Source organism: Podarcis liolepis, assembly GCF_965112155.1.
Source record: "Podarcis liolepis genome assembly, chromosome: 11".
NCBI lineage: Eukaryota > Metazoa > Chordata > Lepidosauria > Squamata > Lacertidae > Podarcis > Podarcis liolepis.
This window is the reverse complement of record NC_139565.1, coordinates 21,474,182-21,744,340: the sequence shown is the minus strand read 5'-3', so window position 1 is coordinate 21,744,340 and position 270,159 is coordinate 21,474,182. Positions and strand designations below refer to the sequence as shown.

Sequence of the window (270,159 nt, the reverse complement as noted above, 5' to 3'; positions counted from 1 at the left end):
TCCAAATCTGCTCTGAGGTTTTCCCCAAAACTTTGGAGCAGGTTTGGGGACAGGGGAGGACCACAATACCTCAAGGACCACCTCTTTCCATATGAACCTACCCAGAACCTGCGATCATCTTCTGAGGCCCTCCTTCTTGTACCTCCTCCTCAAGAGGTCCAGAGGGTGGTAACAGGAGAACAGGCCTTCTCTACAGTGGCTCCCCATCTATGGAATGCTCTCCCCAGGGAATTTCGCCTGGCACCTTTATTTTAACCAGGCCTTGGGTTGATCTGATTTACATCCTATGCCCTTTTGAAATGTGTGGGGTTTTTTGTTGTTGAGGGAGGGTACTATTGGGTTGTTTTTATTTTTATTATGTATTTTGCGGTTTTATATCTTGATTTTATTCTGTGAACCGCCCTGAGACTCTGGGTATAGGGTGGTGTGTGTGAATAATAATAATTATTATTATTATTATTATTATAATATAATATAGGAAGATGAAGGGAAAGCTACATTGGGCATGCAGTGATTTAGGTGACTACGGCCTATAGACTTCAATATTAATGTGAATAGCTATTTTATAATTGTATTTCACCCTTTAAGGGATTTTCTAATAATCCTGTACTAGAGCGAACACTTTCAAGAGTTAGAAGAACTTCAGAAGTCTCTAATTATGGTGCCTTTGGAAACTTTCTCTGGTGTCCACAAAGCCTCTAAGCCCAGGGGTGCCAACTTGAATAAAATATTGGAGGGGGAGGTAAGCCCTGCCTCACATGCACAGCATTTGAATGGCAATGCCCATCACCTTGAGGGAGCTGGCCCCCTCAAATATTTTAGGGGGAGGCTGGAGGGACCTTGGCCCCTAGGATTTGGCTCCTATACCTGAGCCTCCAATCTGCTCTGTAAAACCACCTCTGCGGGTGTTATGCTAGTGTCAGATACATAATACGAACTGCTGCTTTTTCTGTGAGCATATCATTCAATTGCAAGCATGACTCTAGAGGTCAAATTATGACGACGGTGGGGTGTTCAAATCCCAATATATTCTGCTTCAGCTATCTAGCCAATAAGAGTTGTGATAAACAACCGGCAATAAAATCCAGGGCCGTTTCCTTAGCTGTTTTTGTTCTGTAAAAGTACAGTTCTATTTAAACACGAAAGTCAGCAGTTGCAACTCTGAATGCAGGCGGAATGGGTCTGTTATATAAGGAAGTGTCATTTCTGCAGCGATGTTTTTGCAGAGTAGAGGTGTGCTTTAATTTCTCACCACCCAGGGACAGCAAAATGTTTCTGTAAAAGGACTTCTACTTCCTCCCCTGCTTTATAATAACTGCTTGCCTGTAGCTCCATAGGGAAGCTGGAGATTGGTTCTAACTGGGGTGGGGGTGGGGATAACGCTCCAGATTTAATCCTGACCATAAGAAGGTAGATCGCAAGGTGTATGGTTGCAGAATGTGTTTTCCTGAGATAAGAAACACAAACCATTTGGTAATCTGAAACATTCAAGGCTCAGCTTGGTGAGCTGAAGAAATGCAGATGGAAACATGTCCAAAGATTCGCCTTACAGTGGACACTGACTTAAATGTCTTTTAGAATACAAGGTTATTGTCATATTGCATTAATGAACCCTCTGTGGACCCAAGCCTAGACTGAGTATAGAAGTAGGAGCATCGGAACAATGAAAAATACACAATAAAGTATTATTAATATATACAGTAATATATTTATTATTTTGAAGTAAGACTCAGAATAAGCAATTTTCCTGTGTGCCTTGGATACATCTATTTATGCCTGTGTTTATCTCTTTATTTTCTGACATTTGTACCCAACCTTTCTTCCATCATGAACCCCAAGACACCATATATATATTATTTATATCGATAGCTCATTTTTTCCAAAGAATGTACCCTGTGCTATTCAGAGACATTAAAAACTGATATAAAAGCAACCTAAAATACAATAATATGCATAAAAGAGCAATTCCAACTCAAATTCACTGCACTAAAATAATATGTGGAGAGTTAAGCTACAAAGGCATGGCTGAATAAAAATGTTTTTACCTGGCACTTAAAAGCAGATAAGGGCAGATGGAGCAAAGCAGAGCCGGCTCAAGACATTTTGACACCTGAAGCCAGTCACAAAATGGCGCCTCCCCAGCCAGGGAAGATGGGGTGATTGAAGATCTACATCAGGAACGAGAGAGAGAGAGAGAGAGAGAGGAGAGAGAGAGAGAGAGAGAGAGAGAGAGAGAGAGAGAGAGATCTGCATAAGGAACAAATGGGAAGGAAAGATCTACATCGGGAACAAGGGGGAGAATCGAAGCAACCTTACCTGATGGTTTAAGTGAGAATCAAATTCTGTTGGGATGGGGCGCATGGTCTGAATCACGCTGGATGTATGCAAAGCCCAGGAGACTCCAGAGGGTAGACCCTGTCATTTCTTCCCTAGGGGTTAGAGCGCCTCTCCAGGGTCTGGCTATGATGTTTCTGGTATTCACCAGGACACTGCTGTAGAAGCTGCGTTGTAGGGGCTGCTGAGGAGATAGCAGATCCTGCTGTGGCAGCAGCAGCGGGTGATGCATTCCTTGGAGGCCAAATAATAATAATAATAATAAATAATTTTTCATTTGTACCCCGCCCATCTGGCTGGGTTTCCCCAGCCACTCTAGGCAGCTTCCAACAAAGACCAAAAATACAGTAAAATGTCACACATTAAAAGCTTCCCTGAACAGGACTGCCTTCAGATGTCTTCTGAATGTCAGGTAGTTGTTTATGTCTTTGACATCTGATGGGAGGGCGTTCCACAGGGTGGGTGCCACTACCGAGAAGGCCCTCTGCCTGGTTCCCTGTAGCTTTGCTTCTCGCAATGAGGGAACCGCCAGAAGGCCCTCAGCGCTGGACCTCAGTGTCCGGGCAGAACGATGGTGGTGGAGACGCTCCTTCAGGTATACTGGGCCGAGGCCGAGGATCTGCTGCTCCTATGGATCCTGCCACCTGAGGCATTGCTACACCTTGCCTCATGGGTGGGCTGGCTCTGGAGCAGAACATTCTTCAAATGGGCAGTCACCCTCCACACCTTCCTCAGAGTCAGGGCATTTTTCCCAGCCAGAACTCCCTTCCATCACCTCTCAGATGGGTGCCTTTGCCATTATAAGAGAACATGGTGAGTTCTGGTGCTTCTTTGAGCTATTTTTCTATAAAAAGAAGAAAAAAAGAGGACATACACAGAGTAGGGCCTCAGATGATGAACAAAGGGTACCAGGAGTTGCTCCAAAATTGAACTCCAACTCTTTTGGACAGCAATCATATAAGAAATATGCAAAATAACTAAAGTATTAGAAGTCACCCCAGAACTGGTCCTACTAAATATCTTCCAAGATAATAACACCCACTCACACCATAAAGAGCTCATAACCCACCTACTCTTGGCAGCCAGAAACATCATAGCTAGACACTAGAGAGATCTGTCAGGAGTAAGCATGGACCAATGGTACCAAATAGTATGGGAAACAGCCTTATTAGGAAAAACTAACCAATAAACTGAAACTGACACAGGGCCAAATAGAAGAAGACACCTTCAACCTGGTTTGGTTCCCCTTTATCACATACACAGCCCAACAAGACAATGTAAGAATCCGCCAACAGCATACGAATCAATCTGGCTAACCTGATTCAAAAATACACACACACAAACAACTCTCACTACAGTGGTGCCCCACAAGACGAATGCCTCGCAAGACGGAAAACCCGCTAGACGAAAGGGTTTTCCATTTTTGAGCTGCTTCGCAAGACGAATTTCCCTATGGGTTTGCTTCGCAAGACGAAAACGTCTTGCGAGTGTTCCGATTTTTTCCTGCTTCCCCCCCCTTTTTCTAAGCCGCTAAGCCGCTAATAGCCTTTTAGCCGCTAAGCCGCTAAGCCTTTAATAGCCGCTAATCCACTAAACCGCTAATAGCGCTAATCCGCTAAGCCGCTAATAGGGTTGCTTCGCAAGACGAAAAAACCGCTAGACGAAGAGACTCGCGGAACGGATTATTTTCGTCTTGCGAGGCACCAGTGTACAGCCAACCAACTCTCTCACCACCAAGGAAATACAACGAGTGAATAGTAAGAGAACCCATATAAGTAACGCTGACACAATGCCCCCCCCCCTAAGTAGAAGAATAGAAGCATAATCACCCCACCCCACCCCACTCACCATTCCCCCTACCCCTCTTCCCCCTTTTCTTTCTTTCTTCTTAATTGTTTAAACCAATTCATGAACCAGGAACCTGTACATTGACCACTAAAAATGAAACATATGTTGTAGATACTTTCCCACATTTATTATGCTATTTTTGTGATATACAAATGACATGAGAAAACTTGGTATACTTGTTATTACATTATTCTTGTTTGTAAAACCCAAAAAGGGGGGGGGGAGAAAGAGTACCAGGAGGCAAATGTTTCCTAGGGGGTTTCCTATCCAGGCACTGACTAGGTCCAGACCTACTTAGGTTTAGCAAGGTGATACCTTCACGTGACCATGGGACAGACGTGTCACATATAAAGCCTTAAATTAAAATGTTAAGTACTATTGTTTAGCAAAAGAGCATAATTCACTTCAGCTCCATTTGCAGCGCTACCGCTATTATCAAAAGGGCTTTAACAGGAGAAAAAACAAAACTAAGAAGATTGCGCCTTTTTGCTTTACATCTGTATGCCTCAAGTAAATGGTTGATGGACCATGAGAATCCTACATGAATGATGAATTACTAGCTCTGAAACCAACAACTTGTTAGCAATCACTCCTGTTCCTAAACTCAAAAATGACTGCCTTTGTGTTTGCCGATTTAATGACTATCCTTCTTGTGAGCACAGTCTGTTGTGCTTTTCCATACACTATATCACCAAAGCAGAATGGTTATATATAGCACATATGTGGGCGAAAATACCAAGTGTGTGGCGTGGGACACATTTTCTTCTGAGAAACTGCAGTATAGCTGTATCAGCGTCAAAAAATTCAGGCACAATATTTACTTATTAGCTGATGCTTCATCTATGTGCATATGTGTATGTTTGGATATAATTAAGTGTTTAAAAAGAAACAAAACTAGCCGCTATTAATAATGGTTCATTGGAATAACATCCTTGAATACCCAGTTCTTTGTCCAGAAATAGAAACTGAGGTAAATTTGCCACTTATTACCACAAAGCAGCATGACACCCCTTCATTCCAAATTTCAAGCTGCCTATCCACTCAGCAGGAAAGAGATTCATTTTAAATTAAACATGCCGGGAAGTGGACTTCAAAGGGAACAAGGCAAAATTGTTGCTTTCACGCTGGAAATTCTCAGAAATGTCTGCACCAGTGGTCTTTGGCCCCCTATATTTCTTGCAAAAATTAATTGCTCCTCTTACTTAGCCAGAGCAATTAACTCGCAATAAAGGACCCTCGCAGAGAGTTCTCTTGAAGAGGTGAAATAACTGTCTAAGTGCTGGCTCCAAACTATGTCCGAGAAGACAAAATAGGGTAGCAGGCAGGGCGAAGCTTAGCAAAACAAACACCCCTTGTTTTTAAAGAGCCAGCTGCCCTTCAAGGATGCAACAACCTGCAGTGTTGTGGAAACTGTGGATTATACAATGGACAAGAGACGCATGGCCTGTCTCAACATGCCTCTATTAGCTGTAATTAATGTTGTTGCTACAGAACTGCCCACTACTACCGCTATATTCATGCTTATAATTAGATGAGGAGCACACATTCCCCCCAAGAGTTTTTAAGTACAAGAGATTGGCTTCATTCAGTCATTTGGCTGACATCTTTTGTTCTTTTTCAAGCTTTTCTTAGAAAGCAAACACACTTTCTCTCACACACCATAATTTTAAACGGCAAAAGGCAGATAGCTGCTAGAGTTGACTGCATTGAAAGTGCCAGTAGTCTCAATGAAATAATAATAATAAACCATTGAGTCTTGTTTTTGGATCAGGATCCAAGTCATTGATTTAAAATGAATACAGTGGTACCTCGCAAGACGAATGCCTCGCAAGACGAAAAACGCGCAAGACGAAAGAGTTTTCCGTTTTTTGAGTCGTTCCGCAAGACGAATTTCCCTATGGGCTTGCTTCGCAAGACGAAACGTCTTGCGAGTTCTTGCGAGTTTGTTTCCTTTTTCTTAAAGCCACTAAGCCATTAATAGCCGCTAAGCCGCTAATAGCCGTGCTTCGCAAGACGAAAAAACCGCAAGACGAAGAGACTCGCGGAACGGATTAATTTCGTCTTGCGAGGTACCACTGTATACCATTCTACTAATTTTCTAGGTTGTGAATGCTACAGAGGTAGAGCTCTTCCCTGCCACGGAAAGGATTACGATTTCCTTTCAGTTGCTTCAGATGTATGAAATACAACATAGCAGAACTGTAGAATATCACGTAAGGGAGGGGGAATTTTTCAGTTTGAGGGCCACATTCCCTTGTGGAGAACCTTCTGGGGGCCAGATTCAAAAGTGGGCAGGGCCAAAGCTAAAAGCGGGTAGAGCAATGGATTTGACTGATCGACTATACAGTGGTATCTGTGGATGCGAACGGGATCTGTTCCGGAGCCCCGTTCACATCCTGAAGTGAATGCAACTCACGTCTGCGCATCGCGATTTGCTGCTTCCGCGCATGTGCGTGATGCCATTTTGAGCGTCTGCGCATGCGTGAGCGGCGAAACCCGGAAGTAACGCGCTCTGTTACTTCTGAGTCGCCGCAGAGTGAAACCCGAAAATACTCATCCTGAAGCTACTTCAACCCGAGGTATGACTGTATTCCATACAAAAACCAGAGGTTTCTGTACTCATGCAGACATATCACTGTCTAGGCAAGCAAGCAATATTCAAGAACATATTGCAACCAGGTAAAAGTGCTTGAGGGCATGGAGCAGGGCTGAAGAGGGGTGTGATCTACTGAGAGGTTGGGGCCTAGGAAGAGCCACAGGGATGAGAGAGAGAGAGAGAGAGAGAGCGCTAGAAGGTCCCACTTGGTCTCACAGACCCTCCAAGTGTCTCTGTTTTCCAGGGACATCCCTGATTTAGAAAACCCATCCCAGTTTCTGATTTGATCCAGGAATGTCCCATTTATCCTTAGGATGTCCCTATTTTCATTGGAGAAATGTTGAAGGGTATGCAGTTATCCGCCCCCCCCCAAACTGCCTGAAGGCAATCTTGTATAAGGAAGGTTCTTTTTTAAAAAAAGTTAATGTTTTATTATGTCTTTATATATGTTGGAAGCTGCCCAGTGTGGCTGGGGCAACCCAGTAAGATGCGTGGAATATAAATAGTAAAATTATCATTATGGAAGGGGACGTCCCTGTTTTCATCGGAGAAATGTTGGAGCGTATGGTCTCAGGGTCTGAGGTTCCCCACTTCTTCTTGACATAAAGTCTCTGTATATCAGAAACATGTGGCTAGTGCGGAAGTGAGGCATGTACTCTTTAATAAATAACATCTATGGAAAAAGCAAAAACTAATTCTGCAAGTATCATGTGCATGTGTGTGCGCATGTGTGCACCCACCGACCCCAATTATGTCCCTTTAATGGCTGCATGAGAAACAACATGTGTTGCTTTTCCTATTAGCATTTCTCTATGCTGGAAAAAGGGACACAGGTGGCGCTGTGGGTTAAACCACAGAGCCTAGGACTTGCCGATCAGAAGGTCAGCGGTTCGAATCCTCGCGACGGGGTGAGCTCCCGTTGTTCGGTCCCTGCTCCTGCCAACCTAGCAGTTCGAAAACACGTCAAAGTGCAAGTAGATAAATAGGTACCGCTCCGGCGGGAAGGTAAACAGCGTTTCTGTGCGCTGCTCTGGTTTGCCAGAAGCGGCTTAGTCCCTGCTGGCCACATGACCCGGAAGCTGTACGCCAGCTCCCTCGGCCAATAAAGCGAGATGAGCGCCACGACTGGACCTAATGGTCAGGGGTCCCCTTTACCCTGGAAAAAGCTTCACCTGTTGAGTCCTGTGACCTGTTTCTGGAAAAGGCATCAGCGGTTGAAGATGACAAACATGCAACGGTGTGTTATTTATTTCTTTAAAATAATTTTGACAGTGTGTTGTATTGTCCAGAAAATATATCTTAAACAGTTTACGGCCTGTGTATAATACGTGTGTGTGTTTCTGTCCGCATGCCCTCCGATTATATTTGAAAGGAATAATGACTTATTCTGATAATTACCTCGCATGACATTTTTATAAGCTTAAAATTGGTCAGGTGATTTTCCTTTGTGACTAATATGTGGGCTTGCTTAGAATGATGGCATCTATGCAACAGCTTCCTTCCATAAGAAGCTCATAATTCTGTCAACGAGGGTGCCAACTGTAAGCAGCACACATGAGTAATGAATACATTTTTTAAAAATAAATTGTGGACCCAGAGAGGAGGCACATGGAAAAAGCTAAGCAAAAAGAAGTTGCTGATGAAAAGCTGGGAAGGAGAGAAATCTTAAGATGCTAATTAGCCATTCTGTTGTCACATTTGTATTATCCCTTCCATTGTTAGGTTAACCTTTGCTAAGTAAACTGCACAGTAGCTGTACGGGAAAGACTTTTGAATGTGGGCGAGTGTGAAAGGCAGGTGTGGTCCTCCTGCAACTTTAATTGGCCTCTTAAAAGATCTGCAGCTTTCAGAACTCGGAGGGATAAGATACACATACACATTTATAAGTTCCCACTTTTAAACTCTTACTCTTACTTCGGCGGTTCGAATCCCCGCAATGGGGTGAGCTCCCGTTGCTCGGTCACTGCCAGTGGCGTAGCGTGGGGGGTGCAGGGGGGGCCGGCCGCACCGGGCGCAACATCTGGGGGTTAGGGTTAGGGGGCGCAAATCCACGGGTTAGGGGGCGCAAATTACTTGCCTTGCCCCGGGTGCTGACAACCCACGCTACGCCACTGGTCACTGCTCCTGCCAACCTAGCAGTTCGAAAGCACGTCAAAGTGCAAGTAGATAAATAGGTACTGCTCCGGCGGGAAGGTAAACGGCGTTTCTGTGCACTGCTCTGGTTTGCCAGAAGCGGCTTAGTCATGCTGGCCACATGACCCGGAAGCTGTCTGCGGACAAATGCCAGCTCCCTTGGCCTATAGAGCGAGATGAGCGTGCAACCCCAGAGTCGGTCACGACTGGACCTAATGGTCAGGGGCCCCTTTACCTTTACCTTTAAGGTTACCAGATTTTTTTCAATGAATCCGGGGACACTTCCCACTAAATAGATGGATTTTGTCAGGGAACTGATTTGTAAATCCGGGGACTGTCCCTGGGAAAGGGGGACTTCTGGTAACCTTAGGCTGGATTGGATCCCGTCAGCTTCACATAAAAACCCCCAAAGCGGAACATGGACTTAGGCCCCCAGATGTAGGAAATGTAAGGGCCCTGGTACATTAAGATGCAAGGCACCACCTCTGGGAAACACAACAGCACCGATTTCCCAAGATAACCACCAAATAGCATTTTCGGCTTGTCTTAGTTGAGCAATGTGATGACTATGAAACACGAGGTTGAGATAAGAACCTGAAGCACACCCTTCCTTTCCTGTGCCCTTCTGCATCTTAGAAGTGCTGGTTCAAACTGACTAAAAGCCTGCATGCATCCCACTTTGCACATCCTGTTTCTACTTGGGCAAGAATGGAGAACACAAAGAATCGAGAAATAAACTTGCAGCATCTAATATTTCACTCTTGAGTAGAAACAACTGGAAGCTTGGTGGTTGATTCTTCTCAGCAAACGAAAGGAAAACTGAAGAGCAACTCTAGTTGATGATCTGTTATGGGTCTGAGAGTAGTTCCCCTCATTATCCTCCTCCCCATCTTCATCCCTTTCTTTCTCTCTCTCTCTCTCTCTCTCTCTCCTGGGGGTCTGGGAGTCCAGAAGCCTTTGCCTCTAAAAGAGAAAGGGGTTGTGTATCGGGAGTCTGTGCTGTACAGCTTCAAAAGACCTGCTTTTGGTGAGGTGAGATACCAGCAGCTGCAGTTTTAGCATCTGCTGTTTCCTAAGCGATGCCTGGATTGAGAGAGGAAGATAGCGCTTGATTCTGTTAATTCACCTTTGCTGCGCACATATTTATGGCTTGGTGACACAACTGCAATATGTGTCATTCTTGATCACAGTTAGCTTCTGACATTGCATTAGCTTTTGTGCCGTGCGCCGAGGTAATTTAATTGAACTGGGAAGTGAGAGCAAGAGCATCGCTCAGCTCCATTCGCTCTCCTCCTTATTTCCCCCTCATTGCTCTCAGCCTCAAAGAGGAACCCTCAGAGGAGGCAAAAGTTTTTAACAGGAGCCTGCTAATTGGCAAATGAGTTAAAAAAAAGGAAGTCCTTTCTCAGTTAACTCTCCCTCTCTCTCTCTCTCTCTGTGTGTGTGTGTGTGTGTGTGTGTCCGTGCACACATATGCATGTGTGATGAACACTGACATCACTTGCACCATCCTCCAGATGTTGCCCCATGCCAGAGGGATTTTCTTTAGCGGAAGACATTATCCTCAACTAAGGATGACTAGCAGACCAGAAAGCCTCTTGTCAGGTAGAGTTTTGATATGTTAAGCACTGCCCTAATTCCATCATGCTAATTTGATCACTTGTTCGTTCATTCAGCTATAGCAAAAGGTACCTAAGAGTATTTCCTGCTTCTCCAAAAATCTGTCAGTGCGACTGAACAACCAGGGTTTGCTTAGCCTTAGATGATATTAGACCAATGCATGAAACTGAACTAGGAACACAAATACGAAGCTTTCACGACAATTACAACTTTCTCTTTTTTATTTTGCTGGTCAGCATCCTTCACAAATTCCCACAATGTATGTCTTCTTCACAATCACTTTCCTGCTTCAGAGAATGAGACTGGTAACCATTTATCAAATCAGTGTGATTTGCGCAAGATTCTTTACAAAATTATGTTGCAAAGCCTTGTCTGGACAAATATGCCGATTGACTTTTTCTTTCTGGGAAGTGCTGGGTCAGGAGATGGGGATTTCACATCTCTGAATTTTGGTTCTTGCAGAACACCCACTTCATATAACTGAGCACAGGAGAAGGCTCAACATTTCCAAAGCTCAGTAAACAAATGCCTGCTTACATGCCTCAATGGATTTCTGTTTTCCAGAACTCAGGGGAAAAGGGCTACTGATGGAGCCAGGAGGATCTCTCTCTCTCTCTCTCTCTCATATCTATCTATCATCTGCTGTTTTGTGCAAGTCTGGTATATAGTCATACCTCGGTATAAATATGCTTCAGGATAAGTATTTTTGGGTTGCGCTCTGTGGTGACCCGGAAGTAACGGAGCGCATTACTTCCGGGTTTCGCTGCTCGCGCATGCGCAGATGGTCAAAATGACGTCACGTGCATGCGCGGAAGCGACGAAACGCGACACGCGCAGTCGTGTCTTACATTCTATTAAGGATGCGAACGGGGCTCTGGAACGGATCCCGTTCACATCCCGAGGTACCACTGTACTGGAATATTAGTACCTCAGCAATAAATAAATAAAATGGTCTACACACAGAAGCACAAATACCCATAATGGACCCAGGGTTTCTAGAACTAGGGGAAGGGAAAAGAACATACAGTACCAATATGTCCCATCAAGCACTGTCAGCTAGTGGGAATAGAAAACATTGTGATAGAGTTCAACTGAAAGCACTCAAGTATGCATGAATATGTACAAAAGCACACAGAGAAATAATGGATCTGCGTGACCCATGGGCTCATTAGCTCTCTGGTGTGCCCACAGCCCAAATGACCAGTACACGCACACCCCCATGCTGCCATAACTGCCTGTAAATACACATCAGGTAGTCATAAATGTAAGGAAGTTAAACAAAGGGGACTAAAAGAAACTAAAGGGCAATCGTTTTTCAAAACAGGCAAGGCCTTTCTGCAGCCTAGCTCAGGCAATGCCCTGAAGAGAAAAAACAAGATGAAAATGATTCTAATATAGGGACATGTATCTGTGGCAATTGATGATAAGGGAAAGGGGTGGAAGAGCTTTTAGTAATGCAACTCCGAGCTAATGCTTTCAAAAGATAGGTCATATTACCATTAGAATTACCGCATTCAGAATAAGGTTTACAAAAAGCAGGATGTTTCTGTGCACTCTCCAGCGTGAACATCTGTGGGGAAAGGGCCAGAGTTCGCCTGCCCATGAGGCAAGGTGAAGCAATTGCCTCAGGGCAGCAGCCATGGGACCAGGTGCCAGATCCGGGCCCATGAGGAGTGTGTTGCCTGCTGCCACCGTCTACACCACCACCTCTTGGCACCATAGCTGTCAACGTTTCCCTTTTTTAAAGGGAAATTCCCTTATTCCGAATAGGATTCCTCGCAAGAAAAGGGAAAAGTTGACGGCTATGCTTGGCACCTGTTGACTCTTCCTCCTCCAACGCCAACACTGATGCCTCCTCCTCCTCCTTGCCACTGCCACCTCATCTCACCCCCTCTCCAGTCACTGGCCTCCTTTTTGCTTCTGTTTCTCTTCGGCAGCAGAGGGGGGAGAGTAGGGGATTTGTTCTCGAAGGGGGCAAGGGGGGAATCAGCATCAGCAGGCAGGTAAGCAGGGGAAAGGAGGCACTTTCCACTTTGCCTCAGGGGCAAAACATGTTGGCCTGGCCTTGGAGGGGCCTTTGCTTGCATAGTTATATACGCAGTGTTCTCCACGGGATCCGGTTGCCAAATCCCGTGCGAGCACATCATTCTAAGGGCCTTCTTGATGGCTGCTCCCAGACTTTAAACTCCCTCCTTCGAGAAGCTTTCTCCTTGTTTTTCCCCTGGCAGGTGAAGACTTTATTGTCTCAACAGGCTTATTGGAACTGACTGCTTTTAGAGAAAGGGCTGCTGCTGCTGCTGCGCTGTTTTAATTGCAATCATTTGTATGGTTTTTAATATTTTTTAAATGTATATATAGAGAGTTTTAATTCTATCAATGTGCAATTTTTAAAAAAATAATTCTCTCTCCCACTTCCAATATCTCACATTTTTAAAAGCTGTTCTTATTGTATCTGTAAGCCAACTTCAGTCTCTGTCAGGGAAAAAGGTGGGATATAAATAAATATTTATATAAGAAGAATATTGTTATATGCACAAACCACCACCACCCTTCTCTACAGAGATTCTTTCTGCAGATGTTGGGAGAGGAGCCTGAAACCCTGGAGCTAAAATAACTGCAGGGGGGGGGGGGGCTAACATGAAAACCTGATTACCAGAGGCAGAAGTGGGGTGAATGTACAAGTGGCAGTTCCAATTTCAAACTGCTTTTTAATCTAGGTGGGGGGTGGGGACTCTCATCTGTTTCCCCCCAGATATGCTTTGTAATATATACACCAAATCTGTCTGTGGAGTTTGTACCATACTGTTCCCTGGTTATGTGTGTGCAATTCTGAATATGTAGCAGAGACTCTTACATTATTTTCCTGGGGCTAGTTGATAATATATATATTTTTAAAAAATCTCAGTTCTGTCAAAGATAGCTCTACTGTGTGATGTTCCATGTCTGACTCCAGGCAGTTACAATTCTTGCAGCCCCAGGTGCCATTTCACTGAGTTCTTGCATCAATTTTCCTGTTTCCTTGTTGTACACAGGGAGTTCTAAAGAACTGCGCACCGTATAGATGGCTGTGAGACCAATACAGGCGTTAGAATGAACAGTGTTTAAACATGTTATGTCGCGGGGTTCACAGGGGTACACACACCAGCCTTGCCCCAGCATCCCTATCTCTGTCTGCTTCACCCTCAGCCTTCCTGCATTGAGCAGAAAGGTCTGAAGGGGCGTTCTAAGGCCCCTCAAGATGGGTGTTTCGTTTTGCTTTTTGCTTATGTATTGCACAATGCATTTACACAATAAAAGTGTGTTAGTGGTGGGTTTCTACTGGACCGGTCGCACATCAATTCACTTATTCTGGGATACTCCCCCATTATTCCCATCTGGAGGGGACAACAAAAAGTGGGACAAAAAATAAATGGGAGCATGGTATAAACTGATATAAAAAGTTACAACATTTAGGTTTTTTTAGTTCCCCCCTTTCTGTAAAGTTGGAGGGGACTCTGAAGGGTCATCTTGCAATGCAGGGATCTCTTGCCCAACGTAGGGCTCGAACCCATGACTCTGAGATTAAGAGTCTCACACTCTTACCAGCTGAGCTGTACAGTATTAGAACCTTCTTAGTGTGAAGACTGTAGCCGGGGTGTTTGCTTTAAACTGCTGCTGGACTGTTTGAATGGTTCCATTGAACTCCAGTTTTATATGTTATTCTATGGCTTGTGTGCATCTCAGATCCTTTCGAACGCAGGGCAGTCTAGAAAATAAATAATAAATAAAAACAAAAATAAAAATCTCACAAAGAATTTAGAGGTCTGCAGATTATTAGTGACATGTTGTAAAAGGATAGGACAGGTAAAAGTACCTGTATTCAAGGAGAAGGCAGGCTTGCAGTCAGTCGAAGACATGTTGTCATAATATTCTTTAGAACGATACTTAGGCGTCTTCAAGTCACCGAGCAATCATGTTACAAAAGACAGCTTGCCTGTGTGCTCCAATTACTGAAGTATTATGCAGCTTTGACGGCTGTGCTCCCATAGGACTGGAATTGTTCACGAGATCGATAGTGAACCACAAACTCTCTCTTTGTGTGTGTCTGTGACTTTATCTTAGCTCAGGTAAAAATGGCAATAAACTGTTTGCTATTTATAAAATATGAGTTGGTGCCCCTACCCCCCAAAATAGCATCTTTGTTTTTGTTTATTTTGTTAATTTCTTTTTAAAAAATCTAAATAGCAGGGAAGACAGATGGCAACATATTACATCATCAGCTAAATACAATGGATCAATTCAGGATTCCAAAGTTTGACATATGCTGTTGGGAGCTGTTGATGTAAATGATGCATGGTTACATACATAATAAAATGCCACCATACATCTTGAAATGTGGCAAGTTTAGCAAATCCTTGTGGGGCCTCAAAATGGTACCAGCATTCTTCTCAGAGATAGCAAAGCATATATTATACCAGAGTTTCACACCTAAACCCTCTTAACATTTTCCATTTTTGTACAATAAATAAATGTGCAGCAAATAAAAATATTACAAGTTCTATACATACAGTGGTACCTCGGGTTACATATGCTTCAGGTTACATACGCTTCAGGTTACAGACTCCGCTAACCCAGAAATAATACCTCGGGTTAAGAACTTTGCTTCAGGATGAGAACAGAAATCGTGCTCTGGAGGTGCGGCAGCAGCAGGAGGCCCCATTAGCTAAAGTGGCGCTTCAGGTTAAGAACAATTTCAGGTTATTTATTTATTTATTTATTTACGGCTATTAGCCCATAAAATATGTACAAACATAAAAAAGCACAAAGGCTTAAAAACCGAAATATCTGACAACAGAAGGTGAACACTGCGATTCAAGGGTGGGTCATTGGGCAGAGCCAAATAACAGGATGTGGCCCGGAGAGCTCCAAGGGACGGTTCACAGAAAAGGAAAACTGAAGACGAGATCCGACATGCACTCTCATCATAACTGTCCAATTAGATTTTGATGTTGTTGTTGTTTTTTGGTGGTTTTTGCGTGTGAGATAACTGCATTCAGGAATCTCGCCACCTGCAGAGTAACAGAAGGATCTGTATCCTGCAAAAGCAGTGCGGCGTGTGACTCAACAGGCCTGCTAACCAAGCGCAGTAAAGCAGGGCCCAGGAATTTAGTCCTGGCTATGCTATGTAGGGGACAGTTGAACATTATATGTGGAAGAGATTCAACAGTTTTCCCATCACACACGCATAGCGGAGACACCAAACCCTTGGAAAAATTTCAGGTTAAGAACGGACCTCCGGAACGAATTAAGTACTTAACCCAAGGTACCACTGTACAATATTTGTATTGTTTCCATCAAAAACTGAAGTAAGGGCTTGTTGTGGTTTCATCTTAATCTGTATCTGTACAATATTTGTTATCTCTTTAAATATAGCAATCCAAAATGGTTAGATTTGGGGAGAATCCCACCATACAGGGAAATCAATGAAGTCTTATGCAATAATAAACTTGATAGCCTGTAAAGTGCCACCCAAGGTGCTGCTGTTGTGTCTGAGCAACCTCTTTCTCTCTGCCTCTTTTGGGAAGGGGAGATTCAATGCAGACTCTAGATGCCCTCGCAGAGACCATAGGACTGCAGGGTAAGGGAGCAAAAAAAAAGGTTGAAACTGGGACTTTCTAAATGCAAGGAACACATTCTACCAATGGCGTCTTAGATCAGGGAAGAAGATTATATCAGTATTAGGCAGCTTCCAATGCTCCTACTTAACCCACTCTTCTACTTGTGCCCTAGAAAGTCCATTCACCTAGCCCATTAAATCAATGGTTATTTTACTATAGTAAAATAAGGCTTCGCTGAACCAGGGTTCTGTGTTGGTAGAGACAGCTAACACTTAAGTGCCTTCAGCATTTGCCTCCAGTCCTGATTATACTGTCATGCTACTGATTTGTAAATTCCGTATAAAGCCTAGCTCACGCTGGTAAGCCTTATTGCGCTTCCAAAAGATTCCCAGGCTTACCCTTTGCAAATAAACGACTACAGTTATTTGCAAATTGCTATACCTTTGTCCTTCCACTTCCGCATCGCTTTATTATAACTGGTGTTTACTCAGCGCTCTCCAGCCAATAATGAAAGCGAATTGCATGCTTTGCCACTGCTCTCGTAATATTATCCTGATCTCCTCCAAGGACTGTTTTATGCATTATGAAATTGTACCTACCATGGACCCCTTAATGCAGAAAAACAACACACACCATTTTCTCCATGTGTATACTTTATGACTAACTGCAAGGGGATTGGTGTCAGCCTCCCCAACAAAGCATATGGGGCAGAAAAGATAAGCAGGGATTTTATGAAGTGAAGTGTAATCGTATAGGTGTCAACGCATAGTCTCTTAGTATAGAGGTGTGCTCAAGCTAACATTTTGTGTAAGGTGGCCTAAATCTTTGAGGGAATATGAGTGAAATGCAGGTGCGTCAACTCTAGGGGATGGAGGTGTCTTCTGCCCCCTTTATATTTGTTTGAAAGGGGTCCAGCCCTCCCAATATCAAGGGGGTAAGGCTTGATATTGATGACATCACTGATGATATTGAGGCTTGATGACATCACAGAAGGCTGCACTAGCTGGGGGGACTAGCGCACCTGTCTTGGGGTTGCACCGACTTGCAGAGCATCTTCTGATATTCGGGAGACCAGTGCGGCCTAGCAGAATGATGTCTCTCATACACACAACTTGGCACCACTGAGTGAAATGCTTTGTTGCAACTTTATCCCTGTCTATTCCTTCCCAACATCACATCACATGGCCTGCTTTTAAAGCCTTCTCTTGCCGTACTGCGAAAGGGCTGGGAACAATTTCAGTTCAAGAATTCTGCGATTAGCCTCCCTGTCTACTTAACAGTTTCTCTTCTCAGTAGCTTTAAAGTCTCCGGGCTCTGAATTCAATTAGCTTTCCAAACAAACTCACCAAATAGTTATGCCAACTTCTATATTTAAGTGGTGACTTAAGTGGAAGCTGAGAACAATTTTCTTTCGGTGGCAATGATTTCCAGAAGCAAACAGAAAGGCAGGTGCTGATAAGTGTTCTAAATTAGCTAGTCCTCATTTACATCTATGCCATCCACACCTGGTTCCCATCACAGGGCAGTGGTTGTCATGACAACCTTAACTTGGTTACCTCAGCCTCATGTGGCACCAAATCCATCCCTTGCTGACCCTTGAATGCCGGCTAGGAGTTCCAGTTGAAGCAGGCTTCCTCAACCTTGGCCCTCCAGATGTTTTGAGGCTACAATTCCCATCATCCCTGACCACTGGTCCTGCTAGCTAGGGATCATGGGAGTTGTAGGCCAAAAAATATCTGGAGGGCCGCGGTTGAGGAAGCCTGAGTTGAAGGGCACATTTGCATCCAGCAAAGCTGCCCTATTAGCCCAAAGACTTCAGTGTAATGGGGGTTTCCTCTTCCTACATGCTCCCACACCCTCCCCCCAAATGCTGGAGACTTGAGGGGAGCCACAGAACACATTGGGTGTGTGTGTAACGAACTGGCAGGGTGACGGGGAGGAGGAAGAGTGATGTCATATTGCATATTGTGATGTTGTATTGTGCTTTTTCGAACAGCCTAGTTCTCAAACATTTTGACTCCCAAACAATCAAAACCCGGAAGTGACTGTTCCAGTTTTTGAACGTTCTTTTGGAAGCTGAATGTCTGACAGGGCTTCCGTGGCTTCTGATTGGTTGTAGGAACTTCCTGCAGCCAATCAGAAGCCATGCTTTGGTTTTCGAAAATTTTGGAAGTCTTCAGACTTCCGGAACGGATTCTATTCGACTTCAAAAGTACTTTGTATTTTTCTTTTGCCCAGAGTGGCTGGGGCAACCCAGTCAGATGGGTGGCATAATAATAATAATAATAATAATAATAATAATAATAATAATAATACTTAAAAAATGACGGATGGTGATGAGGGGATGGGAGTTAGTGCACAGGAACCAGAGCAGCAGGACCCATCACCAGAGCCAGAAGGACCCCTGCCCTGACTCTGGCAGGCTCTAAGGTATAGGGAGCAGCAGGCAAGGGCCCACAGCCCAGCTCCCTAGCTGGCCAGGTGGGGCTCGCTACCTCTGGGAGGAGGTCTGTGATCCTTAGCTGCAGTAGGCTTGGAACAGGTGAGGGTCAGTTGCCTCATCAAGCCCAGGTGCTGCAATCAGCATGCAAAGTACCAAAGGGAAGCAGAGCTGAGGTGCTGTGTCTGCTCAACTGCCCCTTTGCTTGGACTTTGGACACGTGGATTGACCTAGGACTGAAGAGTTGACATACTGACTTGCCACCAGGTAGGCCAGAGGTTCAGGACAGAGGGGTGGGTCACCCAACATAAGTAAACATTCCCAGTTCAGGATTTTGAACGCTTATTCTTAACATGGCCTCTATAAGGTTACACTCCCCTTTAGGATGAGTTGTTTCTTACCTGCACATGCCCACACATTGTACCTCATAGTAAGCTGTAGTTTCCCCTTAGCATGATTATTATTATTTAATTATATTTTATTTATATTTTTCATGTTACAAAGCAAATGGATAAGCACATCTATTGTCTCCACTTTCAAATCATAGTCTTTTTCACAGTTTACGTTTGGTGAGAGACACTTTTGTCAGAGACATCTTGCAGTTGGGGGAGAGAGATGGGGGTATTGTTCTTTAATTCTGTTGCCTATTATTGGTGTAGGGAGGTTGTGTCAGCATCATGTGGCTGGGTCCTTTGTTTGTGTATTCATTTATCTTTACTGCAATTGTAAGAGGTTCGGGGTTTCTGAGCTTGGTTAATTGCGTGCAATTGATTGCAGGGTGTGGGGCTAGGTTGTGCCTCAGCATGATTATGCACTCTGAATATGTTGGACAAAAACAGGGGTCAGCAACCTTTTCCAGCCGTGGGCCGGTCCAACGTCCCTCAGACCATGTGGTTGGCCGGACTATATTTTGAAAAAAAAATATGAACGAATTCCTATGCCCCACAAATAGCCCAGATATGCATTTTAAATAAAAGCACACATTCTACTCATGTAAAAATACCAGGCAGGCCCCACAAATAACCCAGAGATGCATTTTAAATAAAAGTACTGAGAAGGTGGATTGAGAAGGCGATTGGGCCACATCCGGCCCACAGGCCTTAGGTTGCCTACCCCTGGACAAAAAGCTCTGCCTGAGGCACAAGAAAGTAAAAAGGGATTTAAAATGGGCATGTGGTATTGATTTTTGGGGGGAGATTTTTATGTGTATGAGTGGGACAGAGAAAGATTGCACTTAGAGGCATGAATTTAGTGGCAATGGTCAATTCCAGGCAGTTTTTATTTCCAGTTGAAAATAGGTACCAAACTGGGGAGCCTTTTTCTTGGCTCTTACATTTCCCTGAATTGAGAATATTTTGGCAACTGAAACAAGAGAATCCAAGAAGACGTGGTTTTGTTTTTAGTGGAAGTTTTTTGATGCCAAAGAATTTAGGAGAAGTGGGCCAATGCTGCTTGCCTCAACACATTGCTTGTGGGTGTTATGACTAGTCATCTCTCCCTCTTCCCTTACTGTTGGTGTTGCCGAATCCCCACGGTCAGCTCAAGGCCTTCTGGTATCAAGCTGAAAGCAAATCCTGTCCTGTGGGCAGTGCTCAAGAACAACTCGAACAGGTCAGAGCTATAAATGCATCAGGACAATTTAGTCATGCGGAACTTGGTTCCTTTATTTCTGAAAAGCTGGTGCCTTTGAATCACAATGCTGTGCCATTAGCAGCTTCCCTGAAATGTGGCAAAATGCTAACTGTTTTCTCTCTGTGTGTTTTTTTATATAAAGAAACCACCATAAATTCATCTAGTCACTACCCAACCTTTCCACAAAAAGAAATAGGGAGTGGGAGAGGCGGAGAACTTCCATGCCTTCATTCATGGTTTGTGGGTGTCTACTTTGAGTGGTGAACTAAAGCAAACTGGTACCACTTCTAAGCAGCTATAATGAAATGACGGTTGGGGAAGACTACCTGCCGAGATGCCGCTTTTTTAGGGCTAGTTCACAACTGATAAATTTCTTATACGGGCTGTATCTGCTGTGTGGAGAAATAGGTGCATGTATCACCCTGAGTGCTTTTTAAAGTAGCAAGGCAGGTTTACAGCTTCTCGAAGAAAATAACATATAACTGTGGCAGGTTGCTTCGTGCCACTCATTCCCCAAGCAGTGCAAAACTCGAGGGGCAGTGGATATAAAGCCTTTGTGGGGGGGAAAGGTGGAGGGTTTGAATGAACTGAGTGTGTTTTAGGAGGGATGTCTTCATATGAAAAATGCAGGCACACGACCTCCTATCTGGATCAGGACTATAGCAGCTGTGAAAGTGTTAAAGCCCTCTTTAAGGTAAAGGGACCCCTGACCATTAGGTCCAGTCGTGACCGACTCTGGGGTTGTGGCGCTCATCTCGCTTTATTGGCTGAGGGAGCCGGCGTACAGCTTCCGGGTCATGTGGCCAGCATGACTAAGCTGCTTCTGGCGAACCAGAGCAGTGCACGGAAACGCCGTTTAACTTCCCGCCGGAGTGGTACCTATTTATCTACTTGTACTTTGACGTGCTTTCGAACTGCTAGATTGGCAGGAGCAGGAACCGAGCAATGGGAGCTCACCCCGTCGCGGGGATTCAACCACCGACCTTCTGATCGGCAAGTCCTAGGCTCTGTGATTTAACCCACAGCGCCACCTGCGTCCCCCTCTTTAAGGTACTGATGTCCTAATCTGCGGCTATGCTGGAAAGCTGTGTTAAAACACACACCCTGTACCTTTTATTTAAAGGCAAAGGTATGCCGTCAATGAAACAAGAGACTTATATGATTCTTGCTTGGGACCCAATTATAAGCAGCACTTGGGTGAATCTGGTGGCAGATGAAGTTCTGACTCCTTAGTTGGTTTGATCTTTGGCCTTCCAGTGGAAATGGTTTATGCAGAGTACAGCAAAGGAGCTGTTCAAGGTCATTTCTTGTCTGTAAAAAATAAATGACCCCTGCAGGATCACCAAGGTTGATGGAATCAACGCTACCTGAATGACAGGCAAATTAAAGCTCTCAGCTGCTTTATTTTACAAGCCTGTTTTTCATCCTCAAAATGCAAATGATTTATGAAATTAAAATAAAGTCAACTTCTCTTTGGACGGTTCTTTGTTTTTAACACGCCTTGACAAGACAGCTAAGATGTAGCTCTCACATATGTCAAGTTTGAAAGCAAATAGTTTCAGGAAGAGAGGCAGGTTGTACTTTTCTCCCCTCCTAAATTATCCAGAAATCAAAGATTTAGTTTTGTGCAGCAGGACTGACCTCAGAATCTAATTCCTCTAGATGGACAGTGTCACAGCCACAGACCAAAAAGCTTTGAACTCCTAGTGAGAACCTCTCATTCTTTACATTCCTATAGGAAAAGGAGAAGAACATCAGGATCTTTTCTCCATTTTTTTTGGCCCGAAAACAGCTATCATTGTTTGCTTACACCTAACTATCAAAGTATATGATGATGCTGTATGAATTTTCATAATCCAAAATATTAGTCCTGATGGGTAAATTTTGTGAGTTGGGAAGACAAGAGGAAAAAGTAACTATTATGGTTTCCAGCTTTTTAGTGGTCTCTGTTCCATTTGTTTTAAACACTAGTATTGCCTGCAGACATTTGTCGATGGTTTTCATTCTCTCACTCCCTGAAAACTTTGCCTTATGATTTCTGCTGATCAAGTTGCTTTTACAAGTACAGGAGCAATCCAGGCCAGGAGTGATAGTCAACAAATTTTATCCAGAGTAGATGTATTGAAACATGACTAAGTTAAGGCCATTCATTTTAGTGGGTCTACTCTGAGTAAAATTTAGCTGACTACCACCCCAGTTCCCCTCCGGGACAGTTGGCAACTGTACTAACACCAAAGAAAAGAATTAGAGAATCAGGGGTAACAAGATGAATATGAGCTTATGTACTTATACTACTTAAGCTTCATTTAATTGTGGATAAGGACTGGAGGGTTAAGCCAATTCAAAAAACAAATCTAAAAGAGCCATTACTTCACTGCCTATTTTTGATAAAGAAATAGGTAAGGGTAAAGGTACCCCTGCCCGTACGGGCCAGTCTTGACAGACTCTAGGGTTGTGCGCTCATCTCACTCTATAGGCCGGGAGCCAGCGCTGTCCGCAGACACTTCCGGGTCATGTGGCCAGCGTGACAAGCTGCATCTGGCGAGCCAGCGCAGCACACGGAACGCCGTTTACCTTCCCGCTGGTAAGCGGTCCCTATTTATCTATTTGCACCGGGGGGGGGGGCTTTTGAACTGCTAGGTTGGCAGGCGCTGGGACCGAACGATGGTAGCGCACCCTGCCGCGAGGATTTGAACTGCCGACCATGTGATCGGGAAGTCCTAGGCGCTGAGGCTTTTACCCACAGCACCACCCGCGTCCCTGATAAAGAAATAAATATTCCCAAATACTTGTGTTAGAAATTCTAGCTACTTTGGCAAAGAAATCAAAGAATTTCCCTCTTCTGCAAACAATATTAAGCTACTGTCTTGCTCTTGTAGTTAATTGTGATGAGCTGAGGTTCCAGAGGTCTCTGAAGAGTAAATCAAACATATTGTCAGTTTTACTTTGCATTTTCTATGCCTTGCTTGCATGTACTGAATCAGAGACCTTTGAGGAATGCAGAAACTGTCTCCGCCTGTCTCCATATTGGCAGTAGTAAAGGTGTTTGTTGTGGGACTGGTACACCTCATGCATATAAGCTTTTTACATATATATAGTGATAACTAGTGTCTTCTGCTTTTTTTGGGATACCATTTCTGGAGCTTCTGAGGAACTCACTGTGCTTAATGAGGATTTCCCTCCCATGCTTGTTATGCTACAGTGAAATGGGAATTACTCACCCCTATTTTGCTTGAACGTTTTGTCTGCTTGATCCATTCTTCCACACTTGTGGTCTTCCCTTTGGCCAGTGGTTGTCCATCAAAATCAGTTGCAATGTTTCGGCTAAATACAAGCGAACGTGTTTGGTGCACAAAAATGCAGTCCCCCCCCCCCCAATCTGTAATTGTTCATGCTTGTCCTCAATTTAGAAGGAGAAGAAGAAGAGTTTGAATTTGATATCCCGCTTTATCACTCCCCTTCAGAAGTCTCAAAGTAGCTAACAATCTCCTTTCCCTTCCTCCCCCACAACAAACACTCTGTGAGGTGAGTGGGGCTGAGAGACTTCAAAGAAGTGTGACTGGCCCAAGGTCACCCAGCAGCTGTATGTAGAGGAGCGGGGAAGTGAACCCAGTTCACCAGATTACGAAACTATCTCTCTTAACCACTACACCACACTGATTCTAAATCCTGGTGTCCACAGGGCTAGGTACTTGATATGGGTTTACATTAGATTAGGCCACCTGTGCCTTTTCCTCCCTGCATATGCCACAGGCGAAAAGGATGATTGCAATCTTGATATATGCTCACCATTGGGCAGATGCAGACTATCTACATCTGTTTTCAAAGGAGTCTGACTTTGAAAATAAAGATCCTCATTATAGATCTATATGAATTGCCTTTTCTGCTATCCTTTTGTTCTTCATTTTCTTACTCATGCAGCATACAAACCAAAAGGTCAATATAACTTTTCTTGCTAAATTTGAAAGGTATTCCCTTGGTGGGTTTCTTTTAATCATCTAAAGTAGTTGTTCTGCCAGGGGTGTGCCAGTAAATCTTGGCACTGCCTCGGAGGCTGTAAGACTGTGCCCATTTCAGAACCATGTAATTACAATGTTCTGCGAATAGAGGTGTAAGTGACAGATGTAGAAGAAGAGTGTGTTTGCCTAGCAGCACGATTTATTGCCCCGTGTTTATGTGAAACAGAAAACTCAGTCTTCATTGAAGTATATTAAATCACATGTATCTTGATGTCTATAGTGCTTGGGTTTTTACGTTGCATTAAAAAAGAGGTAGATAATATGAATAATTTTGCTCCCGGTGGCCGGTGATTAATTTATACACTCTTAGTCTTTTAGTTTAGATGCTCTGATTTTCATTTTGCAACTTAAATGCAGCTTATGATAAGCAGTTTAGAAGATGGAAGGTGTCGAGTGTAACTTAAATAGGGACTTACAGGGGCCCGTTACACATGGGCATGAGATGTAACGATCATTGGGCCACTTGTGCCCATGATCGAGAGAGCCGATGTCACATGTAATGCTGTGATACCACACACGCAACATCCTGCTTGTGACACCCTGACGTTGTGCTTGTGATGTCTTGTGACATCATGATACCCTGCGCACGATGTTGTGATGTTGCCACTGGTTATTGAGGGAGCTCAGCTTCTTCCTTAAAAACATGGGGGGGGGGCGGGGAGAGACACACAAAGTGCATCCACCCTCAGGAGCTTTTATCTTCCTGCTGCCCCCAAATGCTTTTGCAAGTACTAGCTGAAGATTTCACTTAAAAGATGTACCACTTCTAGGTAAAGGTAAAGGGACCCCTGACCATTAGGTCCAGTCATGGCCGACTCTGGGGTTGCGGTGCTCATCTCGCTTTACTGGCCGAGGGAGCTGGTGTACAGCTTCCGGGTCATGTGGCCAGCATGACTAAGCCGCTTCTGGCGAACCAGAGCACCTTCCCACCTATTTATCTACTTGCACTTTGATATGCTTTCGAACTGCTAGGTTGGCAGGAGCTGGGACCGAGCAATGGGAGCTCACCCCATTGCGGCGATTCGAACCGCTGACCTTCTGATCGGCAAGTCCTAGGCTCTGTGGTTTAACCCACAGCACCACCCGCATTCCTTCACCACTTCTATCTGGCAACAAAAATGGATTTCCTGGGTCTGGCTGTTGTAGCGCAGAAATCCAGACATCCTCCCACCCATTGGCTGTTAAAAATGCCTACAAATTATGGTAGATAATTATAGTGGATAAATATAGAGATTATTTCCTCCACCTTGCAAATTACAATAAACCCATCTGAGCTGCTGCTTCCAAATGCTCATATATATCTTTTTACATAATGAAGGAGCTCCTACACATAACAGTTTAAGGGCTGAAATACTTCCTAACGTGTTTACAAGGTTTTCATAGCTACTTCAGTTCACAGTTGTTCAGTGTGACAAACCTTTCTCCATTTAAATACTCCCATGTCTATCAATACGTTTTCTTGCCCATATGTTTTTTGGCCTGTTTGATTTAACCCTGTGATGCCATCATATCTCATAGTTATGGATAACCAGTTAGGATAAAGACAAAATGAAAGCAATCTGTTCTACTTGCTGTTAATATCCTGTGATAGATCCTGACCCTTTAGCACAGAGAATGTTTGCAGCCATTGCAACACGTTAAAGGAGCAAGAAGAAAATTGCCAGCGATAGGGAGCCAGTTTTTAAGCCTTGTATTTGTAATTCATATTGAAAATGCTACTTGGGATTCATTCACTCTCTTTCATTCAAAGAGGCCAAACAGTTTTATGAATGGTTTGAAGTAGGTTTATTCCATGGAAACATGTCATGCATGCTTTCCTGCTTAGATAAGTATAAATCAAAGTTTGACTGAGACAATATAATTGCTCTGTGTCAGAACAAAGTAGAGAAGTCAGATATTTAGTCTTCTGATACAAAATCCTGAAATGCTTTAGATTTTCTGGAAGAAAATCATTGTAAATGATTGGACCAATTTATTATCTTTATGGAAATTATGAAGTTTTAGTATTTATTTTCTGCATTTATATAGATAGTCCCTAACAAGAATTCTTTGGCTTATTTAGTTCATGTTCCGTAGCTTATTTATTTCATGTTCCATGTTATATACTCTGCTGTTTTGTAGGTGGTTGTCTATTTCCTTGTTTCTTTTTAAGGCAAAGACGAGGTTGTCTCTAGGTTTCATTCCATGTGCATCTAACCAGCGCTATTTGAACTGTTCTTTGTCTTTCTTAAGACAATAAAGAATAGGGGAAGGTAGTAAAGATCACAGGAAACATGTCCTTGATTGCCTTCAGAGAAAGCATCTGTCGTAAAAACCTCATTGTGTCCGTTGTCTGCTCTAAAATATGTAGTCAAGAAGAATTTGTTTAAAGAAGGGGAAAACTTGAACGTTTGGGTTGCCGACCTTTCCCCTGACTACAAAGCCAGGGATTTATGCTTCAATAAAGCACAACACAATGCAGAGGTGGAAGGCTGAAGGCTGGTGCTTGGCAAGAAACTCTGGTGAGCAGAGCTGTCAAGCTCTCTCATTTGTTGGCTTTGTATCCTATAGGAACGTCCTAACAGATGGCGAGCTGCGGCAGCCGTTCATCATGGCACACCACAGCACTGCCTCTGCTGTGCATGTGGATTCAAAGACCCAATGACCTTCAGGTTGAAAGCAAGGTGGAGGAGCCTCTCTTCTCTGATGCGCTGTCCAGGATGGTTGAAAGGGATGCGGACGAATGTTTTTCAAAGGCAGAAAGACACAATTAGACTGTATGCACCTGCCTCTTAGCAGGTCAGACAACTGAATCACTTAGCCCAGTATGGTCTCTTCCGATAGCAGCTCTCCAAGGTCATGTGCAGGATCAGGGATTTGAATTTGAGCCTCTGTAAACCCTTGGAAGGAGTGCAGAAAGAAGAAATAACATGGTGCACCTTGTAGCAGCAAAACCGGTCGCTTTCCTTTGCCCCAGCTGCAATAAAACACATCTGTCCTGTATCGGTCTCTACAGCCACAGCAGGCACTGTAACTCTTCAACCGTTTGACATTACCCATGAGGGCACCTTCTTCCATTGTCTCCCGAGACAGACAATATACTGTAAAATTCTCCTTACCAGTTGGGCAGATGCTACAGGTGTGTGGCTCTCCATATGGCCGAATTTCCACCAAAGTGAACTGCCGCTTGGTAAGTGGTTTTCTGTATTCATGCTAATGAAATTTGGGGGGAAACCTGGAAAAAAAGCTTAAACTCTGAGATTTTGAAATGTGCTACTTATGTAAATCCATTTCCTGCCATGGATATTTCCTCCAGGTTTTGGGATTCCCTCTCTGTGGAGGTGCATCTGGCCCCCATACTGCAAACTTTTAATTGGCTTTTCTAAACTCATTTAATTTGGGGCTGCTTTCTCCTTCATAAAATCTTCTTTAAAAAGCTTATGCTTTTACATGGTTGTTCATGGTTCTACTCTTGTAAGTTTTTTAGTATTCTGCTTTTATTTTGTGTAAGCTGCTGTGAGGTGGCTATGCCCCAAATAAGTGGTCTATAAATAGATAAATATGGGATGCGGGTGGCGCTGTGGGTTAAACCACAGAGCCTAGGACTTGCCGATCAGAAGGTCGGCGGTTCGAATCTCCGTGATGGGGTGAGCTCCCGTTGCTCAGTCCCAGCTCCTGCCAACCTAGCAGTTCAAAAGCACGTCAAAATGCAAGTAGATAAATAGGTACTGCTCCAGTGGGAAGGTAAACGGTGTTTCCGTGTGCTGCTCTTGTTCGCCAGAAGCAGCTTAGTCAGGCTGGCCACATGACCCGGAAGCTCCCTTGGCCAAAAAAGCGAGATGAGCGCCGCAACCCCAGAGTCGGTCACGACTGGACCTAATGGTCAGGGCTCCTTTTATCTTTACCTTTTTAAATAGATAAATGCACTATAGATTTTGTAAAGTCGTCTGTTCGCTATGTGTTTGAATACCTCATAAGATATAAAGACCAAATTTTGCATGATGGTTCCTAAAACCAAGGAGCACGTTTTTGTCTGCGCTGTGATAAAATGGAATACTATTTTGATTCAAGATGGTGGACTGAACCTTTCAAAACTGCCGTGATTCTAACCCCTGACATCAAAACTACGCAGATTTTTACGATTTCTTAGCAGTACAAAGCTGCTAATAGCAGTATAAATAAATATTCTTTCCTGTTTTCTGCTGTTTTAAGATCAATAAGGTACAAGGAATGGCATGTTAAGTGACCTTGCTACAATTTTGTATTTGCTGTGTGTTTTGTTTTGCCAGTTCTCACACTGACAAATCTCCCTCTGAATTGTCTGATTGAGGACAAAGAAAGTGGGAATAAAGAGGAAGTGACTTCGATTTTATATTTAGCTTATCCCCATCCCTCTGCACTTTTGATGATAACTGACACACATAATGTAAAATGAAGCAAAATTAAATGGATCAAGCAGCCACGGTAGATTGTTTGAGCCTTAAGTGCCTAAGAGATCAGCTGTAATTTAGCACCAAATGTCTTATGCCAAGCTACAGATTTGGAGGCTGTGAAGAGGGTGAAAGCTGCTGTTTCTTGGCCTCCTATATATTGGCTGACCCTGCAAGTTGCCAACTCTACAAGTTGAGAGAAACGAGCTTCAATTAAATCTGCCACTTTTTCTCTCCTTGGCACAAGGTGAAGTGGAGTCTGAGTGCTAGAAATGTATTGATATAGAAAAAGAACATTAATTAACTCAACTGCAACGACAGAAAACCTCACAAACGATGTAAATTGTTCTGTTGGTTTGGCCTTAGTTTATGCTACAATGCGCGTGTGTGTGTGTGGGGGGGGAATTTTTTACACCAAAGATCCTATTCTTGGTTATCTTTTCCTTACTTCTCTCAAGCACCAGCTCCCACCATTCAGGAATGAATATGCGAATACATGAGAGGCAAGTCAAATGTGACCTACACCTGTGTGTGTTGTTAATTTCTTTTCTCCTCCAAATAAATGCATGCAGCGCTTTCAAGATGTATGTGTGGGTTCTATCTCCCCCCCCCCCCGTAAACAAAGAGGAATTGTGATATTATTCAGAAAGAGAGAAATAGAGAAAGAAAGAATTTATATGGTCTCTCTCCCCCAGTTTGGTATGAAGAGGGAAAAGCAGCATATAAGGTTGGAGGAGGGGCTGTGTACACCAACCATCCCCACCAGTTGGAGGGCAACCATCAGAAAACTGGAGTTTCCATACTTCCAAAACTGTTCTTAGTGTGGATAGTATAGAAGTCAAAGTGTGCTAAGGACTAAAAGTGTGGCCCATTTCAGGTGTTCAGGAAGTGGGGAACATGTATGAGGAGTTTTGGATTTGATACCCCGCTTTATCAGTACCTGAAGGAGTCTCAAAGCGGCTAACATTCTCCTTTCCCTTCCTCCCCCACAACAAACACTCTGTTAGGTGAGTGGGGCTGAGAGACTTCAGAGAAGTGTGACTGGCCCAAGGTCACCCAGCAGCTGCATGTGGAGGAGCGGAGATGCGAACCTGGTTCCCCAGATTATCAGTCTACTGCTCTTAACCACTACACCACACTGGTAGGCTGGTTCTGCCCCTCCCATTACTGCACTGATATCCCTCTGTGAGTTGGAGAGGTTGGAAGATGAGTACCTGAAGCAGGGACCTTGCTTCTACTCATTTAGGCTTCCCACACGATGCTTCCCCCCCCAGGGTTCTGCATCATGTGGAAGCCTCTGTACAGGACAATTCCTTAGTCTGTAGTATCACTAAAATGCACCTTGATGGGAATTGCTTTTTTGAAAGCACTCCCAATGGCAAACTCTCCCCATCTGGAAATAAGGCCACACTTGGGGGGGAGAGAGAGAAGGAAATGGGTTTAACCCATTTTATCCACACAATGGCCTTGTTAAGCTTAGTTGAGAGAAATATTTTGATTGGCACAAAGCCATCCAATTTCTCTCCCGACAAACCGTGAGTGGTAAGCCAAGAACAACCCTTGGATTCTTCTCATGGTTTGCTGGGAGAGAAACCAAACCAGGAACCGGGGTTTATTCTACATAACCAGCCAGACCATGGCTTCTTTCCCTGTAGTATTGCTTCAGCGGAAGCAGGGAAAGAGCAAAGTGCCACTAGTTTCTGCAGCATTTATCACTACGCCGCTTGTTCACATTAAACCATAATTTACTTTAACTATGGTCTAATGTGATGTATGAACCAGGCCTAGGTGCACCTTTTTATTGTAATCATTTGGAAGATAAAACCTATTTCATAAGGTGGCCATGTTTCCTACTTTAAAGAAAACAGTCCTCTATTTGAAGGGTTTTCAGAGAAAAGTCCTTTGCTTGATGGGCTGTCCAGTCCAAGTCCAAGTCCAGTTTAGAGGTAGGCACAATAAGGGGGAACAGAGATCTTGAAGTTGCCCATCAACACTTAGCATTTTGACAGGAGAGTGAGCAGGCCCACAGGCCCACCTACTCATTGTTGTCCCCACTATGGTGAGAGATATTCTATTTCTATTTAACTTGTAGTAATTGTTTTTAAATGCGTGCCTTTATTTGGAAGAAAGAAGGGATCAACAAAACACACAGGTATAGGTCACATTTGACGCAGACGCGGATTCCATGTGACATGCCTTTCATACATTTTTGCGTCCCTTTCCTTACACTCAGACTTTGATATTTTTTGTTTGGCTACATAAGGATTTCCTGCTGTTCACTGTTTTTGAAGGTCTAAATAATACCAGCCTATTTAATTCCGGTGACTGAATCTCTGTGCTCTTGGGTCTTGCCTTCAACTTTAAAGCTGACTTGCGTGTGACCTTAGTTGGTTCTTGTGCAATGTGGATAATCTTTAGTGCACTGATGTGTACAGTGTGAGCAGTGTTTCAAACCCATGAGGAGGAAAACAGTTGGAGAAGGGTGGGAAAACCCCCCTGAGAAAATACAGAGGTCGGGGTCCAAAGAACTATGAATGGAAGAAAAATAGTCCCCTGTACACAAGAAGATTTGCCTGGTTCCTACTTCAATGTCCTTTCAGCATCAGGCAAATACTTTCAAAAATATTTCCCCAGTCCTAAAACAATTATGTGGATTGCCTTGTGCTGTTCTCGTTGCGCTAATTTTAATTTGTTGTGTAATCTTTGCAGCAATGAGAACATCTCACACTTTGCCAATCCACTGAAGAACTGAGGTTGAGTGGGAGGACGTCCAGTTTTTAGCAAGCTCTAGATTAGCTGCCAACTGTAAATAAGAAATTATAGTGGATGTTGACTCGTGTATCACTCCATTGGTTTCAAAGTGCAGCAAAATGTCTGCTGGATCTAAAGGATGCATGCTGCCTATGGTCTAACCCAGGTATAGGCAACCTCAGCCCTCCAGATGTTTTGGGATTACAACTCCCATGATCCCTAGCTAACAGGACCAGTGGTCAGGGATGATGGGAATTGTAGTCCCCAAACATCTGGAGGGCCAAGGTTGCCTACGCCTGGTCTAATCAACCGGATCTAACATCTTCAGATAATTTCACATTCCCACTACATGTGGAAGAACCTATGCTTACACGTTCTCAATTATTAACTAGGTTCTTAATCCAGGTTTTTAAATCTGTCAAGGAGGGGCAGTCATGTTTGATCTAGATTTTGTGTGACTGGTCTTTTATATTGGAACATAGTGAAAGAGTTTGGCATGAAATCTGGGAGCCCTCCTAATCTTCCACTTCCACCATGATTTGCAAAACTGATTCCCTAATCTACATATTGGCTAACAGGGTATTATCAGAATGTGATATACATATGAAAGTATATATCATTGCCAGGTTGCTGAGATCTGGGCCTTAGAAGATGCGAGTGTCCTTTTAGTACACTGAGTTATCATGTATCTGGAATTGCCACAAGTGACAGTACTGAAACAATTTTGACTATAGGTCAAAAGCAGCAGCAAATATTGGGGTTTTGGGATGCTTTATGGCCAAGTAGGTCTTTTTGAAGGCATCGGCAGAATAAATACTGCATATGGTCGTTGAAGAGCCAGTAACAGCAGCAAGTTCTCACTGAGGAAACATTGGGAGCCATTTCCCTCCCAAGGTGGCCACAATAAAAGATATTGGCTAATGTGCATAGTTGTGAATAAACCAAGTTCAATGAACTTCCTTCTCTAACCATACTCTCCTCCTTTTCAGCCCAATACTTTTGTCCTGGGTCCCATCTACACTACACATTTAAAGCAGTATCATTCTACTTTAAACAATGGAAGAATCCTGGAAGCTGTGGCTTGTTAAGGGTGCTGAGATTTGTTGGGAGTTTCCCGTTCTCACAATTTCTTCGGTCATCATTTCCTGTCTTCAGGGAACCCTAGGAATTGTAGCTCTCTGAGTTGAAATAGGGTTCTCTGAACAACTCTCAGCACTCTTAATAAACTTTAGTTCCTAGGATGATTTAACCAGGCCTTTGGCTGATGACATCTAATGCCCCTTTAAATGTGTTGTGGAAGAGGGGGGATTATTGGGTTGTTGTTGTTGTTATGTATTTTATGTTTTTTGTTGTAATTTTATGTCTGAACTGCACTGAGATTATAAAGTGGTATACAAATATACCACCCTGAGATTATAAGGTGGTATACAAATTTAAATAATAATAATAATATTAATAATAAGGCAGAAGTCATGACTGTTTTAAGTCGCATGATGCTACTTTAAATGTATAGTGCAGATGGAACCCTGGTTTGCTTATGAAACATATTTCTCAGTGGTGATTCGTAGTAATGTAACAATATGCTAGGCTATGTGAAACTTTGAAAAATGGCTTGTAAAATGTAGTGCTTCTAATCCCTGTACGATAGGACTTCCATTCAAGAAGTCATGTACAAGATGGTTCTGTTAATCACCCTGGGATACACAGGAAATCTTCCATTTTAAAGGGGAAGAGTACAGACTTATTAACTATTTTTCTAATTGCACAATCATGTACCAAATTCAAGGTCTCATCTAGAAGTACTCTGTGAGACTAAAATGTCTTTATGCCTATGACAATACAGCAGGCATTTGCAAAGCATCATGCTTGCATCATTATCACATATTTTCAAAACTGCTATCTGGTGGACCTTGTAAATGTATTCTTCATTTTTTACATTAAAAAAAACACATATCTGCCCAGTGTCTTGATAAAGGAACCTTGTTTATTTTCTAATTGTATCAGCTCTTTGTGTTAATTTTAAATAAACTCTGTTGAAAGACTACCCCCCCTTCACTTTTATGAGAAACATCTAATTAGCATTAAGATACTGAAAGCCTCTCCCTTGATTTAAGCAGCTGGTCCTTTAATCCTTGGATGAAGCTTTATTGTTGATTTGTATTGAAAGGCAAAAAAATAAAGATGAATGAAGAACCTACCAGGTCATATTAGTTATGTAGAATGACATGTTTGTTATAAAGGAAATGCCCAAAAGACCACTTAGTGCTCTGTCACTCAGCTTCATGTGTTTTGCACACAAGAGGGGAATGTTAAAGAAGAGCCTGGTAGGACTTGCTTTTGAGGATGACTCAAAAAGGAATATAGACAGAAATGGAAATAAGAAAAAGGAAACACTTTGTTTCATTTGCCTTTATGCTCATTCTCCTTTCTGTTCTTTACTGAAGAGAACCAAAGGGTGTTCCCTTCATGTACAAAGTAATTTGATTAAATCCTAATGTTTAAAAAGTCCCTTTAAAAATCCAAATTCAGATTGAAACCTATTTATGTGATCATTTACAATCTGTTCAGCTACACACTAGTCTTCTGTAGCTGATTCAATGTCTACCAATATCTATGTTGTCAAATCAGGAAGCCTATCATATTTCCTTGCAAACTTTAGTGAAGCACGATTACTACCATTCAGGGCCCGAAACCTGCCTTTCACCAGATCACATTATAGCCCTTCTTCTAGACCTTTCAAATGTTCCTATTTCATAAGGACAGTCCTGAATTTACAGAAACTATCCTGGTGTCTGATTTGATCTGAAAATGTCTCACTTTTCCTTGGGACATTCCCTATTTCATTGGAGAAATGTTGGAGGGTATGGAGTTACGTAACTATACAACCTTTAGGAGATATCTGAAAGCAACCCTCTGTAGGAAAGTTTTCTAATGTTTAATGTTATATTATATATATAACATATATATGTTATAATATATATATTATGTTAGAAGCTGCCCAGAGTGGCTGGGGCAACCTAGTCAGATGGGTGGTGTATAAATAATAATAAAATGGTGGTGGTGGTGGTGAAGGGTGGGACTGGAGTTCTAGAACTTCTTTCAAGAAGTAGTTCCTTACCTATTTATATTTTAATACTGTTCCTTCAAATAGGGAACAGGTGGCAAGCTTACATGCAATTTTAATGCTTAGCATCTACAAAACCAGAACCTAGTAACACAGAAACAGCTGCCATATCAGTCGAGGTGGCGAGATAATATTCTTGCTATGCAGAGAGCAAGGAAGAAATGGTATCAAAGTTCAAGGACTCCTTCCTTCCTTCCTTTCCCTCCAGGCTTCCTTCCAAAATCAGAACTGATCTCTTGCTGAGGGTTTTCCCCTCTCACCTTTCCAACTGTCCCTTAAGTCTCACAGATGGTGCTGAACCAACCCGTAGAGATGGAGATGAGAGGGTTGGACAGATATAATAGCAATGGAGTCCAAGAATAGAATAAACACATAGAATAGAAACAGAGTCTTAAGGACAGAATAAAGTTGGCCATGTATGTGTGGAAGGTTGAGGTTGCTCCTGTTTCTAAGATGCTGGAGTTGGTGATTTTCTGAATGTGTGGTGCCAAATTGATAGATGTCATGAGGACACCTTATATTCTCAGTTATAGAACTGGGAAAAGGCCAGTTTTTATCTAGAAGGAGAGTCCAAGTTCAAGGGTATTTTCTCTTAGTGGTCTGTATGTTGTTCTGTAGTGATTTCAAGCAGTCAGTGCAGCTTCACACAACGTGAGTGTGGCGATCACACAGGGTCCTCGGGTTTTGACGGTCTATTGATCCCTGTGCCACCACTGTGATTGCTTTCTTCGCTGCCACCAACCCGTTTCTCTCGGGTACACACGGAGTCCAGACCGTTGTTAACATTAACAAATAATCAAGTTTATTTTTAAATGCAGGAACAAGTTTATGGTTTCAGTTAATTTTTCTTGGCAGTTTCTTTACTGTCTTATACGTTCCTAACAACTTCAAACTGATTATCTCCACCTAACAGTTCCTCTCACTCTCTCACAACACAACTTGACCAACCCACAGACTTATCCTCCCTCTTCCTTCTCCAACTCCCAACTCTCAACTGACTTCCACACAACTCCAACTCTAACTCTAACTCCTCCCTTTGGGTTCCCACGGGCCAATCACCTTCACACACGTTTAACCCTTTCCTTATGACCCACCTAGGAGGCAAACGCCACAGTGAGTCTCTGTGCACAAACTATTTCTGTGTGTGGCCCAGAAGTTCAGCTGGAAAGTTACTTGAAGTGGAAGTAAGATTTCCTTTTCCCATGAGTCCTACTGCACACTTGCTCAAGGTGCATGGGAATGCAGAACAGGTGTAAAACACTTTCCTTTTTCTACCACACCCCCTCAATAAGGTCAGCTGACCCGTGAGAGAATTGGAATGGCAATGATCCTTGATCCTCCCTAATCGGAATGGATTAAGCAAGGAAAATGCCTGAACCTCCCACAAAGTTATTCATTCATCCCCCTTGCCAAACATAAAGTGGGTTTGTTAGTTCCAACACATTTCCCACTCTAGGCTGTAGAGTGGGGACTCGGGTCTTTTGAACACTACTGGATAATCACATTCTGAATCATCCCAATTATAGGACAAGAGGATAATTGAGTGATGGACTAGTAATGAAGGTTAAATCTATATTGCTTCCTGATTTTCCTGCAACCGATTTGGCCAGAAATGAACATAAATGAGAGGTGAGGGAACAAGCAGTTTTACAACAGCTTGAAAAACCTTTCAGATTCTGTAACTGAGGCTTTGTATACACATTCAGCAGAATGAGATATAGGAATACTAAAGTGGTACAATGGACTGCACAACTTGAAACTGCCGGTGGGATGCTGTTTCTAACACTCCCCCGAATTAAAAGAAAACAAACCCAATTCCTTCTAGATTGTGTCCCAGATGACTTCCTGCTGTTCTAGTTTCCTTCTTGTTATTCATTTTGGCAACTTAGGACACGTTTCTGTGTTTTGTTTTTCTAAATGTGATTCTGCACATTCAGTTGGGAGTAGTACGGTCCACTCTTAATTATCACTTCATTCCCACTTTGCTCTGTTTGCATGGCGCATCAGACCTCTTGCAACCAGGTTTCTGTGATTCATGCAGCAATTGCAGGCATGTGGATTTCTGTTGTCCCTGTGCCTAAAATAGCACGGAACTGCAAGGAAACAAACTTTGGATTCTGCTCCCTCTTCCTCTCAGATCCAACTTGAATAAAATATGAGCAAGTAAGCCTTGCCCTGTGAAATATACCCGGAGTCGAGTGTGGATTTCACGCTCTTTATTCAGCTCATAGTAGTGAGGAATCAAAGTTACCCCAAAATAGCTGCTTTATATACATGATTTACACAATGGGTCACATGTGATTGGCTAATTCTGGGATTCTCCTGTAGGCCAATCAGGTTGTGGATTCACTTCCACCTGGAGCTGGATTGGGTGGCTCCTGTGGACCAATCATACTGCTGCATTGTTCTAGGACCAATCAGACTGCTGCATTCTGGACCCTATTGTTCTAGGACCAATCAGACTGCTAAATTCTGAATCCTATTGTTCTAGGACCAATCAGACTGCTGCATTCTGGACCCTATTGTTCTAGGACCAATCAGACTGCTGCATTCTGAATCCTATTGTTCTAGGACCAATCAGACTGCTGCTTTTTGGATCCTATTCAACTCAGTACATAACACCCTGCATAACCAATCACATGATGGCATGCAGAGACACCAGTTGAATGGCAGTGCCCATTAACTTTGGGGGGCAGCCCCCTCAAATATTTTATTGGCCCCCCCAAAGGGACCCTGGCCTTCAGAAGTTGGCTTCTATACTCAGATCGCATAAAACTTTCACATGTCACCTTAACTTAGGAGAATGCAGCAGATTTTCTTTTACTTTGCTTCTCAGATTTTCCCAAGCTTTTGGAAATCCAAATTCACTCAACAAAAGTCTTGTGATGGGCTTTGCTTGAGGGCAATGTGAACAATGCCCATAAATTTTGGACTCGGCCTCAAACTCACAGTAAATAGCCCTGTGTGGACAAGCTCTTGGATTCAGAATACAAATTGTTTCCTAAAAGAAAAAAGTAGCTTCTAAATTAGTGTTTGTGCACTTTTTTAAAATAAAAAAGCACAATGCGCAACGAGAAGGCTATCAGCAGATAATGTGGCATTGTATTTCAAAACTTGTTCTGTCCTTGTTTGATCTACAGAGAGTTAGACAGAAATGTGCTGTATCACAACAAGTCAGCCAGAGAGGTCCTTGAACTACCTCTAAAAGACATCATGTTGTATTTTCTTCCTGTTTCCAAGGAAACCAGTTTAGTGTAAAATGAATTCTTTGTCTCCTGCTCTTTGCAAAATTATTTGAACCATCCAATCTCATAAAATGTTGCTTCCCAGGTGATTCTGTGCAACATGAGGAGGAGATGATAGGCTGCTTAATCTCCAATTTGATGCACCAATGAAGATGATTCCATTTATCAGTAGCTTGAACATTTTAGATTATATTTTGTGACAAATGATAAGATTATGTCCCTATTTCTGGTGCATATATTAAATAAAGCCTGTTATCTCTCTTGCATCCTCTTTCAAAAAACAACAACGTAGCTACTATTTCTGTTCGCAAACCAATGCAACATTGGGGGGAAATAATTTAAATTTGTCTCTGAAGAATTTCATCAGGACTTCAGGACCAAGGCTTAGGCCGAGAAAGAAATACACATTTATTTCTTACTGCTCTTATAAAAAGAAGAAGAAGAACGAATAAAATAATGGAGCTGTTGAACTTTACCCTTTGTTTTATGTGCTTGGAGGTCATAGATGTAACTTCTCATCTACAGTAAAGTCAGGAGGTGGAAAAGAAGATTGCACTCTCCTGATTGTTACTATGCATGACCTTTTTCCCTGCTTCCTCTTTCACCTGGGGTGTAAAACCTGCCCAGTGAACCTACTGGGTCTGAAATGAATTCTATTATTAATGGTGAGTATCTAAGGGCAGCTGCAAAGTCTCTGATCCCGAAACGTTATGGGATTTAGTGGTTTCTCTGCTCAGGATTTCCTAATGTTGACGTTCTGCACATGAAACCTCTGAATATCTTTTGGAACTTATTGATCAGTTTCAAAAACCATAACAGTGAACCGGCTGAATTTGCTCAACTGGTGATAGAGAATTGTATCAGCCCTACATGGGGCATAGGATGAGCTCTCAAGGCACCCAGTCCCTAGGTATTTTGGACTTTAGCCCACATCAGCCCCAGCCAGCATGACTTGATAGGGATATTTTGATTTCTAATCTAAAATATCTGGGTGACAGCAGCTTGGATAATCTTAAAGCATAAGACATCTGGTCTATGCTTGTCTAAATTCTGGATTTCCACCTTGAATATTTGAGCCTGAAAGGCTTTAAAAAAGCCATTAGGTGGTGTCTTTCAAGAACTCAAGAATACATACATCCAACTTAATGGATATTTTTACATTTTTAAGGCAAAACCAAGACAGGCTTGTATTTAATATTCAATGAGAAAAATACAAAAGGATCATGGGAGCATTATTTCATCAGACACAATGTGTTGTACTTGAGTATGGATATTATCAAACAGGGTTTTGAAAACTTTATTACAATTTCCGCCTCCTAAGCCTTAGCAGGGTTTATCAGTCCGGCAGACATTTCAGCTGGGGCTTCCAAAATGGCTTCACTGTGTTAATGAAGCCACAGAAATATAGGTAAGCTTAATTGACACCAGTTCACTTTTACCACACCTACCATCTGCCAACGTAGTGATGAATTACAAAAAAAGAAAGTTTTACATGGATGTAGACAAAGCAAAATGATTCCATGTGAGATGGATCATCGAAGACCTGGACTTCGCTGTTCAAAGATGCACTGTGGATGCAGAAATTCTACTTAGAAATCAGCAATCTGGTTGCACCACCCCCATCAGTTCATTTCACAGTGAATACTGTAGAAAGAGTCTGATATAACATACTGTGCATATTGATGCAGTGGTAAATGGCCTTTCGGTACTGCAGATATTGCAGATTATTTATACTTGTTACAATTCCACATTACAGTCATCTTTATTATACTTTCGTTCTATTTCAGGATTCAGCTCTACTTCTGATGGCCTCTAGCTAAGGCGTATTATTGATTTTCCCGCTTTTAATGTTTATTTTTCAATTGTTCTGGTCTAAAGGTTGCCAGCCACGTTTTCCACGCTGATGCTGGGACTCCCAAATGCATCTTGGCCCACAAAAGAACTTACTCATCTAATTGAATTAACCGTGAGTCTGTTCTGCTTAATAGAGTTTGTCATGAAACACTAAGTAGATGCGACAATGATCACAGTAAATCATACTATGTCTCTACTCTCTGGACAGTATTAACTTTCGGCTGGTTGTTGAGTGCCTTAGTCCTGTTGCTAATCGTTACCTCCATGCAGGACAATTTTCTTAGGCTGCTGGATGAATCATGACAAAGATGTGGCTAACCTAAAATTTGAATAATGGCAATGAACTTGCCTAATTAGAGAGATGCAGATGGCCATGCTACCTAGCAATTTTCACCTCGCTTACTTCAGCTCCAATTATAGTCCTTCCCTACTGACTTACACTGTATAAATTACAAAGTCAGAAGGGCAGATGACTATTCACCTGTTTCTATTCATGAAGAGAAGTCTAACACTTTCATTCTTTTTCTGTACAAAGCATGTGATCATAGCTTTAATATTTGTCTGGAAGTAGAGGTAACTTCATTTCAAAACAACAGCAACGAAGCAAGGAAACGGGATTAATGATCTTAGTGGACCAGCTCAGCAGGATGATGCATGCAACATTTCACAAAACACAGTGGGCACAATCCACTGGGCAGGGGTAGACTTTGGCAGTATGGCACCCTGACTGAGGACAAAATGTGGTGCCGCTCCTTCGTATTTCTTATTTTTGCAATAATTCTTATTGGTACAGTTGCTTCTTTAATGGATCTTCTCTATATCCTGTATGGATATAGGTTTTTAAGTTCTTCTTCTTTTGTGCTCTCAGCTCAGTTCCCTATGTGGGGGAACCGCCCACATTGCCCTAAATATGGCACTGCACTGGGAACGTCTCTTGGTGCATTGCAATTGCTGGGAATTGTGCTATAAAACATTTATGTTCTTGCATATGTCATTGGAAATTGGGCTGGATGAATTCCTGTGCCCACTGTGATTTTGACTCTAGTTGGTTTCCAATTGTAGTTGGAAAAATCGAGAGCCTCATTATTAACAATGCCACTTATTTGGATATAACCTTCTAACTGTACAATTTTATGATTCTATGACCGTTCTTAAGCAACTGACGTAGCTTTCCATGTGATTAATACATTGGAATTTCTAGCTCACCCTGTTCTTAAATTATGACGTATTAAGAAATATATATGTACCGTATTACCCACCCCCAAAAGCAGACTCTTTCTTATGCTGGGAAGTAAGGACATTGTTTCCACCAGAAGAAATTAAAGTGTCTCCCAAAATAAACAGGACTGTCATGGGCAACAAAGTGAGACAGATGCTAAAACAGAATCCAAGACTTTTCTCTATCCCAGTAGCTGGACGAATTACTAAATTGATGTCCAGCAGTTCTACACCTGCCATTTTAAGAAAATGGGATCACTAAACTGTCCTGTCACCATTATAACCAGAAAACTGCAGGCACTGACCCTAAATAGCTACCTTTGTCTTTGAAAGCAAGAGAAATGACTTAAAACTGTGAGCGTTCAACTTTGGCACCTTCTGTATCAATTTCTTTGCCTAAAAGTATATATAGAGTCACATTCTAATGGCATGTTCCAGCATTAGGAGGAAATGCAGTTGTATTGCTCCATCTTAAATTCTGGCCTATCCTTGAGAGACACCTTTCTGCTCGCTTCCTGCGTCAGTATCTAGGTATAAATGAGCCAAAAGAACATTTAAAATACTGATTGCATCAGAAGCTTTTGTGGGCTAGATCCCACTTTACCAACTTTCAGTTGGTAAATATAGATAAAGTGACAATTGCAAACTGCAGGGCCTAAAGACCATAAATGTAAGTGGCCTGGCAAGTCTGTGACATTTCTGTGCAGAGTTGGAAAATTTAGAATAACAGTAAATGGTAATAATACAATTTCCCTAGTTCTGCTGTGCCAACCTAACCCCTGTAGTGGGTTGCAAACATATGATTCTCTAATGATTAATACTTAAATGAATTGAATCACATTATGTAAACATTATATGTATCTGCCAACTGAGGATAATGCTGACATAGTGGTCTATGGAAGGTTATGCCACAAGAAATCTGCAAGGCTTTAAGGTGCCACAGGACCCCCCTTAGTTGTGTTTGTTGCAATAGATTAACACAATTACCCTTTGGGAATAAAGTGGACCAAGCTGCCATTTCTGTTGCTTATCTGTTGTCTTGTGATGGATCCCCAAATTGCTGCTGCACTGACCAGAAATGACTTCATTGATTTACTCTAAGCCATATCATGTTGCCATCCCTAATGATTACTCATAATTGGAGAAATACCCATAATGATAAGGGTCCCAGAAACAGACCCAGTGAGCTAGGATTTCTTTATATTAAAAAAAGCTGCCTTGGTCTGTTAATAGCATGCTATATTATGCAAATGTATGCTGGTTTGCAATGCAGTTCCATATTTCATGATGACATTCTAAATGAGGATATCATGATGACCATTAATACAATGAATCTTAATGCCATTGCATTGATTAAAAAGTGCAAAGCCCCACTGCTTTCCTCCTGCAAGCCCCTTCTCCCTACCTATCCAAACCTGAAGAATTAACTAGACATAGTATTGCTGAATAATTCATTCCTTGTGTTGACATCCTCCCAGCGCTTAGCAAGAGGGGAGATGCTTCATATTTCACCATGCATGTTGTTTTGCTTCCTCATTTATCCCTCCACTTACTGGCATTTCCTATAGACCATTTGCAGGCTAAATTGAAGACAATAGCAAGGCCCTCTACTATGTTTTCGATATCATCGTTGGAGAGGGAAGCTGGCTTTTACCATGAAGTTGGCATTTTTTCACAGGGCTGCGGCTTAGACATTTCCATCTTTCAGGAAGAGATCCAGGGCTCAGAGAGCCCTCTCTTGAGGTTGATGCTTACATGGCAGTGACAGCACCGACCCAAAGTGGCTGGAAGTTGCCATTTTAATTTCCCAGAATGCCAGGTGCAGCCATTACAGAGGTTTTTTGGGGCGGGCGGGAATTGAAATGCAGTTTCTCAGCTGCCCGGGGTAGTGCTCAATGCTTGTAAGCAGATGACCTAGTATGCTAGGGCCTGTTCGTTCTATTTTCCTTGAAACTGGAACTAAGCAAATCTGTTGGTAATTCTGTTTAGGGTTCCTTTGTGTGGTAAAGGAAACAGATGCTGCGATAGTAATCTGAATGCTGTAATTTGTGCTGATCTATCATCGCACAAAGCCTATGGGGAATGGCCCCTGTGAGAGAATAGAGGTTACTTCTCTGTCACCTTTGGCTGGAGTCCTCTCTCTCCACACTGACCAGTTTTATGAACAGTCCCTTTATGTACTTCCACAGCCTCACCCACTCGAAGAGGTAAAGAACATAGGAAGCCGAAGTCCCATTGAGTCCAGCATCCTCTTTTCATGGCTGCCAACCACATGTGTTCGGGAAGCTCACAAGAAGGACCTGAGTGCAACAACTCTCTTCCTACTTGCGATTCTCAGCAACTAGAATCAAGAAGCATATTGCCTCGAACTGTGAAGGTCAGAAAACAGTGCGGCCTTCCTTGGCTCCTGGCAAGGAGCCCTTCGTACTAAAACCAGCAGGAAAGTTTTTGGTTGGCTCATCAGTTATGAACTGCAGCTACTTCATTTCAGATACAACTCATACTCATAATTTCACTGCAGTATGTACTATATTATAGGCCGATTGCATGTCTTCACAATATAATGAATGTCTGCCTGACGTGTAATTTGGTACCATCTGAAGCTGGTCTTCATGGCAGTACTGAGCTCCTCTTTTCAACAACATTGGCTTCATTGCCATCATTTCTGAATTATACTCTAAGCAACAACTCAAACTGTTTAACCACCTTTGGGGGGGCAGGGGAAGACTCTCTCTTTTCTTCTTGAAGCAAAAGTCATCATCCCGCTTCTAGAACAGCTCAGAAATGCTGTAAGAGCGAAAACGTGGCTGTCCTCCTCCTCTGTTACAAAGGGAACAGTATGTTTGGTAAGCAGAGAGCATCTGAAAGTCATTCTTGTTCCAAAGTGTCTGGAGAAATTAATCTGAAATCCAGATGAACAGATGATACAGCGACTACAAGACTTCCAAGTGATAATGGATATTGAATTAAGGGTGAATTTGGCCCTGACAGGACAACCAAAAGGAATTTACCACTTGGACAGATATGCTTGCATCTCATAAGACTCTGAAATCAAAGTGTTGCATAGTTGATGGCATTAAATACTGGCACAGAAGGCAGGAGCAACGTCCCTTTTGCAAGACTGCACATCTATGCCAGAGATGCTTACCTTGAGAAGGGCCACATAAGGACGTCTATGCAGCTTTCTCTGCTTATGCAGTCATAGTTGGCTTCTGCCCACGATGCTGCAGGTGAGCGCTGGCATTTAAAGTCCCAAACTTCCCAAACTGAGCACCTGTGTCCAAGGCTACTGGTTTTAATACCTAAAGGTTACAGCTGAAGAGAGCTGAAGTACAACTTCCTCTTAGAGGGATGGTATGGATGATAAGGCACGAAAGGGTGTCGAAAGCAGACACAGCAGTGTTGTACAAGTTTGGAAGCCTAAAATGTAACAATTATAACACACAAGAAAATATGTGCATTGATGAAATGCCTTGCCTTGTGTGTTAAAGCAACATTAACTCCACCTGTTGAGATGGGCACAGCAGTTTTCTCTCCCTAAATCTCACAATTTTGAATTTATGGGACTGTGTTGAAGATTTGGAACACTATGAACAAAAATTAATTCATAATGGTTATGAGGCACTGAGGAAAGAGGGTGCTAAGCAAAATAATTAAGTCCACTTACCATTCCCAACTGCAGTTTTGGGGGTGTATGGTGCACTTGGAACTGTAGCCTAGTCTGGCAAGTGCATGTCGGCTAGTCAGTTGTATTCCAGGTCATCTATGAGTTGTATTGGCTAAAGTCTTTACGGGCTACTTCACATGTCAGAAATCTGATCAAAAACTGAGCCAGCACAGAACTACCTCATCAATGATGATGACAAATGAGCTCAGTACACATAGAGCAAGATGGTGGGCAAAGAATAAAACCATGAACCAAGTAGGTCTTTCAGAACTGAATGCCACTTTTGGTCTCCCCTCCCCCAAATGTAACCTTTGGCCAATTGAGCTCATGCAGAATGCAATTTCAGTAAGGGAACCTGCTTTGCGGGGTGGGAGAGTTTTGAACAGTTGTGCTCTGTGCAGAGCTGCCATTGAAAATGGAAAGCGACAGCAAGTCCAGAAAACAGTTGTGTACTTTTTATCAGGAGAGAATGTTGATGCAGTTACCAGGCTAGGGAACCTGTGGTCTGTTACATGTTGTTGGACTCTGCATCTCCCATCAGACCCAACCAGCATGACCCATGGTCAGAAAGGATGGGGATTATAGTCCAATAACATCTGGAGGGCCAGAGGTTTCTCATTCCTTCTACAGATTTATCTAGAAATCTGGGTTCTTCCATACACTCCCCCCCTGCTGTGTGTGTGTACATTAGTACTTCTCTGGGTCTTTGGATCAGGCCATCAAAATGAAATCATAAGAGCACTGTTCTTCATGTGGTATTTAAAAAGTGGTTCACATTTCTGGAATGGATAAGAAGTTAGCAATTTTGTTTATTCACGGATAGCATGTCCCCATATCTGATTAGTAGCAGGGTTTGGGAACCTTTTTGCATACAAATTTAAGGATTGGTCTAATTGGGTAAGTTTTGATGCATTGTTACTGTTCCTATGGAAAATGTTGAGTCCCTTATTTTGTAAAACAACCTCCATTCACCACCACCACAATGGCTTTTATTTATTTTTTTATCAGTCTTGCGAATAAGTCTGCAAAAGTTACTAGCCTGCAAAACTTTCCCAGTTGCGTCTTCCAAGGCCGGTTGGTGCATCTGTGGGTTTGGAAGAGCCTCCCAGAACATGGATGCACCACAATGGCAACTGGCCCTATGGATGTTTGCAGAAGGTGACCACACTGCACTAGGGCATTTGCAATGGTACAAGTAATTTGGTAGCCTAAATGCTTTGTTTAGGTGCCTCTTCTCTGCCCATTTTTTAGTGCGACCCATGAACATGTGGTCCCTGGTTGGCCAGGGGTGGCAGCTGTGTGCTTCCGAATTCTATCAGTGGCCGCTTGTCAAGGATGCTTTAGCTGAGATTCCTGCACTGCAAGGGGGCGTGTGGACTAGATGACCCTCGGGGTCCCTTCCAACTCTACAATCCCACGGTTCTGTGGTTGCCCAGTCTGTGTGTCTCAGTGCGTTTCCTGTGCATTGGGTCTGAAGGGTGGAAATGGTGATCCCATTTCATGTCAACAGAGGCAGGGTTTTGCTTAATGCCACTGCCGGCCCCAGTGATGGAGGAAGCTAGGGTGGCACGCCCAGGGGTAGCGCGCACCGCGGGGCCCCCAGAGTCTGCCTGCCTCCCGTGACTCAGCCGCCCTACAGCTGAGGGCGAGGCAGCGGGCGGATCGTTTGGGCAGCGCAGAGCCTGTACGTGCCCAAGCCACTGTGTCTCTCCCAGGACAGGCCCCGCAGTGAGTGTCACCCAGCTTTTTGTCGCCCCCCCCCCAGTGGTGACATCCAGGGTGGCCCACCCCCACCACACACCCCTTCCTCCACCCCTGGCTGGCCCACCGTGGTCTTGCCATGCTGCCTATCTAATCAGTGCAGTCTTCGCATTTTGTACAGCTGCCTAACACTAGTGTGAGGTTGTGACTTGTGGAGCTGCAGGTGTGTGGTGCGACCTTGGCATCTAGTTCTAGCCACTTTTTGTCTAGTGTAGAAAACCCAAGTATTATGCTGCAAGCTGCTCTCCTGCAACCCAGAGAGCCACCAATTATATTCTGTTGGTATCCACTTAAACAACAACAACAACAACAACAACAACAACAACAACAACAACAACAGTTTGTTCTTCTATTTTTGTATTATTTAGCACTAATCAAGAAAGAAGAACCAGGAGACAAAATAGAAGGTAGAACAGTCTGGTTTTATTACTTTATGTCATCAAGAGACTTCCCCCCCGCCCTTACCTTGCCATTTTCCCCTTTTTCTATTTTTAAAATCTTAATTTTTATTTATTTTTTTGCTTTCCTTTTTTTTAAAACAACATACATTTAACCGTGAATCGGATGTTAAGGGAATGTGGAGATGAAGGGAAGTTTGGTGACATCACAATATTTTACAACTTTACAACAAATGAGAGTCCGAATTGGTTGCGTCTAACCAGTGTATAGCAAGAGTGGAAAGCAAAGGCACACTTAGGTCTAAGAACCTCTTCACGCAAAATGGGGGTGGGGAGAGGTGTCAGGTGGGGGGAGCAAGGGAAGGATCTGAACAGGAAAAAAAACACCACACTCAAGTACAAAATGGGCACCTCAAGGTTAACCCAGTCTTTGTCAGGGTGTATATTACAAAGGCAGAGATCTCTGTACAAAGCTGCAGTGATTATTCATTTCTACATCATGACAGAATGCTTTGTTAAGAGGCAGGGAGGGGGCCACTGTGCCCTTCGCAACGCCAGAGGGTTGAGCTTGGGGAGGAAAAGAGTGCATTGCTCCTTTTCTTTGCGGATGAGTCCCCTGCCACCTGCAGCTTAGGAAGAAATGAAGAAACAAAGCCAAACGGAAAACCCCAACAAGAAACACAGCTTTGACTTCAGTAAGCATAGTTCACGAATGGCGGACGAACCAGTTTAGTTAGAGAGGCAGAGTTGAAAGCAGGGAATATGCAAGCACCATTGGTATACACACTTTGGTTTCGATCATCCAGGCTCTCTAAACGACCTCCTGTGTGCTAACCAACTTGAGAAGTTTTCCTTTCTTTATCATTAAAAATCAAAACGCCCCCTCCTTCCCAAATCCAGCAAAATAAATCCAAGTGAAGTATAAAAACCCTTCTCTTTTTTAAAAAAACAAAAGTCCGTCCCCAAGCAAAAGAAAAAAACCAAACCAAAATAACTATCTCCTCCCTCTCAAACATTCGATCCAGGCAATATAAAACACACACACCTTTTTGCTACAGTATGTTGACAGTTATTAAAAAACAAAATACATGCTTGTGCATGAACCACCCAGAAATTGTGAGACCACACACACACACACACACTGTGCACCCACGTTTCAAACCCCACAAATGGGAGCAAATTAAATCAAAGTAGGAGCCCCTCCACTTTTTTTAAAATAAAAAAGGGCTTATGCAGCATCCTTTTGGGTTTGCATTACTGTAGCTGTTATTGGGAACCAGCAGGAGCCAGCCTGCTTATATTAATTTCCATTTCATTTTATGTGCTGTACATAAACGCTGTGAGAGTGTGCCTGTTTTTGTTTTGCTTTGCCAGACAGCACCTCGTGCTTGCCTTCAGTTGACACATCAGACTTTTGATGACAGTCCTCTAATGACTTCTTTGCTGGTTTGTGAGTAAGACTACATCACTATGCAGAAGGGATATGAAAAGATTTGGGTAGAAGGAAAAGGCTGCCCGCAGTACGGAGATGATACTGCCAGCATTGCCCAAGGGGTGGTCTGAGAACCAAAACTAGAAAAGTCACACTGAAGCGATGTGCCTTGTTACTGCCTCGCCTTCTGATGAGCTGGAGTGTCGCTGTTACCGTAACCTCAATATTCTTCCTTGAAACGTGCATGTTCTCCAGGGGAGTAATTGAGGATGGAGATAAATAAATATCTGATTTATTCTAAAGGGAAAGGGGGCACACACGACAGCTCACAAAGATACACAACTGAAGGGTGTAAGGCACAAATTTACATGTGGAAGAAAGTAGGGTATTCACAGATGTGTTTTCCACCAACATACAACGCTCTCCCCTCCCTGCCCTTGTGCGGTTAAGACCGTGAGCTATGCACGGCAGAAGCCAGCATATGGATGAGTCCATGGCGTTTGTGGATTTTTGTCTGCCATTTCACATGCAAGGGTGAAATGGGATGGCAGAAAACAAAGCTGGTGCCTTCACAGAAATGATGAGCTATTGACAAAACCATGTTCACAGCAGAGGGGCCAAGGTGGGCAGCTTTCAACGCTGCGGCAGGAAGTTACTGTAGGAAGATAGGAACCTTGTTGTGGAACGGGGTGGTTTCTCTTTGACTACTGCCCGGCACGGAGGCTGGAAGGCAAGCTTATCTGACATTTAAATAAATACTCCCCTTTTTTTGTTTTCCAGAAAGAGATCAGAGAGTCCAAACACAAAAGTTCAAAATTCCACCTTCAACTTATTTAACTCAGTGAATTTATTGGAAAAATAAAAAGAGTTTTAATTACTCCAGTTAATGGGTTTCACGTTAAATAGGCATAATTTTCAACGTATTTTGCTTTTTTTTCCTTCTGGAGAGAGCTGCTCATATGATGATATGCAGAAGTAATTTCCTTAGGAATAATAAAAAAAGACAAAAGGATGAACAATAAATAATAGGAGTTACTTGCGTTAACAGTCACATGTTATTCATTAAAAGAGAAGAGGGGTGGAAACCTAGGACAGAGTGGTTGCCCAACATGGCAATCGGCTATAACCAAATGGCTGTAACACTGATGAGCATTTCACAGTACCTGCACAGAGTAAATGTCTGCCACAGTTCAGTTAAGAGTTAGCTTAATCAATGAATTCCTTCCTTCCTTTCCGTTTTCCTTTTGTTTGGGGTTGTCGTTTTCCCCGTTTCCGTCTTGGCTTTCAAAGCACTCAAGTTCCCAGATCCGGAATTGCGCTTTGTGCAGTTTCCGAGTGAAGTTATCACAGTCATCATTCTCGTGTGTGCTTTTGGCTCAATGTTTTGTGGTTAGTCTTTTGAGTAAAAGAGCTGTTGCATCGTGGGGGTGGGTCCTACAGTTGCAAACCATGTATTGCATGACCCGATTGTTTACCCCCCCCTCCCTTAAAAAATAAAAAATATTCCACTTTCCCCAGAGAGCAATGCATCCACAGGCTCAGGCGGCTTCCTGGTCAGTTGAAAAAGAGCATTGCCGTTGCTAAACACTGCCTTTGTAATGGCGTACTCTGGTCACCTGCTGTTCCCCCCCACCCCACGGTGATTATGTACATGCATCGTTAGGCTTCATGGACGTGGAAAGAGGGGAGAAGGAGGGCTTCGGGGGTACGTCTGGTTTTAACGACGGTGTGCGTTTCAACCCTGATCTTGTCAGCGAGTTGTATGTCGTGAGGCTGGGCTGCCTAGATACAGTCACGGTCTGACCCTGAGCGGCGTGGACCTGTATAGAGTCCACCCTTTGTGGGGCAGGAGGGGGGTTGTCCCCCCTGCCAAAGCTCTGATTTCTCGAGAGGTGGGAAGAATTAGAAGAATTAGTGTTATTCCTTTTGAGGGTGGAGGCCTGGTGATTTCTCGTAAGCGAGTTCGTGGCGTAGTTTCTCTTGTAGTCCACGTTATAAGCGGAAGAATGCATTTCCAGTCGTTTGCCCAGGCCGCCCTGGGCGAGGGAGGCCCCCGGAGGCCCCAGGGAGGCCTCCCTCTGGGGTACTTTGGGCGGCATGCTATCCAGGTTCTCCACCAGGTTCACCCCGTGGTTGGGGCTTTTGCCGCTGAGATGCTCCTTGATGGTTTTGTACTCGAGGGTGGCGTTTTGGTCCTCCATCGCCATCTGCGCCATGTCGCTCATTTTGGGCTGGTCGACGTACTCGTGCTGGTAGCCTTGCTGAGAAATGGGCAGGACGACGACGCTGGGGATGTGGCTGGGAGAAGCCCTGAGAGGGAGGTCCGTGGGGATCACGGGGGATGCCATAGGGGGGATGTCTTTTGTGCAGGCGTTGATGAGGTTCTGGTTCCTCTCCCAGTCTCTGCTGCCGCGGCTGGGCTTCCTCTTCTGCTGCAGCGTCGGGGTCGACTCTGGAGTTGGCAGAGCGGCCAAGTCCAAGTGATGCTGGTCGGCTTTGATGAGCATCTTGGCGGTGCTGCCCGGCGTAGCAAGCTTGCCGTTGTGCATCAGCGGGGTGAGGATGGCTTCCGGCTTTGGCTCTTTGGACTGAGTGTCCCCAAAGAGGCCACTGAGCTTGGTGACGCTGCTCATGGAGCCCCTGCGGGATTGGGTCAGCTCCTTCTCCTTCCTCTGCACGATGGTCATGTCTCTGCGCCGATGGTCGCAGATGCAGTACACTATGATCCCCGAGAAGACAGCCCCCATGACAAAGGCAAGAATGACTGCAATGGCCAGGAGGGTGACCGGCACCAGTTGGTCGTGCCCTTTGAGATAACTCTCCCGAATCACTCCTGCAACAAATATCATAAAGAGGTAAGCAGAGAAGCACAGGGGGAGAAATGGTTATGGTCAGTGTTAATCCATTTAAAGACATTCTCTAGATCAGGGTTTCCCTAACTTGGGTCTCCAGCTGTTGTTGGACTACAACTCCCATCATCCCTAGATAGCACGGCCAGTGGTCAGGGATGATGGGAAATGTAGTCCAAAAACAGCTGGAGACCCAAGTTTGAGAAACCCTGCTGTAGACACAACTCCTGCATTTTAAAAACAACTCTTAAAGATGTGGCGATGAGTGACTCGGGATGGTCCCAATATTGAGTGCTCCTGCAGTAACTGGTCACAACCCAAAGACCAACTGAGGCTATTTTTGAGATAGGTCAAAAGTGGTTTGCCATACGGCACATGGAGTTTGGAGCAGAAGCCCCAAATGAGTTACATCGTTCTTTGGCTCTTGAGGGGGGAACCCCTATTATGGGTTGGTTGTCTGCATCACATCTAGTTGAGCACTCACGTACGTTTTGGTCTGGTCTCTTAAGGAAGACCGAGAAAACTCAACCCTCATTCCCATTCCAAGTGGTATTTTCCAGTCAAAATTTGAAAAGCAAATGAAACATCCTCAATGTGTATCTCTCTTTGCAGAGAGTCATGCCAATCTTTATTTCCAGAGATCTTCCTTCCTGCTTCTGCAAAAACCTTGCCATTTTATGGTATATTGCAGCTCCTAGGAAATCTCCCTGCAGCAGCTGGCATTTTTAGCACAGTTAATCCTTTTAAGCATACAAAAAATAAATAAAAATGATTTGAATGTACCCACCAACTACCATACAGAATATTAAGGGAGAAAATGCAGAAATAAATATTTTCCCCCCAGTTGTATAGCTTGCTGTGCACCAAAGCCTTTAGACCTGCTCACACATACACAACAACACTTGCAAGGGGAAATGAAGGGGGAAACAAGTAAAATGTAGGGGAAAAAACCTTGAAGCTCTTTCTGGACCAAGGTCATGCTACACAGGTGAAGGACTATTCCTGTACGGTCTCCTCCAATGCAAAAACATTATTCCCTGCTTTATACATTTAACTGGGGATGCTGCCAAAATTGCGGGGCCAAGGAGTAGACAAGTTCCTCTTTCTCAGCCTTAGCTAGCCTGCAGTCTGGGTCCTCTGAGTGCACATGTATATAGAGATGTGATACATGCAATTTCTCTCCCGCTGAAAAATAGGGCGGATGGTGCAAACTGGGCTGTTAAGTGATGATGTGTTCACATGCAGTACTCACACAGGAGGTTATCTCTGTTATGGTGAGACTCACATTTGATCTCTTGTCACACTGTTTCAGAGCTTTCTGAAGATGAATAGATGATGAACCAGGTTTATGTAATGAGGAACCAGACCTGTTTCCCTCCCCCTTGTATTCATCTATGGTCTAAAAGTCAGATCCCAGCCAAATACTGAAATCTTGCTTTTAAAAGTGGTGAATCCCTATCAAATTTTGGAGACCATCTGAACCCAATACCAAGTTATTATAGTTAAATGTAAAAGTACCATTATTGCAGCAGAGATCGAATGGGACTGGTTTTACTGCATGACAAGGCTTTATGGAAGATACAGATCATTTGTAGAATAAATTGCAATCGTATTTTAACGTCGTTTGCATGCAAACTATCTCCAAAGAATACGGCAGCAGAAATTGAGCCTCATGGAAAGCATTGATAAGCAGTCCTCTAGAATTATTGCTCAGCTGTGATAGATTTGCTGTCCTTTTTTAAATAACAGTGTGTATGCATTTATGGTATATTTGCATTCATAGCAGGAACTCAAATGCTTTCTGAAATTATAAAATCCAGTTGTGAAATTAGTTTTGCATGGAAATGATTGCATTGTGACGAGCAATTAATAATTTCATATAAGGAATGAGCAGCAAGGAGAATTTCTCCCTTGGAAAGCAAATGTTAACGCCCTCAGTTGTCTCACGGCCATTTCCCACTGCATAATAGACCTGGGGGAGAGCTAGTTTCATGGGGCTTTCATGTCAAAACTTCTCTGCATGTAAAAAAGGTTACAGAAAAAATTCTATTCCTCTTTCTCCTCTTTCATGTATATGCCTGGGGTGGAGAACTTCTTGCAGGTTGATCTTGGCCTCCTGGCCTTCCCCATTTGTACCCCAGGCCATTATGTTCAAGCTATACACACACCCCACTTACACCTGACAAGGCTGTTTTCTGAAGTTGGTTTCTGAAGTTCCCAAGCTGGGTGTTTGGAGCCTTTGAAGCAGTGTATTAAGTGGCGACCCAGTGCCAGGGCTGGCCCAAGACATTTTGCTGCTCAATGGCACCCCTGCCCCCACGACAAAGCCCCCCAGATCTGCCCCCTTCCCCCTCAACTGCAGCGAGGGGATGAAACGTCCTCTGCCTATGGACTTACTGTGCTCTGTTGCAAATTGTGCACAATTCCAGAGTTGATTTCTGTGGTATGTGTAGCCGATCGACAACCCTAAAAGCCTGCACAGGTTGGTTCTAAGTAGCGAGTGCTATCAATCCCATGGGAATAAACTGGTGCCGAACAATAAAGGACGACACCCAACTAGGCAGCTCTGTCCGTGGCTAAACTTAGTATAATTTCTCTGGCTATTTTTGCTCGGAAAATGCCATCAAATGCACTGCAAAGCATGCGACTCTTCCCACAGTGAAGCCATTAGCATGCATCTGTAGAAAAGAGGCTCCAATGATTGTGGTTCTTTACAAAAAGGCTGTCTTCCTCCCCCCGCCTTTTTTTTTTTTATCACATGCAGTCTGGGAGACCAAAATAGTCTCAACATGTTACAAGCCTGATTTTGTCTTGTCTGTAATCACAGCTCGAGATGGCAAAACACCAAAGGAAGCCTTAGTGTCTGCGCTCTCTAAAAATAGATTCTGGAGTAGGTTAGATGGGATAAGCAAGTCTGGACCCCGAGTCAAATTCTTTGCTACGGTTCATTCGTTGGTGCACAGAAAAAAAACAGGGCTGTCTTTGTGGCATTACTGCCTCCCTTTAACATTTCACAGATGAAGATAGGGACGTCCTTGTAGTCTTATAACCATCTCACATCAGGGATGCCTCCCCTTCTGGCCATGACATAATGCTGAAGACTTTACATATTCCTGCCATATGCTGTATCAGTTTCCTCCTCCACAGCCTATGTGATGTAGGCACGTTGAAGCAGGGTGTGTGTGCGGCTGTAAACTGATCATAACACTTCCCTTCTTTTACAAGTTAAGAATGTTTATTGGATTGTTAAATCTCACAGTGGATCTGGCCATACCTGGGATAGCAGCAACTCAAAAACCACCCACTGATGTTTTCTATATGAAGACACACCTCCCCTTCCACCACTGCTTTGGGCCACATGTGTGCTCACTTTCAGAAGTTTAGGAGAGGCATTTCCAATGCCACTCCTTCTTAACAGCAAACTAAGCTGAGGGGTGCTGAAATAAATGGGAGCCAAAATGAGACCAACATCTTGGCTGTGAGTCCTGGAAGACCTTCTCCCTGCCTTGCAGGCCTTTTCCCACCAGGTCTGACAAGGCCCTGACTGACTCCAGCTACAAAAGCTGAGCCTGTTAAACAAACTCTTGAGCTGGGGTGTTGTTTAGGGTTTCTTATAGGAGGGCTGTGATTCCTATTATTGCTATTATCGTATTTTTCGCTCTATAGGACGCACCAGACCACAAGATGCACCTAGTTTTTGGAGGAGGAAAACAAGAAAAAAAATATTCTGAATCTCAGAAGCCAGAACAGCAAGAGGGGTCACTGTGCAGTGAAAGCAGTGATCCCTCTTGCTGTTCTGGCTTCTGGGATAGCTGCACAGCCTGCATTCGCTCCATAAGATGCACACACATTTCCCCTTACTTTTTAGGAGGGAAAAAGTGAGTTTTATAGAGCAAAAAATACGGTAATTTTTTTGCAACTGTATTTTAGATATTCTTATGATCTGTATGGAAATTGTTCCATTTGGCTGCGTACTTCTTGGTGTTTTATTTATTGCTTATGACTACTTTTGTTATGCTTGTAATTATGTAATTCATTTCATGTTTTAAGCTGCCCTGAGCATGGTTTGAACGGTGCATGTATGTCTTAGCACTCCAGGGAAAACCTTGAGGTTTGCTGAAGTACAACAGACCTTAAAAAAACAAGAATGCAAAATGTATAGAGCTAAAAGCTCTATATAAAGCATCCCAATGAGAATTGAGCATGCTGTGTAGCCACAGAATACTAAGTGTTATTTGAGCTTCTTACAGCCTACAGTGGGCAGACTTCAGGCTTGTCAGATCTTCTCTGCTTTATAATAGAACCCTAACATCTACTACCTGGAGCCCAGAGCAAAATACAGCCTGAGACCTCCTCCCTGGTCCTTTTTGCTGCAGCGACATGCTCAAGTTTGGCTTAGTGTGTCGTCCCAACTGGATTCATGGTTAAGCTCTCTCTTCAGTAACCTAAAGCTGTAACCGAGGTTTGTTCTTGGTTTTAGCTTGTAGTTAGGGAGGAGAGAGCTTAACAAGGCTGGATGACATGCTAATCCAAACCTTGATTTAGCTCAGCATGGTACAACAGCAGAAAGGATGCAGGGAGCAACCAGCGGGTCTGAGAGCTCTTCTCCTGTAGCTTGGATGCTCCTACTATAAGCCAAGGCTTGGCTTAGCGTGCATTGCAAGCAGAGTCACAGTTAGCCTGAAAGAACAGTGTACCTGTGAACACATCCCGAATCTAGTGATCTGTTTTCAGAACAAGAACTGAACACCAAAGTTCACTCCTGATTGCACCAAGCTTTCTTCTCTTCAGGAACCTGATTGAGGTCATTTTGGAGCCTTCAAGTGGTGTCCTAACTTTTGTTGTTCCTCTTGTTAAACAGGAGTTAGAAACTGTTGCCAATCTACTGCTAATCACCCAGAGATCTACCCAAAATTCTCCCATTCCTTCTGTCCACTCCTGACTTATAGCTTTCTGTAAAATGGTTTAGATTTGTGGGATGACCTGCCCAGAAATGACCCACTCTTGCTTAGGTGAGAACTCTGCAGCATTTGGGTTGCAGGTCATCTGTGTCTTCAAAAATGTCAAAGCAAGAAGGGTGATTCTTCAGAGGCAGAAAACAGGGTTCATCTAAGGGAGGCTTCACCAATCTGGTTTCCCCCAGATAGCAACTGTGCACCAAAACATTTGGAGGGCACCACCTTGGGGAAGGCTATTCTATGGAAATTAGGGACACAACTGAATTTGAATTTCAGGACCATGATGGCCACTGGATGTTGCTCCTCCATGTTCCATCCTGGCAGGATGTTTTTGATCACCTTTAGCACAAAGCGCAAAACCTGCCAGCAAAACATCTTGCCAAAAGGCGCCTGTTGTCAAAACCCCACACCATTTACTTTAAAAGCGAACTTTTTAATAGTCTTCAGAGCTGCAGCAACCCAGTGGCCGCAGTGAATGGGAAACCGAGAGCGCAGTGTGGTTTCCTCAGCGGGAATCTGTCATCGTCTTCTTGTTTTCTAATATAATGTGGACCAGATGGCAATGCAATAACGCCGTCTCTCTCTCCCCCCCCCCAGACACACACACACACACACACACACAAATGTTGGCATAGATGGAAATGGGAGCAAGGCTCGGCAAAAGAAATATGATGTGATCATTGGAAGGGATGAAGAGGAAACTGCTAATTGGGATATAAAGTTTCAATGACTAAATGTGCTGCGGTAAGGAGGCAAGCCATGAGTTGTAAACGCAGCAAGCGTGGCGGCTATTTTGAGATTCTCCTATTGAAATTGTACCCACTGTGGTTGGGTGGGAAGTCGCCCACATCCACTTCCACCGTTTCCAGAATTTGCAAAATTTAAGCCTCTTTTGCACATGGGCAACATTTAATTTCCACTACTCCTATTTATAGATAGATAGATAGAGATAGATATTAATTTATTTTATTAAATTTCCACAAATTTCACATATAATTCCAATACATAATTATTTTTTTCTTTTATGAGCTGCCCGTCCCATTTTCCACGGTGTTTTTTCATTCTATCTATTTGCTGTACCCTATCTTCTCTATTTTATACCATAACCCTAATATGATACTCTCTATTTCTGTTGCTCATAGTTCAAATCCTGTTTGCAAATTCATCATATTATATTTCTTTAAATAGTCCAAAGAAAGCTTCCATTTTTCCATAAAACAGTCATCATTAAGTTCTCTTATTTTATTTGCAGGTAGCCATCTGATCTTATTTTGACTTTAATCAGATTATAAGCTGTATTTCAGTCGATTGCTGAATTTTATGTCTTAATGTATTATATATATATTGCTGTTAGCCACCCTGAGCCTGGTTCTGGATGGGAAGGGCAGGATATAAATAAAATTATTATTATTATTATTATTATTAACTGTTAGCTTTGCTGTTTCAGCAGTTACTCCTTTTTTGTGGTGAACGCCTTTGGAATTATGGGTGATATCCAGTCATACTCACGAGTAGCCCCACTGATTGTCAGTGGACTTCATTCCATCAGGCCTACTCATCGAGTATGGCTAATGTTGAGTATCACCCCAAATGTTATTGTCTGGCGTCATTCATCCCTATAGTGGAGCTGTAATTGCTATCATATCATTTCTGAAACTCAGTGCTGCCTTCAGCACCATGTGTTCCTAAGATCATTTCATGTCAGGAAACTTGAATATCACTTCCAAGTCTCCCTGCCGTCCCCCGCTAGGCTGGGACTTCCTAAATGTGTGAATTTAAAACAGATTTGAGTCTTGTTATGTGCAATGGAAGTTAAAACCAAGAAATAGCAAGTGTTTCTGTTTCTCTCTTTTGGTTTAACGTAAGAGTGCCTGACACTTATTTAATCCCAACAGCCTTTTAAAAATTGAATAGGGAACTGCTGTGAACGGATAAGTGGCTGTACACACACTGTGTACCTTTAAAAAGCAAACTCAAAACACATTCTTTCCCTCACAAGAATTCTGGGCCCTGTAGTTTGTGAAGGATAGCTGGGAATTGTAACATGGTGAGTGAACTACAGGGCCCAGAATTCTTTAAGGAGAAGAACGTGCTTTGGGTGTGTTTTTAGTGTGTACAGTTCCCCGTAGTGCATGGCCCAGCATGAAATTGGATGGAAGGAAGGTGTGAACCAAATGTCCGGTGTTTTATCATGAACAGGGAACCAAAGTTCAGCGGATGATACAAATCACCCTGGTTTAACATGACAGTGTCAGTTCATGCCTGCCTCTGTCCCCTGCTTATGAGATGACACTGTGGACTCGGAATCCACACGGCACTCATAGTTGTGTAAGGGCAGGGAGAGTGCAATTAATAAACGTATTTAAAATATATTTATTGTCCCTCCTATATTACACTAAGCCAAGCAAAATGCGAACAGGTTGAACTAATTACCCAACCCTTGGATTAAATATCTCAGGTAGCTAATTAATAGGCATTTGCCCCATGAAGAACATCCTCTGAGATTCTTGGGAAAGTGCTAATAAGCTGTCAAAAAACCCACTGAAAGGCAGACCTTGGCTCTTGGAATTAGTCCCCTCCGTTTCAAAAAGTGTGATTTATAGGAGTTAATGATGAGAGATTGATGCAGTCTAGTGGTGGAAAATCAAATACGCAGAACGTGCCACTGAGAGTATTTATTGTGTATTTGGAGACAGATAGCGAACAGGGTTGCCGGGAGGTTAACTTGCTTCTCTGAGGCAATATTATAATAAAAGACATGCTCTCTTGTTGGATGAATTTATCTCCAAGATAGAATCTGAAGCCTGAAGTAAATCCAGGGAACAGATTTTGCTGGGTGGGGGGTAGTGGATGGGGCAGGAATGTAAGGGCATTATGCATCCCTTCTCTTAAAACAACTCCATGACCTTGAATAATTTCAGTGAACCCCCCAAAATTTAATCTGGAAGTACAATGCACGTGCGTTACAGAATCAGCAGTGTTACCTGCTCTTGCATTGCACATCTTCTTGGCCTAAGCATTTATCCTGAGATATAAGCCTTGTAAATATACAACTTATTAATGGGATCAAAGAGCCCCGTGGGTTAACTAATTTGCTCCTGTTTCACTTCAGTTCATTGTCAAACTGGATGCAAATCCTGAACCCATTTACCTGGGAGTAAGCCCCTCTTGAACTCAGTGGAGCTTGCTTCTGAGTAAATATATAACTATTATTTTTTTAAAAAGTATTTTAATATGTGTTGGAAGTACAATGTGGTAATAATAATAAATAATGAAGTATATGATTAGCTATGTTAAGGTTAACCTGAGGAATTTAAATTTTCAATAACAGGTGCAGCCCCCACACTATTGCTGAAGTATACACCCTAAGCTTCCACTGACACCCTTGGATTTCAACCAGATGCATGCAGATCTAAAGGTAAGTCCCAGCGAACACAGCAGGACTTCTGCATGCTTAGATTCATATGAGGAGACTCATATGTACCTCTCTTGTGTGTGTGGGTTGATTCCCACTCACAATCGCTACAAAATTAAGAATGGGAATATGGCTAATCAGTTTTTAAATAGCAACGAAGAAACAGCATTTTGTGAAACTTTGAACTCTCAGTGTCACCCAGCATATATTTTGAGCCCTCTAAACTGGCAACAAACTCTGCATTTACATATTGTCTGTCTTAATGCAACAAGTCCCTTAAACCAGTGTTTCCCAACCACTGTTCCGCGGCACACTAGTGTGCCGCGAGACGTTGTCTGGTGTGCCGCGGGAAAAATTAAAAAATTCGAAAGATAGCTTCATATCCGGAGAGGCGGCCTTCAGGCGAGTTTTAATTTTAATTTTCCTTCTCCCACTTAATGCCCCACGCTCGCCCGAGCAGCTTGCAGTCCTCGGTAACCACGGCGACCCGAGGGAGGGGAGGGAACAGGGAAGTCGAGGGCGGCGGCGAGCCGCGATGACGTCAGTGGGCCGCGCCGCCTCGCCCTGGCACGGTGTGAGAGCCCCGGCTAGTGGCGCGAACTTCGGAATAAGTGGGATCCGCGTGCGCGAGACCGAGATCGCGGGTAAGGAGCTCAGCCCTGGGCAGGAGGAAGCGGGGCCGCGCATGCGGGCCACATCCCCACAGAGAGCGAGCCTCCCCCGGCCCACCACTCCGGGCAGGTCCACTCGCATGAGGGGGCGGCGATGGCGACGGCCGGCAGCTTGCCTGCAATGCCATCCCTCGAGCAGGCGAGGAGCCCGGAGGCTACCAGATGCGAGTCCTCTTTCCCACCCTGCTCGGGAGTCCAGAGCACTTGGTCGCATTCAGGATCTAGAGTGGGGAAGCGGGGCTTGTGTCTGGGCTGGACACATTGGGCTGCCTGTGCCGCTCGACCTGCAGGGAGAAATCAGGGAGTCACGACCGTGAGGCAGGGCTGCCAAGTGTGGCAGAAGAGGACACGGCCGTCACACCTGTCCTTAGGTAGGAGCTTCTTCCGTGTCGACCTGCTGCCCTAAAGTCTTGGCTTTTTTCTTGGCTTTTTGGCGGTTGGCACAGAAGGAAGGCAAGGGGGAGGGGAAAAAATTGAAACTTACACTTTCGTGCGTCCCTCCCGGCGTGACGCTGCGCGCTGACGTCACGGGGCTGTAATGGTGGTGTGCCTCGAGATTTTTTTCATGAAACAAGTGTGCCTTTGCCCAAAAAAGGTTGGGAAACACTGCCTTAAACCACCACTATTGTGCTGACATGAAAGGCGGGATATCTGGGGCCCTGCCTATTGACACCCGCCCCACCCCCACCAACAGCGTAAGTTGCCTTGGGGCAAGGAAGTTGACTAGAGTTCTTTAATTCTGGAAATCCTATGAAGTCATTTTCACTAGTTAATAACGGACTAATGCAATGACAAGTTGGAAAAAAGGTGGGGCCATTGTTTCAAAGAATCCACATAAAGTATTTAGTTTTAATTAATTGCAAATTTAATTAATTTGCAATTAATCCAGAATGCGGCAGCTAGACTGGTGACTGGGAGTGGCCGCCGGGACCACATAACACCAGTTCTGAAAGACCTACATTGGCTCCCAGTACGTTTCCGAGCACGATTCAAAGTGTTGGTGCTGACCTTTAAAGCCCTAAACGGCCTTGGCCCTGTATACCTGAAGGAGCATCTCCACCCCCATCGTTCAGCCCGGACACTAAGATCCAGCACCAAGGCCCTTCTGGCGGTTCCCTCATTGCGAGAAGTGAGGCTACAAGGAACCAGGCAGAGGGCCTTCTCGGTAGTGGCCCGCCCTGTGGAACACCCTCTCATTAGATTTCAAAGAGATAAACAACTATCTGACATTCAGAAGACATCTTAAGGCAGCCCTGTTCAGGGACGTTTTTAATATGTAATGCTGTATTGTTTTTAACACTTGATTGGGAGCCGCCCAGAGTGGCTGGGGAAACTCAGCCAGATGGGCAGGGTATTAATAATAAATAATAATAATAATAATAATAATAATAATAATAATAATAATAATTTTAAGATTAAGCACGGGAGGGTTTTTTATGAATCAGGGTGAAAGCTGTATCCAGGAGTATACAACTCAAAGAGGACTACTAACATGAAAAATCAATCTTGAGTCTTGCTGAGACTGTGCCTAAGGCATCTCTTCCGATGCCCATATTGAAGCAAACACAGGAAAACGCCCTTGGAAAAGCCTCTGCAAATTTTGCACTATGGCTCTGAAAGGGCATGAATGTTTTATGGAGAAAAACCCTGGATGTTGTCTTGGTAGGAGTGTGCTGTTCTGTGTACGTTTAATCTGTGTTGTGATCCCTTAAATCTCGGGAGACCTTTAAAAGGTTAGTGGCGAAAGATACAATTGCTTTGTGCCATGCTGACAGAGTCTATAGGCCTAGAACAACAATAGAGTAGCAGCTAGAAGACGAAGCCAGAAATTAAATTTCCAGCGTTTTGCTAGCAGATTGCTCAAATGCCTTTCCTGCATCTAGTGTCCGTCAATAACACTGCTGTTGGCTTGCTTAATGAGATGTTTGTGTTTGGCAAATACTTTGAACCATGGCCATCACTGGAACAAAGCCTGATTGGATGGTATATATGAGTTGGAAAGGGGCGAGAGGAACAAAATTTGCCAAGGCTTTTGTTGGTATTGTGCTACTGGATTAGCTAATGACATGTATAAGCTATTTTATCTTAGGCATCCCCACCCCCCACACATTTGAAGCTCTTGGAATGGGTCCAAAGAGAAAGTGAACCAAAATGGGCAATAAAATATTGGGAGCCCATTCTATAACCTGGCACTAAAGTATCCTGGACTACAGAGGTCTAAGTAGGAGATTAATATGTGTAGTAGACTAAAGAGCTAAAGAGTAGCATTTGACACTGTTCACAGTATGAATGTGTGTACACTGAACATCTAGGAGGGGGTGATACTGTGGTGGTAAGCCATGACCGCAACCTATGGACAGGAGACAGGATCAACAGGCATAGAAGAATTGCGTTGGTAGTCCTGACCTCCTTAACCTTAGTTTACCCCACAAAATCCTGGAAGCTGCAGTTTCCTACTCACAGAAACGCTATGTATAGTACCCAAAACAAACTGCAGTTCCCAGGATTCTTTGGGGGAAGTTGCATGCATGTGTGTTGGATGTACATTTAACATATGTGTCAGGGAACTGACATCAGAGCGAAAGGAGAAGGAGAGGCTCCCCGATTCTGAAGGAGAAGGTACCAGCACCAGGGGGAGACGCAGCTTGGTAGAGGGGGAAGGAAATTGGCGTAACACCAGGGATCCAGGAGGCCAGATGGGGGAAGCGGAGGCAGAGCTCTGGGATTCTTCCCTAGACATCAGTGAGGAGAGCACTGGTCCTCCACTGCCCACGCCCTCCCTGCGCAGAAGACTCCCGCGCAGTGAGAGGCGGAGACGACTGGGAGTCAAACAGCTTTTATGCTGGAAAAGGTTTAAGAAACACCCACAGACAGATTCTGCTAGCGACTGAGGCAGCCACGCTGAGATGGGCTGTGCAGTCAGGACGGTTTAACCCAGGCAATTAAGCTCCCCAACGGGGACAGTTTACGCACGAGTAACTCAAACCCATTACAATATGGTATGGATCTGCCCCTAAGTGCAAGCATGCAGAGTTTGTTTTCATATGTTGAAATGAATATGCATAGGCCGGAAGCAGAGCCTATGCTCTGTTGACCCTCTTGTTGACCCTCTGACCCTTTTGCCATCTGTAAAGGTCCTATCCACATACAGCTTGTATGATCCTAGGGAGCATACAAAATGCTGTGTGAAGGTGTCTAGGTTGCTACTGAGGCCTACTGCCACAACCCTGCTTTCCCCCAATGTGCATTCACCATGAGAAGAGTGCTGTTTGCAGGCCTTAAAAAAAGGTCTGAGGCTGAAACATTATGTTTAAAGAGTGGCAGGGTTTAGCTATCTTGCTCAGCTCCCTTGCCATCAGCCATGCTCTGGTGTGTGAGATGAGCCAAGGCTTCCTCTCAGCACTGCAGCTACAGGGGGGAAAGGATGCTCCCCACTGCCTCCCCAGCCCAAACATGGACGCACACCTATAATCTGCTTTAGTTCTACACTTGCTGAGTGCCAAACGAATATATTTGGCTTCAAGCTATAGAGGAATGGAGAACCTGTGCTGCTCGTTGGACTCCAACAGCCTTCTGCTCTGTTCAGCATGGCCAGAGGTCAGGGCTTATGAGAGCTGTAGCTCAACAGCATTTGGAAGGCCAAAGGTTTCTCATCCCTGATGTAGAGTTGGAAGGGACCCTGAGGGTTATCTAGTCCAAGCCCCTGTGATGCAGGAATCTCAAATAGATCAGACATTACAGATGGCCATCCAACCTCTGCTTAAAAACCTCCAAGGAAGGAGAGGCCACCACCTCTCATGGGAGTCTGTTCCACTGTTGAACAACACTTACTGTGAGAAAGTATTTCCTGATGTTTAGTTGGAATTGCCTTTCTCCTAGCCTCCAGAGCAGGAGAAAACAAGCTTCCTCCATCTGCAAGCTCTTTAGATATTTGAAGTTGACTACCCATATCTTCTCTCAGTCTCCTCTTTACCAGGCTAAACATATCCAATTCCCTCAATCATTCCTCATAAGGCTTGGTTTTCAGACCAGCATCTTAGCTGTCCTCCTCTGCACACTTTGCAGCTTGTCAGGGCAGCACCCAGAACTGGACACAGTACTCCACATGTGATCTGACCAAGGCAAAGTAGAGTGGTACTATAACTTTCCTTGATTGGGACACTCTACTTCTGTTAATGCAGCCCATAATAGCATTAGCTTTTTTCACTGCTGCATCACACCGTTGACTCATGCTAAGCTTGTGGTCTACTAAGACCCTTTGATCCTTTTCACATGTACTACTGTTAAGCCAGGTGTCCCCACCTTATAATTATGCTGCTGGTTATTACTGCCTCAGTACAGAACCTTACACTTGTCCCTACTGAAATTCATTTTGTTAGTTTTGGCCCAGTCTCCAATATGTTTTGGTAATCTTGAATCCAGGTTCTATCTTCTGCAGCATTAGATACTCCTCCTAGTTTGGTGTCATCCACAAATTTGATGAGCATCCCCCCAGTTTCTTCATCCAAGTTGGTTATAAAGACGTTGAACAACAACAGGGCCTGTGGCACACCACTTGTCACTTTTTCCCCAGGATGGCGAGGGACCATTAGTGAGCAGTCTTTGGGTTTAGTCAGTCAACCAGCTACAAAGCCACCTTGTTTTTGTACCTGTCAGGAAGCTGGGAGCTGCAAAATGCCTGCCAGAGGAAGATTAAATTGGTGCATCTCCACTGCTCCTATTTGGCGCCAATCTGCAGACGGGTAGCGGGCACTGAGGGGCACGTCCCTGTGGAATATTTGGCGCTCCAGCTGCCTCACAGATGAAGAGGTAAAGACAGTCTGTATGCTTCCAGCTACACCAGGTCCAAGTTGGAGGTAAGGAACAGAGGCACCTGCTTGTCCCTGACCACATCCTGTTTTTCAAAGATGCAGTATTAGGTCAGGGGACAAGATCCTGCCCCTTGGGGGAAGGGGCATAACTTGTCCGCAACACAATCTTTGTTGGCCCTGATGAGTGAGAATGCCAAGAACGAGAGCACAAGGATTAGAATCTACAGCACGTTTTGGTTGCATTGGGGTCAGCCTCGGCCTTGACGTAGGGAGGATAAAAAAATAATAATCTCCCCATTCTTTAATAACTTGCTATGCATTTTGGAATGAAAAATGGGCTTACATTTTGCAAGATGATGGGGTCCTATTGGTGTTTTCTGACTCTCCTTCCTAATCCTAAATCTATCGGGAATGATGCCAGTGCAATATCATTACGATGTCATTGATTGCTCCACGATGGTAGGAAAACCTTTAGCATGAATAACAGACATCAAGTGACTATAAAGAGTACACAGCTATTTGGCAAGTGATGACATACCACAACATGCCTTACCACAACATGGCCATTTGGTAAACTGGTCTCCTGCTTTATCTTGCTGATGCTTTTTTCCTGCTAAGGGGTGAGGAAAACCTTTTATTTCTGCACTTGAAATTCTCCTTACCACTAGGCAGGGCGATGCAGGTGCCCAGCTTACTAAGTGGTTACTTGCACAGTCGTCTGTATTCACTCATATTAACGGGTTAATAATGTGATACAGGGCAGTTGCAGTCTTAATGTTTGTTTGCTAGGATCAGGCTGTAAATATATTCTAGTGTAGTCCTCAAGTGGGCAAACGTGCCATCCCCATTTTAATTTTGTGAGAAACAACACAGGATAAAGCATACAGGGCAAGAAGGGGTGGAGCCTGTTACTCTTATTTCCGAAGCAATTGCCTGCTCAGTTAAGCAATTCCACGCTTGCCCATCATTGCTAAAAACACAGAATAAAAACTGATAACTTGCAAACAGATTTCACTGGCTTATTTTGTATGGAAGGATCTAAGAACTGGTGAAGAAATCCAATTTTGCCCTCTAGAGAACCTTAATCGGGTGATGTCTTGAGACTTCAGGTGTCCTACAACAATGCTAAATTCTGACACTGCACTTAGAATTTACAGAAAATGATGGGTCTTAATTGGGGGCCACCAGAATTTAGGTTGTCATAAAATTATTACAAGCACTGATTAAGTAATGCAATCATTGAGGCTAAACACATTCCATAAAAAGCTAACAAGAAAGATGAATTATTCAAATAGCCATAAGAATATTTCCATTTAAGTGTAAACCAGCAGTAATTTAACAGCATAAATATGCTCAGTGATTCTTTTCATGTTGTTACAGCCTTTAAAGGGTTTTAAATACGAACAAGGAAATTATTTCCTCTCCCCAGATTTGTACATGTGCCATGGTGTTGCCAGTAGCATAAGCTGGGATGGCTAAACAATTATTTGTTGCTGGGCTCCATGGGATGAATATTAATTCAGTATGGATACAAGTCACTCAAGGTGAAGCTCTCTTTGAATTAAGTGTTTATGGAACTTCCTGTCCTTGAAATAAATGGAATTTAAACACATGGAACCGAATCACTGAATGTCATGGTTCGCATTTGGCGCCACACTGACTAAGAGTCAAACTAGACTTGGTACATGGCATCACCGATTTGTTCTGCCAGTCAGAAGCCACATGAGATGAGGACAGTTGCTTGGGAAGAAAGACTTTAACTGCTTCCTCCAATGTCGTTTCCTAAATGTAAATTGCCCGTCTGAATATGCTAACACCTCAATGGATAGTTGGTTGGGAGAAACCAGTATAGATACTGTTCTTCCCCCTTCCAAGCTGATGGCAGCTTTGGGAAGGGAAGGGTTAACTACATCTCCTAGAACCCAATCTACAAAGCAGCTGGCCTGACCCTAAGTCTCACCTTTTTGGATAGGCTTTTACAGGCTAATGGGTTAAGTCATTTTTATGATGCTGCAAAGTATATTATGATGTAATTTATGTGGCGTGTTTTTTAAAAAATGGTTTTACTTACAGTGTGTTTTGTTTTATATTACCTTTTTTTGTAGACCAGCCTGTGGCCATTTTAGTAAAGCGTGGAACAGAAATACCATATTTTTTGCTCTATATGACTCACTTTTTTCCTCCTAAAAAGTAAGGGGAAATGTGTGTGCGTCTTATGGAGTAAATGCAGGCTGCGCAGCTATCCCAGAAGCCAGAACAGGAAGAGGGATCACTGCTTTCACTGCGCAGTGACCCCTCTTGCTGTTCTGGCTTCTGAGATTCAGAATATTTTTTTCCTTGTTTTCCTCCTCCAAAAACTAGGTGCGTCTTGTGGTCTGGTGCGTCTTATAGAGCAAAAAATACGGTATATTAATAAAAATCAATAAGCAGGTACAAGCTGATAATATTTTTGGGGGTGAGGACCTCCTATGGGAAGCAAGCACATTTAGAGGCAAAGCACACACTTCAGAATACCTTCAAGTTTAGCCTATCTCCAGAGTAATTTGGGAGACTGGCTGGAGGAAGAGGATAAATGGCTGCTTAGTAAAGGCCCTGCTCCTTTTATTTCAAACAGCAGACAACCTTGCTCAGTCACCAAAGACGGCTCAATCGCTCCAGTGCTTGTTTGCCTGCCTCATATTTCTTTGCCATTTTGCTCAAAGCTCAAAGGACATTAAGCAGGTCCATTTTTTATGAAAACCCTGCCCAGCTGCTGGGACTTGAATCAAACATCTGAAGTGTCAGTCACTGAGGCAAGTATTTGAGCTGTTTTCTAGATGCTCTGTGCTCGCCTTTGACAAGTTGCCAGAGTGAAAAAGGGAAAAAAAAGATGCACGAAACTGACCTGCAAATTTGAGATTCATGCCTGGTTTAGCTAGATGAATCTGTGCACCTAGGTGCGGATATTGCTTTGATAGATCACAAAGGCATATTTCTTTGTTTTATATATATATAAAAAAGTTACAGCCCTGACTTCACATGCATTTACATATCATGAAGCCAGCCCTGGATTAATGGAATAAATCTGCTTCTGGGAATCAGTTTTGTGTTGTGAAAAATCTACTAACTATGGGGCAAGATGGTGATTCAGTGGTGGTTGAACAACATTGTACGTTCTGCTACCATACACACACTCAACATATGTTTACTGCTTTGCACACTTTGAATCGGGATCAGTTCCTACGAAGGAATGAGCTTTGACTCATAGTGTGGCAACGCGATAGTCCTTTTTGGCTTTTGATAACTGTCACTCTTCAATACTCTGATACTTAGTGCTCTTCCTCTTTATCTCTTAACAAAACTTCTCATGCAACTATTCTGTGCACACTCTGGAAGGACACTGCTTCCATCTCATTTTTCATCGGTTTCTCGTTATTTCACTTTAATCCCTTTCCTATCAACTCATAGAAACTTTTCATTTTAAAACTATCTTTAAATCTCCAGTGTAATTTTGAAAAATTCCTTTTATGACACGCATGAATAATAAGTATTTTATAAACAAGGATGTTTTCAATAATTTGATGGTTATTCATCAAAGAGTATCTTAAGGGGGCATAATCTATAGGGCTTTATACAGGTCAGACTTCAAATGTGGGAAGTATTTTTATTGGGATCTAAATGAGGATACAGAACTTTTGTAATGTATTAAAAAATGAGGTTCCTCACAGAAAGCAAATAAATAAATAAAATTCCTGCATGTATGAAATACTACTCAGATTACAATTACAAAATTTCTTACTTTTTGTCGCAGGCCTCTGCCAGATGTGAGGAAAACAGCGGAAATGGAGACAGACAGGGCTAATTCTGCCATGTTGTGCTATTTGGAAACCCCATCACCCCAAGCGTGAGAAATACACTGCCGTAAAACCAGCTCAACAAAGGAGAGAATCTGCCTTTTTCTTTAATGTCGCGTTTTCAAGGGTTGGCGTTTGATGTCGGTTGTCAGAATGGTTTACTAAAATGAGAGTGGCTCCAGCCATATGTGTCTTAGGCACAGAGCTCCTTCCTGGCCCCAAAAGATGGAACTGATTATGCAGCTGCTACTTGAACTGACACAGCTTTTCAACATCATTTGCCCATTCATCGTTTACACCCAGAGCCTCAGTGGGCCGTAGGGTATTCAGCTGAGGAGGACACTTCCAAGTCCATTTTGGTGGAAACCTAGTGAAGGATTCTTTGCCAGCAGAAGAATACAACAACTTTTAAAAAACAACGACAGGTAATATACGGCCTTTTCTTTCAAAGTCCTTGAATCTATTTAGTAATACATAGTAATTGGGCTTTTGGGGTGTCTTCTGAGTGCTATCTAGCAGTCCATCAACACTGATTAAATTATGGTTTGAACAGTAGAAACACTGTAAGTGATACTGCCTATTTCCTTTACGTTTACTTACTGATGGCACCATGGAACTTAGGGCTGATTCGACACTACACCAACGCAGGGTAGAAGTCACAGAACACGCTGGTGTGTGTGGGATTCTACCACAGTGTCCTACACTACCGATGGGCAGCAGGGGAAAGGTCCATAAGCTCAGGGCAATCTACTTAACAGATTGATCACAAAGATTTGGCCTCCTATTTGGTGTGCCACTACAAAGGAGCACTTTTAGGGCCTCTGTGTGAGGAATGTAGCATCTGAATTAACCATTCACTGCAGATTTTTTTAAAATTTCCCAGCAATATAGCGTCACTGAAACCCAGTTAGATGGTGAGTTGCAACACCCCCTCTATTTTTTTGAGATGCAAATAAGCCAGGTTTTTGTAATGAGCAGTGCATGCTGAAATAAATGTGGTTTCTAGTTGCCTTTGATGTTAGTTTTGTCAATATTATTAAAACAAACTGTACGTCTCTGACTAATCTTTTTCAATCAGTAGCTTTCTAAATTTGATGCAGGCTCTGTAATATTTATGGTTGTTTGTATATTTATAACTGACTTCTCAGCTCTCCGGGGCCCTCAAGGCAGCTCACAGTGTAATTGTGGCCATAAACAGAGAATCATCTTCCCCATTTGGCCGCGTGCTCCTTTTCACAAATCACTGCTCAGCCGTGAACTTACTCCTGTGAACATTTTTCGCTTGATGGGAGTTTGGAATCATGGGATCGCGTGAGTCTGGGACTCCAACATCATACTGCTCAAGAGGGTAAACAACTCGCATAAATAGCAGTTTGTGGAAATGAGTTGGCAGAGCTGAACGTGGGAACAGACTCGGAGTGCATCATTTATTCTGAAGCACTGTTATTCTCTCGTTTTCTAAGGAATTGTAAGTTGAGGAATGATTAACGCTGCGTTTTCAAGAGAAACGAGGCTGCCCAGGATCACTTTACCAGAGAGAGAGGTTTTCCTTAACTGAGTACTGTGAGCAAAGAAAAGTGACGCACGTACCGCTAAAAAAAAAAAGCAACTCACGAATTAAATGGAACAAACCATTCTGCCCCCACTTTTGAATGACATGAACAATGCAACAACTTTAGCAAAAACAATGAAGTGAAAGCCACATCTGTGTTTAGTTTTCAACACTTTAACTTAAAAAGGGATAGCTTGAGAGGTTCTAGACAGCTAATGACAGAGTTAAAACAGAACAGTTGTTTTGACAAAATGAATCTGAGACTTGAAATTTATTGGGAATTTCTAAAGAAGAAAAGAGGCAGAAAAGAAGGGTGGGGGAGCAATGAAGGAGGCAAGGCCCTGTTATTGCTAGAGAAAATTACTCCATTTTCTTTGTTTATATTCTTTTGGTTAGTAGGAGATCTCTAAACACAGCACTGTAATACTACTTTATAGTAAAGAGGGTACAGCCTTGGAACATTCCACAGAAAGGATTTTCTACCATGGGAGAGGGCAGGGGAGAGACTATGTACAATGGCAGCAGAAGGGAAGGTTAGATTGCAATGTGAGAAATACTGGTTTTTGTAAAAAGGTGAGAAACACACAGAATTAAATTAACACTGCAAACACAGCAAGAAAGGAAAGAAAACAGAAACATACTCCGGAAAGGTATTTGTGCAGGGATGCAAAAAAGAGGGAGCAAAAAGAAAAAGCTGCAAATTTTTGCCAAGCAAAGGTGGAGAAGAACTGTTGGTTGTTGTTGTCAAATTCCCTTCCCTCATCCCAAATGGAATATATTTTTCAGTGGCCAAAATGCATAAGGCCAGAAGGCAGGCAATGCACACAGCCTCTTTGCTAGGCACTGCAGTCCACATTTTGATCTTGGCAGGAATTGTGAGGTTTCTCCAAACAGCAGTTCCGGAGTATATTTAGCTACCAAAGCTGCGGTGCACACAAATGTCACATTCCCATGAGTCAACCCATTTAATTATCCCCCCTCCCCATTTCTTGCATCTCTTCTCAAGATGATTCCCTCAAGATGTTTGCACTGAATTAAAAGCGGAACATATGGATGTGACATCATCGAGGCGTCAGTGGCATTGAAAACCAAGCAGCAAGTGGCTTAAGAATTAGTACAATTAAAAAGGCAAGTCCGGTTTTTGGGTAGGAGGGAAAGAGAGAGAGAGCGCAAAAGCACCTTCCACAGGTACAACAGAACCACCAAAAAAAAACAAAAAAACCCCAAACAAACTGAGAAAGCATGTTGTCAAATAAAAATATAAGGCAGGAAGAAAACTTTTGTGAAGGAAAATAAATCCACAACCAAAGTGAACATAGGAAAGATTAAGCATAATGCTCTCTTTCAAAAAAAAAAATTGCATAACAACTCTTTCCTTTGCCCTCATATAATAATAATTGGAATATCAGTAGTTGTTTTTTTTTATGCGCCAGCTTGGCTTGAAGGGGGCAAGGGAAGGAGAGACAGCACACAGATATGTGATAATGGTAAACAACCATGCAGTCACCTCTGCCACCATTGTTTTTTCACCCTCTTTAACGTGTATAGACTGCTTCCAGCTTTGATCATATTCCTAATTAGGCCCCTAAGAATCCATATTTAAATACGCACGTTCAAGTGCTAATAAAGTCTCTCTGGTAACCTCATCATTAGGAGAATTCAAGTGAAAACAATCATAGCCCGTCAGCTTTACGCTGGGGGCTGCCTTGAAATTTGGAAGGAGATTGCAATATGACTTAAGTAGGTCTGCTTGCCCATTCAGTCAACTGTTGTGCAGTCTCAAAAACCACAAAGAACAAGTGCACTCTACCAACTCTGAAAGATCTTTTTTTAAACTAGAGATTTATCAGCTGCTTGAAAAATATGTATATTATTATCATCATCATCCCTCCTTTTAACCGAATGCCCATAAATAAATAAATATCCATACGACTAAAATCTGCTCCACTCGTGTTTTCAATTCTCTAGGAACAACTAGGATTGACTAATGTGTTGTATGTAGAGCTTTCTTTGAATTACTTTCAGAAACCGAAGTTCCAAAAAAAGGGGCTTGACGGAGAGTAGTTGGTGGAACATACCTCACCAGTTCTGAAAAGCTTTTCACTTGCTTCTAGTCTATTTATGAGCACAATTCAAAGTGCTTGTATAAAACTCCATATAGCTTGGGAACAGAGGAACATCTCTTTCATTACAAACATGCCTGTGTATTGAGGTAATCTTCAAAGACATTCCTTTCAGGTGCTTCCAACATTTGAGATAATGTGCCTGGTGACATCCCATTCCATAGTGGGACCTCAGGGAAGCTTGCCTGACATTAACATTCAGCACCAGGCAAAGACAATTTTATTATTTTAGTCCTTTTACTGTGTGTTTTTTTAAATTCTGTTTTGTATGCCTCCCTGGAAGATTTGCTGAAGAGTGGTGTATACCTCTTTCAAACAAATAAATACAACATCGATGCTGTTCTTGAGATACTGAAGGAACTACTTAACAACTTAGGTAAAAGGTAAAGTGACCCCTGACCATTAGGTTCAGTCGTGGCCGACTCTGGGGTTGCGGCGCTCATCTCACTTTATTGGCCGAGGGAGCCGGTGTACAGCTTCCGGGTCATGTGGCCAGCATGACTAAGCTGCTTCTGGCGAACCAGAGCAGCGCACGGAAATGCCGTTTACCTATTTATCTACTTGCACTTTGACGTACCTATTTATCTACTTGCACTTTGACGTGTTTTCAAACTGCTAGGTTGGCAGGAGCAGGGACCGAGCAACGGGAGCTCACCCCGTCACGGGGATTCGAACTGCCAACCTTCTAATTGGCAAGTCCTAGGCTCTGTGGTTTAACCCACAGCGCCACCCTCATCCCTACTTAACAACTTACACTTGGATAAACCAAAGTGCCCATTAGAGTAACTGACCTTAACTAAAAGGGCTTCAAGAATGAACAATGGAGGCTTTCATTAACCAATTAACTTTTTCCTCTGTCCTTAAAATTAGCAACAACCTTACACACTTACCTAGGAGTAAGCCCCATTGATCTCCATGGTGCTTATGTCTGAGTAGACATCACTGTTTGTTGATAATCAATGGACGTACCATGCAATGTCTACACAGATGTCAATACCTGCTACCAGACGTGTCTACTCAGAAGCAAGCCTCATTTAGGGCAATGGAACTTAGGCTTCCAGGTAAGTGGGACAGAACTGCACCCCAAATTGCAGAAAAACTTATTGCCTTAATTTAAACTAGAGAAAAATTTGACCCAAAGTGCTCTTTCCTCGCCGAAAAGCTGTCATCTGAGCACTACAGCTGTGCAACCCTATTCTTTGCCCGTGGGATTCCTATTGAAATTAAGGGAAGCTGCATGACATCAGCGTTGTAGTGGATTCTGTCCTAAAGTCTACCTTAAAGAAAGCATTTCCCCCCAGCTGAGAAGATTAAAGAACCTAGTTGCTTAATTCATTTAAGCTGGGAGCTCAAGCCACTTCAACCAGAGTAGTGTAGGGAACTCTCACTGAAATGAAAGGTACTGAGTGTAGCAAAAGTACAGACAGAACAGATGAAGCTAAAGCTCCCTGTTGAGAAGCATTAGAAAAGCTGGACTGGACGACTTTCAAGATTTGAGCATCTGTGATTGCGATCACACTGCATGCGAAAATAGCCAATCCAAGGTTGCAGCAACTGGCAAAAGATGGATATCATAGGAAGTGCCTAATCGCCCCTGCTTCAAAGGTGTGCCGTTTCAATTATGGGGACTATAAATTGGAATTGTGGACACACGCCCTCACTCTAATGTTTAATTAGAAAATGGAATAAAGACTGCAGCCTTATGATTAGCTGCCTGAGAGAGTGCACAACGGTGGGTGGGACTTCTAGTGAAGAACTTAGAAACCTGGCACTTGTCCCGCTGTAAAGTTGCACTTAAAAAAACAACAACTAATATTTGAGCTACCAAACAGCAAAATGTTGACAATATGGGTACCTTTTTAATGATAAGAGAAAAGAAAGGACAATTACAATGGCATCAACCGTTCCTGCCACAGCTATTTGTGGCTCAATATGCCCTGTTTCTTCACGCACAATCCACCAGGAAGCCTTATCGACATGAATGGGAGCACTGCAGGCTGTTATTAATGTCAACTGGGCTTGTACAGGGGAACTTCCAGGTGGAATGTGTCCTTTATTTCAAGGGATTTTCTGTAACACTACTAAGTGGCTTGAACATGCAGCTTAAATGAATTAAACATCAAAAGTACTTCCATACACTCTGTTGGAAGTGCGGAATGGTGAATAATGTAAAGCACATAGGTCATCTCCTATCACCATCATCTCATCTAGCTTAAAACTCCCCAGTCTTGTTCTCCAGCACACCCAAAGTTTATACGCTCACATTTGTTCTGTATGGTTTTCTTGAGTCACTGGGCAGCCGAAACCCAATTTTAAAATTTTATTATTTTGCTTTCTGCCTGTGTGTGTGATAAGCTTTTAATTATAGGGCCAGAGTTTTTATTGCAAGTTGCTGCGCTCCAGCTGGAAGCAGTTACACTGCAGCCGCTCCCCTCCCTCGCCACCACAGGAAGAATGATTTCCAAGGCCTTACCCTTCTTGTCCTGGTGATTATGGGATGAGACGGCCACATAGGGGTTTGTGTTTTCAGACGAGCCAACCGGATCCTTCCAATCGAGCATGCGGCCCCTAGCGTCATAGCCCTGTTGGGCTGGAGAGTCTGAAGTGGTAGTGCTGGGAACAAGGGAACTGGAGTGTCCTGTTTGCATCATAAATATAGTTAGGGAAAGGGAGAAGAAGAAGCCTGACATCAAGCAACATTTCCAAAGGCATTTCCTTGAAGGGTGTGCATTATTTGAACCTTCAGGGTCAATGAAAGAACATACACCTTTCTGAGTCCACAGATCCCTTAACCAACTACATTCTTTCTGCGGCACCCCTGTGGGGCTCAGGAGCCCAGTTGTGTCACCCCTTGCCTGCAGAGCTGGCAGCCTCTCACCCTTTTTCAAACATGCTCCCCTGTGGAGTGTTCCCTCAGCCACCTCGCATCTCCCCTCCTCCTTGGGAGTCCTCCGGGCAGCTGCCGCAGCAACCCCTGGTCTCTGAGTCACCTCAGCTCCTGGCAACCAGCACCCCCTGGCCAGCCCCAGAGGCACCATTTGCCTGGGGAGTTTGTAGCCAGGGCTGCTGCAACAAACAGCTGTGCAAGCCTTTGGGAGGCAGAGACACGAGAGGGCATCAGGGGAGGGAGGGAAGGAAAGAGGGACAGAGGCCAGTGTTGCCTGCAACACCCCTGACCATCATTCAAGACACCCCAAGGTGCCCAGGGACACTGGTTGAAAACAACTGACATACATTATTAAAAGTCAAAGAGTTGCACATGTATTTTCAGCAAGCTGTGATCCAACACCTGAGAAGAGTGGCAGGATTATCTACAGCAGCCTTTGCCAACCTGGTTTCCTCCAGCTGGCGCGGATGGGAAACGTAGTCCAAAATATGTGGAGGGCACCAGGATGGCAAAAGCTAATCCTTGAGCAAGGAGGGTTAGCTGAAAATTGCTGCCAAGGTTAAGGAGATCTTTGTGATTTGTGTCTCCTGCAGTTTCCACAATGGAACTTTATTTATGAAAAGCAAAACACCAGCCATGGTGGTTGGATAATTTGAAAAGAGAGAGAGAGAGATGAGAAAAATAATCAAATGCAAAAGCAGAAAAAGATGAAGACAAACCATAAAAAAAAGATTTTACCAGTCTCTTATTGAAAGCAAAAATGAAGTGTTGTCACAAGCCTTTCTAGGATATGAATTCTAGTGTTGCAAAGGAGGTTTCCTTATATCAGGCCATAGTATTTTGCTCACTTAGCCCAGTGTGCTTCACTCTAACAGCAGCTCTCCAAGGACTCAGAAAGAGACTGGGAGGTATTTTTTGTGCTCTCTGTTGCCAAACAGTCTCACTTCAAAAACGAATGAAATGTGGAGGAAGATTGCTCCAAAAGATCTCGGAAAATCTGTGATGGGATATAGGAGATTCCAGTGATTTGCTATGGGTCTGGTTGTCACCAAGCAATAACTAGATAATACTCCTTCTGGAATTTTGGGATTAAGTCTCCTCTCTTGGCCACTCATACTAGAAAGTAAACAGGTGCATTTGTACCCATTAAATCTTCCTGCAGGCTTTCCTAGGCACCCTTCCATTTAGAGTACACGGCAGCAGCCAATCTGAGAACTTACACTGGCATGTACAAAAGAGCAGGTTCCCAACTTTCCAGGAGGCTGGAACAGGGAACTCAAAAGGTCATGCAATTGAAAAAAAGATTATCCTAGCCATCAAAGCTACATGGAATTCCAGAAGCACATGGGTCCTGGACCACAGCCTGGCGGGAAACTGTTTGTTTGGGGATCATAAGCCTTTGTACAGGACAGGCAGAATTCCCATCCCCAAGTCACTTGGGCCAACAGAACCTGCCTCTGAGGCAGGCAAAGGGAATTTCCAGCCCATGGGGAATTTTTGGCCTGCGAGGCTGTTTCAGCCAAGCCACGTTCATCATTGCTGTTGACATGCAAACTTGGTCCACAGGTGTGTGTGTGTGTGTGTATAAGGATCAAGCCCACTGACCAGATCCAGTTCCTCACACCTATGCTAAGGGACGATCAGGAAGTGGTAGCACAGCCAGGAGCACCACGGGCTCAAAAAATCTGGTGGGGGAAGGCTATATACTGTGTGGGGAGAAGAAAAGGAGCAGGGAGGGTCAGCAGGGGAAGGAGAGGACTCGGAGGATGTGTTTGCCTTGAGTAGGGACTACTCAATGCAGCAGAATGAAAGAGGTGGGAGTTGTTGTTCTCAGCCACATGAAGACTGCAAGGTGGCTTAGGAACTCATGCCACCCCTTATATATTATGCTCTCGTACTTGTAACTAGTTTGCAGGAAAGCAGGTCAGATTCAGTGTTTTACTGTGGCTGGAGCTATCAGTTGCAACAGCTAATCATTAACATGATTAATTTATAGGAATGTACCCCAGGCTGGAGAATTGCACTGACATGGGCACTGCATTATTCTTTATCTATCATGACAGGGAGTGCAGTTCCACCAGTGCCCATTAATAATGAAAACTTAGGAGTTGCCTTAAGGATTTCCAAAAGAATTCTTTAAAATTTATATTCTTTGAAAATAATAATTCCTTTAATTGGAGCGGGGTAGAGGAGGGGGGGGAAACCCCACCCATTTGTTTTCTTGGCATTTGGGAATATAGCAGGGTGCCTAAACGTGTCTACAGAGAAGGAAAATCTCTGGAGATCTTGATATCAGCATGTTTCATACACTGCTTGCTTTGAATGTAGATAAAATCGGTGGAAACATATTTGGCTTCTGTAATTGGGACTGCTGCAAAAAATAAAATAAAAGAGATACTCCCTAGCAACATGGTCATCTATAAGCAGTAACCGCCCCCCCCCAACACTGAGGCAGTGAATAGCCATGGAAATTTATATCTCGAGTTTTTCATGCTCATTCCCTGCAATTAGAGGACTACTGATATATCTCCTCCCCTGGGCAGCCCAACCTTCTGTTTACTTTTGTACATCACAAAAACTTGTTCAACTTGACCAGGAATGCAGTTCTCAGCACAATAAAGCAATTAGTTGTATCTAAAGGTATTAGGACTAGAAGGAACCATTGCCAAATAGCAGTTGCATTTCATGCTTTGATTTAATATGCATTTTCCACCCACATCCCAGTACAGATACTTTTCAGTTTAGATGCGTTCAGAGGGGCCATTTTATGGTTAAGCTGTACGTATGGTTAAGGAAAACCTTTTCTTAATACGGTAATCTAGGGAAAATATTTGCCCAGGGGACACATTCTCTCTGCAGTAAGTGTTCCCAAACCATATGCTTCAACTATGTGGAGAACTCATTGATAATGGAAAGCTGTAACCATGTTAAAAAAATAATAATTAATGGGTACCAGATGGTAGTAGGGCAAGAAAGTGTTTCACTGAAATGTCAAAAATCAGCCTATTCACTCCGTTACTAATATGTTAGTCTACTGCACACTGAGAAATGATTTGCTACATGTAATCAAGATAAATTCTCTTTCACCTCGGTTTGAGAGGTGAACAAATGCCAAAAAAACCAGAGCATACTATTCTTTCCCACCAGGTCTTGAAATTTCTAGCTGGTTACACTTTGGACTTGCTAGCTGGGACAGCAAACAACCTCTTTTGCCAATACTTACCCCCTTGGAGCTCTAGCCTAGCCCAAAGTTGTGCCACATTCATTGCCTATCTGCATTCTGATACAGGATATGAAGAACCGCCATTTGCTAAGCCAGTTCAATGATCCATTGAGATAACTGCCGACAAGGCAGAGAGTTTGGTTTCCCAAGGATCTCAGACAACTGTATTTCCTAGGACAGTTATGTGAATTCTTATTTGGCCCCGGATATGAAAAGTATATATCTTTACTAAGCTGTGCTTTCCTATTCTTTAGAATGTGTTGCCATTCTTTTAGATAGCAGAATGGCTCACTGCAAAACTGTAAATTGAAGGCAATGGGGATACTTGAGGTTATGGTCACGATAGCGTGGAGTCCTTAGTATTCTTTTTTTAAAAAGCAAAAACAAAACACCCACCTGTGTAATATCTAGACTACAGGAAAACCAGATATATACAATCAAGTACAGAAGATGCCTTCCGTTTAATTTCTCAGAAGGAAAAATATATTCTGCAAAAATGGTTTTTTTTACTATATTTTGAAAGTTTACTAAACAGTGTGCTTGAATCACCACCAGCATAGCATTATTTTTCAAACCAGTTTTTTCAGCTTCAATTTTAAAACTGTAATTCTTTTGGGTTTTAAAATTGAGCCTGATTTAAAAAATACGCATCTTGCCAAGATACCACATTCACGATTTGTAAAACTTTTGTCATTGTAATAACAGTATACAAAGAAGAGAAATTGGATGCAAACAGAAGACTTCACGGAAAGGATCTTGAAAATGTTAAGACGGGTTATCAATTTGTTCTAAGAGATGGCAGATATTAAAATGCTCTACACACTCTTCAGTTATGCGACTAGAGAACAACCTAGTAAGACAATGAATGGGGAAAGTTAAAGCAACACCACAAAGGGAGACAGGATGTGGCAGCAGCAAAATGAGGGCCTCATTCTCTAAGACTGATGCATATGAGAGTAAAATTTTACAGGAAGAAAGCCTGTTTTGTTCTCCCCTTTCCCTGTGCCATGTGTATTTGACTTTTTGGCAGAACAGGTGCTTGACATGGTTGGTATGATTATTTTGGATATGGGAAACAATTGTGCATGAAAAGGTCAGATGCTTAAGTCTTTTCAATTTTATCACCTGTTATGTAAATTATTGCAGGAGTTTATCTGTCACGGCAGATAAGAGAGGGGAAAAACAACAACCCAGAGACTGAACTGGCAAAAAAATAAAAATAAAAAGCAGCAAGGAAGTGAAGAAAACCATTCATTTCCTTGGCAATTGGGAGCATATTAGGCATCTTCCTCTGTCACCCACAGAGATATCCTACTGTGCATTTTCGGAAGTGGCAGTGTGCAGATCCACTGATGAAACAAGCACATCCACCGCTTTGCCATTTTGCCGTAGGCAGAGCAGAATGCTCCTACGTTTTCTTACTATTGACTACAATGTGAAGAAATTAACTACGCCATCCCCCATGGTGGATGCAGCACTCCGTGGGAGTGCTCGGGAAGCAAAGGAGCTCTGGATGAGGCCTATCCATGCTCCATTTTCCCCTGATTGACTGGCAAGACATTGCCAGTGGAACATCTATTCCACCAGAGCTTTATTTGGGTGGGGTGATTTCTAGCAGCATTATATATCATCACATACGCATGTGCAGGCCCATGGGATGGGGTGTTTTATTGTTTGCTGTTAATTAAAGGTAAAGGGACCCCTGACAATTAAGTCCAGTCGCGGACGACTCTAGGGTTGTGGCACTCATCTCACTTTAAAGACTGAGGGAGCTGGCGTTTGTCTGCTACCACAGACAGTTTTTCCGGGTCATGTGGGCAGCATGACTAAGCCGCTTCTGGCGAACCAGAGCAGTGCACCGAAATGCCATTTACCTTCCCGCTGGAGTGGTACCTATTTATCTACTTGCACTGCGTGCTTTCAAACTGCTAGGTGGGCAGGAGCAGGGACCGAACAACAGGAGCTCACCCCCATCGCGGGGATTTGAACCGCTAACCTTTCAGTTGGCAAGCCCAAGTGGTACAGTGGTTTAACCCACAGCGCCACCCGCGTCCCCCTTTGCCATTAATTACGTTGTCAATTAAAATAAAATCTAATCTGTGGGTGGCTTGACACTCACTCTGCCACACTGCACACAGTAATCACAATAGCAACCAGTATGCTGTATGGGAGGAAATGTTGCATCCTCCCAGTTACAAAATATTACATTCTGATCACAATAATGATTTCCCTGGAACTGAAGAGCACCTTTTTGACAATCCGGAAGCTTGCCTATTATGCACAACAGAATATTATGTTGCCTGTTTCCTCCAAGTACTGCTTAAACTTCGGTCCTTCTAATGGAATTTCATTTAAATGTGAGGGATTTCCACCCAAGGAAATATATTTCAGCAGAAAGCAGCCTCTATCAAAACATGTTTTAGTATCAGCTAGGAAAATTTGCCAGGCCATAAGTGTCAATGCTTATTGCTTTGGTTGATGGAAGGCAAAGACTTTAAAAGCTATGGGGTAGTGCTTAAATTATAATTTTGATTCTTGTCAACGCTATGATAGGGGGAGATCATGTGCCTTTCTCTTTTCCAAAACCCAACATCATTTCCAATAATGCTTCAGTTGATGCTATGTGTTTGGATGTATAACATGAAAAACATTTTCTCTCCTCATTTACAGAGTGGAAGTTCCGTATTAAAATGAAATACTGCCTCCCCATGCAAAACAAAGGTCAGATATCTCCCCATGGGTCTTCCTGTGTTTTCATTATTATACTAGGACACAAATGTTGTTTGCAAATATTGTAACCCCAGATGGAAAACAAGTTTAGGAAAAAATAACATTGGTTTGCTTTACTAATAAAAGGGCTGACTCTTACAATTATTTATGTGTAAAAGATTTTTGATTCTGTTAGGTACATGTGCATTTTGAAAGTCAAGTTCTGCTTCACCTGCTACACAGTAAGGGCAGAAGTGGAATCTAAGAAAGAAACATCATGTTTCTTTCGTAACGTAAGAATTCCTCATCTGCTATTCCAATTCTTCTCTGTGAATTTTCCCCAGTTTGTTATCTCCCTGCCCCCAGCCAGGTGCACTTCCAGGGTCAGAATATGGTGTGTGTGTGTGTGTGTGTGTGTGAGAGAGAGAGAGAGAGAGAGAGAGAGAACGAACCAGTGACTGAGGAGAAGATTAAGCACCCCATATTTCTGCCCATTGATCCTCTACTGATAGTGTTGCCCACTGATCTATTTTTGCTCCCTTGGCAAACATGGGCTTGGGACCATATGTTTGCCAATGCAGCATCTACTTCTTGTGCTTTTCATGGCTGAAAAATGACAACTGTTGTCCATACGTTGAGGGAAAATTGGCCCCAACACAATGGAGAACTTCAGCTGGATTTCTTTGGCTCTCTTGGCCAACCACAGAACCAGGCAGAGGGCCTTTTCGGTAGTTGTCCCTGCCCTGTGGAAGATGTCAAACAGATAAACAGCTGTGTGGTTTTTAAAATACATCTGAAGGCAGCCCTGCTCAGGGAAGTTCTTAGTGTCTGATGTTTTATTGTGCTTTTACTGTTTTTTGTTGGGAGCCGCCTAGAGTAGCTGGGGGAACCCAGTCAGATGAGCAGCATATTTATTTTTATCATCATCATCTGGTAGCTGAGTATTTAAGTCAGGACTTCCCACTCTTCAGCCTTCCTTCCTTGAGTAGGAGATACAAAATTTGTCGCCAGTGCTTCATTTTGGGATGGAGGCCTGATGTGCCCTTCCCAATTTAGCCATGCTTTAACTGTCTGCGCATTTTGATTTTGTATAATATGGGTGGTATTCAAAACTAGTCTTACTCAGAATAGACTCACTGGAGTTAATGATCGTGATTAACGTAGGTCCATTAATTTAAATAGGTCTCCTCTGAGCAGGGCTTAAACTGAATACCACCCTACAACCTTTTGGACCAAATGTTACATATCTCAATTTGTATTGAGTACATAACCATGATGCTCTTCATACTAGATGGCATAAACTTGACTACGAAGCTTGGTCACTTTATGCACAAAAATATACTTCAGGTTTTAATACCCTTTTGCCTAGAAGTTGTTCCTCTCTCCTATAATTTCCTTTTCCAAAGTTCTGCATGTGAATAGTTTAAGCATGTGAATTTACATGACATTTGGCTTTAGCTCGCATTAAGCTTATTTCAAGGGTTTCTGTGGATGAGGAAAGACTGAAATAACTGTGCTAGAGTAAGATAAATGAATCTTGTATCAGTTTAGTGAACTAGGCCCCAAAATGAAACGGACTACATCTACTTTGGAATGGAAACTACGAACTACTACCACAAGGATTTGAGGAAGAGTAATTTAAAAAAAAAACCAAAACAAAACTCCAAAACTGACCATACACTGTAGTGTAAGACATTTCATGATCTGATGAAGTAGTTGAAATGTCTATGAAGAAAAGTAAATAAGGGCAAAACATTAAAACAATAAAAACATGGAAATATTTGACAAGATTGTAAAATATATGATTCCTCCAAAATTGATCTGCACAGACAGGTATTAAAACAATGTGGAAGGGGAACTTCCTTACCATTCAGTGCTACGAACGAATCTGGAAAAAAAAAAGAGAAAGGAGAGGGAGGGGAAAGGGGAAAAAATTATTTCTAATATCGTTCTAAGTTGTCTTGTCCACAAAACCTCACATACATCCTTACTGCTATTCATGTGTATAGTGTCACTCTCTATTTGTGCTGATTCTCTCATATGGTTTTATCATATTGATAGTTGAATCTTGCCTTAAGTAAAAACTTGTTTTTTATTCTTGCATAGAGAAACATGGGGTTCTTGGATGCCAAAAGGAGATAGGAGTTCTATTTGTGCATGGGGAGGTAGGTGAGAAGAATGACATCTCAACCACCTTTGGGGAAGGGATTTGGGGGGGGGGCTCATAGGAAAACCAGGAACAACCCTCCCTATGGTCAAGTGAAAGTGCCTTTGGAGAGTGCAAAGGAAAGTCTGCATTCAAGCCGTGGCATAATCTTCTTGGATCAATATTTAAACACTCTCTTTGGTACTGCACAGCTATTGTACACTGTAGTTTTGATTATAAAATTGCTGGTTTTTCTGAGAGATTTCAACCTCAAGAGTGGGGAAACTTTTTTAAAACAGAAAATAAAAAACCCCAACCAAAGCATATGGGTAACCAATTAGAGATTGGTTTGCAGAGTTTATTTATTATCAAGAGATCTTGACTAGTAACGATAATTTCTGTAGCCATGCAGTTCTCTTTGTATAACCCAGGGCACATTTCCGCTTGTCCCATAAATAGAAAGCATGGGTCCAAGCAATTTCCCCCTTGCCCTGTTCCTTTCCCAAGGAAATTCCATTCTTTAGTGCTCAACTGGAGGAAATGTCAGTCCTGAATTGCTGTTTGCTCTGACTGAGCACTAAAGAGCAGTTTTCTTTAGGGAAAAGCAGAGGCACAAAAGGAAGTGTGTATGAACCCCAAAGCTTAGTTTAAGAAGAAAGGGAACAAGTAATGTGCCAAACCATATGAGCGAATCATGATCGGAATAAAGGGAACGACAGGATTGGCAACAAAAATAAAGATAGGTTTGTGTGCTGCATCTTGGTGGGCCACCTAGGCTTTCAAAACAACTGGGACCCAGGCTTGAGGATATAACTAGCTGTATGCAAAAGGGTCGATCTCACCCAGGGTGCAAGACTGGTGCCTTTATAATAAACTTTGCCAATTAACTATCATGTCCTAGCTCCTTTGAGCCAGCATGACAAAACCAGAACCTGTCATGCTGCGGTAAGAAATTCATCTTAAAAATAATTAGTTGGTGTATAGCTAGATGGTTGAATTTCAAATGCTCTTTAGTAGTCTTACATTCAGTTTTGGTGGAATTCATAAAGAATAAATCTGGCATGCAATCTCTGTTCAGATTTATGTGCCAAATGAGAGTGAGGAATGCAATGAAAGATGCCATGGTCCCCAATTCCCAATTGTGAATTACCAGGAAATTATCATGTTCTCGTTGTAAACTATGGGATAAGTTTCACGTTGGAGGAGAGATAGGTGCAATCAAATTCATACACAGAGATGGCCCTATTACGTATTCAGTTGCAGCCTGGGATCATTCCTATGCATGGAAGCCTGCCTGTCCAGGGGGTATGACTAAAACTTTCTCAAGCTGGCAGAAAGGCTCCAAGATTCCTTGCCTTTGAACAGGTTGATGTGGAAGAGAGAAAAGCTCATGCATGGAAAGCAAACTGGATTGCAAGCTATAAACAAGGTGGCAAATGCAGAAGGACTGCATGACTCTGTTATGTACAATATGACCCAAACAGTAGTTTATATGGGCCTGTATATATTTATTTCAACAACTGACGTTGACGAGAAGAGATACATACAAACATGCGGGCTATTTGGCACTCATCTAACTGTACTAGATTTTAATCCACATAGTACTCAATATACAGTTGTACCTTGGTTTCTGAATGGAATCCGTTCCAGAAGTCCGTTTGACTTCCAAAAACGTTTGAAAACCAAGGCGTGGCTTTCAATTGGCTGCAGGAGCTTCCTGCACTCAATCGGAAGTTGCGGAAGCCGTGTCAGACATTCGGTTTCCAAGAAACTTTTGCAAACTGGAACACTCACTTCCAGGTTTACAGTGTTTGGGAGCCAAAATGTTCGAGTTGCAAGGCGTTCGAGAACCAAGGTACAACTGTGAATGTGGTTGATTTTAAATTCTGTGGGAGGGGAGGTTATTGGTTTGTTTTTGTTTTCATTTTATTATGTATTTCGTGTTCTCATCATGTATTTTTATGTTGTGAGTTGCCCTGTGATCTTCAGAGGAAGAGAGGTATACAAACAAACAACTAAAAATGGAGCTAGATTCCAGGGGAAATGCCTTTGCAATCCCACCCACAGGGAAGGATTTAGTGATGTGCCAGTGGTGCACATGGACGTTGCACAGAGCCATGGGGGCATCACCTCAAAGCTGGGTAAGTGGCCTTAAAAACCTGGGTTAAGTGAGGCGCAGGGATTTGGGAAAGAGGTGTGAGGACTCTGACAGGGTCTTTGAGCCCTAGTTAGCACTGTCCCAGCTTTGGGTAGAAGGGGAGGGCTCTAGGACCCTGCCAGAGCCCTTGTGTCTCCTTACTGGGCACTTCCTTACTTGGCTTTGGAAACGCAGTGCAAGGACTTGGGAGGGATGGGCAAATTTTGGCCTTGAACAGGATGCCATAATACCAAAGTTCACCGTCACTACCTGCCGCTGAACCCAATGGGTTTAGACTATACAGTCGTACCTTGGATCTCAAACGCCTTGGCTCCCGAACAAATCGGCTCCCAAACGATTGAAACCTGGAAGTGAGTGTTCCGGTTTTCGAACAATTTTTGGAAGCCAAACATCTGGTGCGGACAATCCTGCAGCCAATCAGAAGCCGCACCTTGGTTTTTGAAAGGTTCTGGGAGTCGAATAGACTCCCGGAATGCATTCTGTTCAAGAACCAAGGTATGACTGTACACGATTTTGATTTTAGGTGTCAGCACAGGAACATAACTTCCAAGTTAAGCCAACTATGAAGTATGATGTTTTGTTCTTAGTAATTCAAGAATGTAGGTCTCAACCCTAATGGCTTGTAAATTCAAGGCACATTCACCTCAGTACATTTACTCATAAAGGTGCAAGCTTCGCTGTTTTTATGATTGCAACTTTGCACCCCCTGAAGTCCTTTTTTGGGGGTGAAATTTTCTTTGAGATAACTATGTTCAGGATCCAAGAATTCAGTGTCTGGGCTCCTCTTGGAGGAAGGGCAGGGTAAAATTATAAATCACCACCACCACCATTACCCTCTTTGAGTAAATTTCCTGGAATTTACTTCCAAGTAAGCATATTTAGGATGAGCTAGAAGTATTTAAAATGCACGCCACGGTTTTTTTCCTTTCTCTGTTAAATTATACATATTTCTCCCTCTTTCTCTTTTAGCCAATTAAAAGCAATTAAAGTTATGGGGATAAGGATATTTAAGGTGAGTTGAGGATGCACCTTGAATTATCCTTAAGCACTGCTGAAGGAATTAGGATATGGCTGTTTTGTGTAAAACCAAGGCACTGAGGCAGTAACTTAAAAGACTTCTGGCATATGAGCTTCTAAATGCTCCTCCTGAGGTTAGCACAGATAGGCTGATTTTAAGAGTTGGAGAAGAAGGTTACATCTTGGATGTAGTTCATGAGTTTTGAACATTAAATAATTGGCCATGTGTGTGTTTTTCATCTCAGGGGGTACATTCTGTTCTGATAGCTTTACATTATCTTGATTTGCCTCTTACTCAACGAGAGTGCTGCTGATCCTTCTGTAGCTCTTTGTGAACAAGAAACTCTCAAGGCTGGCTAAAGGTACCAGAACAAAGAGCTATCTCAAGAGCTTTCAACCGTGCTGCCCTCCAGATATTGCAGAACTACAACTCCCATCATCCCCGCCCATTGGTCATGCTGGCTGGGCTGATGGGAGTTAAAGAGTCCAACAACACTGACTATCACAGACGAATTATATGTTAGATGCAAGGGAAAACATGCATTTCAATGTCTGCAGAAGGGAATTTGGAGAAGGAAAGAGTCAAGGAGGGAAAGTGTTAAGGGATCTACACACACACACACACACACACACACACACACCTTCTTCAATTGTCCAAATTTCACTCTGCTGAATATACTATGGTAGCCTCCAGAAATTGCTGGACTCTAATCCCTGTTGTTCCCAGCCAATATGGCCCATTGGCCAGGGATGCTGTGAGCAACATCTGAAGGGCACACATTCCTTCTCTCTCTTTGGGGCGCTACATGAAGCTATGTGTAGCTAACTTTGTAGGGTTTATGTTGTAAGCATAGGGTTTATGAATTGCATTTGCACTGATTTGGTGCTTTTCAAAGTGTGCAGTTGGTTCAATTTCATTTTAAAAAGGGCTTTATCAAATCTGCTCAAGAACAAATCACTTTGGGGCATGCACAATGAAAAACAGGTATTCAAACATACATGCTCTCACCTCTGCTCACATTCTAAATCTTTGTGTATAAATTGATTCAAAGTTTTGGACACTATCAGGTGATAGACCGTAGCAAGTTAGATCCAGCACCTCACATAGATCATGACAGCTTCAGGAATACAGACCACTAACAATCAATAGTTAACACTCAAGTTAAGATGCTCCTTGCTCTTCCCTTTTCAACTACTGACTGGCAGATCTATATCTAGTTCTGTCCACTTAAACATAGCTGAATCCAAAGTTTGGATTGCCTACACTGCAGGCTGTGTCTTTTTTCCTGAGTAGTTAGGTAGTCCAAGTCAAAATCTGGCTCCGTTTTTGTAAAGCAAACATGCATTTGTTTAAAGCCGCTTTAAGCAAATGTTTATTTGCATTAAAAAATCTATAGCTGGAATCAAGACTCTGAGAATATGCTTTTTGCTTCCAAATCGGGATGAGCCAAAATGTTTAGATGCAAGCATCATTAACATGAAAAAAGTGTCTTGTAGAGGGTCTGAAATGAATCCCCAAAGTTTCTTCCCTCACTCTCTTTCCTGCTTTTGCTGAACTGGCAAAACGTCTGTGAAAACCAGGATGTATGGCAATAGGGATGTTTTTTTTTTTAAAGGCCCCAAAATAACTTAGTCTGGATTTTCAACTTCTGGGAATATGGCAACCTTATAAATATTGTTAGCCCTAGTAATAGTGATGCTGCTCTTTGGCCAAACAGGGCCAGCCCCACAGTTGAGGAGGTCTGTGGCGAAGCGCCATCTAAAAGCCCCCTCCCCAGTAAACTCTTCTATTTTGAAGTGACAGCCCCCATAGCCACAGCCTCAAGGGGATTCAAAAAATGCAGGCAGCCGATCCACAATTAATATATGCATGTGTCTGCATGCACCCACACTCTGAAGAGTACACAGCATAACTCCCAATGACTGCAATTGCATGCATAGCTTCCTAGGAATAAGCTCAACTGAACTGCAGCGGTGCCTATTTCGAACTGCAAAGGTTCAACTTGTAAAACACACTGAGCTGTAACAAAAGATCTTCAGCCAGCTGAACTGCAACCTTAGATTCCAATTAGAAATGCAAAGAGAAGTAGGTATCCCCATCAAAGGAAAGAAGTACCCAGACTCTGCTTGATTGTGTCCCTCATCTTCTGATTTCCTCTGTGTTATTTTGTCGCAAACAAACTTCATTCACCTGACAGACGGAGGGCCAGGGGGCTCCAGCAGTTGACGGTATCACTCTGCAAAAAGTTCCTGAGGTACACTACAACGCTGCCCCCGCCCCACCCCCTAACATCTGCTCCCAGGTTTTGAATTTGCCCAAGAAATGTCCAAATGTTTGTGTGTCACTTTCAATCATTGGTGAGGAAAAGAGGGTTGTCAATATGGTTTGATAGGCAGTGCCTGTATTTCCACCCATGTTTCAATATTACTTAATTTTGGGGAATTGGGAGTAAATCCAAGATGGTTGTTCGAAGCCACTTGACACCAAAGCTCAAACAAACAAACAAACAAACAGTGTTTTTTGGTTTTTTGTTTTGGTAATGTGGCCCAGAGTAGGTGTCAGGAGTGACCCCTCCCACGGCACTTGGGCCCTGGCAGCTATCCAAGTATGCCTTATAGTGGTGCTGGGCTCATAGCCAAATCTAATTGGCTTTGTGTTTATGTTACTATTGCTAGGATAGAATGGTTATTTTTTAAAAAAAGAAAGTATGGAAGCAGCAGCTGATTGTTGTTGCTAGGATCTTATTCTCTCTAGAGCATCACCTGCTAGAATATCCCACCTCTGCGTCTGTGGTGAATGTTGCCAATCTGTGAACCAAAAAATTGCTGGAAGGGACACAAATGTCTTGTGTAGGAGGAAAAATTCAAAAAACATGCCCCGTGGCTGATTTCTTTGTTACCCTAGGCACCAACTCAGCATTCAAAAACACTCCTCTTACACAACCTAGGTGGAATTTGTAATTACATTTTCTTCGGAGCTAGGTTTTACTTCCAACACAACTGCGATTTAAATAGGTGGTGTTGTTGTACAACAAATTTCCTTGAATGCTTCTCTTGCCTTTTCTTTAAAGGCCTGTTGTTTTCGCCATTGTCATGATTTTCTATCTTTAACTTTGCTGATACTGAGCAGGCAGCACCCAAGCATCTACAGAGATTCTCTAACGTAGGATAAAATGAAAGAGCAGAAACAGTTGTGCTTACTTTGGCAGTCTCCCAGGCCATCGGTATTGCCATGCTCAATGTCCTGCTCAAATGCAAGTCTAAACAAAAGAAAGAAACAGGCTGGTGAGAATTACTGCACTCACAGGCCTCAACACATTGAGCCTAGAAGTGAAAGGAAGAAACAGACAAAACCCGCTTATTCTTCTAATACTTGCACAATGCAAGCAGACGAGGATTCCTAACGAGACCCCAAAGTATTCCTTCTCGCCCTTATCTTTATGTGACAACCAATATAGAACCAGTACTGTTTTGCAACATGGACACATGTCAGGACAGGTAGTTTCTGTGCCTAGACTTCTGCTGTGATCATGCCATGGTATTTAACTTAAGGAATATATACTGGCATGAAAGATCCACTGTTACCCCCCCCCCCCAAAAAAAAAACCCCAACAACCTGGAGAATGTCTGGGGCTCATTTCATAGTGTATGAATCTAAAAACACCAAGCAGGAAATGGTCATTCAGAGTGGCAAACACAGTGTTAAGCTTATGCGGAAAGGTTTGCTATCTGCCCATGAAAGTCCTCCTTGGATATATGAATCTATTACAAAAAGGTGGCTTAGGCACCCCTGTTCTGAGTTAGTACATCACCAGCTTCATAAAAATGTGATAAGGAATTTGCAGTCGAGGCTTTTTTTTTTTTACAATGGCCTTCTTAACTTAGAACGTGAGCAGGTATGTGTTTGGTAATTTGATATGGTATTGTGCTGTAAGGAAGCACATATCAATTAATTTAATTATTAATTAATTAATATTACTATTGACTTTCTATACCACCCTATACCCGCAGGTCTCGGGGCGGGTTTAGAGCGGTATATAATTCTCAGATTTCCTGAATTGTGCAATACTGCTGTGCCATGAAACCACAACACCATGGCATCTCAGAATGGCACGTTATCCTAAATGTTACCCAACGAAGAGGTGAAAAGAACACAAAAATGTTTTCTGGTGGTCTCTCTATGTTGCATGTCCATGTAGCTCCAATCCTAGTCAGAAATCTGCCTACAATAGTACCATGGAAGCATAGAGAATAGAAAGAAAACAAATGTTTATTGGCTGCCTGCTGGTTTTCATCAGAACTCTATTCAAAAGCCTATTTGAGCAATACTGTTACTGCAGGTTAAAGTACCTCTCAATGCGAATTATAACTTACGTTGTTCCGGGTAACAGCTGCATGCATGCCCCATTTTCCTTCATCCAGCCACAATACGGGTCCCTAGATGCTATGCAGGCCCTTAATAGAGGAGACAGATATGGAGTTCTTTGCGATCAGTAGCTCAATGTCAGTATCAACGAATCAATACTTTTGTGTGTTTGAGAACGGAGTTAGCAGTTGAGAGGACACACGTGAAGAAGTACCTACTTTTTGCACTTGCCGTGACGCTCACACCTTCCGAGGGGAACCCTGATCAAACAGTTAGAGAATGCTACATAGAGGGCACTGCTTTGCTTATCCAGCTGCATCCCTATAATTCTCTTGTCTTCCACCCCATCATAGCTGCACCTGATTTGGAGGGGGAGAGAAAGGCTGTTTGATCAGCTCAGTGAAATCAGAAAGACAATTTCTTTACAACAGAAACATTTCTCAGACAGGATTACCTCATGAAAGTAGAAATTTCCAGTTTACAAAAAAAACAACAACAGGCACATAAACAATTCAGGTTCCCAATTTGCTGTCCTGGAGGGGGTTGGAAGGTGCAGAGGGAGAGGTGTCTGGCTCTGCTGCAATGTACCTCCCAATTTCATCTGTATAAACCACAAGCAGAAGCTAGCACCAGTAGTATCCCTGCTGGTAGTAGCCAGCAGATGCTCCTGAAACAGGCTATATAGAAGGCCGGAAGAGAGCTGGGCTGGTCAAGTTTCCACAGGACCACAAGCCGGTCTGGCTACCAGCAACATGCTCAATCTAGGCCTCTCTCCTGTGCCAGTGTGGAACTGGTGTGACGGAAAAACCACCAGGATTTCCATGGCCTGCCTTCCCTCCTAATCCAGCTGTGCTCTGGACTTAGTAGTCACTCAGCCTCTCCATTAAACCTTGCTGCTGCCTGCCAGGAGTTTGGTTTGCTCCCTAAATCATATTATCACTTAAATCAATATCCTAATTTGCAGAGCCTTCTTAAGAGACTGGGAGGCAGGGTGACTCAGCATAGAGTGACAGGGAAGTTTTGCTTTTGCCTCCTGGAAAGCACATCCAGGGATGATAAGGCTGTGGAGTGCATATGGAAAACAATCTAACCCCACTCCTCGCTATCTTCCCATATTTCATCCATTACGGGTGTTGTTTCCCAACTTAAAGGTAAAGGACCCCTGACCATTAGGTCCAGTTGTGGATGACTCTGGGGTTGCGGCGCTCATCTCACTTTATTGGCCGAGGGAGCCGGCATACAGCTTCCGGCTCATGTGGCCAGCATGACTAAGCCGCATGGAAACGCCATTTACCTTCCTGCCAGAGCGGTACCTATTTATCTGCTTGCATTTTGACGTGCTTTCGAACTGCTAGGTTGGCAGGAGCAGGGACCGAGCAACGGGAGCTCACCCCGTCGCGGGGATTCGAACTGCCGACCTTCTGATCAGCAAGTCCTAGGTTCTGTGGTTTAACCCGCAGCGCCACCCTTTTGCCAACTTACAGAGACACATTTAAGTGTATTTGAGTGTTCATAGAGTTACTATGAGCACAGGAGAATCCCTGCATCAAAAGGTTGGAAGGTGACCAGAATGGCAATGGGAACAGTGGTGACAGGGCTACTGCAGTCAACCCCGTAACTCCCTTACACATTAATTTAACATGCTGCCTGAATGTCTGAAGAGGCCTATAGTTGCAAAACCCAAAATAATGTGTTTACTATATCGTTTGTTTGTTTGTCTATGTGTGTGTGTGTGTGTGTGTGTGTGTGTGTGTAGGTATAATTACTTGCTGTGATGTGTTGACCACAGCCATTTTTTAAATGGGGAAATTAAAATTCCTGAAAACAACAACATATTTTCCACATTCAATACTAATAAAAAACCCCACCAATTTCCTTGGCTCCCCACCCCCATTGGCCTGCACTGTGTGTGAGACTAACACATATAGGAAAGAGAAGCAACGATACGTACTTTTCAGAATTGTAAATGCTCATCTCCTCCAGGAAAAGACTGTCATTTAAAAAACCACTGTTTCCTGTCCTGACCAAGAACTTCAAAATGATTCCCTTCTCTGATCCAAGGAAAACCACAGTGTGATTCCGATTTGGCCCAGCAGCATTATCTACAGCAATTTTGGTCAGGCGGTATCTGGAACAACATTGCAGTTTTAATTATCCCAATAGGCTGTCATTTGCTTTATCTTTCCCCCCTTTCTTTCACTTTATAGGTCAGTATTTAGTATTTTTATAAGCAGAGCTTATCTATTCATATGTAAACACAATTTCCCACTTAAAATAGACAGGTCCAGCGGCGTAGCGTGGGTTGTCAGCACCCGGGGCAAGGCAAGTAATTTGCGCCCCCTAACCCGGGGCAAGGCAAGTAATTTGCGCCCCCTAACCCCTAACCTGCCGCCGCTGCCAGCTTCTTCTTGCTGCTGCCTGGGCTGGTCTGATGTGGTTCTCTCCCGCGCTCAGCGCTGCTCTGGGCGGCCGCTGCACTGTCCCTCCCCCAGATAGTCCCTCTCTCTCTCTCCGCACCGCATGCCTGGCACCCACCCCCTCCACAGTGGGAGGTGACCCAGCGGCTCGGATCAGATTCGCACAGCCAGCACTGCAGTGAGAGAGAGTGAGTGAGCCAGGTTGGGGCAGAGAGCTGCGAGTGCGAGCGCCCCCCCCAGATGTTGCGCCCGGTGTGGCCGGCCCCCCTGCACCCCCCACGCTACGCCACTGGACAGGTCCAAATTATTTCCACACGGGACATGATCATGCCTAGGGTGGGCCAATATGGCTAAAACAATAAGGCCACTTTGAAAGCTAAAATTATTCAGCAACTTTGAGGCAAGCACACAGGGAGAGCCATACATTGGGAGTGTAGAGGTCACAGCATTTCACTCTCTGATTCTCCATTTAGTTTAGTTCAAATCTGTTACCTAAAACCATAAGCTATCATAATATAAAACAATTCATTGAGAGCTTTTTGCATGGTTACTGAATTCTGTATCCTGTTTTTGTATGTGGTCCTACATCCATGTACAAAACTATCCGTTTATTCCTGAAACATGTACAACTAAACATTTACAACATACAAACACCATCATACATGTCAACATGTCTGTGAATAAAATTATTGTACAAATATGCCTGTGACACAAAGCTCAGAAATCTTCTGATGCATATTCCAGTCCCTAGAAATGTGTTTCTGAAGGTAGCTGACTTGTGTATCCTTCTGGAGAAAAATAACCTCTCACTGTTTCTTCTTAAGTTGAGCCATGGGATTATTTGGATATGAACAGTTCTCTTTAAACACTTGTGTAAGCATTAACGCTTTCCATAACATATCCTGACAGACATCAGCATATCCTGAAAACATCCTAGCAGACAGCTTTCATATCCGGTGAATGTACCTTGCAGCTAAATCAAAAGTATTTAAAATGCTGACTCTTAAAAGTAAATGTGTAAGTTGGTGCTCCCTCTCTAACATAGACTGAGGGTAGTCTGGATGGAATTAGTAACAACTTTCCATTCATTAAAGTTCTATGATACCCAGAAGGTCCCAGGATATCGGCTGGAGGGACATGAACTTATGACCTTGTTGAAACTGAGCATGTCTGGTCAGAGCCTGGATTGGAGATCTTCCGGGAGATGGATGTATGCTACCCTTGGGTTTAATGATGGCTCACTTGGTCAGAGCGTGGTGCTGATAACACCAAGGTTGCAGGTTCAATCTCTATATGGGATGGCTATATATACCAGAATTGCAGGGGGTTGGATTAGATGATCGTTCCAACTCTACAGTTTTATGATTTCATAGAAGAAAGGTTAGATATAAATGTAAGATTAAAAAGTAGTTCTGCAGGAACAATCTTGTCTCTGCCCTAACCCATTAGAATGCAACAATTGCCTAATTGGATTACAACAAAGGTCCATCCAGTCTAGAATTCGGTTTCCAAATATGGCTAGCCTTACTGGAGCCTTTCTGAGTCTCGCTGGGATGTCAGCATCCTAAATAATCTGATTATCTACAGGCATAGTAATTTCCCCATTTCTACCTCTCTCTGTCTCCAGATGATGATTATTTTTAAAATAAGATTTAAAATAAACATTGCTCTTAGTACAAATATTTGGGGATGCACCTGTAAGCTCTTTCCATTGTCAACCCTGTCCAATTATTTATTGTCCTCTATTTCCGGTTTTTAACTAGTTTCCAAAGCACCTCCTACATAGATGCTTGGCTTTAATGTATGGACATTCAAAAGATCAACATCAGAGTTCATTACCAAATTTGGACCGGCAGACATGAAAGGAAACTGAATGGAATATATTTATTTACCTGACCATCGTCCGCAGAAACCATGGCTTGTTGACAATGGATGGAACAGCTTCATCCATGAGAGAATGTGTTTTGATGAAGTTCAGAGTGTCATCTGGAAATTCATTGGAAGACATGTACTTTTCAAGTGATGTTGAGCCAGCACAAGAACCTGGCCTAAATCAAAAACAGGGTGGGAGGGAATGTGATTATTTATCGCTTTTGTGCAAATATTCTACATAAACTGTTTTCCTAAGCACCTGTTATTAAGTGAGAGTGTGCCAGAGGCTTTGTAGAAACTGAACAATGCATAATGGCACCAACTGAAGCACTCTTAGATTTCCTCTGGGCCTAGTCATTCCACAGTGCGAGAGTAGAATTCAGCACTCAGTTCTGCGTTGTGGGAAAACCTGATTTATGGCCATTAGCACACATAAATTTCCTAAGCAGATTATGAAGTTTGTAAAATGCAAGTTCACAGTTCATCCATCCACATGGAGCCCAATAAACACATGCACAGCTTGGCAAGATTCTGCTCACTCCTTAGGCGTGCTCCAGATTTTCTTTTCCAACACTCTCTTTCTTGGAATTAAGAGCACTTTATTTAATTTGCAAGGGAAATGTTACATTTTTCTGAAACTGTGAAAAAAGCTGCTTAGAAACACAGCTTGAAGGGTGAATCCAGCCAGCATTAGAGTAAACATCCTCTTTGCTATGGCTCCCAAGAACATTTTATTTTTGACAAATATGAAAACCCAAGCCTTTTCAGCATGAGTCTGCAGAGTCCTTTAATAAGACACAGTGTTATCTGTCTTCGATAACTGGAATACAAATGTGCTCAGTTTATTCCTGGAATCTCCCCAGTACTCTCATGGAAACTGGGCCAGAACAGTCATATATTGGCAACAGAAAGATCTACTTCCTTTTGCTGAGTATGCCCTACCCCAACAGTTCCCTTCTGCACAATTCCTTCTTGTCTAATGTAGCTGTGCTTGTCCAGACTTTGAACTCCCAAAGGAGACACTGCAAGTCCACACAGCACAATGATAGACACACACAGACTGAGCAACTGCAAAGATGGTTCCATTAGCCATTGCTATGAGCCAATTACAAACTTGTATGACTGCATTGCTGCAATTGTGCCAATGGAGCATTATTTGACAGCCCCCCGCCCCCCCCCTCTCTCTGTGTGTGTGTGTGAAACCATGCCTGTAATTTTGGGTGGAGGAAGTGTATATGCATGAGCAATGTGCAAAGTTTAGTACAGGGGTGGTTAGGGACAAAACTGAAATGAAATGTGAATACCGTTAGAAATAAAAAGGGGGTGTGGAAAAAGCATTTTCTCAGGAGATCAGGGATTAAAAAATAAATTCTTTTAAACCAACATCTTCCTTTACTTTCACATCCTGTTTCCCTTACCTTGCTATATAAGTGGGAAATTTCATTTACTGCGGGGGCTCAGTTTTGTTTAGTCAGAAAGAAAGCAGGCAGCAATGGATTTACCACACCTTGTGAGGGCCCTATGTCCCTTCCAGAGAGAAGGAACAATCCAGTGACTGAGGAGATGGATCAGGTATCTGACTCTGAGCCCAATGCTGGTGATGAGGGACACTGTGAACTTGAGGAATCCCACAGCATCAAGACCCGCAGAATCAGAGACGGGACCCCCCTCCCGGACCCAATGAACAATGTGCCTCCTACACTACCCTCCAGCTCACTGGCACAGAGAGTTCATTGGGGGAGACGATGGTATGAAGGATAATCAGCCATCTTCTGGCCAGAGGCGTGACCCTTTGACAGCTCAGTTGGTAGCCCTCATGTCTTATCAGTGGATGAGTTAACCTATCACTGCCTGCTCTCTTCTCATTCTCTCTGAGAATGACAGAGAATGCCAGGTCACATGGGAGCATTTGCCACCATCTTTTTTGTGGCACAAGACGGGACTTGGCCCTGAGTCACATTCTTAACCAGACCTTTTTTTCCGGAGGAATCTGTTTAACTCTCCTTTGCTCTCTGGGAAAGAATGGAACAGAGTAGTTGACCGCCTCCTAAAATAATTTTTTCCATTCCTGCATGACCAAACTCATTACAGAGAGTGGGGGAATATAAACCCGTTTGGTTTATATGGAGTTATGCTTCCATCTTCTCTGCATTTGCCTCTGTATCTCACTCAGTTCATGCATACAAAACCAATGATCAAATTCCCAGCCCCTTCACTGCAGAATATTTAGCAAAGAAAAGTACCTGGGCTTGGGCACTCGTTCATCAGGAACTGGTGTCCATATTGAATCTGGAGACTTCTGTTCTTTGAATCTCCCAGTAAATACATTGGCAATGTCAAGAATATCGTAAGCGCAGACAGCAGAGCCAGGGATGCTGCAATGTGACATTTCCAGAAATAGTTACTCATTCTGAAGTTATGCATTCTTTTTTTTTCCATCTCAGAAACATGCCGCATAGAAGCCTTCCTGTCAAAGGCCATTCCGTTCTGAACCTTCCAACCTCTGGGTACTGACAATAAAAAATTGCCCCCATACAGACATTTGAGATGCTCCACTGGGCAGCCTGCTCCTGTCAGTACAGCTTGCCTCCAAAAAGATTTTTTAATAAAACAGCATATTACATTAATTTCGAATTTCCTAAAAGATTAAATGACACAGTTCTGACAACTTGTGGTATGAAGAAATTACTGGGTTATCAAAATCACAGCACATTTTCTGGATGCAAACTGTGTACATTTGTAACACGTTTTTGATGTCAAATCTTCCAGGCCCTGCAAAATCTTTAGCTGCGTCCTAGAAACCATTCAGATGCCCAGAGTGGATACATTTTGCATACTGATGCACATCGCTCAACCCAAAAGTTCAGCAAAAATACCTACCCATCCGTTGCGGTTCTGAAAAATCATTCGATTTCCCTGTATGTTTCTGGCTGAGTTCCTATGAGCAGGAATTTGCTTAACTCGGTCAACTATAAAGAGTTTGCAGAAGGAAATGCAGCTTTGCCTTACACCCACTAAAGTTTAAATTTGAATTTCCAGACTATTTACATGTAACCTAATAGTAGCAATCACTAAATATAATTACAGTCTTACACAAACACTTTTGGAAGGGCTCGGATGTTTCCCTTAGTCAATGACTTTCAGGTATGATTTATTCATTGGTCTGCCTTTGTTGTTTACACATGATCTACCGTAGTACATTTGTGTCTGACTTAAGCGATATGATTTCTGATCAGATAGCAAAGCACCATCTGGCTGAGTCATAATCCCAATTTAAGGTGGCGAGTTAATATCCTACATCCAACCATTGGAATTTGGCTTTTGGATGTGAAGCGATATAAAAGACGCTGCTACATGAGAAAGCTAAAACGGAATGCTAAGTAGATGGTTTGATTATCCAAAAGTGGAAATGCACAGAATGAAAATTAGTGAAAAATGAAGGTGGCATTTTCTTATCTCAGGGTTGTTTGTATACATTCAGTCAAGTTTTGGGTTGCCGTATAAACTCATCGGCTGAGAAATAACTCATGATTGTGCTTTCCATTATTTGTGGAGCTGTATTAGAAAGACTTAATTATAACCCTACTCTATCATAGGGTGCTGCCTAAACTCAGACATAAAACTTATTAGCGGAACGGTGGCTTTCTCTCAGTGAGAGAGTTAGTGACAAAACTGGCAGGCAAAACTGCAGTGCTTATAACTGTGCCTGCGTCGTGCCAGGTATATGCATAGCTGGATAGCTCAGTTGGTGAGAGCATGGTGCTGATAATGCCAAGGTTGCAGGTTCAATCCCTGCATATTCGTGCCCCGCAGGGGGTTGGACTAGATGATCCTCAGGGTCACCTCCAACTCTGCAATTCTATGATCAGACCAGAGAGCAAAAACAGTGTCACTCACTCCAATGTGCTCCACATCCACAATGCAGCATGCCAGCGGCCTAAGACTGCTTCATGTATTACTAAGAAGCAGGTTCACGCAGAACCTGCTTCCAGCTTGTGTTTATAGAACGGCTGTCAAGAATTAGGCAGCTCGGTTCAACTTCAGGAAGTGTCCGTACTGCTAAAGGACCAAAATTGATGTGGTCTGTTCCCAATTCCCAGTTAGATGAAGCTGCTTTAACTGAGGCAACCTAAGCAAATGTTTGTTCTGCTGCAGCCAGAGAACATAGTATGGCCTCCTCTGGACACGGCTGGACTCCCCTTGAAGCAGCAGGTGTGCAGTCTCTCCTGGATTCAATGGCAATGTGGCCTTGGTGGCTAGGAGAACCTACTTCCAGCTACATCTAGTGCGCAAACCACAAAACCTCCTGGACAGAGACAACTTGGCCATGGTACTCCATGCTCTGGGAACCTCCACACTGGACTGCTGCAATGTGTTCTGTGTGGGGCTGCCCTTCAAAATGGTCTGGATGCTGCAAATGGTGCAGAATGTAACAGCTAGAATGGGATTCAGAATGGCCCTAGGGACTCTTGCGATACCCGTCCTGAAACATCTGCTCTATCCATTTCCGAGCCCAATTCGTGCTGTCTTCATTAATGTATAAAGTCCTTTGGACCCCAGATATCTGGAGCACTTCCCACCATATGTGCTAATTGGGGTATTATGATCAGTGGATGAAGCCTCGTTGGTAGTGCTACTCCCTCAGGGACTCGGGGAGCAGTGACTTATGACAGGGTCTTCTCTGTGTTGGCCCCAAAACTGTGAAACTCTCTTTCTAAAGAGGTGTGCCTGGCACCAACACTTTACATCTTTTGCCAGCTACTTAAGACTCACCAGTTTACTCTTTCCTTCGAAAGTGAGGTTTGTTGAACAAGACTTCCCTCCCAATCAACTATAACGGGACAACCTAAATTTTCTGGTTATGTTCTAGAACCCCTCTCAAAAACAGCGGCAGGCTGGAAGCGCCCCAATAATAGCTGAAGGGAAAGGAAAATGGGCTGGTGGGGTGCCCTGAAGGAATAACAGAGCTAATGAAAGTTTACACTGTGAACATTTAATGTTGCCAAGGACACAGTTAGGAAAATGCAGGAGAAAGTTAGACTTCAACCTACTTAGGGTTCTTTCTTTTTTTTAAATGCTTCCTCTCCCCACCCCCACCCCCCTTTGGCTACACACATGTTATTCTCAACACTGATTTTCTTGCAAATAAAACGTGTTTACTTCTCGCGTTGGCTGCATTTTCAGTTCATGGCTGAATCATTCCCAAAGCAGCTGTTCTAATTTGGTTGTCAATAGTAGCTATTATGCCTCACTGCCTTGCCCCTTCTCCTCGTTTTTTTTCGAGCAGCAGGAGGCCTGCCTTTGACAGTGCTGAGCTTAGCCTTTGACTCCAGGTAGCCAAGGCAGAGCTTGAATGCATGAACTCGGGCTCTCCCTCTTCCATCAAATGCCCCTTCTAATAGAAAGCATGGGAAAGGAAACAGGCCCCAGTTGTCACAGGAGCAATTTTACTTTAATTAGCATATTTGCCAAAGTTTCCTGGAGACCTTAGCAACTGGAGATCTTAGCATGTTCCCATAAATTACTGAAAGTGTGTGGTAATATACCAGCACTTACAAATTCTTAACAGATGAGGTGAATGCTGTAAAAGTCTTTTATTAGCTGACCTAAAAAACTATGGGTGTCGGAATAATGGGCCCTGTTGCTGTTATTTATGACTCGTATTGCAGCAGAAAGGAAAGGACTTCGCCATGCTCAGGCCATCTGCTGAGCTGGGTGCCTTACAAGGGAAAAGGAAGAGGCATCCATTCACAGAAAGGAAACTCAAATCTATCATGAGAGAGAATTATTCCTACTTGGCATGCAGGCACTCTTTATTTCCCTCTGAATCACAGGGAGTACAATCTGTTAGGGATCTGTCCTGTTGGAGTTACTCAGCAGTGCTGTTCCGTTCTGTTTCATGAGCCCTATTCATTTCAAAACAAGGCTTGAGTAGAAGGCATTCCCCAATGCGTTTCTGAGGACTGTTTCACCCAGTCACAGCAGAAGCAAGTGAGTTAGGGATCCTCCGCTTAATCTCACCAAGGGCAAGACTGGAACATGCCTCCTGGTGCGAAATGTGTGGACTCCCGATGCAGTTCCTACAACGTGCACGAGCACAGATTTAGGAAGGCGCCTTTCCACACGTCAGGCAACAGGGAAAGGGGGTACGGGAGTCACATATGCTTCGCTTCCACTCTTGCCACCTCTATTGATCCTGCTGATCAAGAGATGCTGCCATGAGTGGAAGCGTCATGCCAAAGTGGCTCAGTGAACAATGGGTGCTTGCTTGCTCACTAGAACCCTTTAGCTGTCCTTTCCCACTGGGCTGAATGAGCTTTCCTAACTGAAACTCATCCAACACAACAGGACTAGTTGTCGGAAAGCCCTTTGAGAGTCATCTGCTGTGGGATGCAAGCAATTTTGTCTTCAAAAGGCTTTGCAAACAAGTCCTAGCGAACTACTGTCAGTTCTACCGCCTGCTTCAGACCAGACTGTAAGAGGCCCCACACTACCCAGGAAAAGCTCTGCTGGACGGTATAGTGAGGATGCAATGGAGGCAGCAAAGTATGACTTCTTGGCTGCCTTTACTGCGACTAGATAGACTTGCATTCAACCAGATCTTTCCTCTCCCCACGTTTGAGTCGTCTCCTAGCTTGTTTCCTTGCCTTAAGCTCTGGACAGTGGCGTAGCGTGGGTTGTCAGCACCCGGGGCAAGGCAAGTAATTTGTGCCCCCTAACCCGTGGATTTTAGCAGGGGGCAGAGAGCTGCGAGTGCGAGCGCGCGCCCCCCCAGATGTTGCGCCCGGTGCGGCCGGCCCCCCCCTGCACCCCCCACGCTACGCCACTGGCTCTGGAGTATACCAGAGAGCCAAGCAGGTGCCACAAAGTGGGAGAGGGCATTCAGGGGTGATCATGTCAACGGCCCAAGCCATTCAGTTTTATATAGTTTTAATTGCTTTTTAATGATTCCTGCCCCCCATGTTCTTAGCGGTTTTCATTTTTATATGTAAGCTGCTTTGAGTTCCGTCAGGGGGAAAGGCAGATAATAATAATAATAATAATAATAATAATAATAATAATAATAATAATAATTTGCCCATGAGCACCCCATAATGACTGGCCAGGCCAAGTCAGCATTCTAAATCCGGCCCAGGGGCGGTCCGGGAATCTGTGTGTTTTTACATGAGTAGAATGTGTGCTTTTATTTCAAATGCATCTCTGGGTTATTTGTGGGACATATAATAATAAATTTTATTTATACGCCGCCCTCCCCAGTCAAGACCGGGCTCAGGGTGGCTAACACCAGATATAAAACAATTTATTGAAATACAACTTAAAAACAAGATTAAAATACAACATTAAAATGCAGCCTCATTTCAGTAGAAACTCAAATCAAAAACTTTTTTGGGGATGAAAAAGTCAAGTCTTCACCAAGGCCAACTATCCAGACTGGTCCTACATGGGCCAGAAAAAAGCCAGGGGAGTCCCCAAATAGGAGTTCCATCACAGAAGGAGAAAGGAAAAAGGAAAGTGGGGGAGGGAATCAAGCTGATTCCAAGCCAAAGGCCAGGCGGAACAACTCTGTCTTACATAGGGATTTGTTCATCCCACCCCCCAAAAAATATATAGTCCGGCCCCCAACAAGGTCTGAGGGACAGTGCACCGGCCCCCTGCTGAAAACGTTTGCTGACCCCTGGTATATGACATTCAGTGGCACAGCTTGGGGGATCACATTTCAGTAGTGCCCTGTGTGCCCTCCCTGCCTCTTGCACTCCATTCTAAATTATAGTTGTGGTATCCCCTACTATGCCCCCAAAGCTCTGCGTCCAGTGCGACCAAACCTGCCCTGCTCCCCTCAATCTGCCTCTGATGACACTTGCACTGATGCTCACTGCTCTTTCTCTTGGCTTCTTTTAAAGCGGATCACGCAACTGCATGTACCAAAGTGCAACATTTCCCACCCTGAAAGTGGCTTATGAGTGATTGCAGTACAATGCTTTTCTAAAAGAAATGTGGGAGTGTGCATGCTATTAAGCTTCCTTGAAAAAAGAGATACAGTGGAACCTCTCCTTAGAACCGCCTCCATTCATGGATGTTCCAAGTTGCGACCACGGCAAACCTGGAAGTAACCGGCGGGTTTGCCGCCGTTCGCACCTGCGCAAGAGCGGGCAATTGTGCACAACGGCGCCTCTCCCAGCGACCGTTTCGCCATAAGGATGGGCCTCTGGAACAGATTGTGGTTGTGAGTAGAGGTTCCACTGTATTGGTAAAATCCATCAGCATCCGTCTGTCTGTCTGTGGAATGTACACAGTGGATGTACAGGCCAGATTTAACCTCCAGCTGGATGCCTCTCTCTTCCCCCTTATCTACTCGGGATGGTTGAGGGACCCTACTGAATAGATGGCACATGGCTTTGGTGGAGGGAGAGAAAGGGGAAGTCTGTACGCGCAATGTTGGATGTTGACCTATAGCTTTTAAAATTGATGAGGGGCTCATGTTGCAGGAAAGATAATGGCAAAGGCCCAGTCATGTAATGCAAGACGCAAGCAGAAAAGAGTGGTGAAAGGACCAGTCAGATCACTGTGTGTGTCGCTGAACACTCCTAGAATCATAGAGTTGGAAGGGACCCCGAGGTTCATCAAGTCTGCAGAAGGGCTAAGCTGGTCTACACCTCCAAAAATTGTACTGCGATTCCACCCCATGTTAAAAATGAGCACTTGGAGAATTGACAAGACAATGGGAAAACATGGGAATGTAATGGGAATGATATCCTTTGGATTCTCCAAAACCACTGAGAAAATTGTGCCCATTTTATGAAGCCGTCACAAAAATGCAAAAAGATGAGATAGAATTCTCAAAGACCTGGTTCACGTGTACTTAAAAAAAATAAATGGTTTCCATTATGTGAATGAGTCTCCACAATTTTCAGGCTCACATGCTCCCCACTGGTCCTCTTTTATAGTCCAGGAGGAGGACACTGAATGCTATTGATTTGGGTTTTCAGCAAACCACATTCCCCACAACATCAGAGCTCAACAAACTATGGCTTGGTTAAACTCCTGTCAGTTGAACAACCAGAATCAATCCAGAATCTCTGAATCTAGCTTGCTGTCATCATTCATACTTTAATAAATCACAATTCCCAGAGTTTAGACATTACTGGAAACTGCAGTTAGTTAAAAATGAAAAACAGATGCTATCGGTTTCCTCCTGTAACATGTGACAGAGGGGAAGGGTGGTAGCAGGAGGATTAAAACACATAGAACCTGTTAATATAGCAGGAAAATACTTTGCCATTGTGTCTGAACCAGGCTGCAGACTTTTCCCAGTGATGAAATTTTGATAGTTAAGTGGTATATAAACAGCTTAAATAATTAAATAGGCAAATACACTGGAAAACTATAGAGTACAGGACTTTTTACAACTTCCTCTACTTTGCATTCACAACCACCATTCCTAGCTTCCAAAGTTCTGGCAGAAGACTCGAAAAGCTTGCAGGATTCAGGAGCAATTCAATTCAAAAACTTGCAAGCAAGAATGATACTAGTTAATTACCTGTTGTAGGGGGTGGAGAAGGTGGCCAAGACAATATTGCGACCATTGATATGGATAACATCTGTAACTGCCTGCAGTATGTTGAAATAGAAGTGTGAATCGCCAGGAACAGAGCAGTTCAGCCGTGCCTTCAGGAAGGAAGTCCATTGTTTTTCTAGCACTCGTTGGGATCCACCCATGTCATTCTTGCACACACGAGCTACTCTGGGGAAAACTACCTAGAGTTGGGGAAAGTGCAGGGAGGGGGAATAAAGAAACTGAACTATTTATTCATCAAAAGGACTTTGCTGAAGTTCTGTTTCTACCCACCTCCCTGTTTTATGTATATATATATAAAAAGACAGAAATGGCAACACTTGGCGCTTGGTTTGATCCCATGTTTTCCATAATCTGTGACAAATAGCAAACAGAAGAAAATTCGGCTTTGGAACTCTGTACTATGAAAGATAAGCCGGTGACATTTCATACACAGCCATAAATCCTTCAGGAGAACTGTTCTCAGCTTGTATAAAACTCATTTCTATGCAGACCACTCAGCTTTCTCTTTCGACAAACAAAAGCACATTCTAGCCTTCTCTATCCCAAGCATTTCTTTAAAGTATGCAAGCGTCATCAGGACTTTATTTATGTCTGTCTCCTTTTTAACCTTGCAAGCTTTTTAATACATTTATTGCGCTTTTTTATTTATATAAAATATATATTTCTTGTCAATAAGGCTTCCATTGTGCTTTTATGATATAGCAAGGCTGAAATTTCCTTCCCATTTACTTCTGCTGTTCTCCAAATGCAGCTGCTTCCTTGCTTTAAAGTCAGGCTTGTAATGATTATTTGGAGCTCTGAATTAAATCAATTTGCCATATGCTTTCCTGCTTAATGGGGAGGAGAAGAAGAAAAGCCCTGTGCCTCTTGTTGCCATCCGAAGCCAGAGTGTTTTATATCCAAGGCAGAGTGCAGTGCTGTATTCCAACCAACCTTTGGCAGCCGCAGCGGCAGCATCCTCTCAAAACAATGACCTTGCCATTATGATTTATAGCTCTCATTTCAAGGTCATTCCTAACTCACAATGGCCTACAATATATTTTTGCCCCTTACCTTCCCCATGCTGTGATACTCCACGGCTATTTCTCGAAAGAAGAAGTAGATATAGTTGCCATAATCCACTGCATGGACAAAGTAAGGCTCTGCAAGAAAGACGAAGCGTACAAATAAACAAGGAACTATGAGCAAAACACATCAATTTGGTGTGGGTTTTTAACTCCTGTTTAAGCAGGAAGACTATTCCCCTATAGCAGGCACGTCCAACTCTCTGGAGACTGTGATCTACTCCCAGTATAATAAAACTGGCAGTGATCTACCCATTGTTATTGCCCAGAGTGGTTGAGCTTTTTTCTTGGCTGCTGATCGCTAAGGATCCTACAATCGACCAGGAACACTCCACGATCGACCAGTAGATCGTGACTGACCGGTTGGACATGTTAACGAATAGGAAGATGTGGGGTCCAAAGCCTTGGAGCAATTTAATAAAACCACAAAGCCAGACCAAACCAATCATGGATAACATTTTTTTTGAAGTGACCGTAAGAAAGGAAACCGGAAAATTGCTGGGAATTTGATAACCAAACTCACATATTTACAAGATACCTTCCTCTCCAGTTCTTATATACATGGAGAACTACTGAAGGTTCTGAAACAATGGTGCCCTTGGCTGATACCTGGGGCTTCAGGGGCCTATGTTGGTCCCCAAGCATTTTTCACAGCTCATTTCTCCTATCCCAGGGTCTCATTGTTCCACTCCCTTTTCCTCTGCCTTGAGGAAAAGAACCCTGAAGGCAGGAAAAATCATGCATAGCAATAAACTGGGGATACAAGTCTTCCATTTGCCATTTGCGTTAATTTACTCTGAATACAAAATTTGGGGAAGCAGCGGTATTTCTTCCACAGAGAATTAACAGCATTGCCTATAGTCACATGGAGAAGTAGTAAAATGCTTGCTAATTATAAAAAATACAATAATTTTCAAAGAAAGATTGGATATAACAGAATCATTTTCACCCTGCTCTCCCTCCCCCTCCCCCTCCTCTTGCATTTCTGTCTACAAGCAAAAGCCCCCTTTTCACTATCTCAGAATGTGTCACCCATTCATAAGGCCATTGGAAAAGAATGAATGGCAACATTCTTAACAATGAGGCTATTTAGAACATACAAATTGCCTAATTCAGCAGCACCCATTCAGCACTTCATGACAATGAAATGGAAGTTCTGTTATTTTATTTTTATTGATGGATCTTAAGACCACAGAACAAATTCTTTACACCTCATAAAGCGCTGATAGTTACTTAGCCCAATTGGAGGGAAGGGCTGATGGCGCCACCACGGCTTCAAAATGCTCCTTACCTGCTCCGAATCTCTATCTTTTCCATAGCATGGTGAAATAGCCAGGCTTTAAAAAAGTAAATTGGATGCAACCTATTCTTGGTGGCTCTATCAATATCTAGCAACTCAGGGGGGTGGGGAGAGTGAAATAAATGTACCAGTAAAGAAGGCAATTTAGTGCCCTCTACCTGACAGAAGCCCTTGCTGAAATGAAGTACAACCGACATGTGCTTTGAACATCTTTTATTTGTAACAATCACTAAAGGACTGGACTGCAAAACAGCGCAGTAAATATAAAGCAAAACAACACAGCAAGGTCTGTCAGGAACCTAAGACTGTAATCAAAAGTGCTGCCCTTCCTCTCCCTGCTTCTGTTTACGTACCTTTTAACCATTTTGAATCATGTTTGACTGTCCGCAGAGTTGGGCTGTCTCCAAGGCTCCGGTAAATGACCGCATCTATTGCAAGGAAGTCTGTCACAGTGGCGGAATACAGTTTTCCCTCTTCAGAGGCGGGAATTGGAGAAGAAGGAGGAGGAGGAGGAGGAGGAGGAGAAAGAGACAGAGACAGAGACAGAAAACAACAGAGAGAAAGAGTGTGAAAGAAGAGTTCATTTATCTTTCCTCAGGAATCATTGAAACAGGCCATCAAAAACAATCCAAAAAGGACCACGAGGGTCATCTAATTCAACCCCCACAACCGTGAGATTAAGAATCTCATGCTCTACCGACTGAGTCACTGCATAAAAGAATGTGGTATCTGACTGGACCTTTTGTGCAACCAATATGGCATTTTGAAATAATTTCCAGAAGAATACACTTTATATCCCCTGACATGAGAGTGTGTGTGTTCAAACAGATGTGCAATCAAACTGGACAGTTAAGTCCAGTCACAGATGACTCTGGGGTTGTGGCGCTCATCTCGCTTTCAGGCCGAGGGAGCCAGCGTTTGTCCACAGGCAGCTTTCTGGGTCATGTGGCCAGTATGACTAAACTGCTTCTGGTGCAACGGAACACTGTGACGGAAACCAGAGTGGATGGAAATGCCGTTTACCTTCCCACCACTGTGGTACCTATTTATCTACTTGCACTGGCATCCTTTCAAACTAATAGGTTTGAAACATATTCAGACTTTATCAGGAGAAATAAAACATGCACTGCCGCAGTTCTGAAAAGAGGGTGCAGAAACATTTACAGATTTGCTCTGGTTAAAAAATAGTTTAGAAATGAAATGAAGGCTGAAATTGTTATGTACTGAAGTTCTCACCCTGGGCCAGCAGGGGGATACTGTAGATAGTTATGCAAATGAAGGATTGAAAAGTGACGTTCAGTGATTGGATAGTTTTAGAAAATGGCAACAGTTACATTGTTCTGGAGCTCTATATAAGCAGGCTGACTGAGCTCCTCAGCTTAGTTCTGTTCCAGCTTACAAATAAAGAGCTGCTTTGGAAGAATCGCTGTGTCGTCTGATATGTTCGCCCACAACTTAACAGAAATCCTAGCATGTAAGGCCCATTAGATGCAGTGGAACTTGCTCCAAAGTAAATGCACATATGATTACATTGAACAGGACTGCATGAACATGTGGCAATCGTACTGTTTTGGACACAGCCTCTGCAGGAAGAAGTATCAATATATGTTCTACAACAATGCCACTAAAAAAATTACTGTCTACCAGCAACACCAATACTGTATGCAGGTAAGTAATCAAGAATCCAGATTGGAGTAAAAGTTGGATGATTTCAAATATTCAGGATTTTCTGTTTTGTGAATTAGCACAGGTTAGTCTATTATGCAATCGAGTACATTTTTAATAGGGAGTGGGGGAGATAGTAGTTAGACACCCTGCTTCTTCTGGAACTAGGCACCTGCTGGGGGAAAAAACATCCCAAAGGTTTTCCCAGGTGGTTTCCACAATACTACTGCGTATTTTACAGCTAAATTTGAAATGGGATCATTGGGGTTCATGCTAACACAATTTCGGTAATGAGACAATTTAATCTAAAATCTATAAGGCACAAATTTCCAAAATGCCATTCTATAATCAATGGCCCAAATTAACCCCTCTAATAAGCACTCAATTTTTAAACTACTGCAAAAAGAAGAGTTAATTGCATTTCGTTGCATGCATAATAAATCATGATTAAACCCACAGACTCCGGTTCAGTCCCCTCCCTTGCCACAGCTGGTAACAAAACATCAGGAAGCTGAATCACACCAGGTTTGTCCTTTTTTTCTCCTTTCTATTTTAGCCCACAAAGTGTGGAACCATACATAATGAACGGTTATTACTACAGTTCATGTGAAATCTTTTGTTTTATCATGGGCTTTCAGAAGGCAGGATGTGAAAAGATGTTCTGCCTCAGCCTGACTGTGTTCTATCAGAACACTATTTCCTATTTTTAAAATACCGAAAGAAAATAAGAAATTGTTCGTGTATGCAACATCAGCAACCCGGATTCTACTAGCCCCAAGATGGAAGGAAGACACGATACCAAGAATAGAAGAATGGCAACTGAAACTGATGGACTCTGCTGAAATGGCTAAACTCACAGAAAAGCTCAGAGACAATGATAATGAGAAATTTAAAAAAGAATGGCAAACATTTATTGTATATGTACAAAAATATTGTAAACAAGTAGAAACGTTGGCAGGCTTTGATTAAACACTTGCAAGTAGTTTAAAATGAGATAAAATCTATGAAAGGAAACCTGAATTGAAATACTAAAGTTTGATGGCACGTAGTTACAATATGAGGATAAGAAAATGAGGCTTAAGTATAATTATGCAGAAAATGTATATATTTATGAACCAGGAAAGTAAACGGAGGGAAGTCAGGAGGTTAAAGAGAACCTCCCAAAAAAAAGTGAATGTTATATTATTACTTTTACTTTTTAAAAATTATTTTTTCTTGTTGATGCAAAATGCTGAAGCTGAAATCGTAAAATAAAAAAATATTTACATAAAAAGAACACTATTTCCTTTTATACATACAAGTGCAGATAATGCCTTGCAAAACAGAGAGGTCTGAATAGGTCACCATCCATTCATTAGTCCCAAGCTACGTGATACATCGGAAGCTAATTATTTCCTCCTGACCTCTACTATAGGTGATTGTTCATAAACTCACCACCTTGGTATCTGAAGAAGTGTGCATGCACACGAAAGCTCATACCAATAATAAACTTAATTGGTCTCTAAGGTGCTATTGAAGGATTTTTAAAATTTTGTTTCGACTATGGCAGACCAACATGGCTACCTACCTGTAACTACACCTTGTGGGTGTGCATCATAACTGTACTAAAGTAAGCACAAAACTGTAATACAGTGTGTTATTTTTTCTGTTGCTTTATTACCTGCAAACAACGCAACGTTGGCATGCTTTGCATCATAAGGACACCTGGCCATTCCACTGAACTCATCTCCCAGAAACTCCAAAGTATCCATCTGAAAAACAAAATAGCAGAATCCCTTTAGAAGCAAATAAAACATACTAAATGAACACTCATGGGGTTCCTTTCGAGTTCCTTTGCTTCCGTTATCTGCAGACATTTTTACTGTGTTTTAAGAACACAGCTAAATTATGGTATTAACCTACTTTTTCAGTTTGCAATCATGTGGAGCACTGCTTGCATTTTTTTTTTTTACTGCAAAAGAGCCTCTTTCCCTCATACTATTTATAACCAGAATCATGCTTTTCTTTTCTTTTTTTTGCAATTTCCCTTTCGGAAAGACATTTGATATTTTGGTTAGAGTCGGTGTCATGCATAAATCCTCTTTCTGCCTGTCAAGAATTAATCTGTGAAGTACTTGTAAATCTCAGCCTTAAGTGTAACCCTTGGGAAACTAATTCTCCATAGGGTAGCCGTAATTATACAAATAACCAGCTCAACACAAAGCAGAAGTTCAGCAGGTTTATAGCAGAAGCTACAGGGAAAAGGACAGAGCCTATAGGCCTAAGATTCATGTATCTCAGGATTACTCAGCAGTGACTTTTGTTTTATGTGGGTTCTTGGATCTACCTAGCAAATTCAATTTACGGTACTTCAAGCATAAGATACAGAGTTTGAAACGCTAGTGTGGATAATCAGCCATCTAAGCACCACCAGTCGCATCCAATCAACTTCCAGTCCCATGAATTGAGAGGCCTATTTCAAAGCAATGGGTGATTTGTCATCATTTGTTTCCTGTCTTGTATCTCCTCCTCTCTAGACCTTCTGAAGGGAATCAGTTGTGTTTATCCTGGGATGGAAAAGCGTTTAAAATAATTGTAAAAAGGAAAGGAGTTCTGCTTGGAGTACAATGTTCTGGGCCCATCTGCACTTTCGCTTCCAATGCCCAAGGGACCACAGTAGCATCAGGCCAGCGCACGTCAAGCGCTCTAACACTGCTGAGCCCAGGTGCTCCAATGACCTTCTGAAGGGCCCTGAAATGTTATTGAGTGCAGGCTTTCTGACAGCACTGCAACAGGTGTGGAAACCAAACTGGGCCCATATATCATTGGGAATGAAACATCTGTAGAAATAATAAAAGAAGGCCATTTATATTCCCCACATGATTCCACAATATCTATATCTGTATTTGCGCAAGAAATATGGCTTCCCAGCTGGAAGACTCCTTGAGGTTTGTCTGTCACATTTATTACAGTGAGGACTAAAGCACAGTTTCCCAAACTATATCGCTGCATGACTCCCCAAATTCAAGAAAAATAACTGTCTCTCTACATGTAAGACAGAGACTTGAGCTTGTAGCCTTCTACTCTGGTCTTTGGTTTGCTGGAAGGAAGGGAATGAGCATCTATGGAACCATGAAGTGCTTGAGAGTGTCAGAGCAATCAGGGTCTTGGGGGAATGTAGAGTTGCCACAATGATAAACTACAGATAATCGGCAATGTGGCAAGATGTGTATTGGTTTTGGAATTATAATTCCTACCCCAAGATACATTTTTAAGAGGATACAAAGGAGAAGCTTAAGTGTCTCCTCTGAATTCCCTACACATTCCTTTGATTCACACTGAGAGAACCTCAGGACTGAAGTTACATCAGCTTGATGTGGTACTGGAAGCCAAAGAATATTAGCTATATGTTGGGTATGGTAAATATGAAGTCAGCAAAGATGTTGTATGGTGAGATGTATGTTGTGGCAGAGTAGTCAGTATGAACTGCAGTATGCCATTTATCCAGATGAAAAAACCATCTTCCCAACAAGACCATTTTCAATCATCTCTTACAAGGGATGCATATTGCAGAAGACAGGGACTAGGTACACTTTGCATACCCAATAATCTGTACTCCATATGCCCATAAGAATCACAGCCTCTTAGAATGCAAAGAATCATACCTACTTAAGAGTTCTATCTTACTGCGGCTTGATAAGGGTACAACCCTTTTCTTTTTACAGATTGGAGAACTGGACCAAAACCAACCTAATGGATTTCATTAGGGACAAATGTAAGGTTTGGCAGGAATAAGCAGCTGCACAAATATAAGATGGGGGACACCTGTCTTGCCAGTAGTACATGTGAAAACGATCTAGGGGTCTTAATAGCTCATAAGCTTAACATGAGTCAACAGTGTGATGCAGCAGTAATACACCAAATGCTATTCTAGGCTGCATCAACAGAAGAAGTGTGTCCTGATCAAAGAAACTCACAGCACTGCACTATTCTGCCTTGGTCAGACCACACCTGGGATACTGTGTCCAGTGATGGGTACCACAGTTTAAGGAGGATAATGACAAGCTGGAATGTGTGTAGAGGAAGGCAACCATGATGACAAAGGGTTTGGCAACCAAGCCTGATGAGGAAGGATTGAGGGAGTTGGTAAATAGGAAACTGAGAGAACATATGATAGCCATCTTCAACTATCACAGGGAAGATAGAGCAAGCTTGTTTTCTCCTGCTCTGGAGGCTACGACCCAAACCAATGGCTTCAAATTAGACCAGAGATTCCGACTAAACATCAGGAATAACTTTCTGATAGTCAGAGCTGTTGGGACAGTGGGACGGACTCCCTTGGAAGGGGGTGAAACCTCCTTCTTTGGAAGTCTTTTTTTAGCAAGGCTGGATGGCCATCTGTCATGGATGCTTTAGTTGAGATTCCTGCTTTGCAGGGGGTTGGACTAGATAACCCAGGGATCCCTTCCACCTCTACAATTCTATGATTAAATTATTTAAGACAGATCACATCTAGGGTTTCTCTAGTGGGGAGATGGATGCAGTATCAAGTGCGTCAATGTTGCACTTTTAAAATCATTTCCAAAGTATTGTGAATATACAATTTTAATGAACAGATTAACTGATTAAAAATGTTATGAATTGACTGAAGTTATTTAACTGGGCTGTAGCCTCACATTTGCTCGCTAGATACCCACCCCCACACAATGTAGTATTTTCATTCGCTCCTCCATAAACCCCATGCATGCGGATTTGAACTATAGCAGTAATTGAGGATTTTATGAGGCACAGCTTAGATTTGTCAGCACACAAAGCTGGTGAAAGCTTTCACCGTTGCTAAGTTAACATGTCTGAAGCAAGCAGATGACATCCAAGATCCTACTATAAATCCTAGAGCTCTGGTTGCTACTATAGTTGTTCTTCTCTTCCATTTATAACAACCTAGCTATAGCAGCAAGAGTGTCAAGAGCTCCTGCTCAAAGCGCTAGCCAGCCATTCTTTCAAAATAATCTGTTCTATCCTCCTCACCCCTCCAATTTTTTTGTCCTGTTCTCTGGTCATTCAACATTCTGTGATATCTGAGCAGGCCCAGGCCTCACTGAGTTGTTCTAGGGTTTTTTGTTGCCTTCAGTTTTTTCCTCTACAATCTTCTTCTATATCTGCAGATCTTGGGTTTCTGCAGAAGGTGCCTCCATTCTTCTTTCTCAGCAGCCCTATAATCATGTTGGTGCTCACCAGCCAGGTTGGCTAATAGTATATATGAGTAAACCTTCTCCGCTCTCAGGAGAGGAGCTGGAGAGGGGCCTTGCAAATAAGAGAAATTATAAGCACACTGTGCTTTTCACTGTGTCTCAGTTTCTAACAGCCAGATCTAAAGCAGCAAAAAAAAAAATTGCAATGACTGCAAAGAGGGTTCCTTCCAGGATTGAACACCTAGGACCAAAATGATGAGTGAATGCAAAAGCTACGAATTGAATTTCTGCGCACCAAGAGTCACTGCAGTGCTCAGGTAAGAAGGGAAATGAACTTTGGTGCCAAAACTTGCTTTCTTCTGAGAAGATCTGAGTAGCTGAACAGCAGCAGCTGATCAGTGCTGACCACTTCACTCTTCGGTGAGCCAGTTTCCTGCTGTACCAACCTCTTCGCTGCCTATATTTGCAACGGCGGGGCTGGGTATAACACCACAGCCAGGCTCCTACTTCCATATGCTTGAGATGGCTACAAATCCTTAGCTTCAGGCATCTCCTTTCAGGTCTGTCAGAGTTGAACATTTTAATTAACAACCACCGAGGGAATAACTTGACTGTACGAAGCGGTAAGATAGTCTTCCAAGTGAGTACAAAGTATTATCGGGCTTACACAGTAATAAATACTGATTCAAGAGGATTGCGAAAGATACCTAAATTGCTTCAGGCGCACCTTAATTTCATACAGGGATTAAACCTACATTCTGCAATCCAAAACTCTGTAGGGTTCCGATGCACACATGGAGCTCCACGTGAGCGAAGGCTTTCCCATTCAATCTCAGGGAAGCAGCTGTGTGAGCAACGGATCTGTGTATGTGTAAAAGCTCTCAGCACAATAGCAAGTGGAAACCCAACTTCAGGATGAGGGAGGTCAAACTAGAGCAGATAAAGGGAATCATCTCACAAGGCAGTCTTCTGTTGCTTTACCTAGCCTGCAGCTCACCCTCCCTGGTGGGTGCCATTGGGGGCTGGCATTTCTCCATGCGCCGGGATCCAATGTGGGAAGCGCTGGTGGCTGTTTCCCAGGCAGCAAAGGAAGCCTCTGGGCTGCTTGGGTATTTGGTCCTGCCCACTTGTCTAATCAGCAAATCGCAAATGAGCATGGGTCACCAGGAGGCAGGCTTATATTACATAAGCACATGACTTGCTCCACAGCCACCATTTGTTAGATCTTATTCCACCCTCCCAGCCTTTATATACAGTGGTTACCCGGGGTACAGACGCTTCAGGTTACAGATGCTTTAGGTTACAGACTGCTAACCCAGAAATAGTACCTCGGGTTAAGAACTTTGCTTCAGGATGAGAACAGAAATCGTGCGGCGGCAGCGGGAGGCCCCATTAGCTAAAGTGGTACCTCAGGTTAAGAACAGTTTCAGGTTAAGAACGGACCTCTGGAACGAATGAAGTTCTTAACCCAATACTACTGTATTGCTGTTGCGTGTTGTTCTCCTCAGTCTTGCTATGGCACAGTCGGTCGCCATATTTGGGGCCAGGCTGGAATTTCCCCAGTTGGCAAATTGGCTCCAGTGCTCTGCTTTTCGCCAACCTCATAGCAATTGTCACAACTTTGGCGGTTCAGGAATCGGACAGGCGTAGTCTTGGTTGGAGAAGAGGTTACAGCCTCTGCCTGGCCCCTCTGAAGTGGCGTATCCTGGTAAAGGGATCCAGGGGAGATGCTTTTGCCAGTCGCCCAGGTGGGGGTGCAGGGCCACAGCACAGGTACAATCTGGGGGGGGGGATTACCCCTTGATGTAGGTCAAAGATTCCTTCATTTCTGGTTGACCCCAAAACTCAAGTTCTTCTGGCAGGCTGGCAGGCCGGCCAGAAGGGATGGGATCTACCCAGTGCCTATGCCAAACCTCTTACATCTGTTGTCAATAAAGTTGTGGCCTGATTTCACCCAAATATTGGTTGTCATGTCTTTTATTCTTGGTATTGGGGAAGACCAAAGACTAGGAGGGATGCCTTGCCACACAAAAAAATGCTGAATGCATTTTAGTCAAATGTAATTCTGTTGATACCAATAGATTTCAAGCCATTATAATAATTTATGGTAAAATCTTTCCAGTCATTAATGCATTCTTTAAAAGTGCAATGCATACCTTATAATTTCTGCAGGAGGGACTGAAGGCATTTGTCCCGCAAATAAATAATGTATCATCATCTCTTTTTAGAAGAACCTTAATAAAATTATGACATTCATCCTGCAAAAAATAAGAAGAGCACAAATATTATTTCAGCAAACACGTTGCAAATATTCTTCTTAACACTTTCAGGTTTCCTTGCAAGATGGCTACAACAGTTAAATAAAAACATCTGTTTGACCAGTACAAACGGGCTTAACCAAACGATTGTTTAACCAAACAAATTGGCTGTTAGGACCTGAGGCCATCATATTGCTCCTCTTTGCTGATGTTCATTAGATGGAGTGAATCTCAATGCTAGTCTTTGATTCAAGAATAGGACCTCGGTACTTCACTTTCCTACACTATGGTAAATGACACTGCTAGTAAGGATCAGCTTAGTAAAGAGAGCTCAGGATGTAATGGAAAAAATGGAGCCAACTATATTTCATTTAGGTTTATCCACAGTTAATCATATCTTGCATTACTCTAACATTTGTCTAGGATCATTTCTGCCTCCCTATGCCCAGAAAAAAGGCCACATATATTAGACACACTATTATGCCAGCAACCAATGGAAATTGGATAGTTGTGCTTAGCTCCTCAATATAGCATTGAATGATGTCAGTGCACCTTGCTGAATCCCAATCCCAGCGCTCCTAAGCATTTTACGATGTTGCTGTGTCTGCTGTCATAATGTTTCATCACATTAGAAGCAAACTATTTTTGCAAATTAAAGTCTTCAATAAGCTGATGGGCGGTGTGTGTGTGTGTGTGTGTGTGTGTGTGTGTGTGTGTAAGCAATTACTAGCTGAATGGCATGATCCACATCACAGAGAGTGGTCTGAGATAGCAGTCAAGAAACTAAACAAAACTGGCAGCTGCCAGAGAAATGAAAATTACCTACCTTATGTTTTCCCTTCATTCTGCATGTGTCTACATCGAGCTGCCTGGATTTCCACGTCAATTTCTGCAAGGATCAAGGAAGAAATCAATTAAGAGCCCAGAGGTTGTTGTGTTTGATTTCAAAAGTAAGAGTTCCCTAAGGAAAACTACTTCTCAATATAAGCTTATTGAAAGCTTTCTGCACTTTGACTATGGTTAATTTACCATAACAATGGAACACCACAGATGCAGAACGCCTGCAAAGCTTTGAATGGTACCTGGCAAACTGAAAACACCTCACTGAAAACAAGCAAATTTGGTGAGAGGAAAACATTAACAAATGGTTACATATTCTTGTTTTCCTTGTTAATATAGACTATTTACATATAGAAGTATTTGTATATGTGTGTGTGAAAATCTGTGTTTTATTTGCAATAAATGTGTGTACGTCTATAACAAAATCTGTTTTATCTGCAATGAAATAAAATTGCTTACACATTTGACTGTTGCCTTGTCTTCTAATTTTGAACTTTTTAGTCACAGTTTGCAATGTTTACATAAATTAGGGTTGCCATGTTTTATAAAGTGAAAATCCGGACATTTTAACCGATTTTAGATAATTCTGCCCGAAAACCATTTCCAAAGGGCAAATCCTAGGAAATTCTAAACATATGGCAGCCCTAAAGTATATGTATCCAGACTTTCACTAATGATCGTTGGGTGGGTTACATAAAAGATATTGCTATATAAAACAGCAGATGAACTTACAACTTCGATTAAAATGTCAATTAAAATCAAACCAGCAGCAATAAACAGGAGGGGCAACCTTCACTTATTTCAGTCCATCTTCTACAAATGCCTAAGCTATGACTCTACTGAATTTTAAACCAAAGATGGACTCTGGCATCTACCTAAACCCACGACAGAGAAACAATGAGATCTGATTCAAGCAACCTGCCTTACTCAAAACTGGCTCACAAACTGGGAGGGTTCTCTCTCTCAGTGGAAGAGTCCATGCTTTGCGGGTGGAAGATCGCACATTGCCACGTAGGGCTGGGACAGACTTCTGTTTTAAAACTCTAAATAGCTGCTAAATAGTGAGTACAAACAATACTCAGCTGGATTGATCAATGTTGTGTGCTGGTATAAGATAGCTTCCTATGTTCCTGTTGAGCTTCAGAAGCTTTTACTTGCAAAAACCATTCTCTTTGAACTCCTCTGGCTGAAAACAAATGTCAAACTCGCTTATTTGTTGCTCTATAAACTAGATTTTGGCTAATAAGCAGACCCGTTTTAAATTACTTGAACTCAAAGGGGAGGGAAATGTTGATAACTGGAGCCACTGAAAGATATACTGTCTGGGTACCTTAAATCACATAATGCATGTCTTAAAATACCAACAGTTATGCAAATATTGCGGACAATATTTCCACCTAACATATAGCTCTGTTACTCAGTTGTGAAGTATCTTTATAAAGCAAAACGTGTTTTTTTCACTGAAGTTGCATCACCATTTTCCCAACTGCTTCTCAGGTCTGTTAGTTTAGCCTGTAATTTTAGCTCCACTCTTGAACATGATGTTAGTCATCATTCCCAGGGTGCCAGATGCACACAAAGAAGTGAGACAAGCCTTTTTCTCCCAACTCTGATACCTACGTACAGCTCTTTCTTATCACACGTCACATATGGCCTACTTAACGAGGAACAGGAAAAATACTTCAATTTCCATCTTAATTTACCTTGGGTACGATGTAGATGTCCTTATAAGCCAATTAGAAAAAAAACCCTCTATGTTTTGCTTAGTATATATCTGCTTGATTATATACATTATAAAATGAAGTAGTAATAATAAATAAATAAACTTTACAAAAAATCTGCTTGATTGCAGATCCTCCAAGTGCCTGTTTTACAGGGACAGTCCCAGATTTACAGATGTCATCCTGGTTTCTGATTTGATCCCAGAATGTTATAACCTTCCTTAGAACCTCCTTATTTTTATTGGGGAAATGTTGAAAGGTATGGTAGGACATCCCTATTTTCATCAGAGAAATGCTGGAGGTTATGGAATTATGTGACCCACCAAGCCAAGGAGATACGTAACTATACAACCTTTAGAAGACCTCTGAAGGCAGCCCAGTATTGGGAAGATTGTTTGTTTGTTTTTAAAAAGATTAATATTTTATTATGTTTTTATATATGTTGGAAGCCTCCCAGAGTGACTGGGACAACCCAGTCAGATGGGCAGAGTATAAAATAATAAAGTAATCATCAAATAGGACGTCCCTATTTTCATTGGATAAATGTTGGAGGGTATGTGATTGGACATAAAACCATATTCATTAAATATGGTAAATTCATTAAATAGGTAAGCAGAGTTTGCTTATTAAAAGGGTCTTATAGCCAATTACTATGGTATTAGCTGTTCAACAAAGCTTCAGGATCCAAGTAAGACATTTGATGGACATTACAATGCAGATTACTTATCATCTCAGCTAAGCCACTTATCAGAAGTTCACTGGGGACATGGCAGATCTTCCAGCTTCCCTCTATGTGATTAATATGCACCATCCACCTTGATCAGTGCAATTTTAAGAGCAATGTTGGAAAGAAGCGGAGCTAAGTTCCTTTTCTAATTTATCCCCCAGTTTCTTCCCGTGTCCTTGGTGGGAGAATGACAGAATGCTACTTACTTTGCTAAAATAAATTTCTTCTGTATGTGATGCATCCATATCAACAGTATAAATATGGTCCCTGTAAACAAAGGGGAAAGAATGAATGCCAAAATAAACTCAGACATTGTCACAAAAAGAGTCGTTTGCAATCAGATAAATCATTGCCGGTATTTGGGGGTGGGGGGACAGGACCCTGGGGACAACTCCAAAGAAAGCTAGGAGATACACCTTCTGATTTATATGTTTTATGAAGGAAAGGAAAGGAAACTTAAAGGTCATCAACTCAACATGAACAGCTGTTTCACTTATATATTTTGCGAATTAGAATGGTGAAGGCTTCCCACTCCCACAATCACAACAGGGATGCTGCTGAAAAAAGGGACATTTATATGAAAACAAGGAGCTGACTATCATGTGAAATGACTGGGAGTTTACTTCTCATACTGGAAACAGGGTGTTCAGGTAAACCTTATTCTGTGATTCTAAGTATAGGTCTGTTCCTCCTGGCTAGCCTTGTAAGCCCATTTTTGCATGCTTCTCCAGCTGGTGGACCTTGGGGGGTTCTAGTGAAAAACAAACTAAACAAAGACCTGAGATCCCCATATCCCTATGCTGAGCATAACAGGAGTCTGTAAGCTTGTGGGCCTCAGATTCGCAAGTGATGGCTATGATTATTCTAATAGATACACAGCCCATGAGGCTCTTACAATTTTGTGAAAAATAACCCTTGTGTATGAAGGGCTTGAAGGGACGCGGGTGGCGCTGCGGGTTAAACCACAGAGCCTAGGACTTGCCGATCAGAAGGTCAGCAGCCCGAATCCCCTCGACGGGGTGAGCTCCCATTGCTCGGTCCCTGCTCCTGCCAACCTAGCAGTTCGAAAGCACGTCAAAGTGCAAGTAGATAAATAGGTACCACTCTGGCGGGAAGGTAAACAGCGTTTCTGTGCGCTACTCTGGTTTGCCAGAAGCGGCTTAGTCATGCTGGCCACATGACCCGGAAGCTGTACGTTGGCTCCCTTGGCCAGTAAAGCGAGATGAGCACCACAACCCCAGAGTCGGCCACAACTGGACCTAATGGTCAGAGGTCCCTTTACCTTTACTATGAAGGGCTTTGGACAGAATACCACGTCCAGTGCTATTTATCTAGAAAAAGAGGTGTCGGAACTCACCATGAACACCTCCCTTGTTCTCTTAGAATGGCAATGGCGTCCACCTGAGAGGAGCCAAAACTGAGTTCTGTGAGTTCTGGCTGAAAAAAAAGCCGACCCCAAATATCCCCAAATAAGTTTTGTTCAGGTGTGTTCTTTTATATCTCCTTGTTTAGCTGATTGAACATCTTTTGTCAGGTTCTCAGGATACCATATGGATTTTAGGGATACCATTTAAGATTTTAAGGCGGCTAGGCTTTCTTCATTGTTTCAAGGCTATTTTCCCAACCACAGCAAAGATGTTTTGACAGAAAGTATGAAGGGAAACGGTTTGACAATAACCACACAGTTCCCAAAAGCCCTGTTAATTTCGCTGCACTTGATGACCAAATTGAGTTTCAGCATTTACCCTCTGGCAGAGAGAGGACAACATTGCTTTACCTAAGTTGCTCGTGTTCATTCTTGTTTTGCTGAGAACTAGGTTCTTTAAAAAAAAAAAATTCTGCCAGTTTCTCCTTGGAAACATAGAATAGGGCCAAGAAGTGCAAGTGAGATATTTCTACACATTCCCCTTCTGTGCTCAACGGACTACAAGGGCATTTTCAACTTGGAGATAGGAAAGCAAAACACTCAGTCTAATCAAACCTTGAAGCATCTGCTCTGAATTGGGAGCAAAGAATAGGGCAGTTGGAGACATTTAAAAAAAAAAATAGCCATAATTTCATTTCTCCTTCTACCCCTTTAACATAACCTTCTCTCTATTTCCCAACCCCCTTCTCCACTACAGGAAGAATTGCTGTTGAAATTAAATGATCTTCTGCTTTTAAAAGACCCATGGAAACCTGCTGAGAGTAGTATACACACACAGAACTTCCATTTTTGAAATCTCTGCTGTCAAGATTTGCTTAGTTTTAACAGACTGGGAGGGAAACAAGGTTACCCTCTCACTAAAGCAGACACAGAACCCTCGTCGCTGCAAAGAATAATAAGCAAAATTCTTCCCACGTGGGAGAATAGGGGCAGTATTGTTAACAGAACCAGGCTTTCATGATTTTGCTGCCTGCCACTGCACCAGAGGCAGTTTGCTTTGCAAGATGCCAAACCGTGGAAGGAGTTTGTGTATGTGTTTCTTTTCAGACATTCCATCTTCAGTAGAACATGCCATTTATTTATAAGGTAGCTTTAATGCGCCGGCTTGTTATTTGCTTGACTTCATTGAGGGAGCTGCGATTGGAGGTCAATACCAGAGCAGAATTGCCTATTTGTTTGATTTCAGCTTCATGGGTGACACAGCAGCGTGGCTTTCCCCTCCCCGCCCAATAGATTTTTCACAATTGTGCTGCTATGCAAAAGCAGGCCGAAAATAAATTAAAAATAAATAAATCTGAATTGTAAATGAACAAGCGATTATTATGCACTGGCAACGTTTCAGAAATGTTCCACTTGCCCTCTTTTAGCACAGCTCTGTATATGTTAATTACCAGCAAAAATGAAAGCAGAAAGATTTCAAAACAGGCTTGGGTTGCTAAGCTCTATTCTAACTCTGGCTCCTTCTAATGACTTAGTGACTGGTTTGCCAATCAACCCTTGGAGAAAGCAGAGGCCAACTCCTGGAGCAATCTGAATGTACAAAAGCAGATTTCCAGATAACTCGAAACCATTTCCATATGTGTTATTTAAACCACAGCTGCTCACACAATGGCAAATATTGAAAGAACTGTCAAGTACTAGTTAGGCTTTGCTAAACCGCTAACAATAAGTGACTTTGCTGTTCTATTTTCCCTGCTGCCGCCTAGCGCCTCCCCCCCTCCCCCAAACTCCTACTTGGAGGATTTGTATAGCTCTTGCTAATTAAGTTATTCTTTACACAAATAGACAATCCTAGCACTTCCGTTTTCCCCCACCTCCAGCACTGCAGATGGTTACCATGGCGCAACTGGGTAAGGGGAAGAAAGTTAAATATTGCTGGTGCCAACTGACCCTCAGCCACCAACTGCAGCCTTTATGTGTGGCATAATTGCAAAGGATTCATTCAGGTGTGTGCAAAATAAATAAATAAATAAATAAATAAATAAATAAATCCTCAAATATCTGTGAGGGATGACACAAAAGTGTAAGGGGAGAGGGTCAAGTGCCATATGCGATCATGTATTTAATCTAACACCTTTGTTTTTACCCCCTGCTTCCCTACCTCTCTTTTTATTATAATGTGTTTTTCAAGTATACTGTACAGTGGTACCTCAGGTTACATATGCTTCAGGTTACAGACTGCTAACCCAGAAATAGTGCTTCAGGTTAAGAACTTTGCTTCAGGATGAGAACAGAAATCATGCTCTGGCAGCGTGGCGACAGCAGGAGGCCCCATTAGCTAAAGTGGTGCTTCAGGTTAAGAACAGTTTCAGGTTAAGTACGGACCTCCGGAACAAATTAAGTACTTAACCTGAGGTACCACTGTATTTTTGTGCTTGATGCTTTATTATGTTTTAAATGTGTGTTGGAAGCCGCCCAGGGTGGCTGGGGCGACTTTTAGCCTTGCGTCATGTGCAAGTAGAAAGAGGGCAGGATCCAAATATTTGGGTTGCATCCAACGCTGTTATTCTGCTCGTGAAACAAGACTTCTGTTGATGCAATGTAACTTCACCCCCCTCTTCCCTGAACCAATCTTCCCAGAGGGTTTGGAGATTCGGGGGGCAGGGCTGGCCCAAGACATTTTGGCATCTGAGGCGAACCACAAAATGGTGCCTCCCACCAGCCAGGGAAGAAGGAGCGAATGAAGAGTTAAACCAGGAACGGCAGAAAGGGGGTGGTGGGGGTAGTGATCAAATCAACCTTCCCAGACGGTTGAACTGGAAATCAAAGGCCATCGTGGGGTGGGTGGGTGTGCTCTGAATCACACCAGGTGGATGCAAAGCCTTAGGAGACCCCAGAGGGCAGCCTCCATCATTTCCTCCATAAGGGTGGGAGGAGACCAGCAGTTTCTCCTATTCTCAAGGGGGCTGCTATGAAGATAGCATTGGGGGAGGGCTGCTGAGGAACACCGTGGCAGCAGAAGCGCCTGATGTGTTCCTTGGAAGACAGATCTTGCTACCTGAGGCGGTTGCCTCACATTGCCTCATGGTTAGGCCAGTCCTGTTTGGGGAGGTAGATGAGAGGAAGGGGAAGCCACACTGTCTGAGCGGACCTCTACACTTGCAAAGATGGATATAACCCTTTGATTTAACACCCTCCAGCCCCAAAGTTAAATGTTTGTGTAAAAATCACAGGAGGAGAGGAAGCAGCAAACAAACTGCTCCTTTGGTAAAGGTGTGAAAAGAAATGTTGTCAAAATGATTCAGACTTTGCTCGTCCCTCCTCATCCTGCTCTCTTCAACGGCTGCCTCACATCACCATGCCAATCAAACATCCCTGCTTGGTGAATTAAGAGATACAAAGCATACAGAATATATAGAGACTGCTGCTTGGCCCTCGAGAGTTCAGCTCTTAATAGCTGTATATAAGGCTAACCATCCAAGGCCTTTTGCAGCTGACAATTTGATGACGTCAAGTGCTCCAAGGAATCACTGGCACTTTAAAAGAGCCCATGTGGGAACTATTAGTACTTGTTTCCAGCTCAGAGAAAGACACACTAACTGAAATTTCTTGGAGCTAGTAGTGGGTGTAAGAGCCTCTCCAGGTTTTATTCTTAGCTCTTTAATGGTGCTAGTCCCAGTCCTGAAACAGCAGCACAATGTCCCTTCCACGTACGGGGAGGTAGCTTCGCTGTGAAGGTAAAAAACCTTTATTTTGCATGAAACAGTAAGGCATGGATTTGGAGGAAACTGGAGCCTCAGCTACCGCTTGACATGTTTTTAAGTGTTATCATCATTTAGTAGGAGAGTTATCTGCTTTCCATGCAGAGTCCCAAGTTTTTTACCTGCCTGCCTGTCCAAAGCTGACTTGGAGGATGGAGGGCAAAGGAGAGGAGCTGGGGCCACCAGCCACCTATTGCAATGGGTGGGGAGCAAGGTCCCAGTGGCGTGGTGCATGCTGGGATACCACACAAACCTGGAAACAACTCTAAGTGACCATTTTGCTCTATGTAAATATGCCACTTTGCTCTATGTAAAGATCTGGAATGCAATGCGCTCCCCACTGATTTATTAATTCCCACTAATTACAGTGGTGTGGATTGTGCCTCGGCCCCTACTTTGTTCAGCGTCCTTCCTATAATCAAATGGAGTTCATAACCACCCAAGTAAAACCTCCATTTGTATCTGGAAGGGCCGTGGTTCAATGACAATGAGCTTCTGTGTCACATACAGAAGAGGTTCAAAGTTCAATCCCCAGCATTTTCAGATAGACCTGGAAGAGACTCCATCTGAAATCCTGAAGAACAACTGACAGTCTGTGTGGACAATGCAAACTTGGGTGAACTAATGGTCTGACTTGGTGTAAGGCAGGTTCCTGTGTTCCTATCCCAGCATCCCCTTCTTCTTTTGGCAACAATGAACATGGCATACTTGTGATTTCTTCAACAACAACAACAACAACAACAACAACAACAACAACCAACCAACCAACCAACCAACCACTAATGCTTTTATCTGAAATCCAAGAATTAGCTCCCAAGTAAACACAGAGTACTTCTGAGATGCCACAACAAATGTTAGTCATTTGTTTTTATTGTTTTTAGGTAATTGGGTACAAATGTATACTTAACATCGCTATATTTAGACAACTGGGGGGAAAACAACACTGTGGAAAGGAACATCTGATATTGTAGCTCAGGGATCTATGCCAAGAAGAAACTCAATTAATGCATTCACAAAGCTGCTTGATAAACACCTCTGATTGGATTCATATTTGCCACTGTGCTTGGGGTTATAACACAACTGCCAAAGGAGATGCAGAGCTGTAGGTACAAATTTTCATTCACACTAATTATTATTTTAGGGAGTGGTACACATCGTGCTCCTTTGGGGTTGTTTTCTCAGACCTTTGGTCCCCACCCTGCACTCAGCTCTCACCTGTGGCTCCTGGTGAGCTCAGAGTTGCCAGAAACAGTATTCTTCAGCCATCAAGTACCACAACAAACACAAATGTTTTCAACTTCCTCCTCAAAGCAAATAATGAAGGCAATAGACACCTGACTAGAGAGGGCATTCCACAAAGACCACTTAAAAGGTGGTCATGGGACAACACCAACTGGGAAGCCCTTGACCTTAGCGCCAGATCATAGGGTCTGAGATAGTTGGTGCTGGGGAAGACATCTCTTTTAGGATCTTGGGTTCCAAGCCATTTAGGGCTTGTTATGGCAGTGCTAACACCTGGCAACCACCAGTGCTTTTGGAACCAGTAACACGTGGTCCTATCAGGCTGCCCCACTCACCAACTTAGCAGCTGCACTAGCTGCAGTCTCTGGACTATCTCCAAGGACAGCTCCATGTAGAACACGTTACAGAAGTCAAAGTGGGAGATCACTAGAACATAGAACTAATGAGGCCAGGCGATCCCAGTCTACAAATGGCCTTAGCTGGCAAACCAGCTTAAGCTGCGCAAAAGTACTGCTAGCCACAGAAGGCAGTGAGAAGCCTGGAATTCCAGAGCATTCGCACACTATGACCTGTTCCTTCAGTAGGAGTACAATCCCTCTCAGAACAGGTTCTATACCTAATTCCTTGGCACGGGAATCACCCATTTGCAGCACTTCCATTTTACTGGGTTTCAGACTCAGTTAATTGGTCCCCATCCAGTTCATCACTGGCCCCAGACACCTACGCAGCACCTTCATGGCCTCTCCTGATGTCAATGAAAAGGGGAGATAGAGCTGGGTATCAACATAAAAAAGTAAAGGGACCCCTGACCATTAGGTCCAGTTGTGGGGTTGAGGTGCTCATCTCGCTTTACTGGCTGAGGGAGCCGGCGTACAGCTTCTGGGTCATGTGGCCAGCATGACTAAGCTACTTCTGGCGAACCAGAGCAGCACATGGAAACGCCGTTTACCTTCCCACCGGAGTAGTACCTATTTATCTATTTGCACTTTGACGTGCTTTTGAACTGCTAGGTTAACAGGAGCAGGGACCGAGCAACGGGAGCTCACCCCGTTGTGGGGATTCAAACTGCCAACCTTCTGATCGGCAAGTCCTAGGCTCTGTTGTTTAACCCACAGCACCACCCGCGTCCCTGGGTATCAACATACTATGTACCAAATGCCCAGATGACAGTTCCCAGTATAGATGTATAGCATAGGAGATGCTTATGGGGCCTTGTGAAGCCCCACAGCTCAAAAGCCAAGAGCCAAGGAACAATCTCCTTGTACTATTTCCTGGTAGTGACTCTGCATTATGATTAAATTATTCACTTTCCAGGTTTTCACCTAAATATAAAAGTGATGTAGGCTCTGAATTTTTACTTGTCACACAGATTCCTAGCTCAGCAAGAAACTTTTAAGTGACATTTGGAATAAAACAGTTTTTGCATATCTTTGGAGCAGAGAAAGATAACATTGTAATGCAATGAAGGCTCCAGATTTTGGAAGGCCTGTGGACATCATAGTCTCTGTGGGGTTCCCTCCCTGAGTAGGCCCACAGCCTCCTTGCCATTATCACTACTATCCATTTTCAAGACTTCTCCTGATAAACTATGGCATAACAGCATGCCGTGAAGATAAAACGGAGAGGGGAACAGCTGTGTATGCCAGCCCGAGCTCCTTGGAGGAAAATGGGATAAGAATGCGCAAATACACACACACACACACACACACACACACACACACACACACAGAGAGACATTTGTAGGCCTTGACCATGACAACATCCTTGAAGCATTTCACTGTTCACTTACTGAAGTTGTGGGCTACGCCTATAGTTTCTAACAGGACTGCTCTGGAGTAACTAATTTGCTAATTGCATCTGAAGTTGCCACCTGACTAATTGTAAGTTGGCCCAACTTGTTTCTAATTAGAAAGCCCTTTTAAATTTTTGTGTAATCAAGTATGCATTAACATATCCCAACGGGCAAATGTTTAGCATTCTCAAAGAGGTAGCAATCTTCATTGCATCCACCAATGCCAGTTCACATGACTTTGGGGTATGTATTGGCTGCTAAAAACCCTATTGAAATCATTTGCCTCCCTTGTCCATGGTAAACTGGTCACAGGAGGAAAATATGCATGGGGTGTTTCCATGCAACCCCAGTGCGGATTAGCTATGAAATGCTACACATATGCTGAGAAGCCTATGCCCAAGCAGCTCCCCTTGGGCAGAAAGCCAATGAACACAGCTATTTGAAGTGCTTGCCACTGGTCCAGATGGTCACGTAAACTAGACCTTATGCAGGCACTCAAGAATTTGAGAGAACACTTCGGGCCAACTCACACAACTCAACTGGTACACAGAGCAAGAGTGCTAATAAGTTGATACTTTCAAAAATTGGCTCCTACTAAAGCAAGACGCCCAATCTGCACCACAAGCCCCCGTTGGACTTCGTGCTGCTAAATAAGACCTTGCCCTTAATTGTGACTTTTCTACTAAGAGCTTTAAAACTTTGCTCACTGCTGCTTCCAAAAAGACCACAAAGAAGGAAGCTGGCTCAGCAGCTAGGTCCCATAATAATAATTAACATTAAACTTGGCCAAATCCTTTGAAAGAAATGAAGTGTAAACACATCTTTCCCCCTCCGTTCTCTCTCCTGGTCTCTTTGCTTTACCATAAAATATGCTTAGTATCCCAATGACATTAAATTTTAATTCTGCTTCAAATATGTACTCATGCAACATGGATTATTCTTGTTTATTCTCCAAAACAGGCAATTAGTTGTGTACTTTAAATCAAAAACTCTTTTAAAAACATAATGATTCCAACATTCCCAAGTGCGGAACAGCTACTGTATATTATGAATTGCTCTGGTAAAAAATGCTGAAGGCATCAGCCAGCAAGACTTTACAGCATTAAGCCCTAACTGGACATATAACACAACTCTCGGAATACAAATAAATTCCAACTGGGGTACCAAGCTCTTGAGGCTGCGTTTTTTTTAAAAAGCCAAAGGGAAACGTTGAGGAGGGATGGAGGCCAGCCAAGTCATTTGTTGCCTCCCACATAACTGCCATTTTCGTTGTTGTTGAAGGAACATTCTTTCCCTATGAAGACTATGGTTCATCTATTGATGACTTCCATGTTTCTATGTGCTACAAAGTTCAATTTAAATATAAATATACCCTTTTCTTTTGCTCCCCCCCCCCACCCATTAGACCATGCACCAATAATATTGGGTCTACTGCTCAAGGCTGGGCCTAGTGAGTGGGTTCCATCGATATGAATGGCTTATCTTTCAGAATGTATGGAGATCCCTGCTGGTTCAGACCAAAGACCATGCTGTTCCCACAGAGGCCAACCAGGTCCCTATCAGGAGCCCACAAGCAAGACACGAACACAGTAGCCCTTTCCCGTTTGTGGTTCCCAGTAGATGGCATTCATAGATATCTAGATCTGTGGCCCTTCTTTAGTCTTTTGTCTACCGATAGGGTATGATGGAGGAAGTCTCTAACTTACATGACCCCTGAGGTAGACACTTCCTTGTGGAGATCTATCATTTCCCCACTGCACCATACAGAAGAGCTTCTCACATGGTGACTCCCAATGATACGGATGTTGCAAACCTCTAGGGTTTGCCCACATGAATATCTGGTTCCGATGGGACATTTTTCCTGTCTCTATGCGTGAGGCTGTGGTACATAAGGTCATGGGGAAAAGAAAGTGCACCCTCTTTGAATTCTGTGGTTTTACATATCAGGGCAGAATAGTAATCATTTGACACAGTGCAATATGTCATTTGATGTAGTTCATCTGAGATTGTATTTATCTAATTTTAAGACCTGATAAGGAACAGATGATTGTTATTATGTCCCGATATGTAAAACCACAGAATTCAAAGACAGTGCACTTTCTTTTCCCCATGACTGTATTACAGTCTGGGGTGAAACATCAGCAGGGAGAAACAGCTACGACGATTCCCGAGTTGGAGCTAAGCTTGCAAAAAACAAGGTTCGAAACTGATGTATGGGGTGATTCATTTGCAATGGACAATTCACACAACTGTGGAAGGCCTCATGTTCCCTTCTCATGTCACTCTCACTTTGAGCTATGAAATAAACCAAAAAGAAGAGTTCTGCGTGGTTGAGAAGATTTCGGAAGAGAAAAGAACAAGGACTGACCTAGCAGCAATGTAGAGGGTTCTATCCATTATCATGAGCAACTGGACGTCCAATTTGTGCCTCTGTGGGGCGTTATGTCCTGGCTTGTGACCCACAAACACCGGATACTGTTTTGTATCTGTAAGAAGCAGAGAGGAGTTGAAAGAAGAAAAGTCGAGAGACACTCAGTGAAAGCATGTAAACAGTCGTTCAGATGGTCTATCCTCAAATGAAGGATCCAGAATTCCTGCCCCGATTTCTTTCTCTCGGCATATAGGGTTAATCATCCATGCAACAAATGACCCTGCTCAACAGGATCAGCTTCTTCGTTGTCACAAAAGGGATGTTATACTCTTCACAATTTTAAAAATTGTTATCCTCCCCCCGCCCTCAAGAAGAGCATTTAATTGCTAGAAGTTAATAGGCAATCCAACATTTACACCTGGGTTTATATTCACTCTTTGCAGTTTTAAATAGCTGGATTCTGCCTGCCAAAGATGATCCCACAGCATAACAGTGTTTTATAGAAGGCCAGCAATTACAGCAGTAGCCACGCTGTCTAGTGATTATAACAAAGTACTGAAAGATACCAAACTGGCAGATCTACGGGCTGCCCACATGATGAGGGTAACATTCTAATTGTGCTTATTTTTAGGAACAGAGGGGAGCCATTAATTGAGCTTTGCATCTACAAAAGCATCTGCTTTTTATTTTCTTTGCAGACAGTCTTATGAGGTTGTTTATGGAAAGTAGATTGCATTCTCTTATTTTACCTAATTTTATTCTGAAGCATCAGAGATGGCGGCTTCAGAATGGACTAGCGAGACTTTTACGGGAAGGAGCCAACTTGAAAACCATAATGCTCTAATCAACTGCTAATTTCACACATCTTTCAGTGATTATACTATAGAAAAAAATACAATCTTCTGGGGGTGAGGGAGATGCACAAGCCACACTGCGCTGCTGTGATGACTGCCACTAATCCATAATAGCAAATGCAGAGATGAATGAGGTCGGTGTTAGTGATGCGGTTCAGGGGATTGAACAAACCCTCTAGCAATCTGGTAGCTCTTTGTTTAGTTTCTTGCCCTTGAAATATAAATTCTGCAGTACAGTACACAAAGCATCCAGAGCTTGACAAATACATCTTCTAGGTTGCCACTGGTCACAGTAGCTTTTGCTCTGGTGAGTCCCTTTTCCAACGCAGAGAGAAATGGGCTAGAGATTTGAATTAATTTAATGTTGTTTGGGACCTCACTGGAACCTCCTTCTCCTGTGTCCCAGAACTTGTTAGAAAGGCAGGGTCGCTTCCCTTAAGTTGCACTTTGCTTTGGAAGAAGAGAAATATCCCCTGCTTCCGAATGCCCATGCAGCTCAGCATGATGTCAAGCAAAATCCCTTCCATCCCACAATGCAGTGCAGGATCAGCAGTGATCACACGTTCTAGATGGTTACTAAGGTAGTCAAAATGTGTGGACCGCTAATGATGATTGCGCAAGCAGGCAGAGAATAGAAACTACCGGAGATAGAAAATGTAGTTGCATGCAAGTTAGAAAGAAGAATGAAAGATTTAAATAACTATAACCTTTAAATTAACATATAACCTTGTTGTTATTTGAAATAATTTTGTTTTAGCTATATGCAGGAGTTGGTAAAGGGACAGCTGAGGATTGAGGAATTTGCTAAAAAAAAGGATGTCAAATCTGCAAAATAAGCAGCATGCAAAAGGGGAAGAAATGGAAATATCTGAGAGAGAGAGTGGAAAGCCAGTTTTTGAAAAAAGAAGAAGTATCAAATTAGTTTTAATTTGGCATTGATGTGTTATAAATTCAAAAAATTAATAAAAATTAATTGGCAAAAAAAATGTGTGGACCACTGGATGAACCCTAACACCATCAAAATCAGGGATTCTCAAATTGTGTTATAAAGTCCCTTACTGGGCTGGTGACCTCTTTACATGACTGAAGAGTTCCCTGTGTCCTCTGTCGCAAAAATATATATAAATAAATAAAATAAAATAAAATGCAGTGCAGGCACTTCACATGGAACCTAGTTTGTAAAATCTTTTTTTCTTTTTCTTTTGCGGAGTCTACCTCCATGTGGATTGTCTGCCTGGCATGTTATAACTGAGTGGATTCCTCTGCTATGAAATATTTCAGGATGACCAGACAATATGACAAAAGAATTGTTATTTCCGATTCTAATTTGGGAAGCGGACACTGTCAATTACACCATGAAAATGAAATTATATTGTAAACCTAAATATGTCTTCCAGGAAATAAGCCATAGTGATTTTAATGGACTCTAGGACGAAGGTGTCAGCATTTTGGCCTATTGCCATAGCTAGATTATACCTCTAATCCACTTACCTATAATTTTGACAAACAGTGAAGGTAGAAACTCACTACATCCTAATTGTCTTGAATGCTGAATCCATTGTTCAGTTACAGGGGTAGCACTGAGAGAAATTTATATTATCTGGCAGTTTGAGAGACACCCAGATGGTACCAAAGGCTAAGTCTGATTGGTGGGTTTGATTGTTCCAGGTAACCCAACAGGAGATTTAAAAACAGCTACATAAATATACACTGTAGTACAGAGATGATGATCAACAAGTATAACTCTAGAGTGGAAACTTAGCTTCATGTGCAAATTATGCAGCAATGAAGACTTTTGGCTCCCCATTCGTTATCCCATTTGGATGGAGCTAATATTGCTCAAATACTACAAGTTATAGATTTGGTGATGTGGCTCAAAGCACTTCAGTACACTGTAGAAACTAAAAGGGATTTTTTTTACTAGAACCACTTTTGACTGGCATTCTACAGCCAGATACTGTGAAAGGTTTCCTCATTTACACATCTAAATCCTGATGGGCAAGAGAATATTATGCTAATCTGCTTCCAGGCAGGCTGCCACTAAGAGCTGGTCTAGAATGGAAACTATTTCTTTCTAAATTCTGTTTTACATTACAACTGCAAAAATGGAGTACACATGCGCGAGCACATAGCAATTTAGCATATGCATCATCATTTCTGTGCTAAATGGTGTGTTTCCCCCAGAATTTGGTTATCTTGTTAAGGATTTGTCTGTGGTACATCTAATTGCTCATACTAAGACGTGGCTAATTCTGCTTTGAGCACTACTGAAAGGACGTTCATAGAAATATTATTTCACAGATTGTTGGTTGAGCCGTTTCATGAAAAGTGGCATTTTGTTGTTGAAGAAGAGAGGTACCAGATTGAAGAGGACAGTGGGTTGAGATATGACCAAAAGCTGGTGTGGGAACGCGCTCTCTTGCATTCAAAGACTACAACAAAGCAAGTTTTTGTTTACTGGTTTGTAGCAAAAGGATAGTGTTAGGATGCGGAAGTGAAAACCCTCCAATATTTTCTCCAGTGAAAATAGGGACACACGATTCAATAACAACAATAACAATAACAACAACAACAACAAAAACAACAGTTGTACCTTGGAAGTTGAACAGAATCCATTCCAGAAGTCCGTTCGACTTCTAAAACATTTGGAAACTAACACGCGGCTTCTGATTGGCTGCAGGAAGCTTCTGCAGTCAATTGGAAGCTGCGCTGGATGTTTGGCTTCCGAAAATTGTTCGAAAACCAGAACACTCACATCCGGGTTTCGATCGTTCGGGAGCTGATTTGTTCGGAAGCCAAGGCATTTGAGATCCAAGGTACGACTGTGATAATAATAATGTTAGTATTTATACCCCACCATTTGACTGGGTTGCCCCAGCCCCTCTGAGCGGCTTCCAACATATATAAACACAAAATAAAACACTAAACATTAAAAAGCTTCCCTATACAGGGCTGCCTTCAGATGGTTCGGGGGTCGGATAACTCCATACCCGCCAACATTATTCCGATGAAAATAGGGATGTCCTAAGGAAGAGTGGGACATTTTGGGACCAAATAAAAAAAGCCTGGATGGCTTCTGTAAATCTGGGAATGTTGCTGGAAAATAGGGACACTTGGAGGGTCTGGGATAAAGGAAAGATAGGTCTAAGGAGACGCAGCAGGAAACAAGAGCTCACAAATTTAAATCTCACTGACCAATAAGCCATGACTTGAAACTTGGGGGACAAGAAATCTAAGCACAGTTTCCCTGCCTTTCATACTCACAGTTGCCATGCGAAATACTGATTGGTTCAGGATCTTCTGGGAAATCAGCCCCAGCAAAGTGTAGCAGTGTGAAATATAGCAGCAAGGCTTCTGACCTCATAGTAGTTCAGCTGGGAGACTATATCTTCAATTCACCCTGTGAAAGACAAACGAGGGCATAAGAGCTTTCCATCAACTCGCATTTAGCCACTACAAACAAAAATAGGCCTTGGACAGCCTACAAGGAACAAAGGGGGCTCTCCTGCCCTTCAAGGCATCCACTATAAAATAATAAATATGTTCATTTCAGAAGAAGAAAACCACCCTGACAGCAGGCCTCATTGGGCTCTAACATATAGTGGCACCAACATCTTAAAAAATAAAAAAAGACTTGAAGATGCTGCAAGCTATCAGTGAGTACTTTCGCTTCCTCTCCTCGCTGCTGGTTTTTGCTCTGCTCAAAAAACAACACCTTTTGTCCTCTGACACCTAGTTCTCCCTAAGAACTGGGTTTTAATTATATTGGTTTTGATGACTTAAGTACGTAAATCATGAATACATTGGCTTTGATTGAATAGTTATGACATTGACGCCCCACCTTTCCTCGCCATCCCCATTTTACCCTTACAACAATCCTGTGAGGTAGGAAGGACCAAGAGTGAGTGGCTGGCCCAAGGGACACCCTGTGCGCTTCATGGCTGAGTTGGAATTCGAACCATGCTCCTCCAACACTTTAACCACTACACAGCCCTGGCTCTTGAGAGGCGGGGCAACATTTGACTTAAACCGCTGTGCCATTTCACTCTGCTAAGTAAAAGGTAAAGGTAAAGGACCCCTGACCATTAGGTCCAGTCATGACCGACTCTGGGGTTGCGGCGCTCATCTCGCTTTATTGGCCGAGGGAGCCGGTGTACAGCTTCCGGGTCATGTGGCCAGTGTGACTAAGCTGCTTCTGGCGAACCAGAGCAGCGCACGGAAACGCTGTTTACCTTCCCGCCAGAGCAATACCTATTTATCTACTTGCACTTTGATGTGCTTTCGAACTGCTAGGTTGGCAGGAGTAGGGTTCACACAATTTTATGGTGAATTAAAACTTATTTCATCTTCTGTATCTGTTTTGAAACCTCACTGAATGCACAGCTTAGAGACTACGGTGTTAAGCAGCGTATAAAATGGGTCAAACAAGCAAACAAAAATAAATGTTTCCCCATACAAACAAAAAAAGCGGTCTACACAGAAAACTAGACGGCAGGAGCTTAGATTATCTCCTGAAGGCACATACTGCAGCAATGCTGCTAAAGTTTAAACTGGGTCTGGGTCTGGGCAGGAAACGGACAGGGAACTCTTATGTATGATGTCCTGTGGTCCAACATGGAAGGAAGGTTGGAAATAAATGTACTATGTAATAAATGCATTTTAGAAAGAGACCGCGCTTTGTTCCCTCCATGTGCAGGTCACATATACAATCTTGTGAGTGCGCAGTGTTATATAGCACTTAGATGAGACACATCTAAATCCACTGATCGCTGACCAAAGTTTTAGGCAAATGCTCCTTCTTCTAGGTATAAGATGGCTCAGCACATAAATTAAAAACACTACACATTATTTAGGTTTATCAAGGGATTAAGGGACCTTCCAGGAGAATGATTCATAGTCACACGAGTTGTAAATCAAGAACAGCAACACGGGGAACAGGGCATGATGGAGCACAGTGAATGTGTCATGAGACTATACCATAAAAATATGAACTCATAAATTTAGATACTATAAAAACCAATGCTCCAAATTGCAGTAAAACTCCCTAAAAGCAGCAACTTCACTTGCCTCCCACCTGCTGGATTCTAGGCATGTCTTCTTCTTCTTTTTCATTGTTAAATAAAAATAATTTTAAAAAGCAGAAAACTTTTGATTCAGTGTAAGCATGGGGACCCCCCCCCAACACAGCAAATATCCCATAATTCCCAGGCAAATTTCACAGAGGTGCTGCTGACCTACAGGATAAATCAGTGTAAAAGCAGGGATTTCTTTTCACCCTTTCCAGAATTTCAAACCTTTGATGCTGCCTGCCAAAGATTATCTTTTCGAACAAAGCTATTTTACTGTAGCCGCTCCATGATTTACACAAAGACAGTCAAGCTTTGTAACCAAAGACGGCTTTTGAAAGTCCATTTGGCAAACAAAGTGCTAACTCGCCCTTTTGAAACACCATTTAATATTAGAGACCTATATGTCCTTTCCTCATGCCAAGAAAAGCATTAACAAGCCCTGAGTGTTTCGTTTCAGAGTGTAATTTCACAATTGGTTCTTAATCATTTATCCAGTTGGAAACACTGAAGTAATTAATTTTGAGATCCAGATATATACTTTTAAAACAAAACACTACATTCTATTACAATCAAGGAGGTGGGACAGCTGTTCCAAAGTATGCCACTGGGAACCTCAGAAAGGCAAGATAAATTACTGTGCTTGCTACGTGCTTATTTTTATTTGAACATACAGCTTTTTAAAAGTCTGATTTTATATGTTATCTCTGAAATTGAGCATCAATCTCTGAGCCAATGGGCTGGGTCCAATGCTAGTCCTGCTCAGAGTAGACACTTTGAAATAAATAGACGTGACTAATTTAGGTCTATTACTTTCAATGGATCTACTCTGAGTAAACCTTATTTAACTACAATCCAATAAACTTTGGTGTAAGCTACACTAGAATCAATGACACCCACACCAGCTAGTAGCACCAGGTATGAACATACAGAAGAAAAATGATACATGAGTTGAAAAAATGTTTAAAATAACTTTTTTCTTTAAAAAACAACCCAAAGCCTTTATTTTAGGAATCCTAGGCGCCGAAATCCCAAGGGAGCAGAAAAGACTATTTATGCATGCGGCCGCGGCTACACAGATGTTATTGGCCCAGAGATGGAAAGAAGATAAAGTCCCTACCAGAAAAGAATGGCAGATTAAGTTGATGGATTATGCCAAAATGGCAAAAATGACCAGAAGATTCAGAAATCAGGAAGACCAAAATTGTAATAAGGAATGGGGAAAATTTATAATTTATCTTAAAAATCATTGTAAACAGCTAATTTTTTTGTAGGATTGGAATAACACTTGTGTTATTGGAATAACACTTAGTGGTGAATTTTGGACATAATGCAGATGTAAAAGATTTGATTATCAAATAAATAAATTTATAAATGCAGGAGTAAATGATTTAACAATAGGACCCACCAAGGGGAGGAGGGAAGTCCAGGACATTCTTTGGAATCTGTTTTTATGTTGCATGTTGGCTATGTGATTGTAAAACTTTAATCTGAAAACACACACACACACACACACACACACACAAATACAGAAGAAAAACGGCTGGGGTGTCATATTCTACACGAGAAACACACTTGTTTATAAAACTTCTAACCCCACTTTCTGCCAAATATCTACCTTAAGCAGCATACAAAATGAAAACAGGCCACACAATACAGTGGTACCTTGGGTTACATACGCTTCAGGTTACAGACTCCGCTAACCCAGAAATAGTACCGCAGGCTAAGAACTTTGCTTCAGGATGAGAACAGAAATCGTGCAGTAGCGGTGCAGCGGCAGTGGGAGGCCCCATTAGCTAAAGCGGTGCTTCAGGTTAAGAACAGTTTCAGGTTAAGAATGGACCTCTGGAACGAATTAAGTACTTATCCCAAGGTACCACTGTACCTGGGGATATTTAGCGTCTGTTGCCGATTTGGCTAGGGAGGGATAGGTCCCTAAAATGCAGACCACTGCGGTGGACTCGATACACTTCATGCACGCATGTATGGTGGGTGTAGCAATCTATTAGATTCTCTAGAATTATGAGATCACCTGGTCGAACCTGGATAATAACACTAGACCTCCAATGAAGCTGAATGCTGGGAGATTTAGGACAGATAAAAGGAATTTATTCATGCAGCCCATAGATAAAAGCATGGCACTTGCTCCCACACAAGGCAGTGACGGCCACCAACTTGGATGGCTTTAAAAGAGGATTATAAATATCCGCAGAGGCCGCAGCTATAAAGAGAGAGCTATATCCCTTCACTGTTAGAAGCAGTCTGCCTCTGAATAAAAGGTAAAGGACCCCTGGATGGTTAAGTCCAGTCAAAGGCAACTATGGGGTTGCGACGCTCATCTCGCTTTCAGGCCGAGGGAGCCGGTGTTTGTCCACAGACAGCTTTCCGGGTCATGTGGCCAGCATGACAAAACCACTTCTGGAGCAATGGGACACCGTGATGAGTGCCAGAGTGCACAGAAACACCTTTATCTTCCCACCGCAGTGGTACCTATTTATTTATTTGTGTCGGTATGCTTTCGAATGCTAGGTTGGCAGGAGCTGGGACACAGCAAAGTGACTTGGACTTCTGATTGGCAAGTCCAAGAGTCTCAGTGGTTTAGACCAGAGCGCCACCCGCGTACCAGCCTCTGAATACCCATTATTGGGAACCACTGATGAGCAGAGCGTTGTTGCACTCGGGTCCTGCTTGCAGGCTTCCCATGGGTATCCTGGTTGACCTCTGTGACCATAGGATGCTGGACTAGATGCGCCATTGGCCTGATCCAAAAGGCTCCCCTTATGTGCTTATGTAACTTAGCCACACATGTTAAAATTGGACTTTAAAGTGTCTGTAAATGCGCAGTGTTTCATCAAAGTTAAAATGGAACTGCACCGTATTAAACAGGTACAAAATAAAAAGGAAGAGCTGAAATGCATTTAAATAATAATGGTTCATTAAAACTTAAGAGGAGCCGAAGATGGCATTTTTGAGAAAAACACCAAGTTTTATTAAAAGTTTTCAACATAAAACACAATAAAAAAACACTAATCTAAAATGGATATGCATGGAAATTCAACCAAGGGGAAGCGAGGAAGTCACTTAACAATGTTAATAAGTATAATTTTAAATAAGATTATGATTTATGTTTGTTTGTTTATAATTTTGTGAAGATTAATAAAAAATGTGGAAAAAAATCACACTAATCTAGAGAACAAAAATAGAAAAAAGCAAAAAGAAGGAAAGGAATGAAAGAAGGAAAGAAGAGAAAAAAGGAAAGGAAATTATGGAGCCCTCCATCCAAATTAAATCTTAACCCTTATTCCATACACAGAAGAGTGAATCCTACCAGCTCTCACCTGAAGTTTTCCCCAGCCTCCCACCCTCTCTACCCTGCCCCTCACACAGGGCCCTTTGAAGATGGAATTTTTAGTTTCATATTCAGTGTCAACCTTTTCCTTCAACCTCCGTGAGTCCATTTCAGGATAATTCAATTAAGTACCAACCATTTCCCCTCAATCCCTAAGCACTTTGGACTGCAGCTATTCTAGAAATACAGAAGGATACCAGCTTATCTAGGAAAAATGCATCAAGCTGTTGAGCTTTTTCACCCATAGGACGAGGCTGATCTTTCAAACTGAGCATGGCTCATGGCAAAGCTCTATAGGAGAAAAATGGATGCTTTATGCTGCTCCCTGTCACCACACCATCAACTACCTAACTATGCGCGTTCTATGAGGAGAAGCTTTGAAACAGAGCTGATAAATCTTGGCCTCTCCACTTTAGGGATTTATTAAGAAAAACCAGGTGTGTGCGATATATCCTGCATCGTTCTTCTTGCTCAACTTTCTGCAGTTTTGTGCAAACATGTTGAAAAGGAGCTTCCAACTAAAGTAATTACTTGCATTACATAGTGTGCTTAGTTTGCCCTTTCTCTTAGTATCATTTAACTAAGAACTATTTCACACTTTATGAAGTTTCAGGTGTATCTGCATATTTGCCGCCAACTACAGACACAAAAATATGGTTTGAAGCTCAACATCAAAAAAACGAAGATCATGGCCACTGGTTCCCATCACCTCCTGGCAAATTGAAGGGGAAGAAATGGAGGCAGTGAGAGATTTTACTTTCTTGGGCTCCATGATCACTGCAGATGGTGACAGCAGCCACGAAATTAAAAGACGCCTGCTTCTTGGGAGAAAAGCAATGACAAACCTAGACAGCATCTTAAAAAGCAGAGACCTCACCTTGCCGACAAAGGTCTGTATAGTTAAAGCCATGGTTTTCCCAGTAGTAATGTATGGAAGTGAGAGCTGGACCATAAAGAAGGCTGATCGCCAAAGAATTGATGCTTTTGAATTATGGTGCTGGAGGAGACTCTTGAGAGTCCCATGGACTGCAAGAAGATCAAACCTATCCATTCTGAAGGAAATCAGCCCTGAGTGCTCACTGGAAGGACAGATCCTGAAGCTGAAGATCCAATACTTTGGCCACCTCATGAGAAGAGAAGACTCCCTGGAAAAGACCCTGATGTTGGGAAAGATGGAGGGCCCAAGGAGAAAGGGACGACAGAGGACGAGATGGCTGGACAGTGTTCTCGAAGCTACCAGCATGAGTTGGACCAAACTGCGGGAGGCAGTAGAAGACAGGAGTGCCTGGCGTGCTCTGGTCCATGGGGTCACGAAGAGTCGGACATGACTATACGACTAAACAACAACAACAACAGACACTTTTCCAGGAGCCACAGCCAATCAAAGCTCCCTGAGGAGTACAGCATTTGTGTCTGCAAACATGCCTCTTCCATTAATGTTTCTAGCTGTGCACCTAGGATGTTTTAAGTGTGCATTTAAAACTGTAAAGTGCGAAGGAGCTCCAGCAGGAGTCTTTCTTTATGTAAGTGTGAGAAAAGGAAAACAGATCAAACTCTTCACAGTTTGCCAGCTACCTTCAGCTTAGCGTAATTTCAGATACACCCGGGCCTACTGGGCTTGGGTGGCATTCCTGTAAAGTGACTAGAGAGAGCAGGTGTTTAGATGAAAAAAGCTCAGAGGTAGAAGAACCTGTGGCCCTCCAGGTGTTAAGACCATGGCCAACGGTAAACAATGATGGGAGTTCTAGTCTAGTAACATCTAAAAGGCCACCGATTCCCTTTTAACGCTCTACTATTCTCTATAAGGCACTATTCTACTATTATCACAGTATTCTCTGAAAGCCGCAGGTGACCCAGGCCCATTCCACTGTTCCAGAACCATCTTGGTGATAGTCTCAGGAAAGTGCAAAGTGACTTGCTAATGGTGTTCTGTACAAAAGAAATCCATTTCTGCTATATTACCCTCCTCATCAGACTGCAGCAGCTTCCTACCGACTTTATCTTAAAATAGGATCAACAGAAACGAATGGACCGGACTTAAAGACTTATCCACCAATTCTAATGTGTCTACTCTGTGTAAAACACAATTGAATACCACCCTTTGGCTTGAATACTGGAAGTGATATTTCGATGTAAAGTACAGGTGCTTTTCAAGAAAAAAAAGAGGGCAGAAGACAGGCATTTGGGTAAATCCTGGGGGTTTTTGTATACATAATTGAAACATATTGCATTCTGTAAACACAGTAAATTTTAATGCTTTTAATCTAGATTTGAAGTCACTTGTCAGCCCTATTCAAACATTTTACTCACGAATTCGCAGTGTGCAAGCAACTACAGTGGTACCTCTAGTTGCGGACACAATCCGTTCTGGGGTGCCGTTTGCACCCCAAAAAGTCCGCAACTAGAGCGGCGCTTCTATGCAAGCGTGGAGCATGATACAGTGCTTCTGCGCATGTGCAAAGCACATAGAACGCTTCTGCGCACGCAGCGAAACTGTGTTTGCAAACCGAAAAGATGCAACATGAACCTAACGCAACACAAGGTATGACTATACACACTTCCAACATCACATGTGCCAATTAGCCTCTCTCCTGGTCCCCATACAGACACCATGAACACATGTAGGGAATGGGTCTTTGCATGGGAGCTCACTCTCTGCAGATGTTTGCACTGTAAATGGTTGGGACTTACAAGTGTAATCAAGCTGGTTCCTAATGAAATGTATGCACACCTGTTGGAGCATAACTAGCCAGATGGTAACGCCCAGCCAACAGAAGTAAACTCTGGTAAAGATCAAATGTATTATTCAAGGTTGTTATCATTCCTTTGGAAAATGTGAATCTATCAGTTGGTACAAGGCACCTAATCTGTTAAAAACAAACAAACAAACAAAAAACTTTTGCATACTTTTCTTTAGGAATTGAGGGAAAAAATAATTTGGATTTTTTTTAAAAAAGAAAAACAACCTGCTAGCGGTTTTAGGCAGTTGAGAGAATGTTTATACTGCAATCCTATACAGTGGTACCTCAGGTTACATATGCTTCAGGTTACAGACACTTCAGGTCACAGACTCCGCTAACCCAGAAATAGTACTTCGGGTTAAGAACTTTGCTTCAGGATGAGAGCAGAAATCGCGCGGTGGCGGCGCAGCAGCAGCAGGAGGCCCCATTAACTAAAGTGGTGCTTCCGGTTAAGAACAGTTTCAGGTTGAGAATGGACTTCCAGAACGAATTAAGTACGTAACCAAAGGCACCACTGTACGTGTCTACTCAAAAAGTAAGTCACGTTGACTTTTGTGGGGCTTACGTGAGCACAGGATTGCGCAACACAACCCTATGCATACAACAAAATTCCAATATGTTCAATCCAAGGTATGTAGAGGATTGCGTTTTCAGAGCGTTTAGGATTGCAGTCTTTAGTAGGTTTAAGAACTGGGTTAGACAGCTTTCTGGTAGTTTCTATGCTCTTCTTTTCATGTATTTAAAAATTATTAGAGTTTATAAATAAATTGTCTGTTTTCTTGACAGTCTAGAATTGTTGTAAATAAAACATTGTGCGTGTTTATACTGAGTGTTCCTTGTGACGTGGAGAGAATTTAAGTAAGAAGACTGAGTTGGCTGCATCTAGTCTAGAACTCACTCTTGCTGTGAACAACTTAATGACAACAGCAGCAGCAAAGCAAAGCAGGACTGGTGCTATCTCCTATAACTGGTTTTTAGAATCTGGAGCAAAGCACACTGTCCTGAATATGGCTATTCCATTTCACCCACTACGGTCAAAACTTACTGACAAGAGTTACTGTCCACATGATGGTCTAATCATTTTTTTAAAAAAGAGCTTTCTAAGCTATTGACCACCACCACCACATCGTATAGCAACAAACTGTGCACGTTAATTGTGCATTAAACGAAGAATACGCCCTTTCGTTTGGAGCCTATTGTAAATCAGTTTCATTGGATAGCCTCTGGTGTTTTGCAAGATAATAGTTTCTACGGATTGCACTAACCCAATCATAATTTTATAACACTTCTCTTAAAAATAAATAGCAGGCTTTTCCTCCAGAAATATATTTTTCCACCAGGGAGAAATGGTTTTCGGCGGGGAGACTGTAAAAAAAAATCTTATCCAGCTGTCGAAGATGGACCGTGGGCCAACACATCCATCTGGATCAAATGGTGATTCAGTGCTCCTCTTTGCAAAAGGGAATACTTAGACAGGTGCAAGGACAGCTGCATACTTATCTCTGCCAGAACACTCCCATGCACGGTGCCATGGAATGTTGTACACAAGGCTCCAGAAGCATGAGAACCACCACAGAATGTAAGGGCTTTCTAGGTAAGCACACTTGGGAACCGATTGCCTAGATCTGTCCAAACACTTCCCACTGAATGCAGCCAATGGATCCCCCCCCCTCCCCGGTCCTACACCCCCTGTTCCTGACGGGAAGCATTACAGCTTTAGAGTAAATATTGGATACAGTTAGTGAGGTAGTACTTTTGTTGATATGAAAATCAAACACCTCCTTTAAATCAAGTGTTCCTTTAAACAATGGCTGAATTCGGACATCATGATAAACGATGGCCTAATGATAGATTTGAGTTTGTAGAAGAAAGTTAAAGAGAGGTTAAAATAAATTTAAAAATTGTCCAGTAGCACCTTAAAGACCAATTAAGTTTGTTCTGGGTATAAGCTTTTGTGTGCATGCACACTTCTTCAGATACACACAAAAGCTTATACCCAGAACCAACTTAGTTGGTCTCTAAGGTGCTCCTGGACAAATTTTTATTTTTTTTATTTCGACTGCGTCAGACCAATACGGCTACCTACCTGAATCTAAAGTGAGGTTAATATGTTAAAGTGAGGTTAATATAAAAAACTCACTTTGGCTCATTCTTGTCATGGTAAACCAAGGTTTATCGTAATGAATTGTCCAAACAACCGTTGTCTAACACCGACAGCCTGAGGCTGTTTACTCTGCGCTCCAAGCAATGGGGCCTCTACTCTTTTACAGTGAGTCTAAATAACTCCAAAAACAGTAATTCTAGCAATAGCCAAGTTATTTGAAGAATATCTAAGGTATGTCTCCGATAAAAGAGCACAGCCAATAGTTGTAACTGACAAAAGCACACACGGCAGCTTCTAAGGCACACAGAAGACACACACACAAGCTTCTAGCATCTAGGTAGCCGGCAGTAACTTCTAAAGGTTCGTGCCTGGGCAAAGCACACACCCCTCGCCTGACGAAGTGTGGGCACACAACCAGAGACTTCTTCTACACTGAACTTGCCACTGTGCTTGCCTCTTCAAGACCCTCCTGGTACTAGGAGAAAGTGAGGATTCGGCTGCCTTAATGGCCTCTCCTTCTGCTTCTCACACATCTCGCCCCCCACTCCTGCATCTCTTGACTGCTCCAACCCTTCCCCTTCCTCCACCGTGGGCCTCTGCCCCTTGGGTGGCACAAAACCCCATAAAACACTGGTCCCCTCTCCTGGGTCAGCCTCTGGCCCCCCTGCCTCCACCGCACTCTCGTTACAGCCCTGCCAGTCCCCGATATCTGACTTCTAAAAACCATACCTATCTCAACAAAACAGAAACACATTAGCAGCTCCAGTTTTCTGCCACCTGTTACCTGGGGTTTAGGGGTGCAGGAGATGTTGCAGTGAATGTGCATGGACACAGAAGGAACCCATGGTGCTTGGAAGCTAGTTTACTGAATCAGTTGCAAATAGTAGTTACAGCATGCTAAATACGGTGTATAGAAACTTCCAGAAAGCAAATCACCTCAGCTGTGACTCCTACTGGATGGTTTTCTTGTCTCAAGTATCTTGGGCTGAATATTCAACTTCAAGTGAATACCCTAGTTAAAAATCAGATGGGACCGTAGGGAATTTATGGTCTGAACATTCATTTTTTAAAAAAATCAGAGCAGCTCCTGATAGTGGGTGTGAATCATGTGAGGACTATCGTACTTGGATAGGCGATTTAGCTATTTCTCCTCATGCCATTTCCCCTATAAATATGATCCCACCAGCAAAAACTATTTGCCCATGAGGGGAAAACACATGGGCTCATATAGGTAATTCACACCTGGGAGGATTGTGACTCAAGAAGTGATGAAGAGGGAAGGGTTAAACCCTTCCTTCCACAGCACTGAGGCTCCAAGGTGATTCAGGGTGCCCTCTTAGTTTCTTATAATTTAACATACACACGGGAAATCCAATCATGGATTTCCCATCATCTTGTCTAATTGAGCTCAAAGACCTATAACAGTTCCTCTAATATTTATACCTCTTAAATCACACAGAACATTGATTAATCCTCGTCTGCATACGTAGCCATACACAAAGGAGAAGAGAGGTTCTGTTATATAGTCTTAGATATTTTAGGAGGGTTAGTAGATAGTACGGTTCGTGCTGATCCTCTTCTTATTTTATTCCTTGTTCCAGGAATCAAATATGCAAGATATGTGCTATGCTTAATGGTTTCTTTGAACAAATATAGTTTCAAGCAGGAAATGTAAAGGCTGACAGAGATTCATGGCCTGCAGCTTTTGACAACCGATGTCAAAATGTAACTCAAAGCAAAAAAATATTGCAGCACATATTTCTCCCATCAATATCCTAAGAAATGGATGATCTGAAGTTTCGGATCCTGTGCAAAAACACTCTTTCTCAGGTGTGTACCCTTTACAATATCAGCTGGTAGAAGGGCAAAGAGCCCATTTTCCTGTTAGCATTGCCCCTGTATTTCTATACAATACAGGTGAAGTCAAGAAGGTTCTTGCATCCCATTTACAATGAAGGTTGCAGTCAGAATCAACAGTCCAGAGTTCTTAGCTCCCTGAGTTCTATCTTCTACCTGACAGTGCCATGTTTCAGATACTAAGACAGTGTCACATAGGCCAATGCAAACACTGCCTTCAACTATTCTTCATGTTTTTCAGTGAACTCCTATTGACATTATCGAGAGTGTTGATTTCTATGAAATACAATTTCCTTGCTAAATTTTGCTTGCTGACAAAACACATGTTATCTTTGTTCCTCAGCAGGAAGCATGAGGTTGGCAATCTGTTTTTGTGCATCAGTCATGCATGTAACCCAACCTAAAGCAGGTACTACTTTATATTAGATTTAGTTCCTGTGTCAACAATGCAAATTTGGGAAGTTGAAAGTTCATACTATCAATGTGTCAAAGTACCAGTAAATCCCTAGTCATCTTTAGACTCATTTTTTTGTGTGGGAAATGTGCACTGTTATTTTTTGCTGGGAAGCAGAATCTTTAATTTGTCCCTTAAGTCATTTCCATTCTTATCTGACACATTTTCTAAATAAAGCAAAAGATATCCTAGCATAGTATGTCTCTCAGGAACAGCTGGTATCTTTAGTGAGCAATGCATGGCAACGGTGAAACAAGTAAACAATGCTGAATCCAATTAAAAATTATGGTAAAAGATCCTTAACCCAGATCAACCAAAACCCCTCATTTTGTGTGGAGAAGGCCCTGTTTGTTTGCATATGTATACTGCAACTGGACTTTGGACGTACCTATTAAAAGGGACAAAGAAGGTTGGAATGGTAGACTAAGAAAAAACATGAACTGGCTGGCTCTACAGGGACCTGGTCACTAGAGCACTCTCGTAATTTATCAGATGCTCTAGTCTGCCAACCAAGCAGTTCTTTGTAGCTTTATCTCATTACTGGTCAGACTCAACAATAATTTATTTGGATGTGATCTCATGACTGGTGTTTCCGGTTAGATGCACAATCATAGGGCCCAGTGCTATCCAACTGAAAAAGTAGTTTTGTGACATGAGTTGAGATGGGTTGGGACCACGTCCCAGACAACAACCCCAGCGACTGCAGCATCTTCTGATATTTTTGTTGATGGCCCAAATCAAGCACCGTGGCAATGAAAGCAAGTTCCGAAGGAATGGATGTTAACAGTCAACTTGAGTGTGGTGCCCACACAACAGTGTTTGAACAGAAAGGGAATCGCTCTAAGTCAGCCTTTCTCATCTGTGGGTCCCCAGATGTTGTTGAACTACAACTCCCATCACCCCCAGCTAGCAAGGCCAGAGCTCAGGGATGATGGGAGTTGTAGTCCAACAACATCTGGGGACCCACAGGTTGAGAACCACTGCCTAAGTGTTCCTGCAGCAAACAGATAAAAGCAGATGTAACCATTTCATTATGTGTTGCCTCAGAAGACCCAATATTTGTGTCTACTTGATCTGCTGTGGCACCTGCAGTGTTGGTGGTATTCCTCCCCACCCTGGTCAGTGCTCAGAATAGATGAATGTCCCATGCCAGGACACTTTCAATTCAATGTTCTAGGCCAGTTGTGTCACATTTTTACCTGGAACTGTAGATGCATAAAAGCAGTGAAGCTATAAAGAGTTGCCTTACACAAAGTCAAGACAGTGTCCCCTCTGGCTCAATACTGTCTGCTCTAATAGACAGCAAGTTTTGAAAGCAGCTCTCTGGAATCTGACATGCCATTTGCAAAGCTAAGCTGAGCAGGGTCCAGTACGGTTTTTCCAAATGAATGGGAGGCTGTGTGTTGAGATTCCTGCATTGAAGGGGGTTGGACTAGATAATGCTTGGGGTCCCTTATAACTCTAGGGTTCTTTGCACCCTGTGGGCACTCCCATCATGCAATGTTTATGAACATATAAAGTTGTCCTATACCAAGTTAGATTAAAGATCCATGCAGGCCAGTGCTCTCCACTGAGATTGCCTGTGGTTGCCTAACATCTCAGGTCATCTGAGATTCTGTAAATAGTAGGAACTGAGCCTGGGATGTAATGCAAGGTATGTACTCCACCATTCACTGAGCTTTGCAGTAATCATGCAGAACTACTGACCCGCAGGGAGAGACAGTTTGTATGATCCCAGAGTGGTGTGAGAACGTCTACACTATCCTAGATAAAGCACAATTGACCCAAAGTGATCTTTGGAGAAAGAGAAAGGGCATAAGAGAACAGACACACATGTCTTATTATTGACCTCTGACCCCTTCTCCTAGCAATTTTGCAAACCATTTGCAAATGGTTGCAATGGATGTAAAATCCTTAACTGTATCTCCTCTCTTGCCGAAGATAAACAGAACAGATTACTGGATGTAATCTGTTTGAACGGTTGCATTGCCATAATGAATTCACAGACCCAAAGAGGGTTGGCTACACCATAATAAATTGCAGTTATTAAGGTGTTAAATGAATCAGATTTTAACTAAAAAGTTATAATCATAATGCTTCCAAATGACATATCTCCTCTCCCAGGCAGAAGTTAACATTAACTACAAGAGGGGGGGGGGGGAACCTCGCTCTTTGCAAATTATCAGGCAATGAAAGGCTGGAAACAAGCAAATGTTTGAATTCCTTTATCCTGCTGTTCTGAGCCTTCTTTTTACAATATATAGAACCAGTTGTGCTGAATAAAATACAGTGGCCATATGCCCGTTATTTCTAAGCGCTGCCATCGTCGCAGATTTGTGGACCGCATTTGTTTTAATGTCTGTGCTTCACTTTTCAAACAGTGACTGAAGTTTCTACCTTAAGGGGAAGATGCAACTTGAAAGCTTTTGATTTCTAACTCACATCATCTGCAGCACACACTTTATTCTGCCACTCATAAAGTTCCAAGACTTGTTTCTTTCTATTGTCATCACGATACAGCTTTGAATCCTGATTTCTTAGATGTTTCAACTTCCTTATGCCGAGGAACTGCATGAAATCTGCTGCTGGAGATCAACTAGGCGCTGCGGAAGCAGAGACTAGAATTAACTCAATGAGTCAAATTTTTCAAGTGCCAGGAAAAGTCAACGGGGTGAATTAATTTAGATCTTTCAGACTTCTCCACATAATTCCAACATATGACATAGTGACCTGGTTTGGATAGAATGCTAAACAATGATTTAGTGTTACGTGCATGTGCATCATGCTTGTTTCGTCCCTTCCGCTCTAGTATAGCTACAAGATTGGAAGCTTCAATTTCCATTTTCAAATAACCATGGTCCATACTTTTATGCTTTTGAATTATGGTGCTGGGGGAGACTCTTGAGAGTCCCATGGACTGCAAGAAGATCCAACCTATCCATTCTGAAGGAAAGCAGCCCTGAGTGCTCACTGGAAGGACAGATCGTGAAGTTGAGGCTCTAATACTTTGGCCACCTCATGAGAAGAGAAGACTCCCTGGAAAAGACCCTGATGTTGGGAAAGATGGAGGGCCCAAGGAGAAGGGGACGACAGAGGACGAGATGGTTGGACAGTGTTCTTGAAGCTACCAGCATGAGTTTGACCAAACTGCGGGAGGCAGTGGAAGAGTGCCTGGCGTGCTCTGGTCCATGGGGTCACGAAGAGTCGGACACGACTAAACGACTAAACAATAACAATACTTTTATGCAACCAGAGCGTGTCGGAGAGCAGTTCTGGCACCTCTCAGGTAGGCACCATCGTGAGCCGGCAATCCCTCCACCCGCTTCTTGCCTTTACATACTTCTGAGAAGCCCAAAACAAACATTTCAAGTCAAAATGTAAGCTGGCCAGTGTGTGCGAGTCAACATTATTTTTTAGATCTATGACTCCACCTAGCTCCTAGCTAGGGGGCAGGGGCAGGGGCAGGGGCAGGGCCAATTTGTATTTCCTTTACTCCATCTCCTGTGTAACAGTGGCGGACTTTGAGCTTTCCAACCAGGCCTCTACCATTGCACATATATGTGTTAGTGCAAGCTGCCCTAGCCATCCGTCTGAATCGAAGAGAACGAGGGAGGCGAGGCACATTTATTTGACCTGCACCAGTGTTTGAGAGCCAGTGTGGTGTAGTGGTTAAGAGCGGTGGACTCGTAATCTGGTGAACCGGGTTTGCTTCCCCGCTCCTCCACATGCAGCTGCTGGGTGACCTTGGGCCAGTCACACTTCTCTGGAGTCTCTCAGCCCCACTCCCCTCACAGAGTGTTTGTTGTGGGGGAGGAAAGGGAAAGGAGAATGTTAGCTGCTTTGAGACTCCTTCGGGTAGTGATAAAGTGGGATATCAAATCCAAACTCCTCTTCTTCTTCACCAAAACCAGGAACAATCCCCAAACCAGCAAGGGAGACAGCTTGCCGTAGTTTTTAGCACCTTTGGCTGCTGTCAAACTGGCATCTGTTCACAGCTGCCCCAAGTCGTCCAGACTTACTGTAACAACTTCATGGTGAGTTCTAGCACCTATTTTTATTGAAAAAAGCACTGACTGTGGTTTATTGTTACACGTAAACCTTTTGTTGATCCTAACTATGGTTTAATGAAAGAAGTCAAGATTGCAAAACTGTTTGATGTTGAATAGCTTCTTTAAACTACAGTTATGTCTAACTATAGTTTGTCTGATAAACTACTGTTAGAAGCTTGTTCACTTTATGCTAAACCTGAACAAGAGGCCAGTGCAGTTGTTGAATTCCAGGGTAAAAAGACACCCAAAGCAGGAATATGAATATATATATATATGGGAAAGAGAAGGCTTGGAAAGAGGTTCAGCAGCCATGTGCCTCAAGGCCAACAATAAACTGTGTTTCTAACGGGGACAAAATTTACAAAGGCATGAGCCAGAAGAGAAATTAATATGCATATACACATTTGTTCTGCCCTCAGACTCTGGCTTTACAGTCTAGCAACTTAAGCACCATTGCTAATTTTTTGTACTCCTGGGCTTTCTGCCAGCATTGCATGCCTGCCACTTCACCTCCACTTGGTAGGTTTCTCAATCTGCTGTCACACAAATAATTGTACTTTCTTTTCCACCATGAAAACACGCGCTGATATATTTTAAAGTCATTACCCTGAACTTACAGTAACTCACCACCTGTCTCCCTCGGGAGGTTGTGGACTCTCCTTCTAGGCGGTTGGACTAGATGACCGATGGGTTCCTTCCAACTCGTAAGAGTCTATGATTACTGTATTTTCTTTGTACAGTGGTACCTTGGGTTAAGAACTTAATTCATTCCGGAGGTCTGTTCTTAACCTGAAACTGTTCTTTTTTTTTAAATGTGAACAGTAGTTTTATTTATGTTTCACAACAAGTATGATCTTTATTTTTTTTTAAAAAAAAGATATTTATTGAAAATTTTCAGAATAAAAAATAAACATACAAAATAATAAACAATTAAAAAACACACATTAATTTTCAATAATATAACTTCCATATCCTTATTTCCTCCGACCTCCTCATACTTCCCTTCTTTGTATTCCAATTTAACCTGAAACTGTTCTTAACCTGAGATACCACTTTAGCTAATGGGGCCTCCCTCTGCCGCTGCGCCACCGCCGCACAATTTCTGTTCTCATCCTGAAGCAAAGTTCTTAACCCGAGGTACTATTTCTGAGTTAGCGGAGTCTGTAACCTGAAGCGTCTGTAACTTGAGGTACCACTGTAGTATCCTGGCTGCCTTGGGGGTGGGGTGGGGCGGAGAACCATGTGAGTACTGGCATTGATACATGAGCTCATCCTACACACACACACACACACACACACACACACACACACACTTACTTTCAGTGCAGTGTATGGAAAGGCTGGGTATCACTTTCAGAGTTGGTAAGAGGTAGGCATCAGGTTACTAAGATACCACAATGACCTCTCAAGACAAAAGGATGCTCTGATGCATTCACACCTTGCATCATTATATATAAAGCACTAAAAGGTGTCAGACATGTTAGCCTCAGGCGGCTGCCCAGTAAGGATGTTCCTTCCAAAGTAAACATTTTGTATATTTTGCGCCTTGCATATTTTGTGTCTGGAACAGAATGAAAGTAAGAAGAGGATCCAAATTCCACATCCGTAGAACTGCCCCATGGAAAGCGTTTGAAAAACAGGGCTCATTTCTACTGACTGGGCCTTAATTGGAGGTGCTGCCGGGAGGGGTAATCTACCAGCCTTTTATAATCAAGGGGTATAAATGTTAGAGGAAGCGTATTAGCTTGTTGCAGTTGCTTGAAGAAGCACGGCTGAATTGCAAGCGACACGAATCAAGAATATAATCTAACAGGGACCATTATCGCTGGGAAGTGAGATTTCACCAGATGTAATTGCCATTGTATTTTAACTACTATTTGCAAACAGATCCCGCAAACAAATGTGAAGTCCATTGGTGGTGTGTACAGTGCTCATCATGGTCACTAATTGCAAACGTCTCATTCACCCCAAAGCACCAGGTAACAAGCTCTCTGTGCTTAGAGGAGTGCCGGAAAACAGTCGCAATTTCCCTACCCTTGGAGAGGTTACTAAAATATCTAATATTACTACCAGAGCCACATTGAAAATAATTCCCCTTGCTTAACAAGAAAAGCGCATAACACAATAAGACACAACTTTAGAACAGCTTATTTAGCTCTTGCAATGATGTCTTCATTACCTTGGGGGTGGGGAGACTTGCTGGTTTAAGAGATAAAAATAGGCCTATTGATTATTTGCGGGCTTCAATAAACCTCTGTCAAGATTCTGAATGGAATGAAGGAACAATGGCGGCAGCAATCACAGCCTTTTGACAAGGGAAATAACACCATCTTAAATACATGCTTGGCTGTTTCATCTCAGGCTTCTTTACATAAAACAGACACACTACAACAACTTTAAGTCTTCCCAGTGCTAAATTTGCCTGGAAAATATCTGTACTAGTCAAATGACCTTCTATGTTCTCCTTTAGAACATGAAAAAAAAAATGTTGCCTGTGTGCGTGCTTCAAAGATATACATAAAACATAACTATGGCTATCATATCTCATTTGTTTTAAATAAGAGCAAAGCAGGGAAACAGAAACTTGCTATATCTTTCAGGCTCTGTTCTCATTATAATCTCTTTAGTGTATTAAACACTTCAGGCCAATGTCCTCCCAGCTGGTCAGCACAAGCCTTCCGGTATTCATGTTGGTAGTTCTGCATATCTAGCTATTATCTCCAGAGCCTGAATTTTATTTTAGGACTCTTAGGTGGCAGGATTCAACCATCAAGCTAGTGCCTCTGAGCGTGTTCCGAGTTTCTTTTATCATTTGTGTAGCACAACCAGTCCTCGATATATTTGGGGTTGGGAAAAATTGCTTGCAGGCTGGAAGCTGCTAGTTCCATACTTGTTTGTCTCAGTACCTCTCATTTTATAATAATGGCTCCTCTCCAGCAAATTAAGAAATTACTGAATTTCTGTACCATAAACAATTTGGAGGTTCTATGGGGAAACTTTTCTGGAAACACCATTTGTGAAAAACAAAGAGTTTGCACATGGGTCTGGCACATGCGCACTTCGGGAACATAGCCAAAAAACATTTTACATGTTTTGGCCATTTTTAAAGCTATATTCAATTTCTCAAAGTTAAATTCCAGAAATGCGATAGCTCTTGATTTTGTTTTGTTTTTAGAAGAGTACTTTGGAATTCCATTAAAAATGAATATAATGTAATGAACAAACAGAGAAATGCAAATCTTCACATTTAAGTCAATTGTTGAGTAATTACAGCACAGAGCCCATCTTGTTGCAATTACGGATACCTAATGTTGGCTTATGTTAGTGCAGTTTATTCAGAAAACTGGCTCATCAGCTTGCTTGATTTAGCTTGAAAGAAATAACTTTCTGTAGCACGCATTTCAAAAATAATCAGTGTTAGCTTACAAGTGATTGAAACTTTCCATGCATTACCACCACAGTCCAAAGAAAAAAGAAGAAAAAAGCTGATCAAAGCTATGCTAACAATCCAATTTTGAAATGTAAATCACAGCTTGATTAAGCCAATCACTCGCCCAATACACACCCCGGCCTTGCATTTCTTCTCATAGGAATGATGGCAACATTTTGAGAGGGCAGACCCAAAATCTACTCAAGTAGAGGCAATCTTGCCAATGACAAAAGTAAACTTCAGGCTCACATGCTATTGAAAGTTGCTCAGAAAAGCTAGGCGCAAAGGCAAGCCAGCCAGATTTCATAAAATGTTTGTCAGGACACCTACATGAAAATAGATATATATGACATTCCTGTGGAAAGCAAGACAATTTATCAGGGTAATTTATGTAACTCCTGGTCGGCCAAGCAAACTGTTCTTGAAGAATTGTTTTTGACAAAAAATGTTCCCTTCCAAAGTTGTGAAATTTGTTTAGTGCGTAGTATCTATTCCGAGGACTAGCAATAACAGAAAAAAATGAAAAGTGGCATTGTCACTTGAATGAAAGGAAGCCGTAAGGCAATCTGTACATGCATGTAAGTTGAGAGTAATGACAAAAGTGAGAACGTAAAAGGATCTCAAAGGTCATGTGGTCCAAGCCTCCACAAATGCAGGAAATCCACTACAGTTGCGCCTCGGTTTTCAATATGTTCCAGAAAACTGTTTGGCTTCCAAAACGTTCAAAAACTGCGGCGCAAAGGGAGAGTTTCAGTTTCAATGGAGAAAACTGAAAAACACACAGCGAAGCTGTTCAACTTCCGAGGCGCGTTAGAAAATGGAAGCATTTACTTCTGGGTTTTCAGCGTTCAACAACCGAAACGTTCAACTTCCGAGACGCTCGAAAACCAAGGTACCACTGTACTGCAGCATCTCTGACACATGACCATCCAGCCTCTGCTTAAAAACATCTCATGAAGGATTGCCTGCCACTTTCTAAGGCAGTCTGCTCCACTGTCACACAGCTCTTGCAGTCAAGAAAGTTATCCCTAGTGCTTAAAAGGTAAAGGGGCCCCTGACCATTAGGTCCAGTCGTGACCTGGGGTTGTGGCGCTCATCTTGCTTTATTGGCTGAGGGAGCCGGCGTACAGCTTCCAGGTCATGTGGCCAGCATGACTAAGCTGCTTCTGGTGAACCAGAGCAGCGCACGGAAACGCTGTTTACCTTCCCGCCGGAGCGGTACCTATTTATCTACTTGCACTTTGATGTGCTTTCGAACTGCTAGGTTGGCAGGAGCAGGGACCGAGAAACGGGAGCTCACCTCATCGTGGGGATTCGAACCGCCGACCTTCTGATTGGGAAGACTTACGCTCTGTGGTTTAACCCACAGCACTACCCATATCCCTCCCTAGTGCTTAGTCTACATCAAATTTATTGTAATTCGATCCCAATGGCACGGGCCCGTCCTACCCTCTTGGAGTGACAGAAAACAAATTTGTGTTGTTCTCCACTATCCTGGCAAGTGGCAGTGCTGGCAAAAGGGGAGAGTTGCTCCCTCTCCCAGTCGCCACACATGAATGGCTGCAAACCTTTTACACACATGGTGATCTAGGATGCAACCGCACAGACAGAGAGACCTGGAATTATTCAACTGCTTATTGCCCCATGCAATTTGACCCTAAACGATAGCGGGAGCGAATGTGTCTTAAGGGAAGCTAGGAATAAAGATACGTCTAGGTTGCATTATTAATGGCAATCTCCACTTTGGAAAGGTCTGGTTAAGAGCCTAAGTCTGCGGCAGTGAGCAGCATCTGAATACACGAATTGGCAATGATGGATGAGCTTACCTTTTTAGTAAGGAAAAGCTTCAAATACACGGAATAATTGGAAGAACAAGTCAATGACATTATTTTCCCCTGCAGAAAATATTCCCTTGCCCTTTCAACAACAGGCAAGGAGTCTCACAAAGAACATCAGTGAATGTCACCCCAGTGAGTTGGCAGAATGTTCCTAGGTAACATACAGAAGGACAAACTCAGCTATTTAAATTTTGCTTTTTTTCTGGGAACTCTAACGCTATTATAAGCTCGCACGGTAGACACACCCTGTGAGGACTCCTTAGAGACTGGAACAGAGGACATGCACCTTCTAAAGAAGGAAAGGGAAAGTTGCTTATGCTACCTTATTTAAATGTAACAATTCGAGGTCAACCTTTTTTTTTTGGCAAAGCAAAGCAACAAACAGATTGCAGCACGCATGCAGCTCAAGCAACTGTCGTAGCCGTCAGAGCCGGGCAGCCGTGGGCAGGTGCCCGAGGAGAGCCAGAAGCTGGAAATAAGGAACCACTAGTAGTCAGATCTGACAAGCGAGTCAAGATTAAAGGATGGACTGGGAGGCAGGATTAAGTAGCAAGGCTGCTTTGCAGTATCTACGGTGGACATATGGGATCACACGATGAGGAAATGGTGCTTTTCAACAGATAAGTTGCTCAACTCTGCCTTAAACACAGGAGGACTTAAGAAGGTGTGGATATAGTAAGGGAAGTCTTCAGTAATGTGTGATCCTTAGATGGGTGTTTCAGCGCACCCATTGTTTGCCTTTTCTAGTACAGTGTTACCTCAGGTTACATATGCTTCAGGTTACATACGCTTCAGGTTACAGACTCCGTTAACCCAGAAATAATGCTTCAGGTTAGGTACTTTGCTTCAAGATGAGAACAGAAATCGTGCTCTGGCGGCGCGGCAGCAGGAGGAGGCCCCATTTGCTAAAGTGGTGCTTCAGGTTAAGTACAGTTTCAGGTTAAGTACGGACCTCCAGAACGAATTAAGTACTTAACCTGAGGTACCACTGTATACTCTACTCTGAACTCTGAATGTAACATTGGAATAAATCTGTTGTTAAAGGGTACTTGGTTCCGAGACTGATATATCAGGGTTCTTCCTGGTCTACTGGAACGGAGTCTACATGCAGGTCCTTCACAGAAGTGGAACTAATAAGACCACCACATTGGAATTTAAAGGCCAGAGCAAGCTGTTGAAACTGCTTTCCATATGCCAATTCTCTACACATGGCCCCCAAATTTACAAGCCTTTAAAGCATGGAATTTATCTCCCTCTATTTTGTTCTCTGCACATCACAGCTCCACATGGGCAATTTCCAAAGGGGGCAGGGAGTTTCATAACAATAAGTTGAGTTTCATGATGCTAGTATCACAAGCTAAGTAAGAATTAGTTGCCATGAAAAGACATTTTTAGCAGCAACTCCCTTGGACTGCAATGAGGCTCTGGTCCTAATTTTGTTTCGTGTTGTTTGTTTTTCTGTAGTATATGTTTCCAAATTAATTAATTGGTCTATTGACTGAACGCTGAAATTATACTTGTTATCTGATTACACCTGTCTTGATTACACCTACTATAAGAGATTACACCTACACTAGTTGTAGGGTGGAAATCATTGCTGAAACTCAGCTTAGCAATTAGTTTTCAACATGTTATTTTGGTGTAGTCACTTTGTTGACTAATCTAAGCACTCTATTGACAGCTAGCTAATCCTCCTTGATTAGAGAAAAAAAGACATATTTGAGAGAATGAGGGGTAGGCGTAAATTGTTGATATAAAAATAAGAGACACCCACGGTGCTTCCAGAACAAAGAGGCTACAAACACTTTTCCAACAAGAAAAAAATATAATCTGGAGGATAGAAAAGGGAAGTGTTCAGATCCTTGACTCTGCTATGGTTCCAAAATAATAAGAAAAGGTATCAGCAAACTTACTCTACAGAAATATTCGACTGAAACCTGACTGTTTGCCCAAGAGGGTGCATATAAAAATTACCACCTAGCTGATTTCATGATTCCAGCTCTGCTCCCCCCCCCCTCAGCGGTCCAGCTTTGTAACCTTGCTTTCCCATGGTTTTCCAACACCAGATTTCCAGCTGTTTGGTTGTGTCCACTGTGTAAATTTGAAGCATGAAATGCTGGCTCATCCCTGTGTTATCTTTCCCCCCAACGCTTGTTGGCAACAGGAATGGGAAAAATTCCCCATGGTGAGAATTCCAGCTGTTTGGCTGTACCCATTTGGGATTCATATCTAACCCAGCCCCCCTTTTTGTGTCCATAGGTTTGCTCCTAGACTTATCTTGGACTGAGACTCCTTTGGCTTAATTCAGATATAAACCCCAAATCATAGTTTCCTGGTCTGAACAAGTCTACACCAGCCTCCCTTGCAGCCTTTATTTTTCACCAAACTGAGCTTCCCATGATAGCCACACATTAGAAACTGTAGCTAGTTAAACCTGGTTGGTGAATAAACCCATAATCCGAGACCACTGCACTCCAAGGAACCATGGTTGGATTTTCATGCCTCCTCTGTTGTGAAAAAGGTGGGGGCAGTGCATGTCTAAGGCTTGCCATAGCTGTTCACATGGCAGATTTTCCAGTATATCTGAACCAGGCTTTCATTTCCTCCAAGTCCCATGTTTAGTACATGGCCTTCATTTGGCTTCTGACACTGAGGAGCATGCCTGCTCTCAAGAGCCACAGCTGCCCCTTAATATTCACTTCAGCTGAAGCTTGTGAGAGATATGGAGTTTTGATTGTTGCTGCTGAAATTTCAGGAAGCCCAGCACTTTGCAACTGGGATTCTCTATTAAAATTTAAAACAGAGCGGAGCATTTAACACTGCTTTAGAGCAGTGTCATATTAAGGAGCCAGTCTTTTGTATGTGGTATTTATTTCTAAACCACTCTTCATCTATAAGGGTCCCAAAAAGGTGGACAGAATACTCATATTAAAACAGCATACAATAAAATGTAATTAAAACTCCAGAACCTTAACACAACAATAGCATTCCAAATAGTACAGCAGACGGCAGCAGGCAGAGGGCCTACTCAGCGGTGGCACCCTCGCTATAGAACGTCCTCCTATCAGATGTCAAGGAGATCAATCATTGTACAACTTTTAGAAGACATCTGAAGGCAGGAGGTTTAAAAGGTTTGATGTTACATTATGTTTTTATATGTGTTGGAAGCTGCCCAGAGCGGCTAGAGCAGGCAGATGGGCAGGGTATAACAATAAAATTACTATTGTTATTAATAGTAACACCTGACTTGTAGTTGTCCACAATATCCTAAAGTCCTGAAGCAAGGATAGGGAACTGTGCCCTTCTAGATAGGGTTGAGCTACAACACCCACCATTTGTCCCCCCCCAATAATATTTATTATCTTTCATACAAATACAACACATACTATGAAACCAATGAAACAAAAAGAAAAGAAAAAGAAAAAAGAAATAAAACAAATATAACGAATAATAACAAAAGATATAACCACAGACACGTAGAGAATAAAAATTAATTAATTAATTAAACTTCCAACCTCATAAACATATTGCTTGACTTCCTCTAATCTCTTCCATCTGAATTTCCTTGTAACTAAATGTAGCAGTTTTCCAATATCATTATTCAAAAAAAACAATATTCCGATTATAATCAAATTTCTTACAACACCCATCATTTGTGACCTTTGGACACGTTGGCTGGAAATGGAAGTCCAACAGCAGGAGCACCACCACCAGCCAGGAAAAAAACACAACTTCTCACCCGAGCATTTAACAACAACAACAACAACAACAAACAACTTATTTATATGCCACCCACCTGGCTGGGTGTCATGAACTGGCAGGACAACAGGGAGGAGGAAGAGGATCCCAGCAAGGGGTCTAGCTGGGACTGGGGCACACCAGGGCAAGCAGGGGGTGGAGAAGGAAGTACTCACAGGATGATGAGGGGATGGGGGTCATTGCACAGGAACCAGAGCAGCAGGACCCATCGCCAGAGGGGCCCCTGCCCTGACTCTGGCAGGCTCTGAGGTGTAGGGAGCAGCAGGCAGGGGCCCACAGCCCAGATCACTAGCTGGAGGCTTGCTAGTATTGGGAGGAGAGGTGTGATTCCTCAGCTGCAGTAGGCTTGGAACAGGTGAGGGTCACAAGCCTCATCAAGCCCAGGTGCTGCAATCAGCATACAGAGTACCAAAGGGAAGCAGAGCTGAGGTGCTGTGTCTGCTCAACTGCCCATGTTTGACAGATCTTGCCTGGAAAGTTCCTAATGTTGTTTCCCACACTGGGATTGTGTGGGTCCCTAGCCTGAAGGAAAAGCTGAGCTTTTGAGTTGACACCAGAAAGTTGTCAGCAAGGATGTTTCATACTGTGGGTGTGACAGCCTCCTGCCAGAACGAAAAACTCAGGAATTGCATCCGTATTCCGGGTGCCTGCCAACATAAATACACAGCACCCTTTTAACAAGTGCTGTGCGTTGATGCCACATAAAATGCAACAGTCACCTAGCTGGAAGCCATCGGCAATCTTTTCTTTTTTCACGTGGTGAATCCAATTATCATATGATAGCTAGGCAATTTGGAACTTCTATAAAGTGCTAGCTCCCCTACCCATTTGTTTGCTTCAACACTCTGCAGACAGTAGGCAGATAGATTTGCTTTTGGTGAGCTTAACATCACACGCTATGCACCTAGGTGGCAGCCAAATTAGAAACCTATTTGATTAGCTGATTGAACTGGGTAGGTTTAATAAGACATTCCACAGCTCATGGCAGAGGTCTTTGCCACGAGGATAAGATCAGAAATAAACACATGGGTGGAGGGGGAAATCTTGCTAGCCCACAATAATATTCTACTCTGTAATCCCCTGTACAGCACAGAATGAGAAACAAGAGCTGCCATCTCTCCTCCCCTGTTCTACATAGAAAATTCATTTTGTTCAAGCATGTCTGCATGAAATATTCATATGAATTTTTAAGAAGCCTCATGAGATTTGCTCCAGACGATACATATTCAGATTGTGCTATCATAAAAGTCACACTGAAGGTCAACATTTGGCAATTTAGAATGGAAGGGAAAGGATTTATGAAATAACTTCTCCATCACCTCGGAACCACAGCCCCGTCGTCAGCTGCAGGTTTCCTACGGTTATATCTAATATGCCTAGTACGCATCCATAAGGTAAATCATTTTGGCAGCATGTCTATAATGATAACAACGCTTTCTCCTCCCTCAAGTCAATGCCTTCTGAAGAGGACTGGGAAGTGGAAAGCAGCTTACAGGTTGTGTGTTGAATACAGTTCATCCACTTGTATCACACTTATTTTGGGTTTTGCTTCTTCTGCAAGCCTTGGTCCCAAATTAAGATGACACAAAAAGGAGGGCAAAACACCAATTTGTACGAAAATAGTACATGCTGATTTATATGTATAGATGCGCATTTTGAAATAAATACTATAAATTAAATAGAAATACATTACGCCTACACAAGGTGAAGACGACTGTGAGCAGCTGACCTTTAGGCCCACTTATGCTGCCCAGTTGCCAACTGTTGAGGGGCAAACTTACGGTTCTTCATCTTTAACCTGGAAATCCCTTAAGACAGACATGTCTCCTCTATATGATACAAGGTCACATAACATACACAGCCCCGCTATGCTGCGCAGAATGTCCCTTTTTGGTGTGCTATCATTTGTAGTTCCACCAAACCATGGTTCCCATTCTTTTCACAGTGTGAAGAGTCTCCCCTTTGCTTCAGTTTGCTGGGGGGGGGGAATCACTTTAGGGAAGGCTCAGTGGTCTGACTCTGTTCAAGGAAGTTTCCTATGTTCCTACCTGGGCAACCGTCAGTGGCAGAAAAGGTATCCTTACTTGTCTGGTGCGCATATTTCCCAGGGGCCCAAGGGGAACAAATGGTGCAAACTAGGGCAGTTGAGTTCAGGCCTCATTCTCCACAAAGCACTGAATGTAGCTGCCTCCCTCCTCTTTCCTCATTTTTTCAATCTCCACGCCTCCCTTTCTTCATTCCCTTTCTCTGAACACAGCTCTTCACGGCAGGAGCTGAATATGCAGCCCTCATCTCACAGGGAGAAGGTGTGGTGCCACAGTTTTCTGCCTGACTGGAAATGAATGCAGTGACAAAAAACTCATTTGTAACATCTGCCACTTCACTTTCCCCAAGTCACAGCCCTTTCTTGATTGCAATGCGTGTTTGGGGAAGTATAGAAAATCATATTGAGAAAGTGGACTATTGTGAAAGACGCCCGCTGCACATTTTTAAAAGACAAAGGCAGACCTCGTTCCAATCTCTTATTATTTTGTAGGTTTCCATTATGAGCTTAACAACAAATATTGAAATATGAGTTTTAACACAGCCTTCCCCAGTATAGTTTCTCAGGGCAAATTCAAGTAAGCAGACAATAGAAACAACAATTGCTTTGGTTGGAGTTGTGTTCAGTTTGTTAGCCACAAACCCCAGCCCAGCCCAGCCCAGCAGCTCTCTCTTGTGCCCCATGACACGCTTTTAGGGAGCAAAACCAGGAGGTTGTCGCTAATGTTAATCATATTCAGAGTAGATCCACTGAAATTAATGGACATGACTAACTCAGGCTCATTAATTTCAATGGGTCTACCCCAAATAAACATAGTTGTATACAACCCAGGGGGTGGTGTCCAACTAACTTGCTTCATCATTGCAAGGATTACTGCTTTTCCAAAATCTATTACGGAGGATTGGGTGAAAACCCAGAACAGATTTCGTGAGTGCAAAGGGAGTTCTGTTGTGCGAGTGAAAATCCTTGCACTGATGGTACGTGTTTTATGCACTCCGTATATGGCTGTCACACAGAACTAGTGACACGCTCCCAATGTAGCGGCATTCATTTATTCACGGCACAATCCTATGCCTCTTTACTCAGAAGTAAGTCTCACTACAGCCTGCCCAAAAAGCTTATTCCCATAGCAGAGATGGGGAAGCTCTGGTCCACAGGCTGAATGTGGCCCTCAAAAGATTCCCATTTGCCTTGATCTTGATAGGGGATCTGTGCCTACAGTTTGCAGTTGGAAAAAGAATCCTTGCTATTTGCTCCTATACACTGAATAGGATTGTAGCCTCTCCAACTGTTTTCTTCAATTTGGCTGGGCGCTGCTAAAGAACTGTAAAGAGTGACCTTCTCATCACGCCAGACATTATAGTTCACCACTAAAAGACATTACTGTTAGGAGTGCAATGAAGCAACATCTGTTCATTCCATTTGCATGGGGCTATTAAAAAAAAAAAGTGTCTTCCATGTTTCTAGCCTTTAAATAAAGGATCTCAAGTGCATCAGTGCTTGGGTTTTTTTTTACCTATTGCTGGATGTGTAACTAGAAAAGATAAATGAAACTAAAGAACTATCTTTCAAAATACTCTGTTTTAAATAAAACACCCCCTTACATAATTTTCACGCTTGTGAATGTTTTTAAAGACATGAGTACAATTTGATGAGAACAGCGTCACCATCTAATGAGGCAGCGTCATATAACCATGAACTTAGAAAAGGCACACAGTTCTATTTCCAAAGACATCTGCTCCTTTGAATCATTCATTTTTAAACTAAAAGTGTTTTCAGAAGTGTGTTGAGATTTCAATCCCTAATATAGCTTCCTATCCATCTAGAGCTGTGGAAATTTAGTTGGAATTTGAGCTAGACCGTCTCAAAGATTTTGGGTCCATTACTGCACTAAAAAACTGCACTTGATCTTAGCTATAAGATGGCTTAGCAAAACTCATATTCATTTTGGTTAGGCTTACAATGAAGACATTCCCTTGTGCCTGCTGCTTCTGTAAAGTCTGTAACGTAATTCTACTGCCAAGAATGAACAGTATCATTTAAAAATAAAATATGAATATACCTCAATCTGGAGTTCAACCCATTGAACTGGCACTCGTTACTAGTAAGGTTTGTGTGTCTGTATTCCATCATGAAACAGGTTTCATAGTAAGATATTCACTATATAAACACCATGATTCATTTATCTGAAAAATGCCAACTCATTACCATATTTTGCAGATTGCTAACGCGGGTGGCGCTGTGGGTTAAACCACAGAGCCTAGGACTTGCCGATCAGAAGGTCAGCAGTTTGAATTCCCACGATGGGGTGAGCTCCCGTTGTTCGGTCCCTGCTCCTGCCAACCTAGCAGTTCGAAAGCACGTCAAAGTGCAAGTAGATAAATAGGTACTGCTCCGGCGGGAAGGTAAACGGCGTTTCTGTGCACTGCTCTGGTTCGCCAGAAGCGGCTTAGTCATGCTGGCCACATGACCCGGAAGCTGTACACCCGCTCACTCGGCCAGTAAAGCAAGATGAGCGCTGCAACCCCAGAGTCGTCTGCAACTGGACCTAACAGTCAGGGGTCCCTAGGTAAAGGTAATTAACTAGTCATAAAGTACTATACAAATTAGGTCTGCTGACAAGGTCTACATAAATACCAAGAAGAATGCTATCGGCTCATTATTCTGAACAGTTGTCATCAGAACCATAACTGGGTAAGTAAATCAATGAACATGTCAAAAACCAGACCTAGTGGCCATGTATGCAGCAAAAAATAATAATAATCAAAGAACGCTATTTCCATGCGCCTTTTAGAAATTAAGATGAACTTTTATTTATTTGTGTGAAATATTTCTTAACTGCCCTTCTTCAGAAGATTTCGACTGTGTACAAAAATGTGAAAAGAATTCATACAGCATCATTATGATATTTAAGAAACACAAAAGCCAATATTTAAAACAAGAGTGATAAGAAGTCAAGCTGAAAAACTTAAAACTAAGGAAGAGAATAAATTCTGACTAAATTTTTTATCTCAGATGCCTGAGCAAATAGGACCATCCTAACCTGGTGCCAAAAAGACCTTTATGCTGTCTGTTCAAGCAAGTTATTTTACGTTTATGATTAATACCTGAAAGTAAGAATGAGTAATAATTTTCTGGGCCCAGTCACAGAGCCCCACCCTCCCTTTACAGGCACTATAGCTAAGGTGTAATGAACCAACTCAAGCAGACAGCAATCTGGGTTAATGGCCACAGCATTATTGATTCAGGTGTAGGTGGACTTTGGTTCAGGCACTGAGTGTATCTATTCCAGTCTCCTGGTGGAGGGCTGAAACTTTTTAAGGGTCGTGCCAAAGATTATGGCCTCTCCAAGACATTGATCATTGAGGTGGCCATCCTCAGGGCACTGCGGAAAGTTCAATGGCACATCTGCCGCTGCATTTGGCTTCTGGACAGAGACTTCCACCAAGGCCCCTTTAATTGGGTACCCTAAATATGCCAGCTGATGCATCACTTCACCCGAACGGTTGATGCCTAGTATCTTCTTGGCAGTTACTTCAGCAACATGCAAGGACTACAGATAATTGGCTCAGGTACTTTATTCAGATAAGCTGCTTTGTTAGTCTGGATGCCAGAGAATTTCACATGGTCTGTATTTCCAAGCTTACTGACCTAATTTGCACTTCACAGACTTAACATGCAGATGAGAATGCAGTTTCCTTTTGGACAGCAAGCTACATATGTACAAATAAATGCATATTTTAGGAGAACAAGCAATACACATATTTCAGAGAGAAAATTTAAATGTGATTAGTGTTGTGCATAAAAAAAAAATATCAAAGATTGCACAGAACAGATGTACATTTGAACAAATGCACAACTGATACATACTGGAAGGAGAACAATCAGTCTATTCCCATTCGATGGTGCATACAGTTTGCAGGTCAAACTTTGCAAATCTGGGCTCCACCTTCTTAATTTAAAAACATGTATTTGTAATTTGCTGTTGCAGCGCACCTTTCGCCAGGATTTGACCTAGAAGTGTAAGTAAAGGTAAAGGGACCCCTGACCATTAGGTCCAGTCGTGACCGACTCTGGGGTTGCAGCGCTCATCTCGCTTTATTGGCTGAGGGAGCCGGCGTACAGCTTCCAGGTCATGGGGCCAGCATGACTAAGCCGCTTCTGGCGAACCACAGCAGCGCACGGAAACGCCGTTTACCTTCCCGCCAGAGCGGTACCTATTTATCTACTTGCACTGCGTGCTTTCGAACTGCTAGGTTGGCAGAAGCAGGGACCGAGCAACGGGAGCTCACCCTGTTACAGGGATTCGAACCGCCGACCTTCTGATCGGCAAGTCCTAGGCTCTGTGGTTTAACCCACAGCGCCACCCACGTCCCTTGACCTAGAACTGTATCCTGACCCAAAAGCTTGAGATGAATGCTGCGGTCTGCCCACCAGTCAGATCTACTGGTTACGTATTTGGGGAGCTTAATGTGACTTTGCTTGGATGTAACTGGTATTAAAATGAATGGAACTTCTAAGTTAATGTTTTTAGAAATGAAGAATCAAGAATTAGAATCTAAATGAGAAGCGGATTTTCCTAAACCCAACCAATGAGAGGGGAGATATAAACTGTTGTAATGAATTTCCCTCCTCCCACACAACTATTCCGCTTCCCGCCAACATTTGATGGACAAAAGTTGGGGCAATCATTTTTACAGTAGGTAAATGAGGAGTTCCATACTAGCAGAGGTGAACAAAATAGGTTTGCAAGCAGTATGTGTGGGATCTGCTTCATGGTCTGCGTGCCCCAAGTATTTGTGAAATATCAGTGCCAAAATATTTGTTTCTTTAAGGTTAGAAAATCAGATGTGCTTATTTGGACGCGAACAGTCAGGCAGAGAAACAGTATCTCGCCTTCAAAAGATTATTAGAAACTGGTACATGCTGGCACAGTTGTGAAATTCAGTTTCCAGCATAGTCTTCTGCCAGGTAAACAGGGGAAAAAATTGTCAGAAAAGAAAATAATCAAAAAAGTTGCTACATATTCAGGAGACACCAGGAGCTAGCACACAGCGGTATGGGTACATAATTAACGTAATTGATGTTTTCATTATTTTGCTTTTTGCCAGTAGAGGAAAGTGGAAAAACTTGTTCTTTGTTACAGTAAGAGTAATTTTTTTTCTGGTATGGTGTGTGTTTGTGTTTATTCCAGCACTAAATCTCCTAGGATCATATTGTTGTGTGAGTATATATACAAAACTTTGCTGCTGTCTCTGAAAAGCCCCTTGACACCAGAACATTTACTTTAGCAAACTTTTCTAATCCTTTTACTAAAAAACACACATTGTCTTGGAACACCAGAGAAAGCGTTAAAGTATGCTATGGCCATGTCACTCATTTTTCTTTAAAATCTTCAGCAGTTGAGAAGGATGAGGGTTCGTGATTATATGCATATACTGAAGCATGTCTTAGTCAAACACCATTGGTATATATCTCCAAGTAATATGCTTTGTAGAAGAATTGCATTTCCAAAATTGGCCCGAATAGCTTACTATGATTTTGTGCCCTGGATGTTTCTTAACCACCTGTTATGCATATGACAAAATGACATTTGATTGGTGACCAGGGGTATGTGTCCATATGATCATCCTGGATTATGGGGTAACGGTCCTTTCTCATTCATCTTCACCACCTGTTTGCCACGTAGTTAGTGAATCAACATGCTATGCAATTCTAATTTTGGCTGCTTGAAAATCCCATGGGAGCTTGTGAAACAGTGTGTGTTAAAGAAATCCATTGGTCACTCCTGTTATAGGTAAAATAATAACCAATGAGGTGCCCTCATTGTCCGACTACAACTGCCACCAGCCCCAGTCAGCATGGATAATGGTCAGGGATGGCTGATATCAATGAAGTTAAGATTAACCAGTTAGGAGTTGGACATAATGCTAAACTAAAGGTAAAGGTAAAGGTAAAGGTAAAGGTAAAGGAAAAGGACCCTGGATGTCCAGTCAAAGGCGACTATGGGGTGTGGTGCTCATCTCGCTTTCAGGCCAAGGGAGTTAGTGTTTGTCCATAAACAGCTTTTCGGGTCATGTGGCCAGCATGACTAAACTGCTTCTGGCGCAACGGGACACCGTGACGGAAACCAGAGCGCACAGAAACGCTGTTTACCTTCCCGCCACAGTGGTACCTATTTATCTACTTGCACTGGCGTGCTTTCACTTTATTGGCTCCATACCTTCTAATCCTCTAGCCATAATCAAAAGATAGGCAAGCAACCAAGTCGATACAGCAACTATTAACAGTCTAAAACAAAATTGACGTTACGTTTTTTAAAAGGGAACCTGTGGCTAGTTTGCAGCCAAGGGCTCGTGAAGACTCGCCTTTGTGTCCTCAGTTTTTCAGATAATAACACCAATGCATTGTGAGAGCCTTCTCTTATGATCCTGTGATCATATCTACCCTAAAAATTGATGGTTCAGTCTCTGCCTAATGCTGATGCCTGGACAGCTTCATCACATAGTAGCTTACACTACATTAAGTGTTCCTTACATAGATGGCTGAGCCTTTTATTTGAAAATTATTTCAGAAAACATAACACCACATGCATTAAAGCTGGGTTTTGAACTACAATTTCCATCATCCCTGACCACTGATCTTGCTAGCTAAGAATGATGGGAGTTGTAGTCCAAAAACAGCTGGAGACCCAAGCTGGGGAAACACTGCACCAAAGGATTACACTAAAGGATATCTAGCCCTACCGTGACATACAAGTTACTATTGGTTATAATTTTGGTGTCTTTATTATTTATGGTGTGTCAGCTGTGTGCTTGACATTGTATACGTATTGGGAGAAAGCAATAGAGACCCAGCTCTAAGGAAGATTATACCACCTAAAATAACTCAGTATGGCAGCTGTTGGCCGTATGTAATCCCTATTGACTTTACTGAGAGTTAAATTTGAAGAAGAGTTGTAGAAGGGGTCTGTTCCATCCCGAGTATCAGAGCTTTCCAACTCCATTTGCTTCAAATGAGGACTGCGCTGTGAATCAGATGTGGGTTGCAGATGCCCCTTATTTAAAGGAAGAGCGGTTATTTCAGAAGAAGAATATTGCATAGAACAGAGGTTGTCAGTAGTGGCTTCTTTCTTTCTTTTTAAACACTTTTAAACAACTCACTTTCAGTTTCACTATATGCACAGTGCACATCCATTTTGACTTGGGAAAGGTTAATGATAAGATTGCAGTCAAGATTTAAGGCTCCAAAGTCCTACCACACAAACTGAGTCTGTGGAGTTTACTCCCTGCCAACCTCCTTCAGGTGAAATTTCCGAGCAAGCACCTGCGTTTTGTAGCCACAAATCGTGGCCTCGTTTTTGAAAGACACTGTTCCTCACAATGAATACCAAAATGATCAATTCTATCTTTCTACAGCACTGCCTGTGACACAGCAACTCTAGAGGAATAGTCCTTTTCAATCAATGCAACAGTCTGAAGAGGATGCTGTGGATCATTTATTTGAAAATGTTCTTAAATAGAAAGTGTATGCATTAGGGAGATGTTTTGCTCTTGAGCGTTACAATGGCAACAGAAGCAAAACACACAAAAGTATAAAAGCACACACATTCCATGTGCTGTGGGAACTTTAAAGAAAAGAATAATCAAACCTCAATGTACTTTCATTTTTTACACAGCTGCAGAGATTAATGTTCTCCATGCTTCCATCATAAACCAATGGTTTTCAGGAAGTTTTAACATCATATCTCAGCTGTTCCAAAGTGCACTGGACTGAAAAACTTTGGCAGCCTGCAAACGCAACTCTCTTCCAAAAAATTAACAAAATCTGTTAAGGTTTTCATTTTGATTTTTTAAAATAAATAACCCAGGGCCAACTGCACTGCAAAGTTTTAAGTCCCTTTGTAAACAGTTTTATGCCCTTAGAAATAATAATTTATATTTCAGGAATGAAACATATTGTGCCTTGTTTCAAATCTAGCCCGACTTTTATTACCGGAATTTTAAAACTTATCCTTGCTTTTTGGATGAGAGTTGTAATCAGCACCACACGCGAAATGCTTTGGGGGTTTTCTGACAGGGAAAAAAAGTGAAATTGATACATAGCTTTTGAAAGTGATTACTTATTGCCCACAGGATTTTATTATTTCTCACATTATTGTTCACCTCCCGACATCAATTAATTTTTAACCAAGTTTCAATAGAACACCATTTTGCATCACTGGGGTGGCTTTTGCCTTTCCAAGTATTAACATGCTGTATCTGCATGTTATGGGTTGCATTCCAGTAGGAATTGACGTGTACAGCGCTAAAAATTCAGCCTGCTTCATAAAAACTTATTCTGAAGAATTCACCACAACACAATATTAGCAAAGATGCTTCTGAGAGGGTATCCCACATGAAGTATCTTACACAATAACTCTGTGCTCATTATATGGTAAAGTCACAGAACATTTAAAAACCACTCCTTCGGTCTTGCAACAAAAACATCCAAGTTCAGTGTAGTAATAATAATAATAATAATTTTATTACCTGTGCCCCGCCCATCTGACTGGATTGTCCCAGCCACTCTGGGCAGCTTCCAACAGATATAAAAACATAATAAAACATTGAACGTTAAAAACTTCCCTACACATGATGCTGCTATTCAAAATGTGGCTATATGTGCATGAAAAGCTCAGCCTGCCACAGAAAATGCAATTTTACCGACAAGAACAAAATTTACTACTGAGTAACTTGTGGATCAAGGGACGCGGGTGGTGCTGTGGGTTAAACCAAAGAGCCTAGGACTTGCTGATCAGAAGGTTGGCGGTTCGAATCCCTGCGACGGGGTGAGCTCGGTCCCTGCTCCTGCCAACCTAGCAGTTTGAAAGCACCTCAAAGTGCAAGTAGATAAATAGGTACCGCTCCGGCGGGAAGGTAGATGGCATTTCTGTGCGCTGCTTTGGTTTGCCAGAAGTGGCTTAGTCATGCTGGCCACATGACCCGGAAGCTGTACGCCGGCTCCCTTGGCCAATAAAGCGAGATGAGCGCCGCAACCCCAGAGTCGGTCATGACTGGACCTAATGGTCAGGGGTCCCTTTACCTTTTTTAACTTGTGGATCAAATCCTGCAACATCCCTCCCCCCCAAAAAATCTTATTTATAATTTAATAGCTGGATACCTTGTTAATCCCTGGGGAAACAGAGTTCTTCCCCAGGACCTCTGTGTTTCCTGTGCCGCAGTTTCTAAATCAGAACCTATTGACTGTCAGCAGAAAGAGGGGCATGTGTGATTTGACTAGTGAAGGAAAAGGGAACATTGTCCTAAGATTCCACCTTTCATGCAAGTCAGCTCCATTTATTGCAAAATGCGAGACGATGAATGTGCACTCACTCCAAGTTACAATAAGGTCGCCTTGAAACACACACACACCCCATTTAAATCACACATACCCCTGACTGCCAAATATGTTGTGAGGACATTTATTTTAAACAATGCCAGGAACAAATGTTGACAGGCGAACTAAAACATTTGCTGGTTATTTAAAATGTGTTTTTTTAAAGAAAGAAAAGAGAGATAGAAGAAACACACGCACACACAGAGACCACCTCTGGCAAGGTCCCAAAGACATCTCCTCTTAAAAAGCTCTGTGTGGCTCTGTTCCCTTCAAGGTATTACACTGTCAACAGCAAGATGCTCCCGGCAGTGAAACAGTAACTGCACAATGCAGGCAGCTACTGAATGGCTGGAGAGCTTTCTATATACATACATACAGGCATGGTGTGAGAAAAACCTGGTGTTCTTTTGTGCCTCACAAAGCCTGTTCTTTGCTGACTCCAAGTTCAAATCCCAGGGGCTATTATTAGAGGGAAGAAGAAGAGCAGCCCATTAGCATACATGACAAGAAAGGAATATGCGACATTCTGGAAGCCAAATGTGGGTTTGGAGCCATGCTACATCCTTGGCTCAACGCCAGGAGCAGCTTTTATGTCAATTGTAATGGAGGTATTTCAGCAAATAGAGATTGACAGTATGTAACAATACCTCTCCGTGCCAAACATGCTGAAGGAAAGGGGAAGTATTTTCCAGAAGAGGTAAAAAGCAAAGGCTTTCTTCTTCTTCTTCTTCTTCTTCTTCTTCTTCTTCTTCTTCTTCTTCTTCTTCTTCTTCCCGTCGCGCAACCCCGGAGGTAAATGCGAAACTTTTCCCCCTCCAACACTCTCCCTCAAATAATATATAATAGTCATGGTGGGGCACTGGAAAAGTCATATTACAACTGTACAGCACAAAATTAGCGGGAGGTTGGAATAATTTTTGCCCTGACAGAAAAGCTAGGCAGAGTGGGGGGTGGGATCGTGGCCTGGCCATTGCTTATTGTGGCAATTTGAAAAGTGACGAAAACTATGGCCTAGCAAAATGTGCAGGTTCCAAATTGTGCGTTAAGATTCTTACAGCCCCAAACAAGTGATACAGGGAATGTGTCAATCTAATTCCGTTACCTGTTTAAACTTCTTGCACTGTTTCCAAAACATTTTCAGGTTGGGCCATGGTGGACCTTTGTGGGAAATGAAGTTCTATAGCTATGACACAGCCAGAAGTCTTCTATTTATACTCTTTATTCAACTGAGGAACACAGATGGAACCATCAAGAGTGTGTTCCTGGTAAATGTCAAAGGCTGAAATGTACTTTACAGCCAGAGAGGAAAAAACTCACATTCCTTGAAGTGTCCAGAAAGCATCTACTGTACAAGTAATTTCCATCTGTGAAACACTGCTGTAATTAGGAAGTGAGCCACTTAATTCAAGACTCACTGCAATTAGCAAGAACAAATCAAACCTAGCCCAGCCTCCTGATTATGAAGGCGTGAATTAGGGTCACAGACCAGGTCCAAATTTCTCTCCAGGTGAAAGTGATAAAAGCTCTGTCGCTATTGTTCATTGAAGTTTGATGGGTCTACAAAGAGCACACCAGAGTTGTCAGTGTGATGAAACAGTGGAGTCTAATCTCTAGCAGTGGCAGACGTTCATTGCCAGTCAAAAGTTTCAGAGTCTACTGACCATTATTACTTCAGACTTCTCCGGACTGAGCTTAGATATGGGAATTGGCTTCACTGCTTACTTTCTAAAACCATTTCATTGGTCTAAGCCACTGAGAATTTGTTCCTTGTAACCAGGAAGAACTTTCTCCTAATTTCTAACATGGAAGTAGTTATTTACTCTGTAGAGAGGCTATTCATTTCCAATGTGTGTGGGCTAAATTCTGACACTAAAAAAGGCTAGCCACTGCTGAGTCCTAAAGGTGCAATCCTGTGTACTAGGTAGAAGAAGCAGGGCTCTTTTTTCAGCTGGAACTCAGTTCTAGCACCTCTCAGGTGGGCACCATTGCCATTATAATAGAACAAAGGAGGCCTTCAATGTGAATTCTGGCAGGTCCTTTTCTAGAGAACTAGCACTGGGTAGAAGAATAGTTGGACTTCTGAGTAAACATGAATAGGATTGCACTGCACAGGAGAGGATTCAATGGAAGCCATCAGAATTGCACAGAGTACCTCTTTAGGAAATGATATGCAGTTTCCTATAATTCTTACTCCTGCAGCTGAGAACAAGTAAAACCACTTGAGAGTGCTCCTGGGAATGTCTGTCAAATCATACAGTTACAAAGCCAACACTTCGCAATCAGCACTATCAAAGGCAGCCGAAAGGACCAGCAGGATAAGCAAGGTATAATTTACACCATGACTCTTCAGGCAGGGATCTTCTGCCAAAGCTACGAGGCAGGCATGATGCCAGAACCAACATTTCAGGAACACAGAAAACCAGCACTGTCCACATGTGCCTGGGTCTGTTCAACAGCCTGTATGGCAATCAAAAATGTACAGTGGTACCTCGGGTTACAGATGCTTCAGGTTACAGACTCCGCTAACCCAGAAATAGTACCTCAGGTTAAGAACTTTGCTTCAGGCTGAGAACAGAAATCGTGTTCCGGTGGCATCGCAGCAGCGGGAGGACCCATTAGCTAAAGTGGTGCATCAGGTTAAGAACAGTTTCAGGTTAAGTACGGACCTCCAGAATCTTAACCTGAGGTACCACTGTATTTTCAAACATTTTGGTGCCTTACTGAAGCAGCCATATGAAACATCAGGGTTGTGGGTTTTTTGTGTGTGCAGCAGCTGAAAAAAGAATCAGCTGCACCCCACATTCCCCAAGGAAGGCCTTGACTAGCCAAGGAAAGCGATGCCCCCATTCTTACAGATGGCACTCATTTTGCAACTGGTTACCTCCAATGCACACTCCCCCTGCTTTGGATACCAACTGATCTCAATAAACAGGATGGGCTAATGGGTAATTTATTTCCAAAATGGTAAAAGCTGAGGCATGATTATTTTACAACCCTTATTTTCACCAGGGAACCATTTGCATGAACCAGCACACCCTGTCACATTAGTTTTTCTGTTTTCCACATGGGGGCTGCTTAGCAGCAGCATAATTATTAATTGGAACAACAACAACAATAATTAGCCGTAGTACTTAAGTAATAGCAGCAAAATATTTCAAACATCTATATTCCGTTTCATATAAATGGCTCCCACACATGAGAATTAATTACTAAATCAGTTGGTGTGGGCATTACCACCTCGGAAGCAAGCTTATGAGTCAGCCTCAGCTTTGAGTGTCAAGCTGGTAGTGATGCTAGGTTCGTGCCACAAAACCATATGACTGGCTCTGATATGGAAATAGCAGATACTTACCTATATATTTAACTACCCACTATAGACCCCCTGCATGGTACACTGATGATGATGCGTCAGTGGAAGACAACTATTATTTTGTACCTCTTCGCTTCCATTCTTTGCCCATGTCCACAATCCTTCTGTTGTTTTTCTAAGCTAAGGGAGACTTTGCCGATATAGGCCGGAACTAAAAGGCTGCCAGTAATGCAATGGCGCAGGAGACAGAATTAGGATTCAGGATGATCTTAACCGATTTGAGAACTGGGCCCAAACTAACAGAATCAATATCAATAGGGACAAATGTAAGGTTCTGCACTTAGGCATAAATATAAGACGGGGGACGCATGGCTTGCCAGAAGTACATGTGAAAAGGATCTAGGGAGTCTTAGTAGACCACATGCTTAACAGTGTGAGGTGCAGCAGTAAAAAAAGGCTAATTCTGCATCAACCGAAGTAGAGTGTTCAGATCAAGGGAAGTAATAATATCATTCTATTCTGCCTTGGTCAGACCACACGTGTCCAGTTCTTGATGCCACAATTTAAGAAGGATATTGACAAGCTAGAATGTGTGCAGAAAAGGGTGATCAAGGGTCCTTAAGAGGAATGGCTGAGGGAGTTGGGTATGTTTAGCCTGGAGAAGATGAGACTGAGAGAAGATATGATAGCCATATTCAAATATCTAAAGGGCTGTGACATGGAAGATGGAGCAAGATTGTTTTCTCCTGCTCCAGAGGTAGGACCTGAACCAATAGATTCAAATTAGAAGAAAGGAGATTCAGACTAGACATCAGAGAGAACTTTCTAATGGTAAGAGCTGTTTGGTGTCGGAATGGACTCCCTCGGAAGGTGGTTTTTAAGCAGAGGTTGGATGCCCATCTGCCATGGGTGGATTACTTGGAATTCCTTCATTGCAAGGGCTTGGACTAGATGATCCTCAGGGTACCTTCCAACTCTACAATTCTATTATTCTTCTTTGGGTTTTAATGATCCCACTTTACACTGCTGTCTTTGCTTCTGAACCATGTATGTAAGGTCTAGACTGGCATGGCCAAACTTGGCCCTTCATCTGTTTTGGGACTACAGTTCCCATCATCCCTGACCACTGGTCCTGTTAGCTTGGGATGATGGGAGTTGTAGTCCGAAAACAGCTGGAGGGCCATGCCTGGTCTAGGAGAAAGATGCCATTGGAGTTTGCTCAACTTGCGTCAGTTCACTGTCTTCTAGAAAGAGATGGCGGCAAAGCAGACCCTGTCTTCCAGGTCAGCTATCAACTTCCCATTTTTATTTTCCTGGCCACTGTAAGGTTTCCTCAATGTTTAAACATATGAGAATGTAGCATGTTGTTGTTGTTTATTGCACTTACTAGTTGCTTTTTTATTTCAAAAATTCAAAATGACTTACAAATAATACAAAGATTAAAAGCAGTAGCTATCAATCTGTATCCTAAAACCACATATACACCTATAAAAGGCAGGTTCAACACATCCCACCCACTTAAAAAGTCACTTAAGAAAAGTGCAATTTAAGAAATAATAATAATAATAATAATAATAATAATAATAATAATAATGCAGTATCCTAATTTTTCATTTGTGTCTGTTCAGTCTCTTGCAGGCCGAAGGCTACTATTTACCCATTTTGTCTCTAAATCCAGGGCAGAATCCCTTTGCAAACACAATTTCCAATACTAAAGTGGAGTCAATATCAGAATGTTTACTATAGCTATGAGAGATTAAACATTTCACTCTGACAGTGACTTGTAAGTACACTACCTTATCTATCCTCTAATGAATCTTAGATTAGTTAACTGGCTATAAGAAGGAACTTTCCACTTTGGTCAACTAAAGAAGGGGCTTGGTCCATATGAATACCCTTAAGAATGTTGATTCAAAACAGCAAACCTCACAAACCCTTGAACTACACCCTAGCATTACCGACTAGCCTCAATAGAGGAATTAATACCTTGCTCAGTATGACGTACCAGTTCTACAACTAGAAAAATGTGTTTGCACTCCATTGTGTTTGTACATATTATTCTGAGGAAATAAATTTGAGCCATATATATCGGGCAGGCACAAAAGGGGGTGGTCTTTCATGACTTGCTACATGTAGGATGCTGCAATCATAATTTCAGAACAAGCAACAGCTGCGTCACTTGCACGGTTCACAGTTGATGTACAGTGGTACCTCGGGTTACAGACGCTTCAGGTTACATATGCTTCAGGTTACAGACTCTGTTAACCCAGAAATAGTACCTGGGGTTAAGAACTTTGCTTCAGGATGAGAACAGAAATTGTGCTCTGGTGGCGCGGCAGCAGCAGGAGGTCTCATTAGCTAAAGTGGTGCTTCAGGTTAAGAACAGTTTCAGGTTAAGAACGGACCTCCGGAACAAATTAAGTACTTAACCCGAAGTACCACTGTACTGATCTGATCAATTTTCTTCTCAAAATCAGTCTAATATTTTTTCTCTAAATCAAGACAATGTAGTCCCAGTGTTTCCCAACCAGGATATTCCAAGGGAACCACAGGTGAAAATCACCTAAGGGGGGGGGGACAGGGGATGACATGAGACTAGGGGGTCACAGAGGGAAGTGAGAAGTGAAGAAAACAGAGACGTGACCGAGAAAAGAAAACAGAAAAGTGAAGAAAATAGAAAACAGAGAATTAGAGTTAACAGAGAAGTTCCGGTGCTGCTCAGTGGATAGAGCACCACGTGGCCTGTGGCCAAGCTGTCCGCATGTTGTTTGTCACAGGCAAGGTGCATGGCTGCAGCAGTGTTAGTGTGCAGGGTGCTGTTTCTTTGTGCAAGTATTACTGCGAAAGGACAAGTGTTGCTGCATGCAATGGTTACTCATCCTAACGTGGAATCGCCTTAACATAATAGGCAGAGGTGATCTTTGGTTATCCCTCAAAGCAAAAAAAAGGTAAAGGTAAAGGGACCCCTGACCATTAGGTCCAGTCGTGACAGACTCTGGGGTTGCGGCGCTCATCTCGCTTTTTGGGCCAAGGGAGCCGGCGTACAGCTTCTGGGTCATGTGGCCAGCATGACTAAGCCGCTTCTGGCAAACCAGAGCAATGCATGGAAATGCCGTTTACCTTCCTGCTGGAGCGGTACCTATTTATCTACTTGCACTTTGACATGCTTTCGAACTGCTAAATTGGCAGGAGCAGGGACCGAGCAACAGGAGCTCACCCCATCGCGGGGATTCGAACCGCCGACCTTCTCATCGGCAAGTCCTAGGCTCTGTGGTTTAAACCACAGCGCCACCTGCGTCCCTCTCAAAGCAAAAGAACTGGATATAAAAAAGCTTGTTTCTGGTCATCAAGCACAAAGGTCACATTGATCGAGAAATACTTAAAAGTATAAATTTTTATGTAATTGTTTTTTTGTACAGAATATAAAAATTATAAATAAAACATGTTCTATTTACAAACAAAACATTTAAATAGCTACCTTTCTACTGGTAGGATGGGGAGAGCACAGGAAGGAAACAGGGTCGGAAGGGGCCCACAGTTGGGAAAACAGTTGAGAAATGCTGGTGCAGTCTATTAAAATGTCTATTAAGATGAGTTACTCCAAACGTTGAGGTTCAAAGTAAATGCCCAAGGAATGTTTAGCAAACTTCAAAAACAATGAAAGCAAACTTCTGTTCTTCAAATGCTTATCCTGTTTTCATTTTGTACACTGATGTGGAAAAATATATGATTTGGGTTCTGCTTCCAAAACATTAACCCATAAAAAACCCTTCAGATATAGTCTAGCCTAAATCCTCAGGCATTTTGGTTACCTTCCTCACCTCACCACTGGCACCCATTGCTATCCCCTTTCTCCACAATATGTGAATCCGTAAGGAAAGACGAGAAGGAGCAAACAGAATAAATCACCGATCTAGTTCTCCTCACAAACCATTTCATAACTGGTGAAAATAGGCAAAGAGGAGCTAAAAACATTTAGGGTCAGAATTTTACACCACCACAAGTCGAGTCTTTAGAAAGTGTAAAAGTTTTCCTCACAGGGACCACTCACATGGGAGGTATTCAACTCAATTTTCCTCCAAGCAGACGCACTGAAATTAAAGACGTAACTTAGTAATGTTCATTAATTTCAATGGGTCTATTCTAAGTAATCCCATAGTTGAATGACATCCGTGGTTTGGTCCTGAATTCCCCACTTAGTGTCTTTCTGTAGTTACTCCACTTACTTTAGTATAGATTGTTATGTGCACCTTATTTTTAAAATTCCCGTTTTCAAAATGTTAATCTGACAGTCCTACTAAGAAGGAAACAGCAGAACTGCAGCAACACCTAATTAGTTCCTGCTTGCATCATTTTTATTTCTCCTAAAAATAATCCACATTCATTACCCCTATCTTAACATTCCTGCTTTTCGCCTCAGCTGTCTTCTTTTCTCGAATGAGGAACAAAAATGAACAAAAACAAAATCCTACAAACAATGATGAAAGGTAAGGTAAAGGTAAAGGACCCCTGGACAGTTAAGTCCAGTCAAAGGTGACTATGGGGTTGCGGTGCTCATCTTGCTTTCAGGCCGAGGGAGCCGGCATTTGTCCACAGACAGCTGTCCGGGTCATGTGGCCAGTATGACTAAATCGCTTCTGGCACAACAGGACACCGTGATGGAAACCAGAGTGCACGGAAATGCAGTTTACCTTCTTGCCGCAGCGGTACCTACTTATCTACTTGCACTGGTGTGCTTTTGAACTGCTAGGTTGGCAGGAGCTGGGACAGAGCAATGGGAGCTCACTCCGTCGTGGGGATTCGAACCGCGACCTTCCGATCGGCAAGCCCAAGAGGCTCAGTGGTTTAGACCACAGCACCACTCGTGCCACCATTAATAACCAACCAGTGTCCTTGGAGGGTCTTTTGATCCAATGGGAGGCAACTGATCATGGAAGAGGAAAGACCATTTTTAACAATTCTCCCTTCCCTGGCAGCCCCAACGTTCCTTTAAAAAATGAAAGTGTTATGGAGGGTTGGGGGACAGAACAGATTTAGAGGGTGCCAGTGGCGTAGCGTGGGTTGTCAGCACCCGGGGCAAGGCAAGTAATTTGCGCCCCCTAACCCTAACCCCCAGATGTTGCGCCCGGTGCGGCTGGCCCCCCCTGCACCCCCCACGCTACGCCACTGGAGGGTGCTACAAGAGGGAGAAGCAGCAAAAAAAAAATTGACTCTCTTCATCTTCTGTGTGTGGATGCCTAGTGCTAAAGCACCAAGAACTCTAATTGGTTATTACCCACACAGTTTAAATAGTTTCGCTCAGAGCTGCACGGTCAAAATGTGGACATATTCTCTCCTCCCTCCCCCCCCCCCGAAAAAACCCGCCCTGAAGAAGTATTCAGCTTAGTTCTGTGTTTTTAATCTTTTAACCTTCCAAGATTAAAGGTTTATGGAAACCACAAATATTATAACTTCGGCTCATTTCTGTTTACATGCTTCTTCTCTCTGCTTGTAATTAATGATAGGCATGTTAGAGCAAGCTAGTAAAAGTGAGCTCTCGTATATTAAGACAGTGAAAGGAGATAAGTTTCAGGTAGACAGCATTTCAAGAAATGTTGGGTAGACAAAACAAAAGAGAGGCATACATCTCCATCTTTTAGCAAATGGGCTATAAATTGTTCCCTTTCAAAGGCAATGGAAGTGATGACAGGTTTGACTAAGTGTCTGCTGTAACTGGAGCACCTTTATGGAGTAAAACCTCTTTTCTCCTTCAGAGCTGTTTTGTAGGTGCATACCTTGTTAACATACTGAAAGGCTTTCCTTCCTTTAGCCATGTTTAGTGAAATTCCCATGAAATTTGTTCAGCAAAAGAAGGGGAAAGAAGATTACTTCCCCACATTTCTCCCCTCACGTTGCTGCATAGTCCTCTCTCCTCATTTTTATAGGATTATTTTCAATCATGAAATTACATCTAGCATTTCATTCTGATGCTATCTTTGGTTTCAACGAAAATCAATATGCCACTTCCAGCTGTGTTCTTTCTTACGTCAATGGTTAGATAAAATAAAAGACTGAAAGTTGTGTAGCAACTCATGCTATCCAGAAGACGAACCTCTTGATACAGCAATAGTTTTGAATAAATCTCTTTTTAAAAAAAGCCTTGTTTGGAGGAGAAAAGATGGCTCCATTCACGGCAACGGGAGTTTTGCCAAACACTTTAAGTCATGTCAGAGTAATAATTCCTCTCGGGTCAGAAAGTTTCAACTGTCCGATTATATGACATGATTTATTGCTACTATGTTGGCAGGAATAGGATGAGCAAAACAGAGAGAGACAGAGCAGATAAAAACAATATTTCATAGTACCATCTCAGTCAGAGGTGCCATGGATTTTTCTTCGCCTTCTTAAGAGATCAAGCAAGCTAAAACTGCTGTGTATCAGGCAGGATTTAGATAATCGAAAAATGGGGTGGAAAAGCAAATTAAAATTAACCACAGATAGATCTATTAACTGATAGGTGCAAGATTAGACAGGACTAGCCAGATGGTCAGAAGGTTGAGGTAATTTTAATCTGTTTTAGTACAGTATTAAATTTTTTTAAAGTGGGTTTGTGGATTTTTCTCGATTTTGTAAACTGCTTTGAGGTGTTTTTTGTTTTTTTTTACAATCAAACAGTGCATAAATTCCATGAAATAAGTAAATAAATAAGATTATCTCCAGTGCCGGTGACCAAAGGTACAATCATGATTTTTCTTTTGGGGGAGGAGATGGGGCTTCCATATTTGGTGGTATTTGGAAATGCTGTGAGAAGTCCTGTCATTTTGTGTAAGAACAGTCTTCCATTATAGTCACTTCCGATGACCAGAGTCCCTAATTCCTTGAGAACAGCAGACAACAGCATTTTCAGACAATAGCTTCCATAAATTCAGCAAGATCCTGTTAGAAATACAAGCCGAGGAATTTCTTTGCTCCTCTATTAATACTGTTTGATCTCCCTCTTTCTCTAAGATTTGGAGCGCAAATAAGGGGTCGGTAGGCTTGCCAGCTTGGAAGGCCAACGGGGAGACCAGGAATAGGAAGGAAGGAGATTGGTGGTGGCACAATGGGTCAGTGCATCTAGCTGTTAAACAGAAGGTTGGTGGTTCGAGCCCACTCAGGGACATCTGTGGGCAGGATTTTCTACAATTCTATGCAGAACATTAATTCTAATGACATTCAATATGGGTAAGGAAGACATGTGGAAGATAGAAGACCATGGGAAAAAGAAATGCCTCTGGGGAGAATATGATTGGGACGTGGAGGGAAGTAGATAAGAGTGAACTAAAATGTTAATTTGGTGTCAGAACCTGGGCAAGTTCATATCTAAGACTATATTTACTATATAAAAAGCATCCTTCCTTGATGCAGAGAACCATGGTTAATATTTGCTTTAACTGTTAAGGTTCTGAACACATGAATTTTGATGCCAGCCTTGCATTTAATCCCAATCATGTAGCATGCTGCATGTGGATCGTGAGTTAAATAGTTGCAGTTTTGTTTTCCACTTATGCAGGGCAAATTACTTTTATAAAAGAACTGCTCTACCCGATACCACTGCAAGAATGGAATCTGATCAATACTTGTATCCTTCTTCAGAAAGCAGAGAGTAGCTTCTAAGGCACTCCCATTGATCTCTCGTCTTCCCCCCATAAAGACTGATCAACATAAGACGCTTCCAGACCACCCACCTGCAATTATATATACTGCACCATCACATAAATGTAAAAACTTGTGCGCTACTTTATATATGCACCTCTGCATTCTTCTTATATGGCTATTGTTCATTAAGGACACCTAATTACTTTTGCAATCACGCATTCACCAGCCAGCTTCTAAGGAGTGCATATCTCTTTTTTACAACTTGAACAATGGACTTAACAACCTGATGTTTACGTATTAACAAAAACGTATTTAACTTTACTGCTGTAATAGAAGAATAGAGGGGAGTAAAATAAAGTACTCTGCTAACAACTGCATAAGCCTCTGCTGGACTGAAGCCAAGGTGATCCACCCTAGTTTACACAGGTGGTCGCTGCTAGAAAGGAAATCTAATCTACAAAGTCTTGGTATCTTAGCCACCAAATAATCTCGAATTTTCCTCTAACTGGCTTGCAATATTCTCACTCCCAAGGCATCTGTATGCATACTATGAATCACCACACATGCCTTATCTCAGCTATAGGCTAGGTGGAAAGTCTGTGGCCAGATGTCCTGCTGTTTTGATTTTTCTTTAGAAAAAGATACTAGGGGAGAGCTCCAAATTGGATCAGAGCATCATACTAGGAGAGGAAGGTATCTCTTTTCCCCATGCCAGCTTGCTAATTGCAATTAGACTAAGTAAAAAACAACAACACCTGTCTCTGCTCCTTCCCCAAGACGTCAATAGCAGCTTTACAGTGTATTCCCTTACATGTTTACTTAGGAGTAGGTTCCATTATGTTCAATGAGGCTTACTCTAAGATAAGTCTGCAACCTTAGAACAAGGGATGGCATGGGATCAGCCTCACCCTGTCTCCAGAACTTCTGCTTTGATTCAGTTTGGAAGGGTTCTTAGCGGCTTCTTTTAAGTAAAGATCCAAAGACAGGGAGACCAAACAAGTTAGGTAGGAAATCTGTGATCTGTGTCCGACTCTTCGTGACCCCATGGACCAGAGCATGCCAGGCACTCCTGTCTTCCACTGCTTCCCACAGCTTTGTCAAACTCATGTTGGTAGCTTCGAGAACACTGTCCAACCATCTCGTCCTCTGTCGTCCCCTTCTCCTTGTGCCCTCCATCTTTCCCAACATCAGGGTCTTTTCCAGAGAGTCTTCTCTTCTCATGAGGTGGCCAAAGTATTGGAGCCTCAGCTTCAGGATCTGTCCTTCCAGTGAGCACTCAGGGCTGATTTCCTTAAGAATGGATAGGTTTGATCTTCGCTTAGCTGTGTTCTATGGCAGGCCTCTTTCAATCAGTTTCCAGTGCGGTCTTCAATGCCAGGGAGAGAGAAACAATCTCGACCCAGAGAAAGTTCACAGTATCACTGCTACAGGCCATCCACACAGAATGGGCAGAGAACAGAGCTTAGCAGGACACAATCAATTGGCATTTGAAATTTGGACTAGAAAGAATCAAGAGTTGGAAGGGACCACAAAGGTGATCTAGTACAACTCTTGCCAATGCAATCCAGTATCAGAACATCTCTGGTGGTCACCCAAGCTCCGTTTTAAACTCTAAGAAAGAAGATCTCATTGCCTTCTAGGCCACCTGTTCCCCTGCCAACCAGGAAGTTGAGAGTAAATCCCTTTTCTTGTAGTTTTACAACCCAGTCAGATGGGTGAAGTACAAATAATAAAATTATGATGATGATTTTAACCCATTGGTTTTAGTCCTACTAACTGGTGCAAAAGAGAACATAGTTGCTGCACCATCTATGGAACAACACTTCAAATCATACCGCCTCTTAAATTGTCTCTTCTTCAGTTCAAATATTCCCTATTTCCGACTTTCCTAACAGCATTTAGTCTCCACAGGCCTCCCCATCTTTGTTGCCCTCCTCTGGACACATATCACTGTCGATATCATCCTCAAACTGCTAGAGACAGACAGCACACAAGAATCTTAAGAGCATAAGAGCTGGGGTGTAGCAAAGTGGCTAAGAGACTGAGATACGAATCAGGAATTCCTCAGTTCAAATCTCACCTGTGGCATAAACTCACAAGGTGGTCACTCTCAGTCTCAGTTTCCTCATCTGCAATAGGGGTGATAACATTAAGTTTGGATCCAAAGATGCCTTGTGCAAGCAGAAAAGCAATTCTACCTGTGTGAGGAAGGCCTGCCAAATTGTTAACATTTACCCATCTTGCTGCGGGCCCCTTTGACCCACCCTACACTGTTCCAGAGGCCCCACCAAGAAGCCAGCAGAGGCCTTTTGTGACACCCAAATCCTAATAATAATAATAATAATAATAATAATAATAATAATAATAATAATAATTTTGTTATTTATATGCCATCCATCTGACTGGGTTGCCCCAGCCAATTTGGGAAGCTCCCAACAAAATATTAAAAACACAGTAAAACCTCAACATTGGTTAGAGTATGGTACTGATAACGCCAAGGTTGCTGGTTCAATCCCTGTATGGGACAGCTGCATATTCATGCCCCGCAGGGGGTCAGACTAGATGTTCCTCAGGATCCCTTCCAACTCTACCATTCTATGATTCAAAAACTTCATTGTCTCAATCCAACCCACTAGTTTTCCTTTCCTGTAAAGACGGTGACTAGCTAATGCACATGGAGCGCTTTGAACACTTGAAATCACTATATAAATGCATTCTTATTAAGAGGCTGTCGTTGAGAATCTCCCCTTTTCCCCCTCTCACACCACTGACAGCTCAGGAGAGGAAACATGCACACCAACTTCTTAAATCATTGCTGGCAAATGCTTATTTAATTGACTACTTTTTCAGAAGACAATAGTGTCGAAAAATACTGACAAAAGCAAGATGCGTTCCATCAAAGAGAACAATCTCCCTTGCAAAAGCCACTCGGCATGATAAGTTGGCTGAGACAGCAGGTAAGTAACTAGCCTCTTGTACCTGGCTTTCCTGTTCACCTTTCCTCCCACTTGTGGTGATTTAAAGCACTCTATTTAAACTTTTTTCATTTTATTTTACTATCAGCCAACAAAATGACACGCAGACACCTGAAAGCTGTTTTGTTCCCCTTGTTCCTTTCATTCTGAACGTGTTTTCAACATGGCACGAAAGCACTTGCTGATAAACAAAGTCAAGATCCTTTTCCAGAGTACCTGCTGTCGTACCCTGTGATAAGGAAAAGTTAATCCAAACAGCTGCTTAATCTAGGGTATTTCCTCCTATCGCATGCAGTCAGCAGAGTCTACAATCTCTGTTTATCTTCGTAGGACTATGGCTCCAGTCATATCATCTATACATTCTGCTCCCTATTGTGCTGGCAATGTTTTCTAAGGCATGTCAAGTTTGAATTTTAACTCAGTCGTGTTCCTAGCCAATTGGTGATAGCAGTAAATATCCGAAACACGCCAACTAATGAGTTAAACACCAATGGGTTTTCTTGTGTAAAAGATAGTTGATAAAAGAAGACTGGTGTAGTTTGGACTACATATTCCATTTTTCTTCATATTTCATTTATTTTTAAGCGTTCTATTTTTAAACCATCTTTCTTCCATGTCTGTCCCAGATGTGTCCTTATAAAAACCCAGCAAAAAATTGGAACATTTAAAAACAAATTAAAGAATAAAAATAGAGTTGGTAAAAAGCAGCATAATATCAAACACTGCGAACAGTTTTAAAAGCATCCTGCAAAATTCCAAATGATCCCAGGGAGAAAGTTTCAGGTTTCCCATAAAACCACTGACTTGACGACACCTTACATTGCATGTAACAATGATCATAACCAGCATAAAACCAAGACAATCAGCAGCAAAACAAACACAGGCAGACTAGAGATGAAGCAGCAATGACCTGTACCAAGTAAATGACCTGTACCATGTCTTAACTTGGCACTGGAAAGAGAACATCACTGGCATCAAGCGGGCCTCCAAAGGGAGGGCATTCCATACCTGGAGCACAATAGCAGAGAAAGCCCTTGCCCTCTCCTGTGCTTCCACATAACGCATGGCTCCCACAGGAGGGACAACAAAGGAGAGCAAATCTTAACACCTGAGCAAGGGCATATTTTCAAGGATTGAGGTCCAAAATCATTCAGAGATTTAAATGTCATCATTAACACATTGGCACTGGAATGGAAACATACTGACAGCCAGTGCAGTTCCTTTAGGACCATGTTATATGGTTCCTATATTATGTTCCCAACATGGAACTTCCCTTAAGATGTTGTAGAAGCTGCAGGCAACATAACATAGCTGCTGGATTCTGCTCCAGCTCCAGCTTCCACAACATCTTAAGGGAAGTTCCACACAGAGCACCCTTCAGTAGTCTAGCCAGCATGGTTACCAACATGGACTATTGTGGCCAACTCTGTCCAGGACAAGTGAGAGCAGGTTAGCGACCAGAACCACTCCATCCCATCGCAGCGGAGTCTTCTGCGGCCAGTCTGAATCTAGGAGAACCCCAGGACTGTGTACGTGGTCCTAAAGGCAGTACACAACCACATCTAGGGCAGGATGCCTACCTAAATCCTTAACCTGGGAAACAACAACCTCCGGAGCCTCCATCTTTATCAAGATTCAGTTCTGCTTTACAGACCCTCATTCATCTCATTACAGCATCCAGGCATCGGCCCAACGCTTGCACAGGGAGATAGAGCTGGGAGGCTTCAGCATACGGATGACTTCTCACAGCAGCTTCATATCACTGTTTGAAACATGGCAACCCAATTCAACAGAACAGGAGCCTGAGAACACCACATCTTAATTGCCATAGAGCAGGCATGTCCAAAGTCCGGCCTGAGGGCCAAATCTGGCCTGCCGGTAGCTTTAATCTGGCCCCACAAGCGCTGGGGCTTGCTCACCCGCTCGCCGGTTGGCTCTTTCCGCCGTTAGCCATGCAGCTCCTGGAGCCGTCCACTTGTCTGCTTGCACCTGTGCCCGGCTCTTTGTTGGGCGACTCGCGCATGTGCCCTGCGTGCGGCTCTAGGACCCATCCACCTGCCATCTCACACATGCGCCTGCCTCTCTGTCCTGGCAGCTGGCCAGCTCGTGCGATACAGCTCTAGGTCCTGCCCTCCCGTCAGCTCTTGCATGCATCCTTTGTATCCCAGCCGCCGGCTGTATCGCACTGGCAGCCGGCTTTTGACCCGCCATTTGGCTCGCGCTGCCTCCCGTCGGTCATCTGTGACTCCTGCCAGCCACTCATCTTGCTCTGTGCTGCCTGTGATCTCCCCCACCCCCTTATGAAGAAGAGTTTGGATTTGATATCCCGCTTTATCACTCCCTTTCAGGAGTCTCAAAGCGGCTAACATTCTCCTTTCCCTTCCTCCCCCACAACAAACACTCTGTGAGGTGAGTGGGGCTGAGAGACTTCAGAGAAGTGTGACTAGCCCAAGGTCACCCAGCAGCTGCATGTGGAGGAGCGGGGACGCGAACCCAGTTCACCAGATTACGAGTCCACTGCTCTTAACCACTACACCACACTGGCTACCTGCTGCCTGTGATCTGATCCAAAAGGCAGTTCAGTATTCTGTGACTTTTCCCAACAAAAGGTGAGCAATTTTGTGCTGATTAATCCAAAAAAATCAGATAAAAAGGTCATAAACAAGCTCAACAACTTTACAACTTTGGTCAGCCCTCACGCATGTTCACTTCATCAAATCCGGCCCTCTTTGTAAAAAGTTTGGCCACCCCTGCCATAGAGCAAGTAGTTGGGGTTGCATTTTATTAAAATATTCCCCCCAGCTCCTGTCCCACAGAATTGGTCCAGTAAGATACCATGGTTGATGGTATCAAAAGCCATTAAGACGTTCAGGAGAATTTAGAAGGTTGTGTTCTCCCTGTCTCTCATCAGGTTTCAATCTGAAGCCAATCTAGGGTTGTATCCACACCAAACACTTAATGCGCGCGCACACACACCCATCCGCCAAATGCTGGGAACTGTCGTTTGTCAGGGTGTGCTGGGAATCACAGCTCTGTGAGATTTACACTACCATTTCCAGAATTTGAGGTGTGTGTGAACTTTAAATGTATGGTGTATTCACAGCCTCAAATCTGAGGTTTGGGGACCCTCTGAACAAGATGAGACAGGATGCAGGGACTACAACGGACAGGGGGAATTGGCTTGCAGAACAAACCTTCGAATCCAAGCCATGTCTGGTATGTTAAATGTTTGCTTTCAGAGCGTTCTGCATTTGCTTGCTTTGTCATTCAAGCATCCAGAATTGGTTACAGCAGAAACATGGCTGGGAGGACTATTCACTCTGCCTTAGCTTGGTTGAATGAGAGCTCCCCTGGGTGCTACTAGGTAAGTTATTTAGGTAATTTGGGAGTTTAAGACAGACTGTGCATATTAGTGTTAATTTGGTTGGCGTTTTTGCCCCTCTCAAGTTACTGGTGATATTTTGAGGGGAAGTCGGCTCAGGGCAACTATCCTTAATAACTGGTTTAACGTGAATATTTGCTAAATGTGTCTCCAACTCCATGCAGCGGGGGCTGGGGTGGGGACACTAAATATACAGCAGCACCTAAAGCAAATACGAAATGTCACAGATGAGCTGCTTGGAAAGGGGTATGGGGACTAGATTCTGTTACCATCCCGCTGTGCCTTCTTCATAAACTTCTGACTGTGAAGTTTCAGCTTTTTTTGAACTTGCTTACTGTGTAAACTAAACATGGAAACATTTTTTTATCCTTACATCTTTGCTCCATCTTCTGCTGCCTTTTCAGACAAGAGCAGGTGTCAGATAATTTTAAAACTGTTACTCTCCCTCCCTCACCCTGCTGCCAAAGTTATGGTATAGCTACTGAGTCACCCTCATCTCTTTACATTCTTTTTCTTGAATCAGTGATCATTCTTTTGAGATGCGGCAAAAATTCCATTCAACTATCCTCATGCCTTTGGGGGCTTTCCTTCTAAATATTCCCATAAATCAGTTCACTGGCTTGTGTGTTGGAACAAGAAAAGCGTATTTTAAGTGAATTTTTGAGGATTCTTTCTTTCCACATGGGAAACAGTGCAAGAACCATGTGTAGCTCTGGAAGGTTTCACCGCCAATATAAATCACCACTAGGTTTCTACTCTAGAGCAACCATAGGTGAGTATTACTACAAATGATAATATTTTTTGCTCTTCTCTCCCCCCCCCCAATACATATATATTTCCAAATATATGGAAACTGTTTCCAGCTTATTTGTTTTAGGATTTTTACCCTGCTGTACGCCTTCAGGGTGGCTTATGGCATAATAAAAACGGCATTCAATAAAACAAATTAAAATACATCATCCAAAAAAACACAAGCAGGCATGATCTTAAACAACAAAACATCATAAAACCGTGCACTGTTGCCAATACAGCAGTCTCTCTCTCTCTCTCTCTCTCTCTCTCTCACACACACACACAAAACTGTTGATGAAATAAATAAATGCATATTGAAAATTAATTTTCCTAAACGTTGCAACAAAGTTGAACTCCTAGAATTCCCTGTTGTTTTTATCAGGATAGAGTCAGGAATCTCCTGTGTCTGTTTTGTTCTTCTTTAAGAGAAATGATCAAGTTATTGCGTACTTCACTAATTTATGCATCCTCTAAGCCTTCCTAACAACCCCTAAGCGATACTCTGGCGATTTCAGGAGAAGTGGAACCTCATCGAGAGCAGGAGAAAAATCAACTGCCAAATCAATCAAACCATCTGCCTGCTACCATTGATGGCATCCTTTTTTCTCCCTGTACTGATCTTCAGTCCAGTCCATCACTGTTCTCAAGGCTTCTTTATCCCTGGTTATGATCCCATACATGCCAGTGCCCAATAACGTCTTGAATCTTACCTCAATTTCATTTTAAAAAATGTGTTCTAATAAGCCGAGTGCCATAAAAGATGTTCCATAGGCTTTGCAGGCTAAGAAGGACTTGCTCGCAAATTTATTGACAGCTTCACGAGTTATGATAGCTAGGAAGTGGAAGGGGCAAGGTGAATATAAAATGGAAGAATGGTATAAAGAGGTGTGGGATATACTATTAATGATAAATTAACATGTGCTATTAAGGTAAGACAGGGAATATGCAGGAGAAACGATTTTGAGGAGATATGGAAGGTATTTGTAGAATTTGTACTGTTAAAACAGAAAGAGGTGTTGAAATTTTGGGAGGTTGGCTAATTACAATGGAATGGTCTCGGTGGTGGGGTGCACATTTTTATATTTATATTTATTATTACTTCGTTAAAATAATAGTAATAAAAAAGGTGCTCCATCAGACTTGGATTCTGAAAACCTGGAGGGTGACTCCAACTGCTTTCATCGACTATGGCAGTGAAAGCTTTACTAACTGTACAAGGTCAAACATTCCATTTGGTGCTTGTGAAATAAAGTGCAATACTACCGGGCATAATATCATTCAGATAATATAATCTGTTGACCATTCTCCAAGGGATCACTTGCGTTAGATCTCTACGTTTCTCACTGCGGTGGAATAGAATACACACAGTAACACCAAATCTTGTATTCTTTTACCAAGTCAGACTGGTCCAATAAAAAGTATTACCTTACCAAACTAGGGTCTCCTATTTTTGTCATGTATGAAAACTGCATTTTGTAGCCTGTAAAGCAGTAGGATGAACTACAATAGTAACTAGAGCCAGTTATGCATATAAATTTAATATGGCTGCAACTGCAATGTCTTCATACATATAGTGAACTGAGTTAACTCTGGCGACTGTGATTTTGGCTTAACATGCTTAAAAGTAGATGTGACAGCATGTTACATGAAAGCTTCTTTTTCATTGGCTAACCAGGTATCAGCAGATAACATGTTCTTTGTGCATCATGTGAGTAGCAGAGGAATACCATGCATATGGAAAAACACACGTATCATGTACAGCCCACTCAAATAGGTATTTACTCAAAAATAAGTGCCACTAAGTTCAGAGAAGCACAGTCCCAAGTAAATTTACAGCTCAATAAACTTGTGGGTCTCACGCAGTCACCAGTGGGGTCATGTAGAGCTGCTGATATATCTCATGATGACAGAGGCAGGACTGAGTATGGGCACTGACTGCATGATCCCACACTTTCCTATGTTACCTGCTTATGAAATATCTGCATTTTGCACCCTGGCTCATGAGAGACGATCGTGTGTGGTCTACCAAGTATCCGATTCCACCTGACTCAAAAAATATGTTCGGTAACACAGGTACACAAAGAGATCCATACGGCGGTTTACTAAGCTTTGTTTAAAATCCCGGTTTTACATTTTGTACTATATAGTCCTCCTCATTTTTGGAAGAGCCTCATCTTTCTATTTAATAGAAAGAAAAGAAAAGAAAAGAAAAGAAAATTATCTGCCCTTTATCCTAAGGTCGCAGAGTGGGTTCCAATCGAAAATAAAACATTATGCCACCATGCTGTCTGATCCTTTTCACGATTATGTGGAAATAGTTTTTACCATATTGAAAGTGTACACAGGACTGCAGCCAGAATCCTTTCCTTCAAACCACAACACAAACCCCGCTTCTTCTGAAGTGCTTCTCATGAGCTACACAGTCACAGCTTATCTGAAAATTCCGACTAGCCATTACTCCTTTCTTGCTACATCATTATCAACCCTGACCCTGCATGGAATTGCCAATTTTCTTTGTTGTTCCTGCACCACTACCACCTGCATAATGCCATCCCTTCAGCAGGCAAAACTTTTGTAAATACTGCAGCTTCCATGCCAACAGCTTAAGTCCTGCCCATCGTTGAGCTGTTATAGAAAGCAAGTTGCCAACCTTACTGTCACCCTCTGTGGGTGACCTCTAACTTACCAAGTGGGCAGCCTTTGAACACACTTAAGAGAACAATCCTATGTGTGTGTCTGCAGAAGTCTTCAATGAAAAAGCATTTTTAGGGATTACAGAAGGAATGGCTAACTTGTAGCCTCCAAACTGTTAGTAAACAACTCCCATCAGGTCCAAGCAACACGGCCAATGCTCAGGATGTCCAACAACATCTGGAGAGCCATAGGTTCCCTGTCCCTGTATTGGGGATGGGGATTGAGATTAAACCCCAATGGATTTAGTAGAACTTATTCCTAAATAGGGACGCGGGTGGCGCTGTGGGTTAAACCAAAGAGCCTAGGACTTGCTGATCAGAAGGTCAACGGTTCGAATCCATGTGATGGGGTGAACTCCTGTTGCTCGGTCCCTGCTCCTGCCAACCTAGCAGTTCGAAAGAATGTCAAAGTGCAAGTAGATAAATAGGTACCGCTCCGGTGGGAAGGTAAACGGCATTTCCGTGCGCTGCTCCGGTTCGCCAGAAGCGGCTTAGTCATGCTGGCCACATGACCCAGAAGCTGTACGCCAGCTCCCTTGGCCAATAAAGCGAGATGAGCGCCGCAACCCCCGAGTCAGTCACGGCTGGACCAAATGGTCAGGGGTCCCTTTACCTTTTATTCCTAAGTAAGCATGTATATTATCCCCTAGTAAATATGCACGAGCCCTCTAGAAATAAAATACGCCAATATTTTATGTACAATGTGTAGCATACTATATAAAAATGTAGAGCTAGTTATGGTGGTAACTGCAGCAGTAGTGACTGGGTTAGATCCAGAGTAAGATGGCTGTAGTGCCAATGAAATGAATGTGATTTCAATTTTAACTAAATGCAGAAATTTAGGTTTCAGCTGGGGAGAGTGATGGTGCATGAACACAGGTCCTTCCATTAGTATATCAAAGCAAGCTATTCATGGATTACTGAAAATGACAGCATGAGGCAAGTTCCATGATTAGGAATCCTGATAGAGCTCAGCACTGTCCACTTGGACCCCCTGAATTAAATCCTATAGACGTCTATTCAGAAGCTAGCTGCACTGACTCAATGTCTCACTGAAGTAAGCCACACTGACTTTTGAGTATATGATGTACTGTACTATTACGCCAGATCCAACCCATCATAATGTAATTCCCAATAGAAAGTGAAATGAAAGCTATTTATTCCACTTATTTTATTTTTGCTTGGTATGTTGAGTTTGCACCTGTTTAATGAAATGGCTTTCTAAAAGGCAAACAGAGCATTTTCTCTACTGCACTTCCAGCAGCTGACTCACAAACAATACTTTGAAGGGGGGAGAGATATATTCTATGTTATCAAACTATGCCTGTATTAAAACACTTTAAGTTTCACAAAGGGTTTGGCTCACTAGAGCCTCAGATCTCCACAACAGTCTGGTATCCGACAATCAAGGAGTGATGAAACAAAGGTGTAATCTCCTGGCAAACATTTATTGCTCAAGAGATGCTTATTGGCAGGTGAACTAAATAAATATTTTTTCTAGATAAGTTTCAGAGGACCTTTGCAAAAGGGAGTCATGGCCAGAAAATGCAAGAACCTACAGGCATGCAACTTAGTTTTGACATAATTTCAACACTTTCCTGGTTTTATGTTTTTTACCTGACACCCTAACCGACGTTGCTCTACTGACACAGTTAAGTAGCATTTGAATACTGCTGACACATGAGCACGGATTTAAGTGGAGTCAAGTGAAGCTGTGATATGATCTGAAGTTCTACTGGTATTGTAACTAATGATCATGTCTTTGGAACAGGGATATTGTTGTCTTTTGTACTGAGGTGTTGGAACGGCATATATGAATGCAATACAGTGGTGCCCCGCAAGACGAATGCCTCAGAAGACGGAAAACCCGCTAGACGAAAGGGTTTTCTGTTTTTGAGCTGCTTCGCAAGACGAATTTCCCTATGGGCTTGCTTCGCAAGACGAAAACGTCTTGTGAGTGTTCCGATTTCTCCCCGCTCCCCCCTCCTTTTTCTAAGCCGCTAAGCCGCTAATAGCCTTTTAGCTGCTAAGCCGCTAAGCCTTTAATAGCCGCTAATTCGCTAAACCGCTAATAGCGCTAATCCGCTAAGCCGCTAACAGGGTTGCTTCGCAAGACGAAAAAACCGCTAGACGAAGAGACTCGCGGAACGGATTATTTTCGTCTTGCGAGGCACCACTGTAGCTGTGATTCTTCCTGATCCAAAGGGTTTTCAGGATAATAAACAGATAAAGAAACCGGAGGGAGAACAAAGGAATACATTAATCACCATAGTATATTATATTGTTACTATTAGGTTAAAAAATGAGAATCTGAATAAGATCAACACTAGGTAGGTTCAGTGGAAGGACTTAATAACTAATTAGTACTTGTACAAGTGTATCTTCTGGGAGACAGTTTCCAGAATGGAGGTGCTATAAATAGAAAGAAGAAAATGAAAGAGGAAACAATTGTAGAGTTGGAAGGAACCCTGGGGGTCATCTAGTCCAACCCCCTGCAATGCAGGGATCTCAACTAAATCATACTTGGCAGAAGGCCATCCAACCTTTGCTTAAAAGCCTCCAACGAAGGAGATTCCACCACCCCTTGTGGTGGGAGTCTGTTCCACTGTCAAACATATTTAGTTGGAATCTCCTTTCTTGTAACTTGAATTCATTGGTTTGGATCCTAGCCTCCAGAGTAGGAGAAAACAAGCTTACTCCAACCTCCATGTGACAGCCCTTTAGATATTTGAAGGTGGCTATCATCCTCGTTGCTGTATGCATGGGAATATTCTGAAAAGGCCTACTCAGACATTCCAAAGGGGAAATGGTCTCAAGTATCAATAAATATTCATTGCATTCCAAGGCGTTTTGTTTTCTGTAAAGGTATGTAGCTATGCCTTCACCTATATTTCAAATCATGACATTTCAATTCATGACCTCAGTTCCGCACATTTCATTTTCTAAATCTGTTTCACAGTAGTATCTGAAAGTACAGATGGCACACACATTCAGAGGTTCGCCATTAAAAGCCACTGCTTTGATTGGATTTGATGGTCTCTTTCAATATTCTATTCAATTTTACTTTGAAGACTGCTACTGGGGTGTTTTTTTGTTGGTATTGCTTTGAACAGCGAATATCTATGTGGCCAGTAATGAACATGCAGTCAGAAAGCTTACAACATTTTAAACAACTACTTGCAACCCTATACACACTTGACAGAGAGTACAGTGGTGCCCCGCAAGACGAATGCCTCGCAAGACGGAAAACTCGCTAGACGAAAGAGTTTTCCGTTTTGGAGGTGCATCGCAAAACGAATCTCCTATGGGCTTGCTTTGCAAGACGAAAATGTCTTGCGAGTTCCTGCGTTTTCCCCCCTTTCCCCCCCTTTTTCTAAGCCGCTAAGCCGCTTATCAGCTGATCCGATAAACCAATAAGCCACTAAAAGCCACTAATAGCGCTAATCCGCCAATGGGCTTGCTTCGCAAGACGAAAAAACCACTAGACGAAGAGAATCACAGAACGGATTCTTTTCGTCTTGCGAGGCACCACTGTATACCCCTTGAAGTCCAATGAGTACACATGTATAAGGTTCAGCCTTGGCCTACTTAAAAAAGGTATAAGCCTACCTGTGGTAAGTTGCTTCTCTGATCAAATAGGCTGCTGAGAAGACACCAAGCAATGGGAGACCTCAGAAGGATACACAACTGCATTCTAGAGGTGGGATTTCATGCAAATGATATAACTCCTCTAGGTTTTTACAAGTCCATCTCTTTCCTGCATGACATGCTGCATATAAATTGCTTACATATAATTAAGCCACATACTTCTATCTAATCCATACAAAGAGAGATTATCTACCCACATTTCCATTTTGCTTTACAAGGTCTGTATCAGTTTTGACACACGCTGAATGTTAATGAGATGCTGGGAAGTAATCAGATGCTGCAGGATAACACACATCCATCTTTCGTTTTAACACCTTTTCTGGATGTATTTTCATATCCGCTTCTAGCGGTAGATTCCTAATGCCAATTCCATATATTGTTGTCACCACCATCACACAGCGAGTGAAACAGCAATGAACTACAATGAGATAGGAAGGTTGGCTATAAATTTTTACAATGTCAGCAATCTTCAGATGGATTGCAGAAAGGTCACAGAAATAATTTTCATTTGAAATGTTACTTGATACTATTAGAGCTTTATTGTTCCAGGACTGGGATCTAAAATAAGCACCAGGTCAAAAATTGCCTTCGCTAATAATATTTTGCTGCACAGAGGAAAGCAAGACTGGCAGGATTTTGTTACCAATGTGGCTCCTGGGTTCTCTCAATCTTCTCCCTGTCAGATCTGCCAACCTAAAAAGAACCTAAGGTAGCATTACTGTGTTTTTCCATTCAATCAGTTTGCCAGATGTTTATTTTTCATTTTTTAAAAATGCATCTGTTTTGCTATAGAATTAGAAAAGTACATCATGAGTGGACCTGTCTAATGAAAACAAGAATACACTCCAACTACCACTGTTTTCAATGGAAATCATCACATTCACTTTAAAATAGCAGGATTACACTGGTAAAGCTGTGATTATATGAATACATAGTCTAAAGTTCCATTACAATCAATGAGACTTAAGAGTGCATTCACACATAGTGGCAGACCACGGTTTCCCATTAGAAGCACAATCAGACACATGCCTCAGACTTGTGTCTTCTTTCTCATGACTTCACTCACAAGGGTAGGAGATGGGAGCTTCTGATAGCGGTTTGCAGCAAAGAACAGCTTCTGTTTTATCCAAACTTGGAGAACTGTGATTTGAACAAAGCATCATTTACACAGAACTGGGATCAAAACCTAGTGTGAGATCCCTGTTTGCAGACAAGCTATGATTCAGTATTATTATTATAATTATCATTATGTACACCATGAAATGCTTTTGGTGACAGTTTGTGGACAAGCTACATTTTCCCAGGTTCCAATTCAGCAACAAACTAAGATTTCCTGCAGACAAATTCCCAGGTTCTGATAAAGCAACAAACAAGTATCTTCCCCTCATGAAGGAGACAAATGAAGAAGCAGCAAGCCTGAGATTTCTTGTGCTTGTAATGTCAAACCATGGTTTTCTTTTTTAACTCCATGAAGTCTTAGGATCTAAATAAGTGTGGCAGTTCTGAAAGGCATGAAAACCACTTTAAGTCACTTGCCAATACTGTATTGTTGCTTCACTCTGTGTATATAATATTTAAAAGACTCCTAGCTCATTGTCTGACCTATACATGTGCAGGATGTATACTAGCGCAGACACCACATGAAACACTGGTATGCAGCATATGGAACACTGCATCCATATGGTCTACACATGGACCAACAATGTTGTAAAGCGACTTCCATTACACTGTATGCCTACACCATGAATTGCTTTTGGTGACCTCCATAGGGGGCTACGCTATGGGCAGATGGGTCTCGTCAACCTCGGAAGGTAACCCACCTAGAAGCTAAACTCTGTCCCTGCCTTGAGTATATACACATGCGTGAGAAAGGCTTCGGGGGTAAACCCTGAGGAACAATCCATACCCCCGTTGCCTTGTGGGACATCTTCGGGAGAAGAAAAAGCTAAAGAGTAAACCCTACACAAATCCAGAGTGGAGTCACTAAGGTGGTTTGGATGGCCTCTTGTATGCCTCCTTCCAGCAAGTCCTGTAGCCAAGCTGGTGCCAAATGTATTGCTTTCCTTTCCTTTGGACCACATCAGCGAGGCCAAGAGGGGGGTCTTGTTGTCTGGGCAGCTCAGGACCTCCATACACGCTGCCCAGGTTTGCACCCCAGACAGGTCACTTTGGTGCTGCAAACACATACAGTTGCTGCAATGTTCAAACTGACCCTTTTACTTCCACGGGAAAGTGTGCCATTTCCGTTATTGCCTGTGGAAAGAGCAAGATCTGTACTTGCACCATACTAGTAGTTACCTGTCGGTGAAAGCTGCAAACTGATGTTCCCCAGGCCATGCCTGGCTCGCTGCCTGACCTGCACACAGATTCCAGTTGCCAAGCCTCTCCATGTGCCTCTACACTGCATCCTGCAATAGCTCTTTGCCCTTGTCTGGGGCTGATGAAAGAAAAGGAGATGGAAGAAAGGAAAGGTAGGAGCATTCTCAGCTAGCCGTTTGTGTATTTGGCTTCATCCTTGCAATAGGCCAGGGAGACAGTGACTCATATGGCCAAGAAGCCCTTGTTCTCTTTGTTGTAGGCAGCACAAAAGGAAGAGGTGGTGATAGCTCGATTTGTCGGCTGGCATGGTGGCATTACCCCCAGTCCATTAAGTAGAGCACCAGCAAAATTAAATACTGACCAGTGTGTGTGTAACTATTTTAAAAAAATATATTTTAATTAGTGTTTTTAATATATATTTTCCAAACAAAACATAACATCTCTTCTCATCTTATACAACATTTTGGCTATAAGCCTAGGACTTCCATCAACCACGTCTGTGTGTAACTATTTAAGGAAACGGAGAGAAAATTGTTTTAAACCAGGCACTGTCTTTCAAGTCCCAAAATGGCAGATGTTAAGCTTGGTGTAACAGGATTAAAATTTCATCATGAAATTTGGGTCCAGAGAATTTGAGGGGAAATATCCCTGCATCTTCATGACGAAGGAGGAATCATTTCTCAGGTAGTGCAATTTCTTTTTGTTTTAATGGGTGACATTTGCATCTGTGAGAGGATTAGAACATTATAAGAAATCCCAGTGAGATGGATTAGTGGGCAAAGTGCAGGTGAGTTGGGCACAGGTGCCTAATAACCCCTATTTATCACACAGACATCTTTACAAGGTTTGCGGTGTAGTTAAAAAATTACAGCAAGCTGCTGACCACGTACGATTTCATCCCAAAAATATTGTTTGGGCTGGATCTCAGCAGAGGACTTAATGAGCTGCTGCATTTATAATGGGGCTTACAATGAAGCCAATTGTGGTGCTAACAAATTAGTAGTCAATCCCCTCCCTGATGCCACACACATGCAACAAATACTCGTCAGCAGCCTTCCACCTAGACCACCCTGGTACTCCACACAAGACCAAAAAGTCACAATCAGAATGGGAAAGAAAGGTGTTCCTAGCACCAGTTGCATTCCAGCTTCTGTTTAAACACAGTCCATTTCAGTAAAACTTAAAACATGCGGGGTTGGTTGTAGGACTGCACTTTTTTGTTACGACAACGCACTAGCACATAAACACGATGTCTCCAGCCTCTGCTAAATATTAAGATCAAGGTCTTAAAAGATGCAAATTGCACAGCAGCAGCAATAAACAGGGCAACAGGGAAATCTGTTCTAATGAAGTGAAAATTCAGCCACACGTTGTCCTATAAAACTAGATTTGGCTTCTTAGTGGAAGGACAAAACAATGGGTTTAATAGCATACAATGCTAGCAATTGAGAATGTTCTGGCTCTTTTAATCGGGGCAGCTTTCCACAGGATAGGGGGAGAGATGGGGAGACTGGCCCAGACTGGGGAAAGACAAGGTCCTTACATTCTGAATGCTGTCACGTTCCACAGAGCACTGCTGCATGAATACACCAATTCAGGCATGGGTCACAAACACCCCACACCCCCTTTATAAAATATGTATGGACTCTTGCGCATGCATATAGATTATATATGGCTTTGTGATTTACAGGCACAAACAGCCTGCAATCAGATCAGAATCTGGCACACGGTACACACATCGTAAGCCAAGCCAGGTTTTAGCACTTGCTCTTGACCGATCCTAAAAAACATTTACAAAGAACCCCAGGAAATGAAAAGAGAGTTTGTTTGATGCAAAAGTTCCATCTTGGGACACAGTCCAAGACATTCAGCATTTTAAAGCCCAGTTTGTATTAGCTCAGGATGTTGAAAAACTGCCCCTCATTTTTAGAAAAAGGTGGGTGGGGAATCTGCAACTTGTTGTCAACAAATTACAGTCATAAGAGTAACATTAACATTTTGTTCTTAATATCAAAGCAGAGTTTAATCTTTTTTTTCTGGAGAAGTCAATACAGAACCTAAATACTGTATGTAAGGTCATAATTCCATTGTAGTTTTGCAGTGGAAACCGTGGTCACAGTGTTGCTACAGTAAAGGCAACAGTTACTTTGCAAAAAATAACAATCTATCCCCAAAATGCTGGATTTATACTTCTATGTTCAGTACAAGAAGCTAAATATTTATGGTCATAATTCAATTGTAGTTTTGCTTTGGAAACTGTGGTTACAATGTTGTTACAACAGTAGGCTAAAAAAAAAAAAAAAAAAACCCAAGAAAAATGCCAGATTTATAGTTCTCTGTACATCTGAGAACAGAAACAACCAAGTCAGCATAAAAATGCTAACTTGTCTAGACGGGCAACAGCAATATATTCACTGCAGTGAACAAGAGAGTAAAAAAATAAATAAATCAAAATCTATTTCTTGCTTTTACTATTCCTGGAAAGAAATTATTATGAAATGTACATCTGCTTCCTACAGACCAGTTAAAGACTTGGATTCAATCCAGTTTGACTCTTTAGTACAGTACCGAATTTCTATTATTAAAAATATAACTCTTCTGTGGAAATACATCTTTCCATCAGCCTCCAGTAACTCTCAGCATAAAAAGCCATTAGGTGATTAATAAGAGGGCAAAGCCAAAAGAAGATGGCTAAAATAATGGTTAGGATTCTTTGAACTTTAAGTTCAAATCCTAAATTCAAACTAGATGACATGGGCATGCAAGTCATCTGCCGACTAACATCTTCAACCAAGTATCCCACCGGCATCTTCCCAAGAACAACTGTTAAACGCTTATGTGTGGTAAGATGCGTCAATTGTACTAATTCCTGGACCTTTCTCCTCCAAGCTGCAGCCACTGAAATGGAGAAGGGTGAAGGAAACTCTAAATGCAACCTTGCTGTGTCACCTCCTGCCTCTCACTAGAACCATAGACATGCAGGCCAGTGATAGACGTCTAGACTGCACTGTAGAATTCTAAACATCCTTTGGAAAGTGTGTGCTATCAATGGTTTAAGACTCTACTCCTTTAGTTACAGTCACCCAGCGAGCTTCACAGCTAAATGGGGATTTGAACATGGATCTCCCCACTCTTAGTCCATGGCTAAGTGAAAATTTGAATCCTGGTCTGATACAGAAGCCAATACACCACATACTAGCTCTCAGTTCAACTCCTGAACACACTATTGCTTCTACACTGCTTGGTGTCAAGGTGCCTTTGAAGATCTTCATATACTAGCTCTCAGTTCAACTCCTGAACACACTATTGCTTCTACACTGCTTGGTGTCAAGGTGCCTTTGAAGATCTTCATTGGTGTCCCTGGGAAGAAACCAAAACGCTGCATCAACGAGCACAAAACAACCCCTCTGCAGCGCCACAAATTCAACTCAATGGTGTAACGTTGGAAAGTGTCAATCACTTTTTCTACCTGGGCAGTTTTATTTCCACAAGGGCAGACACTGATGCTGAAATCCAGCATCGCCTAAGCTCTGCAAGTGCAGCCTTCTCCCAATTGAACTGCAGAGTGTTTGAGGACCGGGACATTCGCAGGGAAACCAAAATGCTTGTTTACCAAGCTATTGTACCACCAACCTTACTGTATGCTTGTGAAACATGGGCCACTTATAAATGCCATATCCCTGAAAGATTCCATCAACGGTGTCTCTGAAATTTTTAATACATCACTTGGGAAGACAAGCGAACTAATGCCAGGGTACTGGAAGAAGCAAAGATCACCAGTGTTGAAGCAATGATTCTTCAACATCAACTTCGTTGGACTGGTCATGTTCAGATGCCTGATTATCATCTTCCAAAGCAACTACTCTATTCCAAACTTAAAAATGGAAAGCGTAATGTTGCTGGTCAACAAAAGAGGTTTAAAGACTCTCAAGACAAATATTTAAAAATGTAGTATTATCACCGACACATCGGAAACACTGGCCTGCAAGGGCTCCAATTAGAAATAGCCTTTACCAAAGGTGTCGGGGACTTTGAAGACGCTTGAACTCAGGGCAAAAGGGGAAAACATACCAAGAGGAAGGCACGTTTGGCAAACCCTCACCATGATCAATTCCCACCTGGAAACCTATGTCTCCACTGTGAAAGGACTTGTGGATCCAGAATTGGCCTCCACAATCACTTACGGACTCAATTAAGACCGTGTTCATGGAAGACAATCTTATTCAGCTACGAGTGATGGCCAAAGAAGATGAACACTACTTGATGCCAAGGTGCCTTTGAAGATCTGAAGGCCCCAGGCTCTTAATTTTATTTAAATAAAATATATAATCTATATAGCCATTCTGGAACATAGGAAGGTGCCAAGGCTATTTGCTCATATAGCTTAGTCTATTTTGATTGGTGGCAGCTCTCCAATCCCACATCTTTCCCATCACCTGCTGATTCTGTTCACTGGAGAGGCCATCAGTTGAACGTGAGACCTTCTGTGCATGTTCTTTCACTGATCTATGATTCTTCCCTATTTGTTACAACATCTCTGAGCAATTGCAAGGTCTGAAAGACAGGTTTGGTGTATGATAAGGGAGATAGTGGCTGATATTGGTGATATTTGGACTTCATGTATTTCTTGTACCCAATCTGTTGTCAACTTACATCTTCATCTGATGCCTCTCACTTCCTAGGCTAGTGACGTTACCAAGTGGTTCAACAGGACACACTAGGGTTGCCTAGGGCTACAGAGTAGAGGGTTAGAAAGGCTTTTGTTGGCACAGGGACATGTTGCAGACTGTATAATTACTGTTCTTAAGCTTTCTTATGTGCTGAGATTATTAATTAACACATCTTTCAGATGTAAACAAATGAACTGCTTGACTGGAAAGTCTGGTTTCCAGGCAGGTAGAAGGACAGAGTGAAGAAACTAGCCCAATTTTCAGAAACAGATCCAAATATATGTATTTGCTCTGGGGCACAATAAAAGCTATCGTGGGGTTGGCATAACTGTGATACCATCCTTTAATGCGAAGCTGCCCCAAGCACACAACAGTTTAAAGAAACATCTGCAAATAATCTTCCAATATCAGTAGAGTCTCTCACAAAAAACCCCCAGTAAGTATAACCAGAAAATGCTTCAAGATTATTTTCCATAGGTAATTTTCACAAAATGTTTTATAATTTTCCTCTTGTTTGTTTTCATAACTAACCCTATGAGGCTGGCTAGGTTGAAAAGAAGATCAGTCCACGGTCACTGAGCCAAACAGAGATTTTAATTTTTCTCTCTCTTGTTGAGTTCCAAATACAGCTCTTTCCACTGACCTGCACAAGAGTAGCTTTTCCTAATTAGCAGTTGTCAAATGATGGTTTCAATTATCCACCAGCATTCTTTATTTCTTTATTACATTTCTTATCTGACCTTTACCATAAGGTCCCAGAGTGGGTTGAAACAATAAAATATGCTATTAGAAAACAAATTAGCAACTGCAACCATAAAATGAGAAAAGCGTAAAAAGAGTTCCATATAGCATACAATCAAAAACAATTCCAGGAACAAGTGTTCCTGGATGACACAGATTATCTCTTTAATCCACTGGGTGGTTTTGGAACTGAATCAACCTTGGCCAACATGATGGATGGATGGCCTTTGCTGAAAGAGGGATGAGAACACAATCCTGTTACTCTTACCTGATCTCTCAGTGGCGTTTGAAACCATTGACCATGATATCTTCCTGAACTGACTGTGTGGTATTGGGGGCACTATACTACTAATGTTCTAGTCTTAGCTGTGCAGCTGAGACCTAAGAACATGTGGGTGGAATGCTCTTTGTCCTCCCAGCATCTGTGCTATGGAGTTGCACAGGGCAGTATTCTGCTTCCAACGCTATTTAACATGAAGCCACTAAAAGCAGTCATTAGGCGTTTTGGAGCAGAGATCCTTCTGTACGCTGATAACACGCAGCTCTCTTCCTCCTTAGCACCTGAATCAGAAGGGGCTGTGCAAGCCTTGGACCACTGCCTTAATGCAGCAGTAAACTGGATGAAGGCCAAGAAATTTTAATGTAAATTAATGTGGCTGTTGATTGGCTAGCAGGCGCCAACTGACAGAAATTGCTTTGCTGCCCCCCCCCCTTTTTGGGGTGGGTGGGTGTTACAATCAAGCGGCGTATAAATTTCATGAAATAAATAAATGAAATAAATAACCATCCTGGGATTGCACTGGAGACTACAAGGAAGTCAGCAATTTCACACATGCATGGTGCTCCATCTTCACCTGATAACAGCTGCATGTAATGTTAGAAACTTGGGTATTTAAGCTAGGCACCAAACAGCTCCTTAAACCAGAGTTACAGTCACCAAAATGGAATACCTAGCCTGGCGGCTCGAAAGTCGTATTGGTTCCTGAAATTCATTCTGATTGCACAGATTAAATATAATGGATAGAATTCTACAGGAAGTGTTGCTAGTGTGTGTAAACAGTCAGAATCCAAGGATCCCCAGGCATGCACCTGCAGGTGGTGGAGATGTCAGGCGCTATTCTGGCACCTGGACATCTTCACTTGGTTGCAAGTTGTTGATAAAGGTAAGGTAAAGTAAAGGGACCCCTGACCATTAGGTCCAGTCGTGGCTGACTCTGAGGCTGCGGCGCTCATCTCGCTTTATTGGCCGAGGGAGCCGGCGTACAGCTTCCAGGTCATGTGGCCAGCGTGACTAAGCCGCTTCTGGCGAACCAGAGCAGCGCATGGAAACGCTGTATACCTTCCCACCAGAGTGGTACCTATTTCTCTACTTGCACTTTGATGTGCTTTCGAACTGCTAGGTTGGCAGGAGCAGGGACCGAGCAACGGGAGCTCACTCCGTTGCAGGGATTTGAACCACCGACCTTCTGATCGGCAAAGAAGCTGGTAAAATGCGGTCTTGACTATGCTACCACTCAGTGGATTTGTAACTGGCTGACTGACCGAACCCAAAGGGTGCTCATCAATGGTTCCTCTTCATCCTGGAGAAGAGTGACTAGTGGGGTGCCACAGGGTTCTGTCTTGGGCCCGGTCTTATTCAACATCTTTATCAACGACTTGGATGATGGACTCAAGGGCATCCTGATCAAATTTGCAGATGACACCAAACTGGGAGGGGTGGCTAACACCCCAGAGGACAGGATCACACTTCAAAACGACCTTGACAGATTAGAGAACTGGGCAAAAGCAAACAAGATGAATTTTAACAGGGAGAAATGTAAAGTATTGCACTTGGGCAAAAAAAATGAGAGGCACAAATACAAGATGGGGGACACCTGGCTTGAGAGCAGTACATGTGAAAAGGATCTAGGAGTCTTGGTTGACAACAAACTTGACATGAGCCAACAGTGTGATGCGGCAGCTAAAAAAGCCAATGCAATTCTGGGCTGCATCAATAGGAGCATAGCATCTAGATCAAGGGAAGTAATAGTGCCACTGTATTCTGCTCTGGTCAGACCTCACCTGGAGTACTGTGTCCAGTTCTGGGCACCACAATTCAAGAAGGACACTGACAAACTGGAACGTGTCCAGAGGAGGGCAACCAAAATGGTCAAAGGCCTGGAAACGATGCCTTATGAGGAACGGCTAAGGGAGCTGGGCATGTTTAGCCTGGAGAAGAGAAGGTTAAGGGGTGATATGATAGCCATGTTCAAATATATAAAAGGATGTCACATAGAGGAGGGAGAAAGGTTGTTTTCTGCTGCTCCAGAGAAGCGGACACGGAGCAATGGATCCAAACTACAAGAAAGAAGATTCCACCTAAACATTAGGAAGAACTTCCTGACAGTAAGAGCTGTTCGACAGTGGAATTTGCTGCCAAGGAGTGTGGTGGAGTCTCCTACTTTGGAGGTCTTTAAGCAGAGGCTTGACAACCATATGTCAGGAGTGCTCTGATGGTGTTTCCTGCTTGGCAGGGGGTTGGACTCGATGGCCCTTGTGGTCTCTTCCAACTCTATGATTCTATGATTCTATGATTCTAAGTCCTAGGCTCTGTGGTTTAACCCACAACGCCATCCACATCCCTAAGTTGTTGATAGCCAGGTGCAAAGTGTGCCTGGCAAATTTTGAATGCTGGTTACAAGCGAGATTTTTATTTCTTCCAGCCTTGAAAGCTACAGCACATTTGAGTAAGAGGGGAAATTGGGTTCCCTCTGCCCCCATAAACTGTTCAGGATGCTAGAGAAGATACTTTCACCCTTAAATCCAGCAAAAGCACTGCTATTTGAAGGCTGTGCAAGCTTTCTCTTGCTATCATTCTTTAATGGAAAACTATTTTGAATTTGACTGAATTTAATCTTCTGTCTTTCATCAGAATTACAGAACAAATAGTATTTTGAAATATTCTGTGCAGTATTACTATTACAGTAGTGTTATTGTGAGAGAATCGCGTTAAAGTTATAATAGGCAATAAAAGCTTTTATTTTGTGCATGTGAACACATGCATAGCCTAACATTTTGCTCAAAAAACTGTAAAGTGTTTTCAATATTATAAACATCACAATTGCATATTGCAAAAGCCCAACTTTTTAGCAGTTTCCTTATTTCAGCTGCTTCACTAAACAGCTGGTTGGTAAGAGTAGTTGCAATGAGACTGATTATCACGAGAGGGCAGACTAGAGAAAGAAAGGGAAAATGGAGAAAAAAGTAGGTTATAAAGGAAGTTTTATGCAAAAACTGGACATGATGCCATAGAATCTGAGGCATTTATGTAGATACATTAAGATGATTATTTGAATGTCCTTTTATGGGACAATGCTCCCTGAACAAAATTCCAGAACCCCACTATAAAAATATATTTTTACATCTCAAGCATGCCATTCTATACATGTTTACTCAGAAGCAAGACCCATTGAATTAAATGGGGCTTACTCCCAGCTAAGTGGGTACAGGATTGCAATGTAAAACAGAAATCTTTGTATCTTATTGTATTGTATAATATAATATTGTATTGAATTGTACAATTTGTGTTGTAGATTGTGATTGCCTCAACCAACTTGGGGGGGGGTACTAATAAGAGCAGAGAACTCATCCCTCTCCCCATGTAATTATTAAAGCACAGTAGCACTGTGGGTTAAACCACAGAGCCTAGAACTTGCCGATCAGAAGGTCGGCGGTTTGAATCCCTGTGACAGGGTGAGCTCCCGTTGCTCGGTCGCTGCTCTTGCCAACCTAGCAGTTCGAAAGCAAGTCAAACTGCAAGTAGATAAATAAGTACCACTCCGGCAGGAAGGTAAACAGTGTTTCCGTGCGCTGCTCTGGTTCGCCAGAAGTGGCTTAGTCATGCTGGCCACATGACCCAGAAGCTGTACACCGGCTCCCTCGGCCAATAAAGCGAGATGAGCGCCGCAACCCCAGAGTCGGCCGCGACTGGACCTAATGGTCAGGGGTCCCTTTACCTTTACAGAAGTATCTACTCAAGTTCACACATACTAAAATGAGTCACTTTTGCTAGCACTTGAAATTACACATGGGGACACAACTTCTATACATTTAAAGCACACCCCCCAAATTCTGGTAACTGCAGTTTAGCCTTCACAGAGCTACAACTTCCAGCAAGACCACGACCCTTGTGACCAGTCTCAAGTCCTGCTAACCGAGCAGAGCAACTCACAGCACATCGCCCTTCTGCGTGTCTCAGGCCCCTTAATAATATTTATCTATTTAGAATTTTATTCACATCCCTTCATCATGCAACCTATCACAGAATGCTTTCCAACATAATATAAATGCATCTCACAGCACGGACAACAATTAAAACACAACCATAGTAAAACAGAGAAGCGTAAAATAAGGAAAGGCTGAGATCCTCTCTCTGGTAATTTCCCCAGAATTTATTTTTTCACTATTATTTTTATTTCTTCAATTCTTCACCAAAAACTTGACAATATAAAAACCGCAAAATACATAGTAAAAATAAGAACAACAACAAACCAATAACCCTCCTCCCACAACACATTTAAAAGGGCCAGGTGTACAGATCGGTTTCTACTTGGCCAATGAAGATTTCATTATCTACACGTCTGGGTGGCTAGTGAAGTTCCACAGCTAAGGCGCCACAACAAAAAAGGCCCTGCCCCATGTCACCACATGAGCTATGTTTGCTGGTGGCACAATGGCACCCCCACTCTATGCTGCTGACTGTAGTGTCTGGGCAGGCTGATAGGGCAGGAGGAGCTCCAACAAATAGCTGTCATAGCAGTTACATTACAGCATGCATTTTATCTGTGTAGCTGATATCAAGGCTCCTTATAAATCCCACACTGTCCATCACTGTCTCAGTATAAAACCCGCATCAATTTTCAGTGTCATGTCACCCACAATAAGGAGCCAGCTTGAAGTATTGCAATTTCTCTAGCACAAACAACACTTGGGTGAGGTGCTATTTATATTTTCGCAAGTGATGTCACCTTCAGCACTTCACTCATACGAGAATGGATAAAAATATCTATTGCAAAAATATATGGCAGTAACAAATTTAAAGCGCTTGCTAAAGATGAAGTAATACTCTCCGAGTCTGAGAATGCAGTCTTATTATTAAAGGGCTAAATATCTTTTATGCGCAAAACTTGTCTCAGCTATATGGTTGAAGCTTTAAACTAAACAAATCCATTTGCTTTTCTAGACTAAACTTATCATGGACTTGCAACTTCAACGGGACTCTCTTCAATAATAATAATAATAATAATAATAATAATAATAATAATAATAATAATAATAAATTTATACGTTGCCCATCTGACCGGGTTGCCCCAGCCACTCTGGGCTGCTTCCAACACATTCAAATGTAATGCACAGTAAAACATCAAACATTAAAAACTTCCCTAAACAACTGCTGGGCACATAGGAAAGTAGAAGTGAAGCTTTTCCTGGCAAGAAGATAAAAGTGATGAACAAACTCTGACTTTTCGTCTGTCAAAAACATAGGTGCAAGAGTGCAACAACAAAGGCTGTGCACACTCCAATTCATTTGTGTGGGGAGGGGGAATGAAAGTTTTGCTTTCAGTCTAGATAGGTTCTAGATCCTGCTATTCACCTGTGGTGTGGTTACTTGATGTTTGAAAACACCCCCCCCCCGATTCTGTTATCTGTGGCTTTTCTGCCCTGCCACATGTAATGAAGGGGGAAATGGAGATTGTGATCTTGGAATATGCCCACCCACAACATCAGTGAGCAGGTATGAATACACCCCCCGCAACTGCTGGGACAACTTCCATCTGTTTTCAAATGGACACACTGAGCGGTAATGCAGTATCTCAATATGTATTTTCCGGGGCAAAAAAATATGCAGTAGGTCTAGATTGTGTGTGGATTAGGTAGAAAAAGCAAGTACAGTGGTGCCCCGCAAGACGAAATTAATTCGTTCCGCAATTTTTGTCGTCTAACGAATTTTTCGTCTTGCGAAGCACGAAATCCCATAGGAATGCATTGAAAATCAATTAATGCGTTCCTATGGTCAAAAAAAGTCCAAACAAAGCCAAATTTGGTACAACAACAGTTTATTAACTGCTCTTTAAAGTCACACATACTGTAAAGAGCAGTTCGAAAATTTAAGGGAAAATAAATTAACTTTATAAACAAAACATGTCTTTGTTTTTAGTCAAAGAAAAAAAGTCGCGAGACGTTTTCGTCTTGCGAAGCAAGCCCATAGGGGAAATTCGTCTTGCGAGGCAAATCGCGAACGGAAAAACCTTTCGTCTAGCGAGTTTTTTGTCTTGCGAGGCATTCGTCTTGCGGGGCACCACTGTACTCAGTCTCTCTCAATTCTAAAATAAAACTATGTTTGTGTGCAGCCTAAGTCTTAGATGTGATTATGTGGCTTCCTGGTCATCTGCCTTTCTGTATTTTCCAAACTTTTTCGGGTTGCTGTGACATTGAAAGTATTTTGTGTTTCCCAGGCAGGAGAGATGTTAAAGTTCTAGCTGAGAAGTAGAAAGTTTCACGTGGGAGTAAAGTTCTACATGGGAGAAACAGGAAGCTGAAAGGATTTGAACTTCCTGTCCCCTTCACAAAGTTGCCAGACCCAAGACAGCTATCCAAGTTATCTGTGAGTTATCCCATTCGGTCTTCAGAAAACCTTCAGGTTGTTTAATGATGGATTTTGGAACTCCCCTTTTTACCAAAGAACAACGTGATCATGGGAAAGGAAATGTTCCGGCAATATGTCTGGGCTTTATGTTGAGAGTAAGGTGAAAGGCGAAGAAGACAACACCTTGTATCACATGTTTCCTCTAAGGATGTAAAAGTTACGCAGCCAAACACGCTCAACTTCCCCTTCATCAAAACAAAAAGGAAACACCTTGCAGATAATAAAATGACTGCAAGAGCTTATGCAACAGCTTTTCCCACTGCCAGAACAGCTTTTAAAAGGACTTGTGCAACAGTCCTTGCTTTGGGGAAGAAAAAACCTGATGGAATTTTAATGCTAGTCTTGGACAGAACTGCATATTCTGAGACAAACATGGAGCGTCAAATCATGAACTTACCTGGTAACACAAATATAGTGACAGGACAGAGGTATCTGCAGAGGAGACTTTGAAGTCAGGAAGAGATGCATAGCCTTTTCCCCAGCATGCTATTTCACGCTTACAAGTTCTCCTGTCCATTTTTAATATTTTCCCCCATCTGGGCTCAAAATTAGCCCACGGAGACAGTTTAAGGGTGCAAATCAGCAAGTGCCAAAAATATAAAGGATTCCTTCTCTCGCCCACCAATTATTGCCTATAAATATCCCCTCCACACCCCACACTCATCTTACCTTGGCAAATAGTTTGGCAACACATGGGTGAATCCAGGCTAAGTTAGTTGAACTTAGTTCCCACTGAAACCGATTAGACTTATGATTAACTAAGGAAAGCCACAACCATTAATTACAGTAATTTTATTCACTGAACTTGTAAATGCTTGTATGCATTACTATGTATTTAAATTCGATTGGTTGGTAACTGAATTCTAGAGAGTTCGCTACTAGTTCTCATGCGATTAGCTAACGTTGGTCTCGTGTGAGGTATCTAGTTAAGGAGAGACTCCATTTTATGTGGTGCAAGATGACTGTGTTTTAGACTCCACAGTGAACACTGCTAAGTTGAATGCTTCTTCTGCGCTCTGAAAGAAAGAACAGAGCTGCAGGAGAAGGCAAAAGTGGAAATCTGTTACAGGAGCTGAAAGACATAGCCTAACTGAGAGAGAGATGGCTGAGTGCTGAGCTCTGGAAAGAAAATAAAATACAGTTGTTCGTAAGCTAGAAGAAGAGACTGTACTACCATGTTTGGAGAAGTGTGTGGCTATAAATATTATGTTTCTGCAAGTAAAGTTTTTGAATATTAAAAGTCTGGACATGGGTTTAATTTCTAAAGAAGGGTGTTAGTCATATATATGATCTAAGCTTCTTAGGTGTGTTTTTGCCATTCTCACTTCAACAACCCAAACTACCCCTTCCTGCTAGCGTGGTTTGGCAGAGCGGCAAAGCCACCGCCACATCTATAGCCGTACTGTGCTCATGTCATCTGCTGCAGAAAGTGGGCAGGACAATTGGCTCCAAAGGCATAGCAACAGGCCCAAAATTGTGCCTGGTGTCACTGCGTGAAAGGAGTTGGACCATCTCAGCCCTACTTGCTCCCCACCCTCAGAACACATCATTTTGGGGCTTTCCAATGGTTCCTGCCCACACATTTGGTGTGCATAGAAGAGGGAGCTCAGTCATGGCTGGTGGGAAAGTGGCTGAGCTGGAAAGGGGGGACGCATCCATCTAATCCAAACATAGTCTTGGGTCAGGTAAAAAGTGGGGTGGTTTGGATTGCTCTGTTAGTCTAGAATAGCTCCAACCCACAGTAATTTGTAGATTTCCCATTTCTCTAGCTCAGACCTAGACCCAAAGAGATACACCAAAAATATTATATCTTTTTATTGCTGTTCTAAGAACTAGATTTATTTTCTCATTTTATTCGAATCCCTGCCTGAAAAAAAAATACAGTAAGAATTTATTTGCATGAAAGGCCATTTTTGCTCGATGGGATACAGTTCTGGAGTTATGTTACATTATCACTTTCCTAGAACACATTACCGCGAATATTAAATCAATTTAATTTAGGTAATTTCTCATTAAGATGGTTAAAGATCAATAAGTCTGAACTGCAAAAGCTCACCATTTATAATTAATAAGTACAAATTATTCTACTACACCACCAGTGAGCTGAATACAACCAGAGCTTTATTTAAGATACATGATCATCATCTTTTAAAAATCCTAATGTAAAAATGGTTTTAATATGATGCATTGCACATTTATTAAGAAATCTGTTCTTCAAGTGATATGAAATGCATTTCAAGTAAGTAATGTTTTGAAGAACAAATGGAAAGCGGAGTGAATCAAATACTGAGACAGTTCGATAATAACATCTCCAAACTGCAATATCATAGGCACATTTTCCGGGAAGTATATTTCGGAATAAATATACATGATAAGGTTGCTCTGCATTTGTAAAAAATATATATACTTGTGTTATATACCTCTGAAAAGTTCATTAAATTTTGTGCACACTTACAAGAGGTACAGGGCCAATTTAAACATAGGTGAAACGGTACAGTCCCCACCTGAGATTGTGTCTATATATACTCAAAATAGGCAAATCAAAACACTAAAAATTGGCAAATTCATTCCTGAAAAGGAGTACACTTAAAATCCTTAACTCTATGTACTATACGGATGGATGTGGACATGTCTGAAGTCTTTAATTCAACCTGTAGAATAGTTCTATATTGGAAGTTAGCCAAAGTAGAATCCTCTTTTGGCAGGTTCCAACTACGTCTGCACATGAAACAATTTAACTGTGATACTTTCTTCTGGCTTTGTCTTGTTGATCCTGGCCATAATCTCATCCCATCATAATGTACAACGTACAACATATGCTATATGTCCCAACGGACTGATTTTACAATGATTCAACCAGGTTTGAGCTTACACAACGGTTTAATCTTAGGCCAGCCTAAATGCTAGACAGTGGAAAATCTAAGTGTGTGTAAATATTTAAATAAATTTACATATGCAAATATGTTGTGGCCAGAAAGAAGATTGTGAGGTTGAGCCAAGGACTTGACAGACCTTGCTTGCCTTGCAGACCTGGAGGCCTAAGTTCAACAGCATCTTAAAGAACTAGAAAGGGTTCAGAAACTTGATGCTGTCCAAGCATAGATGTCAACCGTCCCTTATTTGGCGGGAAACTCCCTTATCCCAGCGCCGTGTCCTGCTGCTGTCCCGGATTGATGATGTCCCTTAAATTTTCCAGGTTTCAAAGGAAGCAGCTCCTCTCCCTCCCTCCCAGCTGGCCAGGGAGGAGGGAGGCTCCAACTGTGTTGCTTGGCTGCTCACCCAATAAGGAGTCTAAGAACGACTGGGGGGTGGAGCTTGCATGCCTTGTGCCCGGCTGCGTTGCCTGGGGACTCGACTTTGCTCAGCGCTTCCCAGTGAAGAGGTGACGGTGGTTTTCCTTGCTGCATCCCCTTTTCCGGGTTGCTGCGCTGTGGGAACCACCGCTTGAGGCTTCGTTTGGCTGCTGGCTGGGCTTTCTGCCTTTGGCTCGGAGGGGCTCAGAAGTCGAACATACCTGTGCCCGGAAAATCCCTTATTTTGGCTGCTGATTCCTTATTTTCGAGGCTGCTGGTCCCTTATTTTCAAATCTGTAAGTTGACAGCTATGTGACCAAGTCATCACAGCCACAAATACACAAAGCCCAAAATCTAGATTACATGTTGTGGTATGAGCCAAAGTCACCAAATAATACTAACAAAAAACACATGATTTGCTAATATCATACATACAATTGCTATGCAATACAGACAGAGACCATTTGCCATGCATCCAACTGATACACGGGTCGTTTGGGAGCCAGAAGAGGGCAGGATGGAGCAGACTTATGCGCACTCCAACAATGCACGTGGGGGCCAGGAACAGAACCCCCATGCAAAATGGCTGCCGCCTGTGCTTACTTTGTGCTACACTCTAGAGCAACCATACCACAGAATGCCCAATGCATGTGCCTAAAAGCGTCATTTTAAAAAGATTTTTAACTGTATTTTAAAATATTTAAATAGTCTTGGATCCCCATTTTTTGGTAGTAATATAATCATGTCCTTAATCTACTTGGAGCCGTCTTTTGCAGATAAATCATAACTGGAAAACACCAGGTTAAACATAAATGTTAAACCCCACATCATGCGCTACCTTTTATACAAGAGATGCGAACTTTCTTAAAAGAGCTTGGTTGTGTCCCTATCTAACTTGACTAACCCAGAACAACTTCTGGGAACACAAATGAATTTGTTTAAGATACCTTTTCAGCCTTGGATCTATGATAAAAGGTAAAGGGACCCCTGACCATTAGGTCCAGTCGTGACCAACTCTGGGGTTGCGGCGCTCATCTCGCTTTATTGGCCAAGGGAGCCGGCGTACAGCTTCTGGGTCATGTGGCCAGTGTGACTAAGCCGCTTCTGGCGAACCAGAGCAGCGCACAGAAATACCATTTACCTTCCTGCCGGAGCAGTACCTATTTATCTACTTGCACTTTGATGTGCTTTCGAACTGCTAGGTTGGCAGGAGCAGGGACTGAGCAACAGGAGCTCACCCCATCGTGGGGATTTGAACTGCCAACCTTCTGATCGGCAAGTCCTAGGCTCTGTGGTTTAACCCACAGCGCCACCTGCATCCCTTGGGTCTATGATATGCCTTCCCTAGTATCACTTTTCCCTTGAAACAAACCAGCTTCCACCCAAATGGGTATTGTACTGTGATCAGGACATCTATTGTCACTGTCAAACAACTGAGCCATCACAAGATTATATAGATTAACTGACATGCTCTTTACTTAGTGAGAAATGATTCCAGAATCTTGTTGTGATGCCCTTAGGAAAAAATATATGGTTGTTATGAGTTGGAGCAGGGGGAAGTAGGCTGTATGCAAGATTTTTCTAATCCCTGGATCTAACAGGTGTTAAAATATAAGCCAGGTTAGCTTCTGGTGTTGAGGTGATTGCCTGGGTGATGGGCCATTAATAGAACAAAGAAAAGGGAGCTCTGTTTGAAACAGTAAATGGGTGTAACCCCTCCCTCAACTGAGATATGGTTAGAAGGTCAAAGCCTTAGTTTAGAGTGGCAGCGATGTGAGTTAGAAGGAAAGCAGCAAGCTGAAGTCAGAGCAACGTCTGAAAGCAATATTTGACTTCTGTATGAATCCAAGGCTGTGGCTATGGGAGAAACAAGGCCCTTTTTGGGTGTTAATGCTGTGAACCCCTCCATCATGGGCTCAGGTTGTATACCTACATAAATAAACCATATATCCTAAAGACACATGAACCCCAGATAAGTGCCTGGAACCCCGGAATCTAGCACCGCTTGGAGATTGGGGCACAACAATATATTTCATTTCCAAACTCCTGTGCCATCACAAGAGCAATGGTTTACAACTAGAGCTCCTGATCCCCAGAAACTTGACACATCTAGCATCATATAAACACTTATCCTTTTATCTATTTCATGTTATGAAACCTCAATCAGAAACTACTTCAGAGGAGGCAATAGTTGATAGTCTGCAAAAGCGTGTTATTCAGGCTGCTGAAATGACATGCTTGAAGTTCTGATATTCATCCCTGAATGAAAAGTAGCTTATTTATAATTTCAAATGTCACTATGTCTTCAGACAGGTTCCACATCTGACAAACTTACAAGCAGCACATAATCCTCTGGTATAGCTTTGACTAAAATGGTTTGCTTAATATAAAACTGTTTCCCCCCAATGTTATTTTCTTGAACATTAAATGCTTCTTAAAATTTATCAAATTAATCTTATTGAAGCTGCTGGAAAAGTTCATAGCTGGGTCCCACATGTTTCAGAGAGGGAATCCTTCCTTATATTCCTCCTGTACTAGCTTAGATCATCCTCAGACTGTGCTTCAAAGTCCAACTCCGTGGAATGCAAGAATGGTTCTGGTGAGAAGCAGCTCTTACATCAAGCACCTCTGGACTCCCTGCCCCAATAGCCCAAATCCCCCTTTCTCTATTGGTCTTGGGAGTGGTGCAAAAAATGCATCTATTCCATTTGGCCTCTGATTCAGTTGGCCTGTCTGCTGATTTCGGTTTGCTTGCTCATTTGTTGAATTTGTTTTGTTATGGTATGGCACTCTGAATGCTGGGAAAAGTAGCCAACAAATGGTTTTTAAAAATAAATGAATGCATTTGTCTCTGGGGGAAGTCGATTACAATCCCACAGTGAACTGGAGTGGCGGGTGAAAAAGAAGACAGGACTCTTCCACTTTCTACACCATTGTGTGAAAAATTCAGATGTAGCCTGCTGAAGCTATACCTGTTGAAATCGTGTCTTCTATTCAACTATTTTTATTACACTGCATTGCATTGATATCCCATCTTTTTCTCCAAGGAGCTCAAGGTAAGTGCACATGCTTCTCCCACTTCTCATTTAATCCGCACAACAACCATGTGATGTAGATTAGGCTGGGAGGTAATGACTGGCTCAAGGTCACCCAAAGAGCTTCACAGCCCAGTCTGACACTCTAACCACTAAACCACACTGTCTCTCTACAGGTGCCCTCTCCTCTTTTGCATCTGGGTGACTACCCTAAACCGGAACCTGCTCATGCTAACACTCCAATGAGAAGAGCAGGTCCACCACAACTTCTCCAGTGACAAAACTCTACAATATTTTTGAAAAACCATATGTAGAAGGATGCCGTACACGCACCACCCTTCGTGATATTAAAATTTGGCCAACAATCCTATGGACACTTGCTTGGAAGCAAGTTTCATTGAACTCAATGGAGATTCCTTCAGAGAAGGCGCACATAGGACTGCACTGTGAATGTTTTATCAGCCCAGTCGGTAGAGCAGGCATAGGCAAACTCTGGCCCTCCAGACGTTTGGGACTACAATTCCCATCATCCCTGACCACTGGTCCTGTTAGCTATGGATGGTGGGAATCGTAGTCCCAAACATCTGGAGGGCCAGGGTTTGCCTATGTCTGCGGTAGAGAAAGAGACTCTAAATTTCAGGGTTGTGAGTTCAAGCCCCATGTTGTCCTGTATTGCAGGGGATTAGACTCGATGGCCCTTGGGGTCCCTTCCAACTCTACAATTCTATGATTATGGTGTAATCAAGGTGAAGTTAGACATGCCTATTTCATACAGAGTTGTGGGGGGGGGGTCCAATTTTAACAATAAAAGGAGCATGACAATATACCCTCCCTGGACCTGCTACTTACCTCCACACAACTCCTCACCCCACCAGCACTTTTAATCCTGCCAAGTTCACTTCTGATACTGGGACCTTGCTGAGGAGCAAGGTGTTCAAAGGGAGGCTCTGCAGAGAGGCAAGCTATGTATGGAAGGAGAAGGGAGACAGCATCCCTTTTGCTGCCAGAATTGGATCTCACCACCCTGCTTTCTACATGACTGGATCGGCTATGTGTAGAAACTCATGGAATTGCTATTGTCCAGTGTGATTTGACTTCTACTGAAATTTGCGTCAAGAAAATCTGCTTCTTGTTCTAAGTTCAGGGATGACTGCCTTCTGTTTTAGTCCCTCAAGTTGATTAGCATTTTTTCTGAGAAGCTAGTCATTGTTCTCGCATGTATATATTTTCCTAGGAAGACATAACTCTGCATTTAGAAACATTTAAGTGTAAAACTTGAGAACAAAAACACTGAAAAGGATGGATGGATGGATGGATGGATGAACAGGTAATGTTTCCAATCAACGTGAAATGGCTATGGTTCTTTGGATAACCAAACTTCAGTTTTCCTTTATTTCAAGCTCAACACATGAAATAGCTAGTTTTCAGACACAAAAGTTCATCAGTTTGCAATCACAATTAAAGAAAAGTTAATATCAGCTTGAGAATGGCAAGTACAAAATATGGCTTTATCAAAAACATAACATCATGCCATGTGCAGCTAAGAACCAAAAAATTACCTGTATTGCCAAATGCCCTAATTTTCTCAACCATTCATCAACAGAAAACCCTTTCCTTTCCTTGCAGTAGATAAAAGCAGCCATTAGTCTCTGAACTGCAAGTTCTTGGGTGTGTTTTTTTCCCCAGGAAGAAGAAAATCCTGGAGAAAATATCAGCTGGGTGTGCACATAACAAGGTCCAGAGAGACACATCCAGAAGTTTCCTCTTATGTTGAAATTATGTTGGAGCTGTTTTCTGTTCTTTCAGAGCTATGCAAGTGCCAGAATAACTGCAAGGCTTGCAAGTCCTAGTATATCTCAAGCCTTTCCCAAGGCACCCCAACACTATCTGAGGCACTGAAACTATGGCAACCGAATAAGAAAGCAGCTTCCATGATTAATAGATGAAGAGGCCAAGGACAGTGTCAAGCTAGGCCATAACTCAAGAATGGGAAAGGAATTAGCACAGAACCATGTCAAACTGGCACTAAACAGAAGATGTTGACAGGTATCAATGGTTTTCATTTTATTAAAAAACTCATAAAATGCAGCAAATTATCTGCTTCCTCTTTTCTCTTTTCCTGAAAACATGTATCCCATTCAAGTAGCGAGAGAGAAAAATCCTCTATAATGAAGCACGGTTGGCTACTTAAAAGAGATTATCTGCTATTTTACCAGAAACTTTTCCTGGAGTTAAGATGTAGATTTTGCTAGAGAGTCAGAAACAAGACTTCACTTTCACTAGCTGCATAAGGAGATGCTCTCCTTTTAATTACTGAAAGATTCTTGTGAGGTTTTTGTGGCTAAGCAATATTGACGAAAAGCACATGGTATAAATACTGGGAGGGGAAAGTGCATAATCAATATGGCAATCACAATCCCACTCCAGGAAAATGTCTAGCTTTTATAACGCTGGGCCCAGACTATGGCTGAATTCCATGTCATAAAATCATCCATTTGCTCCTGATGCCATGAGTATTTGGTTTCCATTGAAGGCAGCTGGGTATAGAATCCATAGGCGTAATGGAGTATTTCCCCGCCCCCGCCCCCCCAAACAACTTTTGCCAACAGCTTCATCCTGCAGTCTAGCATGTAGGCAAAAATAAAAATACCAGAGATTTCAACATAGTATGCCTGATTCCGTTCTGAACATGTTTTGCTCGGTAGCTACAGAATAGAATTGTGAGGACCAATATATTCACAGTGAATTCCAAGTATCTGCACTAAAACACTGTATATAGTAATTGCTATTATTAAAAAAAAAATACTTTTAAAGGGAAAGGTCAGTACTGAATGTAGTGAGTTACCATATGTCTTCCCTCTTGAGATGCAGCAACTGGCAGTTCTGTTAATAGCTGGCTTATCATTTTCCATCCATGCTTCAGTCTCTACAGATACACTTTGGGATTTTATTTCAAAAAGCCCATTCAGACAAAAAGGAACTTGTAGTCTTTTTATACACTGAACAATTACTTACGTGGAGTTGGTAACATTCAGAAACAAAATAACATACCACGATTCCATATGGGAGCATCCCAATACGCTTAACATAAGAGTTGATTAAACTTTAAGGGTAAAGGGAATCCTGACCATTAGGTCCAGTCATGACCGACTCTGGGGTTGCACGCTCATCTCGCTCTATAGGCCGAGGGAGCCAGCATTTGTCCACAGACAGCTTCCAGGTCATGTGGCCAGCATGACTAAGTCGCTTCTGGCGAACCAGAGCAGCGCACGGAAACGCTGTTTACCTTTCCGTCAAGCGGTACCTATTTATCTACTTGCATTTTGAGGTACTTTCGAACTGCTAGGTTGGCAGGAGCAGGGACTGAGCAACGGGAGCTCATCCTGTTGCGGGGATTTGAACCGCTGACCTTCTGATCAGCAAGTCCTAGGCTCTGTGGTTTAACCCACAGCGCCACCCGCGTCCCTTTTGATTAAACCTTGAATCAAATTTTAGACATGAATATATTTTACTTAGAAACTTCATTTTTTGTTATCGATTACATGCATTTACTGATATGCAGTGAGGGGAGATTTGTTTGTTTGTTTGCTGTACACTTTCTTCCAGTTCATCCTATGCCTCTCTATTTAACATTAGCTGCTTTTATGCTTCTTAACTGTCATGAATAGTAAACAGTTTCTATATATATTTATTTAAAATAAGCTATTCTCTGGCAGCCTAAATATTTAAAATGTTTAATTCCACCAATGTAATTTTCAGTTCCCCCCAGCAGGTTTTGGAACCTTAGAACCACTGTTTAATGGCTTGGTTTAATTGAGGTGGAAAATCTAACTCTGGTCTGTTACTACTTCAATCGTGGGAGTTCCTGAATGCTTGCTTCTTCCTACAAAACAAAAATCCTGCAGAAAACTAGATGGAAGGGAAAATGCTTTTCCTTGACTGCTATGTTACTAGTCTCACTGGCATTCAAAATATTGGTAAGTACTCAAATCACGAGGCTGTGTCCCCTGCAGTTCAGGTGCCAATCTATCGGGCTCATACTATAGCTCTGTGACTGTAACAAATGTTTGCTTTGGGTGTCAACTTTGGCTTCAAGGGAGGATATAAATAAAATAGCAACATACTAGGATTCGTCTAGTACAGTGGTACCTTGGTATGCAACCATTTTGGATTACAACCATGTCAAACCCGGAAGTGCGTGTCCCTTTTTTTGGATTACAACTCATTTTTTGGGGGAGGCCCCATTGGCGAAAGCACGTCTTGGGTTACAACCTGTTTTGGTTTACAACCGGACCTCCGGAACAGATTATGGTTGTAAACCAAGGTACCACTGTACACTACAGGTAATTCAGAAGAGGGTATCATTGTATTTAAGGAGTTAAATGTAATAACTCACAAAAGTTGGGCAGGATTCCACTGGATAACTACACAGAACTCTATGCAAATAGATTAAAAACCAAAACAAAACTACTGGAAATTGTCATTCAAGATTCCATAAATTTGTCTCGTTTTCTCACCTCAAGACTGGCTTAACCATAATAAAAGTAGAGGTGTTAATTCATGGTTCAGGACAAATTCCGGATCAAGTAATTAAGTACTCATGACCTATCTTTCAGCACAAGCTGCCAAAGTTCTTGGATTTAAGCCAAGTTAGTCCCTCTGAAATTGACTGTACTAACTCTTCTTAAAGCCAGTTATTTTAGCTTATTTTATGAAGCATTAAGTTGACCTACCAGTTGAGCAAATTTAGTTATGCTAACCGAATTGACATCAAATAGCCAGCCTGTGAAAAGTTTGCATAAAGCCAACTCTGAGCACTACCAATGTGATTAGAATTTTCTCCAGTGCCCCAAGGTGAGATCACAACACATGAACTTTCTTAGCTACCGACAATGCCGTTTTTTTTAATCCCATGCTTGTCCACAAAGATGCAATAGTCCATTGCTTACCAGGCAATGGAAGCCATTGGAAATCCACAAATGCCACACACTGCTGAGCTTAGTCAGTACCAAATGGGCGAGTCTGCAGTAGTCATGATGTAAGCCACTGGCCATGCAACTCCTCAGTTCAAAACCTTAGTCTGAGGCTAGGGGAGACAGGCTAATAGCATATTTATGTTTATGTTTAGGGGTAGTGACCAGTCAAGTGCTATCTTAAGTATAATTGCTCAGAAGTCTCATGGGTTTGCATCCAACAAAGTCATTGTGCTCTCAGAATAACTTAAGTTCAAACAATGGCACTATCCTACTCTTCTTATCCTTTGTTGCTGTTGTTGTTTAGTCGTGTCTGACTCTTCGTGACCCCATGGACCAGAGAACGCCTCCCACAGTTTGGTCAAACTCATGTTGTTAGCAGCTTCGAGAACACTGTCCAACCATCTCGTCCTCTGTCATCCCCTTCTCCTTGTGCCCTCCATCTTTCCCAACATCAGGGTCTTTTCCAGGGAGTCGAGTCTTCTCATGAGGTGGCCAAAGTACTGGAGCCTCAGCTTCAGGATCTGTCCTTCCAGTGAGCACTCAGGGCTGATTTCCTTAAGAATGGATTATTCTCCAAGAATGGATTATTCTCCTACCACCCCCCAGAATTTGCTGCAGAGGCTTGGGTGAATACCAGCAGCAGTTGGGGGGCATATGGGGAGAGAAGATAGCAGGGATGTTCTGCACAAGCACGACTTCACAGGAGATAATTAAAACTTGCTCTCTCATAATTGTGCTTTGGGATTGCAAGTTTAGTTGCAAATTGCTTTGGGAAAGGGCTCATTGACAAAATAACACCACATTTGCTTTGTGGCATTTAACTGCACACACAAAAAGGCAAGGCACATGGGTCACTATTTTAGAACCTGCCAAGTTGAGGTTTCAGGATGGATATGGAAAATGGTACCAGCTGAGAACTGGTAAAAGTGTTGAAAGCAAGGCGTTGAAAACACATTGGAATAAAAACATATTAAAGACAGAATCCAGGCAGCTACAAGTTCTAGGCTTACAAACCGGATTCCTGTTGCTACTGTCCTATTGCGACCGTGGAGTGAAAACAGCAGCTGCCAACCCACAGACAGCAGCATCCTCTCTGTCAGGTGACCTGATCGCTGTATATCTCTTACCCATCTAACTGTGATGCTTTGAAATGTACTTAGTTAATTACCAGAGGCACTTCACGACCACCAATTAAGACATTACAGAAGAAATACTAGCTTCTGGCTTGCTTCTCTGGGATGGAGGAAACACTGGAAACCACTTGGAAGAAGATGCAGATGGAAAGTCTGGAGAAAAGAGTCAAATTAAAAGTTGGGCGAGATCTTCTGTAATCAATGTTCTGGGTTGAGCATCGATCTCACCAATGACAATGACAAGTCTTGTCAGTGTAGACTTGACTAAATAATTACATGAGTATGCAGACACCCACAAATTGAGCCTTTGTCATTCCCTCTTCTTAAGGTGTTTTTCAGCTACAGAAAAAGTTACGTTCTATGTTCTGAAAAGGCTACCAATTTTCTGAATTACATTAGTGCCATGAACAGCAAAAGTTACGTTTCCCTAGCCAGGTGAAACTATGTCCTGAGCTGCAAATAATTGTGAAGTCGTCCACTCCACAGAGAAGGGCATTTACATTAGAAGTCCTTCTTTGGCTGAGATCATATCCAATAGGTTACTTAACATGTTTTACTCATGCCTGGTTGGTTTTAATTAACTATGTGGTTACTTTTACCAAGATTGCATTGGGGTTGGAATACTCAGAATATACAACGAGTTGTCAGTTTTTCCTCCATGATATGATCCACTAAATATCAGCATTCTCTGACTCTGACATATGTCAGGAATGAGGAACCTATGGGCCTCCTGGTGTTGCTGGACCGGCCTACAGTCAAGGATGATGCAAGTTATCTGAAAGGCCACAGGTTCCCCATTGTTTCTACCTTGGAAGTAGAATGGAATCTGTTCTGGAATTTAATTCGACTTCCAAAACGTTTGGAAACCAAAGCACAGCTTATTATTGGCTGCAGGACGCTCCTGTAGCCAATCAGAAGCCGCAGAAACCCCGTCGGACGTTTGGCTTCCAAAAGAACGTTAAAAAACCAGAACACTCATTTCTGGGTCTCGATTGTTCGGGAGTCAAGGCGTTTGAGATCCAAGGTAAGACTGTATATGAATGCATTTATTGAAGTCCTAAATTGTGCAGATTTTGTCTTATTTCAACCAAATTAACTTTGTTGAATAATCCCATCTGTTTTGGTCTTTGAGATATTTAATTATGTCATATAGAGACAGAGGTAATAAAGGCACCACTTTTGTTCCTATGCCATCTTCTCCTCCCTCTAACAGCATATAATCCGCCTCAAGAATTTAAAATGTTGGCGAGTGCACTTGAAATCCCAGTGTCTAACTGCTCTTGGTCTGTAACCTGTCAGGTTAATGAGTGATAGATTTCTACAGAACACACCGGACATTCCTCTAGATAGCACAGCAATGTATTCCTGCAAATAGGCAAAGATGCAATGCATTTGTTAGGTGAGGTCAATTTAATCCTTTTATGCCTTTATTGCCTTAAACCATGTGAGCGCCTTTCATATGCATTTATGTTTAGTTCTTCTTGCTCTTGTGGAGGTGACAAATCTCCCCTTTCCTTTACCAAACAAGCACACAAACAAGTTTACAACTGCCGACTTCCTTTTAACGAGCACAGTTCTATTTTGGATTTATCACAGATCATTAATTTGCTCTCTTTTTTATCAATGAAAGCAGTTCCTTGCCCTTAACCCCTGCTGCCCTTTTTTCCAGGCTCCAGCTGCACTAGCTTCATTCCTCAAATTACAACCTGTGGAAAAGGGTGATGGCTCTAGCATCTACTTTTGTTACCATGAAATAGCTGGGGATGTTAAGTAGAAGTGTCCTTTATCCATTTGAGTGCCCAGTTACTTTCCCTTTCAGGAAGCTTGGTTTAGCACATGAAGTAGGTCTCTTTAATTATCAGAAAAATAAGCACTATGATGTTAACTAATGGAAAGTATGGGGAACATATGTGAAAATTGGATTCTTTTTACTCATGGTTCAGATCATCTTTGACTTTTTGTATAAAGCAAACGAACAAACCAACCAACCAACCAACTATCTCCTATCTATTGTATTCCCTGCAGCCACTCCCCTCCCCTCTATACAGTGTTTCAGCATTTGCAGACAGCATGTACCAGTTTTCAGTTCCTCCTTATGTTAAGCTCTTATTAAAGTCAGTAGATTTTCCCAAGTAAGAAAGGACGAAGGCCTATATATAGTTGTCCGGAAGATCCAGATTAAGTTTTATAAACTATCAGTGTTTAAATGGGATCATGCCAATACCATGAGAAATTATATCACATAGAGAAATATCTTGGCAGTGTACTTTCACTTAAAGAAAAGTCCCAGTCATCTCATGCACTGAACAATATATGCAGTTGTTACTTAAAAATAAAGGTCTAAAGAGCCTAGTTCTTCCCTATTCTCCACTTTTTCAGTAAACATTGTGCAGCGACACAATGCAATCCTATGCATATCTATTCATAACTAAACCCTATTGATTTCCATGGGACTTGCTTCCATGGTAAGTGTTTTTAGAATTGCAGCCTGGGAGTCCCACTGAACTCAGTAGATCTTTCTTCCGAGTACACATGGATTGGATAGGATAGGATATGCTCTGTGGAGCAGTTAATTAAAGCAGAAAAAAACCACAAACTCTACGGGGTTTTGGAAAGTAATATTTCTAGGTGTCAACAGAGCCATCCTGCAAGCTTTCTTAAAGCACCTCCCTCTACCCTACGGAAATATGTTCCTAGAAAAGCAGTAAGTCCAGGAAACAAGGATGGCAGAATCAAGACCAAAAACGTGACATTCCAACAGTCTCAACTGGTTCGTCTGCTTTTTAAAACAAAGGTCACGATACAAAAACAACATTGTCTTTCACAAAAATAGTAGAATATAAAAGAACAATAGTTGGAGACAGAATTCTGCCACTTTTATTTAATGTTAGGTTAATAATTAACCTTGGTTCTGAATTATGATGTGTGTTGGTAACTTCGGTTTAATAGAAATTGCTTGATGCATTCATGATGATTTAACTTCCATTGTGTTGTGGATGACAAAATATTCCCATCACAAACAAACCAAACTGATTGTTTACTATTTGAACAATCTTAAATCTACAGGTTTTCAATTATATTTATAAGAACCCACTCCTGGGGAAATAATAGTTTCCTTCACAAAAATGGGAGCAGATATACAAAAATATGCATACAGGGTTTAGGAACACAAATGCTAAGAAAACAATAAGCATTGCACAACGAAGCCAGCTATAGAAATTCACTGGTCCCAGATAACTATATCCATAAACCACAGCACTCCATTTTTCACTTTGCTAAAACTGAATGAAAACTCAAGAGAGATTGTGATTTATTTATTTTTACATTCAGCCTTGAACTCTGCTTTTCAGTCACCACAACCAAGCGGATTTTCACTTCTCTTTCCATGAAACTTCTGCAAAACAAAACACTGTGTGAACCAGCCATCATCTCTGCAAGTCCCCGCCCCCCTTCTCTAAGAAAACCTTGAAACTTGTTCCAGCAATAGTTCCTGGAACCTGACAATACCCAAACTGGATTTCCCAGGGTATGGATCCAGAACCCTTTGCCTAGATTGCTGCGAGCTGTTCTGCTCCAGGGAAACGAAGCCAGCAGCCAGCAGTTCCCAGCCCCCCCCCCCACAACTCCCCTGAGCTGCCTCAGTTCTGCTCCACTTCTCCAACAGACCAGCAGGCAGGGAAAACAACACATGGGGATTTGTAGGCTTCCCACTTTCACTCATGCAAATTCACAGCCAGAGCACTTAATGCACATTACTCTCAGCCCAGAGCTTTCCAGGCTGATGTAGCCAGCACACCTTAACAGCTAACACACCACCAGCACCAGCCAACAGCCTCTACTCTCCCTTCAGCTGCTGGGCTGACTTAAGGTGGTAATACTGAGAGAATCTCCCACTGACCTCTTTTTTATTATTATTCCAAAGAAGTCTGGGCAGTGCTGGGAGGGGGCCTAGCAGCTTCCTATGAGCTGCACCTCCTTCCCCAGTGAGCGGGGAACTCCCATTGACTCCTTTCTTCTCCAGTCTCTGGGCATTATCTTCATCCAGTCAGCAGTTTTGAGGGAACAAAAATTTCTGCCCAAGGACTTTCCACGTTCACACCAGTCCCTAATGTCAAAGGGAAGTTAGGGGAGAACAACTGAAACATGATGTTTGGGGGGCAGTGATAGTTTCTAAAATAAGAGGTACTTGGTTTCGGGGGGGGCTGCATAGAAACTGTACTACTGTGTGCCCCCCAAATCCTATTCCCTTAACCCCAAATAGGGGAGCTGGCTGTGGTTATTAAAGTGGCAAGGCAAAGACACTCCGCACATGCTCAAAGGCACACCCCTTCACTATTACAGAAAGTAATACGTTGAAAAAGGGTTTGTCAGCTAATCCCTGGCTCAAATTAATCCCTGCTAGCCAAGCAGAGGGTGGTATGCCCACAGAAGTGCCCATGGCTTCACAATATGCATCACAATAACTTATCCCAGTGCCTCAGGAACAGGTCAGTCTCCCAATACTATAATATACAAAGGACTTAATAGCTCAAGGAGTTCTGTTTTGCAAGGGACCACGTTGCCTGGCCCTTTCTCTAGTGCTTCCCTTTCTTCTTCCCTAGCATTCCCCCTCAGGTAATGTGCATTATTACCTGTGCAGGATCACACGGGAGCGTCCTCTCCCCTCTTTTGCCCAGAGCAAAGGGCAAGCAACCTTCAGCTGCACCTTCCTAAATTCTCTTCGAAGGTGTCGTGTAAACCCCGTTGTCCTCTCCACTTCTAGGTCTAGAGACATCTCCCATGCTTTCGGTGGTCAAGGGACACCCATAAGGGGGTGAAGGAGGTGCGCACACAGAAAACCACACGGGTGCCAACTTAAATAAAATATTGGGGGGGCAGTTTAGCTTCGCCTCGCATAATTGATCACAAGACATGTTTGCATGGCGATGCCCATCAACTTGGGGAGGCGGCGGCCCCCTCAGATATTGTATTTGGGGGAGGGAGCAAAGGTACCTCGGCCCCCCAGGAGTTGCCTGCACACACACAAGCGGCAAGAGAAAGGGAAGGAGCCCCGTTATTAACTCCTCCCTTCCGCGGAGGCTGCAGGAGGGACTTGAGGCGAGAGAGAGGAGCCCGCGAGCGCGCCACTCCTGCTCCTCTCCCCCCCCCCCGAAAAAAGGGAGCAACGGCGACAGGAACCTTGCCCTGCGCGGCTCCGAAGAGGCTCCGCTCTCCCCACAGACACCAAACGCCTCTCCTACTTGGCTTTCTCCCGTCAGTTCTCCAGAGAGAACCCGACTCGACAGCTGCCCCTCCCCTCAACCGCGGGGTGCAACAGGGGGAAGAGAGAGGAGCAGCAGCAGCCCTCCGCCCGCGCCAAGCCCCGTCCCCAATCTCGCAAACAAAGCCGGAGACGGGCGGCGCCGTCACACACGCTGCTCCCCCCCCCCCAGGGACCGGGGTGGGCACCGGTCACTGCGCCGAGGGCGGAGGAGAGGCGTTGGCCCCGGCAGGGGAAGGCGAGCTCGGGGGTGGGGGTGGGGGACAGGGGGGTCCGCCTCTCCCTCAGCCCCAAGTTTCCCTCCTGGCCCGACGGCTTCGCCAGCCCACCTGCCCTCGCCGCCGCTTCTCCTCCGCCGTCACATTGTCTCCGAAACAAAGACTCCACGCCCATCCCGCTCGCCCCCCAAGGAAGCCTCGTGCGGAGCGACGGGGAAAAGCCGGGCTCGGAGCGGCGCGGCTGCACTGCCTGCCACCGAGGCGGGGTGGGTGGGTGGGTGGCGCGGCTTCACAGCCCGGCAGCCGCCCCTCCCCGCGGCGGCCAAGCAAGCGGGCAGCTCCCGGGCAAAGTGTCCCCGAACCGCGAAAGCGAGGGCGCGGGGCGGAGGGAGGGCGCTGGCGGCGCGCTTTGGCAACAAAACAAACGCGCCCAGTTCGTGCAAGATTAAGAGCAGGGCAAGAGAAATCAGGCGTTCTCCCCTCCCCGGGAAACTGTGCTGCGCGCGCGTGCACATACACACACACACACTAACACGGACCCGGGTCAGGGGAGAGAAAGTGGCTCCAGCATGGAGCGTGCCCGAGCAGTCCTCGCCGTCTCCTGGCTCTGCAGCCGCCGCCGCTTCACCATCCTTCTGCTGTCCTGCAGGACCTGGCGCTGCAAGCTCCCCGCGCTTGCAAACGCAGCCCGGAACAATGCCCTCGTGCATATCCCGGAGCGCAGAGAAGCAGCAGCGCAGTGCATGGGGATGGGGGGGGGGGGAGAGAAGAGAGCGGAAAAAGGAGTTCACGTACCTCGTCGGTGCATGTATCTGGGAGGCTTACGAGGGCAGGACTAGCTGATGGAGTGTCCCATTTAGTAATCCATTTAAGGGGATCGCTCCGCGAAACTCGATCCACTCTCGCCTTTGCAATCCTTTGTCATTATTACCGGCGTGCGTCCTAGGGGGAGCGGGGCGTGTGTGTGTATGTGTGCGCGCGTGGGGCGGCGGCGTGTGGAGGTTTTGGGTGGTGGGGTGGGAAAGATTCAATATTTCGACTTCGGGGGCTGCGATGTGTCCATCTCCACGGAGGGTGGGGGGAAAGGGGGAAAGGGTTGGGTGTGGGGAGGGGGAAATCAAAGAGCTCCGGTTACTCCTCTTCCCGAGGCCACTCGCGCTGCCACTCCAGTAAGTCCCCTTCCGACGGGTCGTGGGAGAGGAGAAGTCCTTTCAGGGTCTTGCGCTGCCCCTCCGAAAAAGTGCTCCCGGCGGGCGAGGCGTCTTGGGGGGAACTCCTCGTCGGCAGGCAGAGCTGCTTGTGCCCCGGCAGGACAGCGCGCTTCGCCCCAGCTCGCCTGGTCATTGAAGTGTGTGTTTGGGGAGGACTTCGCAGCAGCCTCTCTCGCTCTCTCTCTTTCTCTCCCGATCTCCCCGCGCCCTGCCTCTCTTCCCACTGCGAGTCTCCGTCCCAACTCTTCTGTCACTGGGAAGCAGCTTGGCTGGAGGTGGAGTCAAATCCCGGGCTGGATTCCGCGGAAACGGACTGCCCCGAGCATGACATCCACCTTCGCCCACTTTTCAAACAGCCAGCCCATGAATGTGTGTGGGGGGGGGGGTTGGTGGGGGGGGGCGAGGAGGGAATGGGGGAAGGGTGGGTGGGTGCGGGCAAAGTGCCAACACACCCACAGAAAAAAAGAGAAATCGGGAGCCCTCCCTTTATTCCGCGCTCTCTTCTGTGCATACATTCGATGTAACTGATGGGGATTCTGATGGGAAACCCGGGAACATGGAGAAAGTTTCTTCTGCCTAATTAAATAAAAAAAGAGATTTGTTTGAAAAGAAGAGGAGGAAGAAAGCCTGCGAAGAAACACTACCAGAGACGAGCTGCGAGAAAGGATTTGTTCATCGATTTTTTAAAAATTGAAAAGTTTAAACTTTAAAGCGATGTGTTAAGTCCTCCTTATTCAAACGGCGATACCGGGGATGATTTTCCCACTGCAACAAAGCGTTGCCAGCGGAAGGCGTGCGCAAAAGGAACTCTGCTCACAATTTAAGAATAATCTTTTGGAACGAGCCTAGCATAAGTTTTTTTTTTTAAAGAGGGTTGCAACCGACTTCCAGAATCTTTCACCCACACAAACGCGCTAATGTCCTTATTGACAACAGCTGCACTCTAATCAATAATGGGGGCAGGACTTCAAACCAAAGCCACCTCTCGTCTGTATTTTGATCTGACCATTTTGGACTTGCCCACAATAAGGAGATTTTAGTTTTTCCAATATGGAAAGCTTATGTGTGTGTTTAAAAACAAACTCTTGGGAATCTACCTCAACGTTGTACCCATATTCCTTCTTCCTCGAACTTTATCTTGGCAAAGAAAAAAAAACAATGCCTGTGTTAAAATATATAGGTGGATAGATATGGGAACCATGCCCAAAGTTAGCAAAAAAAGTCGTTTCTCTTTCTTCCCCAACCTTAGTGTCCTTTCCTAAGCAGCAAAATTAGCAAGCGTCTTGTGACACCTTGTGAGACCAAGCCATTTAAGTTGACTTGACAGTCCAGCTGCCCTTGTCTAATCGCCCTGTAGTTTATTTAGTTTTTATGATTCGGATCAAACTTCCACGGATTCTGCCCGTAATGACGGCGAAAGAGGAGACCAACATAGCTTTGCTGGGGGGGGGCGCGTGGAAAGAAGGAGGACTGCATAATATGGATTCTTTTTGTAGCCCTGGAGAAAAGAAAAAATGGGGAAGGAATTAATAAAGCGGGCCCATGTGTGCCTGTGTACGAAAGAAAAGGGAGCGTTACCGGGAGACGGCACCGCAGCAGCCGAAATGCCAGGCGGGGCCGGCGATCCTTAAGCCAGCACGCCTCCCCGAATGGCTCTGAGTTTTACAGCGCGCACAGTATTTCCCTTCTGCGTAACGGCGAGGGGTCTATAGCCAAGGGAGAGGAGTCGTGTAACAGCTGGGGATTCGCTTCTTGCTGTTCGTCTCTTTGGCCAGAAGGGGACGCTTCACCAGTAAAGTTTTTCCCTTTCCCCCCTTTTCTAGAGAAGAAAGTCACAGCGGAGCAAGGGCTGATCAAACTTGCGAAAAGTTTGGTCGCCCACCGCGATCCCACTCCAAAGCGTTGCAAGAACAGCTCGCTATCACCACTCCTTGTTTTTGGGTAACAGGATCGGGCCCGTTAAGGTAACAGGGCTCCGGCTGCAACTGGGCATTGGCCCAGTTCCCCGCCTCTGACCAAACCCTCCTAAAACCTAGGCGCCTTGCAGCGGGCGCGGAGACGAGCCCGGTCCCTCCTCGGGATGCGCGCATGCTCTCGCATGCAACCTGCGCGCCCGTCCCGCTTTGCTCGAGTTTCCAGGGCTCCGGGCGAAAACAAATAAATTGCTGGAGCTGCGTGCGCGGAGAATGCTAATCGGACATCCCCCGGGCTGGGCAGCGCGTTGCGATGCTCCTCGGGGGAGATCTTTGGCACGGTCCTTCCCATCCGCTCGCCTTTCTTCCTCTCCCGCCCTCCCTTTCCCCCAAATCCCAGCCCGAGAGCTACTGGCTGGGTTAATCCGTCCCTGTCTCGGAGCCAATCAGCCCAGGGAAGAGCAGTAGCAGCGCTAATAAATTAATCCTCCTGCTTCCCAGGCCCCTCCCGCCTGGGAAAGCGACTGGCTGCCGCTAATCCTAATGCTGCTACTTAGATAACTAGGAGAGGGCCACCAGCGCCCCCAGCGGCCAAGGCGGCGCAGTGCACGAGGAAGGAGCCCCCTCCCACGCGGCCAATCGCCTTAGCTTACTCCTTGTTTCCCCCCAGCCTGCCCCCCGCATCCCCTCCGCGCACCCCTCATTCCGCGGCTGATTTACATGTTAATTGTGTCTGGGAAAACTTCTTTAATTGCCAGAATTAAGCAGAGCAAACGGATTGCTTCACAAGCTGAGCCAAATTAATTCCGGGTTTAGCTCCTTCCCTTAGAGAAGCAAACAATTAAGCTGTCTTGTTTGCTCGGTGGCTATATTTGAATGTTAGACACACTGACTTTTTGGAAAGTTAGGGGAGGTGGTTCCCCCCCCCCGCGCTCCTCCCTTATTCTTCTTTTAATATGAATAAAACTTTCCTTCTCATTGTTTCCCAGATCCGTGGAGTTGAAGAGAGAGGGCAAGGACTTGCAAACACCTTTTAAATGAAAGAAAGAAAGAAAGAAAGAAAGAAAGAAAGAAAGAAAGAAAGAAAGAAAGAAAGAAAGACAAGGAAACTTTCATGCACTGATGGTATATAGATTTTATTGGCCAAGCCTTGATATTCTGGGTGTTTAATTGGCCAGGAAGTCATCTGAAGGTCTCTAAGCATCTTCTGTTAAGGCCATCTGTTAGGGTTTGGTTGCATCCTGCATTACAGATGCACTGCGAGAAGCAAGTTGGACCATATGACCTTCACTGTCCCTTCTATGAATAAGGATCCATTCATGCAGCCACAGGGGGACTGGGTCAGCAATTTATTTTCTACATATGTATTCCCCCTTCACTTCAAGGAACTCAAGGTGACTTGCAGGATTTGACCTCCCTTACCCTCATGACAACTCTATAAGCTGCCCAGAGTGGCTGGGGAAACCCAACCAGAGAGGCGGGGTATAAATAATAAAATGGTTGTTGTTGTTATTAACATAGCAGCCAACTCCTAGGGGCTGAGGTCCTTTCACTACCCCAATTTTTTTTGAGCCCCCCCCCCCAAGTTTATGGGCATTACCATTCAAATGGTGTGTCAGCACCACATTTTGTGATTGATTTTGTGGGGCAAATGCCTCCCCTATATTATTCAAGTGAGAGGGAGGGAGAGACTGTTGTTGTTTAGTCGTGTCCAACTCCTCATGACCCCATGGACCAGAGCATGCCAAGCACTCCTGTCTTCCACTGCCTCCCGCAGTTTGGTCAAACTCATGCTGGTAGCTTTGAGAACACCATCCAACCATCTCGTCCTCTGTCATCCCCTACTCCTTGGGCCCTCCATCTTTCCCAACATCAGGGTCTTTTCCAGGGAGTCTTCTCTTCTCATGAGGTGGCCAAAGTATTGGAGCCTCAGCTTCGAGTGGGAGGGAGGGAGAGACTAGCCCAGCCCAAAATTACACTGGCTTCTTGCTAACATCTTCATATGATTGCTCGTAAACCTGGACTGCAAGTCAACCCACATTTGCAAGCTTCGGCATGAAGCGGTTGCTTTGATGAGCGTCAGATTCCCAGAGGCATGCTGTTTCCTTGCCTCCCCAGCCTTGATTTGTGCGTGCCATTGAAAGCGGGGGGGGGGGGGAGGGGAGAGTTGTGGGGATGCTATTTTGGTTCTCAACAAAGTGCAAGGCAATCGCCCTCTACTTAAATGTGCAGTAAACATATGGGCATGGGCTACAGGGATGAGTGCATTATTCTCACACTCCCGTTGCTACTCCACCTGCCTTCAAGCTTTTGGAGGGCAACTGCCTGAAGTGGGGAGCTTCCTCTACTTCTCTCCACATGTACAGCTTCAGACCCTTCACAAATGGCAGAGTGACTGGCACAGCCATAGGGGTGGAGCTAACATGCTCATCCCCATGGCTTCATGTGGCATTAAGAACACCCCAAAAGGTCTTCTGTAAAAGTTCAGTTCGTCAGCCCGCCTCCTCAGCAGCTGTGCCATGTAATAAACATGAACTGAGAAATGAGCATTAGATTAAGCAGACACTGACTGGACTCCATCACACACTGAGCTCTATACAGGGAAAGAGGGAGGAGCTGGCGATTGTGTTCTATTTTTAAGAGACTCGATTACAGTGGTACCTCGGGTTACATACTCTTCAGGTTACATACGCTTCAGGTTACAGACTCCGCTAACCTAGAAATAGTACCTTGGGTTAAGAACTTTGCTTCAGGATGAGAACTGAAATCGTGCAGCGGCGGTGGAGCGGCAGCAGCAGGAGGCCCCATTAGCTAAAGTGGTGCTTCAGGTTAAGAACAGTTTCACATTAAGAACGGACCTCCGGAACAAATTAAGTACTAAACCCGAGGTACCACTGTATTGGCAAACTCATTTGAGGGTGGATCATGTCACTGAAACATTGCCAGCCGTGCACAAGAGGGAGATAGCAACAGGTCTGAGAAATCCAAAGGTTTGCAGAAATACAAAATGTTGAGGGTGAGGGGACCCCCCCCAAAAAAAAACCTATTCAATGAGAAGTGAGCATGCAGTGATGGAATTTGGAAATTTTAGATTATGGGCTTAATAGTAATATCATTCTCTAGATAGTACAGTGGTACCTTGGGTTAAGTACTTAATTCATTCCGGAGGTCCGTTCTTAACCTGAAACTGTTCTTAACCTGAAGCACCACTTTAGCTAATGGGGCCTCCCGCTGCCACTGTGCTGCCGGAGCCCGATTTCTGTTCTTATCCTGAAGCAAAGTTCTTAACCTGAAGCACTATTTCTGGGTTAGTGGAGTGTGTAACCTGAAGCGTATGTAACCCGAGGTACCACTGTAATACACATCATTTCAATTTCTTCAACGGTCAGTCAGCCCTGCTGTATTTGGTACCTTCCTGCTAGGAGTGCCAACTAGGCCCCGCAACCATGGGTGCATGGCCCTGGCACCAAAATTTGTGGGTGCCCGGCCCCCTCCCTGGGGAATTTTATGGGTGCTCAGGTACCCGGGGCCCCAGAGAGTTGGCACCTATGCTTCCTGCACAGTGGGACCCTAAACCACTGCCCCCCCAATCCTGTCATGATGGAAACACTCTTAGCATGCTCAGTGGGCACAGAATGCTGATAAACTGGTGTGGGGCAATGGAAAACTAGGGGGAATGTGGGATGGAATTGCATATCCTGGGGAAAGAAATGGCTGGCTGGTATCCTAAAAAGGAGCACTCGGTACTGCAAGTTTTGTGTTGGTACCACATACATGCATATAATTTCAAAACACAAGTCCCTCCTCCCCTCTTATGTACCCATTCTTGTTAGGCAGCTTGATCAGGATTTCTCAAATGCAGCTGCACTACACATTCAGGTATCTTTTAAAACCGTTTGGTTTTGGGTCTCTGTGATTACATGAAATTGCATTACAGGCTATGAGGAAACCAACTGTCTTGGATCTAAGGGCTCTTTACTGGGCAATTGTGCTAGCTGCCAAAGTAATGAATGAAGAGTTATATTTCACCTCTTTTTCTGATTTGGATCTGCTTCTCTGATTTCCGAGGCGAATAAATCTATCTGCTGATTCAAAGCACGGGTTTAACTTGCCCTTTTCAAACCTCGGTGAATCTACATGTATTATAGCGCACTCATACAATTTGCTTCAACAACACCAGCATTACTGTTAGCATGAGATGTAGTGCTGGTGACACAAATACAATGCAGAAAAAAAGACAAACATCACAACATCATTTCATGGCACAAAACACTGCAAAAGCAACATTGCAGATTATGTTTTCATGTCGTGGGAAATTATACCAAATGCTGTATTTGTAGTAGGGAGTTTGATATATTTCCCCATTCTGCTTTATTATATTGTATCCATATATACATTTGGAAAATATACAAGTATATACCAGAATCATATAACTCCAAAGTTGGAAGGGACCACACAGGTCATCCATTCCTGTGTGTTCCCTTTTAACTTTGCAATTATGTGATAATATATTAGGGTCATCATACGTCTGGAACTTTCCGGACATAGCCAGGATTTGGCTATCGGAAACAAGGTCGGGGCAGAGATCGCTAATGTCCGGGAAAATCCAGACCTATGTCAGAAGTGTAGAATTTGGCAAATTTTCTTAAAAATAAGCTCAACAACTTTTGTGTCCGAATTTTCACTTTTCGAAATATGGCAACCCATATATATGTGTGTGAATTTTATCCAAATGTATATTATTTATTTCATTTGTGAACCATTTGCCATGAGGCACCCTGAGACAATTCACAATACAGTATAATAATGAATATAAAACAGCCACACACACACACACACACACACACACACACACACACACAGTTTAAAAAATAAAATAAAAACAACAAGAGCACATGCATAAAATCAGTTCAAATCTGGATACTAACTGGGATAAAGGTCTTAGAAGGCTTGTTGAAAGAGGAACTTTTTTAACAAGGGCCAAAAAGGCAATAGAGATGACACCTGTCTAATATATAATGGGAGGGGAGGTACAAAGCATAGGTGCCATCTTATTGGAGGAAATTTAAAACTTATTTGCAGAAATATTGTAAAATTTTTGAATGCTGAGGACGTTGAAATGAATTGCAGGGGTTCTAGCAACGAGGTAAAATGTAAGATTGGACTAATAATAGATAGACTAATAGGACATGAATTTGCTGAACCAACTATTAAAAGGGATACAAAAATGGGAGACGTGAGGAAGTCAGGAAAATAAGTTAACTAAAGAGGAGAAATTAAGAAAGAGGGAATTTTTGTCTTTTTATTATATGTGGTTTTTTCCTTTCTTTTTTGTGTTTAATGTCTGTATTTTTGTATTTTGTAACTTTGTATCTTTTTCATTTTTTCTATTTTTCTAAACCTTTTTATTGTCAAAACCTAATAAAATATTATAATAATAAAAAAAACAAGGCATAGGTGCCACCTCATTAAAGTCTCCATTTCAACATTGTGTAAGATGGACTTCCTGATAGCCTCTTCTTCAGAACACAGTGAAGCAACGGAAGGGATATGGGACAACCTTTTAGGTATCCCAGTTTTCAATGGTTACTACAGTAGCCGCCAACCTTGATGCATGTTTAAAGGTAAAGGTAAAGGGACCCCTGACCATTAGGTCCAGTCGTGACCGACTCTGGGGTGCAGCGCTCATCTCGCTTTATTGGTCAAGGGAGCTGGCGTTTGTCCGCAGACAGCTTCCGGGTCATGTGGCCAACATGACTAAGCCGCTTTTGGCGAACCAGAGCAGCGCACGGAAACGCCGTCTACCTTCCTGCTGGAGTGGTACCGATTTATCTACTTGCACTTGACGTGCTTTTGAACTGCTAGGTTGGCAGGAGCAGGGCCTGAGCAATGGGAGCACACTCCGTCGCAGGGATTCGAACCGCCGACCTTCTGATCGGCAACTCCTAGGCTCTATGGTTTAACCCACAGTGCCACCCGCAGTAATTCTCACTCTGCACAGTGGGTTAAAACAGTGTGATAGGATTGCAGCTGTGCAGTGCAATGCTAAGCATGTTCGCTCACAAGTAAGCCTTGCTAAGCTCTGTGTGACTTTCTGCCTAGTAACAACGCAATGCATATTTACTTGGAAGTTGGCTCTGCTGAGTTTAATGGACTTATTGCAGGGTATGTAACTTAGACAAGGACTCGCAGTGTAGATGCTCTTGTTCTGTGGAACAGCATTCCTGTGGAGATATGAGAGGGCGCACTATCTGCATTTTTCAGAAACAATTGAGTACACTTTGGGTTTTTGCAACAAAATTTTAAATGCTTTTTAAAAAAACAAATGCAATAACCCTTAAACACTTATCCAGCAGTACATCTAATGGTGTTTGTTTTATCCATTGTTTGGAGATGTATACAAGCACACTTTTGTTTCGACAAGTTTTCTGAGCTGGATAAATGGGTATTTACCATGAGTGTCTACTTGTTAGGGTTTTGGTTTATTTTAAATGCATTTATTGTTCTTGCTGTGTTTCTAACTGTTTTTAATGATTTTAGGAGTAAATCACCCTGAGTTGCTGGTTTAGAAGGTGATTAACAAATCTATGATGATGATGATAATTTGTAGAATTGCCACTTACATGTGTTTTGTACTACAGTCCTTAGACCCATTTTTTATTTTTTTATTTTTTAAATTTTATTTCATTCTTACATAGCTATAGTGATACAGTCAAAAGGAAACCGTAACATTACATTCTATATACATATATCCAAATATGATTATTTATTTCCCTGTGACTTCCCTCCACCCATGATTGGCATCATTCACTTTAATACGGTATCCTTTAAATCGTGTTTAAGCAGTATAATTTTTAGTGTTAACCATGAAGTCTCGTACCCTTTTTTCTGCTCTTAACTTTGTGGATTTCAGTCTAAACATATCAATGAATTACTTTTGGAATATCGTTTTACCATGTATTCATCTACGTATTCCCATTCCTTCTTTAATTTTTGATTACCGTATTTTTTGCTCTATAAGACTCACTTTTCCCCTCCTAAAAAGTAAGGGGAAATGTGTGTGCGTCTTATGGAGCGAATGCAGGCTGCGCAGGTATCCCAGAAGCCAGAAGAGCAAGAGGGATCGCTGCTTTCACTGCGCAGCGATCCCTCTTGTTGTTCTGGCTTCTGAGATTCAGAATATATTTTTTTCTTGTTTTCCTCCTCCAAAAACTAGGTGCGTCTTATGGTCTGGTACATCTTATAGAGCGAAAAATACGGTAATCCTTGGACCGAAATCTTACACACACTTACTTGGTACTAGTAAGCCCCATTGAACTAAGTGGGAGTTACCTCTCAGTAAGCATGCATGTGCTTGGGACCCATGCCTCTTAGCTGGTTAAACTGTAGAGATTATGGGGAGCAGAAACTCTGGAGCAGGACTGCGTTGGAACCCATTTGTTAGCTGGTGTCCCCAGCTTAAAACAAAGCATCACTGACAAGGATGGAGCAATTCAAACGACAGTGAAAGAAACTCAGTTCAGAGCAACACATGGAGACTTCTCAACGATTTTAAATTGGGATAGAAAACATAACCTCTAAAGTCCTGGGAAGGAGCTCAACTATAACCTGAATTCATATGGGACAAAAGCAGACCATCTCCCTCCTGTTTTGCTTGCACTAATGTGCAAGTGTTTCCAAACAGGGCGCTCACTGTATCACTGTCCCATGAATAGCTCCTCAGCACTCTGTTGTCCTTTGTATTCAACAATCATTCTACTGTACTTCGTTAAATCCTTCGCCTTATTCCTTTTGGCACTATTCACTTTTGATATGAAATTTTCATTGGGGAAAATTGAAAATGATACTGGGATGGAAGGAGACGATATAAATCAGAGTACCTTTTTTAGAAAAAGAAAGAAAGAAAGAAAGAAAGAAAAGCCCTTTAGTTTTGTGACTTTCCTCATTTCCCTGGTGCCTTCAGATGTGTAATATGGGCAAAGGCTCTCCCCATGTTTTGAGTAGCATTTCTCATCTTGCCATTCTTGGCTGACCTGTGTTCCAAGCCACCAATTCATTTCAGCTTGGAAGGTACCTATTTTCCAGTGGATTCATTCACAAGTACAATTGCCTTCAGATGATTTATATTTTCGGATCCAGATAAGTGAAAAGATTGAGTACATTCGGGAGATTTACTGTGTGGCTACACGAAGCATGGCATTAACATTAAAATAATTACATGGTGCTGTTTGTCTGCCTTTTACTTTTAGATAATGAAAGGGCTGCTGGAATTTGGAGTTGCTTTGATTTCCCAATCTAAACTACACACAAATTCATTCACTTCCTAGTATGTTAGATTACAAGGAAAAGCTTTCTTCTTGGATCAAGCAAATGTTTTCTCCTCGAGACACTTTAAACTCAATATGTACGCAATGTAATTTGCCAACCAAAGGAGCTGAGAACGCATATACTGTTTATATTACTTTTGATTGGAAATTTTAAACAGAAGTTACAAAAAAGGATAATTGTTGTTGAGGACGGATGCATTTTGTTAGCAAGAGCACTTAGATGTGGCGGGTGGGTTGGGAATGCACAGAGACAATTTTAGTTTGAAAAGCTTTTCACATTCCCCTTTTTGGGGGGACTCGGAGCAAAAATTTAGCATGCGCTAATTTCATCATAACTTTTTCTTCTTTAGCTACTTAAACAGCGATGGTCTACTATTCAAATTCAAATATCTCAAGGGCTGGCACATGGAAGATGCAGCAAGCTTGTTTTCTCCTGCTCTGAAGGGTAGGACTCAAACCAATAGCTTCAAGTTACAAGAAAAGAGATTTCAACTAAACATCAGGAAAAACTTTCTGACAGTAAGAGCTGTTCGACAGTGGAACAGACTCCCACGAGAAGTTGTGAACTCTCCTTCCTTGGAGGTTTTTAAGCAGAGGTTGGATGGCCATCTGTCATGGATGCTTGAGCTGAGATTCTTGCTTTGCAGGGGGGTTCGACTAGATGACCCTTGGGTACCTTCCAACTCCACAATTCTGTGAGTCTATGATTCTATTATACATCCCTACAGCTAGAATGTGCTCAGCCTATAAAATCTTGTATGGGTCTGTAGTTAGCTTGGGGATATTCCTTCTGACCCTTTTTTTGTCCTCTAATTCCTTGCCATTTGCGTGTTCAGACCCAGAAACCTCCCCCCTAAATAAATTCATACTTGACACAAATTTTGGTTTTGGTTTTTGGCAGAATTTCGGCCACAACTTTATTGATTACAGAAAGTGACTGGTTGCATAGGCTCTGGTTCGACTAGCTCCTTGCCATGCAGGTAGCGCTGACCCAGGGCACCAGCATAGGTCAGCCAAGGGTGAACACCTGGATAAGCGGAAAGCCGGGAACAGGCCAACTCCGCCACCCAGATGTCCCCCTGGACTCAGGCACGGGCACACACCCCTCTCAGGGGTTGACCAAACCACTGAGTCCCTGGATTCCTTTAATGGAATACCCTTCACATAGGGATGGTGAGAGCGTTCTCCCATCAAGTTGTGACGATTTGCTACACCAAATCCCAAATGGCAACAGCCAATCAGCCAAGTGGGGAAAATTCCTGCCCTGCCCCTGTCCCAATGACAGATGACACACGACAGCATAGCAAGGTGAAGCGCAAAGGCCTAAAAGTAGGGAGAGGTGGGCAAGTGTTCCGAATGCACACGCCGAAAGAGGAAGCTCTGGGTCACGTGCATGGGCATAAATAGGTCCCTCAAAGCATTTGGACTGCGTCCCATTGGCCAGATTGCACCCAGCTTTGAGGGACCTACCAATCGGGTGTTGTGGCTGACCAATCATACCCACCCACAACACAGGATGTCGGTTTCCAGGTCCCACTGCAATAGGTGCCCTCTTTAAGGGAGGACCCAGTTTATTTACAGTTCCCAGCTCTTGCCTTTTGGCCAGTGTTGATGCTTTTGTGCCTCTGTCAGACCTATCAATACTCCTTTAAATACTCTGCTCTTGACACCTTTTCCATGAATTCCAAAAACTGCCCCCCAATGACCCCTACCAAAAGTGGAGTACTGTAAACATTACTTAAACAAATAAATATTCCAACCATAACGTTTACTTGCCACATGCATTGCTGCTATTCAAACAGAGCAGAGTTGGGGAACCTCCGATGGCCACTTATGACACTCATGTAGCCCTCATTAATTTCACAGAAGGAAGGGAAACCCAGAGTTTGGTGGTCGGTTCTTTATCTTGGGTAGTTATTTCTCCGATGCTTAAAGCCATTTCTAAGAGAATGAAACTAGAGGCGATGGCTGGGTGAGAAATTGGAGGAAACTGATGACTATGGTGTTGTTTGTCTTACCATGAACTTTTAATTCTTCCAAGGCACCAAAATGAACATAGGGCAACAGTGCACAGGTATTTAAATATTGACCCTTTGCATACCTTTTACAAACATGTTTTTGAAATGTTGGAAGGTTGACTTACCCTTTGCTCTCTTTGCCTTGGTAAAATCAGGTTCAGTAGGATTTTTTTTTTAACAGACAGTCCTCTTCAATATAGACCAGCTTTTAGGAGTATTTCAGAAGAAAGCACAAAAAAACCCCACACCGAAAAAGAAACCCCAACTGAAAGAACTATTTCCTTATTTCCTGAAAAATATTATTCCTGGAGAGGTTATATTGTTAAGGCACTTTTATAATCCGCTCCTCATCCATTTTCTATCCCTTTCTTTTATCTCTGGCTCTCCAAACTTGTACTGAGTCATTTTTCCTCTCCAACTTTCCCATTAAAATGTTCCATTCTGCTCCAACCCACAATTGAGACTAAACTTTACTCACCTTTTTTTGTTCGCCAATCACAATGCCATCACATTTTCAGCGCCTGAGAACCAATACGCGACCTTATTTTTTTTGGTATCTTTTCTCTTACATTTCAGCTCTCTTGTCGTCTTTCTGAGGCTGCAACCCTGTGCTTGCTGACTGAGAAGCAGAGGAGCCAACTCCTAGGGGCCAATGTCCCTTTTGCCCCCCAATAAAATATTTGAGGGGGCTGCCGTTCCCTGACAGTTGATGGGCATTGCCATTCAAATGGGGTGTATGTGCTGTATCTTGTGATTGATTATGCAGGGTGGGGCTTGTCATGGAAAGGGTTGTCACCCCGATTCCTCCCTTCAGGCTACTAACCAATTACACACAGGCATTGAGCTTTATTGGCTTCTTCCTTGGCATAAGTTACAGGACGTCAAACAATAAGTCTAATAAACTTGAAGGTTAACTTGAAGATTTATAGGGGCTGGAGGATGTTTGCAACCAGCCAGCCCCAGCACATTTGGGGTCCTAATTGTTACCACCTGCCTGAGGGTCCCCACCTAGAGAAGCTAGCCGACCTAACCGGAAGAGTCCACGACCAGAAGGAGGAGGAGTATCAGGAAGAATGGGCAAAATTTAACGATTACGTAGCTAGATTTGTAAAGTTAAACTAATTGGAAATAGCTTGCAGGCAACAGATTGGCTTAGGAATTTATATAAGTTAAGTGATGTTTAACATGCACAATTTCGAATTGAAAAGTTATAAGGATGTTAATGGACTAAGTTAAGTTTATAAGAATTATGATTTGGAAAGCTGTTATAAGGATATGTCTGGAAATTCAACCAAGGGGAAGCGAGGAAGTCACTTAATGTCAATAAACGTAATCTTAATAAGGGTATAATTTTTGTTTGTTTGTTTGTGTGTTTTGTTTGTGTATAATTTTGTGAAACTTAATAAAAAAATTTGAAGGGGGGAAAAAGAAAACACTGGATGTTGAATGAGCATTTATTCTTTTTTGTTTGTTGGGAGGTTGGAGGAGGTTGTGTCAAAGCACGTATTATCCCACACTTTCCAGGGTGCTTTGCTTATCGCAAGACGCCCATGCTTTTGGAGAAGCGCCTCTGTGGAGCAACCTGAATTTCATAGAATCATCATAGAATTGTAGAGCTGGAAGAGACCCAGAGGGTCATTCTGTTCAACCCGTTGCAATGCAGGAATATGTAGCTGCCCCATACAGGGCTTGAACCTGTTATTTAATCAATTCCACCCCAAAACAGAGGTGGTCCAGAAACGTCCTTTGGGCAGAGCTTGAGCTTCAACATGGATAGCAATTAGGGCAGGCATGTCCAAAGTCCGATTCGGGGGCCTAATCCGGCCCGCTGGTCAGTGTAATCCGGCCCCTGTCGCAGTTTATTTCCTGGGGTAACCCCCCCCAAACTCTCAACAACTTCAATCCTAAAAAAAAGGTTAGCAACTTTGGCAGCCTTTTGGTTGGCCCTCACGGCCCTTCAAATCTGGCCCTCTTTGAAAAATGTTTGGACACCACTGACTTAGGGTGATGTTGAGCATATCCCCCAATATTCCGCAGATGAAAATAGAGACGTTTTTTTCACTCCCTCCCCAACTGACCCTCCTCGGTCCCCCACTTTTTGTCAGCATCCCCCAACACCTCACAGAGCATTTCCTATCAAAGGAAGGTCAAGCACTGCCACCACTACCCACTTTTAGAAAGAGGCAGAATTACAGTGGTGCCTCGCAAGACGAAAAGAATCCGTTCCGCGAGTCTCTTCGTTTTGCGGTTTTTTCGTCTTGCGAAGCAAGCCCATTAGCAGTTTAGCGGATTAGCGCTATTAGCGGCTTAGCGGGCTTAGCGGATCAGCTGATAAGCGGTTTAGCGGCTTAGCGGATCAGCTGATAAGCGGCTTAGCGGCTTAGCGGATCAGCTGATAAGCGGCTTAGCGGCTTAGCGGATCAGCTGATAAGCGGCTTAGCAGCTTGGGAAAAAGGGGGAGGAGGAAAAAAACCCCCGCAGGAACTCGCAAGACATTTTCGTCTTGCGAAGCAAGCCCGTAGGAAATTTGTTTTGCGAAGCACCTCCAAAACGGAAAACCCTTTCGTCTAGCGGGTTTTCCATCTTGCGAGGCATTCGTCTTGCGGGGCACCACTGTAGATGCGGACTCACATAGCTTTTTTTAATATATATATAAATCAAGACTCATTGCACTCCAATCCACTCCCCCCTTATTCCTGCCCAGGGCAGCCCTGCCCTCTGCCTGCCCCTCAGAGCCAGCACATCATGTGCCTCGGTGGTGGCACTCTTCTCCTCATGATCCGGCCGCTGCTTCCCAGAACACGCAACGGCTCGTCCTCCTTCCTGAGATCAGTGGTGCTGGCGCTGGAGAAATGAGGACATTCTGGGACCAAATCAGAATCTAGGATGGCTTTCGTTATTCCGCGACTATAATTCCGGGACACTTGGAGGGTATGGGTTGGTATTCAACTAAGTCAGTTGAATGCCAAGCACTGAATATTGTGAACTCATCTTTATTTGTGATTAGCAGAAGCCAGTGTCCAACTAGGCAGAGGCATTTATTTATTTATTTATTTATTTATTTATTTATTTATTTATTTATTTATTTATTTATTTCATTCCATTTATGAATCACAGCCTATGAAACACCTTACAGCAATTTAGCAATAAAAGCACATATAAAGTATTTCCACAATTGTTATAAATCTAAGGCAATGTACATTTCCTAAGTCACAACTACACTTATTACCACTGCATCCTAGACATATTGAGCCTTAACGCTGATCACCATTCTCCCCCCCCCCCCCAATTCTGATAGTTCTACCAGCCGTCGGATAAAAAAAAATGGATCAGCAAACATATACTGTATACTTTATACAAGACAAATATACACTTCCAGGTGGTTGCTCTGTTGGCGCATGCTGTTTCTGGTGCACCAGCAGAGCAACCACCTGGAAGTGTGTATTTGTCTTGTATAAAGTACACATTCTGGGAAAGTATAATAATGCTCTTGTAGCTGGAGTTCTTTATCTCATGGAGCCTCACAGCAACCCTTTAGTGTTACTATAACTATTAGAGGAGAAGAACCGACACTGTCATTATCTTGCCCAAGATCTTTCCATCATCATTAAAGTCAGCATTTGGACCTAAGGACCAAACCAGACAATGTGTTAGCTCTATATCTGTGCCCTTAAGAGTACAGATCCTGCCCCGATCTGGAATGGGACCCAAGCATGGGAGTGGGGTGCGCTTAAACCTTTTGCCTCTCACTATGGTCCTGATTCCTGGGCGGCTCCTAACAGAATATTAAAAACACAATAAAAGATCAAACATTAAAAACTTCCCTAAACAGGGCTGCTTTGGGATGTTAGAAAATCTGATTTCGCCATGTGGAAGATCAGCAGTGGGGCCATGTTTGTAGGTCAGATAGAAACGGTTCAGGGCCTGTAAAAATCCAAGCACAGGGCAATCTTCCTAGAAGCAAATCTCCCCAAAAGAATGATATTTCCGTAGACATTCTTATTCTGTCACAGCTCTCACAGGCTCCTTAGTCAAGCAACGATTTTGGTATTGACTCGCGATGTTAAATGTTTGCCCAGTTATTTCTGCTAGAAATGGTAATTATCAGGATTCATTATCTGCTGATCGAATAGTGAGCTGCTGTCTCCTAATGCATTCTAAAAGAAGGGCTGGTTTTAGGAAGAAAAAAAAAATCCTCCGGAAGCTTCTTATCTTTGTAAGAGAGTAATTATTTTCCAGACCTTCAAAAATGACTGTCTTGAGAAAAAAATTGTATTTTCTATTTGATGAGCTTTACTTATTATAAACTTCAAACCAGGGAACAAATATTTATATTAAGACCATTTCGTGATCGCCATTTGTTCCCTTTGTTTTAGACAGGGCAGGCTGGTTCGTGGATGAGGGTTCAGAGGGGCTATACAGAAAAGGTGGGACGGCATTCAGAATCCATGCCAGTGCAGACTGCTTCCCCAGCATGGCTTTGCTGTGCCAGCTCTGTTTACTTTGGCTGAAAGAAGTAATGGAAAGGGAGAAGGGCCAAAGGAGAACACTTCATGCAGAGTGCATCGCTGCCTACCAAGGGGCATGTTTGCCAGATTTAAATTAACAGATGTTCACAAGTGTTTACTAGCACACAAGCTTGTCAGATACGCTTATAAGAAGGCCTGGAGCACATGATAGAAATCAACATCTAATTTTTGAAGTGCAATTAAATGGAGCAGATCCACTTGGAAACATTTCAGGCACAAAGAGTTGAAGCTAATAGGTGTCTCTAGAGGTCAAAACATTGTTTTAATGACCACCACATACTGCTATGATCCCATCATCTGACATCTTGTGGAAGTTCTAAGTCCTAGTTAAGCAACAGGTGAGAGAGAGAGAGAGAAATTGTGATTTAAGGACATTTGTGTTACATGATCATCACTGCGATCCTTGTTATCTGTCTGTCTAATTTCTGCCCTGTCATTCTGTACAAGGTTCCCAAGGGGGATTACAAAGTAGAATTACAGTGGTACCTCGGGTTTCAGAGCCTTCAGGTTACAGACTCCGCTAACCCAGAAATAGTACCTCGGGTTAAGAACTTTGCTTCAGGATGAGAACAGAAATTGCACGGCGGCTGCGGGAGGCCCCATTAGCTAAAGTCGTAGCTCAGGTTAAGAACAGTTTCAGGTTAAGAATGGACCTCCAGAATGAATTAAGTTTTTAACTTGAGGTACCACTGTAAATAGTAATAAAACAATTAATAATTCATGCAAAAAGCAATAAATACTAAAGCAACAGATACCAAAGCCAGCATATACTAAGAGCTACATGGGAGATCTATGATTAGATCGGCCAACATTATTTATAGCTTCTCAAAGGAGGTGTGTTTGTTTGAGGTGGAGATTTGGACTGGGCTTGTGTTGCGGGGAGAGAGGGGTCTGTGACACACTCCTGATGCCACACCCCCGCCCAACAAAGCTGCTATTAACTGAAGAAGGGGAAAGCATACAGGCCTGTGTATTATGTCTGTATGTTTTGCCCTCCATGGTAATAGGAGCTTGGAGACATGATTAGGGCCTTAGCACAGTGGGAAAGGCTGAGGCCATGTCCTATCTCTAAGAAGAGTTTGGATTTGATATCCCGCCTTTCACTCCCTTTAAGGAGTCTCAAAGCGGCTAACATTCTCCTTTCCCTTCCTCCCCCACAACAAACACTCTGTGAGGTGAGTGGGGCTGAGAGACTTCAAAGAAGTGTGACTGGCCCAAGGTCACCCAGCAGCTGCATGTGGAGGAGCGGAGACGCGAACCCGGTTACCCAGATTAGAAGACTACCGCTCTTAACCACTACACCACACTGGCTCTCACACTGCCACCAGCCAGCTAGGGTTACCCCCTTTGGTCAGGCAAAATAAAGGACAGATTGGCCGAAATACGGGATTGGTATTGAGGGGCTAAAAATTACTTTACCTGGTCCAAAAATAACTTCAAAGCAATCCATTACAATGACACATTGGGTTTACAGTGGTACCTCAGGTTACAAACGCTTCAGGTTACAGACGCTTCAGGTTACAGACTCCGCTAACCCAGAAATAGTACCTCGGGTTAAGAATTTTGCTTCAGGATGAGAACAGAAATTGTGCTCCAGTGGTGCGGCGGCAGCAGGAGGCCCCGTAAGTTAAAGTGGTGCTTCAGGTTAAGAACAGTTTCAGGTTAAGAACAGACCTCCGGAACGAATTAAATTCTTAACCTGAGGTACTACTGTACAGCGGTTTATTTAATTGGGGGACGGGGGACGGGGACAGGACCGTGCAAACTCCCTCTCTCTTGCTTTCTGATTCTGAGTCTCCATCTCTGACCCATCTACCTCTGCCTGCTCAAAAACTCTCTTTCCTCCTACTCTCCACCATGGCCGTGCAACCCTCCTCACTCTCCAACCCATCTGCCACCCCCTGCCTGCGCAAAACCTGAGACCAGTGTAGCAAGCCTGTACACTCCAACCCCCTTCTCTCGCTTTCTGCAATCCACCGGCACAAAACTCTCTCAAATTCCTCCTTCCAACTCCACTTCAATCTTTGGCTTTATTCCGTGATAATTCTCGCTCTCACTCTTGGCTCTCCTCCTACTGGACCCACCATCAACCCATGCAGTTTTGAGGAGGATGAGGATGAGCTCAAATACTTAAAAAAAAATAAAATAAAAAGACGCTCCCGTTTGAAGTCTGAACAGGACAGGGGACACTTTTCTCCCAAAAAAGGAATGTTCACGGTTTTCTAGGAATGGGTTGCAAGCGTCCAACTGACAGAAGTCTTATCTGGACCAAGTTTCAGTTTATCTCTCTACTGACCGCAGGCACCTTTTTCAAGGTATCCACTGCCTCAGCGGGATGAGACACAAAGGAGAAATGGAGCCAAGTATCATTCAAATCCCCAGATGAACTCACCTAGTAGTTTCATGTAGATGAGAAATTGTTAGAAGTAATCCTACGTATATCCCGGCTCAGATCCTCATCTGGAACAAATCACAGAGCTCTGTTGATATAAGTGTAGATAACATCAATTTACAGCAGCTAGCTATTTCCCAATGGCATGTTTTCTTAAAGACATTTTGACCTATCTAAGAGACTCTCCCACCAATACAATTATAAAGGAGAGTGGGGTTTAAAAAAAAAAAACTTCAGAAAATATCTATCTTATTAATAAAACTGAATTCTCATGCCTAAATTCTTTTGGCTTGAAGGTTCACCTAAGAGATATTTAGCACTTTAAATTTTAATTTCTGAGCAGGAGGGGGGAAAGTTAGTGATTTTTCTCCCTTACATTGAAGTCCTACTCAGGCATCATTGCCTGAAGTCATGATGGGAGAAGCAGCTCTGCACATGCAAACCCCAACTTCAACCACCCTGCACTGAGCCAGGAGGTCTGAAGGGGGTTTCTAAGTGTGACTGTGTTGGGGGGAACTAACAGTGTCGGGTTCCTGTTCACGTTGCAGGATTTTGCGGTGAAATTATTTAAAATTTGACCCCAGCACCTTTTTGTAGGGAACTTATCACCCTGCTTGAAGGCATGCATTTCTGAATCCATAGGTGTCCTCCAACCAGCTGAAACAGGTAGAGATAGATAAGCGCAAATTCAAACCATTTTAAAGCTTTATTAATGTACATCTACAATGCAAAAAATAATAAGGGCCATATATGAATATATTTGTTCTTATGTGTAATGATATCTTAGCTTGCAAGTAGGGGTGGCATCTGACTGCCTCAAGTGTCCTTTTCTTTTTCTTTTTAAATAATATTTTATTAAAGTTTTCTTGGTTTACAAAGGTATGCACAATGTCTCTTTTTTCAAGTTACATTTTCCATAGGTCAGTTTCATTTGTTGAGACATTAGGGTTACATTAGAAAGACAAAAGGGGAGAAGAGGTGGAGGGGGACAAGAGAACCTGCACAAATGACGCTGACACAAAAACCCACATGTACATCAAGTGTCCTTTTACAGGTGGTGTTGATCTGCTTCCTCCTCTTTCATCCCTCTCTTAGGTCCATTAGACAACAGCCTTTCATCCAGAAACCCAGCCAGATGGGAGGGGTATAAATAATAAATTATTATTATTATTATTTCATCCACATTGGCTTTCCTCATTCACTTTTGGAAGTCTCTTTTCTGACTGTTTCCTTCAACCTCCCCTGATGATAACTTTCTGACAGCTTCAGAGTCAATCGGACAAGGTTGAGTTTTTGAGCATTAACTTGTGACCCTGGTTTGAGTGTTAATTACTCAGTTTGGGGTGTGGCACAAAATGTGGGGTTTGCGGCACAAATGGCATAAAACTAGCACAAAACGTTGGCATCCGTTTGGCGGAGTTCCAAAATTTTGGGGTCACGGGACTTGCTTCTTGTCCTGCTGTTGCTACATTTTCCATAACACAACACATTGTGCCATCTCTAGATTTTGTATTATTCTTGATATTTGTCAGCGACTCTTTATCTAATGGCCTGACCTAAGCATATATGATGCTAAAAACCGATCTTCATCCATTCTTTCACTAATGGTCTGGTGTCTGACCCAAGCATATTTACTCCTTAATATGCCAAGCTTCACTTCTGCTTGTCTTGTGAATTCTAACTGGTTTCAGCTATGATTTTGTTGCAGCCAGTTTACTCTGCTATATTTACTCAAAGCATGGTTTGTTAGACATACATTCTATGAATATTCACATGCTATCCTGGGTCTGCAGTGTGGAGGATTCTCAGCACATTCACTCAAGTGTGCTTTGAAGAGCACCAGAGAACATTGCGGGCAGGGCTGTGCGCCTAAATACCTCCTGTTTTGGGAATTGGCTGTTCAGGCATTAACACCTGAAGAAAATTAAGATTATTACCACTAGGGAGAAAACGCAAAGCAATTCTGAAAATCCCAGTACTTATGGGAAGAATGTTACCATCAATAATATTAATGTTGCATTCCCTCCAACAGAAAAGAAATATTATCAGTATCTCAGGGCATAATTCCCAAACCACTTAGAGCTAATATGGTGTTGTGGATAGAGTGCAGGACTGGAATGTAGCAAACCCAAGTTAAAAGCCCCAGTCCGCTGCGAAACTCACTGGGGCCTTTGGGAAGTCACTGCCTCTCAGCCTCATCTGCTTCTCAGGGTTGCTGTGAGGCTGAAATGCTGCTCAGAGGAAGGGCAGGGTGCAATTCAAAGAAGTACATAATCTGTAGGAGTTCCACCAAAGTTGGTTTATGGCCATTTCAGATGTGAGAGTGAATTTCTTCCACATGGATTGGCCCTTTCATTCCTGGAGCTGCAGCCATGGAAAGGAAGTAACATCTGACCTGGTACATAACCAGATACAGCTGCCACTCCCTGGTGGAGCGATTTGCGTAAATTGGCTGGAAAATGTGTTGCTGTGTTCACACAAATTTGTTGCAGGGAACTGGCAACTTATCTGGGGATGAGCAAAATCAGACACTACTTCCTCTACAAGGCTGTGTTCCTGGAATTGCATGGAGCAGGAATTTACTTACATCAGAACCAGTTATACCACAGGATGTTCACCAGATTTGGAAATAAGCAGCTTCTAGCATGGAATAGATGAGCTCCAACGCTTGCCCTGGAAATGCAACAAACTTTTTTCCACTTCTAGACTTGTGTAAATACACATTCAAGTATTTGCGCTAAGGCATTTTGCAGCATTATGCATTCATGTAGGAAAAAGAGAGGGAGATGAGTTCTGCATTTGAGGAGGACTAGCCACATTCATTTTTTCATTTTAGGCTAGAAATTTTCTTCAAATCTTATCAGATCTTGCGACAACAGTTCACCAATGTGAATGAACTCACCTTTACAATAGATCTGAAAGTGTACTTGTAAGATACTCTTTCTCACAGTTAAATTGGATTTAACTTCCTGAGTTACCGTATTTTTCCGTGTATAAGACGCCCCCATGTAGAAGACTAAATTGGGGACTAAATTTAAAGAAAATGAGGGGATATGGCCCAAAGTTGTCCAGCTTTTTAAAGGGGGAATTGCACATGCGCCATCACCCCAGCAGTGCCTTTGCTGGGAGTTGGCAAAGTGGGCAGCCGCTCCCCCCCCCATGCCACTGAGGGTGGGAAGCTCCCTAGAGCGTGGGCTGCCAACCAGCTGGCTGGTGGCACACAGCTCCCCCCCCCACTATCCGTATATAGGACAACCCCAGTTTTTGGACATGATTTTTGAGTCAAAAAACCTCATCTAATATACGGTATATGAATTCTAGGTCTTGGAATTGGAAATACTGGCATGTAGGCTATAAATTCCCTTGTGTATGTTCATAAGATCCCATCTTCTAATGACGCATTCTGGCCTGCTCATCTAAAATCTTGTCGGAAAATAGCTATTGGAGCAAATTAGAATCTGGAGTAACAAATTAGTGGGAGTTTTGAAAAATAACACAGTGGTACCTTGGGTTAAGTACTTAATTCGTTCCAGAGGTCTGTACTTAACCTGAAACTGTTCTTAACCTGAAGCACCACTTTAGCTAATGGGGCCTCCCGCTGCTGCCGCGCCGCGGGAGCACAATTTCTGTTCTCACCCTGAAGCAAAGTTCTTAACCCGAGGTACTCTTTCTGGGTTAGCGGAGTCTGTAACCTGAAGCGTCTGTAACCCGAGGTACCTCTGTACCAATGTAACTGGCTTCCCCATCTCTCATGGGATGTACTTGAGTAAGTGGTAAGCTATTGCCCAGCTATTTCATTATATGTGTACTCTCTTCATTCAATTCTACAGCCTTTTAGAATGAGAAAACTAAATTACCATATTGGCCTGAATATAAGCCTCACTTCCCCCCCAAATTCCAACTGTGAAAAGTTAAAGTGCGGCTTATATTCGCAACCTTATGGTGTGCAGCCAAGAGCGCAGGGCAAACAGCACAAGGAGCGCAGCAAAATGGCACCTGCCCTGTGTGTAGTTCCCCATCCTCTCCCCCAAGGCCGGGAAGGGAGAGAGCGAGGAAGGGGAAAGGCTGCTGGCAACGCAGCATGGCTCCCCACCCAGTGGCGTAGCGTGGGTTGTCAGCACCCGGGGCAAGGCAAGTAATTTGCGCCCCCTAACCCGTGGATTTTAGCACTGATTTTAGCACTGCGAGTGCGAGCGCGCCCCCCCAAATGTTGCGCCCGGTGCGGCCGGCCCCCCCTGCACCCCCCACGCTACGCCACTGTCCCCACCCAGTATGCAGCCAGGAGCAGTGAGGAAGGGAGCTGCTTATATTCAGGTATTTTTTCTTTTCCCCCTCTCCCCCTCCAGTTTTAAAGGTGCAGCTTATATTTCGGTGCAGCGTATATTTGGGCCAATAAGGTATATTGCATAAACTGTTAGGGGTGTTTTTTTATATAGAAAATCACCTGGGCTGGCCCAAGACAATTTGGCACTCAAGATGAACTACAAAATGGCACCTCCCTCCCCACCAGGGAAAAAGGAGTGAGTGCAGATCTACATTAAGAACAAAGGGGGAATAAAGATCAACATTAGGATCTGCTGTCTGTATGGAGCCTGCCTGAGGTGGCCGCTTGAGGTGGCATAGGCGCGAACTCCTAGGGGCACAGGTCCCTTTGCCCCCCAATAAAATATTTGAGCCCCCCCCAAAGTTGATGGGCATTGCTGTCTTTCTTTCTTTTTCATGTTTGGACTTCACTTCCCAACAAGCCCCGTAAAGGAACTTGGAAAAGCATTTCTAGACAGCAAGGAAAATAGCGTTGGGCAAAAACCTCTGACATTGTTTCTTCAATATTTTCTTCAACTTTGTGCCTCTGTGAGGTGGTCACTTCACCTTGCCTCATGGGTAGGCTGGTGCTGAAAAGAAGAAGAAGAAGAAGAAGAGTTTGGATTTGATATCCCGCCTTTCACTCCCTTTAAGGAGTCTCAAAGCGGCTAACATTCTCCTTTCCCTTCCTCCCCCACAACAAACACTCTGTGAGTGGGGCTGAGAGACTTCAAAGAAGTATGACTGGTCCAAGGTCACCCAGCAGCTGCATGTGGAGGAGCGGAGACTCAAACCTGGTTCCCCAGATTACGAGACTACCGCTCTTAACCACTACACCACACCATAGCTTACCATAAAATAAAGGTAAAGGGACCCCTGACCATTAGGTCCAGTCACAGACGACTCTGGGGTTGCAGCGCTCATCTCGCTTTACTGGTCGAGGGAGCCGACATTTGTCTGCAGGCAGTTTTTCGGGTCATGTGGCCAGCATGACTAAGCCGCTTCTGGCGAACCAGAGCAGCGCACGGAAACGCCGTTTACCTTCCCGCCGGAGCGGTACCTATTTATCTACTTGCACTTTGACGTGCTTTCGAACTGCTAGGTTGGCAGGAGCAGGGACCGAGCAATGGGAGCTCACCCCGTTGTGGGGATTCGAACCGCCGACCTTCTGATCAGCAAGTGCTAGGCTCTGTGGTTTAACCCACAGCGCCACCCGCGTCCCTTACCTGCCACAGCTTACCATAACGTGGATCAAATATGAGCAGAGTTTTAGGAAGGAAACGCTTTGTAAGAATGTGCCTATACCGTGAGCTGCGTAGGTTCCTTGGTTGTGCCTTCGAAGAAAGCTGTCTGTGTGGGACTTTGTCAAATCAAGGAATCAATAAAGATTTCATCTGAGGAAAGAAGGTGGCAGAGAAATGTGTTTATGATAATAGCATCTCTAACATGATCCAAGGAGACCATTACTGATTTCGCATCTCAAAATAGCAACCAGCATTTTAAATCCAGCTGTGGGGAGCCAAGAGTATGTGGAATTATTATAATTGAATAGAGAGGATTGCAAGAGGTCTGCATGATAATAAGATGGCTGTAAATGCCATTACAGAATCAAAATGAGAGCAGGTCCTATTTAAAACCATGGAACCAAACTTAGCCAGATTAAGTAAAAACTGCTCTTACTATCTGAGAAACTGAAAAGAGAGAGAGTCCTAAGCTGTTTATAATGTTTAGAATTGTTACACATTGCTGAGTGCACTTTTATTGTGAATTATGGTTGATTTATATGCATATTTAATTGCTCTTTCTAGAAGTAATGGGGCTGTCTGTAAAGGACCATATAACACCAGCCCTTAAAAGACCTGCCCTGATTTGTTGTTTGCCACTGAGACCAATTCATGATCCTCAACCTAAGGTTGGCTTTCCCATCTTTCGGTGTCAGCTGAAAACTTCCTTTTCCTCTAGGCCTCTTGAGTTATGAAACATTTGCCTGTATGTTGTTGTTCCTGCAGTAGTAGTAGTATTGTTTAATATAAGTTTTAGATTGAACCCTATACAGTGGTACCTCTGGTTAAGTACTTAATTCGTTCCGGAGGTCCGTTCTTAACCTGAAACTGTTCTTAACCTGAAGCACCACTTTAGGTAATGGGGACTCCTGCTGCTGCCATGCCGCCGGAGCACGATTTCTGGTCTCATCCTGAAGCAAAGTTCTTAACCTGAAGCACTATTTCTGGGTTAGCGGAGTCCAGTGGCGTAGCGTGGGTTGACAGCACCCGGGGCAAGGCAAGTAATTTGCGCCCCCTAACCCGTGGATTTGCGCCCCCTAAACCTAACCCCCAGATGTTGCGCCCGGTGCGGCCGGCCCCCCCCTACACCCCCCACGCTACGCCACTGGCAGAGTCTGTAACCTGAAGCGTATGTAACCTGAAGCATATGTAACCTGAGGTAACAATGTAAGTTGTTTTATGCTTTTGATTCATTGTTACCTGTCCTGTGGCCATCTCAGGAGCATTCAGGTATGGGAAGCTACCATTCTCCATTGTTAGCTTTCCTTTGTTTCTCAATGTGACCCTTTTACATGGTTTTGTATGTATTGTGGTATGTTATGCATTGTGACTTGCAGTTATTTTTATTGATCATAGTTTACTCATTATTTATTGTAATTGTTGAGAGTGAATTTCTGTTGAATTATTATTTGCTGATGTTTTGAGAATGGATTTTATTGTGTTCTATTATATTCCATATTCTATTATATTCCAATCGAGTATTGAATACTAAGTTATGTTTTATTACGTCTTTTTGCGTTGGATCAGATTATTATAAGGTGCGTGTTCTTTGTTGTATATTTTGTTGCTGTAAACAGTGTATAGTAATGTAGAAAGGCAGTATACAAATGAAAAGTGGAAATGAAAAGTGAAATGAAATGACAAAGGGGAGGGATATAAATCTTGCAAAGAAATCAGCATGGGGTGGGGGGGGTTGGGCAGGAGAGGCACGTCTATTCTGAGAGATTTGTTGTTGTTTAGTTGTTTAGTCGTGTCCGACTCTTCGTGACCCCATGGACCAGAGCACGCCAGGCACTCCTGTCTTCCACTGCCCCCCGCAGTTTAGTCAAACTCATGTTTGTAGCTTCGAGAACACTATCCAACCATCTCGTCCTCTGTCATCCCCTTCTCCTTGTGCCCTCCATCTTTCCCAACATCAGGGTCTTTTCCAGGGAGTCTTCTCTTCTCATGAGGTGGCCAAAGTACTGGAGTCTCAGCTTCAGGATCTGTCCTTCCAGTGAGCACTCAGGGCTGATTTCCTTCAGAATGGATAGGTTTGATCTTCTTGCAGTCCATAGGACTCTCAAGAGTCTCCTCCAGCACCATAATTCAAAAGCATCAATTCTTCAGCGATCAGCCTTCTTTATGGTCCAGCTTTCACTTCCATACATCACTACTGGGAAAACCATAGCTTTAACTATACGGACCTTTGTTGGCAAGGTGATGTCTCTGCTTTTTAAGATGCTGTCTAGGTTATTCTGAGAGATACTGCTGGATAAATGGCCTGTGGGTGCTTTTTGAATGGCTAGGAATTACTTAGAAGATCCTGAATGAGAACGTGCATTTCTCCCACCAATCTGATTTAGGATGATCCAATCTAAGGCTGTGGGTATTGTCAGGGAACTGCCATCAGCTCAGAGGTGAGAGATAGAGGGGCAGTCGTGTTACAGGCAGCCTCCGAAAATCTTGCAAAGCAGTTCCTCTTCCGGCGAGGAGGAAAACCCCACCTCCAGTGGAGAAGAGGTGCAAGGACCGGAGGATGCTAGTAAGAGCCTTAACACCGCGCCTGAGCAAGCTGGAGAGGAGGGAAGCACACCCCTGCCATCGCCCATCATGCGCAGTAGTTTGAGGCGCAGGGAGGGGCTGAAAAGGCTGGGGGTGACGAAACCTTTATGTTGGGGGAGGTACAAAAACAGACCACTCCCGGATTCTGCTAGCGATTGAGCCAGACATGAACTCATGATGCTCTTCACTGTAAATAGTTTGCACCAAAATAAAGCCTGTAAAAGACAGGTCAGAGTCCTGCCTGGTTACTCTCGAGCAACCGCAACAGCACCTGACAGGTATGTTTCACTTAAATGGGATGAAGGACACAGGCAGCAGTTTTTGAGAGGGATGCAGAGAAGTCAAGCTGGAAGTCAAGCTGATTTTTTCACTGCTTAGGAAAGTGGTGTACACATTGCAATATTGTTTACGTGGCTTCATAAACAATATAAGAGAATAGAAATGTGGGGTGTAGTAGTGGTGGTGTTGGTGGTGGTGATGATGATGATAATAGTAATAATAATTCAGTACGGTAGTTGAAAGAAAGTGGATAAGGTTTCCTTCCATCTTCAGCACCTTTAGTTCATGACACTGAAACTCACACTGTGATGTTATTTTTCATCACCTTCTTGATGGAAATAAGAGAAAGAAATTGGGGCAGGGGAGAATAAGAAGGAAAGAGGAATAAGAGAGATAATTCAAGAAAGAGTCTCTTCAATTGAGGGGAGGCGGCTGAGATTAGAACTCAGGAAATAGCAAGAAAGCACAGCAACACTCAACTAGCATGGAACAGAGATAGCAGAGACACAAAGGAAACTAACAAAGGAAGAAAATACAGCATTGAAACACTTTGCAGAAGTATCAAATAAAAACAACAATGACCCCTGTATATTCCTTACAAATGTCATTTGGTTTTAGAGAGGCCCAGTGCTCTGCCATCCATTTGAGTGGAGATCACTCAGTAGATCTTAATGGTATAAAAACGGGGAAAGTGATAGAGTTTTTCCATGAAGTGCAATCCGCCCTGAATGCTTTTGCAGAAGAAATTAAATGTCAAGCACACTTTATGACCTGCTGCGAAATAAAGGCGTAACTGGGCACATGTTGGAAGATATGACAAAGAGTTTGGAGAGAATGCAACAAGTTTCCAGTTAACGAATCGCTTTCGGTGTTAAGCATAAAACCAAAGACTCAAACGGCATATGGAGAAAGCACATATGCTGCACATAATATGAATATAAGTATTTCACAGTCACAACACTCCTGTTTCTCAGCAACATTTAAATAAGTACAGTAGTATCTTATGCATTTCTTTTCCTAGGCAGATTGCTTTACAGAGGACCTTCATGTACTGTCAGGGAGCGTACCACATTTCTGAAGACCCTTCCACAATAAACGTTTTCATTGAGCAATAATCGCGACTTGGGTTAACCTTCCACAACCATCAGTAGAATGTGAGTTGATAAGCAGCACATTTTAAAACATGAAATGATGCTCAAATTAATGAAGTCATCATTAATCTCAAGCCTTCATTTGGTGTTATCACCCTTAAAAGACAACATGGGTAGAGCAGGGTGTGTGTATGTGTGTGGGGGTTATGTTTAGTGCTGCATATGGGGCCATGTGACTCCTCCCAGCTCCTGCCATGATTAAAGCAAATCTTACGTTTCCATGGAAGCTCCTCCCATAATTGAGAAACCTGATCTTCCTGCATTCACAGTTGCAGATAACCTCTGCAGTGGGAAGCCTTGTTTATCCATGGATGCTAACTTTGACCATGTGAGGGGCCCATAACATTTGTAGGACCTTGCTGGTGGGGCTAAAGGTACGTACCTGCAGCCCTGTTCTACCGATGCTACTTCTTAAAGCAATGATAGGGACTTGAGGTTGCCCAAAATCCAATGAGTGAATGCCACAGTTCCAGTTGAGTCTTACTCATAGTTAGTTGAAGCCTCAAATGGCTTATACTCTTTTGCTCCTGTGTGGCAAAAGAGGCTTCTGTGCATATTGGTGATGCAAAAGCAGATCTGAACACACATTCCTAAAACAATTTTAGAAATGGATTCCTCCTTGCTTTTAGTTTACTGAGTCTGTAGTCTTTTGCATTTTATCTTTTTGTATACCACCTTGAAGTTCAGTAACTGATGCTGCCTTCTGGCTACTGCTGTGATCTAGCAACAGAACTAACTACTGGGCTCTTAGATGCTCTCTATGCACTCTTCACTGAATATAGAACTGTCTTTTGCTGTGGTATTGGAGATAAAATGTATTTTTGATTGCTTCTTATCCATAGCTGTACTGCAGAGTGAGTGACATGTTTTATTAATTCTGAAAATGCATTGTTTGGAACGGCATCACTTATATGATTGGTGATTGGCCTTTAGACATATGAATTATATATGGAAAGAGTGGCTTTCTCCTCCTTCTGTGACCTTCCTTGGATGTTGTTCTGTTCTTGCATATGGCTCGTGGAAATATGGAACAGGAGGAAACTGACCAGTGGCTACTAGACTGGTGACTGGGAGTGGCTGCCGGGGCCATATAACACTGGTCCTAAAGGATCTACACTGGCTCCTAGTATTGGTGGCAACCTTTAAAGGCTTAAATGACCTTGGCCCTGTATACATGAAGGAACATCTCTATCCCTATTGTGGTCCGGCTCTGAGGGCCTTCAGGCGGTTCCATCACTGCAAGAAGTGAAGTTACAGGGAACCAGACAGAGGGCCTTCTCGACAGTAGCGCCATCCCTGTGGAATGCCCTCCCATCAGATGTCAAAGAACTAGACAACTTTTAGAAGACATCTGAAGGCAGGCCAGTCAGAAAGTTTTTAATGTTTGGCACTTTATTATGCTTTCGTATGTGTTGGAAGCCTCCCAGAGTAGCTGGGGCAACCCAGCCAGATGGGCGGGGTATAAATAAGAAAATTATTATCATCATTATTAATAAAAATTATTATTTGTGGCGGAAAGCTATTAAAACCTCAAACCCCTAAAGTATCCCCAAAGGTCCTTTAGAAGGGGTGGGAATCAAAAGATTGGCTCAGGATTTTGATCACAGCTCTGCCTTGTACACTCAGCTTCCTGGACATGCTACTAATCTCATGTCTCAGCTTCATTGTTTCCCTTCCATGAAGGAGATGTTGTGTTGTGCTGTAGGAGTCAAGGAAATGTTTGGTGTTCTGGAATTCACACATGTGACTTTGGACCGAATTTGTGGCCATGGACAAGTTACTTGACTCCTCTGGTGCAGCACTCTGTTTGCGATAGAGTCCAGCCAAACACCCATGGAAAGATTTCAAGTGGGGCTCAGGGCAAGCCCTTCCCTTTCGATAGGCCTCAGCATCTAGTATTCAGAGAATGGAAGAAAATAGCTGTGTGTCTTGTGTGGTTGTATGAGTCTGTTTTGGTGTTGGAGAGAAACAGAGAAGGCTGCAGTGATCCTCTCTAAGGCTTTTATGTCATGCTCCATTCCCCACTAGGGACATGGGTGGCGCTGTGGGTTAAACCACAGAGCCTAGGACTTGCTGATCAGAAGGTCGGCGGTTCGAATCCCCGTGATGGGGTGAGCTCTCGTTGCTTGGTCCCTGCTCCTGCCAACCTAGCAGTTCGAAAGCACGTGAAAGTGCAAGTAGATAAATAGGTACTGCTCTGGCGGGAAGGTAAACGGCGTTTCCATGCGCTGCTCTGGTTCGCCAGAAGCAGCTTAGTCATGCTGGCCACATGACCCGGAAGTTGTACGCCAGCTCCCTTGGCCAATAAAGCGAGATGAGCGCCGCAACCCCAGAGTCGGCCACAACTGGACCTAATGGTCAGGAGTCCCTTTACCTTTACCATTCCCCACCTGTAAAGTGGACGAATGTTTTCTGCATGCTTTATTCGTTGCTCATATAACACATAGAAGATGCGGCGTGACCAGTACTCTGTCTCCTGGCTAGGGTGACCACTTGCACATCACTATAAGAAAGGGCTAAAGAGACTGTGGTGTTATCAGGAAATATATCGTATGTTATGGACGTGGGTGGCGCTGTTATCTAAACCACTGAGCCTCTTGGGCTTGCCAGTTGGAAGGTCAGCGGTTTGAATCCCCATGACGGGATGAGCTCCTGTTGCTCTGTCCTGGCTCCTGACAACCTAGCAGTTTGAAAGCACGCCAGTGCAAGTTAATAAATAGGCATCGCTGTGGCGGGATGGTAAACAGTGTTTCCGTGCGCTCTGGTTTCCGTCACAGTGTTCCGTTGCGGCAGAAGTGGTTTAGTCATGCTGGCCACATGACCTGGAAAGCTGTCTATAGACAAACACCAGTCCCCTCAGCCTGAAACCAAGATGAGGGCCGCAACCCCACAGTCACCTTTGACTGGACTTAACCGTCCAGGGGTCCTTTACCTTTTTACCGACAAAGTATATTGAAACATCCTATCCAAGCCTCTCTACTATTCTCTCTGTTGAGCTATTGGGATGACCAAATGAAAACTTTTTTGATCTAAGGAACTTTAAACCTGGATGTTGGCCACAGCTGGGATCTCAATAGCACAGAAAACACTACAAGATCTACAGCTTTCCCTGTGGTATAAAAATATGTGGCTATCTCTGAAAACAACAACATATAAACTGTGTGTTGCTAGGGATATGGAGAACCCAGAACAATTCTACACCATCTTGTGGGACTTCATTTTATACACCTTAAACTCAGATATGCAAAACTGTCCATGCCTTCTTGTGAAATTTGGCTGTCTTCCTATGTATCAGCTATTTCTTATTGAGTTAATAGTCAGCTTCCTGCCCTGCTACTCGGTTTGTCTCTTTTCGCTATATATTTTTTCCCTCGTATTGTTTGTTAAAACCTATTAAAATAGTACAAAAGAGGGCACAACTATGCATATATACATAGCTGTGAAAAAAAGAATGTTGTTGTTTAGTCGTTTAGTCGTGTCCGACTCTTCGTGACCCCATGGACCAGAGCACGCCAGGCACCTCTGTCCTCCACTACCTCCCGCAGTTTGCTCAAACTCATGCTGGTAACCTCGAAAACACTATCCAACCATCTCGTCCTCTGTCGCCCCCTTCTCCTTGTGCCCTCCATCTTTCCCAGCATCAGTGTCTTCTCCAGGGAGTCTTCTCTTCTCATGAGGTGGCCAAAGTACTGGAGCCTCAGCTTCACGATCTGTCCTTCCAGTGAGCACTCAGGGCTGATTTCCTTGAGAATGGATGCGTTTGATCTTCTTGCAGTCCATGGGACTCTCAAGAGTCTTCTCCAGCACCATAATTCAAAAGCATCAATTCTTCGGCGATCAGCCTTCTTTATGGTCCAGCTCTCACTTCCATACATCACTACTGGGAAAACCATGGCTTTAACTATACGGACCTTTGTTGGCAAGGTGACGTCTCTACTTCTCAAGATGCTGTCTAGGCCTGTCATTGCCCTTCTCCCAAGAAGCAGGCGTCTTTTAATTTCGTGGCTGCTGTCACCATCTGCAGTGATCAAGGAGCCCAAGAAAGTAAAATCTCTCACTGCCTCCATTTCTTCCCCTTCTACTTGCCAGGAGGTGATGGGCCCAGTGGCCATGATCTTCGTTTTTTTGATGTTGAGCTTCAGACCATATTTTGCGCTCTCCTCTTTCACCCTCATTAAAAGGTTCTTTAATTCCTCCTCACTTTCTGCCATCAATGTTGTGTCATCTGCATATCTGAGGTTGTTGATATTTCTTCCGGCAATCTTAATTCCAGCTTGGGATTCATCCAGCCCAGCCTTTCGCATGATGTATTCTGCATATAAATTAAATAAGCAGGGAGACAAAATACAGCCCTGTCGTACTCCTTTCCCAATTTTGAACCAATCAGTTGTTCCATATCCAGTTCTAACTGTAGCTTCTTGTCCCACATAGAGATTTCTCAGGAGACAGATGAGGTGATCAGGCACTCCCATTTCTTTAAGAACTTGCCATAGTTTGCTGTGGTCGACACAGTCAAAGGCTTTTGCATAGTCAATGAAGCAGAAGTAGATGTCTTTCTGGAACTCTCTAGCTTTCTCCATAATCCAGCGCATGTTTGCAATTTGGTCTCTGGTTCCTCTGCCTCTTCTAAATCCAGCTTGCACTTCTGGGAGTTCTCGATCCACATACTGCTTGAGCCTTCCTTGTAGAATTTTAAGCATAACCTTGCTAGCGTGTGAAATGAGTGCAATTGTGCGGTAGTTGGAGCAATCTTTGGCACTGCCCTTCTTTGGGATTGGGATGTAGACTGATCTTCTCCAATCTTCTGGCCACTGTTGAGTTTTCCAAATTTGCTGGCATATTGAGTGTAGCACCTTAACAGCATCATCTTTTAAAATTTTAAATAGTTCAGCTGGAATACCATCACTTCCACTGGCCTTGTTATTTGCAGTGCTTTCTAAGGCCCATTTGACTTCACTCTCCAGGATGTCTGGCTCAAGGTCAGCAGCCACACTACCTGGGGTGTACGAGACATCCATATCTTTCTGGTATAATTCCTCTGTGTATTCTTGCCACCTCTTCTTGATGTCTTCTGCTTCTGTTAGGTCCTTACCACTTTTGTCCTTTATTATGGTAATCTTTGTACGAAATGTTCCTTTCATATCTCCAATTTTCTTGAACAGATCTCTGGTTCTTCCCATTCTGTTGTTTTCTTCTATTTGTTTGCATTGCTCGTTTAAGAAGGCCTTCTTGTCTCTCCTTGCTATTCTTTGGAAATCTGCATTCAATTTCCTGTATCTTTCACTATCTCCCTCGCATTTTGCTTGCCTTCTCTGCCCCGCTATTTGTAAGGCCTCATTGGACAGCCACTTTGCTTTCTTGCATTTCCTTTTCATTGGGATGATTTTCGTTGCTGCCTCCTGTACAATGTTACGAGTCTCCAACCATAGTTCTTCAGGCACTCTGTCCACCAAATCTAAATCCTTAAACCTGTTCCTCACTTCCACTGTGTATTCATAAGGGATTTGACTTAGATTGTATCTTACCGGCCCAGTGGTTTTTCCTGCTTTCTTCATTTTAAGCTTGAATTTTGCTATAAGAAGCTGATGATCTGAGCCACAGTCAGCTCCAGGTCTTGTTTTTGCTGACTGTATAGAGCTTCTCCATCTTTGGCTGCAGAGAATATAATCAATCTGATTTCGATGCTGCCCATCTGGTGATGTCCATGTGTAGAGTCGTCTCTTGTGTTGTTGGAAAAGCGTGTTTGTGATGACCAGCTTGTTCTCTTGACAGAACTCTATTAGCCTTTGCCCTGCTTCGTTTTGATCTCCAAGGCCAAACTTGCCAGTTGTTCCTTTTATCTCTTGCCTCCCTACTTTAGCATTCCAATCCCCTATAATGAGAAGAACATCCTTCTTTGGTGTCACTTCTATAAGGTCTTGTAAGTCTTCATAGAATTGGTCAATTTCAGTTTCTTCAGCACCAGTAGTTGGTGCATAAACTTGGATTACTGTGATGTTAAAAGGTCTGCCTTGGATTCGTATCGAGATCATTCTATCATTTTTGAGATTGCATCCCAGTACAGCTTTCGCCACTCTTTTGTTGACTATGATGGCCACTCCATTTCTTTTACGGGTTTCTTGCCCACAGTAGTAGATGTGATGGTCATCCGAACTGAATTCGCCCATTCCCGTCCATTTTAGTTCACTGATGCCCAGGATGTCAATATTTATTCTTGCCATCTCATTTTTGACCACCTCCAACTTACCCAGGTTCATGGTTCTTACATTCCAGGTTCCTATGCAATATTTTTCTTTACAGCTTTGGACTTTCCTTTCGCTTCCAGGCATATCCGCAACTGAGCGTCCTTTCGGCTTTGGCCCAGCCGCTTCATCAGCTCTGGATCTACTTGTACTTGCCCTCCGCTCTTCCCCAGTAGCATGTTGGACGCCTTCCGACCTGAGGGGCTCATCTTCCGGCGTCATAACTTTTATATGCCTGTTGTCTTTGTCCATGGAGTTTTCTTGGCAAGGATACTGGAGTGGCTTGCCGGTTCCTCCTCCAGGTGGATCACGTTTGGTCAAAACTCTCCACTATGACCTGTTCATCTTGTGTGCCCTGCTCGGCATAGTTCATAGCTTCTCTGAGTTCTTCAAGCCCCTTCGCCACGGCAAGGCAGTGATCCATGAAGACTGTGATTTAAATAGAAATGAAATAGAAACCACAGCGGGGGAAGCTGTGAGCAGGCAATGAGCTGGGTGCCTGTTCAGGTCTGCTGTTCAGGGGGTCATTGTTGATTGGCAGCTTCAAGGTCTCTGATTTCCCCTTGTTATGGTTTTTATCTTTAAATTTAGACTGGTCAGCCCCTTAAGAGACTGACTTCAAATAAAAGACTTCCCTCTGTAAAGTAGGATGCAAAACCACCTTAGTCATGGCTCACTTTGAAGGGCACTGTCACTCCAGGCTTGGGTGCTCCCCAGCAAAGTACTTTGTTGCGGACCCCACCCTATATCGGTGCTATCTCCTTTCCTCTTTCTCCTACCCTCACGTAACAGATTGATTCCCACTGTCCATTACACCCTTGCTAAATAGGGAGCTTTTCTGGGCAGGTTTTGCAGTGCTGGAGTGTAACTGTGCACCTTGATAAACAGAGACGAAACATCCCATTGACGTTGGATTGTGTCTTGTGAAGGATGTGGGGCAACTGCCCAGGGTCAATGATGTAGCTGTTTTGAGCATAACAAAGAGCAAACAAACACCATGAGCCCAGCTATGAACCACCGTGTGTTTAAGCTGGTGGCTCTGAGTAATGTGAAAAGCACCAGCAGCACTCAGACCAGTTGATTTCTTCATCTATGAATTATAAAACAGAACAACTGTAAAGCCACTCATAGGAATGGCTTATATCTCTTTCTTCTTTTGCCCCTTTCCTTGTTATTTCTCTGGAATTTAGAAAAGCCAAGGCAATGATTCTTCAAAGAATGTATCCCATTAAAAAATACTTCTTGGTAGTCTGCTTGTGTCCTAAAATGTTCCTGTGGAGAGTTTTAAACTCCTAGAAGCAAGGGGTTCGTAATGAAAACTCTACTTCACCGAGTGATGGTGTCACATAATAAGAAGGAGGTGGTTGAAAATGCCCAGCTAATGAATATTGGGACAATGTGAATGATAAGGGCACCTTTTAAAGTCTCCATGCTGTGTTAGATTTATATCACTAATTACAATGAAAGGTGTAGAGGAATCCATGGACACTGGCTCTTTCACCCCCAGAAATCAGCACCGTCTCCTTATTAATTAAATTGAATATAGAACAATATCAATCTCCTGGTTCTTATTCCGCTCATTTCATACATACTAATGAGGATGAGTTTCTGAAGCTTGTGGTAGGAATCATTTATTCAGTCGTAGGGGAAAAAATAACATCAGGATTCAGGGCCCCCTGCTGACTTTGCACACAGTTCTGCTAGATTTATATTGGTCTACTAATAAGTAACTGAATACATTAAACAACAGGCTTGTCATTGGAAGGTTTACAAGCGACTCCTTGTTTTGCTTCCTTGAGGAGTCTTGGGGAAGGGGATTAGGGGAGACTGGCCTACTATGCAAGTCTCTTCTCTTCGTGCTTCTCCCCCTGGTTCAAAGATAGCCTCTCCAAACAGAAACTAGGGCAAAGTTCTCATCAATCATTAAAAGTCCTTGGTAGCTACAAACCGGCAGATGTACGATGCAATGTTGCTTCTTTGCACATAGAAAGTATAGCACCCTCTACTTAACACTTCATAACAATGTGCAACACAGTCTGCATGCTAAGTGAGAGGAGAAGGCAGATACAGGGGCCTATCTTCCCTCCCTCCCTCCCAAATCCTTTTAGAATCGAATCCAACAACTGGGAGGAGAGGGGACGACTCCGATCCATCTTTTGACAAGGAGCCTTATGAATCTGCATTGTGGAGTAAGTATAAGAAAGAAGGCCTCAGGTACAATTCAGAGAAAATGTAACACTTTTAAAGTCCCATGCATTTACAGTGGTGCCTCGCAAGACGAAAATAATTCGTTCCGCGAGTCTTTTCGTCTTGTGATGTTTTTCGTCTTGCGAAGCACGGTCTGTCGCAACAGTGCCTCTTCAAGCGGCTTAAAAAAAAGTGCAAGACGTTTTCGTCTTGCGAAGCAAGCCCATAGGGAAATTCGTCTAGCGAAGCAACGCAAAACCGCAAAACCCTTTCGTCTAGCAAGTTTTTCGTCTTGCGAGGCATTTGTCTTGTGGAGCACCACTGTAAATGGCAATGTTACACACATAATTCTCTCCCATTGAATTCACTGGTGCTTGAAAGTGTTTCACTTGGGCTGAATGGCGCCTGCTCTCTTGCTCTTTCAAGGTGCATTAATTTACTTAATGAAATATTTCCATTTTTATATCAAGTGATATCAGGGCCAGTGAGTGAATACAGTACAACAAAACATAACCATAATCAATTACTAGACAGGTTCTAGACAATTACTGGACAGATTCAATGTGACCCAAACACCATTGTAAGCACCCAGTTTTTCACCTGCTGAACCACTGATGGGAGGGTATTCCATAACAGGGGGGCAAAGTCCTCTCTTGTGTCTTCACATAATGTATAACTCTCAAAATGGACTTGAGCAAAGGAACACAGCATACAGTCTCCCCCTAAATAAATAGGCATATATGCATATATAGCATAGGGCAGTCTGGTTGTCAGTTCAACCACACAAACAGTCGGAGGCCACCAGGATTAACCTCTGGACCATGCCAACGGCTTCCAATCAGCGCCTCTTTCCAAATAGCAATTTTGATGATATGGTATTAAAATACAATTCTATTTGGCTGGCCTATGGTAATTCAATTAAAAAGACAATTAGGAGCAAATTATAGTCACACTTTCAAAGGGACCCATTAATATATATTTTTTTCTGTAGCAAATGTTCAAAGGATCAGGTTCATGTTGTTGTGAAATCAAACAGTCGCATTGAACTCTAGAGACTCCCGTGTCCTAGTTTGAAATGTTTGGTTACGCTTCTGCCTTTTGATGCTCGGTCTTAGATCTTGCATTTAATATTCAGTTCGGTATTCTTTGAGACAATGGCTGGATCTATTCAGCAGTTCAGCACTTTGTAAAACTGAGAGAAGTGTTAACCTTTGCCAGAAACAAAGTATGCTAAAATGCAGCTCCTTCCCCACCCCACATAGACTGTCAATGACTTTTGGTGTACTATTTTGCTGCTTTCCTTTGCTACCCTTCAGTTGGCATTGTGCAGTTTCTTTAATAAACAGAACTGAAGCAACAGATGATATGACTGATGATGTTATAACCCGAATAACTTGGCACACATCTCCAAAATATTAAAGTTGGCTAGAGCAGCACTTTTGACACAAACTCAGAGCAGACGTTCCATTGGCTTTAGGTGAGACTAGCTGGCGAAGTGCTTGAAAATTTGCTAAAGCACAAGTATATGCATCTTTTATGTGTAAGCCTCAGTTGGTTTTAGAGCTGTGTGGCAATGGTGTCTTAAAATCTTCCACCCTATTGGGTTGCAGAGAAATTGGGAAGAGCAGTTCACCAACTTTCTCTAGAGGAATGAGAATTTCTCCCAAAAGTTTCTCAGGGATAAGACTTTCCATTAGCAGTGGAGAGAAAGAGAGAGAGAGAGATAGACAGAGGAGACAACCTTCAGCCAAGAAAAACTGCACAGAGATACTTCACCATATTCGGAAATTAGGGGAAGCTGGTAAACTAAATTGAGAGAAAGAAAGAAGAAATTAGAGGAAATGGTTGATGAGTGAGATGTTGATATTGAATACCTAACCTTTCTTGTGATCTGTATGAAAGGAGGAGATGATGCGGTGCATAGATGGGTGCACAAAGCTGGGAGGTCCAAAAGTCACTCAGGCAGCGTGCTTGGAACGTCTTGAGAAAACACTGAGATCAGGTATCCAAGATCAGCTACGAAAGACACAAAACAAAATCAGGTAAGGTAGCAGCTGGGAAAAGATTCCCAGGTGTGCAGATGGGGAAGGTGACAGATTGCACATTTCTGAATAGAGAACTGCTTGAAACATATCCAGGTGGACTTATTTCAGTATTAACCGGAAGGTCTCCTAATAGCCGATTGCACAGTCTTGACTGACTAACCCAAATCAATGACGCTTGAGTTGTGATGAACTTGTTCCATTGATTTTGGTGGGAGTCTGAGCGAAACTAATTTAATCTGGAAGCAATCTGTGAAGTATTTTTTTTAAAAAATACAACCAGGACCTTTATCTGCTTTTAAAATAAAAGTTCACTCTATTATTTTAAGCAGTTTGATTTGTAGACATTAGAAGTCTCCATACAGCTGTATGCACATAGTCTCCTCCATGCGACTGCAAATTCAATACGATACCAGATTCCCATTGCGGAAGTCCTAGTTAACACACACAGGTCAGAGGGGTGGAGCCAACGAGCATATTAATACTGAGACTGGGGGCGGCAGGCATCGCCCCACTCTTACCTTCTAACATTTAATGAACGTGTGGGGGAGTTGATATAGGCCTGAATGGCATCTCTAAGTAGCCCTTTCGCCTTTGTGATTTCCTGCCCTCAGTGGACTAGAAGGAGTAGGCTAGTTCCCTAAAGGGTCCAAGAGCCCTCCTGCCACCTTTCCAATGCCCGCCTGGCTTTGGGAAGGAGGCGGCAGGGCTCCAGCATTCTGCCAGAGGCCTGGCACCTCCTTCCCAAAGCCCAGGAAGCTTCTGCCCAGCTTAGGGTGGTAGGTGGGATGCTCACGTGTGCGACGTCAGACCCTCACCCAATTGCCCTCACAAGCTGATGACTCTGGCCCTAACTTCCCCTACAAAAAACCTCACTACATGCCACTGGTTACAAGCCTATGGCTTGAATTTGGCTAATAGGAAACGAGGCAAAACTGCAGAGCTTTGTCGCCATTGTGACAACAACTACAAAAGCACACACGACGGTTTGGATCAGTAAGCAAACCCTTAAAATATCGATCCTAGTGGAATGTATGGAAAAGGATATAAAACAAAACTGCGCAATAATACCATGACAACAGAAAAAGTGTAACGAGAAAGATTGGAAGTTTTTTGCAAAAAAAATTTATTTGATACATATAGTGTCATATAAATCTTTGGTCTCTCCCCCCCCCCCTTTTTATCATTTTTTTGTCTTTGCTTCAAAATTTTCCTTCCTTCCTTTTTTTCTTTTCTTTTTGTATTTAACTCTGAAATACTTACCTTTGTTGTATGTTTGTATCTTTGTATTTTAAACCAATAAAGATATATACACACACATACATACAGTGGTACCTCGGGTTACATACACTTCAGGTTACATACGCTTCAGGTTACAGACTCCATTAACCCAGAAATATTGCTTCAGGTTAAGAACTTTACTTCAGGATGAGAACAGAAATTGTGCTCTGGCGGCGCGGCAGCAGCAGGAGGCCCCATTAGCTAAAGTGGTGCTTCAGGTTAAGTACAGTTTCAGGTTAAGTACGGACCTCCGGAACGAATTAATTACTTAACCCGAGGTACCACTGTACACACATATGGATCATCATGCATATTATTAAATCTAGTGCAGGGAGAGGAACTTGTGACCCTCTAGAAGTTGCTAGATTTCAACTTGCTTCATCCCTGACCATTGGGCCATGCTGGCTGGGACTGATGGGGAATAACGTTGGGGGTGGGGGTGGGGCACAGGCTTCCTGTCCATGATCCAGTGAGTATATATTATATAGTTAATGAGCGTAGGGAAATAGACTCAAGTAGCTGATTATTTTTTTGTTTAAAGCAAAATCGTATCAATGCAGCACCAGGAAATATGACAAAGGGCTATAAGGCCACCAAATAAATGGGAGAAAATTGATTTGTGTTATCCTCACTTCTTAATTAGCTACTCTCTCCTGTACTTTGTCATTCACACAGAATTTGTAAGCCACACTTTGGTAACTTCTGCTTTGACATTTGCTGAAAAGCATGCTCTTTTAGAGTAGCGTTTCCACCTACGTAATAATTATTTTTCTACAAAGAAGAGAAACCTATAAACAGCCCCTGAACAAAGAGAACAGGTAAAACAAACAAAGAGTTATTGTTGGCTG

At 43.0% G+C, this 270,159-nt stretch overlaps 1 protein-coding gene and 1 long non-coding RNA gene across 12 annotated transcripts; both read right to left on the bottom strand.

Moving 5' to 3' along the window:
- Nucleotides 1-48,907: 48,907 nt before the first annotated feature.
- Nucleotides 48,908-229,196, bottom strand: SEMA6A (semaphorin 6A). Of its 11 annotated transcripts, none has more exons than XM_083464415.1 (20): nt 228,406-229,152; nt 134,059-134,194; nt 129,938-130,055; nt 119,615-119,675; nt 116,947-117,009; nt 116,019-116,120; nt 110,352-110,442; nt 107,380-107,499; nt 105,716-105,804; nt 104,624-104,841; nt 97,329-97,460; nt 95,106-95,261; nt 92,748-92,924; nt 91,015-91,155; nt 90,805-90,885; nt 89,632-89,690; nt 82,977-82,997; nt 82,784-82,834; nt 74,764-74,928; nt 48,908-50,911 (listed from the first exon to the last, which is right to left on the bottom strand). In XM_083464415.1, exons 2-20 carry the CDS (start codon nt 134,156-134,158, stop codon nt 49,722-49,724), a joined length of 3,135 nt encoding a protein of 1,044 aa, XP_083320541.1. In that variant the 5' UTR covers nt 134,159-134,194; nt 228,406-229,152; the 3' UTR covers nt 48,908-49,721. The 11 variants fall into 11 exon arrangements, with proteins under 11 accessions (XP_083320541.1, XP_083320545.1, XP_083320544.1 ...); XM_083464419.1 differs by lacking the exon at nt 228,406-229,152 and adding an exon at nt 226,764-227,139; XM_083464418.1 differs by lacking the exon at nt 228,406-229,152 and adding an exon at nt 222,014-222,033.
- LOC310688352 lies at nt 51,769-54,993 on the bottom strand. The gene is made up of 2 exons (XR_014516884.1): nt 52,167-54,993; nt 51,769-51,907 (listed from the first exon to the last, which is right to left on the bottom strand). It is a non-coding gene; the product is annotated as an uncharacterized lncRNA (long non-coding RNA).
- Nucleotides 229,197-270,159: the final 40,963 nt, after the last annotated feature.

Bases quoted from the DNA above. Each gene is read 5' to 3' on its own strand.
- SEMA6A (XM_083464415.1), bottom strand. From the start codon at position 134,158: ATGAGGTCAGAAGCCTTGCTGCTATATTTCACACTGCTACACTTTGCT. The intron at 107,500-110,351 runs GTAATAAAGCAA...CCGCCTCTGAAG, and splicing joins CAACGTTGCGTTGTTTGCAG to AGGGAAAACTGTATTCCGCC. The intron at 104,842-105,715 runs GTAAGGGGCAAA...CCCCAACTCTAG, and splicing joins AGTATCACAGCATGGGGAAG to GTAGTTTTCCCCAGAGTAGC.